Source organism: Balaenoptera ricei, chromosome 3 (genome assembly GCF_028023285.1).
Source record: "Balaenoptera ricei isolate mBalRic1 chromosome 3, mBalRic1.hap2, whole genome shotgun sequence".
Classification (NCBI taxonomy): Eukaryota; Metazoa; Chordata; class Mammalia; order Artiodactyla; family Balaenopteridae; genus Balaenoptera; species Balaenoptera ricei.
The window spans coordinates 127,858,537-128,100,774 of NC_082641.1; the positions used below are offsets into that span (position 1 = coordinate 127,858,537).

Below are 242,238 nucleotides of genomic sequence, written 5' to 3' on the forward strand. Positions count from 1 at the left end.
AATCCGCCTGCCAATGCAGGGGACACGGGTTCAAGCCCTGATCCACGAAGATCCCACATGCCGCGGAGCAACTAAGCCCGGGCGCCACAAGTACTGAGCCTGCGCTCTAGAGCCCGCGAGCCACAACTACTGAAGCCCCAGCACCTAGAGCCCGTGCTCCGCAACAGGAGAAGCCACCACAGTGAGAAGCCCGCGCACTGCGATGAAGAGTACCCCCGCTCGCCGCAACTAAAGAAAGCCCGCGCGCAGCAACGAGGACCCAACACAGCCCAAAATAGATAAATAAATAAATAAATTTAAGGGAAAAAAAAAAAAAAAAAGAAAGAGAATTCGCCTTCCTTGGTGGCCAGAACATGTAGAAGACTTTCAATGAATAGCTTTGAATAAAGAAATATATGAATACTCAATAATTGTATCAGACAGGAGGAATAGGTCTCATTTTACTACTTTACAAGTGAGGCAACTGAGGCATTAATGATCATTTAGCTACTGAGTGACAGACTCAGAATTTTGGTTTCCTGATTTCTAACGCAACATACCACATTATTTCTCACAACTAAATAAATGCTCATGTGCAAGTGAAAAATATACAAAAGAAAATACACTGAAGAAGAATATTGTTGCACAGATGTGATTCACAGAGAGGGTATCAGAAATGGATTGCATCCTAGTGGGGGGACCTTTAGGCAGGGTTTTGATAGAAGCCAATGTCATTAGACTACAGCTTCTTTTATTCAAATTCCCCCCACTATGGGGGGGGGAGGAGGGTGGAATCTCCCAGTAAGTATTACTTATTTCTTTGAGCTCCTGTTGTTTTTCCCTTTGGTGTACTTGTAATGGAGGATTAAGAAAGAGAAATGTCAGTTGTTCCCTGATTTTTGTTGTAACAAAAGCTTGTTGCTGAAATTAGCTATTCTCCCCCTCCTACTACCCCAACACAGAATCCATTATTCTTCCCTTCCAAAGCTGTCTTGGTAAAATCAGCCCAGCTGAGACACCAGACCTAATATGGGATATCTTCCATAGGATATTCAAATTTCTTCTTCTGGCTTGCCTTTTGGGTGACAGGGCAAATTATTACTAAAGAGAGACTGAGACACTGCCAAATGGGAAAGGCAGACCAAGCCTGGCTGCAACTGGCTCTGTCCGGGGCCTCTTCATTCTCTAAGAAGGAAGCCAGTGTTCATACAGGGCACATGGAGTTACCAGCTGTCCACGCAAAGGAACCCCTGCCCCCTTCCACTAACTAGGGAATATTTTGTATTAAGTTGAGATTATCCTCCTTTAACTTTTTATTTTTCCCTGTCAATAGTTTTGTATTAAACTATTCAGAATTGTGTGGTACTTGTTTTTAGGATCCCATACTTCTCTTTTCATTAAAATATGCTGTTGAGTGACAATTCCCAGAATTTTCGTCAAATAACTTCTCCTGTCAGTCCCCTTCATCCGCATTGCTTTCCCTCTAAAAAACTGGCATCTGGTAGTGATGATTTAGAAGTCATTTCTGCTCACCTCATCCCTGATTCAGAGAAAAGAGTTGGGGTTAAGTCTGGCGCTTACGCCGTTTGAAATTTAGTCCTGAGCAAGTATGGTTCCTACTGTACAAATCTACTGGGCAAAGGAAGAAACTGAAACACAGCTGGGCTCCAAGACTCCTCAAGTTTGCACTGATGGTCAAGGCCTGAGCTCCTGTTTTTTAGAACAGTAAGACTGAAGAACGCTGGGCTACTGAATTAAATATTGTAGGTGCCGAGATGGGACTGGGAGTCCCCCTCACTGGGTAGATCACAGAGGTGTGTAGGAGATTGCAGAGTTGGCACTGTCCTTGTGGAAGCTGGGTGGGGAACGAGTAGGGCCTGGGAGGCCTCTCAGACACTGAGCTCTAATGGGCCTTAGATTGGGCCATTTCACTGTTATCACAAAATAAACAGGACGTGCAGAGGCACGCTATAGCGGGCAACCAACCAGCTTCATTCATGCTGGCCCTCCAACCCTGTCCTCACAACACGACTGGGAGACAGGTGTTCCTGTCCTCATTTTACAGAGAATGCAGCAGTCAGCGAGGTGAAGCCTCTTGTTAAGGATCCTACGCTCAGTACATTGCACAGGAGGAGCTTTGAGTTGTGCTCCTCCATTCAAACCTCCTTCCAAACCAAACTCCAACCGAACTAAAGGGCTAGACTTTCCCATGTGTAAGACTACAGCTGGAAAGGATCACGGAGGACACATTTTAGGTCAAGTCTCTCTGTTTACAATACAAGAGAGTGGAGACCCTCGACAGGAGAAGTGATTGCTAAGGTCACACGGCGAGTGCGTGACAAGTGGCACTCTCGGAACCCCGAGACTCGGTTTCTTCTTTCCTGTGCAGCCCGCTGGGGAGGCAGGGGGAGGAGCTGAGCCGGGCTGCAGCTGCCGAGGCCCCCGCGTTCCGGGGGCGGTCCCTGGCGGCCGCGCATTCCAGAGCCACCCGAGCAGAGCGTGCCCCGTGCCCAGCCGCGAGTCCCGGCCACTGCTGCGCGCTTCCGCCTGCCCGCGGCTTGGAGCTACGGGGCGCATTCGGGGCCGAGATCCCAGGGCTAGGGGTCGCATCCCGCTGCTGGGGCCCGTACCGTCCGAGGAGACCTGGAGAAGCGTTCCAGCTGCCTCTACCCCAGGAACTTTTCGCAGACCTGGCACGATCCAGCAGCGGCGGGAGCCGTGGGTTTTCAAAGGAGCTGTGCGGATCCAGGGTGAGTGGGGTTATTAAGTGTCGTGCCTGGGACTCTGGCTCTCGTGCTGCCTCTACCCCAATGCTCTCCCAACTGCCCTCTTTTTATCTCCTTTTCTTCCACATTTCTCCCCCTTCATCACTTTTGCTTTTCTCTTTTCTCCTTCTGTCAGCCCCTAAGTTCCAAAGACCCTCGGTGCTCGATCTTGGGCCTCCCCGGAGGCCGGAGCTTGGATGGGTGGGCTCCCAGCCCCACCGGAAACGGGCCTCTCTCGCGTTTCCCTGCTCCTGCCCGGGGTTGGGGAGCGCGCCCCCTCCTCGAGCAGGCTCTGCTGCCTCTTTGCTCTGCAGGCGCGGCGTCAGGGCTCAGCTCCCCAGCCTGAGCACCGCTGTGGGCGCTGCGCCGGCAGTTTGGGTCTTTGCACCACCCAGAGCAGCAGGCTATCTGTCTTACTTTTCTCGAAGTCCCACGTGGAGGGCGCCAGGGGTTTGGAGTCAGGGGTGGTGGGTTCCAGCCCTGGTCTGTCACGAGCAGTTTCTCTATCTGTGAAATGGAGAAAATACCCTTTGCATACAGATCAAATGAGAAAGGGAACGTGCAAAGTATCTTGGAGAGAAGCCTTCCTCCCAAGCTCCCTCCTGCCTCTTTACTTAGGACTTGGTTGTTGCAATTGCCAGTTCTCTTGCACCCCTGAGCCCCCTTGAGTGCAGGGACTGTCTCTCATCCTCAGCGCTTGGCACAGGGCCTGGTGAACAGGCGCCCGATACTGCCTACTGAGTGAGAGAGAGATGTAAACCATTAAAAACCCAAACAACTGTCAAGGTTGTTTTTTGGATTCAGTGGCCAGGCTGGGCTCTTATGCATGCAGCTCCACTTGTTTCTTCTTGACTCGTTCTAGTCTTGTTGGCACCTGGGGGCTCTTGAGTCTCCTATTTGCCTATAGATTCCCTCAAAGCTCTAGGCTGTAGTGTTGAGAGCTGCTCAGTTATTCAAGGATGTAAGATTCCCTGATCATCTGCTATGATCTGTGGTCCCAGTGTGGTGGGTAAATAGTCCATAGTCCGGAAGGGTTGTGAATGCTTGAATAGGGTGGGGCTGGGGGTTGGGTGAACATTTCCCTGGGAATCAGGAGACACTCTGGGTTACCTTGAGGGGTTTCCCTATCTGGACCTTGCTTCCCCCACCTAGAAAATGAGGAAGTGGAGGTGGAACAGTTGGGTGTCTGTGGTTAAGGGGGATGTGCTTTGGGGGTTATTCAGGCCACTCAGCAATCCTCTGAGCGTATACGAGACAGCCCAGCTGAGCCTCAGGACATCACGTACTTCTGTCATAACAACAACCAAAAACAGGCAAGGAGAAGCGTTTCTCTGCTCCAACCGAGACCTCCTGTTTCCAGCTGTCTTGGGGTTATGAATCATGCCACAGGGGTTATAACTAGTGCCCCATCAGATCTTCCAGACACTGACCTCTCAGAGCGTCAGTGCTGTGGGCTCCGTCCTGTAAAACGTCTGGGGATTCCCTGTCTCTGGCCCAGCCTGAGAATCACTGAGCCGTGGTGAGGTGTTTGAGACATAAAACAAATCAGAGACTCTGGGGACCAAGTGTGGTTGGGTCACATATTGGGCCCAGGGGTGTCAGACCAAGGGGTAAAGAGGTAGTTACAGCCTCAGGTGCTTTCCCAGCCATATTCTGATCCTTTTTTTTTTAAGAAAAGTGCTTCTCAGAATAAAATGACTCACAAGCAATTTTTGTTAGCAGTAGCTAGAGAATGGGTAACTGACCATTCTGGTGAATGTAGTGGTGGTCCTGCACCTGGTCCTTCTTGTGGCATTTCTAAAAGAGGCGCCCACAAAGATCCACCTTGTCGACTATCAGGTAAAATAAAAGAACATGTTCTAGAGGAAATAATACCCACAGAACTTAAAAAAAAAAAATTGCTGCCAGAAAGTGTAGAGTCTGCTCTTCCAGGGGAAGGCTCAGTGAAACACGGTATATTTGTAATAGATGTTTGTTCGCCTACACAGAGATGCTTACTATACTGCCTATCACACTCTAACGAAATATTAGAATGCTTTAGTGGGACATGTACAAAGTTTCAAATAAATACATTAAGTGCAAAAAAAAAAAAAAAAAAAGAAAAGAAAAAGTGCTTCTGTTTCTTCTCCATGGATTAAAGCATAAAAACACAGGAAATATTTCCAAGGAAAGAGTAGCTTTATCTTGATTGTCTTACACTGCCACTATTGGCAGTGGTATCAAAGACACACGTGTACTCGCACTCACAGTTTATAAGAGTAAATGTTGGTATTACCACACATTGCTGACCCCCTCCCTGATTGGCCAGGTAAGCTGAATAAAATGTAATAATAATCATACTTGACATTTATTGAGTGCTTGCTATTAGCCAGGCATTATTTTAAGCATTTTACATAATGCTATGATCTTTACCATAATCCTATGAGGTAGGGACCATCACTGCATCCATTTTATAGATGAGGAAACTGAGGTCCAGAGAGTAACTCACGCATGATCACACAGGAAGTAAGTGGCAGAGCTGCAATTTGAACGCAGGCAGTTTGGCTCCAGGGTCTATGCTCTGAACCTCACTGCAGTTGCGGGGATCTGGATTCAGATCTTGTCTCTGCCACTTACTTACAGGGTGACCTGGGGGAGTTAAGTGAGAATTTGGCAGCCACTGGTCTAGTGAATCACTAGGGACTCTAGTACCCTTCCAACTCACTAGGGAAACAGACAGTGAAACTCACATGAGAGTGGTGTACATCTGGGAGTAAAGGCTAAGAGTTAGGTAGCCAGGAAGGGCAACAGGTCAGAATTATAAGTGCCTAGCACATTAAACAACAGCAAAACAGATTCAGTGACTAAATTGTGTGACTTTAAACTACTTAGTTGTGTGTAGATACAGCTTCCTTATTTTGTTGATTTGGACCATGGTTGGCTGATTGGGCATGTGAATTGCTGGTGACCCACTACATAGGACCAGGGGAAAAGAAATGGAGGAGGGAGAAGGAAAGACAGAGAAAACAACTGGGTTCCCCAAATCAGTTTCAATGAATGATGACACATATCTGTCACACACATCACTCCTCCTAATTCCCTACCCCAGGCTGACACTGATACTCAGGACTTTTCAACAAACCTCCACAGGGCAGGAGAATCCTTCTTAACACGGTGCTCTGGACGGCCTCTACGGATTGATTGTGAAGCGTCTGTCTAGCCCTCTCAGGCTTCCCACTTCGTTCCTCAGGGATATGTGTGGTCAAGGAAGTAACGAGGGGCAAAACAGGAGACCTTTCTTTTTGAGTGCCCTGGGTGGCATCTTAGGAAACACCTTGGGGCTTTTTAAAGATTAATCTTCTTTTTCCCTCACTCTTCTCTATGTTTTCTTTAATGGTTTTCAACCCAACACACCATCTTGACCTGGGGCGGAGCTCTCCAGGGAGCAGAGTCAGTCTTTGAGAGCTGGCCCCTTAGGGGGTCACCTTGTCCATCCTCTCCTATCAACCTACAGGAAACTGAAGCTCACTTTGAAAGAGGGACTTACGCAGGATCACACCCTGCATTTGTTTTCTAATGCTGTAACAAATTACGGCAAATTTAATGGCTTCAGATATATTGCATTACAGTTCTAGCAATCATAAATCTAGTACGGATCTCCCTAGAGTAAATCGAGGCATCATCAGCCTGTGTTTCTTTCTGGAGTCTTTAGGGGAGACTTGGTTCCCTGCTTATTTGAGTTGCTGGCAGAACTCAGTTCCTGTGGCTGTAGGACCAAGGTCACTGTTTTCTTGCTGGCTGCAAGCTGAGGGCCATTCCCTGCTTCTCAGGCCACTGCACTCCTCGGCGCACAGCCCCCTTCCTCCACCTTCAGGGTAAGTAACAGCCAGTCAGGTCCTTTCTCCGACTCTGCTGCCTTCCTCCTCACTTTTAAGGACGCATGTGATTAGATTGGGTTCACCTGGATAATCCAGGATAATCTCCCCATCTCAAACTCCTTAACTTTAATCACAGTTGCAGAGTCCCTTTGCCTCTTCCCTTGGCTCCTGCCTCTGAGCCATGCTTCCTTGTTCATATTTAAGGTTTGAGGACCAAGATGTGGACATCTTTGAGGGGTCATTATTCTGCCTACCATACACAGCAAGGCCCGCTTTAGCAGAAGGACTTGTTCTGGATCACACATCTTGGCAGGGGATTCACACCACTGCGGTGCCCTTGCAGCTCTATCACTGACACCCCTCTGCCCCCCCAGGCCCCCGAGAGCCGATCTCATGGAGCGTCTCCTTTGTCAGCCCAGCAGCAGCAGGCACTTAGTCACTGGCAAATAACAATGATGGATGGTAGAGGCTTAAACAGGATGCTGTGGATTTGGCCCGGGTTTCTCCTCTGCTGGCTCCCTGTTGGTTTCTAAGACTCTGTGATTGGCTGGGTCAGATGGTACGTGCAGTCTTGAACAGCTCTGGCTGCTTTCTGATCTCTTTGAAATATCCTGGTGTTTTTCCATTTTTCCAGCCACAGAGGAGCAGATAGAAACTCATGCAGGGAACAAGTCTTTAGACTGTTAAGAATTTTGGAGGAGATAGAAGCCAACTGGGGTAAAATGAGAACAGAATGCTCCTCAGGGACCTCGGGTCATTGGAGAAAGTCCTCTCATTTGCTTTATTTCACATGTTTGATAGTTGTGTGTCCTGCCCACTCCTTCCACTGGCCCCTTTCTTTGGAACAAAGGTCCCTGGTGAAATGGACTCCTTGCTGAATTGGTAAATACTTGAGGCTAACTATTACATAACACTGTTTCCAAGAGTAAATGTGAGACTGGGATGGCCTTCTCACACTGGACTTGTCGTGAGAAATCCCCTTCCCTTTTATCAGCCTCTCTGTCCTCTTTGGAGAACAGAGAGAGAAAAGTCCATACTCCGGGCCATAACCCCCCAACCCCTACACATCCACCTCAATGCCCAGCCCCTGAACACAGGGAATCAAAACCTGAATTTGACTCACCAGCCCAAGCAAGTCAGTAGGTGGGACGCCTAGAGGACATTATTCTGAAAGGCCAGCGCTCCTTTGCCTGGCACGTACAAGGTGGACTGGGAAAGAAAGAGGCCCCGTAATCCTTCCTCAGTGTACAGAGATCAAGTCAGAAGGTGTTATTTTATTCAAGAGATAAGGTTCTGACTTTAAGGTCGTTGAACTTCTACAGGGATGAGGATCCTTTCTGGACTTCCCCCACTAACTAAGTTCTAGGAGTTAAGCTCAAATCTAAAGTTCCCCAGTCTGTCCATATTCATTTCTTTGTCAATCTCACATTCATTGGGCACTTACTGTGTGCCAGAGCAGAGCCTGTGATGGGTGCTAAGTGAACAGCAGAGAACAAGAGATGACGCATCTACTCTCCTAGTACTTGCACTGTACTTGAGTGGGCAAAGATGGCCAATAAAAACAAACAAACAAGCAAACAAACAAGCTAGTTTCAGGCTGTGAAAAGTCTATGAAGAAAATAAAACAAGGTATGAGATGGAGAATGGCTGGTGGATAAGATGGTAATTTAATAGGGTGGGTCTGGAAAGGCTTTTCCAAAGAGGTGGCGTTTAAGTTGAGATCATGGCCACTGAGACACTGGATATTGAAGAGATCTAGCGGCAAGAGCATCTTAAGAAGCGGGAACAGCAAGCGCAAAGGTCTTGAAATGGAACAGCACTTGGGACACAGGTCACTAGGTACCCCAGGCTACTAGGTGGCCAGTGGGGTCCCTTCTTGGTACTTGAGTTGCCCTCTCTATCTGGCCTAAATGCTCCATTCTTTTCTGACAATCTCACCAGCTCTTTCAGAGGGTAGAGCTTTAGGAAGAGGTGCTACAAACTGGGCCTTGCTGGTAAACCCCCTAGTCTACTCCCCTGTGCTGCTTCAAGAGACGCCTCCAGCCTAAGTGACTCAGAGCTGGTTCTAGCTGCCTCCTCCCTGGCCTCCGTGTCTAGTAGAAAGGAGTCATCAGCCCTGTCTGCTCAGCGCTCTGGCAGTGCCGGACTAAGGCCACACCTGCAGGAAGCCACCTGCCTCTATCTGCCTTTTCTCCCACTCTGGCATAATTAAGTTTGCCTGCCATCAGGAAGTCATTTCTTTTATTGCATTCTTCCTTGGAGAACTCCTTGGTGGTAAAACTGGTTGGATAACCACTGGCAGTCTCTCAAAAGTTAACTGTTAGCTGCAGTTCAGATGTGGAGAGTGTGCATTTCTGGTGGAAGGTCAAAGCTGGGACAGACATCAACAGCTGTTTGTTTATGAAACTATCACTGCAGTTTCCTAGATTAGTCGCAGAGCAGTCATGGTGCCCAAACTAATGGTGGAGCCTCTGAACTTTGTGTGAGTTTGGGAGCTGTGTTCACTAGCTCAGTTTAACATTTATGAAGCCCTTACTGTGTACCAGGCATTGTCCAAGTAAGTGCTTTATGTGCATTAGCTCATTCAACTTCCATGGCATCCCTATGAAGAAGTTACTATTAATAGTTATTATTATTCCCATTTTAAAATGAAACTGGAGCTTTAAAAGGTTAAGTTTCTTGCCAAAGCCACCAGGACTACATGTGCTCCCAACACACCAAGTATCTCATCAGCTCTGGGCTTTGTTGATGATGTTTATTCTACTGATCTTGCCTTTCCCTGTATTTCTTTCTTTTGAACTCCTACTTACCTTCAAAGTCCATATCAAAAGCCCCCTTTTTTGTCTTCAATTTTACTTAGACAAAAACGAAGGCATGAGGATTAATATTTTTTTGAGCGTCTGTTATTTTCCAGGACTCCATACATATTATCTCACTTTATCCTCGCAATAGGATGTTGCAGTGCAGTGCTTTTAGAGTCCCTATTTTAAAGATGAGAAGACAGGTTTAGTGTTTTTAAATAACTTGTCCAAAGTCATACTTCTAAGGGTGGAAAGCAGGATTCAAATCAAGTACTCTCCTTCCTTCCTCCTTGGAGATAGCATGTAGTTTGTACCTTTAGTCCACTTTTCTGCCTTGTATTGTAATTCATGTCTTTTCCTCCAGAAGAGCCTGAGCCTCTTAAGGGAAAACACTGTATTTCTCTCTATCTCCACACCCACTCCCCAGTGTTAATCACAGTGCCATAAATGTTTATTGAATTAGAATGAATTGCTACTCTACTAGCTTCATACTTGGACTGGAGGAATAAGTCAGGTTAACCAGTGCTGCTGCTGGTTGATTAAAAAAAAATTGTTAATATGGATTAAGCATCTATCATCTTTGTTGATAAAGCGAAGACACAGTCCAAGTTAGGGATGCTAACAAACTCTAGCCAAAGTGGGTGGATATTTGCAGAGAGTCCCTATGGTCAGGAATTATTCATCATAGGACGAACATTTGTAGAGTGCTTACTGTTTGTCAGAACACTGCTAAGTACTATATGTGATTATCTTATGGAGTTCTCCTAACCCTACAAGGCAGATACTATTATTTTCCCATTTTTGTTTTTGTTTTCAGCTGAGTAAATGGAAGCATTAGGAAGTTAAAGTAACTTATACAAGGTAGGTCAGCTAGAAAGTGGTAGAGCCACATTTAAATCCAAGCCGACTGGCCTCTAAGACTGGGCTTTTAACACTACTCTGCAGTCTGAGTGTTTAGGAGCTAATTCCCTGCTGTTTCCAAGTATTCTCTCCACTCTAAGAGCTTCCATCACCTTACCAGATTACAGGAGCTTGGGGCTTTGCTGACTTAAGAAATGTTTATTCAGTACCTATACCACTGAGTAGAGAGGGAAGGCATTCTGTGAGGAGAACGGAGCTGTGTTGGGTAAAATCAGTGATGGGGCAGAGCTGGAACCCAGGCAAAGTCCATTCCTCTCCTAGTCTTTCGTTCTCTATGCATGTTGGCTTTTTTTTTTCCAATTTGGTGGAGTCTCCCACTACAAGTAGGATTCCAGTGTCTCTCCCTCTCTTCTCTGATGTTCTTACCCAAGGTGAGGAATAAATAAGTTACAAGGCTTAGTCATTACGTTCTTCACTGGGTTGATTTGCATTTGGACCTTAAGTCAAAGGGATGAAATACAAAGGTTAGAACTATATCCATGAGTGCTTCTGACAGGACACTGCTTTGCTTTGCTTTTGGTGTGTGGGTGTGTGTGTGGTCCTGGAAAACTATCTCACTGCCTCACCTTTAGGGAAGTTGTTTAGGGCTCTGGGCCTAAAGGTCCCCTTAGGTTTTTATGTAGTAAAAAAGGTACAGTCAAGAAGCCTGTACAAGCCACTATGGAAAGCAGTATGGAGGTTCCTCAGAAAACTAAAAATAGAATTACCATATGATCCAGCAATCCCACTCCTGGGCATATATCCGCACAAAACTTTAATCCCAAAAGATACATGCACCCCTCTGTTCATAGCAGCACTATTCACGATAGCGAAGACAGGGAAACAACCTAAATGTCCACTGATGGATGAATGAATAAAGAAAATGTGGTACATATATACAATGGAATACTACTCAGCCATAAAAAAGAATGAAATAATGCCATTTGCAGCAACATGGATGCAACTAGAGATTATCATACTAGGTGAAGTATTTCAGAAAGAGAAAGACAAGTACTATGTGATATCACTTATATGTGGAGTCTAAAATATGACACAAATGAAACAGACTACAGACATAGAAATCAGACTTGTGGTTGCCAAGGGGGAGGGGATTGGGGGAGGCAGGTTAGGGTTAGCAGATGTAAGCTATTATACATGGAATGAATAAACAACAAGGCCCTACTGTATAGCACAGAGAACTATATTCAGTATCCTATGATAAACCATAATGGAAAAGAATATTTTAAGAAAGAATATATATATGTATAACAATCACTTTGCTGTATAGCAGAAATTAACACAACATTGTTAACATTGTTAATGTTAATCAACTATACTTCAGTACAAAAAAAAAGAAGACAGGCTGGCTCTCATTTGTTATATTAGTTTATTCTCTATCACTGCTTTCTCCGACCCGATGCCCCACAGTCTTCTCCCAGCTCCCATCTGAAACAGGATAGTGATGGAATTGAAAAGAGCACTGCGAATCAGGAGGCCTGAGTTCTCCCCTGGGTCCTGCCATTAACTTGCTATGTGACCCTGGGCAAGTCATGTCCTTCATCTATAAAACGGAAGGTAGATTATGTGGTTTAAACTAGATAGTGTCTAAATTCTGTGTAGATTTCTAGAATACCATTACTTTGTAGAAGTTTCACCTCCATGGAACAAACCCAGTAGGATTTATTAGTTTTCTATTGCTACCATAACAAATTACCACAATTTTGTGGCTTAAAACATACATTCAGAATCTCACAGTTTCCTTGGGTCAGGATTGTAAGCACAATTAAGCTGGGTCCTTACAGAGCTTCAGTCAAGGTATCAGCCAGACCTCATTGGCATCTGGGGGATCCATTAGGGCAGAATCTGCCTGCAAGCTCTTTCAGGTTGTGGGTAGATTTGTTTCTTGCAACTCAAGGCCAGCAGAAGAGTATCTTTGACCTAGGGAAAGCTTCAGCCCTCTTTTAAAGGACTTCTACCCGATTAAGTGAGACCCACCCAGGGTAATCTTTTCCATTACTTTAAGTATTTGTTTATTTATGGCTGTGTTGGGTCTTCTTTTCTGTGCGAGGGCTTTCTCTAGTTGTGGCAAGCGGGGGCCACTCTTCATCGCGGTGCGCGGGCCTCTCACTGTCGCGGCCTCTCTTGTTGCGGAGCACAGGCTCCAGACGCGCAGGCTCAGTAATTGTGGCTCACGGGCCCAGCTGGTCCGCGGCACGTGGGATCTTCCCAGACCAGGGCTCGAGCCCGTGTCCCCTGCACTGGCAGGCAGACTCTCAACCACTGCGCCACCAGGGAAGCCCTCCATTACTTTAAAGTAAGCAATTCTAGAACCTTAATTACATCTGCAAAATCCCTTCTCCCTTGTTACGTGACCCAACCTAATCACAGGGTAACACCAGGGAACGGAGATTATGGGAGCCACCTTAGAATTCTGCTTACTGTCATTGCTTTACAGAAATAGCCTATTTACAGTTGTAACTGGAGCATACTAGAACCAGCTCTCTATTTTCTGAGTCAGGTCAAATGACTTAATGTATGAAATAAGTTCTAAAACTTACTTGTTCCCACACTAAAACTACTCTGCTTTGAACTTGCTTTTTGAATGCAATACGTTATGCTTCCCTTTATTCTAATGTAATTACTCTCCAAGTTATTCTCTTCCAATACCATTAATGAATATATAGTTATTCATAGAGGAAATAATCTAAATGTTAACTTTTTATTTTAAATTAGTTTTTCTACTTGAAATTATATATTGTAGAAAACTACTAATTTAAGAAGTCTTCTGTGTCCTTAGGTGTTTTCTAAAATCTTTTTGTTCCGTCAGTATTTGAGAGAGATGTGTTGAACTCTCCCACTATAATTGTAAATTTGTCCATTTCTCCTTATAATTCTGAGATTAAGTATATAAAAATTTAAAATCATTTTATCTTTTGGTATCTCTAGTTATACTTTTTGCCTAAAAGTCTACTTTATCCGATGATAAGATAGCTCTACTAGCTTCCAAAATTTGTGATAGATGGTATTCCTTTTGTTTCCATTTACTTTCAACATTTCTGAATCCCCATGTGTTTCTTGTAAAAAAAAAAATTATATTTTTATATGCTCTGATAGTTTTTGTTAGTTTCAGTTTAAATTTACTATCTTTTTATGTGCTTTCTATTTGTCCCACCTGTTCTGTTTTCCCCCCCTTTTTCTTGTTTCCTCTGAAAATCATGTACCCTTTTGCTGCTTTTAAATGGCTACACTAGAGATTACAATATACATCCTTGATTTAACAAAGTCCAATGTTATTTGGTTATCTTGCCCTTTCCCAGACAATGCCAGAAAATCAGAATACTTTAATTCTGTTTCTTCTGCTATTTATTTACTGTCATTGAATATTTAAATCCTGTATTTTTATCTGAAAATTTATTTCATCTTAATACTTTTTAGTTATTTTTGTTCACTTTAAAAAAATCATTCTGCTTTCTAGATTCCATTGTTTCTGTTGAGAAGTTAGCTCTCAGTCTAACTGGTTTTCATTTGAAGATAATCTTTTTTTCTCTTTGTCTCTGGCTTTCAGCAGATTTACTATAATGCACCTAACTATGGATTTCATTTTATTTATCTTGCTAGGACTTCATAGGGCTTCTTTAGTTTGTGAATTGATGTCTTTCATCAGCTTAGTTCTTTCTTTCTCTAATGTTGTTTCTGCCCCATTCTCTCTTCTCTCTTTCTAGGACTCCAGTTACATGTATGTTGTATTGTGTCACTGTTTCCTCTATACCCCTTACCCAGTTTCCTGTATTTTTCACCCTTTTATTTGTCTGCTTCATTATGATTTTTTCTCTCTGATCCTCCACTTCACTAATTCTTTTTTCAGCTATGCTTCATCTGCTGTTAAGTCCATTCATTGAGGTTTTTTTTTTTTCAATTAACTGTATTCTTCAGTTCTAGAATTTCTATTTGGTTCTTTTAAAAAATCTGTTGTGTTCTTTCTTATAGTTTCCAGTTCTCTGTGAAAATTCTCAATCTTGTTTTATTTTCTCCTCAAACATAGTAATCAAGGTTACTTAAAGTGTGTGTCTGTCTGACAACTCCAATATCTGGAGCCCCTGTAAATCTTTTCTTTTTTTTTTGGCTGCGTTGGGTCTTTGTTGCTGCGCGTGGGCTTTCTCTAGTTGCGGTGAGCGGGGGCTACTCTTCGTTGCAGTTCGCGGGCTTCTCATTGCGGTGGCTTCTCTTGTTGCAGAGCATGGGCTCTAGGCGTGTGGGCTTCAGTAGTTGTGGCACGAGGGCTCAGTAGTTGTGGTGCACAGGCTTAGTTGCTCCGCGGCATGTGGGATCTTCCCGGACCAGGGCTCGAACCCATGTCCCCTGCATTGGCAGGTGGGTTCTTAACCACTGTGCAACCAGGGAAGCCCTGTAAATCTTTTTCTATTGTCTGTTGTTTCTGATGGCTCCATTCTAGTCATCTTGCCTTTTTTCACTGCTGCTTATTTTTGGTCATGATTGGACATTTGAATAAAAAATTTGAAATTTGAATGAAAGTTTGAATTGTGATGTTATCTCCTCTAGAGAGGATGTAAGTTTGCTTCTGCCAAGCACCTGAAGGTACTAGTGATCTGGAACAAACTTAATTCAATTTCAGGGACCGTGATGATTCAAAGCTGGGTTGCAGTCTCCGGGATTCGTATACTTCTTGTTCACTCTTAGCACTAAGAGTGCTCTTTGAAGTCCAAACTCAAAATGCAGGGGTTTTGCTTTCTCTGTCTTGGCAGTCTTGTACTTTTGAGTCTGTCAGAAACACTGCTTAGCCTCCATCCTCCACTAATGGAAATGCTGCTTCAAATGCCAGGCTCACCTCCCTGAATTTCTGTCTTCTTCCAGATCTTAGCCTGGTAATTCTTCATTATTTTGCTACTTCTTAGTGCCTTTGAGCAGATTTTTGGGGGGCCTAATTTTTCCAGTCCTCAGTAAGAAGATTGGTCAAAATTATCTAGTTTGTCGTTAACAGAAGTGAAAGTCCTGATCTTTGTAGATTGCATCTCTCTTTTTTTAAACTGAGGTGTAATTAGCATATGACATTATATTAATTTCAGGTGTACATGATTCAAAATTTGTATATGCTGTGCAATAATCATCACAATAATTCTAGTTACCATCTAGTCACCAAAGTTACAAATTTTTTTTTCTTGTGATGAGGAGTTTTTTAAGATTTATTCTCTTATCACTTTTCAAATATGCAATACAATACTCTTGACTATAGTTACCATGCGGTATATTACATCCCGACAGCTTATTTATTTTGTAACTGGAAGTTTGTACCTCTTGACCCCCTGCACCCATTTTACCCACTCTCTGACGCCTCTTCCCTCTGGCAACCACCAGTCTCTTCTCTGTATCTATTGGTTTGGTTTAGTTTTGTTTGTTCATTTGTTTTTTCATATTTCACATATAAATGAAATCAAATGGTATTTGTCTTTCTCTGACTGGCTTATTTCACTTAGCATTAATACCCTCAAGGTCCATCCACGTTGTCACAAACGGCAAGATTTCATTCTTTTTATGGCTGAGTAGTATTCCATTGTGTATATACACCTCACCTTCTTTATCCATTCATCCATTGATGGACACTTAGTTTGCTTCCGTATCTTGGCTATTAAAAATAATGCTGCAATGAACATAGGGTGGCATATATCTTTTCAAATTGGTGTTTTTGTTTTCTTTGGCTAAATACCCAGAAGTGGAATTGCTGGATCATATGGTAGTTCTATTTTTAATTTTTTGAGGAAGCTCCATACTGTTTTCCATAGTGGTCACACCAATTTACATTCCCACCAACAGTGTACAAAGGTGCCCTTTTCTCTACATCCTTGCCCACACTTATTTCTTGTCTTTTTTGTAATAGCCATTCTAACAGGTTGAGGTGATATCTCATTGCGGTTTTGATTTGCATTTCCCTGATGATTTGTGATGTTGAGCATATTTTCATGTGTCTGTTAGCCATCTGTTTGTCTTCTTTGGAAAAATGTCTATTCAGATCCTCTGCCCATTTTTTAAATCAGATTTTTGTTGTTGTTGTTGTGTTGTATGAGTTCTTTATATATTTTGAATATTAACCCCTTATTGGATATATGCTTTGCAAATATTTTCTCCCATTCAGTAGGTTGCCTTTTTATTTTGTTGATAGTTTCCTTTGCTGTGCAGAAGCTTTTTAGTTTAATGTAGTTTTTTTTATTGTTTATTTTTCTTCTGTTGCCCTTGCCTTTGGAGTCAGATCTGAAGGATCCTTCCCAAGACAAATGTCCAGGAGTTTACTGTCTATGTTTTCTTCTAGGAGTTTTACAGTTTCAGGTCTTTAATCCAGTTTGAGTTAATTTTTATGCATGTTGTAAGATAGTAATCTAATTTCATTCTTTTGCATGTGGCTGCCTAGTTTTCTCAATGCCATTTGTTAAAGAGACTGTCCTTTCTCCATTGTGTATTCTTGCCCCTTTGTAGTAAATTAATTGACCGTATATGTGTGGTCTTATTTCTGGGCTCTATTCTGTTCCAATGATCTGTTTGTTTTTATGCCAATACCATGTTTTTGTGATTACTGTGGCTTTGTAATATAGTTTGAAATCAGGGAGCATGATGCTTCCAGCTTTGTTCTCTCTCCAGATTGCTTTGCAACTCAGGATCTTTTGTTGGTTCCATACACATTTTAGGATTGTTTGCTCTATTTCTGTGCATACCTTTTCTTAATTCTCTAAATCTAGAATGCCCTTTGACCAAAAACAGTAATAGTCTGACCTGGACTTAAAAGAGAGCTATGGATCTGGCATCTCCCTGTTCATACTCCTGGGTCTGTGTGGGTGCTTTGGAGGGAGCTGTACGTAGTGGTGAATACAGGGTCAGGAGACCTGAGTTTGAATCCCGTTTACTAATTTTATGATCACAAGCCAGTTAACCTCTCTCAGATTTAGTTTCCACATCTGTAAAATAATATATCCTGCACAGGATTACTGTGAAGTTTAAATAAATTAATGTATGGGACGAGGCCTAGCACAGTCCTTAGCAGTTGGTATTTGTTAAACAAATGCTGGCTTGTGTAATTCTGTGTTTAAGGGGAGGGATACTTCTTTATGCTCCTTGGAATTAAAAGAGTCATGTCTTTTGAGTAAATAATAGTAACTCCTAAGAGAGTATCATGTATATAGCAAGTACTTAACAAGTGAATGAATGAATGAACACCCTAGACAGAGTTACTGGTCCTGAGAGTGCTCAGCCAAAAACTATACAGTGCTCTGTCAGAGCGGTGAAAGTTACTTGTTGCAGAGTGAGTCTCATAATTGAAAAGAAGGTAGATAGCACAGATTAGTCACTTTGAATTTGGTTATTCTATAACTCCTGACTTGTAGGAAATTTTAGTTTATGAAATGTATATTTTTTTGTTGGCACTAGAAAATTTGCCATATGATAGAACTGACTGGAAGGATCCTTTTTTTTTTGTAAAAGAACTTTCAGTTACTTTAGAAAAATGGTCCCCAAAGTAAAATTTGATGTTTCTGAAGCAGGCAGCAGGGAACCTCCGCTTTCCTTCCTAGACTGGACCAAACACACTACTTGATAGATGGGATGAATTTCCCACTTTTGGAGAAGGTACAATGTTTTCCTCCTTTGGAGGAACTACTATTTTTTTCTTTTCTTTTCTTTTTTTTCCCCCTTACACTTAGTCTTATTAATGGATACAAAATAGTCATTTTGGGATTCTTAACTTTTCCATTGCTTAAACTTGTGGTCTAAAGTGGAACCATGATGTCTCCAGGTCACAGGGCAGGTGGTGTAGGGCCTAGATGGTGTCAGTGGCTGATGGAGCTAGTGGCTCCTTTGTTTGTCAGCTCAGGGTGACTTTAACATAGTTTCTTAGACAAACATATCGAACATATGTTAAAGTTTATTATTTATTAACGAGGTAAATAGATAAAGTATACCAGTTTGAAGTAACAAGAATTTAGGCCTGACTGCTGTTTTACCTTCCACAGTCATAAAAACATTATATTTTTATCAATGATAAGGTTAAATTTGTGACATGAATGGCTTGTGCCATATTCCAACTTGACGTATTCCTCAGAAATCACAAGTAATATATCTGTAAAGCAAACAATAAGCTTATTGATCTATAGTTATTCATTAGATGTACCAAGAAACAGAGTTTTATGCCCTCACAAGGAACCAGTCACCCAGATGCCAGATAGAGCCCTCACAAAGAGCCAGTCACCCAGATGCCAGATAGAGGTCAAACAGAAGTCAGCGAGTCCTGCTTTTTCTCAAGCCAATTTTTCCAGCATGCCATTAATGGTGCTAAACATATGGTTTGTGTAGTTCTCATTTGGGGGAAAATTTCTTTTCTTTCACCGTGGGGAAGGGTGGAAGTTCCTGGAACCTCTGTTACATGGGAGGGAATAGCTCATCAGAGAACACGCTGGAGGACTGAGAGGGCTGAAACAGGGAGAGGGAGCTCCCTGTGCCCTCTGACTCCTGGCCACGTGTATGGCCAGCCTTAGAGCCCTGAAGGGCCCTTGGAGAACATCACAGCTTGTGGCTTTCAATCTGTCTTCTGAGGAGCCCAAGGGGTCAAGGAGCAGCTGAATAGCTGTGCTGTACCAAGTAAGCAGGCTGTGCTAAGTGGGGACACCAAAAAAATGACTGGGAAAAGCTATGTTCTCAGATCTTTTCAGTTAGAAGAAAAAAATTACTTTTTAAAAAAAAAATTATTAGCACCTTTAATTATTATTTATTTATTTATTTGGCTGTGTTGGGTCTTCGTTTCTGTGCAAGGGCTTCCTCTAGCTGCGGCAAGCGGGGGCCACTCTTCATCGCGGTGCGCGGGCCTCTCACTATCGCGGCCTGTTTTGTTGCAGAGCACAGGCTCCAGACGCGCAGGCTCAGTAGTTGTGGCTCACGGGCCTAGTTGCTCCGCGGCATGTGGGATCTTCCCAGACCAGGGCTCGATCCCGTGTCCCCTGCATTAGCAGGCAGATTCTCAACCACTGCGCCACCAGGGAAGCCCGAAAAAAATTAATTTCATTATAACATGTACATTTTGGTGTTATGGTTTAGTATTGCTTTGAGTTTGAATTATATATGTGAAGGGGGTGGGCACCCTAATCTCTAGTGCTTAGGGCCTCTAAGGACATTTATTCAGCTCTGCTTACTGGATAGGACCCCAAACCCCTCTCGCTGAGCACTCCCCAGCAGTCTAGAGGAGCTCCAATTTTATCTGTTTTTGTGACTGGGTTTTAAACAATTTCATGTGTGAAAAAGTAATAGTGGTACAGTCTGGAATACAGGTTACAGACAAAGTTTCATTTATTCATCGATTTGTTCTGTTTTGTTTTAATTAGAGCCAGTGATCTGATCAGATTTATGTCTTTGAGTGATCATTCTGGAAGGGGGTGGGCTTGAAGGTGGGGGAAGACCTTTGGGCTTCAGTTTTGCCACCTGTGAAACAAGGCTAGTTCTAGCTTCAGTGGTTTTTGGTTGTGGATGAGCCCTGAAGCCTGAGTTCCCATAAATGACAGGTTTTCCTTATGAAAATCAGCCAGGGAGATTATGTGTTCCTGGCATTTGGAGTTACAGAGACTGTTTGATGTTAATGGGTTTACCGGAAAGGGCTTTTGTGGGGTTCTTTTGGCCCAAGGCAAGCTAGCTATTGATGTAATCAGGAGACCACAACGAATGATTTCCCCCACCCCTGTCCCTCTTTAACAGTGTGCGTCTCCTGTGACTCACGCTTCTGTGCCTTAGACCTTGGAGAAAGTGACCATGTTTCTGAGGCTGAGGCAGGGCCAGCCTGTGCCTCTTCCTCCAGGGCAGGCCCCCTGCCTTATAATCCTGTGGCCCTGAGAGCCTCGCTGGAGGCTTCTCCTCCATCCTAGAACGTGCCCGCATCTGACTTAGACTGGCTACAGAGCACGGAGGAATCAGTTCCCAAATCGTGGAGCTAGGAAGAGTGGTAGAGGCCTTAGAGATCAGGGGTTCCCAAAGCTGGCTGCACATTCAAATCACCTGGGAAATGGGGGTGGGGGAGGCCCCTCTAGAGTCTAATTCAGTAAGTCTGTAATGGGACCTCGAAGTAATGTTTTTTAAACTGTCCTTAGGTGGTTCTCACTTAGCACGGTATATGGCATTTGGTGACCACTAATCTAGTCTCATACTTTAATTTTATTTGGCTTGAAAATTGTATGTGTATATATTTAGTCTTTTTTAATAAAGAAAAAACAAAAACAAAAAAGCCCATTTCTCCATCAACCGATTGACTTGAAAAAAATTAAAAGTAAGACATGCTCATGTTTATAAAACTCAACAGTATGAAAAAAAATGAAGAATGAAAAGCAGGAACTTTTCCCACTCCTAGTCCAACTCCCAAAGGTAATCACTATTAACATTTTCTTCGGATTCTGCTTATAAATGATTTTACTTTTATATATCCTCACCTATCTATCTACTTAATTCTACAAAATCTGAACCAAAGAAATTATCCTATACACATTATCCTGCACTTTATTTTTTTCCCCACGTAGGACTATTTTGGAGCTCACTACAGATCATCATTCTTTTTAATAATAACTATTAAATAAGTTAATATTTGTAACACACTTGGAACAGTGCATGGTGTGTAGCAAGCACTGTATATTTGTTAAATAAATGAATGAAAATTGCTGCCTGGTATTCCATTATATGGATATACTCTACTATTTATGGATACTTCTGTTGTGTTGGTTGCTATAGCAGACAGTGCAGAAACAAACACCCTAGTATGCATATCTTGGAGACTGTACCTTGGGTATGGTAATCAGTAAACTTACTTAATGCGGCCACAGTGGGCATGGAGCCAAAGGCATTAAAAAGGAAAAGCTATTGATTTAGGTAAAAGCAGGAAATAGGACTGGAACTGGGGATTTTGCCTGGGACCTTGAATCACAGAATTATAAATCTTTGATCTAGAAGGAACTGTAGGAGATTGTTTATTCCGGCCTTGTGACTTCTGGGCAGGGAACATATTGCACCTGTGGTTCCCAGGTTGTGCGCTGAGCCCTGGGGAGCCGCAGTGAACTCATTGGAAAAGTGTGTGTCTGGGAGCTGTGGGATCTTTAAAATTTTTGGCAGGAATATTGATATTTGACAACTCTCAGACATTGTGCAAACTACTAGTTCAAGATAGTTTACAGTCTAACATTAATCATACTACATTCCTTTTGGTGATGCCATATTTTGTGATGCTGAGTTTTTGGCAGTTGCCATGATACTGCAAGCACTGCACACAAATGAGTGTGGAATAGGAAGTGAGCACGGCATCGTCCCATCTGACTCCAAAGTTTGAAAATTTGTGCAATGCCTCACAGTTGCACACATGCCGTAAGTAACTGGCTAAGAGTGAAATACAAATTTTTTCTTTCAATTTCTGTGTATTATTTTTTCAAACAGCTACTCATTTGTTAGGACATAAATGTTTATTAAATTGAACCTAACTACGTAATAAATGGAACTGCTAGGTATTTCTTTTGGCCTGGAGTGCTGTGAGAAAATTACTGAAGGCGCTGTGAATCGAAAAAGTTTGGTAACAACTGATTGACATCTTTATCCATCAGAACTCTTTTAACTGCAAGTGAGAGAAACCAAACTGACACTGGCTTTAGCAAAACTAGAGGATTATTCGCTCATGTATCTGGGCCGTCCGAGGTTGCAGATGGTGTCAGACTGGCTGGGTTCAGGTACTCAAATGAGGTCGTCAGGACTCCACTTCTCTTTCCATCTCTAGGACATGCTGTCACATGTGGGCAAGATAGCCCCATGCCCATCCTTTCCAGACTCACATCCCTTCAGTTTAGCAATCCCAGCAGAAAGAATCATCTTTCCCAATAGTTTGTGAATAAAAGCCCTGGGAGGACTTTGGTTGACCTAGCCTGGGTCACTTGCCTATTCCTGAATTGAGGCTATGGAGATTTGTAATGGCCAAGCCTAGGTCACATGTGCTTCCCTGTGCTCAGGTGTGTGCCCTAACTAAACCACACAGAAAAGGTAGGTTCTCCAGAAAAGAGGAGGATCTGTTACCAGGAGAAGGGGAGAAGGGGTGCAGGACCAAAAACAATGAAATTCCCATTTTACAGATGAGGGAACAGACTGGTGGTATGATAGTTTAATAGTTAAACATGAAGACTCTGGAGTCCCACCCACCTGGCTTTGCTTCCTTGGGCAAATTAACTACATCTACATCTTTTAAGGCTTTAGAGTCTTCATCTCCAAAATGGAAATGACTGAAGATAAAGGCCAAGAAATAAAAAAGCATGACAATAATAGTCCCTACTGCAAAGGGTTGGTGGTTGAAGTGAGGACTAAGTGAGTTAATACACGTAAAGTGCTTAGCATAGGGCCTGGCACATAGGAAGCCCACAGTAAATAAGGCCGTTACTATTATTGATCAGGCAACATTAACGAGTACACAGCAGCTGGTAAGTGACCTACCTTCTGACTCCTGGGGTACAAAACGGTGAATTCCTCTTTCCCGTCTGTTGCAGAGTGAAGCAGCATGGATGCCGTCAGCCAGGTCCCCATGGAAGTCGTGCTCCCCAAGCACATCCTGGACATCTGGGTCATTGTCCTCATCATCCTGGCCACCATTGTCATCATGACCTCCTTGTTGCTGTGCCCGGCCACTGCGGTCATCATCTATCGCATGCGGACTCATCCTGTCCTCAATGGGGCCGTCTGAGAACCTCCCAAGAGGGGCAGGTGAGGGATGAGGACAGCGTCCCTGCCCCCAGCTTCTCCCCCTTTCTCAGAAGAGCCGCAGGAGGGACTTTGGAGCATGGACTCTGGAGCTCGCTATGTGAGGAGATCCGAGTTCTGGTTTTGATTCTGCCACTGGCCAGTAGTGTGGGTTCGGTCAAGGGACCTAATTCTATGAGTTTCAGGTTCCTTATTTTCCAAATAGGGATCGTGATTCCTGCCCGTCCTACCTCATGGGGTTGTGAGAACCAATGACCTAGTGGAGGTTAAAGCTGTTGGTGAGTAGATACACAGGTGTTACTGCTGAATGCTGAGAAGCTTTGAAGAACCAAAGACCCTAGCTGCTGATGAGGGCCTTCAAGGTGGTGAGGGAGATACTGGGGCAGAGCAGTCTTTCCCAGTGCCCCTAAGGTGAAGGCAAGAAAAGGCACCCTGTCATCATTCCAAGGGACCAACAGCATGTGGCTCAACGTTATTTTCTTTGAGGTGCCACTCCCTTGAGTTGTCTAATTTGGGAGGGAATTGAGCATGGCACGGGGAGGGAGATGGGTGGATCTTCCCGGGACACCGGAATCTGCAGTTTGGAGGGGCTCTGACATTTCTTGGCAATGCCAAGGGAGCTGGGGCGATGGGCTTCTTTCTGCATTAGCGTCCCATAGCTTTGACGCTCAAGCAGTGTTGGCAGATGCAGGGTGACTGAGTTCCCTGGCCAGCTTTCAGGATACCCAGCGCCCGCCCCGTCCCCTGTGTGCCCCTCTGCCCCAGCCCCTGCTGTTATTAGGTCCACCGCATAACGTGTACTCCCTTCATCCCCTCCCACCAGCACTGCAACCATTCCAAGGTACGAGATGTTCCCAGCACCTTTGGAACTAACTCAAACAATGATGTTTATTTTAAACGCTACAATTTATATTTATATGTATAGAGAGATTTCTGGACCGCTCAAGCTCTTTGACCAAAATCAGGAGCATCTGGGGATTTGTTAAATTATGTAAGAAGATAGCACAGATTATCGGGATATTATTGTGTGAAAATGATGCTTTTATGTTGATCTGATTTCATTGATGTACATAACTAATTTCCAATAAAGTGCTAGAATGAGCATGTCTGAAGTCTTTCTTTAAAGAGCACCTATTAAACTCAGTAAGAGGATTCCACTGAATTTATGGTCTTAGGGACAGATTGAATATAGGAATAGAAAGGGAAAGAGGACAATCAAATCAACTTCAGTAAGTGGGTCTAGCTTCAGTAAGTGGGTGAATAGTTATGCAGTTTACACAGACATAAAATGCAGGAGGGAGAACAGATTTTGGAAGTAAGATGACTTTAGTATTTAGTATCGGGTTTAACATGTTGAGTTTGAGGTGCTTGTGATATTCAGGTGGGTACTTTCAGGATGCAGTTGGAAACCTGGAAAGATTTTATAGCTGGGATTATGTTTGGGGGCATTATCTGCATAATTAGACTGGGAGGAGTGAGGTGCTAATGCAGAACTGGGAGAATGCTAAAGAGGAGTGGAAGGGGAAGGGGGGGAAAAGACAAAGCAAGGAGACGGAAAAGGTCATGTGATGTGAACTGATTATGAGAGGGATGCAGTCGTACTCTGTGAGCGAAGGAAGGATGGGGGGTTAGGAATTGGAGACAGTGGGAACAGACAACTCTTTCCAGGAATAGAACGTAGTATAGAGGTAAGAGAGGAAGGTTTCGGAGAAAATGGTCAAGGGGGGATAGATATATGTGACGAGATTCTGATTGGTTTGCTCAGCATCTATTCCAATTTTTTTTTTTTCTAATATGCCTTCCTGGGTGGCAGAGGCTAGAAAGTGAAAAACTATACTGAACGTGAAAAACTCCCATTTTCCTAACTAAACTTTAGCCAGAGATTCATGTGTGATTTAGAGTTAGCTAATTGGATGCGTGCATTGGAAGCTGAGTTTGGAATCTAGTTGGGTTGGGAGAGATACTGCCAGGTGTGAGGCATTCATGGTGCTGATGTGAATCCAATAAGAATCAGTAGAGTGGGAACTTCTGGGTGTGCGGCCAAGGCCGTGTGTGCTGCCCAGTCTTTCCGAGTCAGATTCCTGGTCTGTAAGGCAGAGTGTATCAGAATTAAATGAGAAAATCCTTCCAAGGCTCTAGGGTGACTGAACGTGAGACTTTCAGGCAGTCCACCAGATGGTGATACGGCTCTTTTTTCACATGGAACAGTCAGCTCTCAGAAGTTCCCAGAGTCAATCCCCTCACATTCCTAGCAGCTCAAGAGGTTATTTTACAGTTCTGGTTTCAGAGACTCTGGAGGTACCAGAGGGACCATCCAGTCCAACCTCCCCTGTAATGAAGGAATCCCCTTATTAACCCTGGGGTTGCCAGTTGTTGCCTATTTGGTATTTCCCTGTGTGGCCCTAGACCACCTGCCTCAGGTTCACCCAGGAGCATTTGCTTATACATGCAGCTTCCAGGGCTCTGCTTCACACTTACTGAGAGTCCCTGGCAGAGGGTTCTTGAGTGTCTGCTTTGTAAAAATAAGCTCTAAGGGTGATCAGTGAACCGGTCAAAATTGGAGAACCAAGTGCCAGGGAAAAGGAGTCCTCTTCTTGCTGAAACGACCCCTTGATAGCTGTTCTGCTAGAATTCTTCCCTCAGTGAGAGAGAGGTGGGGACCCAGCGGCACCAGCTCAGCCCTCTTGGGGCCACCCTGAAGAGATCAACTTCCTTTCCTGTGACAATGTCTGAACAATTTGAAGATAGCGATCATGACTTACCTCATCTTCTCTAAGTGAAAGATTCACACTTTGCATTAAGCATTGGCTGTCATCCTCCCTCCCTCCCTTTCTGGGAGACAGTATAGCCAGAGATTAAGAGCAAGGGCCTGAAGAATCTTGGCTTTGCTATTCACTAGCTTTATGATTGTGGGCAAGTAACATAGACTCTTTGAGCCTCAATTTCCTCACTTGTAAGACAGATGTAAAATTATACTTACATCACAGAATTGTTACGAGTATTAAATGAGGTCTCACAAATGCAAGGTGAAAAGGTAAAATACAGCAAATAATCAATGTGATCTATATGAATGAGTCTCAGTTTCTCGAGCCTGTCTGATGGTCATGACAGTTACTTCTGAGTGTGGGGAGGATTAAATGACATAATGTAAGTAAAGGATTTGGCCAGTGTCTGACTCATAGGAGTCTCTCAATAATGGTAAGTATAAGGTAGCCAATAATGTAAAAACACTAAAGGCCTATGATCCTAATGGGGTGGGATTTTAAAAATCACTAGTTAAAGCAGTGAGTTGAGCAGAAAACTTCCCCACTGGCACCCTGTAGGATTGGCACTAAATTCACAAACGTCCTTAGAACTAATATAAAAATTGTACTTCTTCTCCCTTCAGAAATTATTTCATAACTAACTCACAATTAATAAAATACAAAGTTTTCAAGTTATAATTCTTCACAGAAATTGCCTTCTAAACTTTAAAGAGTGCAAAGAAACATTTAAAATCTTTAAGGTAAAACTTTAGTCAGGTCTCTACATAATTCTTGCTAAAGAGAAAGAATGGAAAAAGGATTGTGAGATGAAATGATGGTAAGAATAAAATTGCCTTTGAAACCCTTAATCCCAAAAGTTGAAGTAGCAACTTTTAAATTGTCCAAATCACACAAATAATTTAATTGAGGTGTATGGAAGGCTCTTCAATTCCCATAAAGATTTACATGCTAGAAAAAAAGTTTCTGTGTTAGCAGGTCTCTAACATTTTTTATCAAAATCATAAAAATTATTGTATGTATTTAAATTTGGACAGCTACCATTATACAGTGAATTGTTTACATGCACAAACTTCTGAGTCAAGCAGACTGAATTCCCATCTGGCTCCGCCAGTGTGTTCTTGAAAGTAGCTGTCTCGGAGTCTCACTGCCCTCATTAGTAAAAGGGAAGGTTGTGTTGATCTCTGCAGGGCCACTGGAAGAATTAAGTCTGGCTCTGTACCTAAAATATTTACAGAGAGCCGGGCCTGTGTAAATACTCAATGCTTATGTTACCTAAAAACAAAGAAGGATTGTTAGCTCTATCGTAGAGAATATAGATACAAGTGGGGCAGTTCTGCTGGATTGGTCTCCCTAGATTGGTTTCACCCAAATACCTCAGGGAACACTCATTCCCAGGGCATGAGCAGGAGAGTGGAAAGGGTGAGCAGGTTGGGGTGGAACTGGGGTGGGAGAGGGTAAGAGACAGCTTTTCTGTGTTCCTGGACCCAGTTCCAAAGTGCATGTGAGTTGTGGAGGTGCGGGCGTTCCCTGCACCAACAAGCAATTCTCAGACACCAGTAGGTGTTCAAGAGTTCAACTCAATTCTGGAACCTGGGAATAGCATTAGATTCTACAGGTAAAGAACTCAGTCCCATAAGACCACCCTCTATTTTAGATGCCAATGGCAAGCCTAGGTTGTTACGTGTCCTTCTGGCCCACTGGCTATAAATCAGAGGTTTCCATGACCTCCTCCTTGGGTTTGATTAATTTGCTAGAACAGCTCATAGACCTTAGGAAATTTACTCCCTACATTACCCATTTATTACAATGGATATCAAAGGATTTGAATCAACAGCCAAATGAGGAGACGTATAGGGCAAGGTCCCAAACAAAGGGGCTTCTGTCCTCATGGAGTTTGGGGCTGGGTAAAGTAGAACATGAAAAACGTTCTGGTTCCCAAACCTGGAAGCTCTCCAAACTTCCTCCTTTGGGTTTTTATGGAGGTTTCATTAATAGGCGTGATTGATTAACTCATTGACCATTGGTGATTCATACAATCTCTAGCGTCTCTCCCGTACCCAGAAATCAGGAGGTGGGACTGAAAGTTCCACCCCTCTATTCCTGGCAGCCAGTCCCCATTCTTAAGTGCTTTCCAAAAGTCACCTCACGAACATAACCCGGATGTGGTGAAAAGGGGCTTGTTATGAATAATAACAAGATACCTATTTCACCTTTATGGCTCTGAAGGGTTTTCAGGGACTGAGAACGAGACCAAATATTATAACAAAAGAGCATTGCTCTTATTGCTAAGGAAATTCCAAAGATTTGGGGAGCTGAGAGCCAGAACTGTGGATGAAGACCAAGTATAATGAGAAACATATTTTAGTCATCTGAATGACCAAATATATATATTTCTTATAAATTACAATATCACAACAGATAAACAGTCTGAGGAGAAATTAGGGTAAGGTAAGCTAGCTAAAGCTGAGTTGGACGGTTGTGATTGGTGAATGTCAGGGTTCCTTGTGGGTGTTTCCAGTAAACGACTGAGGTTTTGATCTGTGATGTGGGCTGGGCTGTGGGCTCACTCTCCATTTTGTGGCCCAATATATGAACTCACTTTATCACAACAGTATAAGAAATATATTTTAATGAATCTTTAAATTGTTATTAGTGGCTTTAGAATTTCCACCACTGGGGTTTTTTATACTTCATTACTTTTAATCAAGATTTGTACCTCAGAAAACATACTTAAAATTTTGTTGTTACTGTTGTTGTTGTTGTTGTTGTTGTTGTTAGAAAAAATCCAGTATGACTGCTGCTGTGTCACTTGTTCACGGCAATTATCTGGGACATGTATAACAAAGAATGCATAACTAAAAATGAAGATATTTTGTGCTCTAGGAATCGAACCACAGTTGGCCAAAGAATGATTTATGGAATCCCTGAACATCAGGGCAGTAGATTGCTCTTATTTTCAATTTTTCCATACTTAGTACTAAACTATTTTGAACTTATGGGAAGGTAAGCTAAATAAACCACAACTTTTCATTTTGTTGCAAGAAGCCTGACACTTTCAAAAGGGACTAATACTCTTTCTTGGTGTAATGGATTGAATGGTGGCCCCCAAAAGCTTTATCCACTTCCTAATTCTCTGAACCTATGAATGTGAACTCATTTGGGAAAAAGGTCTTTGTTGATGTCATTAAGTTAAGGATTTTGAGATAAAGAGATCACCCTGGATTATTTGAGTGGGCTCTAAATCCAAAGACAAGCATCCTTATGAAAGTCACATAGAGGAGAGACACACAGAGAGAAGAGGAAGAGGCAATCTGACCATGGAAGCAAAGACGGGAGTGATGTGGCCACAAACCAAGGAATGCTCGGAGCCAGCAAAGGACAGAAGAGCCAAGCAATGCATTGTGCCCCAGAGCCTCTGGAGGGAGTGTGGCCCTGCTGACACCTTAATTTCAGACCTCTGGCATCCAAAACTGTGAGAGAATAATTTTCTCTTGTTTTAAGCCACTGAGTTTGTGGAAATTTGTTAAGGCAGCCCTAGGAAACTAATACACTTGGTAAATTGATGTAGGATGACAAAGTTTTTCAACAACTGTATGAATGGACTAAAAATTCTAAAAAGTAAACAGTAATGGATAAGGAGAGATAATATGATACACACTTGAAAGGGAAAGGAGAAGGAGAAGGAAGGGGTTCAGGGAAGAGAGAAAAAGAAAGGTGGTAATCATAATGTGAGCTAAGATTTGTCAGGCTTCCAGCAAAAGTATAAACTGTTGGGGTCCAGGGCAGGCTGCCCCCAAATATTCCACAGTGGCATATTATTTTGAATTACAGTCATTTAAGAAACGGCTAACACAAGAGGGACACTTCAACCCTCCTGTCTCCCATGTGAAAGGTGCCCTCCCCACATCTGGAGGTAAAAGGACACACTTATCGCCAGAGATAGGGAATTCAGCCTGAGAATCCTGTATAAACAAACCTTGCTACTTCTTTAATTCACTACCCAAGCCCCAAATCTGTTTAGATTCTTCACTAATTAAGCATCCAAAGCCTAAGTTTGTCCTGTTGATTCCTCACAAATTTATTGTTTGTCTAAAAAGTATAAAAGCTGCTTCTTTTGTAGGAATATGCTATAATTTGTTTAGTCGTTTTACTGTTTATGGACATTTAGGTTGGTTCCTATTTGGGGCTATTATGAACCGGGCTGCTAACATTCTTCTTTGAATCTTTTTGTGAACATGCTTTAATTTCTCTTGGATAAGTGCCTGAGTGGAATTGTTTCGTCATAGGGTAAGATGCAAATTTAATTATATAACCAACTGCTGGACAGATCTTCAAAGGGGCTGTACATTTTATACTCCCACCAGCAATGCATGAGTGTTCCAGTTGAGTTACATCCTTGTCAACATTTGGTATAGTCTTTTTTATTTTACTCATTAGTTTTGACATTTCTGTGAAATGATATATCATTGGTGGTTTTAATTTGCATTTCTCCATTGACTGAAGATATTGAGCACTTTTCCAGGAGTTTATTAGCAAACTACTGTTCTTTTCTGAAGTATCTGTTCAAGTCTTTTGCCTATTTTTAAAAATTGGGCTTTTTGGGAGACCTTCAAGATGGCAGAGGAGTAAGACATGGTGATCACTTTCCTACCCACAAATACATCAAAAATACATCTACATGTGGAACAACTCCTACAGAGCACCTACTGAACGCTGGCAGAAGACCTCAGACTTCCCAAAAGGCAAGAAACTCCCCACGTACCTGGCCGTGTGGCTGACAGGGTATTGGTGCTCCAGCTGGGTGTCAGGCTGTGCCTCTGAGGTGGCAGAGCCGAGTTCAAGATAATGGTCCACCAGACACCTCCCAGCTCCACGTAATATCAAACGGTGAAAGCTCTCCCAGAGATCTCCATCTCAAAGCTAAGACCAAGTTCCACTCAACGACCAGCAAGCTACAGTGCTGGACACCCTATGCAAAACAACTAGCAAGACAGGAACACAACACCACCCATTAGCAGAGAGGCTGCCTAAAATCATAATAAGGTCACAGACACCCCCAAACACACCACCGGATGTGGTCCTGCCCACCAGAAAGACAAGATCCAGACTCATCCACCAGAACACAGGCACAAGTCCCCTCCACCAGGAAGCCTACACAACCCACTGAACCAACCTTAGCCACTGGGGGCAGACACCAAAAACAACGGGAACTACGAACCTGCAGCCTGCAAAAACGAGACCCCAAACACAGTAAGTTAAGCAAAATAAGAAGACAGAGAAACACACAGCAGATGAAGGAGCAAGGTAAAAACCCACCAGACCAAACAAATGAAGAGGAAATCAGCAGTCTACCTGAAAAAGAATTCAGAGTAATGATAGTAAAGATGATCCAAAATCGTGGAAATAGAATGGAGAAAGCACTAGAAATGTTTAACAAGGACCTAGGAGAACTAAAGAGCAAACAAACAATGATGAACAACACAATACATGAAATTAAAAATTCTCTAGAAGGAATCAATAGCAGAATAACTGAGGCAGAAGAATGGACAAGTGACCTGGAAGATAAAATAGTGGAAATAACTAGCACAGAGCAGAATAAAAAAAAAAGAATGAAAAGATTTGAGGACAGTCTCAGAGACCTCTGGGACAACATTAAATGCACCAATATTAGAATTATAGGGGTCCCAGAAGAAGAATAGAAAAAGAAAGGGACTGAGAAAACATTTGAAGAGATTATAGTTGAAAACTTCCCTAATATGGGAAAGGAAACAGTCAATCATATCCAGGAAGTGCAGAGAGTCCCATACAGGATAAATCCAAGGAGAAACACACCAAGACACATATTAATCAAACTATAAAAAATTAAATACAAAGAAAAAATATTAAAAGCAGCAAGGGAAAACCAACAAATAACACACAAGGGAATCCCCAGAAGGTTAACAGCTGATCTTTCAGCAGAAACTCTGCAAGCCAGAAGGGAGTGGCAGGACATATTTAAAGTGATGAAAGGGAAAAACCTACAATCAAGATTACTCTACCCAGCAAGGATCTCATTCAGATTCGACAGAGAAATTAAAACCTTTACAGACAAGCAAAAGTTAAGAGAATTCAGCACCACCAAACCAGCTTTACAACAAATGCTAAAGGAACTTCTCTAGGCAGGAAACACAAGAGAAGAAAAAGACCTACAATAAAAAACCCAAAACAATTAAGAAAATGGTAATAGGAACAAACATATCGATAACTACCTTAAATGTAAATGGATTAAATGCTCCAACCAAAAGACGTAGACTGGCTGAATGGATACCAAAACAAATCCATACATATGCTGTCTACAAGAGACCCACCTCAGACCTAGGGACACATACAGACTGAAAGTGAGGGGATGGAAAAAGATATTCCATGCAAATGGAAATCAAAAGAAAGCTGGAGTAGCTATTCTCATATCAGACAAAATAGACATTAAAATAAAGACTATTATAAGAGACAAAGAAGGACACTACATAATGACCAAGGGATCAAGCCAAGAAAAAGATATAACAATTGTAAATATTTATGCACCCAACATAGGAGCACCTCAATACATAAGGCAAAAGCTAACAGCCATAAAAGGGGAAATGGACAGTAACATAATCATATTAGGGGACTTTAACACCCCACTTTCACCAATGGACAGATCATCCAAAATGAAAATAAATAAGGAAACACAAGCTTTAAATGATACATTAAACAAGATGGACTTAATTGATATTTATAGGACATTCCATCCAAAAACAACAGAATACACTTTCTTCTCAAGTGCTCATGGAACATTCTCCAGGATAGATCATATCTTGGGTCACAAATCAAGCCTTGGTAAATTTAAGAAAATTGAAATCGTATCAAGTATCTTTTCCAACCACAACGTTATGAGACTAGGTATCAATTACAGGAAAAAAACCTGTAAAAAATACAAACACATGGAGGCTAAACCGTACACTACTAAATAATCAAGAGATCACTGAAGAAATCAAAGAGGAAATCAAAAAACACCTAGAAACAAATGACAATGAAAACACAGTGACCCAAAACCTATGGGATGCAGCAAAAGCAGTTCTAAGAGGGGAGTTTATAGCAATACAATCCTACCTCAAGAAACAAGAAACACCTCAAATAAACAACGTAACCTTACACCTAACGCAATTAGAGAAAGAAGAACAAAAAAACCCCAAAGTTAGCAGAAGGAAAGAAATCATAAAGATCAGATCAGAAATAAATGAAAAAGAAATGAAGGAAATGAAAGCAAAGATCAATAAAACTAAAAGCTGGTTCTCTGAGAAGATAAACAAAATTGATAAACCATTAGCCAGACTCATCAAGAAAAGAAGGGAGAAGACTCAAATCAATAGAATTAGAAATGAAAAAGGAGGAGTAACAACTGACCCTGCAGAGATACAAAGGATCATGAGAGATTACTACAAGCAACTATATGCCAATAAAATGGACAACCTGAAAGAAATGGACAAATTCTTAAAAAAGCACAACTTCCTGAGACTGAACCAGGAAGAAATAGAAAATATAAACAGACCAATCACAAGCACTGAAATTGAAACTATGATTTAAAATCTTCCAACAAACAAAAGCCCAGGACCAGACGGCTTCACAGGTGAATTCTATCAAACATTTAGAGAAGAGCTAACACCTATCCTTCTCAAACTCTTCCAAAATATAGCAGAGGGAGAAACACTCCCAAACTCATTCTACGAGGCCACCATCACTCTGATACCAAAACCAGACAATGATGTCACAAAGAAGGAAAACTACAGGTCAATATCACTGATGAACATAGATGCAAAAATCCTCAACAAAATACTAGCAAACAGAATCCAACAACACATTAAAAGGATCATATACTATGATCAAGTGGGGTTTATCCCAGGAATGCAAATTTTCTTCAACATACACAAATCAATCAATGTGATACACCATACTAACAAATTGAAGGAGAAAACCATATGATCATCTCAATAGATGCAGAAGAAGCTTTTGACAAAATTCAACACCCATTTATGATAAAAACCCTCCAGAAAGTAGGCATAGAGGGAACTTTCCTCAACATAATAATGGCCACATATGACAAACCCACAGCCAACATCGTTCTCAATGGTGAAAAACTGAAACCATTTCCTCTAAAATCAGGAACAAGACAAGGTTGTCCACTCTCACCACTATTATTCAACATAGTTTTGGAAGTTTTAGCCACAGCAATCAGAGAAGAAAAAGAAATAAAAGGAATACAAATTGGAAAAGATGAATTAAAGCTGTCACTGTTTGCAGATGACATGATACTATACATAGAGAATCCTAAAGATGCTACCAGAAAACTACTAGAGCTAATCAATTAATTTGGTAAAGTGGCAGGATACAAAATTAATGCACAGAAATCTCTTGCATTCCTATACATTAACAACGAAAGATCAGAAAGAGAAATTAAGGAAACACTCCCATTTACCATTGCAACAAAAAGAATAAAATATCTAGGAATAAACCTACTTAAGGAGACAAAAGACCTGTATGCAGAAAACTATAAGACACTGATGACAGAAATTAAAGGTGATACAAACAGACGGAGAGATATACCATGTTCTTGGATTGGAAGATTCAACATTGTGAAAAGGACTATACTACCCAAAGCAATCTACAGATTCAATGCAATCCCTATCAAACTACCAATGGCATTTTTCACAGAACTAGAACAAAAAATTTCACAATTTGTATAGAAACACAAAAGACCCCGAATAGCCAAAGCAATCTTGAGAAAGAAAAACAGAGCTGGAGGAATCAGGCTCCCTGACTTCAGACTATACTACAAACTTACAGTAATCAGTATGGTACTGGCACAAAAACAGAAATACAGACCAATGGAACAGGATAGAAAGCCCAGAGATAAACCCACGCACATATGGTCAACTTATTTTTGATAAAAGAGGCAAGAATATACAATGGAGAAAAGACAGCCTCTTCAATAAGTGGTGCTGGGAAAACTGGACAGCTACATGTAAAAGAATGAAATTAGAACACTCCTTAACACCATACACAAAAATAAACTCACAATGGATTAAAGACCTAAATGTAAGGCCAGACACTATCAAACTCTTAGAGGAAAACATAGGCAGAATACTCTATGACATAAATCACAGCAAGATCCTTTTTGACCCACCTCCTAGAGAAATGGAAATAAAATCAAAAATAAACAAATGGGACCTAATGAAACTTAAAAGTTTTTGCAGAGCAAAGGAAACCATAAACAAGACAAAAAGACCACCCTCAGAATGGGAGAAAATATTTGCAAATGAAGCAACTGACAAAGGATTAATCTGCAAAATATACAAGCAGCTCATGCAGCTCAATATCAAAAAAACAAAAACCCAATCCAAAAATGGGCAGAAGACCTAAATAGACATTTCTCCAAAGAAGATATACACATTGCCAACAAACGCATGAAAGGATGCTCAACATCACTAATCATTAGAGAAATGCAAATCAAAACTACAATGAGGTATCACCTCACACCAGTCAGAATGGCCATCATCAACAAATCTGCAAACAATAAATGCTGGAGAGGGTGTGGAGAAAAGGGAACCCCCTTACACTGTTAGTGGGAATGTAAATTGATACAGCCACTATGGAGAACAGTATGGAGGTTCCTCAAATAACTAAAAATAGGACAACCATACGACTTAGCAATCCCACTACTGGGCATATACCCTGAGAAAACCATAATTCAAAAAGAGTCATGTACCACAATGTTCATTGCAGCTCTATTTACAATAGCCAGGACATGGAAGCAACCTAAGTGTCCATTGACAGATGAATGGATAAAGAAGATGTGGCACGTATATACAATGGAATATTACTTAGCCATAAAAAGAAACGAAACTGAGTTATTTGTAGTGAGGTGGATGGACCTAGAGTCTGTCATACAGAGTGAAGTAAGTCAGAAAGAGAAAAACAAATACCATATGCTAACACATATACATGGAATCTAAAAAAACAAAACAAAAAAATGGTCATGAAGAACCTAGGGGCAGGACAGGAATAAAGACAGAGATGTAGCGAATGGACTTGAGGACACGGGAAGGGGGAAGGGTAAGCTGGGACGAAGTGAGAGAGTGGCATGGACATATATACACTACAAAATGCAAAATAGCTAGCTAGTGGGAAGCAGCTTCATAGCACAGGGAGATCAGCTCCGTGCTTTGTGACCACCTAGAGGGGTGGGATAGGGAGGGTGGGAGGGAGATGCAAGAGTGAGGAGATATGGGGATATATGTATATGTATAGCTGATTCATTTTGTTATACAGCAGAAACTAACACACCACTATAAAGGAATTATACTCCAATAAAGATGTTAAAAAAAAATTGGGGTTTTTTGTTGATTTCTAGGTATTCTCTATATAGTCTCGTGCAAGTTCTTTGCTGATATGTGTTTTACAAATACTGTCTCTTAGCCTTGTTTTGTGGCTTGTCTTTTAATTTTTAAATGGTGTTTTGATTAGCAGACATCTCTAATTCTGATAAAGCCTAACTGAATAATTTTCCTCTTATGGGTCACGCTTCTCGTGTTCTGTCCAAGAAATCTTTCTCTATCTCAAGGCTGTGAGGATATTCTGCTATGTTATTTTTTTTTAGGTTTATGGTTATGGTTTTCCAGTGAGGTCTATGAACCATCCCAAATTATGCCTTGAAGTCAAGTGATGTAAATCTTCCAACTTCTTTTTCAAAATTGTTTTGGCTTTTCTACATCTTTTGCATTTTTACATAAAATTAGGAATCAGCACGAGAAAAAACCCAGCTAGAATTTTGATTGGGTTTACACTCACCCATGCTCTTCTCCCTGGTTCCTCTCATGGAGTGTGGGATGGGCAAGCCCCTCTGCTTCCAGCAACTGAAGGCTAGATTTTGTAGAGATGGGGACCCTAATGATTGGGGGCTTTTTCCCTTTTGGGTCAGATGAGAACAATTTTACTGAATGGAAACTGTTTAAGCAACATCCGTACCTGTTACAGGCCTGTAATGTTTATAAGTAAGTGAATGTCTCTGGCATTTTGTTTGAATGGGCTGGTTTTCTTCATTGTGCTTGGAGAGAACCCAGAAGAAACATGTTGTCCCCACCCTATTATCTCTAAGTGTCCTTAGACTTCTGTGTATCAAATTGAAACCCCAAACTAAAGACACAAACCATCCCATGCCCCTCCTGATCTTTTCCCAGGGCTCTCTCGCTGCAGCTTAGTACCTTACCAGGAGGATATCCGTGAGACCCTGAGCCCAGCACTGGAAGGTGCTTCGGGGCTGTCCTGGCCATTAACAGTCTGGGCCTGAGTACAGTGTGTTTGGCAGCAGTAGCTGCTGGAGGTTTTCTGTTCTAGGCACCAAAATCCAAGCCACTCCTTTCTTCCTCCTGTGGAGGTGGGAGGACCTGCTTCTCTTTTTGCATTTCTTTCTGGGAGAGTCCAGCCATTTAGGTCCAGAGAGTCTGCCTGGGAAGTGGCTGGTTGTTGAGTTATCTCCCTGAGTCTCTAAGCTCAGCTCAGAAACCTGCAATCCTTCAATTTCAGGAACCTGAGAACAGCTCCCAGCAGAGGGTCAATGCTGTCCTTATCTGGGGACAAAATAAGCTCAATGACTCCTATATGATGACTTGGGAAAAGCAGCCTTTTTCATAAATTCCTCTAAGTATGGAGCTTTTGGATACTGAATTTTCTGGGGAGGGTGCACTTATACTAAGGATCCTTGACCAGCCCCTGAATCAAGCAGTAATGGTGACCATCAAGGAGTTGAAGAAATTATTTCGGCCAGGCCTATCAGTCGGGACTGTCATTTCTTATGAGCACATATAGTTACTCTTCTAATTCTGTGAACTGCTGTGAAATTAAAGTTTCAATACCGTGGATAATAACACAATACAAAGAGATCTTAATTGCAATATATTCAGCAGATCTGATCAGATGGTGATTGTCCAGCTACTGATGGGAAGGTGGGGGACAGGGGCTCTCAGTCATGCTGACACAGATTGAGCTCTTAAAATATGAGCCAATTCAACTACAACTGGACTCCCAGAAAGTAGTAGCTGGGAGAAATCACCACAATGTTCAGCTCAGAGAGCGGTTGGGATGAAGTTACACGTCAGTCTCGCTCTGAGCAGTAAGAGTGTAATAATTAAAACTGGTGGAGGCAGGAGACTAGCCTCTGAATGGGAGTGGTCAAGGGGAAGGTGGTGGACATGGTGGTGGACATGGGCATGAAGGGGAGAGGGATCATCTCGTAGCTGCAGATATTTCTGTGTCTTCCATACACACTTTGTCAGTATGTCTGTAAATATCCCATTATGTTATTCTCTCCATTTCTTCCAACACTTCAGTTTTTATTTAATTTTATATCTGTAATTCTCATTTTCATTTAACTCCTGAATTTTTGGACCTGCTAAGTTATGTTTTTTCAACTCATGTTCATTGATAAGCAGTGTGATTTAGTGGTTGAGAACACTGACCTCAAACCAGACAGCCTGCTTTTATCCACAGGCTACTCCAGCTATTAGCTGTGATCCTTGGACAACTTACTTAACCTCTCTTTGCTTCAGTTTCATCATCTGTAAGATAAAAATGATGATATTAATAGTATGAGACTCTATAGGGTGTATGTGAATACTATTTGAGATATATACATAAAGGGATTTAGAAGAATGATAGTAGTTTCTATGTAAGTATTTGTGACTACTTTTACATACACTACTTGTCATTTTCTAGGAAATCAAACAGTTCTGGCTATATTATTATTTTGTTTAGTTATTGCAAACAAAGAATGCCTTTCTGTTTGTCAGTCATCTTTATGCAAAGGAAGTACCCCAGGATAGCAATTTCGGTTGCAGTGTTAAAACAGTAGTAGCTGGATCAAAAATAGGAGAAAGAAGGAAGTTTCAGAATTTATTTTTATCTTAAAACACTACAGAAAAACTTGAGAGAACAGAACGCATGGCGATGGGCCCATGACTATATCACCTGCTTTGCTCCCTTGCTCTCTCCATCTTCCTCCCACTTCCTTTCCTCTGTTATGTATTCCTCTCTCCTCTCTGTTATCTTCCACTTATATCTACATTTTCCCCATCTTCACCATTAAACTCCGAGAATTCCTAAATCAGTGAAAACTCATTCATTTGACAACGTTATTGAGCACTAACCAAGTGTTAAGAACTGAGCAAACTCAGGGCTCGAAACATAATTACAAATAAAGCCTACCCTTTTTGCTCCTTCTTCCCTCCCTACTTATGAAAAGAATCTAAAGAGTGTAGACAGTCACCCAAATCAACAATGGTCATGCAGGGGTATGCCTCACACTTTATAAAATAGATATGTGCAAGGTACTGCAGGGGAACAGAGGAAAAGTTGTGCATGCAATGGACCACGTGTGAGAAAGTCGTCCAGAAAAAATGACTCTTGACTTGAATTTTTAAAATGGAGTAGTAATTCACTAGATGGAGACAAGAGTGAAGGGCATTCTAGACAGAAGAAACAGCAAGTTTGAAGGCACATATGTATCCAACATCGTGGCATGTTTATACAAAAAATGATTGGTACTTTTTGGCTGGAGACAAAAGAAAGTATGTGAAACCGTGTGAGCAGTAACAGAAAGTTAGGAAGCATCAATATTACAAAGTACTTTATGTTCTAAGTCACAGAGTTTTGGTTTTAATCTTTAAGTCAGAGACCAACTGTTAAGTGACATGCAAACTCAGTGAAATTTGGGCAGCTGCTAATCAGTCCAGCCAAATGTTGCCATGTAGCAATGTAGGCTCAGTGTTGCCAGGCCATCCGGGTTATCAAGAGACACTCAAATCCAGAAGGTAAGTAAAATATAATTTTTAAATGTTGGTAACTAAAGTAATATGTCAATTATCAAGAGATCCAAACCAAACTTCACCTCTGTTAGGCAGTAGGAGCCATTGAAAAACTTAAGTTTTGAGAAGATTGCCTGGGATGCAGCGTGGAAGGCACATGTATTCAGTGGCCACTGTGGCAACAGGCTGGTGAGTAAGGAGAGCATGTTGTAATCCCAGAAAGAAGTCAGAGGCAGTGGGAACAGGAAGTTTGAGACACTGTATAGTGATGACTGAAGATAATTTATTGATTTATCACCCTGGACTTGAGAGAGAATGTAGGATAATTCTCAAGATTCTGGATTATTCAGTTAGATGGGTAAAGGTATGGTACACTGAGCTGAGGAATAAAAGCAGAGTTTGGTGGAAAATGAGTTCAGCTGTAGAAAATTTGGATCTCTGGTGGCTTTCATTAATCTGATTGGAGATGTGCAGTACATACTTAAGATGTATGTTTGGACCTTATCAAAGAGACCTAGACTAAGAATATTGTTTCTGATTTATTAACATGTTATTCAAAGCTTTTCATTTTAAAAATTTCATCAGGGGCTGCATATTATACTTAAGTATTTGTTCCATGAAGAAAAAGAGAGCCTAGGATAGAGCTGTATAAAACATGATTTTGGGGAAGCATATGAAGCATCAGAAGCATTACATGAAACTAAACAGTGACTAAAAATGATAGATGAAAGTAAGTGAGAGCTGACATACAAAATCCAATGATGGATCTTTAAGGAAGTATAAGTGTCAAATACCTAATAAAGATGAAGCAACATATAAAGACACTGTCCATTGGTTTTGGTGCTACTAAGGTAATTGGTGAATGTCCATTGGCTTTGGCACTACTAAGGTAATTGGTGAACTTAGAAAGAATATTTATAAGTATTACAACTAGGAATGTAAAAGGACTTTAAAGAGATGTGGAATTCTCTAAATCCATAGATAATGTGGAAATTGCACTTTAAGGAGATGGGAAATGATCCTAGAAGGATGTATGGTCTATGAAAACAATAAATTGGTGAATATGTAGAAACAACTAACAAAGATTTTTATATAATAGTGGTAGTAACATCTAAATATAAGAGACTAAAACAGTCTACAGAATGGAAAGGGAAGGGAGGAATGTCAAATTATTGTTTAAAATTCAATGACTTAAGAATGCACGCTAGTTTTCCACAGCAAAGGAAACCATAAACAAGACGAAAAGACAGCCCTCAGAATGGGAGAAAATATTTGCAAATGAAGCAACAGACAAAGGATTAATCTCCGAAATATACAAGCAGCTCATGAAGCTCAATATCAAAAAAACAAAAACCCAATCCAAAAATGGGCAGAAGACCTAAATAGACATTTCTCCAAAGAAGATATACAGATTGCCAACAAACGCATGAAAGGATGCTCAACATCACTAATCATTAGAGAAATGCAAATCAAAACTACAATGAGGTATCACCTCACACCAGTCAGAATGACCATCATCAACAAATCTGCAAACAATAAATGCTGGAGAGGGTGTGGAGAAAAGGGAACCCTCTTGCACTGTTGGTGGGAACGTAAATTGATACAGCCACTATGGAGAACAGTATGGAGGTTCCTCAAAAAACTAAAAATAGGACAACCATACGACTTAGCAATCCCACTACTGGGCATATACCCTGAGAAAACCATAATTCAAAAAGAGTCATGTACCACAATGTTCATTGCAGCTCTATTTACAATAGCCAGGACATGGAAGCAACCTGAGTGTCCACTGACAGATGAATGGATAAAGAAGATGTGGCACATATATACAATGGAATATTACTCAGCCATAAAAAGAGACGAGATTGAGTTATTTGCAGTGAGGTGGATGGACCTAGAGACTGTCATACAGAGTGAAGTAACTCACAAAGAGAAAAACAAATACAATATGCTAACACATATATATGGAATCTAAAAAAAAAAAAAAAAGGTTCTGAAGAACCTAGGGGCAGGACAGGAATAAAGACACAGACGTAGAGAATGGACTTGAGGACATGGGAAAGGGGAAGGGGAAGCTGGGACGAAGTGAGAGAGTGGCATGGACATATGTACACTACCAAATATAAAATAGATAGCTAGTGGGAAGCAGCTGCATAGCACAGGGAGATCAGCTTGGTGCTTTGTGTCCAACTAGAGGGGTGGGATGGGGGGGTGGGAGGGAGGGAGATGTAAGAGGGAGGAGATATAGGGATGTATGTATATGTATAACTGATTCACTTTGTTATACAGCAGAAACTAACACACCATTGTAAAGTAATTATACTCCAATAAAAGATGTTAAAAAAAATTAAAAAAAAAGAATGCATGCTAAGATTTCAAGTGTAACCAGACAAAGATTAGAGAGCATAATTTACAAATCAGAGAGAGAAGTGGAATAAGAAAATAAACTGATGCAATAAAAAAAAGGGGGGGGGAATATTTTAAATGGTACTACTATCAATTAAAACGTAAAATGGTTAAATGGTAAATATGTCAAATATAAAAAAAAATACTAAAAGGCCAGTGTATTAAACTTACAATTAGTAAGACATGAATGGTCAGATTAGATTTTTTAAAACTTGAACTTCATGCTATTTACAATAGCCACACCCAAAACATATGACCATAGAAGTTTTGAAAATAGAAGAATGGAAAAATATGTCAGTAAAAAAGTAACCTAAACCAAATAACTGGTGTGACTATTTTACATTATGAAAATGTTTTAAGATGAAACACATCATTAGGCATAGGGGAGTAAGTACGAAATGACAAAGAATTTAATTCTTTAGGAAGATACATCACTTCCAAACATATATGTACCTAATAAAAGAGCTTTAAAGTTGATAACACACAAAATAATAGAATCACAGAGAGAAACTAAGAAACCCACTGTCAGAATGGAATAGTTAAACATATCTTCCCATTATCGACAAGTCAAGGAGATTAGAATCACACGAGTAATCTTATCTTGAGCTAATATAGATATATAGACATCTGTATCTAGCAGTTAAAGAACACACATTCTTCTCAAGGCTATAAAACACATTTACAAAAATTGATTCTGTACTAACTAGGTCATAAGCTCATCTTCACAAATTTCAAAGAAGAGGCATCATTACAGATCATGTTTATTGACCACAACACAATTAGAAGTTAGTAACAAGAAACGTGACTTTAATCCCTAATATGTTTGCAAATTAAAGTGACGTTTATAAATAACCCATGGGTCAAAGAAGAAATCATGCCAATTGATATATAAATGAATTAATGATTGTAAATAAATCATGTATCAAAAACTTTTTGGTTTTGTATATTTTAATTTATACTTATGGCTTATTATATTAGGAATGGAGTCTGCAGAATAATAGTGAGTCCAAATAAAGAAGGTAAGAAACATACAACAAAATTATTCCTGATAAAGCAGTGGGAGGGCTCTAAGAATAGATTATGAAAACAAAGGAAACTAATAAAAATGATTGATTTAGAAAACAAAGGTAAAATGGAGAGAATCAAGAAAGCCAAAAGAGAATTTTAAAAATACATAACTACCAATCCAGTATAGATTAAAATATAGTAAGAGAGTACCATCAAATAATTTATATTGATAATTCAACAGCTTAGATGAAATGACTGTTCCTGAGAAAATATAACTTACTAAAATATATCAAGAATAAAAAACCTAAATAGTCCTATAACAATAAATGAAACTGCAAAAATAGTTATTATCTTCTCTTATAGGAAACACAAGTACAGCAGTTATATAGGCAATTCTCCAACAGTTTCAAAAAGAGTTAATTCCAATCCTTTACAAAATCTCTGAATATGAAAAAGGAGGGAACTACATCTTAATTTATTCTGTGAAGTTAGTTTAACTTGATAACAAAACCAGATGAAGACAGGATAAGAAAGGCACACTAGAGTGTCTTTTTACCCATGAATGTATATATAAGAATTAAAACAAATTATTGGCACAATAAATCCAGCAGTCATTAGATGATTTTTCATTTTGACAAACAGGCAAACATAAATGTAACTGGAGTCCTACAGGCAGAAGAAAGTAGAGAACAAGGTAGAAGTAATATTTGAAGAGATAATGACTAAGAATTTTCCAAAAACAATGAAAAATATCAAGCCAAAGGTCCATGTCTGGAAAACCTCAGGTAGAATAAATAATGAGCAATATAGACAACAAAACCCCCAAATAACCAACCAAATAACTCCACCCACAAATCTAAACTCATCATTTTTGAACTGCTGACAATCAATGATAAAGAGAAAATCTTGAAGACATCGAGACAATAAAGACATTAAATCAGAGGAATAAAGATAAGAAATACGTGTCATAACTGGAAGACAATGGTATGACATCTTTAAAGTTCTGAATCTCAAAACTGTCAACCCAGAATTCTAGTCACGATAAAAATATCTTCGAAGTCAAGGTGTCAGGAGCTCAGATGAGCTAGAGACAGCTGAGCTGCCAGGTGTTGGAGTATCCAGTTAAGACAACAAGGCAAAATGAAAATAACAGACAAGTTTTTAATCACTTACTGTCATAGTATAAGCAAGAGGCTAAACAGGAGAAAGCACTGACTCCTCCATTCCATTTTCCCTCAAGGAATGGTGTGTCAGTTAAGGGTTAAGTGGATTAGCACAGATGTGGGGCTTGTCTCACTGCTGAGGGAGCCCTGATCAGAAAGCTCCTGCAATTTCATGGACCTGGAAGCCAGGGGCAGGGAGAGTAGGCTAGACTTGGAAAAGTACTGAGTGCTGAGTCAGTGCGGAGAACATGGCTTCAAGGTTCCCTCCCCTCTTCCCAACAAAGCGGTTTCGGCAGAAGTGTCTGATGAAGGCTTCTGCCAAGAGCCCCAGTGAAGAGGCCTCCAGAGGCACTTGAACTAGGAATGCAGATATACATACGAGCATAGGTGGCCGGGGGTGGGGGGGGTGCGGGGGGGGTGGGCCTGCGTCATTGACTGCAATTCCTTTCAGAGACTGCAATGCACAGGCTGTGCTCCAAGTCTGGTGTGGGGAGGGCAGCCAGATAAAGCTATAAAAAATTAATAAACAGAAACCTCCATTAAATAGAGTTGGGAGACCAGAAAGGGGAGCTCTCACACCCAGCACCACTGCAGAGCCCAAGAGCAAGAAGTCTCCTCTCCTTTCCAGGCAAGGACTCAGCCAAAGAAAAGCCATGGACTCTTTGTTAACTGCAGCCCTCCCAACTTCCTTTTCCCCTTTTCTTCTTTTGCTGTGTGGGGACTTGCATGTGGCTCGCCATGGTTGCAGATCCCGAACTGCAATTCTCTGCTGATCCTGAATAAACCCATCTTTGCTGGAGAAATATCTGGCAGTCTATGTTTCAGGTCCAGAAAGACTTTGTAATTGCCTATGGCCAGATCTGAAAAAAAAATCACACATAGGTTTTTAGTCAGAAACAGGACTACTTGAAAGGTAAAACAAAGACTCTATGAGACAAATAAAAGTTGAGAGAATTCACTACCAGCAGAATGTGCTAGAAAAATGTTAAGGACATTCTTTAGGGAGGAGGAATATTATAGTAGACAGAAAGTGCAACACCAAGAGTGAACCGTAATGTAAACTATGGATTTGGAGTGATTATGATGTTCAATGTCGGTTGCCCCTCTGATGGGAAATGTTGATAATGGGGGAGGCTGTGCATGTGTGCGGACAGGGGAGTCTATGAGAAATTTCTCTGCCTTCCTTTTCATTTCACTTCAAATATAAAACTACCTTAAAAAAATAAAGTCTCACAAAACAAAGAAACAAAAAACCAAACCACCACTCTTGCCATCATTTATGTTTTCATTAGTCTTGAGTCAGGGAGGCCTTAGGCACCCCTGTACACCGGCTCTCCTGTGTCATGTTTACTGAGCACCAGATGCTGTGTTAGGCAGTTAACTGACATTCTCATTAGATTCCCATGATAACTTATGAGCTGAGTATTATTTTACAGAAAACAGAAGTTTAGTTCTAGCTAACACAAATTGAGCACTTCTTGTGTGCCAGGCATCGTGCTGTTTACTTTTCACAAATTGTCCTATTTATCCTCACCACCAACCTATGAGGTCATAGGTTCTATTATTTTCCTAACTCACAGTTGAAAAATCTGAAAGACAGAGTGTATATGCCCAAGCATATACAAGTAGGAAGCATTTGTGTCAGGATTCCAAAGACCCATGCTCTAAGCACTAGCTACATGGTTGCCTGGAAAATGTGGGAATGACAGCAGAATACAAAGAGAAAACTAAAGCAACACAGAAACATGAGAAAAGCAGAAAACTGGGAACTCTTCCACCTGGAAAAAATAATAAGATTAAATGTGGGAAAACAGTGCTAGCTATCTTCAAATATTTCCAGATTCTGAAGGGGAGAGTTCCCTGAGGTGCCAGAAACCAGAGCTGACTTGGCTCACTGGGGGTATATTTTCATTTAAAGAAGAACTTTAAAGTACAAAGTTCCCTAACATCTCAGTGGGCAGCTTCAGTAGGAAGTGTTCTAATGTGCTTGAGTTAACCATAGTGAGTGATACTATAAAGGGGATTCCTGCAAGTCAGGCATGGAAAGGATATGAGGAGTCAGAACTAGGTAAGTTCTTGTTCCCTTATAACTCTCAGTTTTGATTTCAATACTAACACTACAAATCTTGGTTGGCTAAGAAAGTTGTGAACTTCTGGAGTGACAACTTGGAACCAATGGCAAAGTGCTCCATTCGAAAAAAGAGCCACGCTGCCATCTGGTGATCATAATAATTGTTATTTTTATTCTTTTGTTTTTGAGTGTTTGGAAGAAAATCCATTAATACCCATCAGTAATTAAGATATAAAAGTTTCCTTAATTGTTGAAATTTTTCCTTCAGTGCATTGTCTCTGTAACATTCCCCGCTAAAAAGGTCTATTTTGTTTTTACTTTTTATTTCCATAAGTAATAAAATTTTACATCCATATCCCTATACAGTTGTCTGATAATTTCTTTGCAATAATTTCCTAAGAAAGGAGATGCTGCGTCAAAGAATATTGTTTAATTTTTAAACTTTTGACATGCATTTTCCAATTGTTCTTCTCAGAAATATTGTGCCAACATGCCATCATTTTATAAGGGAATGTTCTTCCCTGCACCCTCACCAGTTCTACATAAGATCTTCAAGCTGTTTCTTTGCCTATTTGAGTTTATTTAATTGTATATAGATAGAATTTCCTCTTCTGTAAGTCTGTAGTTTCTGAATATTACTTACGTTGAATATTCAGATACACATTTTGTAAATTTTCTTGGTTTTCTTTTCTGCTGGTCTTTTCATCTGTTCTTCTTTACTTACTGATTTGAAAGACCTCTTTATAAAATAAAAGAGTAATACTGTATTTGAAAACACTGAATATCCTTATAGGCCAGGCATAGTGCTGCTAAAGCACATATTTGAAAATAGCTCAAATTCTGTAGTGGAGTTTTTTTTTCTTCTCTACCCCATCAACATGCAATCAAATTAAAAACAAATTAACTATCTTGGGGCTTCCCTGGTGGCGCAGTGGTTGAGAATCTGCCAGCCAATGCAGGGGACACGGGTTCGAGCCCTGGTCTGGGAAGATCCCACATGCCGCGGAGCAACTAGGCCCGTGAGCCACAACTACTGAGCTTGCGCGTCTGGAGCCTGTGCTCCGCAAAAAGAGAGGCCATGATAGTGAGAGGTCCCCGCACTGCGATGAAGAGTGGCCCCCGCTCGCCGCAACTAGAGAAAGCCCTCGCACAGAAAACGAAGTCCCAACACAGCCAAAAATAATTAATTAATTAATTAATTAATTAATTAAAAAAATTAACTATCTAATATGCACTAGGCATATCACAGTGTTGGTGATATGTCCATGCCTTATCACTCAACCATGCCCTCTTATATAATACAGGAAATAATCATAGTACCTTTATCAAATTGTGAAACTTTGTAGTGGTTCCAAGAGTCTAAGGGACAAAATTTTTATTGGAAGATCAGGACTTCAATTCAGACTCTCAAACAAAAAATATATGTCTATTTTGTGCCAGTTACTGACCACAAAGGACAGATTTACATAGGTAAATAAAACACTGCCCATCTCATTATGGGCTTACAGTCTAGTGTGTTGAAGGGGGGAAATCAAGCACGGAAAGCAATAATAATAACTACTATTTATGGTACAACTAAGAATCAAGTACTATGCTTGTTACTTTTGATGCATTATCTCTATCCATACCGCAATTCTGAGACGTGATTTTTGTCCCCATTTAAATAGGCTGGAGTAAGACTGGTCAAGTTGGACAGTTCAGGTGAAATAGGGTGGTTTTTCCTGGAAGTAGGGAGTTCAACCTGGATACCAGTGGAGGAGGTTTAATGAGGAAAACAGAAAGATGTTTAAGCTATGATTTAAATTCTGGCTCCAATAAAGAGCCTGTGTGTGACTTTCTCTCTAGGGCAAAATGCTGGGGGGAAGTGGGGGAAAGCGCAGAGTGGGAGCTTCAGGAATTTTCACTTCAGAAGCCATTAGAGTTGATTTACATCCTTTGTGAAAGGTAATCTCTTTGAGAAAATTTTCCATTTTTTTCTGCCCTGACTTGAGTAAATGAGTCATTAAAAATAATTGGAATTATGGTTAAATAGGGAACAGTAAGCTAAGTTTGCCTCCTCTCATGTGCAAAACACCATTGTTATGACAAAAAAATTTTTTAAATTAATAAATCCTTAGAAGGGCTAGAAAAGAGAGAAAATATGCCACAGGGATTACAAAATTCATATGAAGATATTGTGAACTAGTTTGACAATAAATTTGACACCTTAGATGAAATGTATTAATTCCTAGAAAACGTGACTTGCTAAAACCAGTTCATGAAAAAATAGAAAATCTGAACAAGTCTATCTATTAAAGCAACTAAATGAAACATTAAAAATCATCCCAGGGAATTCCCTGGCTGCCCAGTGGTTAGGACTCTGTGCTCTCACTGCACAGCATGGGTTTTCCATCCCTGGTTGAGAAACTAAGAACCTGCAAGCTGTGGGGGCGTGGCCATCAATCAATCAATCAATCAATTTCTCACTGAAAAAAAATAAAAATTATCCCATAAAGAAAGCTACAGGTCCAGATGACTTTCATGAGGAATTCTTCTAAGCATTTAAAATGGAAGAAACAAAAATCTCCCACAAACTCTTTTAGAGAATAGAAAAATATGGATACTCTTCACCACATTTTGTAAGGGCAATGTAACTTTGATGCCCAAACTTGATAAGACATTACAAGAAATGAAAATTATAGGGTACCATGTTAACAAAATAAATCAACTTATCTATTGATCTCTCTGTGTGTCACAACCATATTAAGTTTATTTTCAGAATGCAATGTTTATTAATATTTGAAAATAAAATTGTTGAAAACTACCCCAATGTAAGAGACAAAGGAGAAAAAACATGATAATCTCAATTTGAGAAGGACTTGGATGTAAGTATTTATTTGGAAGATGATCCTAGGAAACACAAATGAGGAAACTGGGAAAGCGAGACAAGGGTGGGAAAAAAGCTAAGGAAAATACATTAATGAGCAGGTTAATATTGTGGAAAATTGGAACTCTCTGAACACGTGTGAGAAAAATGGCTCAGAATCACACTAACAGAGGAAAGGGACGCTGCGACATTTATCCACTGATTGTCATTCCCTGCACTTCTGGCTGCTCCTTCTAGCAGCTGAGAAAGCACCCCTGGTGCTTGAGAAAGCTCTCAGGCAGAGAAGAGAGATCAAGGCTCCTGATGTGGAAAGCTGCCAGGGCAAATATCTCTTGCAGTTACTGCTGAACCCAGGTGGGCCAAGGGAATATGGGACAGGGCACCGACAGCATATGCTACAGAATCCAAGAGGATAATGTAAGAGACAAGAAGTCATGCACAAAAATCTGATAAAAATTTTAAGAGCTAATTTTTCTTTGCGGAAAAGAAATACAAATGTCAATCTAAATTATCAGAAAACACTGATATGGAATGTGACAGAGGGTAGCAGATGCAGCTCCTACGTTCTATGTCAGGGGAGCTATGGAAATGTATTGGCTTTAGAAATTATGTTTACTGTTTAATAACATAATAGGTAAGATTAGTAGAAAGTATATTATATAAACATTACGATAAAACATATCAAATGTTTTTTACCTGAGATTTTTAAAAACTAACTCTCTCCTGTCAGATAGTTATGATAATTGCTATCATCATCCCATTTTCCTGTTAAGCAAATAAAGCTTAGAGAGGTTCAGAAACATGGTTAGGGTCACACCTAGCAAGTAGTGGAACTAGGAAATGTTCCCAAGCTGCCTGACTCCAGAGCCAATGCTTTTACCCACAGTGCTGTATTATGGTTTGATGTTAAAAAGTTAAGCCTAACTAAACAATAGATAAGTGAAATAGGAAACAAATATTGAGATGATGAAGCTAAACCAAAATAAACATTGATTCTATTGAGTGTAAACAGACTACACCAAGTAGATGTAAAGATTGTCAGACTGAGTAAGATACTGAACTACATGTTCCTTATGTGAGACATACATAACTTAAATATAAAGCAAACTAAAAATTTAGGCTAAAAGGTTTGGGGGGAAAAGCCCCATATAAAGTCTAACAAAAGGAGAGCTTGGGTGGCTTGCTAAAATTAGTCAAAGTAGACTTTATAGCATTAAGTATAACTAGACTTATGAAGAGACACTTTACAATTGTAAAAAGTTCAATTCACTAGGAACATATAATAATTATTTCAGCCTAAATATCAGCAGTCATTGAATAATGGCATGTTTCTCTGTTGAGCGACAATATACTCATTTTCACTAAATCAAAACTGTAAAGGAGATAAAATATACCCCCGATCAGGAAAAGATGTCTTTATGTCTTGAAGTAAAGGCAATGCATTCTATTGGGTGAACTCTGTTCCGCAGCTTAAGTTCGGTGGCTCTGTGATTCTGAGTTCCCATGGTGTTTGAGTCTCTGATTCTAATCCTCACCAAGTCAGTTGCTGAGGCAGCTAATGTCATTCTCCCTGTCCTGTCTGGAAATTCCTGTAGCGGGAATGGACTTATATGGGTCCCAGTGTGGGAGAATTCATCACCCTAACAGCTGGAGACAATGCACTTGCAAAGTGTCAGGATGACCAACTTGGGAAAAGAAGAGGACTTAGCAGCATATGTGTTTTCTCCAGAGCACTGGCTTATCCTGATTTAAGACACAAAATTAAAACAGGCTTTGAGGGACTTCCCTGGTGGCACAGTGGTTAAGACTCCGTGCTTCCAATGCAGGGGGCCCATGTTCAATCCCTAGTCAGGGAACTAGATCCCACATGCATGCCACAACGAAGAGTTTGCATGCCACAACTAAGGAGCCCATGTGCCACAACTAAGGAGCTGGCAAGCCACAACTAAGGAGTCCACCTGCCACAACTAAGACCCAGTGCAACCAAATAAATAAATAAATATTAAAAAAAAAAAACAGGCTTTGAGAAGTCTTGGAAAGACAGGGCACAATGACTGTCTTTTGTTAACAAAATGTGATTTAAAAAAAAAAAACTTGACAAAGATACTGCTGATAAACTAATGGAAACTTTACACAGCTCTCTACAACCCATCTGGCTAGACAGACTGAAGTCAGGGTTGCTCAGATTGAAGTCAGCTTTAGAGAAGGAGGGCTCAGTATGCCCACTGGGTGTCACAAGGAACACATGCCCTTGCTCAGGTAGTTGGGACAAAAGAGCAAGACCAACAATAAACCAATAGGCTCTCAGTAATAACATAAAAAACATGAGACCTGGGGGCTCCTTTAGTGAACTGAGATCCAGACACACAAAGGTTTAGGACAGGGTAGGCAAACTTTTTCTGTAAAAAGCAAGATAACATTTTAGTCTTTGTGAAGCCATGTGGTCTCTGTCACAGCCACTCAGCTCTGCCATGGTGGCACAAAAACAGCCATTGACAATGTGTGAAAGAATGAATGTGCCTGTTCTCCAGTAAAATTTTATTTGCAAAACAGGCAGTGGGCTGGATGTAGCCCATGGTTGGCTGACCTCTGGTCTACAGGGAAAGCGAAGCTGCTCAGGGGGTTGAGCAAGTGAACTGCAATAGGCCTGGGGTGGAAAAGGGGGGCGGAATTCAAGTCTGAGGCCTGTGAGTCACTCTAGGGCCGGTAAGACTGTCCCATAATGTTGTGTAGGTTGCTCACTGCACAAGGGCACCTGGTTCAGAGGTGAGGGTAAGAGTATACAATCCAGGCTGCATTACTTTCATCAAGCTGTGTAGTCATCCTGGTGCTGGCTTGCCATAGCCTGGAGGAAAGGGCACCTGTCTACTAGCCAAACTATGTGTCTGAGGGGCTGTGTCTGCCCAGAGGGCCCCTTTGTCTAAAAGGGCACTATGTATGGGTTAACTGCATTTAGTAGGTGCTGTGCTTGTAGGTGCTAGAGAAACAGACCCTTATGAGGCTGTTAAGGAAACTGGGACAAGAGATAATGTGTCTTTTCAGCTGTCTTGACAAAATATAGCCTTAAGCAATAAATCTGTGTTACTGCATTACATGGTTCAAATGGTTCAAGCCTACAAAGACCTTAGAGCTGACCAGGTGAGTCTAGGCATTTCAGTCCCTCCCTTTAAGAATGATACAGGGCTTCCCTGGTGGCGCAGTGGTTGAGAATCTGCCTGCCAATGCAGGGGACACGGGTTCGAGCCCTGGTCTGGGAAGATCCCACATGCCACGGAGCAACTGGGCCCGTGAGCCACAATTACTGAGCCTGCGCGTCTGGAGCCTGTGCTCCGCAACAAGAGAGGCCGCGATGGTGAGAGGCCCGCGCACCGCGATGAAGAGTGGTCCCCACTTGCCGCAACTAGAGAAAGCCCTCGCACAGAAACGAAGACTCAACACAGTCATAAATAAATAAATAAATAAATAAAAGAACGTGAATTTCTTTAAAAAAAAAAAATGATACAGCAGAACAAAGACAGTATTGCAAATAAAACACTCTGACATGGAACCCAAGCTGTTAGGGGCCTCCCCATGGGAGGACTCCCAAATATGGCATGGATTCAAAGGAAAGAGAGATCTGACACAGCCCCAGAGGTTCACCAAGCCTTTGTGGAGGAAGAGACCTTTGGCTGAGTATGTAAGGGGGACTGTGGAAAGTAACACCAAACAAGGAGGTTGGGGACGTATAGTGGGTCTTGCATGCCAGAGTGAGGGAGGGAGGGATTCGCACATACCTTTTTTTAGTAGGTGGCAGAGAGCCAATAAAGGTTTTTGAGCTGAGGCATGATGAGATCAGTGATGTATTTTATTAATCTGAATTAGGGCTCAACCTCTCAAGAAAAAGAGATGGATGTGAGAGGTGAAGTAGAATGTACAGGACTTGGTAACTCTTTTAACAGAAGGAGTGGAATGTGGCTGGGCCTATTTGTTTTCCTTCCTATTTGTTTCCACCTAATCTCCCACTCTTTGGCTCCCTGTAGGCTGTAGCCCTTCAACTGAATAAAGATATCAATCCATAGTCATGGAAAAACAACATCTCCATCTGAAGGTTGCCACTAGCTGCTCTTTTTACCTCCTGGTGTGTTGCCCTGAGATCTTTTTGTTTATTGGGGAAACCTCCTGAGACCACCAGGGGAGAGTTCTAGCAGTGCTCAGGCCATCCCAGCTGGGACACAATGGATTTAGCTCCCTTTGAGGCAGAGGACAAGAAGAGTCTAGAAGTTAAGACTTAGCAGATACTCTAGAAAATAGGGCCAGGGTGTTTTGGTTCCTGCGAAGCAGGTGGTGCTCTGGGGCTCACTTGAAAAATGAATTGCATTTGGAAGGGTTCAAGGCCAAATGAGCCACCATTCAGAGGCCTTGCGACAAGGTTCCTAGTGCTTCCAAAGTGAGATTTCTTAGATACCAGCTCCTCCATTCAAATTCCCACCGTCGTAATGCCTTCTAAATCACACTGACCATCCAATCTATTCTTGAACACTTACAATTCCAATACAGGCAGTCTGATCTGTTGCGGGACATTTTTAACTAATAGAAAGTCCTCCCTTTGAGTCCTAATCCATCTCCCTGTGACTGTCACGCACCGATTTTTGTCTACATCAGAGGTGGTACAAGCTGTGTGCGTGTGTACAATTTGTTAGTCGCTATCAAAATGGCCAGCAGTCTCACTTCTAGGAATATCTTCTGCAGATATATGAACAAAAGTATATAAAATAAAGGTATATTGTGGCAGTTCTCTTTCTAACACTGGAACTATTCAAGCAAAACTTGAATCACCATCGTATGGATACTAGAGAGGGGATTAAACAGGAGATTGGACTTGACTTCAAGTCAAACTCTTGACTTATTCATCTACGGGAAGAGAGGGAGCAGGACTTTCTGGTCTCACTCATTTTCTCTATTTGTTTTTACCCCCTTGGCACAGGTCATGAGTATCTATGGAGAAGGGCATCAAGGTCAGGTCAGAATCAGGTGACTTCACATGATCCCTGAGATATTTAAGGTCATCTCTTCTTGTTATGCTTAGGTGGGAGCAAGGAGGAATCCAGTAGTCCTCCCAGACATACTGTGTTTATGGAAGCACACACTCTTTTGCAATCATGAAACCTACGCTGCCTGACTAAGGGGCAGCAGCAGGGGCCGGGGAGGCAGCGCTAACAATAGGAGCCACAGCAGGTGCTATGGACATGGCATCCACCCAGTCTTCACACTCAGGACAGATCAACTCAGTGCTGGCAGGAGCAGCCTTCATGGATCCAGGAGGAAGCAGAGCCAGCATGGCCAGGGCAGGGGCTTCTGACATGTCCCCACCTATGAGGTGAGGTCTTAACATGTTTGTGGCAATGGCTGTAAGCATCTCGTTGTCCTCAGAGGGCAATTCAGCATGTCAGCAGGAGGTACCAGTCTCTCCCCAGAGGGCAGCATGCATGTGGTGCTTGCAGGAACAGACACCACCAGCAAGCCTCTATCGGAACAGCTAAAGTTCCAGTGGTGGGACCCCTCATCTCAAGCTTGCAGACTGAAAGCTGCATGATTAACAGGATGGAAGTCAGAAGGTCTCCCAAACCATGCTGAAGCCTAGAGGGAAAGAAAGGAAAATGACAGAACTCCCAATAGAAGGCATTCCCGTCACCATATGACTGGAAGAGGACAAATCAACCTTAATATCATCCTCCTGCTGGCCCTTTGCCTGGCATGGAACCACTAGGGGTGGAAAAGAAAGAAAAAGCCTGGAGCAGCCCAAGATGCAGAGGACATAGATCCTCCTCCCATGAAAAACAAAACAAAAACAAAAAGCCATCGGCCTCAGCCTTACCGAAAAGGAGTCTGGGTGGGTGGTCAGATTACTCTTCCTTTCCTACTTTCTATTGACTTCAATACAATTGTGAAAGGCCCTGTACTCAGGTCTGGGTGGTGAACCAAGGGAAGTGAGAAACACTAGTCCTCTTCTCAAGGAGCTCACAGTATAGTAGAGTGTATTGCCATCTCTTCTCTTATTCTCTTTGCCTGCTCATGAGAATCACTAATGCTGAATCACAAATAGTACAAGGCAGATTGATGAGTGCCATAGGAAAGGAAATCATATAAAGCTGAAATGATTGGAATGTTTTTCTCTTTGGACTATGGGCTCCAAAAGGATAGGGACATAGCACATAGGTCAACTCAGTCGTGCAGTGGGAAGAAAAACAGTCTTGCTGCTGCCTACTCTGTGCCAGGCATTGTCCTTGGCACTTAACCTACATACATAATTCTCACAACAATTTTATAATAAAGGTATCATCATCTCAGTTTTAGAGATTAAGAAAATGGAGGCCCAGAGGACTTGAGTAACTTACCCAGAGACACACAGGTAGTAAGTGATAAAGCTAGGATTGCAACCTATGTCTTTCTGACTACATAAACTATGTTCTTGGCAACAGTCCACAAAAGCTAATTTAATAGGCAAAAATTGACTTACATTTAAAAAAGCCTTATTTTGACCTACAGTAAAGTTGCAAAAATAGTAGAGAGTTTCCATATATTCCTCACCTGGCCTCCCCTTATGTTAATATCTTAATACCATAGTACAATGATCAGAACCGGGAAATTAACATTGGTAACAATATTACTAACTAAACTAAAGCTTTCATTTGCATTTCATCAGTTTTTCCACCAATGCCCTTTTCTACTCTAGGATTCCATCCAGGATCCCACACTCATGATTTCTTTTCCACAGTAGTTTCATGCTAATGAGGCTACAAATAAGGTACATACCCTGCATTTTGCTGAAATCTTTCTTAATTTTATGACACAGAATGTAAATGACACTTTGTAAATGGTCTGTAGGCACTTGAGAAAAAGTTGTATTTGTACTCTGCTGTTGTGTTGTGTTTTGTTGTGTTGTGGGATGTCCTATAACCATCAATTAGGTGAAGTTGGTTGAGACTCATGTTTAAGTCTACCATGTCCTCACTGATTTTCCTCACTGATTTTCTTTCTACTTGTTCTATCAATTACTGAGATATTGTTATTGACATTTCCGAGTATATTGTAGATATGTCAGTTTCTTCTTGCAGACCTATCAGTTTTTTGCTTCATGTATTTTGAAACTCTGTTAATTGGCACACAAACAATTAGGATTGTCTTATCTTCTTGATAAATTGGCCCTTTATCATTTCTACATGGTCCTCTATCCCTGGTAATATTCTATATTCTGAAATCTAACTTGAATTATATTCATATGGCTATTAATATAGCCACTTCCAATTTCTCTGGATTAGTGTTAGCATGCTATATTCTTTACTATCTTTTTACTTTTCAGCAACGTTTATTTATATTTTTATTGGGTTTCTTATAGACAACATATTGTGTGTCTTGTTTTTTTATCCAATTTGACAATCTGACATTTAGTTGGGTCTTTTGGAATATTTATCTTTAATGTTACTATTGATATGTTTGTGTGTAACACTTTTCTATTTGTTTTCTACTCGCCCATCTGCTGTTTGCATTCTCTTTCCTCTTATTATACTTTATTTTTAATTATGTTTTATAATTTTGTTTTACATAATGATAGATTCTTAGATAAATATTTATAGTATACATCTTTAACCACAGACCACCTTCAAGTAATATTAAACTTCATGGCACTTTAAGAACCATACAATAGTAGGATTTCCCTGGAGGTCCAGAGGTTAAGACTCCACGCTTCCAATGCAGTGGGTGCAGGTTTTATTCCTGGTCAGAGAACTAAGATCCCACATGCCCTGCAGCGAGGCCAAAAAAAAAAAAAAAAAAAACCAGAACCATACAATAATACACTTCCATTTACCCTTTCCTTGCCTAAGTACTATTCTTGTCACACATTTTACTTCTGTATATGTCATAAAGCCCACAAATATGTCATTACTTTTGCTTTAAGCAGTCAATTATCTTCTGAAGAGATTTAAATCTTAAAGGGAAAAAAGTCTTATATTTGTCTCTGTATTTATTTTCCATAAATTTCATTCCTTGTACAAATCCGGATTTCCACGTGCTCTAGTCTCCTTGGGATTACAGGCCTTCCTTTAACATTTGTAGTGAAGTTCTGTTGGTAATTAATTCTTTAACCTTTTTTAGGGATGAATAAGTATTTTACCTTTGCTTTTGAAATTTATTTCTGGTGGGTAAATTGTAGATTGACAGTTAAAAAAATTTTTTTAATACTTTAAAGAAGTTACCCTTACTCTCTTCTGACTTGCATTTTTTCCACTAACAAGTCTGCTGTAATTCTTATTCTTATTACAGAATAAGAATAATGTATCTTTTTTCTCTTTCTGGTTTTTAGATTTTTCCTTTATCACTAGATTTCAGTAATTTGATTATTGTGTGACGTTGTGCAGTTTTCTTCGTGATTCTTATGCTTTGGGTTCACTGAGCTTCTTAGATCTGTGAGTGTTCACTATTTATCAAATTTGGGAAATTTTCAGCCAGTATTCTTTCAAAAAAATTTTAGCACTATCTCAATACAATGTACCACAGTTAATCTACAAGCAAAGTCAAAGATGGATGGGTAATGCTCATGATTACAATGCATTTACTTTGCACACAACTCAGACTGATGCAACAACAGGTGATTCATTACTGTGAACTGCAAATCATGATTGCCAACATCAGTTATCAGGGGAAAAAACAGTGACAGTGACTAAAGAAGGCAGATAATCTATGCTGTATTCATTTGATATTAAAAAGAGTGTTGCTTTCAGGGACTTCCCTGGTGGCACAGTGGTTAAGAATCTGCCTGTCAATGCAGGGGACACGGATTTGAGCCCTGGTCCAGGAAGATCCCACATGCTGCGGAGCAACTAAGCCTGTGTGCCACAGCTACTGAAGCCTGTGCGCCTAAAGCCCGTGCTCCGCAACGAGAAGCCACCGCAATGAGAAGCCCGCGCACCGCAAAGAAGAGTAGCCCCCGCTTGCCGCAACTAGGGAAAGACTCCGCGCAGCAACGAAGACCCAACGCAGCCAAAACTAAATAAATAAATAAAAGCTAATAAGAAGCAAGTAATAAACAAAATTTAAAAAAAAAACAGAGTGTTGCTTTCAGACCTATTTTTTGGGCTGCTGCACTGGTTTTACAGTTTTCCTCCAACCTTCTGTACCCATTATAGGAAACCGGAGATTTTTGCATCATGAAAAGGGGTTTCCTGGGACACATGAATTTCATTACTAAAACCAGGCTAGTCCCAGACAAACTGGGATGATTTATTACCCTAGGGCCAACCTTCTTGAAGCCTGACTGGAGAGCACCAAATCTACCAAAGCATGTTTTCACCCACCTCTCCAAAAGAGAGCTGATTCAGCTAAGGAGAGCACTTGGATATGGATGGCAGGAATCGGAGCCTCACAGGCAAAGGAGGAGCTCAGTAAAAGAACCCAGTAGGGGAAAGAGAAAGAGATGCACCTGTATTAAAAACGGGGATCAATGTAGGGGTTTCCAATGTGATTCTGAAAACCAACTACATGATGGCCCTTTCAGTGGAATTTATTACTGCAGTGATGGAAACCTGACAATATCAATTCTATTCCCCAGTAGACTTGTAGCCTTCACATACTTCTAGCAAAAAAAAAAAAAAAAAAAAGGTAAAAATAAATAATTTTAAAAGAAAGGAAAAGAATCCATATTTTTCAACAAGTGAGAGACAGGATTCGAACAGACAGATCAGAAAGTATCTAGAAGTTTGAGCCATATTTCCACTGATGCCAGACATATATACTGTTATGGGTAATCAGACTATGCAATGTGAAAAAAGAGAGGGCAAAGACTATAACAAAAATAGTCTGCCAAAATTTACTGTTTCAGATAGCCAAAACCTGGTAGAAACTCAATGTACTGAAATGTCTGTAGTTTTACTTTAGTTAAAAATAAGCATATTACAAATAGATGGCTAGTGGGAAGCTGCTGCGTAGCACAGGGAGATCAGCTCAGTGCCATGTGACGGCATAGAGGGGTGGGATAGGGAGGGTGGGCGGGAGGCTCAAGAGGGAGGGGATATGGGGATATATATATACATATAGCTGATTCACTTTGTTGTACGGCAGAAACTAACACAACATTGTAAAGCAATTATACTCCAATGAAGATGTATAAAAAAAATAAGCATATTACAGAGATTGATGAAGAGTAAAAAGACGGAGTTATTGATTTTCAGACCAAGGTCAACTGTGATGAAGACATTTCTAGTAGACCATGGAAGTTCAGAAGACATAGAGAATGGAGAGACAGAAAAAAAAACTTGGCACACAAGTATGAGTAATTACTAGCTCTCTGCTACTACAATTAGCAAAGTGAAGCATACTGTGAATTCCTAGAAGTGGTCTCAGTAAGCTCCATAGAGAAATTTATTTTGACTATGTCTGAAAGTTATGAGATTGTGAATCTAGGCATCAAAATGGTAACATTGTTCATGGCAAACAGAAGATTAGATCATAAATTACATGTGATGTGTATTCAACTGAATATGAGGTTAAAGGGAAAACTGGCTCTTTCATACTGACCCGGCTGTGGATGAGAGGAAGGAAGGAAGCGAGGGAGGGGGAAAATGTTTTAAAAACTGTTCAATATGGTTTATATGAGATAGACTATGAAAACAAAGCTTTTGAATAATCTAAAATACGAAGGCCATATAGAAAAATGTAGAGAAAAAACTGGGAGTGAAGAAACTTTCCAAGTGTCAATTCTGAAGTAGCAAAAAAGGTTGGACAATTTTGGAGATGTGTTGGATAAAAGGAGAGGCTTGGGGAGGGGGTAATAAGTGCTCTAATCCAACTGGAGCTCTCTAAGCCCATCCAGCCTTGGGGCCAGGCAAGCCACTCCATGGAAGATGTTCAGGTCCTCCAAAATTGAAGAAAAAGAACTAGGGCAAAGCCAGAGAGAGGTTTGCCCCAAACTACCCAGAAATCAAACTTCGGAAAGATGCAACAGAAACTATGCTTTGGATAAAAGGATCAGTCCCAGAACAACTATTACAACTTTTAAAGCGTTTCGAGTCTTTCATTATATTGCAGAACTTTTTCTCTCCCTACAGAAATAAGTGTGATAGGGAAACCACATGGCTATTTACCCCATCACTATTCTAAAATATGTGTTTTGCTTAATATGAATTATTTGGCCAAACTGGACAAATTAAATATACGAAGTCTTCCTCAATGGATGATAAGTGCCAATGCTAAGCCATGTTCTCCTGGATGACTGTTGAGGATGACTTCACCTATTTTCTAGCTGTCACTCTGGATAACCAAGTCAGCACTGTGAAGTGTAAGGGTCCATAGCAGGTATATTAGATTGAGGAGGATGTGGGATTAGGACAATGCAGCAGCATTTTGAGCATAGATTTACTTAGATCATGGAAAGAAGAAAGTCCCAAACTGGCAGATGTTGTAGAACACAAATATTACCAACATTGTATTTCAACTCAAAATTGCCCTTGCCTGAGACAGACACCATGGCAGAAAAGGGACTGCAAGACTGGAAGCTGGGTGTTCAGAATCCCCATCTCAGTTCTGTTACTAGGACTAAATTGGTCCCTGAATGCCTTTAGACCTCAGTTTTCTCACATGGAAAATGAGGGATTGGGTTCAATATGTAATGCAACACAACATTAATCAAGTGCTTCCTATGTTTCAGGAATTTTACTGGAAGAATAAATTGTTAGGATTCTTACCATTTGGGGGCTCCTGTTACAATTTTATGGTTCTGTAACAAGAAAACAGACTGTTGTTTACACCTTTATTTAGTGTCTGGGTGGAGAAACTGCATATCCAGTTCCGCATCCATGCTAACATTCTTTGGTTTCCATGCTAGGGATGCCAAATGTAGAGGAAGTGGTCCGGGATGGGAAAAGGTGATGTCATGTGAAAAAACTGGACCAAATCATGAGAGAGGAAGCAGGCCCCTCTTGAGATAAGGGTTTTTTTGCCCTTCCTCATCCACCCTTTACCCTCTCAGCGTTCTCAGGTGATCCTTCCTGGTGGGTCTGCTCAAGCAAAGGAGAAGGCAGGGACCCAGCAAGGAGGTCAGAGTCTGTGGAGAACTGTGGCTCAGCAGAACATCTATTAAATGATGTTTGGTTTGCAGCTGATCCACCATTCTCCTTAAAGAGGGATCCTCACCTTATGTCTGATTAACTGATATGCATGGAAAGTATAACTAGAAAAAAATTATCGACTCTATTTTTTCTAAAATTTTTTTTCAGAGTATTATACATTCTTATTATGGATAATAGGGAGGATCAGAAATATATGGAGAATAAAATAAATATCACCCATGGATATAAAAAGAAAACTCTAATTCATCCCATCTTATGTATTTTTTCAAACTATATATTAACTTTATAAAATATGAACATTTATACATTTTTAACTTAATATTTTCTGAAGTATTCTTTCATGAAATTAAATGTGTTTAGAGATTCATAATTCATATTATCATTTAATATCTCTGATCATTTTTAAAGTAAGAAATTTCAACTTTATTTAATCAGATATTTCCCCAAATCTCCCCTAATTAACATCTGGGGAAAGTGTTCTCCAGGAGAAGGTTTGAGAAAGTTTAAATTATCTCTAAGTTATCCTCTTATTCAAAAATGGGTTATATCTATACTTTTGGCTTATTTTTAATTAACTTATTCTGATAGTTTGTTTTTCTTTTGCTGCTGTGTACACAGTGGTGTCCCACACTTCACTGTTGGACATCTCATCTGTTCCATTATGGGAACCAGGTTACTCAGGGCCCCTATATAAATCCTAACTGAAGCCAAACTAAGGGAGGCTGAAGACTAGGGTCCATGTGGTAATATATTCTGTTGGGCAAAAAGCATTTTTTCCACAATAGCAAGACTGAGAATTACACGCCATTCAGTACCAAGATAAAACCAAGATTCTCAACTGAGGAAGTGCTACCAAAAAATGACTCTTCATATTCTTGCTTTCCAAGCCTTCAGTCTCTTTCACATACATATCATTTAACTCTTTTAGATAACTGTTTTACTCTTCCAAGTCACCATCTTACTCCACCCGGTCCCAACAATGGACAAACTCAAATGACAGTCATCACATTGCCCCAGCCCACTTACTTTTAGATCTTCTTTGCACCACAATGAAAAAAACAACCACGGAAATGCAGACCACAGCTAAAATAATACTCAAAATTATCCATATATTATTTCTGTCCTGAAGGAAAATATAGACATCAATTACGACAAGTGGCAATGTGTGTCAGTACATACTTAATTTCTCAAAAGAGCCAGATATCTAGTTCATGCTGACCTTAAAGCATCTTACATTTTCTGTCTTTTTTTTTTTTTTTTTTGATAACATTTAAATTCTTCTCTACTGTAGCCCCTGTCTACACTAGAGGGGATGGGTCAGTCCTAATCTGATCACTCCACACACACATGCCTCCATCACTTTTAAATCGACCAGTAAAATAATACAAATAACTTCCCTGGCGTCTTACAGACAAAACAATCATTTCAATGATTTTAATATAATCCAACTATTTACTGTGCCATTGCATAAATATTATGAATAAAAGAAGTGCCTATATAAGGATAAAGGAAAGCTTCAACTTCACTGTGCTTCCTGTCAATTTACTGTTAACAATTATTATATTCATTATTTAAAAATCAGACTCTGGTAAGAAACCCAAGCTCAAGAAAGAATATTGTGAATTTTGAATTTCATATCACATCTCACTTAGCAAAGATATGCTAGCAACTCTGGACCAAGTAGGAGACTTTGAATAGAATAATTCAATTTGGTATTGGAAGGTTGCTTAAAAACGTACAGTTCAGGGACTCAAAATCATCTTCCTTGCTATTAGAAATTCAACAATACACAAGAAACACAGCTTTTAAAACACTACTCAAGGCAATGAGATGTAATAATATAGAAACTAACCTGACAACAGAAATAGTTATTTCCTTCTTCTCATTGAGCCTGGGGTTGAGGACCAAAGAGGTCACGGTTACCAGGAATGAAGGCTCAGTGGAGAACAGGCTGTTTCCACCTGCTCTGTTGTTTTCAGAGTGTGGCTTTAAATTCTGTCCTTAGGGATCTCCCCAGCTTGCCTCAGGTTCTGGGTACCAGCCTGCAGCCTGACACACCAGATGAACCACTCTGGCATCACTGTTCTTGATGAGAAGGTCTGGGGAACTTTCTAAACCTGTGAAACGTAAAGGGGACAAGGATCTCAATTAAGAGAACAACAACCAAAAATTGTTTTGATCCTAGGTTTTAGTACATTTAACCAAACAGAATGATTGCTCATCTCTTGTGTAACTTAGGTAGTAAGAATATTCTGTGAACAATTTCCTCAGAACGAATGATTATCCTAAGAGAACAAAGGTAGCAGAAAAAGGGAAGAACAAGAAATCTTGAAGGAATGAGATAGTCAAGAAAAGAAGGTAGTAATGAGAAGTCAAGTGTTAGGATTTATAGTAATCTCAGAGGCTTGTTGAAGGACACAGTTCTGATTAAGTCATTACACTACCACAAATGTTCAATTGTCAAAACAGATTCACAGCAATCACATGCTGTACCTAGCACCAAACTTTACTATGATTAGTGATAGACACAAAAAGCAAGGACAGAGACAGCAACATCCACCTCTGAAATGGTCTAAAACCATCTGATGTACTTCTCAAAGAAGTCATTTTTTCACCCTGGGATGTATTTTGGTTTTACATTAAGAGATGAGTGCTAACAATATGTGTAACACATGTGATTTAAAAGTTAGAGCCTGAGGAAGCCACTTTAGATTCTTAGCTTCTACACTCCATCAATCACAGGTAGGGAACCTACATGACTGACTTTCGATCTCCAGTTGTGCCCTATAAACCATAAATTCCAGTTTTATGTACAATAAGCAATGTAGAAAGACCAAGTATCCAGAGATGCTGTTAACTCCTCCTTTCCCAGTTATGAGTGGGTGAATCAATGCTGTAGCCTTCCATTTTGGGGATGTACATGAGTTGCAGTCCTGGGAGTGGCAGGAGATTGAATCTGCATATGGAGGACGATTATCTACTCCCTAGACACCCTATTGTACATTGTGGACCCTGGCTTCTCTCAGGACTCTTGATGGAAGACATTGACAGATTTCTGAGCATCCATGAGATGGGCCTTGAGCTCCAATGAAAGTGTCTCTGGACCTCTACTTTCTTCCTGGGCTCAGAATTATTCAAGCTAGCACTTCTTTTTATACATCTTCCAGGTCTCCATCTCTGACTCACACTGAGGCCTATAGTGCTAAACATATAATGCTAAGAAAAGAGCAAGGCTATAGGCAACAGGAGAGAGTGTGAAAAAAGGAATGAATACACTGGAGACACTAAACTGGTCCTTGGGATGTTCTTGGAAATGTAGTAGGGCTGCCCACTAGTCAGTGCCCAGTGGTTTGGGAGACTACAAGGTAATAGACATTTCTGGATCTCAACACAATTTTTAAAGCACACAACACACAGAAGCACCATTCATGGTTGATATATTTGGTGAAATCAGGGAACAATGCTGTATTCTGTGTCTGGAGTGATATTTTGGAAACTAATAAAGGCAACTGAGGGAAAACAAATTGACCACTATACTTAGCTACTATTAGAATCCAGATGCTAGTACCAAATTTGATCTTTAGACTGTAACATGGAAATATTTGGAGAAGGCTGCTAGACTTTGATATGATTTCTTGGACTAGAGGTTCAGGGCATTGTTTATTGTAAATGTCAAGATGATTGCTGCTGATATACCAAGGGTAGATCAGCAGCAGCAGCATTTATTGCGCACTTACTATGTACTATGCAATGTACTAATTTCTTTGCACGCATTCTTATTTAAATTACATAATATCTCAATGATGTAGGTAGTAGAGTTGACCCTTGAACAACACAGGTTTGAACTGTATGGGTCCACCTACATGCAGATTTTTTCCAATGATTTTTGTATTTTCATTTTACAGATCTTCATACTAAGAGTGGGGAAAAGTGTATTCGATTAGAGATCATAATATGTGAAATCAAGAGAACTAGGGTTTGAGTTCTGATTCTGTTCAAACTGGTTCAGCTTCCTGCCCTTGGATGAGTCATTTATCAATTCCTTTGAGAGACAGCAGTACCTAGTTTTCAAGGGCAGTGTTGGGGAGTGAGGGGTTGGTGTCTCAACCTTCACGTTATTCAAGGGTCAGCTGTATTTTCCTCACATTTGTTTAAATAATGGAAAAATGTTAAAGGTCAAGTAACTTGCATAAAAGGGTATTTCTAAAATATGGTAGAGCATGAACTTCTTCCCAATTTTTTTTTTTTTATTCTTTGTTACAAAATAAGGAATGAATATTATCTTCTCAGAGGTGACTTCGTGTGAGTTTATTTGTGCTCCATCAGTAAGGTATAAAATCTCACCTTGAAATGATAAATAACATAATCTTGGAGGATTTAATCCCTGGAATTATACATTTTAGGCCAGTGTCCAGTTGTTCAACCCTACTAAAATCCTCTGTGCTGACAGGAAAGAGATGATGTGTTACTTCCTCCTACATTGTTTCAGGCCTTCTGCAGTGTTGTTGGGATAGCATTTATTGATTGCAATTGTCAGTTAATAAAATTTAAGAAATGTACCAGTAAGTTACTTTGATATAAATATTTGATACTGAATTTATGAAAATATTTGTGGAGAGATTAAATTATAGACATCTGAGAATAGTAAACTTGAGACAGAGAGATGAATATAACATTTTACTGGTCTGATACAATGAGTTTATGGGGTTCTTACCATGATTCAAGGGGAGGAGGGATGTGCTACAAGAAAATTGCATAGAATGGAGATATACTGCACAAAATCACCAGGAGGAGATGGAATTCCATTTTCTCTTGCCAGTTCTCCTTGTATATGAGCAGAGTGGTCATGTGAGAAATGACAGGTCTTATCCTAGAACTCAGCCACACAGACTCCTATCCCAGAGACTCCCCTGCCACATACACTTAAAGTAGCATTACTGTGACAGGACAAATGCTCAAAGCTGCATCTGTACTGTCCTTCATCAGAAGGGTGTATCTTGCAGCCTCAGAGCAACACTCCCCATGGTGTTCCCTGATGATCAGACATTTAAAAAAACTGTCTTAGCTAAGGGGTGATCTTGAGTCCACTCACTCCATGTATTGGGCATCCACTTGGGGGGAGGGTCTGAGGTGACAGGGGAGCACAGCCTTCTGCCCCATCAGGGCAATGATTGGCTTGTTAGCTCCAGCACTGAGAACTTCCCTGGGAAAAAGGAGCTTTGCAAAAAACCACAAACAAACAAACAAAAACTGTCTAAGTGAATCCTAACTGAGCCAAAGAAAGGAGGAGTCAGAACTCTTGGAACTTTTTGGACTCATTATAATTGGCAAGGGTATCACTTGCTATTTCCAGAAAACTGCCCCATGTTACCATTTTTCAAGCTCCTTTTGTATTAGCTAGAGCTTAGAAAACCTTTGTGGATTTTGAATCCACACCTACATAACTCCAAACATTCAGTAAGACTGGGGTGAACCCTAGCTATAACTACAATAAACACTAAAGTTTCAGAACCATATTTCTAGATGATAATCAAAATTTGACAATAATTTAAAACCAGAAATTACTCTGTATTATGATTCATTTAGCTCTTATCTATGAAAAAGTTATTTTATTGATGGAGTCATGATACTTAGCTTAAGAAAAACCCACATATTCTGGAATTCTACTTTCAGAATCCCAAAGAACTTATCTTACTCTTGAGACACTTGCAGCTTAAGAATTTATCTGGACTTTCTCTACAGACTTTGCAATTTGAATCAGATGCCAAACTAATTCTCTTATAATCCCCTTCTCTGATAGTATGGGCATCAGTGTCACAAGAGCCACCTTCTCAGGCCAACAATAGCAGGTCTGATTCATGGAGTTTTCTAGTCAACAAAGAGGGCAGGTACCATGAACACAAATAAGTAATTATACAGGTGAATTAACCTGCCATAATTAGTGGGTGATTCAGTCCTTTCACAGTTGCTGCTGTTTTATTATAGAATCCACCTCTGTCCTCCCAATATCAACAGATGCTCACAGACTCTTAGATTACTGTCTCTGAGCTCTCAGACCACCCTTTCTCCCAAGTGCTTCCTCCTTAGCTACATGGAATCCCAGGTCAAGTTCTCTGCTCTGACAAAATATATGTTAAATCACACTTAATAACCTGAAGGGCCTCAGCTACCAAAATCTCCATGTTCTCATGCTCAGATGCAAGAGACTTTATTTATTCAAATTATTTGGCAAATTATTATTTATTGGACACACAGCTATAGACTAAAGTTTGTGTCCCCTCAAAATTCTTATGTTGAAAACTAGCCCCTAATATGATGGTATTTAGAGGTGGGGCTGTTGGGAGGTGACTAGTTATAAGGGTGGTGTCCTCATGAATGGAATTAGTGCCCTTATAAAAGATACCCCAGAGAGCTCCTTCACCGTTTCTGCCTTGTGAGGACACAGTGAGAAGACCACCATCTATGAAACAAGAAGAGGGCTCTCACCAGAGATTGAATCTGCCAGTGTGTTGATCCTGGACTTCCCAACCTCTAGAACTGTGAGGATAAATTTGTTAAGTCAGTCAGTCTATGGTATTTTTGTTATAGCAGCCCAAACGGACTAAGACCTCTACTATGTGGCAATCATGTTCCAAGCCTTAGGGACAGAGCGTGCATTGCCATGAACAGTAAGGAGGCCAGTGTGGCTGGAGCAATGGGAGCAAATGTGGTTAATCATGGCTGTATTCCTGTTTCTTTCCCTTCAAATAATGCAAGTCACTGTTACTATTCCTTCAAGTACAGCTGAAGTGTGACTGCAGCACACTCTCTGTCCTCTTGCCTGGACTCCTGTACAATTTAAGTGTTTTCACTAGAAGTCTGTGGACTCACTATAACAGATTTTCCCTTTCGAAAGTGAGACTTGATGCCAACTCAAGGACTTTTAAAATTAAGTTCCTTCTGTCTGTACCACTTTTCTCCATGCAGGGCTCACTCCTTCACAGTCTTCAATATCTGAAAGTCATTATAGCAAATATTTTTATAATGAAAGTCCAGATAACAAGAGATCCCTATATTTGTGGTGTGCACTCCCACTGGAATACACATGCACTTATAGCCCCAGGATAGCGAACATACTGCCAGTTTGAAACTTTTATCTTAGTCCCTTTTATTTGCCAGACATTTTTTCTGTCTTTTACAGATTTTTCTGCTAATGCTATGAGAAAGGTGAGTACTATCATCCTCATTTATAGTTGACAAAACTGAGACAGAGGGAGGCTAACAGATTTGCTTAGTGTCTTCTTGGCAAAGAGTGGAAGAACAAGAATTCTGACCCTAGCTCTTAGCCTACAGATTTAACTAAGTCGATAACTTGTATAGGAAAAACAACCAAACCAAACCAACCAACCAAGCCAAACCAACAAACAAAAGCACATAGAATTCTAATATTTCATCACCATTAAATGAAAATAACTGATTCTGGGGTTATTGAGTAGAGACAATGTGGCTTCCATCATGAGTTGGGTGGAGCCAAACATGTCACTCACTATCACTCACTTACCCTGCCTACTCCCGGATGCCACTTCAGAATATTGTGTCATTTTCATCCTAAGTGGTAGAACTTCCATCTAACACACACACACATGTGGAAAACACTTATTTTGCATAGATAGAAGAAAGAAGTTGAACAAACTCAATATCTTTCTCTTCTGCTGAGCTTGGATTTTCTTGGATATAGATAAATAGTGCTTAAATAATATTCCAAAAATGTTCAGAGTTTTGGAGATGGAATGGAGCAACTCTGTTGCTGTTTGCTTTTTGTCTCTAGGCTGAGAGACACCAGCAAAGGGTGTAAGTGTAAACAATATGGAGAGAGACTGTTTGGTTCCTCTCAGCCCATCAGATGCTTTTCCACACTCTAAAGGCACATATTAGCCAACATTTCACCTTCTACCCAGTACTAAAACCAGGCCTTCAAATCGATATGGAGGTCCAACCAATGATTCATATGTAATGTGAAACATGTATTTAAATACAAAAAATAAACATTCATTGTAGAAAAAAGGGAAATAAAAACAAGAATAAAGAAAGCAAAATAATAAATAAAGGGAATTTAGAAACAAAGTAAGAGAGATGAAGTTTTGCAGCCAGAGGAATATGATACAAGCAAATGCCCAGAAGTGGTTATGTGTAGATGTTTTGAGGTCAGGGCACAAAACAACTGGGGAGTGTTGTAGGACACTTGCATCACAAAGGTAATTAGATATGTGAGTTGGCAGAGAGCACTGAGTGTCAATAACAAAAGTTTTCAATTTACCATGAAGTCCTTAGGGAAATACTTTTTGAAGAAGAATTATTTGCACAAACTTGTCAGTGACTTCATTTTGTAGGTTTAATGAAACCATATGTTCACATTTCCACTTTGGTTATCTAATTAATTCACCAAGTCAGTAATGCAATAATGTAACAGAAAATCCATTACAAGTAGACTGTAAGGAATTGAGAAATTATAAAAACAAACAAAAACAAAAAAAAATATGTCCAAGAGCAGCTGTCTCTCCCTGTTAACTCGAGTTTCAGTATTGCTTAAATAATGCCTTATTTGAAGCAAGTGAGGCAATAAAGTAATAATAATACTTTACAGAGTTTGTAATGAAAGGACAAGACACTTCATTAGCTGGAACCTGGTCTAAATTTTTGTCTTATAGAGTGAAACCTCATTAAAATATTTTATAATTGACTGTGCTTCAATGGAGAAAGTACTTGGATTTCTATAGGAAATGACTTCATTTTAGTAGCTTGAAACATCAAGCACTGGAACTGAAAATTAAAGTTTCCTAATTTACAAACTCTTTACAAATTATTCATAGAGGTTATCTACCTAAATACACATTGCTCATTTGGTACTAACTCCCCTGCCCACAACCAGATTCTCCGAGAAGATAAAGAACAAAAGCTAGACAGAGAATACTCTTGGGAAGACCCCCCAGAGCCAAACTGAACCACCAGGCAGCTGCAAAGGTGTTGTTGGGTGTGACATGCTGGGAATGATCCATGCAGGCAGCCTGAGGGTTAGACAAATGAGAGATAGATAGTGAGATGGAGTTGGCAGGATGGCATGGATAAGAGAAAATAATTGTTTCAACATTGAAAAATTGGTGTCTCCAAGAAGTGTTGTGATACAGATAACAGAAGAGGGATGCTGATTTTAATAAAGCTGTGGTGGTATCCATACTTACACTATTTTAAATATTTTCAAAATAGATGATTAAAGTCATGACTATGTGAGTTATGGCTTACCAGCAACAATAGGGATTTGTATCTGTGTCTATAAAAAGTGTTCCAAAACACAATTTTACTTTCTGAATATCTTTTCTACACCAAATACCACAGGCTTTTCAAATAACTATGAAAAATTTGCACTGTTGTCATTCCCCTCTCAGTGTGAATGGTAGGAAATGTAGTTTTGTTTTGCTTGAGTGAATTTTTATCAAACTATAAGCAACACTAAGAGACCGCAAGATCCAGTAGTCAGCCAAGGAAGCTCCAGTTAGCCTGGGTTACGATATACATCAGTGTGACTTTCTGGTTGTCCAAGGCTGAAATCAGTTGCAGTTGCAGGGTGGTCAGTGAAAGAAGATCCATTACATTGTCTAGGATCTTAAGGGAGAAATATGAGATTGGAGGAAGGTGTAATTAAAACTATAAATGTGGGTCCACTCTGTCACATTATAGACTAGATCCTCTCCATAGTGACAGGACTGTCTGAAGGAAAGGAGGGAATGCTGAGAAAGAACTTCAAACGGATTGTTCTTCAGGCTCAGTGAATAGGAAACCACGGTCAACTAAGTATCTACATCCCTTCCTTCCCAGTGACCTGAGTCCAAACAAAAATTCAACAGACTTTCTTGGGACCCTCACCTCCCAGTAGTGACCATCATCAGAAAACATCTCTTCACCCAATGTACATATCAGAGTTTCAAAGTGTTTCCTGTTCTCTGAAGGATGATGCTTTTTGAAACTGGAGAAAACCAGTTTCCTATAATTAAGTGTAACAAAGCAGGGATCCAAAGTCACCACATTTTGAAAAGGAAGGTCATTTAATGTACTTGTACTTCCATTCATGAAAAGGTAACAGCTACACAAAAAGTTCTCTCATTATAAATGAGTAAACTGAATAAAATTTATGAGACAGCTATTTTCAGACAATGGACAACAGGTAATACAGGACTGGGATCTTTGAGGAAGGGAAACATAAACTGAGCCCTAAAATCACCCCAGCTTTCTATCTCCTCACCATCCATTATTTTTATGCAAATGAAAACACCATAATCTTACACTCAGGGATCACCACCAAGGTTAACACCTTAGTATATGTCTTGGTGGATCTTTTTCTACACATGTATGTATACCTGTATGTGTTGGTTTTTAACCAAAGTGAGAACATAGTGTCTCTACTGTTTTGTAACTTGTATCCTGGTCGATAATATCGCCTCTGTGTTTCAGTAATTTTAAAAATTTCTCTCGTGATCTTGAAATGTCTTTACACTTATGTCCCTTCCTATTCCAGGATCATACTTTAATCATACTCTTAATCTAGCATAGTCCCTTTCTTCTGTTTCTGACTTATTGAACAGATTGGGCCAATTTTCTTATATTGATGCCTGGTGATTTCCAGGCACCTGCACAAAAAGTGGGAATCAATAGATACCCTGCCATTCTTACTGAATTGAGTCCAAAACTCTTTAAAGGAATAAAACAAAATCTGTCACTCAATAATGTAAAAATCATACATCCAGCATCCAATTAAATTAAGTAGACATGGGAAGGAGTAGGAAAATGTGACTGGTAACCAGGAGAGACAAACAAAGAAGAAAAAGCAATGACAGAATGAGTAGAAAAGGACTTTACACATATGTTCAAGCATTTAAAAAATAAACATAATGAGATAAGTGGACAGTATAAAGAAGAATGAAATGGAACTTCTAGAAGTGAAAAATACAATATCTTAAATTATGTCACTGAATGGAACTAAAAGCAGATTTAACTCTAAGGAGGAAAAAAAATCAGTGAAATTGTAGGTGTAATAACAGACATTAGGCAAAATAAAAGACAGATTTTAAAACAAATTTACAGAATGATCAGAGTCTCAGGACCTGTGGGATATATCAAGCAGTCTAACATACATGTAACTGGAGTCTCAGGAGAGGACAAAAAAGAAAAAATAATTGTTGAAAATATTTAAAACAAGTTGAAAACCGTAATAAAATTCTATACAAGAGATAAAAAGAAATTTTAAAGCATCCAAAGGAAAAAGAGAAATTACATATAGAAGAAGTAAGATAAGAATCACTGCAAACTTATGGTCACAAACAATGAAGGTCAATAGAGAGACAGCTTTAAAGGGTTAAAATGGAAAAATTTCTATCTAAGATTCTATACCCAGCAAAAAATGTTGCAAAACATTTAGATTCACTTCCAAATTAGTTCTTTCAAGTTCAAACATTTTTAGGATCCAACTGAAAATGTGTACAACCATGCTGAAGTAATTATTTTTTTATATTCAACATTGGCTATAGTACACACAAACATTTTCGCTCCTCTAATCCTATGAATATAAAAACATTAAAAAAAGGGTTTTTTTGACTGTTGAATCTCTTTTTTGGTAGAATATTGTAGCTTGTTAGTATGAAAATATGAATTTTGTATGTACTACAACTGAAATTTTCTCCATGTGTTTCTTAATTTAGTAAGAATATAGTTTTCACTATGACACCAATATTTTTATTTATATCACCATCATAAAGCATACAGTTGACCCTTGAACAACACGGGTTTGAACTGTGCTGGTCCACTTATACAACAATGTTTTTTCAATAAAAATATTGGAAAATTTTTTGGAGATTTGTGACAATTGGAAAAAACTTGCAGATGAGCTGCATAGCCTAGAAATATTGAAAAAAAAATAAGAAAAAGGTATGTCATGAGTACACAAAATATATGTAAATATACATATAACAGTAAACTATTTCTAATTAAGTTTTGGGGGAGTCAAAAGTTATACATGGATTTTCCACTGTGAGGGGGGGTCAGCGCCCCTAAACACTGCATTGCTCAAGAGTCAATTGTAATTTTATAGTCAATGTTAAAGTTTTGAGCTGAATTTATACTTTCAATTATGTAACTTGTCTCATAAATGTTACAATTATGTAACATTTCTCAACAAAATGAAATTCCAAAATAATTCTTTTTACTGTGTCAATCGAATAAAAGAAACAAATTGTTATTAGAATTAACTAATTTTCTGGTTGATACAGCTAATGACACTGGCTTCATTCAAACTCTTGGCAAAGTTTTTCCAGTGAAACAACACAGTAGCACTAGAATGGTGCTCAAGGAAACTTGATGGAAAAAATGAGCCAAACTATTTTAGAAAAACAGTGACTAGACTATATAAAAAGACATGTGTCACAAAGTGACATGTAAACCCCCTTCTGCTGCCTAATGTGTGAATTTATCATCTTTGGTTAGAGTCTTCTTAGAATACTTACTTTTTAAAAAAATGCTGATGCTTCTTCAGCTAATTTGTGTCTTCTCATTTTCATGGGGTCAGTGATATTGCTACTATTCTTAAGGCAGGTGGAAAACATTTCCTGTAAGGAGCACATACACCATCAACTCTCTTTAAAAGGAACACAATTTAATTATACAATATTTTATTAAACGTAAGCTTTTCAGGTTCTTTGGTTCATTGTTGCCAAAAAGGTTCATTGACAAATGGGAAAATGTTTAAACCATTAAATAGCTGAAGATTTATAACATACATTTCGTGACAAAATGATCCTAGCTAGTGTCCCGGCTACTCTTTATAACATTGCACACAGTAGGACCACTCGTCCTCTATTTCCCACACACATCTCATTGCAATTTACATGTAATTGCCCACTGGTAGTCAAAAGCTGAGGGAATACAGCTCATACAAAGGCCCAGTCACTTGCTTCAATCTGAAACCACTTTGCAAGGCCATTCTAGCTTCAGAGCTCCTTGTGGGATCAGACAAAGTCTCTCTCAACACTGCCTCTTAGTTCAACTTGAGCTTTCCCTACCACCTCCCTAATAAAACTCCTGCACTCAAATGTTCATCTCTGAATCTGCTTCCCAGAGATCTTGAACTAAGACCCAAGAGTCTTTCTGTGATCCAGCATGATGCATTTCTTAAAGGCTAAAGAAGAAACTGCAGGTGAAGGCTTGCCTGAGAGCTGAGAAGATAATCTGTGTGAGGGTGTCCCTGCGGAAGCAGTCATGCAGGATGATCCTGAGGGCCAAAGAGAAGCTTGGGCCAGTCAGTGTTGCCATGAGCACAAGAAGGCATAAGTGGGGGAAGCTCTGAGACCTGTGTAACAAAGAGCAGGAGAGATCTGCTGGGAGTTGGAAGGAGTAACATGCTTTCCACTCAGACTTATAAATTCAGTTTGCTGGCTGCTATACAAAGGATCTAGCAATCTCTTATGTGGAGAGGGAGAAGAATGCAGATAGGTAACAATATAAGCTTACAGAAAGTAAGAGCAATATTATCCAAAGGATGTCATTTTTGGTTGTAAAGCTTTAAAGCAAGGCTGATTTTCTTTTCTTTTCTTTTTTTTATTAATTAATTTTTATTGGGGTATAGTTGCTTTACAATGTTGTGTTAGCTTCTACTGCACAGCAAAATGAATCAGCCATACATATACATATATCCCCTCCCTTTTGGATTTCCCTCCCATCTAGGTCACCACAGTGCATTAAGTAGAGTTCCCTGGGCTATACACTATGTTTCCATTACTTGTCTATTAAGGGTGATTTTCTTTAAGTCATGTGATGCTACAGTTAGAGATGCTACAGTTAGCATGAGAATGAGTCCTGTGTTCTAAGAAGATATACTTGTCAGAGAAGAGGTATTTAGCTTGTGATCTTTATCATTCAGAAAAGGTCTTCTCCCTCACAGCTATCACAGAGATTGTATTAAGGCACATCAGGCTTAATCAAGATACAACTCCACCCACAGATAAGGAACTTTCACAGGATCTACAAAGAGAAAGTTCTGAATTGCTCTGAACAGTGATCTCTGTGTGCTTCTGTTTCAATTATCTGTTACTATGTAGCAAGTCACCCTCAAATTAGTGGCTTCAATCAGCAACAACTAGCATCATGGCTCATGAGTCTGTGGATTTGCTGAGCTCACCTGGGTAGTTCTTCCTTATGTGGGTTGAGCTGTGGCTGCAGTCATCTGGAGGCTCAACTGGTCTGGAATATCCAGGATGGCTCACTGGAGGCGCAGCTGATTTGGAATGTCCAAGACAGTGGCAGTTGGTGCTGCCTGGAGGCTGGGATTTCATGTGGGGCTGTCAATCAAAGCACTCTGATCCTCCTTCATGTGACATCTTCAAGTGGCTCACTTAGGCTTCCTTAAGAGTCTGGTAGTCTCAGGATAATCAGACTTCTTCTATGGTGGCTGAACCCTAAGAGTACAAAATTGGAAGTAGTCATGTCCTTTTAAGTCTTAGGCCAGGGGTAACATAATAGCACTTGTGTCACATTCTATTCTATTAAAGCAAGCCACGGGGCCAGATCAGATTCAAGAGGAGAAGACCAAACGAGGAGACCACTGGAAGGAGTCATTCATTACTGGTCACTGATGTAGAGATTACCACAGCTTCCCAATCTTTCTATTTTCAAACAGGAGTGTTCACAGTGGTTATCCTGTCCCCCTTCCTTCATTGAAGGATAGGTGTGTGTGAGTTTAGTCTCTGGATTAAGAGAGGCACATCTGAAACTTATAGAGAAACTATCATGAGACGCTGACTCTGAGACTAAGCCAAATGATAGGCATTTTGGCTGCCTCCCTGAGGGAGATTGGGAGGATAGTTTGCACATTAAAGAAGGAAGGTGAATATTTATCAAAGTAATATTATATTTAATAGTAATATTAGATAATCTAATGTCTATTATAATATTACTATAGTATAACATTATAAAATTATCTATCATATAATACAAAATATATTAATATAAGATGTATAATATAAATATATACTACACATTATCATATATATTAATATATCTAATATTACAGAATATTTTAGAGATAATATTCTTAAAATTGTTGTTTGAATTCTGAAGACAATTTTTAAGATATACTTTGTGAAGGAGCCTGAGCCTGCACCTGACAAGCAGTCAGTACTCAATATTAATGTCTATTCCTGACCTTGGTCACGTCTTATCTCTTTTACATTATTAGTCCCTGTGAAACACAGTAAAGAACAAAGACAGCTCTGCTAAGCAACTCTCCATTTTGAATTTATCCCCAGGAAAAGGAGCTCTTTAAGGAGAGTCATAATTTGAGCTCACATATTTGATAAAAATAGAAGTAGATAAAACTCATCAATTAGTTTCTGACATTTTTCTGTTAAGTAAGCAGAACACACAGATATTATAGGAAATCCAAATAAAATTATTCTCAATGATTTTCCTTTAATATCCAAGACAGAATTAGCTAATAAGGTTTTGAAAAGGTCTAAATGAATAAAGACAAAACTCTTATATAAATATTTACATAAAACCCTATCTGTAGTCGGGGAGGCAGTGAGTGAATTCTGCCACAGAGTTGCCAAGTTTGAATATAATGAATTAGTTACTGCTTCTAAACACAATCCAAATGCCTGGGCATTAACAAACATATTGTTTGTGGGAGAAGGTTTAATCAAAGTTGGTAAATAGGAGTGAGGGTGCAATGGACAACACATTCTTAATTGAGAAAGTTAACAAATACTTTTCCATGAGGTAATTGCTGCTGGCAGATATGTAAAACTTCAGAAGCAACAATAAGGAGATGTCTCAAATAACTCTCCAATTAATAAGCTTTGCTCAAAACTATAAACTGGGGCAATTTCCCAAAATGGCCACATGGGATGGGCAAGTGAATGTCTTTAGAGGTAAAAGACAGTAACTCAGGAATGATAGCTTTATAAAGGATCCTGGCATGTGAATTCCTCTTGGGTACCCTAATAAAACCTGTGGGGAAACATTAGAGAAATAATACTTTTTTATGTTTTCAAAGTGGACAACATATGCAGAAAACGAACCAAGGCAAGACGAAAATATCTCAGTCCATTCTTTCATCTTTTTTTCCCACATATGAATTCCTTGGATTAAATCTAACTACAAACTTCCACAGTAAAACCTTAGAAATTGTGACACAGACTAATATTAACTGTTACTTCCTAGCTCGAAATCTTTCAATGGCTTGACATTGCTTTCACGATAAACTCCAAGTCTCCATCTCCTTTCCAACACCATTCCAGCCTTTCATAAATTCCACCCAGTACATACCATCTCACAATGACATCTTTGCTCCTCCTTGAATCGTCTTCTAATTTTTGCTTTCCCAAATCCTAGCCTATCCTTAATAATTTATTTCCTAAACAGCAATTAAATGCAGATTCTTTCTTGAATACTTTGGTGAGTTCAACATGCCACGCATGTAAACATACACACACGTGCGCACATGTACACACGAAAGAGAGAGAATATTTTAATAATTTTTTTATTGAGGTAATAGTGACTTATAACATTATATAAGTTTCATGTGCACAACATCATATTTCTACTTCTGTATACACCACAGCATGCTCACCACCAAAAATTTAGTTTTCATCCATCACCATACAGTTGATCCCCTTTACCCACTTAGCCCTCTGGCACACCCCCCCCCAGCCCCTTCTCCATTCTCTGTATCTATATGTTTGTTTTTGTTTGGTTTGGTTTTTTCATTTATTTTATTGTTCGTTTTTTATACTTCAATATGAGTGATATCATGGTATCTGTCTTTCTCCGTCTGACTTATTTCACTTAGCATAATAATACCCTCAAGGTCCATCCATGCTGTTGCTAATGACAAGATTTTCTATTTTTTTTTATAGCTGAGTAGTATTACATTGTATATATATATACCACACCTTTATCCATTCATCTGTTGATGGGCACTTAGGTTGTTTCCATATCTTAGCTATTGTAAATAATGCTGCCATGAACAAACGGGTGCATATATCTTTTCAAATTAGTGTTTTCATATTCTTTGTATAAATACCCAGAAGTAGGATAGCCAAATCATATGGTAATTCTATTCTTAATTTTTTGTGGAATCTCCACACTGTTTTCCATAGTGGCTGCACCAGTTTATATTCCAAGCAACAGTATAAGAGGGTGCCCTTGTCTCCACATCCTCACCAACACTTATTATTTCTTGCCTTTTTGATAATAGCTATTATAACAGGCTTGTGGTGATATCTCATTGTGGTTTGATTTGTATTTCTCTAATAACTAGTGATGTTAAACATCTTTTCATGTGCCTGTTGGCCATATGCATGTCTTTGGAAAAATGTCTATTCAGCTCTTCTGCCCATTTTTTAATAGGGTTGTTTGTTTTTTTATTTTTTTATTTTTTAACATCTTTATTGGAATATAATTGCTTTACAATGGTGTGTTAGTTTCTGCTGTATAACAAAGTGAATCAGCTATACATATACATATATCTCCATAGCCCCTCCCTCTTGCGTCTCCCTCCCACCCTCCCTACCCCACTCCTCTAGGTGGTCACAAAGCACTGAGCTGATCTCCCTGTGCTATGCGGCTGCTTCCCACTAGCTATCTATTTTACATTTGGTAGTGTATATATGTCCATGACACTCTTTCTCACTTTGTCCCAGCTTACCCTTCCCCCTCCCTGTGTCATACAGAGTGAAGTAAGTCAGAAAGAGAAAAACAAATACCGTATGCTAACACATATATATGGAATCTAAAAAAAAAAAAGGTTCTGAAGAACCTAGGGGCAGGACAGGAATAAAGATGCAGACATAGAGAATGGAATTTATTGTTGAGTTTTTTTTTTTAAAGAAATTCACGTTCATTTATTTATTTATTTATTTATTTATTTATTTATGACTGTGTTGAGTCTTCGTTTCTGTGCGAGGGCTTTCTCTAGTTGCGGCAAGTGGGGACCACTCTTCATCGCGGTGCGCGGGCCTCTCACCATCGCGGCCTCTCTTGTTGCGGAGCACAGGCTCCAGACGCGCAGGCTCAGTAATTGTGGCTCACAGGCCCAGTTGCTCCGTGGCATGTGGGATCTTCCCAGACCAGGGCTCGAACCCATGTCCCCTGCATTGGCAGGCAGATTCTCAACCACTGCGCCACCAGGGAAGCCCCTATTGTTGAGTTTTAAGACTTCTTTATGTATTTTGGATATTAACCTCTTACTGGATGTGTACGATTGGCAAATATCTTCTCCCACTTGAAAGGTTGTCTTTTTGTTTTGTTGATGGTTTCCTTTGTTAGTTTGATGTGTTCTCACTTGTTTATTTTTGCTTTTGTTTCCCCTGCCTGAGAAAACACATTTAGAAAGATGTTGCTAAGACCAATGTCAAAGAGCATACTGCCTATGTTTTCTTCTAGGAGTTTTATGGTTTCAGGTCTTACCTCTAAGTCTTTAATCCATTTTGAGTTGATTTTTTTGTATGCTGTGAGATAGTGGCCTAGTTTCATTCTTTTTCATGTGGCTGTCTAGTTTTCCCAACACCATTAATTGAAGAGACTATCCTATTTCCATTGTATGTTCTTTGCTCCTTTGTCATAAATTAATTGTCCATATGTACATGGGTTTATTTATGGGCCCTCAACTCTGTTCTACTGATCTATGTATCTGTTTTTCTGCCAATACCATATGTTTTGATTACTATAGCTTTGTAATACAGTTTGAAATCAGAGAGTGTGCTATCTCCAACTTTTTCTTTCTCAGGATTGCTCTGGCTATTTGGAGTCTTTTGCAGTTCTATATACTTTTTAGAATTTTTTGTTCTATTTCTGTGAAAAAAGGTCCTTGGGATTTTGAAATGGGTTGTATTGAATCTGTAGATTGCTTTAGGTAATATGGACATTTTAAGAGTGTCAATTCTTCCAATCCATTAGCACAGAATATCTTTCTATTTATTTGTGTCTTCTTCAATTTATTTCAACAATGTCATAGTTTTCAGTGTACACATATTTTGCCTCATTTGTTAGATTTATTCCTAGGTATTTTATAATTTTTGATGCTATTCTAAATGGTATTATTTTCTTAATTTCTCTTTGTGATGGTTTGTTGTTAGTGTAAGGAAATGAAACAGGTTATCTGTATACTAGTACCCTACAATTTTAATGAATTCATTTAGTAGTTCTAAAAGTTTTTTGGTGGCTTCTTTAGAAATTTTTATGTATATATATGCTATCATGTAATCTGCAAACAGTGACAGTTTTACTTTTTTGTTTCCCATTTGGATTCCTTTTATTTCTTTTTCTTGGCTGAATGCTACGGCTAGGCCTTCCAATACTATGTTGAATAAAAGTGGGGAGAGCGGGCATCCTTGTCTTGTTCCTGATCTTAGAGGAAATGCTTTCAGCTTTTTACCACTGAATATAATGTTAGCTGTGTGCTTGTAATATATGGCCTTTATTATGCTGAGGTGTGTTCCCTCTATACCCAATTTCTGGAGAGTTTTTATTGTAAGTGGATGTTGAATGTTGTCAGAAGTTTTTCTGCATCTATTGAGATGATCATATGATTTTTATTCTTTAATTTGTTAATTTGGTATATCACATTGGTTGATTTGTGGATAGTGAATCATCATTGTGTCAGGAACCAGCTGCAAGCTGACACAGTCCTTGCAGCTTAAAGCATGGCAAAGTCCTGCTTAATTCTTGACAGGACCCGAAAGAGTTATTAGAAAAGATATGAGTCTTGGCCTGTGAGGTTGCTTGCGGTTTCTCTAACTATAGTTTGTCCTTGGCATGTTTCGGCATTCACAGTCTGTTCTCATGCATGTTTATATTCTGGTTCGCAGAATGTTTTGTACTATAACTTCAACATTAAGGAAATACTGTCTGATGATTCTGTCTTGTGATTTTAACAAAAACATGTATTGCCTACGGCAATCTATAAAAAGAGTTTTGGGGCTTCCCTGGTGGCGCAGTGGTTGAGAATCTGCCTGCCAATGCAGGGGACACGGGTTCGAGCCCTGGTCTGGGAAGATCCCACATGCCGTGGAGCGACTGGGCCCGTGAGCCACAATTGCTGAGCCTGCGCGTCTGGAGCCTGTGCTCCGCAACAAGAGAGGCCGCGATAGTGAGAGGCCCGCGCACCGTGATGAGGAGTGGCCCCCACTTGCCGCAACTGGAGAAAGCCCTCGCACAGAAACGAAGACCCAACACAGCCATAAATTAATTAGTTAATTAAAAAAAAAAAGTTAAAAAAAAAAAAAAAGAGTTTTGATGGGGGAAATAAAGTGTGTGTGTGCTTGTACACCACCCTCCTGACCCCGTCTCTTCTTAATCCCCTCACCTGCTCTCAGGACTTGTTCCTCAGTCTAACAGCGAATGACAAGTGGCGCCCGAACAGGGACCTGAGTATGTGGGCTGTTGAGAGGGACCCCGGAGATACTTCACGTGCACGCATAAGGTGAATGAGATTGTGCCAGGGGATGTTTTACATGTAGTTTTTCTCTCTGTTTTATTCTCATCAGGAGTAAAAATGGGGCAAACTGGATGTAAGGAACGACAACTTTTCGTTCAGCTACTGTACTCTATGTTATCCACTCGGGGTGTTAAGGTTACGCATAAACAGCTTGATCGTTTTCTTCATTTTGTACAGGAAATTTGTCCATGGTTCCCAGAAGGAGGAACTGTTAATATTCAAACATGGGAAAAATAGGTCAACAATTGAAAACTTTCTATTCACTTCATGGACCTTCTAAGGCTCCTGTAGATACTTTTTCACTTTGGAATTTGATAAGGGGCTGTCTTGACCCGACTCATGAGATTCAGAAGTTATTCAAAGCAGCGTCTTTACACCGCTCTCCTTCTGTTCTTCAGTTACAAAATTTGTCTGAGGAACCTGAGCCTGTCTCTCTTACTGCACCTCCCTTGTTGGCGAACATGCCGTCTTCAGAGTCCCTGGAGGATGATGATAAATTATCCTCAGAGGATGAGGCTAAATTGGAGGAAGAGGCTGCATGATATTGCATGATATCACAATCCTGATTTTGATGATGGCATTTTTGCAGCTCTCAAAAATGTGCCTGCGGGATCTGAAAACTTTCCTATATTAGATAAAACTTCATTTACTGCTCTAGCCCAAGCTTTAACTTGGGTGAAACATTTACATGATGTTACTCAAGATGCTTCCCTAGCCCCTGTTGCACATTCTTCTGGTTCTTCCTTGCCAGGGAAAGTTCCTGATGAGCCTCCCTCAGTGGCTCAGGGGTCTGTTTCTGTTTCTTCTACTTCCTCTCTGCCTGTGAGTATTTCTTCTCCACTCCAAACTGCTTTATTTCAAGCTTCTAAGCAGGGGGAAGATATATCTTCTTCGGGGTTTAAAATAAAGAAGGGGGAATATACCACAACCCCGCACAATTTATTGCGACATTCTTTATATACTTTAAATTTTTTGAATGTAGATAAGCAAGGACAGCTGCAGAAAAATTTTGGCATCCTCGTGCCTTGCCTTTTGCTGAAGTCCGTTGGCGGGATCCTCTTACTAATCAATGGAATGGTCCAGATCCTGTACTAATATGGGGATGAGGGCATGCTTGTGTGTTTCCTAGGGACGCTAAGGATCCTCGTTGGGTGTCTGAGCGCCTGGTGAGATTCTATGGATCCGGACCAAATAGAGAACTCCCTTCCCTGCATTATGGATCCGGACCGAATGGTGAACTCTCTTCCCCGCCATATGAAGAGAATGCGACTTGACAACATCCTGTTAGGAATTTAACCGCTTTTGTTATGGCTTGTGTTCCATCACCCTATGCTTTTCTTACTGGTTCTGTGTACGTTTTCCAAAAAAAGGGTTTTATGACATACGTTGTGATAATTGTAATTTGACAAATTGTATAACCACGGGGGAATCCAATCGGGGATTTTTTCTTGTTCATCAGCCTCCCTTTGTTATGCTCCCTGTAAATGTTACAGGTTCTTGGTATTCTAATTCAGGTTTGCAGGTCATACATGAACTTTCGCTTCTTTTACAATGGCCCAAGCGATTTTTGGGGCTACTTATAGCTGGAATTACAGCGCTCATTACAGTTATCTTTTCTGTAGCTGCTTCTGCTACTGCGCTGACTCAAAGTATCCATACTGCCACATTTGTGAGTAACTTAGCCACTAATGTCTCTAATGCTTTGGGAACTCAAGAATCTATTGATAGAAAATTAGAAAGTCGTGTTAATGTGCTGGAAGAAGTTGTTCTTATTCTTGGAGACCAGTTAGCTGCTTTAAAAACTGCCTTTTCTATGCGTTGTCATACAGAATTTTCTGCAATCTATGTAACCTCTAAGCCACATAATCATTCGCAATGGCCTTGGCCTCAGATTAAGAATCATTTATTGGGAATTTGGTCTCATTCTAATCTATCCCTTGATATTGTTCGCTTACATGAGGATATCACAAATATCCAGCATGCAGCTCCCCTAGATGTAAATCCAGTGGAAATTGCTCGAGACACATTTACCCAGATTACACGTACTTTTGCCCCGAGTTCTCTTATTAACCTCCTTTATCCTATAATTGTTATTGGTATTTTAATATTATTGTGTATTTGTTGTTTTCCAGTCCTCCTGCGAACTGGCTTACGAGCAATTGCAGAACTCCGAGTCGGACTCTACCACCTTACATTAAAAAATAAGGAAGGGGGACATGTCGGGAACCAGCTGCAAGCTTACACAGTCCTTGCAGCTTAAAACATGGCAAAGTCCTGCTTAATTCTTGACAGGACCCAGAAGAGTTATTAGAGAAGATATGAGTCTTGGCCTGTGAGGTTGCTTGCGGTTTCTCTAACTATAGTTTGTCCTTGGCATGTTTCGGCAATCACAGTCTGTTCTCATGCATGTTTATATTCTGGTTCGCAGAATGTTTTGTACTATAACTTCAACATTAAGGAAATACTGCCTGATGATTCTGTCTTGTGATTTTAACAAAAACATGTATTGCCTACTGCAATCTATAAAAAGAGTTTTGATGTGGGAAGTAAAGTGTATGTGTGCTTGTACACCACCCTCCTGACCCCGTCTCTTCTTAATCCCCTCACCTGCTCTCAAGACTTGTTCCTCAGTCTAACAGCGACTGACATCATTGCATCCCTGGGATAAATCCCATCTAATCATGGTGTATGATCCTTTTAATGCATTGTTGAATTCAGTTTGCTAATATTTTGTTGAGGATTTTTGCATCTATGTTCATCAGAAACAGTAGCCTGTAATTTTCTTTTTTTGCAGTGTCTTTGTCTGCTTTTGGTATCAGAGTGATGCTGGCCTCATAAAATGAGTTTGAAAAGCATTCCTTTCTCTTCAGATTTTTGGAGTAGTTTGAGAAGGATAGATATTCACTCTTCTTTAATTGTTTGGTAGAATTCACCTGTGAAGCCATCTTGTCCTGGACTTTTGTTTGTTGGGAATTTTTTTCATTACTGATTCAATTTCATTACTGGCAATCAGGCTGTTCATATTTTCTGTTTCTTCCTGATTCAGTCTTAGGAGATAGTACGTTTCTATCTAGGAATTTATCCGTTTAAATTTCTAGGAATTTATCCATTTAAATTTCTATAAATTTCTAGGAATTTATCCATTTCTTCTAGGTGTCCATTTTATTGGCATGTAATTGGTTACAGTGATCTCTTATGATCCTTTGTATTTCTGTGCTGTTGGTTGTAACTTCTCATCTTTTATTTCAGATTTTATTTGTTTGGGCCATCTCTATTTTTTTCTTAATGAATCTGGCTAAAGGTTCATCAATTTTGTTTATCTCTTCAAACAGTGATCTCTAATTTTATTGATCTTTTCTATTTTTTTTTTGTCTCCATTTCATTTATTTGTGCTCTGATCTTTAAGATTTCTTCTACTAACTTTGGGGTTTTTTTGTTCTTCTTTTTATAGTTACTTTAGCTGCAAGGTTAAGTTTTCTATTTGAGATTTTTCTTGTTTCCTGAAGTAGGCTTGAATCACTATAAATTTAGAGCTGCTTTTGCTGCATCCATAGTTTTTGGATCACTGTCTTTCCATTTTCTTTTGTCTCCAGGTATTTTTTTATTTCCTCTAGGCGTGCAGGCTTCGGTAGCTGCAGCATGCGGGCTCAGTAGTTGCGGCACGTGGGCCCTAGAGTGTGTGGGCTTCAGTAGTTGTGGCGCACAGGCTCTAGAGCAGAGGCTCAGTAGTTGTGGTGCACGGGCTTAGTTGCTCCATGGCATGTGGGATCTTCCCGGACCAGGGATCAAACCCGTGTTCCTTGCATTGGCAGGCAGATTCTTAACCACTGCACCACCAGGGAAGTCCCACCATCTTTGTTTTAAAGTCTATTTTGTCTGATATAAGTATTGCTACCCCAGTTTTCATTTCCATTTGCATGGAATACCGTTTTCCATTCTCTCACTTTTACTCTGTGTGTATCTTTAGATCTAAAGTGAGTTTCTTGTAGGCAGCATATATATGGGTTTTGTTTTCTATCCAATCAGTCACCCTGTCTTTTGAGTGGAGCATTTAGACCATTTACATTTAAAATGATTATTGATAGGTATGTACTTATTGCCATTTTGTTAATTGTTTTGGGGTTGTTTTTGTAGTTCTTTTGTTCCTTTCTTCTTTTGCTCTCTTCCCTTGTGACTTGATGACTATCTTTATCATTATATTTGGATTCCTTTCTCTTTTTTGTGTGTGTATCTATTACAGATTTTTAGTTTATGATTACCATGGGGTTTATATATAAATATAACTGTAAATATATATGTAAATACACTTCTTTTAAGTTGATGATCTCTTAAGTTCAAGTGCATTTTTGTAACCTTGTATTTTTACTCCCTTACCCAAACATTTAATGTTTTTGACATCATATTTTACATCTTTTTGTTTTATCTTTTAACTACTTAGTGTGGATATAGATGATTTTGCTACATTTGTCTTTTAACCTTCCTACTAACTTTATAAGTGGTTAATCTACTATCGTTACTGTATGTTTGCTTTTGCCAATGAGATTTTTCCTTTCATAATTTCCATATTTCTAGTTGTAGTCTCTTTTCCACTTAGAGAAGTCCCTTTAACATTTCTTGTAAAGCTGGTTTAGTGGTGCTGAACTCTTTTAGCTTTTGCTTGTTTGTAAAACTCTATCTCTTCAAATCTGAATGAAAGTCTTGCCAGGTAGAGTATTCTTGGTTTCAGGTTTTTACTTTCATCACTTTAAATATATCATACCACTCCCTTCTGGCCTGCAAAGTTTCTGCTGAAAAGTCAGCTTTTGGTCTTATGGGAGTTCCCTGGTACATACTAGTTGCTTTTCTATTGCTGCTTTTAACTCCTATCTTTCTTTATCTTTTAATTTTTACTATTTAAATTACAATGTGTCTTGGTGTGGATCTCTTGGGTTCATCTTGTTTGGAACTCTCTGAGCTTTCTGGACCTAGATGTCTGTTTCCTTTTCCAGGTTAGGGAAGTTTTCAGCTATTATCTATCTTTTCAGATAAGTTCTCTGCCTCTTTCTCTCTCTCCTCCTTCTGGGACCCTATAATGCAAATGTTAGTACACTTGAGGTTATCCCAGAGATTTCTTAAACTATCCTAATTTTTTAAAATTCTTTTTTCTTTTTTCTCTTCAGCATGGGTGGAAACTACTCTGCCTTCCAGTTCATTGATCCATTCCTCTGTATCATCTATTCTACCATTGATTCGTTTTAGTGTATTTTTTCAGATATTGTATTCTTCAGCTCTGTTTGATTCCTCTTTTTATTTTCTAACTCTTTGTTAAACTTCTCACAGTGTTTAACCATTCTTCTCCTGAGTTTACTGAACATCTTTATGATCATTACCTTAAACTCTTTATTGGGTAGAGTGGTTACCTCCACTTCACTTAGTTCCTCTTCTGGGTTTTTATCTTGTTCCTTCATTTGGAACATATTCCTCTGTCACCTTATTTTGCCTAATTTGCTGTTTTTATTTCTATGTATTAGGTAGGATGTTTACATTTTCCAAACTTGGAGAAGTGGCCTTATGTCAGAGACTCCTAATGGGCCCAGCAGCATACTCCCCTCTGGTTACCAGAGCTACATGCTCTAGGGGTGCCCCCTAGGTGGGCTGTATGGGCCCTTCTGTTGTGGTGGGGTGGACTCCTATGGGTAAGCAGGTAAGTGGGGCTGGCCCCGAGCCTGGTTGGCTGTCAGGTCCTGCCTCATGCAGAGGCCGCCAACCCACTGGTGAGTGGGGCCGGGTCCTGGCATGTTTGGCCATGTGGACCAGGGAGTACTGTGGCTGGTGCCAGCACGCTGGTGGGTGGGGTTGGGTCCCAGGATGGCTGACTGCTTGATTGGGGGATCACGGGACTGCTGCCAACAGGCTGGTGGGCAGGTAAGCCCCCGGCACTAACAGGCTAGAGGAAGGACTCCAAAATGGCACTTGCCAGCACCAGTGGTAGAATGAGCTCCCCAAAGTGCCCTCCACCAGTGTCTATGTCCCCAGAGGGCGCTCCAGTTGCCTCCTACCTCTCTGGGAGGCTCTCCAAGATCAGCAAGTGGGTCTGACCTGAGGTCCTTTCAAATTACTGCCCCTGCATTGAGTCTGGGAGCATGTAAGATTTTGTGTGAGCCCTATAAGATTGGAGTCTCTCTTTCCTACAATCCTCTGGCTCTCCCATACACAAGCCCCACTGGCTTTCAAAGCCAGATATTCTGGGGGCCCTCCTTCCCAGTGCAAGACCCCTGGACCGAGGAACCTGATGTGGGGCTCAGACCCTTTGCTCCTTGAGGAGAACCTCAGCAATTGTGATTCTCCCCGTTTGTGGGTCCCCCAAGCTGGCGGTGTGGGTTTTGACTATACCGTATCTTTGCCCCTCCTACCCATTTCACTGTGATTCCATCTTTATATCTTTAGCTGCAGAAAATCTTTTCTGCTAGTCTTCAGGTCATTTTCATCGACAGTTGTTCTGTAAGTAGTTGTAATTTTGGTATGCACATAGTAGGTGAGCTCAGGGTCTTCCTATTCCCCTATATTGGCCACCTCAGCTATTATTTCTTTAAATAAACTCTGTGCTCCCTTCTCCTCTCTTTTCCTTCTGGGATACCTATTACCCTAACATTGCTATTCCTAAAAAAGGTGGATAGCTCTTGTAGACTTTCCTCACTTTACAAAATATCTTGATTTTTTCTCTTCCATTTATATCATTTCTATATTTCTATCTTCAAGCTCTCCAATTCTCTCTTCCATATGGTCTGCTCTATTTCCAATGCTTTCTAATGCACTCTTTGTCTCATTTATTGAGTTCTTCAGCTCCAGAATTTCTATTTGGTTCTTTTTAGAATTTCAATCTCTTTGGTAAAGTATTTCTTATGCTCATTAACTTTATTCCTGAGCTTACTGAACTCCCTTTCTGAGTTTTCTTGTAGCTTGTTGAGTTTCTTTATGACACCTATTTTGAATCCTCTGTTAGATCATAATATTTCATGACTTTAAGTTTGGTTTCTGTAGAAGTGTCATTACCTTTTTGTGGTATAGTGTTATTGTTACTGTTGTTACTATACTGCTTGATGAGTTGTTCCTCTGCCAGCGCGTTGAAGTAGCCAACTTGCTACTTGATTTTAATGATTCAGTTGTTTAGAAATTAGAGGCCTTTCTTTTCATTTCCAGTAAGTGGTGCTATAGCACACCTTTTTGGTTTCTCTTACCTGAGCTGCCTCTGATTCTATTTGAGAGTCCGCACTTTCACCCTCCACTGCCTTGGACAGAGGTGTCACCCCGTGCCAGCCTTATCACTGATTGTGCCTCTGGGGTTGTTCGGTTTGCTGGTGCCACCACTGTAAGTGAGGGAATGTAGGGTCAGAGTCATGGGTGTCTCTGCAGCTGGAGGGATAGGGTCCCAGGTCCTACTGCTGCTGCTGCTGCCCGCTTACCTATGGCCTAGGGCACTGTTGCAATCAGGAGTCTGGAGTCGTCTTACATTTAAGTCTTTAAGTCATTTTGAGTATATTTTTGTACATGGTGTGAAGGAGTGTTCTAACTTCATTGATTTACATGCAGCTGTCCAGCTTTCCAAGCACCACTTGTAAATTCTTGCCTCCTTTGTCAAAGATTAATTGACTGTGGGTATATGGGTTTATTTCTAGGCTCTCTATTCTGTTCCATTGATCTATGTGTATGTTTCTGTGCCAGTATCATACTGTTTTGATTACTGTAGCTTTGTAGTATTGTCTGAAGTCTGGGAGGCTTATGCCTCCAGCTTTGTTCTTTTTTTTTCATTGTTGCTGTTCTTGTGTTTTATTTTCAGGATTGCTTTGGCAAGTCTGGGTCTTTTATGATTCCATATAAATTTTAGGATTACTTGCTTTAGTTCTGTGAAAAATGTCATGGGTAATTTGATAGGGATTGCAATTAAATCTGTAGATTGCTTTGGGTAGTATGGCCCTTTTAACAATATTAATTCTTCCAATCCAAGAGCATGGGATGTCTTTCTGTTTCCTTGAATCATCTTCAGTTTCCTTTATCAATGTTTTATAGTTCTCAGTGTATAAGTCTTTAACGTCCTTGGTTAGGTTTATTCCTAGGCATTTTATTTTATATTTTTGATGTGGTTTTAAATGGGATTGTTTTTAACTTTCTCTTTCTGATATTTCATTGTTAGTGTAAAGAAATGCCAAAAGATTTCTGTGTAATAATCTTGTATCCTGCTACATTTCTGAATTCATTTATCAGTTCTAACAGTTTTTGTGTGGAGTCTTTAGGGTTTTCTACATAGAGTATCATGTCATTTGCACATAATGATAATTTTACCTCTTCCCTTCCCATCTGATACCTTTTATTTCTTTTTCTTGTCTGATTGCTGTCGCTAGGACTTCCGATACTATGTCGAACAGAACTGGTGAGAGTTGGCATCCTTGGCTTGTTCCAGATTTTAGCAGGAAGGCTTTCAGCTTTTCACCATTGAATATTATGTTGGCTGTGGTTTTGTCATAAATGGTTTTTATTATGTTGAGATATGTTCCCTCTATATCCACTTTGGCAAGAGTTTTTATCATGAATGAATGTTGAATTTCATCCAATGCTTTTTCTGCATCTACTGAGATGATTGTGTGGTTTTTGTCTTTTCTTTTGATGTGGTGTATCACACTGATTGATTTGCATATGCTGAACCATCCTTGTGACTCTGGGATGAATCCAACTTGATCACGATATATGATCCTTTTTATGTGTTGTTGGATGCAGTCTGCTATTATTTTGTTGAGGAATTTTACACCTATATTTATCAAAGATTTTTGGCCTGTACTTTTCTTTTTTTGGTAGGGTCATTGTCTGGTTTTGGTATCATGGTGATGGTGGCTTCATAGAATGACTTTGGGAGTGTTCCCTCCTCTTCAGTCTTTTGGAAGAGTCTTTTCAGTATAAGTTATTATTTGTGTGTTTGGTAGAATTCCCCAGTGAAGTCATCCTATCCTGGACTTTTTTTTCAGGGAGTTTTTTAAATTACAGATTCTATTTCACTTCTAGTAATCAGTCTGTTCAAATTATCTGTTTCTTTTTGATTCAGTTTTGGCAGGCTGTATGTTTCTAGAAACTTGTCCATTTCTTCTAGGTCATCCATTTTGGCATATAACTGTTCTTAATATTTTCTTATGATTTTTTGTATTTCTGTGGTATCAGTTGCAATTTCTCCTCTTTTATGTTTTTTTTTAATAAGCAAAAATTCTTTTTTTAAATTTATTTATTTTATTTATCTATTTTTGGCTATGTTGAGTCTTCATTGCTGTGCACGGGCTTTCTCTAGTTGTGGTGAGTGGGGCCTACTCTTCATTGTGGTGCTCTGGCTTCTCATTGCAGTGGCTTCTCTTGTTGCAGAGCACGGACTCTAGGCACGTGGGCTTCAGCAGTTGTGGCACACAGGCTCAGTATTTGTGGAGCATGGGCTTAGTTGCTCCGTGGCATGTGGGATCTTCCCAGACCAGGGCTCAAACCCGTGTCCTCAGTATTGGCAGGCGGATTCTTAACCACTGTGCCACTAGGGAAGTCCCTCTTTTTTAAAAAAATATTTATTTATTTTAGCTGTGCCAGGTCTTTGTTGAGGCACGTGGGATCTTTTAGTTGTGGCATGTGGACTTCTTAGTTGTGGCATGCATGCAGGAACTAGTTCCCCGACCAGGGATCAAACCCAGGCCCCCTGCATTGGGAGCATGGAGTCTTATTCACTGGACCACCAGGGAACTCCCTCTCCTCTTTCTTTTTTTTTTTTTTTTTTTAAAGATTGATTGATTGATTGATTGATTGATTGCTATGTTGGGTCTTCGTTTCTGTGCTAGGGCTTTCTCCAGTTGCGGCAAGCAGGGGCCACTCTTCATCACGGTGTGCAGGCCTCTCACTATCGCGGCCTCTCTTGTTGTGGAGCACAGGCTCCAGATGCACAGGCTCAGTAGTTGTGGCTCACGGGCCTAGTTGCTCCGCGGCATGTGGGTTCCTCCCAGACCAGGGCTCGAACCCATGTCCCCTGCATTAGCAGGCAGATTCTCAACCACTGCGCCACCAGGGAAGCCCTCCCTCTCCTCTTTCATATCTTATTTTGTTTATTTGGGTCCTCTTTTTTCTTCTTGGTGAGCCTGGCCAAAGGTTTGTCGATTTTATTTCTCTTTTCAAAAAACCGCTCTTGATTTTATTGATTTTTTCCATTTTTTGATCTCTATTTATTTCCTCTCTGATCTTTATTATTTCCTTCCTTCTGCTGGCTTTAGGTTTTATTTGTTCTTCTTTTTCTAATAATTTTGGGTGGTAGGAGGGGTTGTTTATTTGGGATTTTTTTTTTGTTTAAGAAGAAAGCTTTTTTTTTAATATAAATTTATTTTATTTATTTATTTATTGGTTGTGTTGGGTCTTCATTGCTGTGCACTGCCTTTCTCTAGTTGTGGCGAGTGGGGGTTATTCTTCATTGCAGTGCACGTGCTTCTCATTGCAGTGGCTTCTCTTGTTGCGGAACACGGGCTCTAGGTGTGTGGGCTTCAGTAGTTGTGGCATGCAGCCTCAGTAGTTGTGGCACACGGACTTAGTTGCTCCGTGGCATGTGGGATCTTCCCAGACCAAGGATCGAACCTGTGTCCCCTGCATTGGCAGGCAGATTCTTAACCACTGTACCACCAGGGAAGTCCCTATTTAGGATTATTCTTGTTTTTTGAGGAAGATCTGTATCACTACAAACTTCCCTCTTAGGAGTATTTTTGCTGCATGCATAGATTTTGTATGGTTGTGTTTTGTTTTCATTGTTGTTTGTCTCGAGGTATTTTTTTTAAATTTCCTCTTTGATTTCATAATTAACCCCTTGGTTTTTTTAGTAGCATGTTTCTTAGTTTCCATGTAATTGCCTCTTTCTTTGTTTCTCCTCCTGTGGTTGACTTCTAGTTTCATGCCATTGTGGTCAGAAAAGATGCTTGAAATAATTCCTACTCTTTAAATCTGTTGAGGATTGTTTTGTATCCTAGTATGTAAGCTATCCTAGAGAATGTTCTATTTCACTTTTGCAATCTAAAATCTGAAGATATTTACATTTAGAAGTAAAAGTATTTGTACTAAGTAAAATAATTCCATATAGAATAAAGAAATGAAATTCAAGGAAAAAATAGCCACATGGATTATTGGGAACTCTACATAAGTCTTAAAATTTTCAAAGAAGAATGAATTCTCCTATAATAATATAAATACAAATTACTGGATGAAAGTCACTGCAGAAGACAGTGGAGGTTAGGAGGTTAGATGTATTCACCTCTATCTTCCTTACTGACTCATTATTAATTAAATTCTAATTGACATTAGATCCTGGAACTTAACCTGAGCCGTTTTCCTCAGTTGTGTAGTTGAGTCTGAGTACAGGAAGCAACAAGTCACCTGCCAGGCTTGTTAGGAACATTGATGATTCATCAGTGGGAGAGGACCACACTGCACAATACTGCACTTACCTGAGCCAGGGCAGCACCAGAGGAAGGCAAGGAGTGCAGGCGAGCCAGAACCCAGCACAACGGGGGAATTCCCTCAGCTCCCAGAGGCCTCATGCTGTGGTCAGCACCATCAGAACCAGCCAATGTATGGAGAGAAGTGTGCAAGACATAAGGGCCTTGAGGAAGAGAGAAAATTATAAGGAATATGATATTTTTGATTATGTTGACAAACCCTGTGTTTATATACATTGACAAATTAGAATTCTGTGGTCACAGAGGTAAGTATATATAAGACACAAATTTGAGCAAATTTCTACTGGAGTAAATTAACTTCTAACTGTGCCTAAATTTTAACTACTGTTTGAAAGATTCTTATATCAAACAGGCCTATTAAGAGAGCAGAAGGAACGTGTAATTTTCACAAAATATTTGTATCATTTGAGTACAACATAATTATACTACTGCAAATATTTTTTTCTTGAAAATTCTCCAGTTTAAAATAGAATTACCTTCATTATCTAAAACTAATGATCAAAACCATCTCATGAAAGCCTCAGACTCCTTCTCTATATCTAAACTATCCCATTCCCTGAGCTCAGTTTATTAATTAGTCATGATGAATTAAGGAGAAAGCTCTACAAGTCATAGAAATTAGGTTCCCTGATCTCTAGATAGTAGGATTACTTAAAATACTCCTGAAATTCTTCATGCTACCTTGGTTCTTCCTGTTCAATCTATTTTGTTCTGTAGGCTAGGAAGCTCCCTGGCATGAATAGCATTTACCAAAATCTATCAGAGTGGCAGAGTTATATATTTTACATCTGATTATCTAAATTAGCTAGTCCCTATGCTTCTGGGCACTTATTTCTTTTTTTGAATCATTCTGCCTTCTGGTGTTTCTCTGAAAATACTTTGAAGCAGTTACTGTACTCTCTGCTGTGTTTTCTGTGTATGAACTTACTGGACTTTTATCCACTGACTCAGTAACTGAGATCATGAGGTAAACACTGTTCTCTTACTCCCTCTCCTTGAAAAACAAAACCAGTTTCCAAAGACAGTTGCATTGTCTGGCCAGTTTCAGCTTCCTTTTATAAAATTCCCTATGACTCATTGGCTTGCTTAGGAAAAACGTATTGTTTATTCCTCTGATCCTTTCCTGCAACAACTAGAATTTCATCATATAAGATAACATAATCAGAACGTGTAGGTACAAGACTCACTTCAGCTATTTTAGTTTTGCTCTAAGATTGTACAGAGACAAAACATCCCCACGTCTCTCCCTCTGCAGATGGCAGAATGTCATCTGCTTTTATCATTTCTATGGCTTGCAATACTCAGAGCAGTATCTTTGGTCACGTCTGTTTTCCACAGTCTAATTGGCACTCACTGTTAAAAACAACAGGTAATAATCACGTGCCAAATTTTAACTTATTAACAAAGAAACCAATTAGAAGACAATGGGGTTGGTGGCAAGAGCATTTGAAGAACATAGTTCTGTACTATTCAAAGGGAAAAGAATCAAAAATTGCTCAGTCAGATGAAAATCTATAAATATTCTTCAAGAGAACAAGCTTATAAACTTTAGGGTTATCTTCTCCACAATGCAGCAAAATATCAAACCCTATAATTTTCAATAAACTAACCGCTAACTTTACAGAGCTGTCTGTACCCTTGCCAACTGTTAATTGTTAGTTATATTCCAGAGTCAGATGAAAGCTTAACTGATTTCTTTGATGAAGCTTTAGCATAATATGAAGGAATCAAGCAATAAGCATTTTGCCTTTTTCCAGGTTTGGAATAAATTTTTCCTCAGCATCAGCTCAGTCCATTCAACCCTCAGAGGATACTTCCTAGTTTCTTGGTCCATTGTCTCAAATCACCTGCTTGCTACTCATCCATGGACTGAGGTCTACAGTCCAACAGCTCTTGAGTAACTGAATGAAATAATCACTTAAGTGAACTTGGGAGCAGATCCTTTCCTAATCAAATCTTCACAAGAGTCCTCAGCACCTGAAACCTTGACTGAAGTCCTGTGAGAAACTGTGAGCCAGAGGACTCAGCAAAGCCATGCCCAAATTCCTGTCCCACGGAAACTGTGAGATAATAAATGTTTGTTATTTAAAGATACTAAACTTTCACCCAAGGCAATCTACAGATTCAACACAATCCCTATCAAAATACCAATGGCATTTTTCACAGAACTAGAGTAAATAATTTTAAAATTTGTATGGGAGCACAAAAGACCCTGAGTAACCAAAACAATCTTGAGAAAGAAGAATAGAGCTGGGGGAATCATGCTTCCTGACTTCAGACTATACTACAAAGCTACAGTAATCAAAAGAATATGGTACTGGCACAAAAACAGACAGAAAGATCAATGAAACAGAATAGAAAGCCAGAAATAAACCCACACACTTATGGTCAATTAATCTATGACAAAGGAGGCAAGAATAGACAATGCGGGAAAAGACAGACCGTTCAATAAGTGGTGGTTGGAAAGTTGGACAGTTACATGTAAAAGAATGAAATTAGAACATTTTCTGAGACCATATTCAAAAACAAACTCAAAATGGATTAAAGACCTAAATGTAAGACTGGAAACCTTAAAACTCCAGGAAGAAGCATAGGCAGAACACACTTTGACATAAATCGTACCAATATTTTTTAAAATCTGTCTCCTAAGGCAAAGGAAACGAAAGCAAAAATAAACAAATGGGATCTAATTAAACTTAAGAGCTTTTGCACAGCAAAGAAAGCCATCGACAAAATGAAAAGACAACATACCAAATGGGAGAAAATATCTGCAAATCATATATCTAATAAAAGGTTAATATCCAAAATATATAGAGAACTCATACAACTCAACAACAGAGAACAAACAATCCTATTAAAAAATGGGCAGAGGAGCTGATAGACATTTTTCCAAACAAGACTTTCAGATGGCCAACAGGCACATGAAAAGATGCCCAACATCACTTATCATCAGAGAAAAGCAGATCAAAACCACAATAAAACATCACCTCACACCTATCAGAATGGCTATTGTTAAAAAGACCACAAATAATAAATGTTGGCGACTATGTGGAGAAAAGGAAACTGTTGTGCACTGTTGGTAGGAATGTACATTGGTGCAGCCATTGTGGAAAACAGTATGCAGGTTCCTCAAAAAACTAAAAATAGAGGTACCATATGACACAGCAATTCCATTCCATGGTATATATCTGAAGAAAACAACACTAATTTGAAAAGATACGTGCACACCAGTGTTCATAGCAGCATTATTTACATAGTCAACAACAGATGACCTGTCCCTCAACAGATGAATGGATAAAGATGTGGTACGTACGTACACACACACACACACACTGGAATATTGCTCAGTCGTAAAAAGAATGAAATTTTGCCATTTCCCACAACATGGGCGGACCTGGTGGGTATTACACTTAGTGAAGTAAGTCAGAGAAAGACAAATACTGTATGTTACCATTTATATATGGAATCAAAAAACACAACAAATGAATGAATATAACAAAACAGAAACAGACTCACAGATATAGAAAACAAAGTAATAGTTACCAATGCGGGTGGGAAGGAGGCGGCAGCGTCCCGGACGGGCAGGAGGTGCACCAGCGGCGGCGGCGGCGTCGGTAAATCCTCCCGGCCGCTCACAGCACTGTGTGGACGCATCCGCAGCCCGGCCTCGGACCACGGCGCCCCTCCTGCCCCTCGCGGCTTCTCGCCCGTCCGCCCCTCCCCGCGGTGCGCCGGCCCTAACAAGCTGGCGGGTCGGCCTGGCTGCCCTCCCCGGCCCCGACGGCGGGCGGGCTGCCCTGAGGAGGCGGGGAGGGGGAGGGCTGGGAGGGCTGGGCCGGCCGGCCGGCAGACGACGATGCCCAACTTCTGCGCGGCCCCCAACTGCACGCGGAAGAGCATGCAGTCCGACCTGGCCTTCTTCAGGTTCCCGCGGGATCCAGCCAGATGCCAGAAGTGGGCGGAGAATTGTAGGAGAGCACTTAGAAGATAAAACACCTGATCAACTAAATAAACATTACTGATTGTGTGCCAAACACTTTGAGACTTCTATGATCTGTAGAACTATACATTTTGCAGAGGCATCAGAAAACTAAAGAATAATTGGGTTATTTTATTTCTCAAAATTAATTGAAGCAGATACATGTGAAGTCATTGGGAGAGTCCTTATAGGACAGTTCTTCGAGATAATGCAATGCCAACAATATTTGATCTTACCAGCCATAATCCACACAGTAGACACAGAAAACGAATAAAAGAATTGAGTGAAGATGAAATCAGGACACTGAAACAAAAAAATTGATGAAACTTCTGAACAGGAACCAAAACATAAGGAAATAAACAACAGCAATGCTCAGAACCGCAGTGCGGAAGAAGGGGGTGAAGAGCAGGGTGAAGACATTTTACCTTTAACCCTTGAAGAGAAGGAAAACAAAGAATACTTAAAATCTTTATTTGAAATTTTGATTCTTATGGGAAAACAGAACATACCTCTGGATGGACATGAAACTGATGAAATCCCAGAAGGTCTCTTTACTCCTGATAACCTTCAAGCACTGCTGGAGTGCCGGATCCATTCTGGTGAAGAGGCTCTGAGAAGGCGCTTTGAGACAACGGCAGTGAACACATTGTTCTGTTCGAAAACACAGCAGAAACAGATGCTAGAGATCTGTGAGAGCTGCATTCGGGAAGAAACCCTCAGGGAAGTGAGAGACTCTCACTTCTTTTCCATCGTCACTGACGATGTGGTGGACATAGCAGGGGAAGAGCACCTGCCTGTGTTGGTGAGGTTTGTTGACGAAGCTCACAACCTGAGAGAGGAATTTGTGGGCTTATGAAGCTGATGCAGAAATTTTGGCTGTGAAATTTCACACAATGATAACTGAGAAGTGGGGATTAAACATGGAGTACTGTCGTGGCCAGGCTTACATTGTGTCCAGTGGATTTTCTTCCAAAGTGAAAGTCGTTGCTTCTAGACTTTTAGAGAAATATCCCCAAGCTATCTACACACTCTGCTCTTCCTGTGCCTTAAATATGTGGTTGGCAAAATCAGTGTCTGTTATGGGAGTATCTGTTGCATTAGGAACAACTGAGAAAGTTTGTTCTTTTTTCCATCGATCACCACAACTGCTTTTAGAGCTTGCCAATGTAATTTCTGTCCTATTTCAGAACAATGAAGAAAGGGGCAAAGAACTGAAGGAAATTTGCCATTCTCAGTGGACAGGCAGGCATGATGCTTTTGAAATCTTAGTGGACCTCCTACAAGCACATGTTTTATGTTTAGATGGTATAAATAGTGACACAAATGTTAGATGGAATAACTGTACAGCTGGCCGAGCATTTGTACTCTGTAGTGCAGTAACAGATTTTGATTTCATCATTACCAATGTTGTTCTTAAAAATGTTCTATCTTTTACAAGAGCCTTTGAGAAAAATCTTCAGGGTCAAACTTCTGATGTCTTCTTTGCAGCCAGTAGTTTGACTGCAGTGCTGCATTCACTAAATGAAGTGATGGAAAATATCGAAGTTTATCATGAATTTTGGTTTGAGGAAGCCACAAATTTGGCAACCAAACGTGATAGTCAGATGAAACTCCCAGGGAAATTTCGCAGAGCTCAGCACAGTAACCTGGAATCTCAGCTAACCTCTGAGAGTTATTATAAAGAAACACTAAGTGTTCCAACAGTGGAACACATTATTCAGGAACTGAAAGATATACTCTCAGAACAACACCTCAAAGCTCTTAAATGCTTATCTCTGGTACCCTCTGTCATGGGACAGCTTAAATTCAATACATTCAAGGAGCATCATGCTGACACGTACGGAAGTGATTTACCTAATCCTGACACACTCTCTGCTGAGCTGCATTGTTGGAGAAATCAAGTGGAAACACAGAGGGAAAGATATAGAACTTCCATCCACTATTTATGAAGCCCTTCATCTGCCAGACATCAAGTTTTTTCCTAATGTTTATGCATTGCTGAAGGTCCTATGTATTCTTCCTGTGATGAAGTTTGAGAGTGAACGCCGTGAAAATGGGCGAAAGTGTCTCAAAGCATACCTGAGGAACACTCTGACAGACCAAAGTTCAAGTACCTTGGCTTTGCTTAACATAAATTTTGATATAAAACACGATTTGGATTTAATGGTGGCTACATATATCAAACTCTATACAAGTTAAGTCAGAGCTTCCTACAGATAATTCAGAAACCATTGAAAATACCTAAGAGACTTTTAAAATAGACTTTCTCTTATATTTGATATTTGAAAAAATCTGTAAGAAATTTGAAAATATCTTTCAGAAAAGTTGTAAGGTGTACATAGGCTACTTAATCACTGAATATCTTGACCTGTAGGCCTCTCATTGAGTACGTTAGTCATTGATAATCTTCCTGCTTAAATGGCCCGTTTGAAGTCCCATGCTTTGGAGACCTAACTGTTCTTCCAGAAGATAGCATTGAAAGTACCATGTTACCATACTGTATTTGTTTTTCTCTTTCTGACTTACTTCACTCTGTATGACAGACTCTAACTCCATCCACATTACTACAAATAACTCAATTTCGTTTCTTTTTATGGCTGAGTAATATTCCATTGTATATATGTGCCACATCTTCTTTATCCATTCATCCGATGATGGACACATAGGTTGCTTCCATGTCCTGGCTATTGTAAATAGAGCTGCAATGAACATTTTGGTACATGACTCTTTTTAAATTATGGTTTTCTCAGGGTATATGCCCAGTAGTGGGATTGCTGGGTCATATGGTAGTTCTACTTTTAGTTTTTTAAGGAACCTCCATACTGTTCTCCATAGTGGCTGTATCAATTTACATTCCCACCAACAGTGCAAGAGTGTTTCCTTTTCTCCACACCCTCTCCAGCATTTATTGTTTCTAGATTTTTTGATGATGGCCATTCTGACCGGTGTGAGATGATATCTCATTGTAGTTTTGATTTGCATTTCTCTAATGATTAATGATGTTGAGCATTCTTTCATGTGTTTGTTGGCAATCTGTATATCTTCTTTGGAGAAATGTCTATTTAGGTCTTCTGCCCATTTTTGGATTGGGTTGTTTGTTTTTTTGTTATTGAGCTACACGAGCTGCTTGTAAATTTTGGAGATTAATATATGGAATCTAAGGAAAAAAAAAAAGGTCATGAAGAACCTAGTGGCAAGATGGGAATAAAGACACAGACCTACTAGAGAATGGACTTGAGGATATGGGGAAGGGGAAGGGTAAGATGTGACAAAGTGAGAGAGTGGCATGGACATATATACACTACCAAACGTAAAATAGATAGCTAGTGGGAACCAACCATATAGCACAGGGAGGTCAGCTCTGTGCTTTGTGACCACCTAGAGGGGTGGGATAGGGAGGGTGGGAGGGAGGGAGATGCAAGAGGGAAGAGATATGGGAACATATGTATATGTATAACTAATTCACTTTGTTATAAAGCAGAAACTAACACACCATTGTAAAGCAATTATACTCCAATAAAGATGTTAAAAAAAAAAATAGAAAGTACCATGTTACACTCTGTGTGATCTCTGCTAATGGCACTTTGAAATTGTATTAGTTAAGTCATTTTAGATATAACATTTGTCACTGTGGATCCAATTGTCAGGTACTGAGTTATCAGTTCTTTGAAGAAATAAATTTTGAGGAGGTATGGGAGGAAGGAATACATTTTATAAAACATTACGATGAAGCTCATGACTGACCTTTGAATAGTAGGAGTTTTAAGTATGCTGTTAAAAATCTGTAAGGGACCATTAAAATTATCAGATTGTAAGAGAAACGTGTGAGCTTGCCAAACAAGGATTTCATTGTAGATTTTGTCTTTATCAAATGAAGTTGAAGGAACAACTTATAGTTAAAGTTTGAATGGAAGAGACTGCCATTGTTGTTCCACATCTGATTGTTGCTGTTTACATTCCTTTATTGAGCCTACATCTTCATAAACTTTTTGACAGGTATATGTTGAACACTTCTGTTTCATGGTCAAGACAGGATCAGAGGTCATGGATACTGACAACTGATTTGTCTGTTTTCTTCTGTCTTTTTCCATGACTGTATCTACTGCCTCATCTTGATTTACAAGCAAAATCTAGAAAACCTACAAAAATAAGTGTTTTGTGGTTTATCTAGGAATAATACAGAAAATATTGCTGTTATTTTTGGTGAGGAAAATCAATTTTGTGTAGTTTATTTCAACCTAAATAAAATGTGGATTTTGTTTTAAAAAAAAAAGTTACCAATGCGGGGAGGTAGGAGATTAAGAGGTACAAACTGTGTACAAAATAAATAAGCTACAAGGATATATTGTACAGCACAGGGAATATATCCAACGTTTTATAATAACTTTAAATGGAATATAATCTAAAAAAACTTTGAATCACTATGTTGTACATCTGTAACTAATATAATACTGTAAATCAACTATACCTCAGTTTAAAAAAAAAGAAAAAAGAAAAAAAGATACAGATTAAAATTAGCCAGGAAAAAGGTACACAATGGAGAATCTAGAAGAGCCATCAGATGCAAGCTTCCATTTGTCCTCTCCCAGTGGATTGATACAGACAACATTTAAGTCTTCTATCAACAATGAGAGACAACATGCACAAAGTACTGCCAACCCATGAGGTTCACTTGAGCCTTGGTGTCCAGAGTTTTTATTCAGGGTCAGTCATGTAGACAAGGTGTGCATACATGGCTGACATTCGTTACTTAGTCTCTAGCCTCTCAGAGGTCAAACTGATGCTAAGTGTCCCAAAGCCCCATGTAAAAAAGATGCTTTTATCAGGCAGGATATTCCAAAAACTTAGAGGTTACCTCCTGGGAGCCTGGCAAGTGGTCAAACCTTTCTTTGAAATGTGCAGGTTTTAGACAACCCAGGCCTACTGAGTGTATCTTTTACTGCAGAGAAGCACACTCTTTCTTGCAATCCAGAGACTTTTGGTGCCTGACAACAACAGGAGTGGCATTAGCAATGACAACAGGCACCACGCACCACTACAGGTGCTATAGACATGAGAGCAACTGAGTCTGCAGGCTCAGGACAGTTAATCTCAGCTCTGGCCAGAGCAGCCTTCATGGACCCAGGAGGAAGTGGAGCCAGCATATCATGGCAGGCACTGTGAAATATACTCAAGAATGTTTAAAATGGCTGCAGCAAGGGCCACAAGTCTGGCCTTCTAGTACGTCAGCAGGAACTGCTGATCTCTCCCCAGAGGGCAGCCTGAGTGTGGTGATTACAGAAGCCTGTTGCAGAAACAGCTAAAGATTCAGTAGTGGGACACCTCATCCCAAACTTGCAGGGTTAAGGCAACACAAGTAAACGGGACAGAAGCCAGAGAGTTTCCTAACCCAAGATTGAAACCCAAATGGAAAGAAAGGGAAAGGATAACTTCCAATTAAAGCCATTCCAACACCATAAGGTGGGGTAGTACAGAAAAACCCTCATATTATCCATATGCTGGTTAGCCTACCAGGGAACCACCAAGAGTTAAAAAGAAAAAAAGGAGGGAAAGGCCAGAGCATCCCAGGGGAGAGAGGATGCAGCTTCTCCCCCATCATAAATACTGGATTCAACCTACCACATAGGAGTCTAAGTGGGTGGCCAGAAAGCCCTTCCTTCTGTGAAAGGGCCTATACTAAGGTCTCTGTGGAGAATAAGTGAAACAGTAACCCTCTTCTCAAGGAGCTTACAGTGTAGTAGAGTGGATTGCAAACTTTTCTTTTTTTTTTTTTCCCTTCAGCTGCTCATGAGGATCACAAATACCAAATCATGGATCGTGCAAGGTAGATTGATAAGCACAAGAAAGAAATTGAGTGAAATTGAAGTGATCTGACTGCATTCCTCTCTGGACTATGATCTCCATAGCACATGATCTCTGGACCATGATCTCCTACAGGGCACTGGGTCAATTCAATTGTGTAGTGAATTGAATGTCTCTTATGGGAAGAAAAACTTAGACTTGCTGCTACCTGTTCTGTGCCAGGTGCTGCACCTGGCACTTTACATGCATAACTCATGCTTGCAACAATTTTATGATTAAGGCATTGTCATCTCAGTTTGAAGAAAGTCATATGAAGAAAATGGAGGCTCAGAGGACTGAAGTGACCTGCATAGGTCACACAAGCTAATATGTAGTAGAGCTAGAATATCAAGATGTGTCTTTCTGACTATATAACCTGTGCTCTTTGCCATATACTGGGAATTATTTCTTTTAATTACTAATGTAATAAGTGAAAATGGGTATTCTTTTTAAAGAGCAAGCATATAAAAGTTATATAAAAGTTGCAGGACTTCCCTGGTGGTCCAGTGGTTAAGAATCCATCTTGCAACGCAGGGGGATGCCAGTTTGATCCTCGGTCAGGGAACTAAGATCCCACGTGCCTTGTGGCAACTAAGCCCGCACACCGCAACTACTGAGTCCACGCGCCACAACTAGAGAGCTTGCGTGCCACAACTACAGAGCCCTGGTGCTCTGGAGCCCGTGCGCCACTAGAGAGAAGCCCGCACGCCACAACTAGGGAGAAGCCCACGCACCACAATGAAGCGCCTGCACGCCACAATGAAAGATCCAGTGTGCCACAACTAAGATCCGACACAGCCAAAAAAATAAATAAATAAATAAATAAATAAATATTAAAAAATAGAAATAAATGTTGCAAATATAATAGTGTCCTGATATCTTTCAACCAGCTTCCCCTCGTGTTAACATCTTACATAACCACAGTACAAGCATGAGAATCAGGAAATTAACATTAGTACAATGTTATTAACTACTGTAAAAACTGTATTTGAATTTCATAAGTTTTTCCACTGAAACTATTTTTGAAAAAGTCCAATGCAGGATCTCACACTGCACTAGTTATTTCTCCTTAGTCTCCTCTAATCTGCAGCAGTTCCTCAGTCTTTCCTTGTCTTTCATGACCTTGACACGTTCTAAGGGTATTGATCTCCTATTTTAATGTTCCTCAATTTGGGTTTGTCTGATATTTCTTCATGATTAGTCTGAGGTTGTGCATTTTAGACAAGAACATTGCAGAAATGATTTTGTGTCCTCCTGAGGGCATCACATCACAGGATTTAGGTTGTTGATATGTCTTATTACTGGTGACTTTGACTTTGATCACTTGGTTAAGAGGGTTTCCATCAGTTCTCTCCACTCTCAAGGTAATATATTTTCCTTTGCAGTTAATAAATATTTTGGAAGAGATGGTACGAAGCTCTACAAGTATATTTCTTCCCAAACTTTCACCTCCTAATTTTAGCATCCATCAGTGGATTTTATCTGTAGTTATTCCTGTGGTATTGACCTAATGGTGATTTTCTGTTTTCCTCATTCCGTTCACACTCATTAGTTGGAATTCTACAGCAAGGAAGAGCTATCTCTTCTCCCTCATTTATTTATTCAATTATTTATATCAGTATGGACTCATGTATAAGACTCTGAAATTTGGTTGTATCCAGATTGCCAAAGGTCTCAAATACTATGTTAAGAGTCTGCACTTGATTCATTGGGCAATGGAGAGCCCCTGTGGCTTTTTTTTTTTTTAAGCAGAGAATTAATATAGACATTATTAATGGCTTTTGAATCAGAATCCATCAGTGAATTAGTTGAGGATCAAAGTAAGAATCCCTTCCTTCCCTCGTTGTCCCTGTAGGTCCTTTGTTGCTTATGGCTCTGGCTCTTTTATCTAGGGCTTCAAGTAAGAGCCCAAGTACAATTGGCTTTTTTAAAAAATAAATTTCAAAGCCTACCCTATTACACAAACAGTAGCCCCATGTTCTGAGTAAGAAGATACAGCAGTTTTGGCTCATTGTTAAAGAACCTCAAATCCTACACTACTCCATAGTGGCCCCAGGTTCTGAAAATAAGAGACCCAGAAGGACTGGCTCATTGCTGACAAAGCTCAAAGCCTACCTTATTGCACAGACAGTGGTCTGGGGTTCTGCAAGAACCTCAACGCCTACTGTATTGTTCATGATACAGAGGTGGACATCATCGGGTCTCAAGCTGTGGAGGAGAGCAGCACGTAATCCATCACACAGACAGAAGAGCATGGGGAAGGGCTGGAGGTCACTGGTGCCATCATATCTAAGACAAGGAGACAGTAACCGGTTAAGCCCATCAGAAGAAGAGCCAGAATGTGAAACCAAGCTGTTTTCAGTTTAGCATCCCTTAGTTTTAAATTCATTTTTAGAATGAATTACTATCTTCTTTTTGAACTTATGTATTCCATAGCATAGAAGTGACCTCACAGTGGATTCTGTGACATCAACCAAGCTGCAGCCTGAGACGACCCTAGTCTCCAGTCAAATGGAGCCCCACCTCATACCCATGCTCAATGGAGCTGGTAGAAACACTCTACCTCACATTAACCCCTGTCTATCTTTGGTTCCTCAAGGTTATGGCTGAAAGTCACCTTCTGTGGGCTGGAAAGCACCACCACCTCCTTCTCTTGCTTGTCTTCCCTTTGAAGGCCCCTGAACATAGATACTAAGTCTGGTCTGTAGATCAATCAAGAACAAGACTCATGTTTCCTCAGGATACTCACGGGAGGGAGGAGGGGAACAGCAGTATTTGTCAGGCTACCATCTTGACTTGACTTCGCAATTTCACTTCTGGGTATATACCCAAGAGAAACTCTAACACATGTGTACCAGGAGACAACTGTAAAATGCAACAAAATATAAGGGCAAAACATTGGAAATAGCCCCAAATGTCCATCAACTTGGGGACTGATAAATTATGGACTACATATACTGTTGGATACTATACAACAGTGGCAGTTAGACACAGAGGCATGAATGAATCTCACCTATGGTAGGGTAAAAACAGTAAGTCACAGAACACATGTGCTTTAGTTCAATGTACAAAACAGTTAATAATAATACCTAGCAATAAATTATTTAGAGTATATATTTGGCAAAATTAGAAGAAAGCAAGTATCTATAGGGTATAAAGGAGGGAGATGTTATTAGGGAAGTATATACAACAGCTTCAATAGTGTTGGTAATTGTTCTATTTCATAAACAAGGTGGTGGGTACACAGGTATTTATTTTCTAATATTTTCACATTTCTGAAATCTGGATGGTCTTAAGATATAGCTGTCATTATCATGAATACACCTTAGTCAGTTTTTTAAATACATTTTACTTTTTATGTATTCACAAGGGTGATAAATGTTAAAACCAAAGTCTGAAAAAATTTTTAATAAGTATAAAAAATTCAAAGTGACAAAAAAATAATTGTGTCAGTTTAATTGGTATATTTTTTTCTTTTTTTAGTGGTACATAAAATACATTATGTATTATACTTGATGACATCTTATATTCAGAGGGATACTAAATTTTTAACCATATTAACTGTATATTGTATATACAGTTTTGCAAGTATGGTATATTTTATAATAAAAATCTATTGTCTGTCATCATTTTTCCATTTTGCACGGGGTAAGAAAAAACACGAATACCTATGGGAAAAGGTATTTCATGTAAACAGTAACTAAAGGAGAGTAGGGGTGGCTATACTAATATTAGACAAAACAGACTTTTAAGTCAAAAACTGTTACATGAGGGAATTCCCTGGCAGTCCAGTGGTTAGGACTCCATGCTTTCTCTGCTGAGGCCACGGGTTCAATCCTTGGTTGGGGAACTAAGATCCTGTAAGCTGTGTGGCGCAGCCAAAAAGAAAAAAGAAAAAACTGTTACAAGAGACAAAAAAGGACATTACATATTGATAAAAGGATCAATTCACCAAGAACATATAACAACTATAAACATATATGCACCAAATAACATACCTCCAAACTGTATGTAGCAAACATTATTAGAATTAGAGAGAGAAGTAGACAGATCTAAAATAATAGTAGGAGACTTCAATAATTCACTTTCAATAATGTATAAGACAACCAGACAGAACATCAGTATGGAAATAGAGTACTTGAACAACACTATAGACAAATGGACACAACAGACACCTATAATCCTCTCAACAACAGAATATACATTTTTTTTCAAGTGCACATGGAACATTCTTCAGGATAGACCCCATATGTTAGACCACAAAGCAATTGTTAATAAATTTTAAAAGATTGGAATTATGCAATGTATCCTTCAAATCACAATGGCATGAAACTAAAAATTAATATCAGATGAAAAACTGAAAATATGTGGAAATTAAACAACATACTTTTAAACAACCAATGGGTCAAAGAAGAAATTGCAAGGGAAATTAGGAAATATATTGAGACAGATGAAAACAAAACACAATGCGCTGAAACTTATGAGAAACAGTAAAAGCATTGCTAAAAGGACAATTTATAACTGTAAATACTTACATTTAACAAGAAGAAAGATTTTAATTCAACAACCTAACTTTTTCTCTTAAAGAACTAGAAAAAGAAGAACAACCTAAACCCAAAGCTAGCAGAAAGAAGGAAGTAATATAGATTAGGGAAAGCTGCCTAAAAAGTACAGTACAGGAACTCAGTATCATTTCCCTTTCAATTAGAAACTCAACAGTGTGCACTCAGTCTTAAAACACTTCTCCAGGCAATGAGATATAATTATAGACAAACTAACCTGAATCAGAAATATTTGTTTCCTTTTTCTGGTTGAGCCTGGAGTTGAGGTTGGAACAGGGCACAATCTTTTTGAGTTCAGTTACCAGGACTGAAAACTCAATGGAGAACAGGCCTTTTCCATTTGCTCTGTTATTTTCAGAGTGTGGTTTTAAACTATGTCTCTGGAGGTCTCTCCAGCTTGCTTCAGGCTCTGGGTACCATCCTGCATCTTTACATACCAGACGGACCACTCTGGCATCACGTTCTTGATGAGAACATGTGAGGAACTTCCTATTCCTGTGAAATGAGAAGGGAACAAGCAGCTCAATTAAGAAATCAAAAAGTGGTTTGATTCTAGTTTCAGTATTTTGAATATGATGAACCAAATCAAAGGATGGTCCATCTCCTGTATAACTTAGGTAAAAACAATGAAAAATTTCCATCAAAATAAATAATTATCCTAAGGAATCATATATAGCAGGAAAAGGCAAGAACAAGTAATTTTTAAGAACGGAGATAATTGAAAATATGGAAGAAAAGAAGATAATAATGAGAAGCTGAGTCTAACAATTTATAGTAATATCAGAAGCACCCTAAAAGCTGGTTGAATGGCACAGTTCTAATCAAAAGTTATTATACCACAACAGAAGTCAAATTGTCAAAGCAGATTCAGAGAAATTAGGTACCTTACTTAACAGCAAATTTTACTAATGATTAGTTAAGGATACAAGCAAAAAAGCAAGCATAACATCTATCTCTGGAAGGGTCCAAACTATCATATGCACCTCCAAAAAATAGATTTTTGTACTGGGATGTATTCTGGCTTCAGAGTTAGAGATGAGTGTTCACTGTGTGTTTTGGACATGTGCTGTAAAAGTCAGCTCCAGGGAGCTATTTAAGTTTAGAGCTTCTTAGTTTTTATATTCCATCAGTCATGCAGAGAGGGGATCTACAAGACTAACTTCTGTTCTCTAAGCTGTGCTCCATAATCAATAAATTCCAGATTTGTTTACAATAAACAATGTAAAAATTCTGGTAAAAATATTCTCACATGAGACCTTCTTTGGCTATCCTCCTATTTGTAAGTTTACATGGAGGAGAGAGTTACAGAGCTGTTGTTAATTCTTTTCCTTTTGCAGGGATCTGCATGAATTGCAGTACTGAGAGTAGCAGGGGTTTGAATCAGCATATGTCAGATCACTCACAGATGCACTCCCCAGACACCTTACTGTGCCTTGTGGAACTTGGCTTCTCTTAGGTCACCTGGTCAAAGACAATGACATGTTTCTGAGAATGCATGAAATGGATGTTTGGCTCCAATGAGAATGTTTCTGGCCCTCACCTTTCTTAACTATCCTCTGGGCTCATAATTCTTCACAGTCTAAAGCTTCTTTTTATACGTTTCCCAGCTCTCCATCTCTGATCCACATTGAGGACCAAAAGGGCATGCAATGCAATCAGGGAACAAGGCAGCAAGCGTGAAAGATGGAATGATCTAATTTACAGTAAATTAGAAATAGAAATGATACTATCGATCAGTTTGCAACTGATGAAATTCAAGCATGCTTCAATATATGCAGTACATCAGACTTCAATGAGGTAGAAAATTATGAACAATGGAGACAAATTAGAGGAAGTATTCAGAGACAGACAGATGTCCCAATGGCCCTTGATATCCAAATTTTCAAACTTGGATTATATACACTATCTTCTCAAAAGAACAAAACAAAAAGCTCAATCATGCACAAAAATTTTATATATTACAAAGTTGGTCCTTAGTATCAGTCCTGAAAAGATGGAGTGGCAAAGCCCTAAGGGGAAAATTTTTTTTTCACTCATATTGTACATTTTACTCTAGAATAGTTTCAAATAGATCAAAGATTTAAGTAAGATTAAATTAAAATATACTAAAGGAAATTAAGAGAAAAGGTTTTAAAAATCTGTGTGTAAGAAAGGAATTTAAAAGCATGAAAAATGAATCCACAAAAAGATACAATCAATGATCAAAATTTTTTAATTCAACAATATCTATAATTAGCTATGTTAAAAAATAACCCATAAAACAATAAAAAATTACAACTCCTATCAAGTGAAAGCTATATTTTCCTACCATTAAGAAGCTCTTACATATTGATAAAAAGATGAACATTATATATGAAACTATTATTTTCCCTCCAAAACCTGTTTCACCAATTATCCTAGACTCAATGAATAGCAATTTCATCACTCCAGTTAGATTGGGCCAAAAATCATCGAGCAATTGTGAACCTTGTTTCTCTCACGCTCATTTCAAGAAATCCTATTTACTCAACACTCAATAAAATCTGCAGAGTATATGTGCATACTATTCTCAGTGTCTGTGTGGTGTTCTAAATGAACCTGGGAATGATAAGAGTCCAAACTCTTGGTAGTTGTTGGATCCACTATAACTAGAAAGAGTTATCACTTGATATTTCCAGAAAACATCTCCACATTACCATATTTCAAGCTTGTTTTCCATTAGCTAGAGCTTAGAAAACATTTGTGGATTTTGAATTCATGTTTATACAACTCCAAAAATTCAGTTGGACTAGAGCGAACCTAGTAATTATAATGAACACTAAACTTTGAGAATTATATGTCTAAATGATAATCTCAATTTCACAATAACTAGAAAACAAAACTTACTCCATATTATGATTAATTTGGTTCTTATTTATGAACTAGATATTTTATCATGGAGCCCATGACACTTGGCTTAGTTTTCCATGGAGATCTAACTTATGTGCCAAATGTCATGTGAGACCATTCAGATTTTGAGTCCAAAATCTGAGGGGATTCAGCATAAAAAAGAATATTTGGGACAAAGTGAATAATTCAACTGGGATGAATCGTCTATATCTGTATATAGTATACATGATTACAGTGAGTTAATAAGCACTTTAGAGGAATGCATTTAAAATTTTTATCCCATATAAATACTTTTAAAATAAGACGAAGCAAAACATATCCAAAAAATTAACTCAAATGTAGAAGAAAGAGTTGTCAAGCAGGTCACTTATATTGTTATTTAAATTTTTCTTGCCAGGCATTAGCCTCAAGCCACATGGTTACTATAATTTTTGAGAGCTTTGATGTTTGTTTTTCAAAATATTCAGGCCAGTATCTTAATTATGGCAATGACGTAAGCACTTATCTGGACTTTTCTCTACAGACTCTGTCACTTGAATCAGATGCCAAACAAATCTTCTCATGACCTCACTCCCTGGAATGTGGCTGCCAGTATCACAACAGCCATCATACCCAGGCCAGCAGCAGCAGGTCTGATTCACAGAGCTTTCTGGCCAATAAAGGGGGCAGGTACCAGGAACACAAAAAAGTCATCATACACGTAAATTAACCGATCATAATTACTGTGTGATTTAGTCTTTACATGGTTGCTGCTGTCTTAGCATAGAGTCCACCTCATTTCTGCCAATCTCAGCTGATGCTCGCTGACTCTTACAATGTTATCTCTATGCTCCCAAGCCAATCTTTTGTCCAACAACCACCTTTTCAGCTAGAGGCAATCCTAGGTCATGTTCTCTGCCCCTACAGAATATATAAGTAACACTTAATACACTGAAGAGCTGCCACTACCTAAATCTTCTTTTTCCCTTGCACATGATCAAAGAAATTTTTATTCAAGTAATTCAGCAGCTGTCTCTGTGACGGAACTGTTCTAAGTTTTGGGGACAATTCCAGGAACAGCAATGAGAGAGTGGCTTAGAGTACTGGGATCAAAACCGGGGTAGTGGGATTCCTGTTACTTTTCCTTCAAATAATATAAATCACTGTTAGTGTTTCTTCTAGTACAGCTGATACACAACTGCAGTGCACTCTGGGCATAATGTTAAATTTTAGGATTTTTTTAAAGGTATGCAATTTAATAAAATGCATCAACATATAAACTGACTGAAGGAATACTAAAGCAAACTATATATGTCCAACAAATGAAAACTTTTATTACAAAATAAAAACAATTGAGAAAATAGGAGTGTGTGTAATATATTGTATAATCTTAGGTTCCATTGTAAAATGGAAATATGGGAACCCTTGTTCAAAAATCAAAAAGAAAAGACTACTGAAGATACTAAAATATAAAGATTTTACCTTTAAAATATTTTATTACTTACAAAATATAATAGAGGTAATAGTGATATATAAGAACATAAATTTTTAAATTGCAAAAAGTACTATTTAGGTGTCATAATTTATATAAAATAATTAATAAAATACTATATTATTGTGACACCTTGATTGATCACCGATTTTTTTTGGCTTGCCTTTCTGCAAATTTATTTATTATGTCATCACAATTTATACCTTTAGAAACTTTATTTTCATACTGATATAACTGGAAGCAATATGAGTTGTTCTGGGCAAATGTAAGGTTGTAACTAATTTTTGATAATTTTTAATTTTGAGAGGAATCTTTCTGCAGATGCAACTGTTACTGGAGCTGTGAGGAGTATTTTAAAGGCTGTGACAACCCTGGAACATATTTCTGATAAATTATTTTGAAGTATAAATTATAGTTCATGTCAAGTTGATGAGTTTGACATAACACTTTTTCTGGAAAGATTTAACTCCTTATTCAAGTGAGTTTCCTGTCTGAATTTATTTTTAAAGGTTATGCAATGGTAATTTAATGAATTACAAGGAAAAATGAACTTTCAAGGTATCTTGTGAATAATTGGTTCACGCAAAGCTTCATTTAAAACTAGTGTTTTTTCTGTTAAGGTGGGTGATCTTTAAATTTAATTTCTATTTTTAAGCCTATGGGTATTTGCTTTGCAATGACCCAGCAATTTTCAAAACCAGAGATTATGAACTCTTTGAAAAATTCTAATAACTTCCTGATATGCTTTATTGCAATGTCCGTGTGTATGATGTTATTTTGTAATAATTTACTGACAAAGTTTACAGCCTGGGCATCTGCAGTACCTGTCCCAGTGCTCAGCACAAAGAGTTAATAATTGCAGACATTGTAGGGACAAGGTCTGGAAGCAAGCCAGCCTACCACCCAGGTCCCTGTGCTATCCCATGCGAAACCTGTGCCCACTGTTCTTCTCTCCTGGGCTGTGCTCACTGTTGCCACCACTGTTGCTTCTGCTCATGCCTTGGGGCCTCCCACCTTAGTACCCCTGTGCACATACAGACACAACCACTAGGCCAGTTGCTCAGGGCCTGTGCTACCTGCCTTGTTCACTGGCTTCAATCAGCAACCACCATTTATTGCTGCTCATGAGCCTGTGGGTTAGTTGGGCTCAGCTGAATATTTTTTCTCTATATGACGTGAACTGAGGCTGCAGTCATCTGAAGGCTCAGCTGGTTTGAAATATCCAAAATGGCTCACTGGAGGTTCAACTGATTTGGAATGTCCAAGACAGTGGCCGTTGGTCTTTGCTGTAGGCTGGAATCTCACGTGAGGATGTCATTTGGAGCACTTTTGTTCTCCTCCTTGTGTTCTCTCCAGGTGGCTCACTTAGGCTTCCTTAAAAGTCTTGTAGTTTCAAGATAATCAGACATCTTCTCTATAGTGGCTGGATCCTAGCAGTACAAAATTGAAAGCTGTCAGTACTTTTTAAGGCTTAGGACAGGAATTAGTCCAAACTTACTTCTGCAGCATTCTGCTATTTAAACAAGTCACAAGGCCAGCTTAAATTCAAGAGGAGGGGACTAAGTGAGGGACATACCTAAAGGAGTTGTTCATTAGTGGCCATCAATGTAAGAGACTGCCACAGCTACCCATTCTTTCTCTTTCCAAATGGGGAATGTTCATTGTGGTTATTCTGTCTCTGTTCTTTCATTGAATGCTGGATGTGGGGGGCACATTGCTTGTGATTTTTAGTCCACAGGTCTCTGAACTAAGAGAAGGTACATCTGAAACTTACATAGAAACTATGATGAAATCCTGGTTGCCTCCTTTTGGGAGGGGGTGAGGATATTTTGCATGCTAAGTTAAAGGAGGTAAATATTTGTGGCCATAAAAGTGGACTAGGCAAACTGAATCGCTTTTCAAAAATATTCTCTATCCTTTCCTATCAGAACCTTTGAACATGGCTATATTATGACTATTGCTGCATAAAAAATTACCACAAACTCATGGTTTTTTAAAAAAAGTACAGGCTTGTTATTTCATAGATTTTGTGGATCAGGAGTCCAGGAACAGTTTAACTGGGTCCTTTGTTTCAGTGTCTCTCACAGATTGTAATGAAGTTGTCGGCCAAGGCTGGGGTCTCGTTGAACGTTCGACTAGAAAAGTATGTACTTCCAAGCTTACCCAGGTTATTGGCAGAATTCATTTTCTCACTGATTTTTTCCTTGTTGGCTGCTAGCTGGAGCCACCCTCAGTTCCCTGTCATGTGGCACTCTCACCACAGTGCAGCTCTCAATATGAGCAGAGTACTTCATCAAAATCAGCAAGGAAGAACATCTACTAGTAAGAGATTTTCACCTTTGTTACATAATAACAGAAGTGACACCCCATAGTCTATATGTTAGAGACAAGTCACAGGTCCTGTGACACTCAAGGGAATTGCACAAGGGATGACTATCAAGATGTTGGTATAAGTGGGGACTGTCTTCGAGTCTGTCTGCCACAAGAGGCCCCTCACTGAGGGATAATTAGACTTTTTGCACCATACATTTCAGACCTGAATATATGTCTTATTTCAGCCAATGGATGTGAGCGATGTGCTCCTTTGAAGAAGAGCTTTAAGAATCATCATCTGTTTTGCCACCTTCTCTTTTTTTCCTCCTTCCAAGACTAGCAATATCCCAGATAATTCATCAGCCTGAATCCTGCAGCTGACGCACTCTAGGTATGTAAAAGGAGTAAGAGATAAACTGTTTGTTGAAAGTCACTAAGATTTGGGGGAGGTGTTTACCTGGAGCAAAACTTAGCTGAAGCTGACTGACACAGCTGATCCAAGAGATACATCCTGGGGTGAAGCATCCTGAGGATAGCATCAGTGGAGAGCTACTACTTCCTAAGACCAGGAGGGATGTGGGAAGTAGGGGAGGGACTGAAGGAGTGAACATATTGGCTTCACTCTCCACTCTCTGATCTTGGACTGTGGCTGCCCTTGGCAGAGAGAAGAGGACTGAAAGCCAGAGCCTAGAAAATGCTAACCTTTCTGGGACAGATGAAGGAAGGAAGAATAATTTATGGGGGAGCTGAGAGGAACTGGCCAGAGAGGAAAAAGGAAAACAAAACAGTGGTGAGATGGAATAGACTGATAAGGGAATGAACAAGCAACCACACTAAAAGATTCTTCTCAGGGTGGCACTAATTTAAGGTTAGTGTCTATCACATTTGGAAAACAGAATCTCATATGTGACACAGAAAGAGAGACATGTGAAACTGCCATGAAATGGAGTATGGGAATATGATGTATCAAAATGACTAGTCAACAGAAAGTAAAGTTGTAGAAAGGAGTTCTAGACCACCTTTTAAAGAAGTTTGGCTCTAAGGAGGAGATAAATAATATGAAAATAGTTAAGGGAGAGGGGGGTTCAAAAAGGTGGCTTGTTTTAACAAATAAGAGAGATGAAATTTTTTAAATAAGATCAATGAAAATGTCCTACTGGGGGCTGATGATGCAGGAGAGAAGTGGATCTGTATATAAAACTAAGTCCACAACAGTATGGGAAGAGATATAATGATTACCTTTGGATAATTTTGAGACAGGAGAGCAAAATAAAATGATTGGTTTAAAGACAATTTTGCATGTTAGAAGCTGCAAAGTTGATGAATTCCATTCCTGAACACTTTTATTTTCTTCTTGAAGAAACAAATTAGGCCATCTGCTGGATAAGGTAGAAATGATGTCTTAGAACTCAAATTGAAAAGGAAGTATCATGAGAGTAGGTTATTGTGACAGGTGGAAAGTTAGGAAGATGTGCTCAAGAAATGTGATGCCAGAATTTAAGATGACAGATACGGAGCAGTAGGGTAAAAGATAATATTTGGAGGGCGGCCACAGAGTGGGTAGCTGAAGGTGAATTGAAGCAAAGATCATTGAGAGGAAAGATAAGGATTCAGATACACTTTCAACAACACTGATACTAGTAATGCTAGTATTATTAATAATATCAAATACTATTGAATGCTGGATCTGATGCCAGGCACTATGCAAAGTGATTAACATTTATTATTTAATTAAGTCTTCATAATGCCCATAAAATTAATATTATCCCCATTTTACAAATGAAGACACTGAAATTCAGAGACATAACATAATTTACCCAAAGTCATAAAGATAGAAAATAGATGAGCTGGGATTTGATGATAAGTCTGTCTGTCTGATTATAAAGCTTAGGTTTTAAGCGTTAAACTATTCTTCTTTCTAACATTTGCGTTTGGTTTACTTTGGGTGATATGGGCCTACCAGGTTGGTTGACAAAGTCACCATGTAATGTGGGGACATAATTGGGAGATTTGCAGGTGGCTGACAAAGTAGAATATAGGATACAGAGCTGGGTTTCATAAGCTGGTGCAGGAAGAAAGTTTTTGTGTGAAGCTGGAAAACAAATATTCTGGAAAGAGTTGAAGGAAGAAAGAATGCAGACACTTCCTCCACACTTTTCAGTATGTGGAAAATGGCATAATCTTAGTATCCATTTTATTTTATTTTTTAATTAATTTTTATTGGAGCATAGTTGCTTTACAATGTTGTGTTAGTTTCTACTGTACAGCAAAATGAATCAGCTATACATATACATATATCCCTTCTTTTTTGGATTTCCTTCCCATTTAGGTCACTACAGTGCATTATAGTATCCATTTTAAATGGGAAGCCACAGAAAAGATGTCTCCTCTTGGAAAACCTAGGTTTCAGGTAAAGTAAGAAGATGAAGTTTTCTGATCTCAGAATTTCTGCCCTAAACCAGGCAGAAACCCAATGTATCAACAAGAGACTTAAATATATAGGGTTTTTTGCTTCTATGTTCCAAGTTGAATGTTAGTGAAAAGTTGTTTTCCTTTCTCTGCAATATCCAGTTCTAGATAATAGCTGTGGGGTGTTCAGAACCTGAATCCTTTTGGTCTTGATGGAATCTGAGCTAAATCTCTTTATCTCCCACAATAGAAGACTATCCTCTGTCAGGCTAACCTTTGTTACCATGCAAACAAAAGATGGGTTTTGGATGGATTCTTAGATGATTGTTCTTTGTAAAACCATGACATTGTGATTTTTGAGGAGTAGATTGTGATCGTGGGCTGCATATGGTGATGCTGTGATCATCTGGGGAGGGGGACAGTAGTAAGGGAGTAGTCAGTGGTATCCCAGGAGCACAAAGCAAAGTAAAACATTCTGTAGGTTGGGATGTAAAGGACAATGGCAGTGATGTCACAGCTGAGTCACTGGTAAGTAACATGTCATAACTATTGTAATGGATTCATTTTTTGTTGGTAAATATCTTAAAGCATCTAAATATGATCTTGTAAATATATATTACACATACCCAGATCCTCAGTATATCTGCCCTTTAGAGGGGCTCCCTCACAATATCATGACAAATACCAACCTAGGAACCTTTATGACATTTTATACCATCCTTAAGCAATACACATTTCATCACAATTTTCCATCTCCATCTTTCCTCTTCCCTCCCACTTGGTATATGTGCACATAACTTTCTCTCCCAGTATACTGTAAGCACCTTTGGTTCACTTATGAATTATCCCTATACCAACAATTGCCTACAAATATCTACTAATCAAAATCTTTACAAATATCTACTATTCATCTTTAATGTGTACCCTCCTCCCTCATAGTATCTAGTACACAGGAGGCACTTATTAAGATTTTATTGACTGAATAACTGAAAAAAAGCTTCACCTAGTTGCTATACTCCATACTATCTTCGAGACTCAATCTCACACAAACATTTGTAAAATGCAAAATGTTGTCATGAGTGCGTTACTGAATACATTGATATTATGAAATGACTCTGCCTTCCAGTGGTATCTTGTTTACTGGAGTTGAGGAAAAGAGAGAGAGAAGGAAACTCAAAATAGCATATTATAATAGGACTTCAAATTAAGGGCTACTGAGATGCAGAATGTCAGCTCATACCTAATTGCAAAGTTTGGAGAAGGTACCATGAAGTAAGAGGTGTTTAAACTGGCAGTAAAGAATACAGAATATTTCATTAGGTGGATATGTTCACCAGATATTCAGACAAAAAAATACGATATGAAAATAGAGGGGAGGAAACTGTAGGTTATTTGGTGGGAACAGCGAGTTAAGTCCTTTGAAAATAAGGAATGCAATCAGGATGGTAAATAAGTTAATGGAGATTGCAGATTGAATACAGAGTGGGAACTATGGACTTAAGAAGATAATTAGAAGCTAATGAAGTTTTTAAATAGGGTTGTGAAATGGTCTGGTCTCTGTTTTTGAAGGATCATTCTGACGATATGCATAAAATCAACCAGGTAGTGGTGAGATGGTAGAAAGAAAGGCTAACACAAGGTGAGAATTTTGTAATAGGTTGGCATGACATAATGAGGGACTGAAATAAGGCATTTGAAGTGTATTAAAAAGAAGAATAGGATTAGACTTGGCAATCATATGGAAAGATGTGGGGAGAGACAAGGAATTGGGGGTGACTAATGTTTCAGAACTGTTTGCTTGAAAAACGATGGTCTTAATTATTTTTTCTACTCTTAGCTAAGTTTGAATTTCTATGGCTTTCTTTTTTTAGTGTTAAGTTTTAAAAATAATATACAAAATATTGATAGTATAAAGAGAAAATAAAACCTGTCTTATAACCCCAACACACAATGAACATCCAAAAAAAAAGGCAAAACATAATAGCCCCACTTCTACTTCTTCACTCCCAGGCTACTGAAAGTTGGTTGATGGAATAAGGTGAAATACTCACAGATCTAGGAAGAAACGAGGCCGTTCATATTGAGAAGACGGGAGACCAGCCTGGCTAAAATAAGCAATGACCATGGGCAGGAAACATTGACAGAAGGAAACAAAAACAAAAACAAAAGCAAAAAGAAGAGTGATCACATCCTGGAAGAGGAAGCAAATTGAAATAAGAGAATGAGAGGCTGGAGGCAGAGAGTTACATCTCATAGTGGAGAATACAGTGTTGGGATCCAGGACACCTGGTCAGAGTCAGTTCCAAATCAAGGAAAGATCCAGGACACCTGGTCAGAGTCAGTTCCAAATCAAGGAAATGAGGGGAGAGAAAGTTAATGTTTCTCTGAAAATGTTAAGTTTTGACTCTTTGAAGAGTGAATTCTCAGTGCCTGAGATTGTAGGACTTTGATAGGACTAAGAGGGCAGGAGGCTTAGGAGCACAGGCAGCAATACCCAGTAAGTAATATCCAACTAAAGATCCCTGGGGCAAGGCCCAGTCACAGTGGATGTATTTGTTTACTAGGGCTGCCATAACAAAGTACCAGAGATTAGGTGGATTAAACAACAGGAATTTATTTTCTAGCAATTTTAGAGGCTAGAAGTATGAGATCAAGGTGTCAGCAGGATTGATATCTGCTAAGGCCTCTCTCCTTGGCTTGCAAGTGGCCATCTTTTCCCTTTGTCTTCACACGGTCTTTCCTCTGTATGTCTCTGCTCCTAATTTCCTCTCACTATAAGGACATATTGAATTAGAGCCCACCTAGTGACCTCATTTAACCTTAGCAACCTTTTTAAAGACCCTACCTCCAAAGTCACATTAGTTAGGACTTCAACATATGAATTTGGGGGGGGGTACACAATTCAGCCCATATCACAGGAGCAAACCAACTGGGCCTTCAAGAGACATGCAGTAAGGCACCAAGGGGAGATAAAAAGAGTGTGTGAAAAGGTATGTTTTTAGAAGTATCATCTCATTGTACCTTCTCCTCTCCCCAGCCCACCCAGAATATGGGTTGGGCAAAAGTATTTGTAGGAGAAGAATGTTACCTTGTCAGAAAACCTCAACTGCTTTTCCTAGTCCAAAAAAGATTTGAATAACAGGATCTTCTGTGAAAAGAGTGGATATTAGGTTGAGAAAGGGAAACCAGATTAATCCAGAATAAAGAGAAGGCTGAAGGCTCTTCAGCAATGCCTTTCTAGAAGTTCCAACATTGGGCCTAAGATTTAGTTACTGAAAGAGGAAAAACAAGAATATTTCTCATTCAAGGGATAGTATATCCCAATTCTGAGGCTCCTGATAGGTTGAATATACAGGGTTATAAATTTTTTAAAATCTGTATTATCCAGAATTTTAAACGAACAATTATAACTGCTCATAGTATATAAATGTACCACTTTGGACATTTACATTCATTTTCTTATTTGATATTTACAACAGGGTATGGAGTTGGCATTATGGTCCCCATTGTATAGTGCAAGAAATAAGATCCAGAAAGCTCATAACTGCAGAGGCTACCATGAACCCATGTTTTCTGTTCCCAAGTGCAAATGCTATTCCCTCTTAGTCTAATCGTCTATCATTTTCTAAACATTCTTGACAAGGAAAGGATAACGAAGCACTGCTGTGAGAAGGCTAGTTTTGAAAGGTTCTTCATTTTTGGAGAAATATGATTTAAGGGACAGATTTGGAGGTGTTAGTACCAAGCAGCCTATGACAGGCCTTGTGGTGCTCAGACTGCACAGCTCACTCTGGCTGCCTCTTCACCTTCATCTTGAGCCCACATGTAACAGCCAGGACCTGGTTTTTCTTAGCCTTTGTATCCACCTCCTACACAAATGCTACTGTACATTTCTCTCCCAGCCGTAGATCTTGGGCACAGGGTTGGGAATCTGTCTGGGGTCCTAAGGAAACACACAGGGCTACAGTACAAATTTTTTCACTGTGGGATTTAGACTTAGATCACTCTAGCTCTGCCAAACCATCCATCTTCTGCTCTGACTAGCCAGATACTTCACCTTCCTCCAAAACCTTATCTTGCCATCTTTTACTTTTGTTGATATATCTTCCATTATTCACTTAGTTATTGTATTTCCCTCTATTCACCTGCCCCATTAATGTTAATTTCTCCCGTTGTAAAAAAGAGAACCATTTGCTTCCCAAGTTTCCCTTCCATGTGGATTTCCTTCTCTGCAGCTCTTGAACCACTTCTCCCCAAAGCGCTGTATTTCTTATTTCTCATCTCTTTCACAAATACAGACTCATCCTAACTTCTGTATCTCTTCCCCATTGCTAGTCAACACTTTCAAATCTTCTCCCACTTTAGTCTCCTCACCTGAAGTTCCTCTCTTCCTTCAACATCATGTCCAGGGCACACCCAGAGGGGCTAAGCTAAGGGGTCTGCTTCAAAGACATACATTTTAAATAGAAGATACAGAAATACTGAAAGTAATGGAAAGAAAAAAATATATCATTCATATACTAATCAAAAGAAGGCTGTTATATAGCTCTTCTTACACTGGACAAAATAGAGTTCATTGAAAGGGAGAGAGGTTACCAGGCATAAAAAGGGAAAACTCACTACAGTATAACATTCAGTAAATATAAGCAATGAAGAAATATAGGCATGTTTATTGTTATATGAAATGGTGAAATGTACACATTTCTAAAATAAGGGTATATATAAGCTAAAATATTCTCCATCATCAGACAAAAAAAAAAGTCCTTTTAACTTCAGGTTAAGAAATTATACTGTCTTGAGCTCCCTTGTGCCTTCAGTTCCAAGATTCCATGGTTCTGTAATTCTGAGTTTCCATGGTTTTGTGAACCTCTGATTCCAATCCAAAGCAGTTCTTTTGGAGAAAATAGGGCCATTTTCATTATTCTTACTGAGAATTCCTGAGGCAGGTATCTTGGTTACACTGGTGTAGGCCATGGGAAAGCAAAGAAGGTGACTTAAAAGTAGTAAAAAAGTACACCTAAAAGGTGTGGGAGTGACCAAATTTAGGAATAACAGAAAGAAGAACCAGCACATTAAACCACCAGATTGTTTAATGTGGGCACTGCCATATTCTAATTTAAAACTGAATGAAAACAGCCCTTGGGAAGGTTTTGGAGAAGATTCGGAGGTTCACCTCCTGCTTGACTTCTGTACCACCACTGCAGTGACTTTATCTTGAATGAGGATGTCATTAATGAAGAATGTCATTACATATGGATGAGATGATCTGAATTATTTTGTATGTTAACCCCTTATCAGACATATCATTTGGAGATATCTTCTCCCATTCAGTAGGTTGTATTTTTCCTTTGTTGATGGTTTCCTTATCTCTGCAAAGGCTTTTAAGTTTAATTAGGTCCCATTTGTTTATTTTTACTTTTGTTTTCCTTGCCTGAGAAGATAAATCCAAAAAAATATTGCTAAGACTTATGTCAAAGAGTGTACTGCAGCCCAGTGTTCCTAGTAGCATTATTTACAGTAGCCAAGATATGGAAGTAACCTAGCTGTCCATCAAAAGATGAATGGTTAAAGAAGATGTGGTATATATAATACAATGGAATATTACTCAGCAGTAAAAAAGAATGAAATTATGCCATTTCCAACAGCATGGATGGATGTGGAGGGTATTATGCTTAGTGAAATAAGTCAGAGAAAGACAAATATTGTATGTTTTCACTTATATGTGGAATCTAAAAATTAAAACCAATGAATGATAGGGCCTTTGAGACAATATGGTATAGTACAATGGTCCTTAACATGGGCCTGACTTAATAATCACCTTTTAAAAATAAAATTACCAGTGCCACATTCCAAAGGAATTCTCAAAATTTTGTTGAAAATTTATATTTAAAATATAATATTATGTGGGAATTCTGGAAATCAGATTCCACCCTCTCCCCAGGTTTTGTTGTTGTTGCTGCTGCCATTGTTGTTGTTGTTGTTGTTAGTATAGTGACTTAAAAAATTGAAGTATACTTGATTTACAATATTATATTATCTTCGAGTGTACAGCATAGTGATTCATTATTTTGGCAGATTGTACTCCATCATAAATTATTACAAAATAATGGCTGTAACTCCCTTTGCTATGGAATATATCCTTGTTGCTTATCTATTTTATACGTAGTAGTTTGTATCTATTAATCCCAAACCCCTAATTTGTCCTTCCCCCACTCCCTCTCCCCTTTGGTAACCACAAGTTTGTTTTCTTTATCTGCAAGTCTATTTCTGTTTCCATATACATTCATTTGTATAATTTTTAGATTCCACATAATAAGTGAACAATAAGTCTTTCTCTGACTTATTTCACTAATCATAATATTCTCTAGGTCCATCCACATTGCTGCAAATGGCATAATTTTTTCTTTTTTTATGGGTGAATAATATTCCATTTTGTGTGTGTGTGTGTGTGTGTGTGTGTGTCTGTGTGTGTGTGTGCGTGCGCATTTGCGAGCACGCACCACATCTTATTTATCCATTCATCTATTGATGGGTACTTACGTTGCTTCCATGTCTTGGCTGTTGTAAATAGTGCTGCTATGAACACTGAGGGTGCAGTACATGTGTTGACATAAGTCTTACCAATATTTTTTTGGATTTATCTCCTCAGGCAAGGAAAACAAAAGTAAAAATAAACAAATAGGACCTAATTAAACTTAAAAGCCTTTGCACAGTGAAGGGAAACCATTAACAAAATGAAAAGACAATACTGGAGTGCATGCATCTTCAAATTAGTATTTGTTTTCTCCAGACATATGCCCAGGAATAGAATTGCTGGATCACTTGGTAGTTCTAATTTTAGTTTTTTAAGGAATCTCCATTCTGTTTTCCACAGTGGCTGCACCAATTTACATTCCCACTAACAGTGTACAAGGGCTCCCTTTTCTCTACATCCTCTCCAACATTAGTTATTTGTAGACTTTTTCATTACAGCCATTCTGACAGGTATGAGGTGATATCTCATTGTGGTTTTGATTTGCATTTCCCTGGTGATTAGTGATGTTGACTTTCTGAACTAATTTTAGATGAATGAAATGAAAAACACAATATACCAAAACTTATTGAGTTCAGGTAAAGCAGTGCTTAGATGGAAATTTATAGCTATAAAAACCTACATCAAAAAAAAGATAGGCTAATGACCCAAGCAAGATGTCTGCCTCCAACAAGAGTTCAAGTAGGTGAACACTCCCTGATATTTCTGCCACCAGCTTTTATGACCCCAGAGAGAGCAACAGCCATCCTCTGCCTCCCCAGGACAAACCCCAAGACCAGCAGTGGACAAATCTGGAAGACACCAACTTAACCAAGTGATTAAAAGTTTACATCAACAATAATGGGACAAATCAACATCACGTGCCTCCTGATATGAGAAGAAAAAAGCACCACTTCTCAGAGGGCAGGCAGCAGAAGCAAGAAGAACTACAATCTTGCAGCCTGTGGAACAAAAACCACATTCACAGAAAGATAGACAAGATGAAAAGGCAGAGGGCTATGTATCAGATGAAGGAACAAGAAAAAACCCCAGAAAAACAACTAAATGAAGTGGAGATAGGCAACCTTCCAGAAAAAGAATTCAGAATAATGATAGTGAAGATGATCCAGGACCTCGGAAAAACAATGGAGGCAAAGATCGAGAAGATGCAAAGGTTTAACAAAGACCTAGAAGAATTAAAGAACAAACAAACAGAGATGACCAATACAATAACTGAAAAAAAAAAAACTAAACTAGAAGGAATCAATAGCAGAATAACTGAGGCAGAAGAACACATAAGTGACCGGGAAGTCAAAATGGTGGAATTCACTGCTGCGGAACAGAATAAAGAAAAAAGAATGAAAAGAAATGAAGACAGCCTAAGAGACTTCTGGGACAACATTAAACACAACAACATTCGCATTATAGGGGTTCCAAAAGGAGAAGAGAGAGAGAAAGGACCCGAGAAAATATTTGAAGAGATTATAGTCGAAAACTCCCCTAACATGGGAAATGAAATAGCCACCCAAGTCCACGAAGCGCAGAGAGTCCCATACAGGATAAACCCAAGGAGAAACACGCCGAGACACATAGTAATCAAATTGGCAAAAATTAAAGACAAAGAAAAATTATTGAAAGCAGCAAGGGAAAAACGACAAATAACATACAAGGGAACTCCCATAAGGTTAACAGCTGATTTCTCAGCAGAAACTCTACAAGCCAGAAGGGAGTGGCATGATATACTTAAAGTGATGAAAGGGAAGAACCTACAACCAAGATTACTCTACCCCACAAGGATCTCATTCAGATTCAATGGAGAAATCAAAATCTTTACAGACAAGCAAAAGCTAAGAGAATTCAGCACCACCAAACCAGCTCTACAACAAATGCTAAAGGAAATTCTCTAAGTGGGAAACACAAGAGAAGAAAAGGACCTACAAAAACAAACCCAGAACAATTAAGAAAATGGTCATAGGAACATACATATCGATAATTACCTTAAACATGAATGGATTAAATGCTCCAACCAAAAGACGCCAGCTTGCTGAATGGATACAAAATCAAGACCGATATATATGCTGTCTACAAGAGACCCAATTCAGACCTAGGGATACATAACAGACTGAAAGTGAGGGGATGGAAAAAGATATTCCATGCAAATGGAAATCAAAAGAAAGCTGGAATAGCTATACTCATATCAGATAAAATAGACTTTAAAATAAAGAATGCTACAAGAGACAAGGAAGGACACTACATAATGATCAAGGGACCAATCCAAGAAGAATATATAACAATTATAAATATATATGCACCCAACGTAGGAGCACCACAATACATAAGGCAACTGCTAACAGCTATAAAAGAGGAAATCGACAGTAACACAATAATAGTGGGGGACTTTAACACCTCACTTACACCAAAGAACAGATCATCCAAATTAAAATTAATAAGGAAACACAAGCTTTAAATGACACAATAGACCAGATAGATTTAATTGCTATTTATAGGACATTCCATCCAAAAACTGAAGATTACACTTTCTTCTCAAGTGCACATGGAACATTCTCCAGGATAGATCACATCTTGGGTCACAAATCAAGCCTCAGTAAATTTAAGAAAACTGAAATCATATCAAGCATCTCTTCTGACCACAACACTATGAGATTAGAAATGAATTACAGGGAAAAAAACGTAAAAAACACAAACACATGGAGGCTAAACAATATGTTACTAAATAACCAAGAGATCAGTGAAGAAATCAAAGAGGAAATCAAAAAATACCTAGAGACAAATGACAATGAAAACACGACGATCCAAAACCTATGGGATGCAGTAAAAGCAGTTCTAAGAGGGAAGTTTATAGCTATATAAGCCTACCTCAAGAAACAAGAAAAATCTCAAATAAACAATCTAACCTTACACCTAAATGAACTCGAGAAAGAAGAACAAACAAAACCCAAAGTTAGCAGAAGGAAAGATATCATAAAGATCAGAGCAGAAATAAATGAAATAGAACCAAAGAAAACAATAGCAAAGATCAATAAAACTAAAAGCTGGTTCTTTAAGAAGATAAACAAAACTGATAAACCCTTAGCCAGACTCATCAAGAAAAAGAGGGAGAGGACTCAAATCAATAAACTTAGAAATGAAAAAGGAGAAGTTACAACAGACACCGCAGAAATACAAAGCATCCTAAGAGACTACTACAAGCAACTCTATGCCAATAAAATGGACAACCTGGAAGAAATGGACAAATGCTGAGAAAGGTATAACCTTCCAAGACTGAACAAGGAAGAAATAGAAAATATGAACAGACAAATCACAAGTAATGAAATTGAAACTGTGATTAAAAATCTTCCAACAACAAAAGTCCAGGACCAGATGGCTTCACAGGTGTATTCTATCAAACATTTAGAGAAGAGCTAACACCCATCCTTCTCAAACTCTTCCAAAAAATTGAGGAGGAAGGAACACTCCCAAACTCATTCTATGAGGCCACCATCACCCTGATACCAAAACCAGAAAAAGATACTACACAAAAAGAAAATTACAGACCAATATCATTGATGAATATAGATGCAAAAATCCTCAACAAAACACTAGCAAACAGAATCCAACAACACATTAAAAGGATCATACACCACAATCAAGTGGGATTTATCCGAGGGATGCAAGGATTCTTCAATATACGCAAATCAATCAATGTGATACACCATATTAACAACTTGAAGAATAAAAACCATATGATCATCTCAATAGATGCAGAAAATGCTTTTGACAAAATTCAACACCCATTTATGATAAAAAACTCTCCAGAAAGTGGGCATAGAGGGAACCTACCTCAACATAATAAAGGCCATATACGACAAACCCACAGCAAACATCATTCTCAGTGGTGAAAAACTGAAAGCATTTTCTCTACGATCAGGAACAAGACCAGGATGTCCACTATAGCCACTATTATTCAACATAGTTTTGGAAGTCCTAGCCACGGCAATCAGAGAAAGAAAAGAAATAAAAGGAATACAAATTGGAAAAGAAGAAGTAAAACTGTCACTGTTTGCAGATGACATGATACTATACATAGAGAATCCTAAAGATGACACCAGAAAACTACTAGAGCTAATCAATGAATTTGGTAAAGTTGCGGGACACAAAATTAATGCACAGAGATCTCTTGCATTCCTATACACTAATGATGAAAAATCTGAAAGAGAAATTAAGGAAACACTCCCATTTACCACTGCAACAAAAAGGATAAAATACCTAGGAACAAACCTACCTAGGGAGACAAAAGACCTGTATGCAGAAAACTATAAGACACTGATGAAAGAAATTAAAAATGATACCAACAGATGGAGAGATATACCATGTTCTTGGATTGGAAGAATCAACATTGTGAAAATGACTATACTACCCAAAGCAATGTACAGATTCAATGCAATTCCTATCAAATTACCAATGACATTTTTTACAGAACTAGAAGAAAAAAATCTTAAAATTTGTATGGAGAAACATAAGACCAAGAATAGCCAAAGCAGTCTTGAGGGAAAAAAACGGAGCTGGAGGAATCAGACTCCCTGACTTCAGACTATACTACAAAGCTACAGTAATCAAGACAATATGTTACTGGCACAAAAACAGAAACATAGATCAATGGAACAAGATAGAAAGCCCAGAGATAAACCCACGCACCTATGGTCAACTAATCTATGACAAAGGAGGCAAGGATATACAATGGAGAAAAGACAGTCTCTTCAATAAGTGGTGCTGGGAAAACTGGACAGCTACATGTAAAAGAATGAAATTAGAACACTCCCTAACACCATACACAAAAATAAACTCAAAATGGATTAGAGACCTAAATGTAAGACCAGATACTATAAAACTCTTAGAGGAAAACATAGGAAGAACACTCTTTGACATAAATCACAGCAAGATCTTTTTTGATCCACCTCCTAGAGTAATGGAAATAAAAACAAAAATAGACAAATGGGACCTAATGAACCTTCAAAGCTTTTGCACAGCAAAGGAAACCATAAACAAGACAAAAAGACAACCCTCAGAATGGGAGAAAATATTTGCAAACAAATAAACAGACAAAGGATTAATCTCAAAAATATATAAACAGCTCATGCAGCTCAATATTAAAAAAACAAACAACCCGATCCAAAAATGGGCAGAAGACCCAAATAGGCATTTCTCCAAAGAAGACATACAGATGGCCAAGAAGCACATGAAAAGCTGCTCAACATCACTAATTATTAGAGAAATGCAAATCAAAACTACAATGAGGTATCACCTCATACCAGTTAGAATGGGCATCATCAGAAAATCTACAAACAACAAATGATGGAGAAGGTGTGGAGAAAAGGGAACTCTCTTGCACTGTTGGTGGGAATGTAAATTGACACAACCACTATGGAGAACAGTATGGAGGTTCCTTAAAAAACTAAAAATAGAATTACCATATGATCCAGCAATCCCACTACTGGGCATATGCCCAGAGAAAACCATAATTCAAAAATACACATGCACCCCATTGTTCATTGCATCACTATTTCAATAGCCAGGTCATGGAAGCAACCTAAATGCCTATCAACAGACGAATGGATAAAGAAGTTGTGGTACATATATACAATGGAATATTACTCAGCCATAAAAAGGAACAAAATTGGGTCATTTGTAGAGATGTGGATGGACCTAGAGACTGTCATACAGAGTGAAGTAAGTCAGAAAGAGAAAAACAAATATCGTATATTAATGCATATATGTGGAACCTAGAAAAATGGTACAGATGAACCGGTTTGCAGGGCAGAAGTTGAGACACAGAAGTAGAGAACAAACGTATGGACACCAAGGGGGGAAAGCGGCAGGGGGTGGTGGTGGTGGTGTGATGAATTGGGAGATTGGGATTGACATGTGTACACTGATGTGTATGAAATGGATGACTAATAAGAACCTGCTGTATAAAAAAATTTTTTTAATATTTTTAAAAAGATAGATGTTAAATCAATAATGTAACCTTCTACCTTAAAAAGCAGAGGAAAAAAGAACAGATTAAATGCAAAACAAGAAAATCATAGGATATAATAAAGATTACAGAAGAAATAGAGAACAGAAAAACATTAAACAAAGTCAATGAAAAGTTCATTCTTAAAAAGATCAATAAAACTGAGAAACTTCTAATTAGGCTGATTTTAAAAAGGAGTCAAATTCCTAAAATTAGGAATGAAGGTGGGACTATTACCACTGACTGAACAGAAATAAAAATGGCTTTAAGAGAATACTATGAATAACCTATGCCAACAAATTAGATAACCTAGATGAAACAGAAAATATTCTCAGAAACACTCAAACTACTGAAACTGACTGAAGAATAAATAGAAAATTTGAATAGAATTATAACAAGTAAAAGATTGAATTGGTAATTTAAAAAAATCCACATAGAATACTCTATGCCCAGATGCTTCACTGGTGAATTCTACCAAATGGTGAAAGCATGAACACCAATCCTTCTCAAATTCTTCTAAAAATAAAATAGGAGGGCACATTTCCTAATCCACTGTAAATATAAGGCCAGTAGTACCCTGATACCAAAACCAGATAAAGACACCACAATGAAAGGAAATAGATCAATATTTCTTATGAATATTGCAAAAACCTCAACAAAATACTAACAAACTGAATCCTGCAACATATAAAATAGGCTTATACACTATGATCAAGTGGGATTTAACCCAGGAATGCAAGGTTATCTCAACATATGAAAATCAATGTAATACATGATATTTATAGAATAAATGATAAAAATCAAATGATCATATCAATTGATGTAGAAAAAGCATTTTAAAAATTCGTCTCCTTTTCATGATAAAAATGCTCAACACACTAGAAATAGAAGAGATCTTCCTCAACCTGCTAAAGGGCATCTAGGAAAATGCCACAGCAAGCACAATACTTAATGGTGAAAGAGTGAAAGTTTTTCCCCTAAGATCTGGAACAAGATATGGCTGTCTGCTCTCACCACTTCTAGTCAACCCTATAGTTACGGTTCTTGTCAGGGCAAAATACTAGCAAATGAAGCTACAGTACCTTTCCAACCATAAATATTTCACTATATATTTCTAAAAAATATAGAGGGGTTTTAAAAAATTCAACCACAATACCACTATCCAGAAAGTTAACAATCATTACTTAATATAATCATTTTAGTACCTATTTAGATTTCTTCCTTTGCCTCTTGATTTTTTTCAGTAGGTTCATGCTAATCAGAGTATAAATTAAGGTTATGTCTCTCTATGTTATGGCTTACAATGTGATTTGTCTTTGTAAATGTTCCATGCACACATAAGAAAAATGTTTGGTGGAGTGTCCTATAACTGTCAACTAGGTCAAAATAGTTGAGTGTTTTCAGTTCTACAATATTCTCAAAGAACTTCTTTTTACGTGTTCTACCAATTACTGAGAGATTGCTATTAAAATCTTTATTTTTATTTGTGGATTTGTCTATTTCTCCTTGCAGGTCTATCAGTTTTGCATCATGCATTTGGAAGCTCTGTTATTTGGTGCATAAAAATTTAGTATTGTTTCATTTTCTTAATAAATTGGCCCCTTTATCATTATGAAATGACCCTTTTTATCCTTGGTTATATTCTATGCTCTGAAATCTGATTTGCCTGATATAGTTACTCCTTCTTTGGATTAGTGTTCACATGGTATATTTTTTCATTCTGTTATTTTTAATCAATCTGGTCTTTATGAATTTCTTATAGACAACATATAGTTGGGCATTGCTTTTTTATCCAATTTGAAAATCTCTGGCTTTTAATTGAGTCATTTGGATCATTTATATTTAATACTATTAATGATATGTTTGTGTTTAAATCTATCAACTTGCTATTCATTCTTTTTGGTCAGTCTATTTTTTTTCTCTTATTCAGTCTTTCTGGGAATAATCAAGTATTTCTTTTATGATTCTGTTTTGCTCTTGATGTATTCTTAACCAGACATTTATAGCATACATCTTTAACTTATTTTAAACTATATTCAGGAACTATTGTACCACTTTAGGTACAGTTTAAGAAGCACACAAGAATATACTTCCGTTTGTCTTCTCCTTGCCTTTGTATCACTCTTATGCAGATACATTAAGTTACACATATTACTTACACATATGCTAGAAAACCCTCACTACATTGTTATTATTTTTGCCTTAAAAGGTCAATTATCTTCTGAAGAGATTTTTAAATAAAGAGGAAAAGTCTTATATTTATCTATATACTTTTCTTTTCTCCTATAGATCCAGATTGCATCTCCTCTATTTTCCTTGCAACTGCAGGGCTTTCTTTAAGCTCTCTTGTAGTGCATGTCTGTTGGTGATAAATTTTCTTTCAGCTTTTGTAGGTCTGAAGACATCTTCATTTCACCTTTGTTTTTAAAATGTGTTTCTGATGTAACAAGAATTCTAGATGGACAGTTATTCTTTTTTCTTTTTTTTCAGTACTGTAAAGAAGTTACTCCGCTGTCTTCTGACTTGCATTACTTCCACTGATGAATTTCCTGTCATTCTTATCCTTGCTCATCAGTACATAATACATCTTTATTCTCTTTCACAGTCATTCTGCCTGTATATCCAATGTTCTTTTCTCTCTGTTGAATATATCTAAGTTAGGCCTTGTTGCCAGTCATGCAAGATTAATAAAACCACCCAACGCTAAGAAGACATTCAAAGAAAGCATCACTATTATCTCCAAACTCATCCAGTTGTATATATTACATATGTACAGCTTTTTTTCAGTCATGAAGTGGTCTTAGGAAAAAAAACACTATTTTTCATTTCACTTCTCTTTTGCAAAGAAGTAATATCTCACTGATACTTACCCTAGATCAGTATCAAGGGAAGAGTTCAACAAAGACAGGATGTAGGGAAGAGAAATAAAATGTATTGATGGCAACTTTTATGCCACCTATAAGGTAAATAATAGACGACCTTACTTAATGAAACTGTCATTTTGGTGAGCAGTCATACTATCAACACTATTTTACAAACAAAGAAAGCAGGACGCTGAGAGATGGAAGTGATCTATTCAGGGTGCACATTCAGTGACTTGCAGAGCTAGGATTTGAACCCAGTTGTGCTGATGGAAACCCTTAAGCCTATAGCACTAAGTGGATGCTGTTCACTCTTCCCCAAAAGTTACTGTGAGCTGTAAGGACAGGTAATGTGTCCACTAGTCACTCCTACCAGATCCCCTAATTCACAGAGAGCCTCTGTCCTACTCACCCTCTGCCTCATTCATCTCCCTAATTCTCTTATCTTCCTATAGCATCTGCCTGGACTGTAAGAAAACCTCGTATCACCTGCATGAGTGCTGTCAAGAACCCAGACTCCCCCAAGGAGTCTGAAGGATCAAGTTTCACCTAAATATTCAATACAGAGACAAGGACTAACTAGGACTTTATACACGTTTAGCAACAATCACATGTAGAGTGCCAAGCTGGACCAGCTGAAGACCGGACAGTGTTACTCATTTAACCTCTCCTGGCCTCAGTTTCCTTCTGTCTTCTGAGAAATGCAGAAGAAAATAATGTACCCTAATCTGTCATGGGCTCAAATCTGTCTCTGCTCTTTAACATCTGTTACCCTAGGCAAGTCCCTCCTCTCAGAGTCTCACGCCTTCGAACAGTGTTCTGAGCCACAGGTGAAAGGATATCAATTAAGAGTATGTTTGAAATCCTGTGCAAAGTGCTAAATGGAGGTAAGTCTGACTGCATTGATTTGGACTGTTGATCCAGACTGCCATGATATTTTACACAACACAGTTTGGTGGTAAAGAATGTGACTGGAGCTGGAGTTCCCAGCTTGGATGCTGGCTCTGCTATTTGCTATCAGTGTAACCTTAGCAAATAACATAAATTCTATGTTCCCTAGTTTCCTTATATTTAACATGGGGACACTAATAGTATTTAAACAATAGGATTATAATGAGGATTAAATGAGTAAATACACATGAGAGGCATAAAAGTGTGCCTGGCAAAAGTAATCAGTTCATATATATATATAAAATATGCTGAAAAGTTGTTGGTAGAAAATGGAAAAACCAGGAGAGATATAGGGGTCATGATGGGATCTGCTAGGTTAGATAGTAGGGGATGGGGATTGGGTTCATCTTCCTCATTTTCGCCTCCTCCATATTCCAGAACCCATTGTGACTGTTCCATAGCTCTGTGATGCAGGTCTGGAACTCCAGACTGGAGTGGGTAGTCTCTGTGCTCAGCTTCCTGAGGTAGTAGTGCATTTTAGATGATGGAGAACTTTGGCTGGTTGTTTCTGCATTTTAGTGAGTCCTGGGACCTTGGTTCCATCTTTTACTTTTGTACAAAGTTGGGGTCACCTTTTTGTCTTGTTACTGCACCCAGTGGTGTGCATAATTACCAATGTTTGAAAAAAAACAGAGACATTAGTCAGGTAAGGGAACTCTAGGCTCAGCCCACAAAAGAGACTGAATTGACTCTTGTTTTTCCTTTTCCTACTCCCACTATTCTAAATCAATTATTGGAATGGAGAGATAACAGGAATGGGAATTCTCAGGAGAGATTAGCACATCATTTGACTAGGAAAACTGGTTGGGTGGACAAAGGGTATAGTGGAGACTAGGGTTTCTAACCAAAGTTCACAGACCATCTACCTAGATGTGGTAAAGAGTTCCAGGTTAAAATCCAAACACTGTGATTCATGGGTCATGGATTGGTTCATAAAGAGAGTTCAGGGCACCTGAAGAGAAGAGGCCTTCAATGCTTGTTCAGCAGCTGCTTTCCCATTATAGTGTTACCTGGCCAAGCCTCTCTCTTGTGTTTGGGCTGACCCAGAGAGCAATGTTGAGCCTCTGAAGGCCTCTGATACAGATTCTACTCATGGAGCAGAATCCTATAGAATGGAGCAAACATGTTCCAGAAAATGTGAGTTTCTGTGCCCCTTTACAGTAGAGGACCACTATCTGAAATACCAATTGAGGACCAAAGGCAGTAAGCCATTCTTTGAGAAAGATTCTTCTCAAAGAATTCTTTGTCATTCTTCTTCGACAAAGGAGAATCAGTAGAAAACATATCTACTTTACAAATAAATAACATGGAAACAATACAGGACTCAACTTTATCAATATAGAATGTCACTTTACTCATTAATGAATGTCTGCTGCTTGCTTAGAATAAGGAGTATAAGAAATGGGTCCCACTTCTCTTTTTTTTTTTTCTTGTCTTGTCTTTCAGCATCAACTCAGTGGCAGGAAGAGAAAGTGGGAACTTTAAGAGCTAAGGTTTTGCTGTTCAACCCAGGCCTCTCCCATTGATACCCTTTTTGCTCCTTTCATTGTGGAGTAAATGGTCTTAGGTCCACAATTGTTGGAATGTCACTTCCTAAAGCCAATCCTCAAAAAACATAGCCCTCTGAGGAGAGCTCATTGGAAGTAAATCAGAACTGGGGACACTTCTAATCCCTTCTCTGTCTTCCACAAGAATTTAAACTGGTGGAGCTGGGCAGTGGGTCGTGCCCATGGGGTGGGGTGGTGATGTGAGATAGTAGAAGCAATATAGGTTGTTTTGGAGGCAACATTTTGGGGCCTGACTTTGTACAAGTTGTTATCTTCCCTAATATTCAGACTAATCCTTTGAGAGAGCATCTGGCTTGCCAAGAGCACAGCAATGTTGTGATAAGCAGTTGGGAACAATGTGCATGGAAGCACTTTGTAAATGACAGCATTGGACCTATATCAGCCTTATGATTTTCTAATTGACCTTTTGACCTTAAGTCTTAATTCCTGGGGCTCTTAGGGTAAATTTTGAAATAGTCTTTTCTCAGTTGAACATTCTACAAAGCCTCCTATAAGATCCCTTGCTCCTTTTTTCAACCAATAGGCTATTTTCCTAACTTGAGAGCTTCCCTTAAAGGCACCAGTTTTCTCTTTGGAAATGATTAATCTCTTGTTTTTCCACATATCCCTCTTCCTGGCTTGTTTCTTGGAACTCCAGGACCCCATAGCAGTCTGGGGATGGCACAAAAAGGGGACACATAGAGAATGGAAAGTGAAAGGTAGCCTTGGGTTAAGAGATACAGGAATGAGAGAATAGGAATGTGGAGAAACGTGACCTTTGCCAGGCCTGCTAGGCCAGCTTGTCCCCATTCTGCTCCTGGATGCTATTTTTACCTCTGGTCTCTTACAGGTGCCTGCACAAGGTCTCTTTTGATGTGGCTTTCTAGAGCAGTCAGAGCAAGATCCTGCTCTGAGGAGTGTAACAGAGCAACCACAGAAGCAAATATTCTGTTATGGGAGAAGCTGGGGGAAATGTTGTTTTGACTCTATCACCTTTGGGATTCACTGAGTCGTCACACACTCTGGCCTCCAACTTCCCACTGGACTGAATCACCTTCTCAGTTTCCTTGTTTTCACCATCAACACTGGGTGGCCTACTTCCATCAGAGCTCCATTTAACGCTGAATCCAACAATATCCATGGACCTTCTTTCACACCACCTCTTCCCTTTTCCTTTCTACCCCTAGAGAACACTCAGATCCTGGACCCTATTTCACAACTAGGCCCGCTTTGCCTCTATACAATATCTCCTCACCTGACCCCACACTTCTGAAGATACCTTTCCCTCTTCAGTCATCTATATTTAAAAGGCTGACTATATAGCTGAAGCTGCAAAGCCCCTTGGAGGAAACACTCAAGCAGATCAAGGAGAAGAAAAAATCAGTTTTCTGCATGCTTACCTGTGGGTGAAGAGGGCCAGATGGCCATAAGGTCATCCCCCTAAAATTTTGCTCATAGGCTCAGGCTGGGGAGGGGAGCAAACAGGACAAGAATCTGTCACCAATTTAATAGAGAAAAGATCCTAAGTATCCTAGGAAACCCTTAGCTGGAGAAGAGCAAAAAGAGGATGCAGACTGGAGACCCCAAGGAGGAGAGTCTCTGCTCAGGACAGCCTATTGCAGAGACTCCTGGGAACAAGTCATCCTACTACCTATCACAGGGTCCACCAAACAGTACTTGGAAAACAGGAATAAGTATGTGCTCCAGTGGTTTCATCCACTGGACAGAACAGACATAGATTCATGGCACAAAACCAAGACACTGTCAACTTCTGTGAAGAACTCAGATCCACTAGAAGTCAGAACTGCCTCTATGGGCAAAGGGGATATTGAAACTCAGAAGAATAAGTCAGTCACTGGCTAGATCCTAAAGAAAAAATGGGATTATGTACAGAATTAATCAAGGAAAGGAAGTCTGCCTGAGGAACTCAAGGCCCAGGCTGAGGTCAAAGATATATTTTCCTGTGATTACAAAGATCCCTACATCCCTGTGGAAATGAAAGGGCTGAGGAACACATCTTGATACCTACACGTAGACTCTTAAGTTGCTAAATGCGCTAAACAATAGGCAGGTCACAGTCAGAATCATAAAACTCATGAAAACTGTGAGCTTCCAGAATGAGCTACTGTGTTTGAAGCTGATCAGGGAGCCTGGACCAAGGATGCCAGGTCCAACAGACCATCCTCATACCTGCCCCAGGATCTGTCTCTGTGGGTGGGTGTTTCTTCCAGTCAATCATAAACTCCTCCTCTATTCCCTCCCTGTTGCCAGCAAAACTTCTCTCAAATGTTTCCATACAATTAGAGAAAATTAACTGGTTTTCTCATTACTGAAGACGATGTGCTCAGTTTCTCATGATCTCAAATATATTTGTTTCTTCTAAAAGGAGAATAATGTCCTTTGTCTCTGCTGCACTTGTGAGAAGTTTAGAGTATCCGAAGAACTAGAGCTTGGAGAAAAGAAGAGGCCAGTTTTATCTCTTATTGAGAGCTGGCTTTGACTTCTTGAAGCTGATGAGGGTTAAGAAGGGCCAGTGATGGTGGCGTGGCACCTACTGCCATCTCAAGTTGCTCCATTTATCTCTCTGAAGATATCCTGCTTAATACTTATTATAATACGCCCTTATAAAACCAAAAAAATATATTCAGAAGCTTTGAAAAATGAGAAAACCCATAAATACCGTGCCTAGGAGCTGGACTTAGCCCTGCCCCTGTTCCATCATTATTTTGAACTGCATACTGCCATGGTTGGAATGGTTGGGGTTACACAGGCATCAAAGGGCCAGAATTTACCACTGAACCTCCAGGAATAGTAAGCAACAAACTTCTCATGCCCCCAAAATGGAACTGGAGTTTGAGAGTCCTAAGTTTAGAACGGTAAGGAACAATTCTCCGTGACCCCGAATATTTTGGTGGAGAACAGCTTCCACCTGCCCTCCAGACCCCCTTACATTCCTGATGTAGGCTGGGAGAATAAGAATTGCTCTCCACTTCTTATATCGTCCTTAAAATGTACAGTGGACCACTAACTCCCCTTTCCTCTCTCCATGCAAAAGACTCTGGAGCAGCAGGAAACACAGAACGCCTGGCTGTTTTATAGTAAGTGGGAGACAGAAGGAAAGTAGAGGAGGGTTAAGGTCTTAGCAAACCTGAGGATTGAAGGAGAACACAGTTTTATCAGGCTTGGGAAAGAAATCTCCTCATATCTCCAGGTAGCACTCAGCTCACTCTCCGGCCGGCGGAAGTGAGCTGAATTCAAATTGAGAGACATAAAAATTGATGCATGTCCTGAATCACGATCACCCATCCTGCAGAAGATAGCCCCACTCTGAAAGTGTTTGGAAATGAGATTGTTTTCCAGAAAACAGTGTTTTTTGAATGCTAGAGAAACTAGGCCCATCTAGCGTACACAGAACTGGATGAGCTTGAAGATGTCAGCTGTTCGAGAGTTATGCTGAGATGGATCATCAGACGGGTATGGCAAGACCAAGGAACAAATTAAGGATTGTCTGAGTCTATGCGATTCATTGGTCTCAAAAAAACCTTTGAACTCAATGAATTCTCCCTGCTGAGTGGATATCTTATGGAAGGAAGCCCCATTCTACAATGCTTGACTTGATGACGTCATTGCAGGGCAAAGGGATCATACAGCCTTCAGTGATGGGAAGATTCATGGGGCAGTCATACAGCATCTACAGAAAAATAAGGACAAGAGTGGGGAAAGGTTGGGGAATGAGAGGGAAGGGAGGAAAAATAACCCAGCTAGTGGGAAAGAATGGGAACGTTTTCATCGTCACTAATCATGACACACCCTACCCACCAAACAACACATGCGTGTGCACACAGACACACACACACACACACACACACACCCTGACCTGTTTATGAGTGTCTCAGACACCACAGGGTGTGCCTCAGAGCATGGAGTTAATGTACCACAGAAGGTTAGGATGGAATTTAGATTTTTCACAAGGAAATAAGCATTTTTCTCTCTCTAGGTTAAGTGTAGAACATCAAACTTCTAAATGCTTCATTTTATTAGGTTCTAAATTTACATTTTAATATAATCCTTAATGTGATCATCACATTAAAATTATAAATGTAAAAATTACACAACAGAGTTTCACTTGGAAAAGTAGTGTCTAGCAGCATGCACAAAGACTACGTATTGTCACATCAACACGCACATAAATAAGACTGGTAATAGTTGTTCATAATGCCCACTTCAAAATAGTGAAACAAAAAGGTAACAGTGGCTTCCGTGGTGGCGCAGTGGTTAAGAATCTGCCTGCCAATGCAGGGGACACGGGTTTGAGCCCTGGTCTGGGAAGATCCCACATGCTGCGGAGCAACTAAACCCGTGCGCCCCAACTACTGAGGCTGCGCTCTAGAGTCCACAAGCCACAACTACTGAGCCTGCGTGCTGCAACTACTGAAGCCCACACTCCACAACAAAAGAAGCCACCACAGTGAGAAGCCCCCCACACCGCAATGAAGAGTAGCCCCTGCTCCCTGCAACTAGAGAAAGCCCAAGTGCAGCAATGCAGACCCAACGCAGAAAATACCTAGGGATAAAAGACATACTGAAGGAGGCAGAAGACCTGTACTCCAAAAACTATAAGACACTGATGAAATAAATTGAAGATGACACAAACAGATGGAAAGATATACCATGTTCTTGAACTGGAAGAATCAATACTGTTAAAATGACTATACTACCCAAGGCAATCTACAGATTCAATGCAATCCTTATCAAATCACCAATGGCATTTTTCACAGTAGAACAAAAAATTTTTTTAATTTGTGTGGAGACACAAAAGACCCCAAATAGCCAAAGTAATCTTGAGAAAGAAAAATGGAGCTGGAGGAATCAGGCTCTCTGATTTCAGACTCTACAAAGCTATAGTTATTAAAATAGTATGGTACTGGCACAAAAATAGAAATATAAATCAATGGAACAGGATAGAAACTCCAGAAATAAACCCATGCACCTACTGCCAATTAATCTATGACAAAGGAGGCAGAATAGACAATGGAGAAATGACAGTCTCTTCAATAAATGGTGCTGGGAAAACTGGACAGCTACTTGTAAAAGAATGAAATTAGAACATTCTCTAATACCATATACAGAAATGAACTCAAAATGGATTAAAGACCTAAATTTAAGATGGGATACTATAAAACTCTTAGAGGAAAACATAGGCAGAACACTCTCTGACATAAATCAGAGGAATATCTTTTTCAATCCATCTCCTAGAGTAATTGAAATAAAAACAAAAATAAACAAATGGGACCTAATTACACTCAAAAGCTTTTGCACAGCAAAGGAAACCATAAACAAAACAAAGAGACAACCCACATAATGGGAGAAAATATTTGCAAATGATGGGACCAACAAGGGACTAATCTCCAAAATTTACAAAGTGCTCATTCGGCTCAATATCAAAAAAAAAAAAAACAACCCAATCAAAAAATGGGCAGAAGACCTATCAGACATTTCTCCAAAGAAGAAATACAGATGGCCAAGAAGCACATGAAACAATGCTCAACGTTGCTAATTATTAGAGAAATGCAAATCAAAACTACAATGAGATATCACCTCACACCGTTCAGAATGGCCATCATCAAAAAGTCTACAAATAATAAATGCTGGAGAAGGTGTGGAGAAAAGGCAACCCTCCTACACTGTTGGTGGGAATGTAAATTGATACAGCCACTACGGAGAACAGTATGGAGCTTCCTTAAAAACTAAAAGTAGAGCTACCATATGACCCAGCAATCCCAGTCCTGGGCATATATCCGGAGAAAACCATGGTTCAAAAGGATACATGCACCCCAATGTTCATTGCAGCACTGTTTACAATAGCCAAGACATGGAAGTAACCTAATGTCCATCAACAGATGAATGGATAAAGAAGATGTGGTACATATATACAATGGAATATTACTCAGGCATTAAAAAGAATGAAATAATGCCATTTGCAGCAACATGGATGGACCTGAAGAGTATCATACTAGGTGAAGTATGTCAGACAGAGAAAGGCAAATAACATATGATATCACTTATATGCAGAATCTAAAAAAAGATACAAATGAACTTATTTACAAAACAAAAAGAGACTCACAGGCTTAGAAAAGAAACCTATGGTTACCAAAGGGGAAAGATGGGGGGGAGGAATAAATTGGGAGTTTGGGATTAACATATATACACTACTATATTTAACATAGATAACCAACAAGAACCTACTGTATAGCACAGGGAACTCTGCTCAATATTCTGTAATAACCAAAAGGTGAAAAGAATTTGAAAAAGAATAGATATATGTATATGTATAAAAGAATCACTTTGCTGTACACCTGAAACTAACACAACATTGTAAATCAACTATAGTCCAATATAAAATAAAAATTTTAAAACAAACATTTGTACAGGGAAAAAAATAGCCTATCTGTGTCTTTATATTTAAAGCATGCTTTTTGTAGGCAGTATATAGTTGGGCTGTGCTGTTTTAGCCAATATGACAACCTCTTCCTTTAATTGCTGTGTTTAGACTTATATGTAATGTGATAATTTACATTGTTAGATTAAGTCTATCATCTCCATTTTATTTTCTATTTGTCCTATCTGTTCTTTTTCTTTTTTCTGCCTTCTGTTGGATCAATTGAATGTTTGTTTTGATTCCTTTTTAACCTGTTTTGGATTATTAGCTATAACTGTGTTGTTGTTTTAGTGGTTTATTTAGCATTTGTACTATATACCTTTAGCTTATCCCAATCTACCTGCAAGTAATATACAACTTCATATATAGTATAAGAGCCTTACAATATGTTCATGGTCATGTTTTGCCACTATATGACCACGTGGCTCCTCCAAAGATTGGCTTGACCTACCTCTGGCAGATATAATTGTGGATGATGTGACACCCTTCAGAGAGCTATACCTGGGAGCTCTCCAAGGATCTCCTTAGATAAGGAATCCCAAAGCAATATGAGGCATTAGATTAGATTTCCTCTTGGTCATCTCAACAAAATCTGGAGCCAGTGTCTGTTGGTACCACCTGCAACAAAGAGAGAGTATCATCAATCAGGACACACCTCCTAAGGGACTATATTTCTAGATGCTTCAATCTTAGAGGGCCAGAGCTTAGGGAGTTCACTGAATGTGTAGTATCAGTGGCTTCCCCAGTGTTCTTCAGATACCGATTCTCTGAGCTCTTTTAAAAATCCAACTTGATTTCCATGTTTATCAACAAGCTATCTCATTTCCAGGACCTAGGAGAGGTCCTCTCTGAACACCAAAACTTAAGAATTAAGATTAAATCTTTAAATCAATTAAAATAGTGATTTTTAAAGGAGTTTATTTTTTCAATAATAAATCTTGGCTAAATAGAAGGAGCATTTTAAGAAGAATTTTTCTGTTGATGCAACTGTTACTGGAGCTATTAATAGTATTTTATGGACTGACAACATTGGAATAAATCATCTAGAGCTGATGATTCTTATAGAACAATTTTTTAGAAAAGATTTAACTTTTTATACACATCATGTAAGTCTGAATTTAATTTTCAATGTAAATACACACAATGGCATTTTATTGTTTTCTCAAACATTTCCTGTAACTTGCAGAGGTCATATAAAAAAACCAAAAGTGGCTTCAAGATTTATATACAATTCAGAACATTTGTTTATATATTATATTATAATATATTCAATTACAAGGGAAAAATGATTTTTAAATTGTCTGCCTTGTTAATAGCTAGTTATCCGAAGCTTCATGTGAGAATAATGTTCTTTTTTGTTGACTGTAACAATCTTTAATTCCTGTATCTAAGTTTGTGGAGATTTGCTTTGCAATGCTGTAGAAGTTTTCAAAACCAGAGATTCTAAATCCTTTAAAGAATTTTAATAATATGGTTTATTGCAAAAAAAAAAAAAAGATTAAACACATAAACAAGAACCACTTAAAAATAAATAAATAAATAAATAGAAGGAGCACCTTTGCACAGGCATCACAAATCATGAACTAGTTCAAAAAACAGTCTACAATGGAGAGTGAGGCAAGAGGGCCAGCATAACACAGTGGTCAAGAGTGTAGACTCTGGCATCAGAATATCTGGGTTTGAATTATGATTTCTGATGAATGGAAACTAAGTTACTCTTTGTTTTTGTTTTGCTTTGTTTTATTTTTGGTATCTTGATTTTCTTTTAGGTATAAAGAAAAGGAATTAAAGACAGTTTTTTTGGTTTGTTTTCTTTTGACGATGGAAAGTGTGTGCTGACTTTCAAAGCAGCTTTCTGGCTTTAAAATATTGATATCAGCCTTTCTATAAAGATGCTCTCTTATTCGGTCTGGTGAAAAGATTCTGAGAGGAGGGTGTGATGACAATAGTATGCATTGGTAAAGAGATAGGCCATGATGGGTGTGCTGCCTATTACCAACAAGATGATGAAGCTCCTGGTGGTGAGAAAGAAGTTCAGTCCATTAGGAGACTGGACATGACCCCAGATAACCATCTCAAGGATTACCTGAGATCCCCCACAGCTCCAGATTTGCAAAACTAGCTCCTGGACAGTAACAATGATTTCCTAGAGAATTTTGTAAATTTTCAGTCTCCTCACCAAGTCAGAAATACAGTATTTCCCTATTGCAGAAATGTATCAAAACCTCTGTAGTCCAGTTAGAGCACAAGCCATTAAAATGTAGAATCCTTAACTTCCCCTTCTTTCTATCCACAAAATTCTCTTTCTAAGTCATCTTTGCAGATGAATCCTTGACATACTTCCCCACGTTGATCATTTTTTTTTAAAGATTTTTTTTGATGTGGGCTAATATTAAAGTCTTTTATTGAATTTGTTACTATATTGCTTCTGTTTTATGTTTTTTGGGTTTTTGGCCGTGAGGCATGTGGGATCTTAAGCTTTTGCATAGCAAAGGAAACCATAAACAAGACAAAAAGACAACCCTCAGAATGGGAGAAAATATTTGCAAATGAAGCAACTGACAAAGGATTAATCTCCGAAATATACAAGCAGCTCATGCAGCTCAATATCAAAAAAACAAACAACCCAATCCAAAAATGGGCAGAAGACCTAAATAGACACTTCTCCAAAGTAGACATACAGATTGCCAACAAACACATGAAAAGATGCTCAACATCACTAATCATTAGAGAAATGAAAATCAAAACCACAATGAGGTATCACCTCACACTGGTCAGAATGGCCATCATCAAGAAATCTAGAAACAGTAAATGTTGGAGAGGGTGTGGAGAAAAGGGAACCCTCCTGCACTGTTGGTGGGAATGTAAATTGATATAGCCACTATGGAGAACAGTATGGAGGTTCCTTAAAAAACTAAAAATAGAACTACCATATGATCTAACAATCCCACTACTGGGCATATACCCAGAGAAAACCATAATTCAAAAAGAGACATGTACCACTATGTTCACTGCAACACTATTTACAATAGCCAGGACATGGAAGCAATCTAAATGTCCATCGACAAATGAATGGATGAAGAAGGTGTGGTACATATATACAATGGAATATTACTCAGCCATAAAACGGAATGAAACTGAGTTATTTGTAATGAGGTGGATGGACCTAGAGTCTGTCATACAGAGTGAAGCAAGTCAGAAAGAGAAAAACAAATACCGTATGCTAGCACACATATATGGAATCTAAAAAAAAAAAAACAAAAACGGTACCGATGAACCTAGTGGCAGGGCAGGAATAAAGACGCAGATGTAGAGAATGGACTTGAGAACACAGGGGAGGAAGGGGAAGCTGGGACGAAGTGAGAGAGTAGCATTGACATATATACACTACCAAATGTAAAATGGATGACTAGTGGGAAGCTGCTGCATAGCAGAGGGAGATCAGCTTGATGCTTTGTGACAACCTAGAGGGGTGGGATAGGGAGGATGGGAGGGAAGCTCAAGAAGGAGGGGATATGGGGATATACGTATACATATAGCTGATTCACTTTGTTGTACAGCAGAAACTAACACAACACTGTAAAGCAATTATACTCCAATAAAGATATATATATATAAAAAAAAGAAAGAAGGGGAAGTTGAGCTTTCACAGATCATCCGACTATATCTCCTTGAATACTTATCCTGTTGGCATTTTTAGCTTATTAATGTAACTATTTTTAACTTGGTTGAATTTTTATAGCCATTGAAATGGAAAAATAGTAAAGCTAACTTTAAAAATATTAAAGTTAAGGAATCAACATAAGAACAGACTTTGTTCATCTGTTGTTTTTACTGTTTTAGTAATATTGGTGTTGAAAATTTGAAGTTTGTTTAAGCATACTATAAGCAAAATAATTTAGTAATTCTGCTAACGTGGTTGGGCAACATTATTTTCAGTGTAAGATGAAATACTAGTAAAATATCAAGGATTTTATGAAAAGTATGAATGGAACAGTACAGACTCACAATTTAAAACAGTATGCTCTGATCCCTTTCCAAGTCCACTGAAGGTGGTCTAAACTTAATGACTGGGGTATTGTAACTAGGCATTTTCTTAACACTGTATTTAGAAGAATAGGTGTTATTATAATGAACTCTATCAGCTTTTAATGTCATGTTTTGTGGGGGTTTTGTCTTTGAAAAATCTTTGCATAATGAAAGTCACAATTACTTTCTGTTTTCTTCTAGAACTTTATAGTTTCCACATTTACATTTATGCTCATGACCTTTTTCACATTGATTTTTATATATAGTGTGAGTATGAGCTAGGAATCAAGAGTTTTTTGTATTGTTTTGTTTTTGCATATGGATTTCCAAATGTTCCAGCATTGTCTGTTGAAGACTACCTTCTGTCCATTGAGTTACCTTGACAACTTTGTTAAAAGTCCGTTATTCATATGTGTGGTTTGACTTCTAGACTACACTGTTCCATTGACCTGTCTATTCTTATGCCAATACTATATACTCGATTACTCTAGCTTTATAATAAGGCTTGAAATCAGGTAATATGAGTCTTCTTTCTTTCCAAAGATGTCTTGTTTATTCTAGGTCTTTTGCATTTCCATGTATATTTTTGAATCAGATTGTCGAATTCAACACAAATGTCTGCTGAGATTTTTTTGTGGGTGATTGCAATAAATATATAGATCAATTTGAGGAAAACTGATATCTTAACAGTCAATATTGAATCTTTCCATCTGTAAATACATTATATCTCCTCATTTTTTTAGATATTTTGTGAAACCCATTTATCAGGTCTAGTAGATTTTTTTGTAGTCTTTGAAATCTTCTGTGTAGAAGACCATGTTATCTGCAAATAAAGACAATTTTATTTTCCTTTCCTGACTGTATGCTCCACCTCCCCACTCCACCCCACCCCCCACCTTATTTTGTTTTCCCTACTGCACTGGCTAAGATCACCAGTACAATATTCACTAGGAAGAGCAGAACAGACATCTTTAACATTTTCCCAATCTTGGGGCAAACATTTAGTTTTTCACCATTAAATATGCTAACTTTAGATGTTCTATAGATGTCCTTCAACAATTTGAAGAAGCTGCCCTTTATTCCTAGTTGCTGAGTTTTTATTCTAAATCGATGTGGAATTTTTGTCAAATAATTTTCTCCCATCTATAGAAATGACCATATAGTTATTCTTTTTAGGCTATTGGTATGTTGAATTATACCAAAAATTTTTTGTACATTGGACCAAATTTGCATTCTTGAATTAAACTCTATTTAGCCATGATGTACTTTTTTTTTCAAAATATTTCTAGACTTGATTTGCAAATAGTCTGTTAAGGATGGTTGTGGCTATGTTCAGGAGAAATACTGGTCACTAATTTTTTTTTTCTTGTAATGTCTCTGTCTGGCTTTAGCATCAGGATAATGGTAGCCTCACAAAATATGTCAGGGATCCCTCCTCTACTCTTTTCTGGAATAGATATTGTAGAATTGGCTTTTTTCTTTTTAATTTAGTTGTATTCAAATCTTTTCAATAACTTTTAAGTATCTTTAGAATCTGAATATGCCTATTGCTTCTTTTTCTTGCCTCATTGCACTGGCTAGCTCCTCTAGTAAAAAGCTGGAAAAAAAAAGCTGGTGACATGTTAAACCAGGAGGTGCTAAATCTGAAATGAGATTTTTATAGAAACCCATTATCAGATCAATGAGGCTGCGCAGGAGCTGTAACAGTGGAAGGATCAAATGGGAAGTCTATGAGGTGGGAACTGTGAATCTTTGTTAAACCTATATAAGGTCCATACCTGTCACTATATAAAACCCCCTCTTCACTAAATTTCTCTATATTCCCAATATGATCCCTTGTCCTTCTCACGTCTCCATAAGAGCCAGTTAGGACATCTTCCACGAGGAACCCTCAGAGTAGCTCAACCCATGAGGTGTACTTTTAGGCCTTCTATCCCAGATCTGAACGGCCAGTTATATCTGATGACAGTGCTCTCAACTCAGTGTTAATAATGAGACCAGAAATTTGCCCACACAGGTTCCCACATCCCTCTCCATCAGGTATGCCCTCTCCCCTGCAGAGATTCTCACCCAGTTTCATAATAGATAGTTCAGCCATGCAGGAAGGGGATAAGGTGGGCATGAAATGTGAAGGAATCAAGTAGGAACAAAGGGAAGAACAATGTGAACATGGGTAAACCAGGTTTGACCATATAGACACCCTCATCCTTGCCAGGTATGCTCTCCTTCAGAGCGGCTCCAGCAGGAGTCCGCATTTTAAGTTGCTCATGCAGGAATATGTGGGACCACAGGAAGGAGGGCAGGAGATATTTTAGAGGTATTAAGTTCTCAAATCTATGGCAGGCATGAATTCTTACCCCAAGAGTTTTCCTTTGTAAGTGTCCTCAGTTCCAGGGAGAACATTTGCAGCTGCAGGACAGGGGTCATAAAGGAACTAAAGTGACATTAGACAGGGTCTTTATGTGCAAACACAATGGCTTATATAAATGTATGTAAAAAATAATAAAAGTATAATAAAATCTCACTTTAACATACCAAGAATCAAGACTACCATGGTCAAAGACAGTTAAATTAATCAGTCATAGGAATGGAGTACAAAAGCAGAGTATCCGGACTGCAAAGCAAGTTCAGATGTGTCATATTAGTCTTAGCATCCTATTATAGGACAATAGAAAGATAAAAAGAACTAATATTAACTGAAAATGTGCTCTACACTGTACATTTATTTACCAATAAGAAAAAATATTCAGATGGGTAAAGTAGGCTTGCCTGAAGTCACACAATCTTTTGAGTAGTTGAGCCAGGATTAAAACCCAAACCATCTGGTTCAGTACCAAAGTCTTTCCACTATACCAAATTCCCAGTAAGGGAGAGTAAAGAGGAGACTTGGTCAAGAAGCATCAATTTCAAGGTCCAGGGTCCTTCCAGAGATACAGATCAACTTATATGCTTGAGATGGGAAAATGTATAATTATCACCTTTACTAAATCTGATCAACCTATCTTTCCATCTTTGTATAAAAATTTTACATGTATATTTAGGGATCATGCTAAGCCCCCCACCCTTTTTTTTTTTTTTTTGGCTGCTCTGCACAGCTTGCAGGATCTTAGTTCCCCAACCAGGGATTGAACCTGGGCCACAGCAGTGAAAGCGCCAAGTCCTACCACCAGGGAACTCCCAAGCCCCTCCTTATTAATACAGTTTCTAGGAATTGATTTTTTTAACTCAAGTTTTCTTCATGTCCTTTACAGGGAATTACTGTACATGGCCAAAATAATGGCAAGCTAATATTAGCAATTTCACAATGTGTTTATTGTTATGGTATAATAAGGAATATGTAATTTGACAATATTCTATATACATAATTTGTTCTACTGACCATTCAGTTCATGACTTTAAAAGCTTTACATATCATGGTGAAATGTCCTTCATTTATGTAATTATTTCCCATCATCTTTGCTGAGTTAGTTATCACCACACTACAGACACAAATTCTCTTGTAAAATTTTCTCTATAAAGATGTTGTCCACAAATTTATCAAATTAATCAGGTTTCTGTTGTTTATTAAGGCTTGAGCTAATACTGAAAGCTTGTCTGTGTTTTTAGTTCATTATGATTTTACTACTGCTGTGAATTCTCTGATGTACAGTGAGTTGTGATTTCTGGATGAAGGCTTTTCCACATACAGCACACCGATAAGGTCTTTCCCCAGTATGAATTCTCTGATGTAAAACAAGGTCTGACTTCTGAGAAAATGCCTTTCCACATTCAGCACATATATAAGGTTTCTCTCCTGTATGAATCCGCTGATGCCCTGGGAGGTGAGACTTTTGAGAGAAGGCTTTCCCACATTCAGTACAAACGTAAGGTTTTTCTCCTGTGTGAATCCTCTGATGTCCAATGAGATGTGATTTCTGACAGAAGGCTTTTCCACATTCACTGCATTTATAGGGTTTTTCTCCAGTATGCGTTCTCTGATGTATAATGAGCTGTGACTTCCGGGAGAAGGTCTTCCCACATGCAGTACATTCATAAGGTTTCTCCCCAGTATGAATTAACTGGTGTGTAATGAGTTCTGTCTTCCTGCTGAAGGCTTCCTCACATTGAGCACATTTGTAGGGTTTCTCCCCAGTGTGAATCCTTTTATGTATGATGAGGTGGGACTTCTCACAGAAGGCTTTCCCACATTCAGTACACTCATAGGGCTTCTCTCCAGTATGAGCTCTATGATGTATAATCAGCTGTGACTTCTGGGAGAAGGCCTTACCACACTCTCTACATTCATAAGGTTTCTCTCCAGTGTGAATTCTCTGATGTATAATGAGGGGTGATTTCTGGGAGAAGGCTTTCCCACAGTCACTACATTCATATGGTTTTTCCCCAGTATGAACTCTTTGATGTATAATGAGGGATGATTTTTGAGAGAAGGCTTTTCCACATTCAGAACATTCATAAGGTTTCTCCCCAGTATGAATTCTTTGATGTACAATGAGGTGAAACTTCTCACTGAAGGCTTTCCCACATGCACCACAATTGTATGGTTTCTTCCCAGTATGAATTCGTTGATGTACAATGAGCTGTGACTTCTTAGCAAAGGCTTTTCCACATGTAATACATACACAGGTTTTCTCCTTAGTTTCAACATTCTGATACGGAATAAGGGATTGTTTCTTGCTGAAAATGTTTCCACACTCATTATCATCACAGGGAATTACTCGATTGTGAATTTTCTCAAGATCAGGATTGGACACACCATGGATGGATGATTTTCCACATCCAAAACTCTCATCAGGGTTTTTTCCTGAATTGCTCTTATTACAACTAGGTAGGTCAATACTAGATTTCAAGTTATTTTTAAATGCATCACAGTTATGGGGTCTTTGTCTTGATGTATCTGACCCTATGCATTCTTGAAATATTTTCCCCAATGCATTATATTTGTGGTCTGACTCCACAGTCATTGTTTTGTTGTTGATGACTGTTACTTGCCTGAAAAGTCTGTTTTTCTGACATCTCTGCAGGTGGCCATCACCTTGACAGACTTTTAAAATGGAGTAAAATGAACCATCCTTTGTGACTCCTTTCAGTATCTTATTATGGAAGGAAACAGACCCCAAAATACATGACTGGGTGTTGTCAAGGTTACTTTTCCTGTCTAAAGGGAAGAAAGATAAAATAAAACAGTCATGAAGAATAATTAACAGAATGCAGAGGAGTATAAAAAATGACTGATCCAATGAAGGTGATGAACTCAAAACAGGGATGGAGACAGGCCATTTCATAAGACAGACAGCAAATAGTATGATGAGGGAAATGGTTAGACAAGGATGTTAAAGCAAAATATTTATGGAAAAACTATACCTGAAGGAGATAGAAAACTATCTGAGTTATTATCACTCTAATCTTGGATTACTCTTTTAGAGTCTTCCCATTTCTCCTGCTTCCTGAAGGGGAATGCTTTTCACCTTTCAAATGCGTTTATTTTATAATTTGCTATATATACTTGACTAGTATTATCCTACCACCACTAGCCAAAGAAACAAGGTCTCTTCTGTACTCAAAATACTTTAACTCTCCTCAGTCTACTTTCCTAACTAACAACTAATACAAACAACAGAAAAACCCAAAATCCTGCTGTGGATTCAGTATCAGATTCACACCAAGAATCCAAACTTGAATTCCACAGTTCCCCATAAATTCCTTCTACACATTATCAAATAAAACTAGCAAAGTTCTCCCAGAAAAGCCATATTTCCCTAACTTCAAGGTTTTGTTCATATACTCTTCATGCCCACCCCCCATCAACAGTTTGTCTTCACCTCCCTCTCTCAGCATCATCAATACTCAATATATCTTTCAAAGCAGCTACAGCTGCATGCTCTGAAAAATGCCTTTTCAAATTTTGTTTCATTTCTTTAGACTCTAATTTTCTCTGAACTTTTAAAAACAGTAGCAGTATTTGACATTTAATTCTGTAATGCAACCTGTGTTCTTAGAAGGAATTTGCCTTCTATTGCCTATTAAGCCTTTTCATAAAATGCATTAAATATATATTAAATATATTAAACAAATATATATTTAATACATAATATATACATATACAATCAATAAGAAATAGCTATCCCCTATAAAGGTTCACAGTTATTTAACTGATTAATTATTTGTTGAATGCCTACTAAATTCTCAGCACAGGAACAAAGAATAAGAGAATTCACTAAGGAGAGAAACATAAGCCTCAGGCATCAATCAATTAAAAAAAAAACTGATATTTCACTTCCCTTGTCGCCCATCTGCCTGATCTTCATATGGATAGATCCAATTTGGTATGTCTCTCTTTACGATCCATGGATCTTCTCCTTGTTCCAACTTGGAGATGACATCTGGTTTGGAAACTGGATGCCCTATTAAATGGAAATCACAGAGGAACTGGGATAGACTGCACAGAAGGCAAAAGAGAAGGTGCAGTTTAAGGAGGTCTACAATGAAGTAGCCCATTTGGCCCTCAGCAAAGTAATGACCTCCATCGGGGAAGGTACGAAGATCATAAAAGTCATTATATATGTCAGGAACCACCTAACCACAGAGACTGATAAGGAAAGGCACTTGATTGGACAAGTCTGAGTTATACAGGGAAGTCATCCTTACCCATTGAGACCAGGTGGCTGTAGTTCTCCAGCATCACATCCCTGTACAGGGTCTTCTGAGCAGGGTCCAGTTGCTGCCACTCCTCCTGGGTGAAATCCACAGCCACATCCTTGAATGATACTAACCCCTGTAACAGTATATTCCTGTTCAATCTAAAGTGATCATTCTTATCATCTCTAATATAATATGCAAAACTATACCTACATCTAGTTTTGTATCAGAGTATTTGGGAGAACCAATGTAAAATCCTGCCTTTAGCAAGAAGACACAGACAGTACAGGAAAACAGAAGAGGTAAATCATAAAACGCCTACCTAATACAAATGGTAATTTAGTAAGTGATAAAGGCAGCATTAAAGCAGCTGAGAGGAATTTTGGAAAACAATTCAAGTATCTAATAATAAGGAAACAATTACTTAAATTTGATGGAATAATATACAGCTCTTTCAACATGTGGAGATACATGAAAGAATAAATGAAAAAAACAGCATAAGTTAATATGTACACACTGAATATAACTATGAAAATGTATCTCTGTGCACTAATAAATTAGAAAAGAACTAGCATTACATAAAGATTTGAGTTTAATATTTAAAAAAAACACACAGCTGAGAGGAAGATGTATTATTCAATGAATAGTACTGAAACAACTGGACAGTTAACAGGAAAAGAATAATGTTGAAGCCATATGTTAGAGGCTGAATTGTATACCCTGAAAATTCATAAGTTGAAGTCCTAACCCCTAGGACCTCAGAATGTGACCTTATTTGGAAATAGGGTTACTGCAGATGTAATTAGTTATATGAGGTTATTAGGGTGGACCCTAATCCAATATGACTGAGGTCCACATCAAAAGGAGAAATCTGAACAGAGAGACACACACACACAGAGGGAAGACAGTATGAAGAGACATGAGGAGAAGATAGTTATCTACAAGCCAAAGAGAGAGACTTGGAACAGATCCTTCCCTCACAGCCCTCAGAAGGAACCAACCTTGCTGATACCTTAAGTTTTGACTTCTAGTCTCCAGAACTGTGACACAAAAAATTTCTGTTGTTTAACCCACACAGTGTGTGGTATTCTGTTAGGGCAGCCCTAGCTGCCATAAAAAAATACATCAATTATAACTAATACAATGATATCTTATGTCTTGGAAAAGAGAAAAAAATATATTCTGGATGGAGCAAAAATTTAAACTCTAAAAATACCCCAAATTATATAACAACAAAACGAAACCTGGTTGGGAAGATTTTTATTAATAATTTTTTAAAATTTATTTATTAATTTATTTATTTTTGGCTGCGTTGGGTCTTTGTTGCTGCACGCAGGCTTTCTCTAGTTACTGGGAGCGGGGGCTACTCTTCCTTGTGGTGCGCGGGCTTCTCATCGCGGTGGCTTCTCTTGTTGCGGAACATGGGCTCTAGGGGTCACAGACTTCAGTAGTTGTGGCATGTGGGTTCAGCAGTTGTGGCTCGCAGGCTCTAGGGCGCAGGCTCAGTAGTTGTGGCGCATGGGCTTAGGTGCTCCGCGGCACGTGGGATCTTCCTGGACCAGGGCTCGAACCCGTGTCCCCTGCATTGGCAGGCAGGTTCTTAACCACTGCACCACCAGGGAAGCCCTTTATTAATAATTATAGAGAAGGATTTTTAAAGTATAACATATAAAAAAGAGAAAAGCCGCATTTAGAGAATCAGAGAATGTCAGAGTTCTTGAAGATTCTAGTCCAATCCCCTCATTTCATAGGAAGGAAATCTTAGCTTCTTCTAAATCTAACAGTTCTCCTATATATGTGCAATAGCTAGGAATATAATGAAATACATCAATTATAACAGCAATATTGAAAAACACACTTAAGAAATATGCAGGAAACATTCACGAGAAAACTATAACAAATTATTGACATGACACTGAAAAAAGGACTTGGGTAACTGCAGAGCCAGAGGTGTTTCTGGAGGGTAAACTGACTATTTTAATTATGGCACCATTATGTATGTTCACAATAGTTGTCACCTAATAGTGGAATCTGAATGATTTGTATTATTTTAAACTACTTTTGAGGGTTTTTCCCTAATTATTCCATTATTATCAAATATTGCTTTCAGAATGAAAAAACAATTAAATATCAACATTCCCCTGCTTAAAAGACTCCTTTGGTTCCATTCTTGCATATATAATTAGTCTCATCTCAATCATCTCAATGTTCAGGTTTCTCTCACCCCACATCAAGTCTCATATTCACACCATCAAGCTGCCAAGCAGTCTGTTCCCATAACAACCCCTTTAGTTTTCCCACTTTACATACGAGAGAATTGAGGATTACAGTGGTTAAGTCACTTCTTGCCAGAGGTTACACTGAATAAATGACTGATTAACTGTCAGATTTAAAAGCGGGTGTCCTGACTCAGTAGCTGGGTTCTTGACCACTGTACTCCACAATGCCTTCCTTGATACTGTAAACAAGACCTTTTATATTTTATTACCTTAATGCCGCTTTCAGACAAACTTTCCATGAGACACCCTCCGCTTTAGTTTCCTCAAATTCTCAGCCTTTTCTACTTTTTCAAATGCTGTTTCCTATCCTCATCCTACTTCCTTCATGATCCAGAGTTTAATAATCTTTTAAGACTCTTACCCTTGACTTATTTATAAAGCTGGCTGCTCCCCCTTATCGACTATAAAAGTTCCTTGCTCCCATGTCTATTATAGAGCTTTTATGTGTTAATGTTAGTTTCCACATCTGTTCACCCCATTTTTCTCTGCATTCTTCCCAAGAACCATGTGTAACTCTTGAGATATTCCACAGCCAGCCAGCACCTGTGACATATATTGACTACTCAAGAAATGTTTGCTAAAAAGGAATGAATGAAAATTATAGAGAATAAAATAAATTTCATGCTTAGTTAAAAACAGTTTTGTGCACTGTGAATAATATTCTTGTGATCTAAAGAACAGTAACATGAGGAAGATAATAAATGTAGAATGTAGAGAGAAACCATACTGATAAGAACATTAATAAACATAATGCTGACATTCTAATTTTGCTTTATCAATGATACTAGAATGCTTTAATATACTAAATATGTATAAATATTGTTAATTTTGAGCAAAATTTTGAGTAAAATAGTGCATAATCAGTGGAAAATTGTACTTTCCAATCAGCTACAAGCAATTTTTACAGCTTGAGTGACTGGGAGAATGGAAGAGATGGAGGAAATGGAAGGGGAGTAGGTGTTAGAGGGAGAAAAGAAGGATAGATATGTGTGAAAATGATTACTTCACTTCTGGACTGTATGGAAAATATATAAATCTTTCTTCCTGAGCTAACAAGCAAGTTAATTAGCCATGACAGTTGGATTTATTGGGCCAATAAAAAATCCATTTTCATCTTTAAAGCAGCTCTAACAGAAATATAAAGCCAACCAGATAAGTAATTTTAAATTTTCTAGTAGCAACATTCAAAAAATTATTTTCAATAATATATATTTATCCCAGTATATTCAAAATATCATTTCAACATGTAATAAATCTTTAAAAATTATTAATGAATTTCTGCAATTATATCTTCAAAACCCACTATGTACTTTACACTCAAAGCACACTTCAATTCAGACTAGCCAATTTCAAGCGCTCAATAACCACATGAGGCTGGTGGCTCTGTATTGGACAGCACAGCTCCAAAGCTACTGAGACCCAAAAAGGAAAAAAACCTGTCTTTTCACAATAGAACTCATTTGTTAAGCTCCACTGTAAAATATACATAAGAACTCCTAATGCAAAAGCTGATTCCAAGATTTGACAATAATAATGATATAATAATAATAGCTAATACTTAAATATAAAACAAACCATCCCCAGTTACAGTTCTAAGCGTGGTTTTTACTCAATTTTCACAACAACCCTATGAGAATTAAAATCTCCACTTTACAGATGAAGAAACAATTCCAGTCCACAAGGATATATTATGGATCTGCTAAAATAATAAAGGAGAATTCTATATACTGGCATAGGAAGATATTCAAAATGTATACATAAATTTTTATACTGGACAGTAAAGTTAAAAATCAAGTTGCAAAACAGAATGTTTACTATAACATTATTTTCCCCAAAAAAAGGAACAAGAAAGTAAGAGACACCCCTGGCACTGGTACTATTACTCATGTATGCTCAATCACAAGGTTAGAAACAAATGGTTAACACTGATAATCTCAGGAGGAGGGGAGTTTAAGTTAAAAGGTCCCTCAGTGTTTAAATTTTTATCTTTTTATATAGTTAAAGATTTTTATACTGTATATATAGTGAATATTGGCAGGGAGAAAAAATAACAGACTGTTAAAAACAGAAACACAGAGAAGGAACTAGCCCCAAGTTAGACAGTAATCCTACAAACTCTGAAACCATAGCAAACGGTACAGAGCATCAGTGACCCTTGCTCTCCAAAGCTCTGCCAGACAATTATATTTTAAGAACTGCTTTTTGAAAGCAATATATATTTTGGAAGACCATTCAAAATGTAGCCATCCTATATTATCTAGACTTTATCGGTAGAGAAAGCTGGCCAATAGGAAGCCTCTATAATCAATCTGGTCCTCTAAAGTAGAGGTCAACAAACTTTTTCAGTAAAGTATATAATTTCAGCATTGCAGGCCATATGGTGCCATTGTAGTACAAAAAAAGTCATAGACAATATGTAAACAAATGGCATGGCTGTGCTGCCAATAAAACTTTATTTACAAAAACAGTTGGAGAACTGAAATTGGCCCACAGGCAATAGTTTGATGACTCCAGCTCTAAAGGATAAAGTTAAGGAGTTTGGCTATGACATTATGATAACTTCCCTCTAAAAGAAATCACTCTGTGATACAGCTACAAGAAATTTATTATTGCATTTACCACAGGAGTGTTGGTGAGAACACTGCACACTCCATCACCTAGAGAAAGACCCAAAAATGAAATCTTAGTCTTATATGGCAAGAAATAATTTCTTCCCATGGGAAATATATCTGCTTTCTCTTCAGAGGTCTGCAAATCATGTAACTGATGATGTCAGCAAGAAAGATAAGAAAAATTGGTACATCAGTTTTTTTAAATGGTTTCAGGCCAGGTTATCTACATATTACTTAGCAACTCTTTCTAGGTCTGGATCTTTATTTTGGCTGTCTTTCCCTGATCCAAATTTTAGCTATCTTCATTTTTCCATTTGATTGTATGAAGAACCAAAAAAAGAAATTTAAGAAATTAAAAATTAAAGCAACTCACCTGGGACTTCATCATTTTCTGCTCTCTTCTAAAAAGGTAGATGCCTGAAAAGGCAAAATTGGTGATCAGAAGGACATTTTCACAGATCAGACGCAGACTGCAGCTTCCACATTCACTAGTCTAGAAACAACTACCACAGAAGTCAGGTAAATGTTAGGCCAACCTGTGGGAGAAGACTGTTCGGTCTTTATAGAAAGATCAGCAAGTATCATGTGAAGGAAGTCCTCTTGTGACTACATACTATGATCACACAGAACTTGGACAAGGTTTTTTAATTGCATAGATGTGAACATATGTTTCCTGTTGATTTATTAACAACTTATTTTCCCCACTATGAACCAACAATTCCACTCTAATGTTTTCATAAGGCAATACACACACACACACACACACTCACACACACACATACACAAAGATGAAGTTCCCCGGCAATAACAATGGCTAATGACCAAATGAAAAACTGAGGAATGTATTCCCTTATTCCCCAGAAAGGAATCAGCAGCTGAATTCTAATAATCTCCCAAGAGCTCTCATATTTTCCTTCAACTCAGCAGACTTCCCTGCCAATCAACATTCATGGACCAAAATGTTAATTTTAAGATGTTTTCCGTTTAACTTTTTATTGCTGATTTCAACAGTATGGTTGTCTGCATATAAAAATGGCGGTACGTTGGAACCACTGATACAACGGAATATACCCTAACGTAAGAAGGTACATACCTGGGAAATCCTTCTCAGTCCCAGAAGGAGTCAGGTAGGTAAGACTTAACTGGTTCAGAGGAAGTGGGTGCTCCCATGATAGACAGACTGTTTTATATGGGGTATTCCAGGCTTTGTCAAAATAGATCTGGAAGGAAACAACCAGGAGAAATAGTCATACTTATCTCTGGGCACCCAACAGGTGTTCAATAAATGTTTCTTGAATAAAATATAAAATGATTTCAATAAACTTAGAAAGTGGTAGGACGAAAATCACACTTTTCATAATAATCCTATCTTTTTTGATTTGTTTGGTCTTGTTTCAAAACGATCATTTTTATGCGGGGCACCAGACTAAGGGCATAATGGTTGAGAAGAGATTTGACTTTTAAGGTTGCCTATGACCTGTGGAAATTTTAATGTATGTAAAAAAAAGTAGGGCTGATCATCAAGACGCCCTGATCCCATTACTGCTCCCTCCAAATCTCTGAATCCTCGGACCTAGCAATCACATACCCCACAGATCTGCCCCATGCCCACCACATCATTGACTGACACATGGATACCCTCATCATTTAGTCCACAGACACCCTCACCAATCACTGATTCCTCAGAGTCCCCTAAATCCCTGACCCAGTCATCACCAGTCAGTCCCCATACACACCATTTCTGATCCCACAGACAACCCCGTCACTGACACACCGTTATCCAATTACTAACCTCATAGCTCACCCCATCCCTGACTCCCAAATAAGCCCAACCCTAATCTTACATACCTTCCCCACCAGTGACTTCATCAGTCTCCAATCACTGACACTCACGAACCCCTCCCGTCCCATTACCAATCCAAAAGACTCACTCATCACCACACATGTCCGCCTTCTGACCTGCAGTTCCGTTATCAGATCTAGAAACGCCCGTCACGGCTTAACCCGGGACAGCTGTCACATCCATAGCGGCGAACTCTCCCGCTTCCTGTCTGGATGAGCAAAGCACTGGGCTCCCGGGCCTGCGCTGTTCTGTACCGGGCAGCTTTGCCCACTCCGCACCCGGGGCGGCTTTGTTCAGGAGGCAATATGGCCGCTCCCATGCGCTGTGTCTCAGTGGGAGCCGCCATCTTGAGAGGCCGTCCAGTTCCGTACAAGCAGAGGAATTCGGTTTATTCGGAGGCTGGGCTGTACCACCGCGGCAGTGAGGGGAGGGGGAAAAGATGACATAAAGGAGAATTACACAAACCAGTAACACGCAAAATTTTGCAGAGAGATTTTATAGGAGGACTGGGTAAGAAGTTTGAGTGAATGTCCTCTATTAGAAAGCTTCATTTGGTGGAAGAGGAAGAATTTGGAACAGTAAAATATTCTCATTGGCGACTTACCTAAAAGTGTTTGTAAATGGCACAGCCCCCTACCGAGAGATTCTACTTGCTGAGAGGGGTGAAAACGCGGAATGGAGATTCCACTGTGGGAAAAAGGGGTCAGAGTGATGGAAGAGTTCACTGAGGAGCAGAGAAAGAGGACACACAGAAATAATGAACTTTACGCTAAAAACGATTATATGGAATTCTCTAGGGGAAACTACTACTACTGCAGTAACAAGTTGCAGAGGCCGACTGAAGAAAATAAAGTGAGCGGCAAGAGGAGATGAGAATCAGAGACTAGGAGAAAACAAGAATAATGGGGGCAAAGGAGAAGCTTGTGGAGACAGAGAGATGGGAAACTTAAGCGTGAAAAATGGAAGCACAGGAACAGAAGTGGGAAACCGGGCACAACACGGGAGACTCAGAGGGAGACTGAGACAGAGAAGGAGGAGACTAAAACGACAGAAGGAAAGAAAAGAGAGGAAGAGAGTGAGGAGGTTAGACTTAAGGGGAAAAAAATCACTTGATAAAAAAAAAAAAAAGAACAAACGAAACACTTGTTATCATAAGCTTTACCTTACATCAAGCTTTTTTACCTAAAAAAAAAGGCATACTAACAAACTGATGTTTCCTGTACATAAATAGATACAATTTTGAATCATCATAGATTTCACAAGAGCCATGATTTCTGGCTTGTGTGTAATTAAATGAGCAGCAATTTTACATTAGCAGTTTTGTTTCCCATGTCAAATAAAAACATGTCTGGATTTAGATATGAAGAGATTTTATTCAGAAAGATTATTGCAATAGGGAGAATGCACCAATCTCAGAAATCTGCAAGCATCTCACAAAATCAAACAGAAAAAGGCTTTTCTTTAATAGGGAGGTGTAAGAAGGGTTAGCAGGAACTTTCAAAAGGTGGAGGTGTGCAAGTGGCAAAACCAGGGTACTTTAGCAGGAAATGTTTCTAGGGTCTTCAGATTCTGAGAATAAGCTGCTGAGGGAGGATGTTCCGCATATCCTCACCCTTTAGTGTATGTTTAAACTTGGGGGCAAGCCAAAATTTAGGAGTATGAGGGGAGGAAAAAGGCCTAACATTTGGTCAAGACAAAGAAGAGGGTAAGAAATGGGCAACCAACAGCACTCCAATTTAAACTTCCACAGTTACATCAATCTTTATTGCATGTCTTGTGCTTAAGACACTGTAGTCACTCACTGTGTTATGCACTAAGGGTATAGTAATGATTAATTCAGAATCCTAAAGCAGTGATACCAGTGGAAGTTGATATGGGAAGGGATCAAATTGTGCAGAGCCATGTAGAAATTGTGAATATGTTAGCTCTTTATCCTAAGCATGATGGGAAGCTGTCCTTATTTTAATATTTAATTTAAAAAGAAGGCAGAGAGGAGTCCTCTCTTACAATGAAAGAAATAAAAATTAAAGCCACAGTAAGATACTATTTCTCATCTATTACCTTGTTTAAAAAAAAAAGTATTTTTAGTTTGGAAATACACAGTGTTAGTAAAGTCATGGGAACCTGGAATTCTCATATATTACTCATGGGACAGAAAAATGGTATAGCCCCTATATAGAAGATTTAGCAATAGTTAACAAAACTATATGTATTCATTACCTATTGCTGTGTAACAAATTACCTGAAATTTAGCAGTCTGAAACTATATACATTGTTGTAGTTAACTGTTTCATAGTTTCTGTGATTGGAGAATGTGGAAATAGCTTAGCTGGGTGGTTCAGGTCTAGTCTGTCATGAGGTTGCAGTCAAGCTGTCAGCCAGGGCTGCAGTTATTTCAAGGCTGAACTGGAGGAGGTTATGCTTCTAAACTCAATCAAGTAGCTGATGACAAGCCTCAGAATTTCAATTTCCAAGCTCAGTTGCTCACCATGGGGGGATTTCCTTTGGCTACTCTATTATCCTCATGACATGGTAGGGGTCTTCCCTCTCAAGCCTCCCTCTTAGTATGGAGGCGAGCTTCTACCCAGACCAGTGAGTCAAGGGAAAGAGAGTGAGAGAGCACACAGAAGACAGAAGCCATAGTCTTCTTATAACCTAAATTAGAAATGACCTCTCATTACTTCTTTTGTATTCTATTTCCTGAAAGTGAATCACTAAGGGTGCCCACAATCAAATGAATGGGAATTGAGCTCTACCTCTTAAGGGGATTATCAAAGAGTCTAAAACCACAACACTACATGTAAGCTTTTGCCTTTTAACTCAGAAACTCCATTCCAGGAATATATCCCAAATACATCTTGGCAAAAAAAAAAAAAAAGTTACTCATTGCAGTACTATTTTTAATACCAAAAGACATCAGTCAACCCAAACATCTACTAACAGGTCTAGCTGTATAAATTACAGTATACACACAAAACAGTACTATTCAGCTGTAAGAGAAAGACAGAGAGAAGTATCTCTATGTACTAATATGGAGGTAACTTCAGGATATAATGTTATATGAGGGGAAAAAAAATTGAAAAAAAAATGAAAATAGTTTGTTATTACCATTTATTTTCTAAAAATGTGAATATTTATACAGTTAATTCTACTTATTCATGGTAGCTATGTTCAATTAAGTTGCTGCAAACACAGAATTAGTGAATACTAAACCATTTCTCCAAAGGGAAATAAATCAACATAAAATAGATTATAATCTTAAATTACAACTTTGTATAATTAAGATGATAACCTTAAAAACAACTTAGGTTGGTGGATTCTATTTTCTTTTTTTTTTTTTTAACATCTTTATTGGAGTATAATTGCTTTACAATGGTGTGTTAGTTTCTGCTTTATAACAAAGTGAATCAGTTATACATATACATATGTTCCCATATCTCTTCCCACTTGCATCTCCCTCCCTCCCACCCTCCATATCCCACCCCTCTAGGTGACCTACTAGAGAATGGACTTGAGACTATGGGGAGGGGGAAGGGTAAGATGTGACAAAGTGACAGAGTGGCATGGACATATATACACTACCAAACGTAAAATAGATAGCTAGTGGGAAGCAACCGCATAGCACAGGGAGATCAGCTCTGTGTTTTATTTATTTTACCAAAAAAACCCCAAGGTTCAGAACAGTTAAGTAATTTGCCTGAGGTCCAGTAACAAAGGCCAGAGTTAGATTCAAACCCTGTCCAACTGACTCCAGAGCTGGAGTTTCTTGCACTACACTGAATTGCCCCTCCCATCCCCGTCATCTGTTCATCTCTGTATGAGAGCTGAAACAGGAAGGCAGAGCATCCCCTTGTTTAAACTCAGCCGGGAATGTGTGCATGGGGCAACTCAAATTTTTTGCTACTCTGTGCATGTCTGCCAATGACTGAAAAAGCACTGTGAGTGTCGATTTTGAGATTATAACTACATTTTAGCAAGTAGGTGAATTTGCAGATACAGAATCTGTGAATAATGAAAATCAACTGTATATGTTTACCTTAAAAATAAAAAGCAAATGATGGAAGAATAAGCCATCAAATAAAATATAATCTACAAAAGGCATTATTAGTTATCTATTGAAATGTAGCAACCTACCCCAAAACTTAGTGGCTTAAAACAACACACATCTATTGTTTCACAGTTTATGTTGGCCAGGAATCTGGACATGGATTATCTGAGTCCTCTGCTTCGGGGTCTTCTACAAATCTATAATCAAGGTATTGGCCCAGGCTGGGGTCTCTCTCATCTGAAGACTCAAATGGGGAGAGATTCATTTCCAAGCTCAATTACATGATTGTTGGCACAATTAATGCCTCAAGGATTGTTGGACTAAGGGCATTCATGTCCTTGCTGGTTGTTGAGAGGAAGCCACCCACAGTACTTTGCCATCCAACTTACAACTTGCTTATCTAGGGAGTCAAGAGAAGAGTCTGTAAGCAAGATGGAAGTCACAAACTTTTATAACCTTATTATCAATATATAAGTGACATCCCCTCTATGTTGCCATATGCCATTGGTTAGAAGCTGCTTACTTATGCAGAGGGTATTACAAAAGGCCATGAATATCAGGAGGTGGGAATCACTGGCAGCTACCTTAGACACTTCCTACCCCAGGGAGGAAGGAAATAAGATAGAAGGGACAGAAATCATACCTAATTTTCTTTGAATATACCATGTTCTGTTGATTTGACTTTGTAACCACAAAAAGTTTTACATAATTATAAAACAAAAGTAAATTTTATAAACCAATTCCAAACTTCTGCTTCTGACCAAAGTGAAGTAATAGGGAATGGATGGGAACTTTCACCTGAACCAATGGAAAAACCAGAGAAGTGTATGAAACAACGGCTTTAAAGGTATTAGACATCAGGCTGTGAAGGACAGTGATCCTTGAGAGATGGGAAACAAATTGAGGTGACCCCTCTGATTGCCCAGTTTACTGCCTTGAGAACACTTCTAGGTATGACACAGGACAAGAGAGTCCAGGCAGGGGCCAACAGACTTCCACAGTGGAGGAGAAAGAACTAATAGTACAGAGAGACCAAGGCAGCTATATTCACAGAGCAGAGGCCAAAGAGGAGAAAGCTGCACAGAAAGAGAGCTCCAGAAACTTGCAGAGGTTCCACTTCAAGTATTTAGGAGAGTACTGGTCAGTGCATATATGTAAGGAAAATCAGAGTCTGGGAAAAGAGACACCAGAAAGGAAGGGGGAACCAGTAACTGGAGCTCACAAAAAGCCAAGATTAATACCTGTCTCCACCAGCCAGAATGGAAAACTTTACAATTCACTGGGAAGAATACACAGAAGGGTCTTGCCTCAATAGTGGGAAATTATTAGCTCTATATTTAAATCTTGCTCTGGTGCCACCTAACAACTGTTTCCAAGTAACTTAACCGAACTACAGAAAAGAACCTTCAAAAATATGTATTGGAACACAGAAGTATCTATCATCCAACAAGGTAAAATTCACAATGTCTACCACTAAATCAAGAATTATCAGGCATGTATAGAAACTGGAAAATGATACTCATAATGAAGAGAAAAATCACTCAAAGAAAAAAAAAACAGACCAGAATTGAAAAAGGTGTTGGAAATTGTAGAGATAGATATTAACAAGTCACTATAGATCGTGCAGTCATTAAAAGGATAATGTGAGAATATTATGAACAACTTTAGCCTCATAAATTTGGCAAGGTAGAAGAAATGGACCATTTCTTCAAACACCAAAACTCAACTAAGATGAAACAGATCACCTGCATGGTCCTATAACTATGTAAAAAGTTGATTCTTAAAGACCTCACAAAAAAGGAAAAATGGTTTCACTGGAGAATTCTACCAAAATTTAAAGAATTAACACTGATTTTACACAATCTCTTCCAGAAAATAGAAAAGAAGGGAATACTCCCCAAATCATTTTATCAGGAAATTATTACCAAAACCATACCAAGACAGTACAGTGAAAGAAAACTACAGATCAATGTCTCCCATGAACGTAGACATAAAAATCCTCAAAAAAATATTAACAAACTAAATTCAACAATCTATTATACACTATGACTAAGTGAAATGTATTCCAAGTATTCAAAGCTGGCTCAAAATAGAAAATTAACCAACAGGATACAAAGAAAAAGTAAATGATTCTATCAATTGACACAGAACAGGCATTTGACAAAAATCCAATACTCATGCATGATAAAAAAAATTCTCAGCAAAATAGTAACAGAGAGGAATTTCCCTAACTTACTGAAGAGCATATACCAAACAAACAAAAAACAAAAAAATACAACCCACAGAAAATATAATACTTAATGATGAAAGACTGAATGATTCCCCTCTTAGATCAGGAACAAGACAATGATGTTTGCTCTCACCATTCTACTTCAACATAGTACTGGAAATTCTACCCACTAAAATAACACAAGAAAGCAAAATTAGAAGCATACAGATCAGAAAGGAAAGAAATAAAACTGTCCCTATACGCAAATGACATGAATGATTGTCTATGTAGGCAATCCAAAGGAATTTACCAATATTATGCCTAAAACTAAGTGAGTTCAGCAAAGTAAGAGGATACAAGATCAACACAAAAATCAATCACATTTCTCTATACTAATAATAAAAACATGCAAGCACAAATAAAAACATAATACCATTTTTAATCACTCCAAAGAAACTGAAACACTTAGACTTACACTTATCAAAACATGTAGGATCTTTAGGAAGAAAATTACAAAATATCATTAAAAGAAATCAAATAAATAGAGATATACCATGGTCACTGATATGAAGACTATAAACAGTAAAGATGTTAATTATGCCCAAATTGATCTATAGGCTTAAAGCAATTTTTCTTAAAAATGACAGCAAGTTTTTTTTTGTAGACTTAGACAAAATTATTTTAAAATTTATATGGTATTCCTTAAAAAAACTAAAAATAGAGTTCCCATATGATCCAGCAATCCCACTCCTGGGCATATATCCAGAAAAGATGAAAACTCTAATTTGAAAAGATACATGCACCCCAATGTTCATAGCAGCACTATTTACAATAGCCAACACACATGGAAGCAACCTAACTGTCCGTCAACAGATGAATGGATAAAGAAGATGTGGCACATATATAAAATGGAATATTACTCAGCCATAAAAAAGAATGAAATAATGCCATTTGCAGCAACAAGGATGGACCTAGAGATTATCATACTAAGTGAAGTAAGTCAGAAAGAGAAAGACAAATATCATAGGATATCACTTATATGTGGAATCTAAAAAAAGATATAAATGAACTTATTTACAAAACAGAAACAGACTCACAGACATAGAAAACAAACTTATGGTCATCAAGGGGAAAGGTGGGGAGGAATATATTAGGAGTTGGGAATAACAGATAGACACTACTATATATAAAATAGATAAACAACAAAGACCTATTGTATGGCACAGGGAACGAGATTCAATATCTTGTAAGACCCTATAATGGAAAAGAATCTGAAAAAGAATACATATATATATAAATGAATCATTTTGCTATACAACTGAAACCAACACAACACTGTATATCAACTATACTTCAATAAAAAGTTGCTTGTTTTGAAAAAAAAAAAACTTACATGGAAACCAACACAACAACTGTGTATCAACTATACTTCAATAAAAAGTTGCTTATTTTGAAAAAAAAAACACTTACATGGAAAGGAACAGGCCCTAAAATAGCTAAAACAATCTTGACAATGAAGAAAAAAGTGGAAGGAATTACTCCCACAACTTCTATTAAACATTGTACTGGAGGTTCTAGTCAGTGCAATAAGGCAAAAAAGAAATTAAAACCGTCTGGTTTGGAAAGGAAAGGGTAAAACCACATTCACTTGTAGATAACATGATCTTCGATGCAGAAAGTCCAATGTATTCTACCAAAAAATGGTACTAGAACTAATTAGTAAGCTCAGGAAGGTTGAAGTATACCAGATCAATATACAATAATTAGTTGTACTTCCATATACAACCAATAAATAACCAGAAATTAAAATTTAAAACATCTACAGTAGAATTATGAAAGGTTTGGGGGCAAATCTGACAAAAGATGTGAAACACCTGTACACTGAAAACGATAAAACAATGCTAACAGAGATGAAAGAAGACTTAAAGGAGCTACATCACATTCATGTGTCAGCTCATTATTTTTATAATGTCAAATTCTGAAAATTGATTTATAAGTTCAGTGCAATCTATTCAAAACAGCAGCAAGCTTTAGAGAAGAAACTGACAAGAAAAGAAATAAAACTGTCACTGTATGAGAAGGACAGTTTTATATTCATATGGAAAGGAAAAGGACCAAGAATCGCCAAAACAACTTTGAAAAAAAAAAAATTAACTTTGAGGCTTAAAACTACCTGATCTCAAGGTTTATTATACACACGCTGCAATAATCAAGAGAGTGTGGTATTGGTGTAAAGACAGAAAAATGTATAAATGAAACAGAATAGATAGTTCAGAAATAGATTCAACTGATAATAATAACAAAGGCAATTCTGTGGGGGAAAGAATCACCTTTTCAACAAATAGTGCTGGAATAACTGGATATCCATAATTTAAATTGAACCTTAATCCACTCTTCATACTACATACAAAAAAATTAACTCAAAATGGCTCATAGCCCTAAATATAAAATCTAAAACTATAAAACTCCTAGAATAAAATGTAGGAGAAATCCTTTGTGACCTAGGATGAGGCAAAGATTTCTTAGTTGACACCAAAAGCATGAATCATAAAATAATAAATGATAAATTGGACCTCTGGTATTCAAAAGACACAATTTAAGAGAATAAAAAGAGAACCCACTGACTAGGAGAAATTGTTTCCAAGTCATATATCTAAGAAAGAACCATCAGCCAGAATACATGAAGACCTCTAACAACGAAATTACTTAAAACTGACCAAAAGATTTAAACAGGCACTTCACTAAAGGTATACTGATGGCAAATAAGAACAGGAAAAGATGCCCAACATCATTAGTCATCAGGGAAATGCTATGGTATCATAGTGAGATACCATTAATCACTTACTAAAATGACTAAAATTTTAAAAACTAATATTACCAAATACTGGCAAGGATGTACAGAAATGAACTTTTACATGCAGCTAGTGGGAATGTAAAATGGTGCAATCCCTTTGGAAAACAGGCAATTCCTCAGGTTAAGTATTCACTGACTATATGATCCAGCCATTCCATTCCTAAAGTTTATCCAAGAGAATAAGTATTAGGCAGGTGCACATACAACATACAATATCCAATACATGTGCATGCAAACATTTGTACAGGAATGCTCATAGCAGCTTTATTTGTAAAAGCCAAAAACTAAAATTAACTCAAATGTCCATCATAGGCATCCATACGATAGAATACTAATCAGCAACAGAAAGGAATGAACTCTTGGTACACATAGAAAATCGGATTAAATTCAAAATAAGTATGCTGAGTGAAAGAAATCAGTAAAAACAAGAGTGCATACGTTATGATTCTACTTACATCAAATTCTAGAAAATGCAAATGAATATATAGTGGCAGAAAACAGGTCAGTCTTTGCCTGGGGATGAGGCAGAGAGCCAGTTGGGGAAGAGGAATTAATTTCCAAGCGATAAGAAGAAACTTTGGGGGATGACGGACATTTTCATTATCTTGACTGTGGTGACAGTTTCACTGGTGTATACATAAGCCAATGTTATCAAATATGTGCGATTTATTGTTTGTCTATTAAACCTCAATAAACCTGCTTTTAAAAAACTCTACAGCATGCTTTAAAATGCCCTACATTATCTTCCTCAATTTTTTTGACATCATAAACCACTTCCCCTCATTCATTCCACTTCAGACATTCTTGTTCTTCCTCAACTCACTTTCACTTTAGGGCTTTTGAGAATGCTCCTCTTACTAGTATACAGATTTATCACTACTCTCACCAATTACCATAGCAAATAAGAAATATTTAGATTATCTCCCCAAAATGAAAATACCTTTTTCTTCTGGTCTTCCCTTCTTTTCTCATCTTTCTTACTCCCAACTTACCCACACCTTAAAAGCTTTCTGATGTACAAAATTTTGGGTAATTCCACTCAGGTTATTAAGTGAGTAAAACTGTTCATTCATGCTATCATTTAGTTGTTCAGCAAATATTCAGTGAACATCTACTATGTGTCACGTACTCTTCTATAGCTTCAGCTACATCATTTTAATATAGCTAAATATTCCTGCTCCATTCAGGCTTAAATGCTACCAAAATGGATAGACAATAAACAATAAACAAGATAAGTTACAATATGACAAAAGTACCATTTAAAAAGTGAAATAAAACAAGGAAAATTAGGAATGCTTAGGGGAGTGTTGTTGTATCACACATGGAGGTCTGCTAGTCTTAGAGAATTCTGATCTAACCAGTCATCTAAGAACTCAGACTCATAATACAGTGTAATTCTACAGTGATAAAATACTGTATAATGATAATTAAGAGTGTATGCTCCCTAGGTCTACCAGAAGAAAGAGAATAATAAAGATTAGAGCAGAGATAAACAAAATAGACAATAAAAACCAACAGAGAAAATTAATGAAACCAAGAGTTGGTTCTTCAAAAAGATCAACAAAATTGGCAAACCTTTAACTAGATTGACTGAGAAAAAAGAGAAGAGATTCAAATAACTAAAATCAGAAATGAAAGAGGGGACATTACAACTGATTTTACAGAGCTAAAAAAGATTGTAAGAGAGTACTATGAACAACTGTACACCAACAAATTGAATAATCTAGATGAAACAGACAAATTCCTAGAAACTCAAAACTTACCAGTACTAAATCATGAAGAAACAGAAAATCGATAGATTTAAAACCAGTAAGAAGATTGAATAAGTAATCAAAAATCTTGCAATAAATAACCCTGACTACAATTGTTGGGGGCATTTTCCTCCACAGTAGAGGTCAAGGAGACATGAAGGTCATATTTCACCCCGTTAGAGATGAAGAGTCTGAAACGCAAAGAAAAGCAAGATCTAGACAGGCAAGACAGTCTAGAAGATCAACACAGCATAGACTGATCTTTAGGAAGCTGAAAAAACAATATGAAGAAGTCATTGTACCCAAATCAGAGAACAAGAAAAAGAAAAAGGGGGGAAAGGAAAGCAGGATAAAGAGAAGGAAGAAGAAAAGAAGCAGAAACATCTAGAGAAGATAAATATGAACAAAAGTACTTCAGAACATATGATAAGATTTATCAGCCTTGTCTCCCAAGGCAATAGAAATAAAAGAATAAACAAATGCGACCTAATCAAACTTATAAGCTTTTGCACAGCAAAGGAAACCATAAACAAAATGGAAAGAGACAACCTACAGACAGGGAGAAAATACGTGCAAATGATGTGACTGACAAGGACTTAATTCCAAAATATATAAACAGCTCATACAACTCAATAACAAAAAAACAACCCAGTCAAAAAATGGGCAGAAGACCTAAATAGACATTTGTCCAAAGAAGACATACAGATGGCCAACAGACACATGAAAAGATGTTCAACATTCTAATTATTAGAGAAATGCAAATCAAAATTACAATGAGGTACCACCTCACACCAATCAGAATGGCCATGATTAAAAAGTCTACGAGTAATAAATGCTGGAGAGGGTGTGGAGAAAAGGGAACCCTCTCACACCGTTGCTGGGAATGTAAATTGGTGCAGCCACTATGGAAAACAGCATGGAGGTTCCTCAAAAAACTAAAAATAGAGTTGCCATATGATCCAGCAATCCCATTCCTGGGCATATACCTAGACAAAACTATAATTCGAAGAGATACATGCACCCCTATGTTCATAGCAGCATTATTTACAATAGCCAAGACAGGGAGACAACCTAAATGTCCATTGACAGATGAATGGATAAAGAAGATGTGGTATATATATACAATGGAATACTACTCAGCCATAAAAAAGAACGAAATAATGCCATTTGCAGCAACTAGAGATTATCATACTAGGTAAAGCAAGTCAGAAAGAGAAAGACAGATACCATATGACATCACTTATATGTGGAATCTAAAATATGACACAAATGAACTTATCTATGAAACAGAAACAGACTTACAGACATAGAGAACAGACTTGTGGTTGCCAAGTGGGGGTGAAGGGGTGGGGAGGGATGGAATGGGAGTTTGGGATTAGCAGATGCAAACTATTATATATAGAATGGATAAACAACAAGGTTCTACTGTATTGCACAGGGAACTATATTCAATATCCTGTAATAAACCAAAATGGAAAAGAAAAAAAAAAGTTTATCAGCCTTACAGACCAGAACTGACTTCAAGTTCAACCACTCCATCCTGTTCACTTTCTCTTTTTTTGGAACTTGTTAGCTTGTTTATGTCTCTCTGGGCATCATTCCCCACATGTGGGGCCCAGCTCTCTGGAACCTTCACTGGCCATCCTTTCCTCGTTTCTCCCCTGGGCACCAGAACCACATAGGTAGATACATCCACGCATCTCCCACATCTGTAGACACCTCCTGCCTCTTGTGCTATTTGGCCAAACTCTGAGGCTCCCCCGACACCTTCATCTCCGGGTCTATCCTGGTGGGGCCTTCCTCCCTGGGGTAGTAGTGCAGGGGATTGGGTCACAGTTCCTCGCCGATGATCTCAGCAATCCTGTTAGACCCTGGGCAGTTGTGGTCAGACAACCAGTTGAGGAAGTTAAGGCTGGTGGTGTCCTGCCTGCAGTTGGGGGCTCCTCATTCATAATCCCAGAACCACTGGACGGGAGTGGAACGAGACGCCCTATATCCAGCAATGCTAAGGTGATACTCCTTAACGATCATGTCATTCCAGAAGCAGGGGTTGTTCCGAAAGAAAAACATCAACCTGCAGTGGTGCCTGGGATGGCCCAGTTCCTGCACCTCCAAATTGATCATGTAACTAAGCGTGTCTTCATCTTGGTCACTGATCATGGCCGACATCTGGGAGTGGTTCATAGTGGCTCTGGCCCAGAAGCCAGGAATGCCCTGGATAATGGCCCTTCTGCGATCAAACTGAGGATTCCGCCTCTGACTGATCTTGCGCTTGCCCTGCTGGCTTGGACATTCAGAGTGCTCAGCTCTAACTGCAGGGCCCCCAGCGCCTCTAGCGGGGGCCAGGCTGTCGTGGGTCCCGGCTCTGGCTCTTCCTGCTCCTGCTCCTGGGGCTTCTCCTCCCGCTCCTCCGCCTGCATCTCCTGCTCCTCCTCTGCCACCACCTCCAACACTTGCATGATGTCCTCCACGAGCAGCCCTAACTCCTCCCGGATCCCCGCCACCTCTCCCTCCTCCAGGGCCACGCCTTGCTGCACGACCTCCACCTTGAAGATGGTGGCCTCCTTGCCCAACCCACCAGCTAGTGCCCACGCCGTACCCACCTCCCCCACTGCACCCCCCCCACAACTAGGGCCCCTTCTTCCTGAGCCCCCCACTGCAGGCCCCTTCTTCCTGAGCACCCCCTCCCACAACTAGGATGACCCAGGGTCCCTGGGCAGCACCGCCTTCCCCAGACCCCGCCTCACTCACCATGTGGCCCTGGCCCTGAGCTGGGGCAGCTACGAAGGAGCGGGAGGTGGAAGCACAGCACGTGGCCCACAGAGCAGGCAGGCCCAGCGAGCAGAGTCACCCTGCGCCACGGGCCTCGGGGTGGGGGGCGAGGGCATCCTGTTCACTTTCTACCATGAACAGTTCACTCTATGATTCAAGTCATCTAAACAGGCCAAACAATCTTGTAGGTATAACTTCTGTGTATTCCAGATTAACAAAAGAAAATGAAGAAGAGGGAGAAAAGAGAGAAGAAAAAGGAGAAAATAAAGCACACCCTAAATCAATCAGAGAACAACAGTGGCCAAGAGAGAAAAGAAGATCTACAGGAGTTTCATTTTGGACACAAGATAGAGATGAAAATGAAAAAGAACAACAATCATATACAGATGGGAGATCCAATAAGAAAGAAACTTAGATGGATTCCATTTCTAGATGTGAAACAAGTTCCATGTCATCTAGTGATTGGTATTAATTCCTTGCTGGGTTTCTCTGCATCATACAGTTACTTTAAAAAAAGAAAGACTTACAGTAGCAGGCTAGAAAAGGATGACTCCCTGACTTTAAAAAGCTTTATGAACAAATTCGAACTGAAAATGAAAAGCTGAAAGCATAGCTACATGATACATACATGGAACTGACAGATCTTAAATTGCAATTGGAAAAGGCCACCCAGAGACAAGAAAGATTTGCAGATAGGTCACTACTAGAAGTTGGGAAAAAAGGGGACAAAGAGCTCTAAAAAGAATATCTGAAGTGAAAGAAGAGCTCACATTTTTACCAGATCTAAAAGCAGACAACCAGAGGCTAAAGGATGAAAATGGGGACTTGATCAGAGTCATAAGCAAACTTTCCAAATTAAATAAAAAGCAGCAAGTAATGGAATTGCACATATTTGTAATCCCATGGATCATAACTGAAAGTCACTGGAAACTTGGAAGGATCCTTGGAGGCTATCATTTTTGGATATGCTGCCAATTGCCTACTTATCTAGGATTTCTGTTTCATTTTGTTTTTCTTTTTTTTCCCTTGTATTGAGGTCATTGTTTCATGTTAATGCAGCTGCTGAGAAGTGGGGTTTTTCATTTATTTATTTTAAATAACTGAGAAAACTTGTGTACAACTCCAGCATATAAAGAAAGTGTTCAAGGCCAGATATGCCTCAGGTATTTAACCAGCAAGCCTTAGTTGTACGTAAATACTTTTGTGTCAACAAAAACTTTCAGCTCTCAGAGAAGACAGTTATTCAGCATTTTTTGATCTGCCAGTTTTCAGTTTTTCAATATTTAGGTTTTTTTGCTTTACATCTAAGTTTGGGTTTGTATTTTTTCTTTATAACTCTTCATGTGGCAGACATTTCTATGTTTTTACACCTTTATCATTTACAGAAAAGAACATGTGCTCTTCTGAGATTGTTGTTAGGTTCAGGCTAATGCTGTGTTGTCCCCCAGCTGGAACTGAGTTGCTTGGAGGAACATTTTTTCTCATTGTTTGTGCAATATGCATTTATTTCTTATATGAATGCTTTAAAGTCAATTGAGATTAGATTCTTCTAAGTCCTACTTTCTGCCTTCATTGGTAAGATGTTGTTTCTGTTGTTTATTATTGTAGAATAAGAGATTAGATCCTGTAATCTTCACATTCATTTTGCAGGTACTGAGTGATACTGTATATATAAGTGTGTGTTGCTTGATTTTTAGAAAACCCCGTGGCACATTTGCCTATTTTCTTATTTCAAAAATCTGTTAACACAAGTAGGCTATTCCATAATAGTGTTAAAAACAAAATTTGCTAACAATGCGATATAAAGACTTTAAAAGGTACCCTATCTTTACAAAACTTTTCTACTGTAAAGTGCTTTTATTTTCAGTTTGCATTTGATAGTTTTCAACCACAATTTAAGCTGCATAAGATAAATGCTTCACATTTCATATAACTATATTTATCTGAGTGTTATCTAAAATTGTTGTGCTAGCCAAAGTAATGCTATGAAGTCATTTCCAGATTTAACCCATGAGTTAATGCTAAATGCATTGTTACTGCCATGGGAAGAGGCACTGACTTTGATACTACCAGCATGTCCAGACTATACATGTACCAGTGACTTTTAAAAAAAAAACCAAGTACATAATGAATATGGCTTTTATTTGGACAAATAGCTTTATATTTTAATTAAACCATGCAAAAAATATTACATCTTTCTAGCATACAACTGTCTCCTTATCCACTGAACATTTCAGACTTTTGAATAAATTGTACATTGGAAAGCTTATGGTCACTAATTGCATTACTGATTGTAGTGTATATTATACAAAATGTGAATTTGTCCCCCCTCATTTTAGAAGGTCACTGTGTTCTACTGCCTATTTTAGATTATTTTGGGGTTGGGAAAGAGTGTTTTCCCAGAAGGATTTTAAGTCTTCTCTCTCGATGGGTTTTATGAAGACATGAGGTTATGTTCTTACCACCAAGCTCAGGATTCTAGATTTTTAAAGGTACAAGGATAGTTATGGGAATTTTACTTTGATTTGAACTGTATGAATAGAACATCTGAATATAGAGAATTTCCATGATCTTATGTGGGCATAAGATAATTGAACAGTTTGAGTGACTGTACAACATTTAGGCATGAAAACAGGAATAAAATTAAGAAAACAATTTCATTTATAATAGCAAGAAAAAGAATAAAATACACGGGAATAAAGTTAATCAAGGACACAAAAGACTTGTACACTGAAAACTACAAAACATTGCTGAAAGAACTTATAGAAACACACAAACGGAAAGAAATCTCATATTCATGGACTGGAAGATTTAATACTGTTAAGATGTAAATATCATCCAAAGTGGTCTACAGATTCAATGCAATTTCCATCAAAACTCCAATAATGTTTTTTGCAGAAATAGAAAAATCCATCCTAAAATTTATATGTAACCTCAGGAAACCCTGTATAACCAAAACAATCTTCAAAAGAAAAACAATGTTGTAAGTCTAACACATCCTGATTTCAAAACTTATTACAAAGCTACTGTAATCAAAAGAGTGTGGTATCGGCATAAGAATAGACATATAAACCAACGTAATAGAATAGAGAGGACAGAAATAAACCCTTGCGTATATGGTCAAATGATCTCAACAAAGATGCCAAGACCATTAAAAGGGGAAAGAACAGTCTTTTTCGATAAATAGCGTTGGGAAAACTGGATGGCCACATGCAAAAGGATGAATTCATACCCTTATCTAACACCATATACAAAATTACCTCAAAATGGATCAAGGTCCTAAACAAGAGCCACCTGTCAAAGCTGCCTTTCAGAAATGAAGGGGAGATAAAGACTTTCCCAGACAGCAAAACTGAGGAGGTTCATCACCACTATACCAGCTTTACAGGACATGCCAAAAGGAATTCTTTAAGCTGAAATGAAAGGATACTAGCTAGTAACATGAAAATATAAAACACAGTTGTAAAGGTAAGTACATAGTCAAATTCAGAATATTCTAATACTATCATACAATGGTGTATTAAACACTTAACTCCAGTAGAAAGGTTAAAAAAGATAAAAGTATTAAAAATAACTATAGCCAAAATAATTTGTTAATGGATATACAAATAAAAAGACATAAATTGTTACATTAAAAACATAAAATGAGGGGAGCAAAGGGTAGTTTTGTATGCAATCAGGTTAAGTTATCATCAGCTTACAATAGAATAAGATATTTTATGTGAGCCTCATGATAATCAAAGCAAAAACCTAGAGTAGATACACAAAAGATAGAGAGGGCAATCAAAGAACACCTCTAAGGAAAATCATCAATTAACAAAGGAAGACAGCAAGAGAGGAAGAAAAGAAAAATAGAAATACAAAACAGTCAGGAAACAATAAGGTGGCATCAATAAGTCTTTGCCGATCAACAATTACTTTAAATTGATTAAATTATCCAATCAAAAGGCATAGAGTGGCTGAATAGATTTTAAAAACAACAACAAAACAAGACCTAACAATATGCTGCCTACAAGAGACTCACTTCAGCTTTAGGAACATGTATAGGTTCAAAGTTACAGAATGGGAAAAGATATTCCAAGCAAATGGAAACCAAAAGAGATCAAGCATAGCTATACTTATATTAGACAAAATATACTATAAGTTAAAAACTGAAACAGAGACAAAAAAGGTCATTATATAATGATAAAAGGGTCAATTAATCAAGATAATACAATATTATAAATATATATACACCCAACATCAGACTACCTAAATATTAGGCAAATACTAACAGGTCTGAAGGGAGAAATAAAACTACAGTAATAGTAGAGGACTTCAATACCTCACTTTCAACAATGGATAGATCATCCAGACAGAAAATCAACAAAGGAACTTGAACTATATTTTAAATCAAATGGACACATACACAACATTTCATTCAACAGCAAAGGAATATACATTTTTCCCAATGGCACACAGGACATCCTCCAGGATAAATCATAAGATAGATCACAAAACAAGTCATAGCATATTTATGAAGACTGAAACCATATCAAGTATCTTTTCTGACCACAGTGGTATGAAACAAGAAATCAATAACAGAAGCAAAACTGAAAAGCTCACAAATATGTGCCCACTCTTGACACTTCTATTGAACATAATACTAGAAGTACTAGCCAGAGCAATTAGTCAAAAAAAAAAAAAAAAGCCATCCAAATCGAAAAGTAAAAAGTAAAAGTGTCTCTGTTTGCAGATGACATGACCTTATATACAGGCATACCTCAGAGATATTGAGGGTAAAGTTCCAGGCCACTGCAATAAAGTGAATAGCACAATAAAGTGAGTCACACAAATGTTTTGGTTTCCTAGTACATATAAAAGCTATGTTAAAAATATACTGTAGTGTATTAAGTATGTAATAGCATTATATCTAAAAGCATGTAATACTTTAATTTAAAAATAACTTATTGCTAAATAATGCTAACCACCATTTGAGCTTTCAGCGAGTCTTACTTTTTGTTGATGGAGAGTCTTGCCTCAATGTTGATGGCTGCTGACTGATCAGTGGCGGCTGCTGGAGGTCGGGGTGACAGTGGCAATTTCTTAAAATAAGACAACAGTGAAGTTTGCCACATTAATTGACTCTTCCTTCACGTACGATTTCTCTGTAGCATGCAATGCTGTTTGATAGCATTTTACCCACAGAACTTCTTTCAAAATTGCAGTTAATCCTCTCAAACCCTGCCGCTGCTTTATCAACTAAGTTTAAGTAACATTCTAAATCCTTTGTTTTCATTTCAACAATCTTCACAACATCCTCACCAGGAGTAGATTCCATCTCAAGAAACCACTTTCTTTGCTCATTCATAAGAAGCAACTCCTCATCCGTTACAGTTTTATCATGAGATTGTAGCACCTCAGTCACATCTTCAGGCTCCACTTCTAACTGCAAGAATTACCAAAATGTGACACAGAGACAAAAAGTGAGCAAATGCTGTTGAAAAAATGGCACCAGTAGATTTGCTCAACACAGGCTTGCCACAAACCTTCAGTTTGTAAAAAACACAACATCTGCAAAACATAATAAAGTGAAGCATGATAGAGCAAAGTATGCTTGTACAGAAAACTCTAGAGACTTTACCAAAAAACTTGTTAAAATAATAAACAAATTCAGGAAAGCTGAAGCATACAAAATCAATATGCAGAAATTAGTTATTCATCTATATACAAACAATGAACTATTGGAAAGAGAAATTAAGAAAACAATCCCAGGGAAATCCCTGGCAGTCCAGTGGTTAGAACTTAGTGCTTTCACTGCCGAGGGCCTGGGTTCGATCCCTGGTCAGGGAACTAAGATCCTGCAAACCACACAGCATGGCCAAAAAAAAAAAAAAAAAAATCCCATTTACAAAGGCATCAAAAACAATAAAATACTTAGGTATAAGCTCAAACTGTAAACTGAAAACTATAAGATACCAATTTAAAAAACTGAAGAGGACACAAATAAATGAAAAGATAATCTGTGTTCATAGTTTGGAAGACTTAATATTGTTAAAATGTCTATAGTAGCAAAACAACCTGTAGTTTCAATGCACCCACTATTAAAATTCCATTGGCATTTTTCACAGACATAGAAAAAACAATCCTAGAATTCATCGGGAACCACAAAGACCCTAAATAGCCAATGCAATACTGAAAAAGAAGAACAAAGCTGGAGGCAACATATTTCCTGATGTCAAACTATATTACAAATCTATAGTAATCAACAGAATGGTACTGCTATAAAAACAGACACATAAACCAGTGGAACAGAATAGAGAGCCCAGATATAAACCCATACATATACAGTCAGCTAATCTTCATCAAGGACACACAATGGAGAAAGGATAATCTCTTCATTAAATGGTGCTGGGAAAACTGGGTATCCACATTCAAAAGAATGAAACTAGACCCCTACCTTACACCACTCACAAAAGTTATCTCAAAATGGATTAAAGACTAAATTTACCTGAAACCATATAACTCCTAGAAGAAAACAGGGGAAAAGCTCCTTGACATTGGTCTTGGCAATGATTTTTTTTTGGATATGACACCAAAAGCAGAGGAAATAAAAGCAAAATAAACAAGTGGAACTACATCAAACTAAAAAGCTTCTGACTACAAGTAACTCAATTTCGTTTCTTTTTATGGCTGAGTAATATTCCATTGTACATGTCATACAGAGTGAAGTAAGTCAGAAAGAGAAAAACTAATACCGTATGCTAACGCATATATATGGAATCTAAAAAAAAAGGCAGTAATGAACCTAATGGCAGGGCAGGAATAAAGACGCAGACATAGAGAATGGACTTGAGGACACAAGTGGCGGGGGAGGGGAAGCTGGGGTTAAGTGAGAGTTAGCACTGACATATATACACTACCAAATGTAAAATAGATAGCTAGTGGGAAGCAGCAGCATAGCACAGGAAGATCAGCTTGGTGCTCTGCAACGACCTAGAGGGGTAGGATAGGGAGGGTGGGAGGGAGGCTCAAGAGGGAGGGGATATGGGGATATATGCATGCATATGGGTGATTCACTTTGTTGTATAACAGAAACTAAGACAGCACTGTGAAGCAGTTATACTCCAATAAAGATGTATAAAAAATTTTAAAAATAAAAATAATTAGAAATCTAAATTAATTAATTAATTAAAAGGTTTCTGAAAAGAAAAGGAAATAATCAACAAAATGAAAAGACAACCTATGGAAGAGGGGGAAATACTTGCAAATCATTGATCTGGTAAGAGGTTACTATCCAAAATATATAAGGAACTCATACAACTCAATAGCAAAGAAACAATCTGATTATAAAATGGGCAGAGAAATTGAATAGGCATTTTTCCAAAGAAGACATCCAAATGGTCAACAGGTATATGAAAAGGTGCTCAACATCACTAATCATCAGAAAAAAGCAAATCAAAACCATTCTAACCTCATACCTGTTAGAATGGCTATCATCAAAAAGACAGATAACATGTTGGCAATGATGCAGAGAAAGGGGAACCCTATACACTACTGGTATGAATGTAAATCAGCACAGCTATTATGGAAAACATGGAGGTTCCTAAAAAAGTCCTGCTTCTGGGCATATATATCAAAAGGAAGTGAAATCACTACTTGCAGAGATATCTACACCCCCATGTTCACTGCAGCATTAATCACAATAGTCATTTTTATAACTACATAACAGGACTTCCCTGGTGGCACAGTGGTGAATCTGCCTGCCAATGCAGGCGACACGAGTTCAAGCTGTGGTCCGGGAAGATCCCACATGCCACAGAGCAACTAAGCCCATGCGCCACAACTACTGAGCCTGCGCTCTAGAGCCCACAAGCCACAAGTACTGAGCCCGTGCGCCTAGAGCCTGTGCTCCACAACAAGAGAAGCCACCGCAACAAGAAAAGCCACCGCAACAAGAGAAGCCCCTGCACCGCAACAAAGAGTAGTCCCTGCTCACCACAACTAGAGAAAGCCCGTGCACAGCCACCAAGACCCAACGCAGCCAAAAATAAATAAATTTATTTTTAAAAACTACATATGACTATATATATACATATATATACATATATATATATATATATATATATATATATATATATATATATATATATATATAAAATTCAGCTATAAAAAATGAAGGAATTCCTGTACAGCACGGTGGCTATAGTTAACAATACTGCATCATATGTTTGCAAGTTGCTAACAGAGTAAATCTTGAAAGTTCTCAGCACAGGAAAAAAAACCTGTAGCTGTATGAAGTGATAGATGTTAGCTAAATTTATAGTGGCAATCATTTCACAATATATGCATATCATTATGCTGTATACCTTAAACTTATACAATGTTTGTTATATGTCAGTTATATCTCAATAAAACTGGGGGAAAAAAGGAAATCCTGCCATTTGTGACAACACGGATGGACCCTGAGGGCATTATGGTAAGTAAAGTCAGACAGAGAAATATAAATACTCAATGACCCCACACATATAAAATATGGAAATGCTAAAATCATAGAAATTGAGAGTAGTTTGGTGGCTGCCAGGGGCTGAGGGCCAGGGAAAATGAGATGTTGGTCAAATGGTACACACTTCCAGTTACATAATAAATAAGTTCTGGGGATCTAATGTATAGTATGGTGACTACAGCTAACAATACTGTATCATATACTTGAAAGTTGCTGAGAGTAAATCTTAAATGATTTCACCACAAAAATAAAATGATAACTATGTGAGGTGATGAAGGTGTTGACTAACCATATTGTGGTAAATGTCACATTATAAATATACATTGCATGTATCAAATTATCACTTTGTACACCTTAAACTTACACAATGCTATGTCAACTGTATCTCAGTAACTCTAGGGAGAAAAACAAATTTAGGATTATAAGGTTTTTACTTAACATCTTTGATATGGTAATTTTTTATCATACACCTGAAATCTTTGGTTCCTAAAGACATTCATAACTACAGTAGTTCTCCCTTGACCACAGGGGATATGTTTCAAGACCCGCAGTGGATGCCTGAAATTGAGCTGTTTTTTCCTATACATACATCCTATGATAAAGTTTCATTTACAAATTAGGCACAATAAGACAGTAACTAATAATTAAACAATTATAACAATATACTGTAATAAGAGTTATGTGAATGTGGCCTCTCTCTCAAAATATCTTCTTGTACAAATTTAATGCCTTTTCCATCTTAACTTAAGCACTTATCATGCACTGGGGCCATAACTTTTGAAGTCTGAGGTGTGACAGCAAAACCAGCATGAATTATTTTTCCATCTTCACGATTTCACAGATTTGTTCTTACCATAGGTCTTAGCAATCTCGGCATACAATTTTTTTCTTTCCTTACTAAGTCAAAAACTTTTACCTTTTCACTTTAAGAAAACATTTCACAGCCTCTCTTTGGCATATCTGAATTGCCAGCATCATTACTATTGTGCTTCAGGGCCATTACTAAGTAAAATAAGGGTGACTTGAACACAAGCACTGTGATACCATGACAGTTGATCTGATAAACGAAATTACTACTAAGTGACTTCACAGGCAGGATACACTGGACAAAGGGATGATTTATGTCCCAGGGAGTGGGACAGAAGAGACTTCTTCACACTACTCAGTATGATGTGCAATTTAAAACTTACGAATTATTTACAGAATTTTCCATTTAATATTTTTAGATGGAGGTTGACAGCAGGTAACTGAAAACACAGAAAGCGAAACCGCAGATAAGGGGGGACTACTGTATTTATTTGATCCATTCCTTCATTTCTTTTTCTTCTCTCTGTATGTGTATGTATCCAATATTATTATCAATACCAGTATTATGAGTAACGGAACGGTTACTGAAAAACACCTTCTTTGCCGTTCCTTTATCCTTATGATATATCCCACCAGGGAAAAACAAACAGTTTAAAGTTCCTTGAAATTATTTCTCGGTATGGTAACCACCAATGCTATATATGTTTAGTTTCATTTTGTTAAATTTTTAGGTGTCACTTCATTTTGACTTTGTTTTGTTATTATTTATACTATTTACATGGTTCCAAAGTCAATTATACAAAACAAAGTTACATTCATGAGAGGTCTAAGGGATATCACTATCCTCTCCACCATGTTCCATCACCTTAGAGCAAAACATTTTAATTAATATTTGGGCCTTTCCTTTCAGCATTTGTACTTATATATAAGAAAATATGTGCATTTCTTCCCACCACTACCTGTCTTTCTTAGAAGACAGTGTACTGTAATTCTTCTGTGCCTTGTTTTATTTAAGAACATGACTGGAGAGTATAAAAAGACGTATCTTATTCCTCTTTAGAGTTGCACAGTCCCCAGTGTGCAGATATATTTAAACATTTTCTATCAATAATCATTTAGGCTGTTTACTGTCTTTTTTCTGTTGTGAACAGTGCTATGATGAATGAACGTTAAGTATGTACCTTTTTTTTTTAAGATTTTTTTTTTGATGTGGACCATTTTTAAAGTCTTTATTGAATTTGTTACAATATTGCTTCTGTTTTATGTTTTGGTTTTTTTGGCCCCAAGACATGTGAGATCTTAGCTCCCCAACCACGGATCGAAGCTGCACCCCTGCATTGGAAGGCGAAGTCTTAACCACTAGGCTGCCAGGGAAGTCCCAAGCATGCATCTCTTAATATTTCCCCAACATATCTTTAGAAGATTCCTAAAAATGTTTAGAAATTGCATATGTAATTTTGCTAGATACATCCAAGTTTATTCAAACTAATAACTTCTTTTAACACAGAAGAAATTTTAATATTAATATAAGCCATTTTATCAATCTTTTCTTCATGCACAGTGTTAAACATTTTTCCCTATCCTAAGGCTATGAAGAGTCTCCTATATAATTACCTGGAAACTTTGCCATTTTGCATTTCATATTTATATTTAGATGAGTTGACCCAGAACAATTTATTAAAAAGATAATTTTTCCCCTTCTGATCACAATACCACTTTTGTCATAAAGTTACTCATATATAATTTTTTTATTCTCAGGCTCTCATTTCATTCATCTATTTTTGTCACTCTTGTGTCAATACTATATTGCCTATATTACTACAGCTTTGTGGGAAACCTTAGTCTGATCAATTCTAATATTTGTTCTTACTGAGTGACTTGCCTATTCTTGTCCCTTAGTATTTCCATATATATATTAGAATCAACTAGATACAGATATAGGTATATCACAATTTGTATGTGTTTGTAAAATAAAATAAATGAAAAGTAATTGAGGTCTCTTTAACATAGCATGAGTTAGATCACCAGACACAAAGGCAGTGAAATGGACAGAGGAGAGGACAGGAAAGCTGAGATCAGAAGCAGTGTGTTTAAATGCAAATCAAATTTAAATGTGTACACATTGGAATTAGTAGCCTATTTCAAGAGAAGAGAGAGGGATAAACAGGATAAATATTAGCTAAGAATGTGCTGTCTGCCAGGATTTCACATACAGGTGAGCAAACAGACACTGAGGGTTAAAAAGGTCTTCATAGATGTCACACAATCTATTAATAAGGGAACAAGGGTTAAAACTCATGGCCATCTGACTTTAGAAACAATGTCTTTCCACCACACCAAGCTCCTAGAGGGGCGGGGGAAAAGGGAGAAATGAGCAAGCAGTGTCAATTCCAAGGTCCTGGGTCCATCCACAGATACAAATCAACTTATATTATCAAAATTAAAAAACACAAAAAGACCACATTTATTGAACCTTTTCAACCCATCTTTCCATCATTCTATAAGAAGAATTTTACATATACCTTTAGGTTCTGATGGTCAAGTCCCCTCCCCTTAGTGCAGTTTCTAGGTCTTGGCATTTTTTGACTCACACTTTCTTCATGTCCTCTTTGGGGAATTACTGCATGGCCGTAATTATGAGAGGCTAACATTAACAGTATTACCACATGCCTAACTCTTATTATGTAGTATAATCAGGAACATGTAACTTCAAAATAGACTATATGTAATTTGTTCTGTTATGCTAATCATTCAGTTCCAAATCTTAAAAATTTAACATGCCAAAGTGAAAATTTATATAAACAAAACTTTTTTATTGTCTTTTATTATCTTTGATAAAAAAATTAAATACATTAGAAATATGACTTCACTTGTAAAATAGTACCAACAAAGATGCCTAGAAACACATTAAGTCTGTGAGTTTTGTGGTACTTATTAAGGCTTGAACAGATACTGAAGGCTTTTCTATGCTTAGTCCATTCTTATGATTTCACCACTATATGAATTCTCTGATGTACAGTGAGTTGTGATTTCTGGATGAAGGCTTTTCCACATACAGCACATTGATAAGGTTTCTCCCCAGTATGAATTCTCCGATGTACAACAAGGTCTGACTTCTGGGAAAAGGCTTTTCCACATTCAACACATATATAAGGTTTCTCTCCTGTATGAATCCGCTGATGCCCTGGGAGGTGAGACTTTTGAGAGAAGGCTTTCCCACATTCAGTACAAACGTAAGGTTTTTCTCCTGTGTGAATCCTCTGATGTCCAATGAGATGTGACTGCTGACAGAAGGCTTTTCCACATTCACTGCATTTATAGGGTTTTTCTCCAGTATGCGTTCTCTGATGTATAATGAGCTGTGACTTCCGGGAGAAGGTCTTCCCACATGCAGTACATTCATAAGGTTTCTCCCCAGTATGAATTATCTGATGTATAATGAGTTCTGACTTTCTGCTGAAGGCTTCCTCACATTGAGCACATTTGTAGGGTTTCTCCCCAGTGTGAATCCTTTTATGTATGATGAGGTGGGACTTCTCACAGAAGGCTTTCCCACATTCAGTACACTCATAGGGCTTCTCTCCAGTATGAGCTCTATGATGTATAATCAGCTGTGACTTCTGGGAGAAGGCCTTCCTACACTGATTACATTCATATGGCTTTTCACCAGTATGTATTCTCTGATGTATAATGAGGGGTGATTTCTGGGAGAAGGCTTTCCCACAGTCACTACATTCATATGGTTTTTCACCAGAATGAACTCTCTGATGGATAATGAGGGATGATTTTTGAGAGAAGGCTTTTCCACATTCAGAACATTCGTAAGGTTTCTCCCCAGTATGTGTCCTCTGATGTACAATGAGATGTGATTTCTCACTGAAGGCTTTCCCACAAGCACTACAACCATAAGGTTTCTCTCCGGTATGAATTCTTTGATGTATAATGAGCTGTGACTTCTTGAGAAAAGATTTTCCACATTCAATACATACACAGATCTTCTCCCCCGTTTCAACATTCACATATTGAATAACAGATTGTTTATCGCCGATGATTTTTCCACATTGACTATCTTCACAGTGTTTCACTCTATTATGAATTTTTTCAAGCTTAGAATAGGAAGAACTAGGTGTTCTCCCATATCCAAAATTCTCATCTGTGTTTTTTCTTGCATAACCCCTATTACAACTGAATAGGTTTACAGTAGGTTCCAAGCTCTTTTCAAATGAATCACACTTATACAGTCTTTGTCTTGAAGTATCTAGGTCTGTGCAGTTATGAAATATTTTTCCAAATGCATTATATGTATAGTTTGACTCTTCAATAACTGTTTTGTTGTTGATGACTGTGACTTGCCTGAGAAGTCTGTCTTGATTTTCCTGATATCTCTCCAGCTGGTCGCCTTGCCAGACCTTTAAAACGGAGTACAATGAATGATCCCTTGTGACACTTTCCAGTATGTCCTTATGAAAGTAAACATCTCCAAGTGTATCCAATTGATGTGTGTCAAGTCTAGTCTCCCTGTCTGAAAGAATAAAATTGCAGAGATAAAATCAAACAGATATAAAGATTGAGTAGAGGACAGAAGAGGTGAAACAAACGGATGATCCAGGATGGTCCATGAAGACAGAGAATTGGGAGGGCAACAGGCCATTTAAAACACAACAAAACATGTAAATTTATTGGGTGAGTAACTAAAGATGGACTTTACTTCTGATAATGGTGGCATGAGGTAGTCATGGACTTCCCCTCCTCAGAAAACAAGTATAAAACTGAATAAAATAATTCTTAAAACAACCAATTCAGGGCACTGGAAAACTACCAAAGGCAGGCCACAAGGTGAAAAGTGTTTACTTGTCAAAAACTTCTACTTCATTAGGTAAGAATGGGGAGTTTGTGGCATTCTTTCCTAAGGTTTTCCTGTCTTGCACCCCTAGTTTATGGGGCATTGAGAGATAACACAAATCCACAGGATACAGTTTTATGCTGATAGTAGAGCAGCTAGGAATTTAACAAGGAGAATTTGTAAGCAAAAGAATCATAGAAAGGTTGAGACAATGAACTCACCATACATTCCCACCTGACTGCTAAAATATTTGTGAAAAGAGACCCTAGTGAGCCCAGCAGTGATTGAAAGGCTGGGGAAACTTGCAAATTTCCTATGCTTTTAAAGTGTTCTGAGACATGCACAATCCAGGTGGCAAAGAGTAGAAGTCATACTGGCTTTAGGTGTCTAATAAACCTCTGTCCAAATCATTAGTTCACATCTATAGCCAGGCTTAATCAAACAAACAAAACTAAGCAGCGATATTAGTGATGACACTCCACAGAACAGAAAGATGTCACAGTTTAAGCCCAAGCAAGTGCCTCTAAAACAAAACCTCTCAGAAGGAACAAAAGGATCCAAAGACGCTATAACGTATTGTTTACAATGTAGAGCTTTCAACCAAAAATTACTAGACATATAAGGAAAAAAATATGACCTATACTAAGGAACAAAATCAGTCAATAGAAACTGACTCCAAATAGGTGCAGATGTTGGATTTAACAAAGACTTTAAAGAAGCTATTATAAACATATTCAAAAAACTAAGGGAAGATATTCTAAGGAACAAGTGAATAAACTGACAATTTCAAAAGAGGAGAGAAGAATATAAAAGAACCAGTTTGACTATAAAGAGGCAGGAAGAAGAAGTTTTGAGAGTAATGGAACTTTTCTGTATCATGATTGTGGTGGCAGTTAACTTACTCTATGCCTTTTTCAAAATTTAAAGAAAGAGTAACATTTATTTTATGTAAATTAAAAAATAAAAGAAGCAAATGAAAATTCTAAAGTTGAAATGAAAATTTCACCAGATGGGCTCATTAGTGGATTTGAGACAGCAGAAGGTAAAATCAGAATCAGTAAACTTGAAGATATATCACTAAAAATTATTCAGCCCAAAGAACAAAAAGAAAAATTATTAAAAAAATAGAATCTCAAGATCTGAGGAGCAGTTAGGCATTCCAGTATACGTGTAATTGGAGTTTAGAAAGGAGGGGGAAAGAGCCAAAAGAAATCTGGAGAAATGTCTTTAAAATTACCAAATTCGGTGGAAAACATTAATTTACACATAGAAGAAGCTCAACAGACCACAGGAAGGATACCAAGACAACCAGCCAAATCAGAATTAAACTGCTGAAAAATAAAGGCAAAAAGAAAAATCTTCAAAGCAGCAAGGAAAAAAAAATGACACATCATGTATCAAAGAATAACAGTACTGTTGGCTGAATTTTCAACACACATACACACAAAAACTGAGGTCAGGAAATACTGGAATGACACACAGTCAAAATACTAAAAGAAAGCAACCCATCAACCAAGAATTCTACATTCAATGAAACTTTAATAATGGCAAAATGAAGACATTTCCAGATAAACAAAAAAAGTTACCAACAGAACTGATCTACAAGAAATACTAAAGAAAATCTTTCTTGCTGAAGAAATAATACCAGATGATAACTCAAATCCACAAGACAACAGAAAAATTTTAAAGTATATGGGTAAATATAAAGGATTTAAATATGTGTAATTTTAAAAATATTTCCTTCTAATTTCTTCACAAGACTTTTCAAAGCAAAAACAGTAACACTATAGTGTCAAATTTATGACAAATACAAATATAACATACATGACTAAAAGAACAAAACAGCAGAAGGTGGTTCAGGAGGGCAGAAAATGGAGCTATGCTAGTGCAAGTTTCTATAATTTGTGAGAGAAAAAAAAGCAGTATCAACATAAGGTGGGTTATAAGAAGATAAGTATCATATTGTAATCCCTATAGCAACATCACACACACACACACACACACACACACACACACACACACAGAGAACTACAACTAAAAATTAAACAGGGGAATTAAAATGGTCTATTAAGGACTTCCCTGGTGGCACAGTGGTTAAGAATCCACCTGCCAGTGCAGGGGACATGGGTTTGAGCCTGGTCTGGGAAGATCCCACATGCCGCGGAGCGACTAAGCCCATGCACCACAACTATTGAGCCTGTGCTCTAGAGCCCGTGAGCCACAACTACTGAGCCCATGTGCCACAACTACTGAAGTCCGCGCGCTTAGAGCCCACGCTCCGCAACAAGAGAAGCCACCGCAATGAGAAGCCTGCATACCGCAACAAAGAGTGGACCCTGCTTTCCTCAACCAGAGAAAAGCCCACACGCAGCAACGAAGACCCAATGCAGCCAAATACATAAATAAATAAATAAATAAGTCTATTAAAAAATATTCTTTTAAGACAAAACAAGGTAACAAAATAACAGGGACCAAAAAAGAGATTAAACAAATAGAAAACAAATAGCAAAATGGCAAACATAAATCAAACCAAATCAGTAATTATAAAGATTTAGGAATGGAATAATTTTCCAATCAGAAACTGTCAGACTGGATAAAACTAATTATACATTGTCTAAAAGAGATTCACTTTCAATTCAAAAATAAATAAATAGGTTGAAAATAAAAGGATGGGAAAAAAATTTTAAGCATAAGAGATTTGTAGTAGCTATACTAAATCAGACAATAGAGATTTCAAGATAACACATATTAGAAATTAGGTATATTTCAAAACTGCAAAAGAATCAATACAGCAAGAAGATATAACAATTATAAATGTATATGTACCTAACAACAGAGCCCCACAAAACATGAACCAAAACTAACACAAATGAAAGACAAAACAGACAAATTAGCAATTGCAGCTAGAGATTTCAACACCCCTCTCACAATGATTAATAAGACAAGTAGACAGGACTTCCCTGATGGCACAGTGGTTAAGAATCCACCTGCCAATGCAAGGGACACGGGTTCGATTCCTGGTCCGGGAAGATCCCACATGCCGCGGAGCAACTAAGCCCACACACCACAACTACTGAGCCTGTGCTCTAGAGCCCATGAGCCACAAGTACTGAGCCCACGTGCTGCAACTACTGAGGCCCGTGCACCTAGAGCCCATGCTCAACAAGAGAAGCCACCACAATGAGAAGCCCGCCCATCGCAACAAAGAGTAGCCCTCACTCGCCGCAACTAGAGAAAGCCTGTGCAGAGCAACAAAGACCCAGTGCAGCCAAAAATAAATTTTAAAAAATAATAATTAACAAATAAATAAAATTCAAGTCATATTTTAAATATATATATATATATTTTAAATAGTAGACAAAAAAAATCAGTAAATATCAATGAACTTGACTTAACTGACATCTACAGATACCCCATCCAACAACAGAACACACAATCATTTCAAGAACACATTAATCAAACATCAGAATAGACTATATACTGGGCTTCAAAACAAGCTGCAATAATTTTATAAGGATGGAAATCATACAGAGTATATTTTCCAACCATACTGGAACTAAATTAGAAATAAATAAGAAAAAGAAATATCAGAAATATCCCCAAATATTTGGGAATTAATTAACATATTTGTAAATAAACTATGTGTTGAAAAGTCCAAAGAGAACTTAGAAAATAACTTGAATGAAAATGAAAACACAAAATATCAAAATTTGTGGGACACAGCTTCGTGCTTAGAGGACAAATTATATGCAGGTAATCCTCATTTTGCAAGATTTCAACAAGCATGAAATTTAGTTACTACAGTTTAGTTAAATAACACCAGTCTGCCAACAACATAGTTCACACTTTAATGATAACAGTATGTCTAATAGCATAAAGTACAAACTTCACTGCTAGCTCTTCGGTCCATAAATCACTAAATAAATAACAGATACACATCATGATCAGTACCCAATCATTTCACTTCTTTCAAAGTCTGTTGGTGATTATTAACTTCACATCTGTTGTCCAATATATATACAGACAGCAAAGTGTATAGTTTGTTTCCTCCTTGCATCCCATTGATAAACCCACGTGACATTATCCAAATTATCCTAATCATCCAAAAATGTGTAACGGAAAGAGGGAATTGACCAACAAAGATGTAAATGCAGCAAAGAAACAACACATAACAACACTGGATGTGATTAGAAGATAGCTGACCATGTTGGCATTGCCACTATTTATGAGACTTTAGATATGCAGCCAGAGGAACTTAGTGAGGGCAAACTTATCAACATAAATTCCTGGGTTGTGATGGAAGGGATAAAGATATTTCAAAGAAAGTGATGCCAAAATTTTCACATTACCTTCGACATATTTCACAACACTGAAAGCACAAAGGAGAAAATGTTGGAAGCTGACCCAACCTTAGAAAGGAATACGACAATTCACTAAGGCACAGAGAACATGCTAACTCCTTATCATAAGTTATACAATGATAAGGAGGCAAGCACTGTTCAAACCACTCTACATAGTCTTTGAAAAGAAATAAAAGACATTTTAAATGCTTCCAATGTTTTAAATTGCAGGGTAGTAAATAAATATTAGTTTACTACATTTTCATGTCTATAAAACAGTTATAACCAACAGCAAAATAGCATTTTTTTTTCAATTTTTTTTTTTGATGTGGACCATTTTTTTTAAGTCTTTATTGAATTTGTTACAATATTGCTTCTGTTTTATGTTTTGGTTTTTTGGCCACAAGGCATGTGGGATCTTAGCTCCCCAACCAGGGATCAAACCTGCACCCCCTGCATTGGAAGGCAAAGTCTTAACCACTAGACCACCAGGGAAGTCCCCAAGATAACTTCTAATGTTTTGACGAAAAGTGTTTAAAGGTCAAAATCAATTACAATTTTTCCCGTCAATTATAAAAATTACTTGGCAAAGTTCTGGCTTCCATGGTAATTTTTATGGCCCCTCACTACCATACAAAGTGAGGACTATCCATATTTAAATGTTCATACTAGAAAACAAAAAAGATTTCAAATTAATGATCGCGCTTCCCTGGTGGCGCAGTGGTTGAGAATCTGCCTGCCAGTGCAGGGGACACGGGTTCGAGCCCTGGTCTGGGAGGATTCCACATGCCGCGGAGCAGCTGGGCCCGTGGGCCATAACTGCTGAGCCTGCGTGCCTGGAGCCTGTGCTCCGCAACAAGAGAGGCCGTGATAGTGAGAGGTCCGCACACCGCAATGAAGAGTGGCCCCCGCTCACCACAACTAGAGAAAGCCCTCGCGCAGAAGCGAAGGCCCAACACAGCTAAAAATAAAATAAATTAATAGAAGATAGACAAACAATAAACAAAAATAAATGAAATCAAAACCTGATTATTTGAAAAAAATTAATGAAATTGTTATGTTTTAGCTAGTGATGAGGAAAGAAGAAAACAAAGTATCAGTGTCAGGAATGAAAGACAGAACATCTCTAGAGATCCTATAGACATAAAAGAACAAAAAGGGAATATTATGAAAAAAAATTTATACCAATAAATATGACAATTTATATGAACTGGAAAAATTCCTTGAAAAAAAACCAAACTACCAAAACTGACTCAAGAAAAAGTAAATGATCTACATAGATCCACATCAAGGAAAGAAACTTAATAAATAAAAATCTTCCCACAAAGAAATGTCCAGATCTAGACTGATAAATCCTATCACTGTAATAAACCATAACCATGAATATAACAGCTTTTCTCAGTCTGTGAGTCCTTCTAGCAAATCAGCAGACCTGAAGGTGGTCTTGCAGACCCCCAACACAACTAGCAAACCAAATCCAGCAACATATAAAAAGAATTATAGGGCTTCCCTGGTGGCGCAGTGATTGAGAATCTGCCTGCCAATGCAGGGGACACAGGTTCGAGCCCTGGTCTGGGAAGATCCCACATGCCGTGGAGCAACTAGGCCCGTGAGCCACAACTACTGAGCCTGCGCGTCTGGAGCCTGTGCTCTGCAACAAGAGAGGCCACGACAGTGAGAGGCCCGCGCACCGCGATGAAGAGTGGCCCCTGCTTGCCACAACTAGAGAAAGCCCTCGCACAGAAACGAAGACCCAACACAGCCAAAAATAAAATAAATAAATATATAAAAATTAAAAAAAAAAAAGAATTATACACCATCACCAAGTGGAACTTATCCAGAAATATAAGGTTGGTTTGCTGTCCAAAAACCTATTAATTAAAATTCATTAACACATCACATAAATAGATCATTTCAACAAATAGAGAAAGAGCATTTGTCAAAATGCAACACATTTTCATGATAAAAACACTCACCAAACTGGGAATAGAAAGGAACTTCCACAACCTGGCAAAGGGCATGACAATCTACAGCTAACATACTTAATGGTAAAAGACTGGATTTTCCCCATAAGATCAGGAACAAGACAAGGATGTCCACTCTCCATTCTATTCAATATTGTACTAGAGGTTCTGGCCAGGGTAGTTAACCAAGAAAAGAAATAAAAAGCTTCCAATGTGGAAAGGGATATTTAAAACGATCTCTATTTACAGATGACAAATTTATTTCTATGGAAAATCTTAAAGAATTAGCTAAAAAACTATTAGAATTAGTAAACTCTGTGAGTTTGCAGGATCCCAGACCAATATTCAAAAATCAGTTGTATTTCTATGCACTTGCAATGGACAATCCAAAAATAAAGTTAATGAAACAATTTCATTTACAATAGTATCAAATAGAATAAAATACTAAGAAGTATGTTTAACAAAGATGTACACAACTTATACTCTGAAAACTATAAAACACTGCTGAAAGAAATTAAAGAGGATCTAAATAAATGGAAAAACATTTCATGTTCCAGGGATCAGAAGACTTAATACTGTTAACATGGCAATACTCCTCAAATCGATCACAAATTCAACCAATCCCTATCAGAATCTGAAGAGGTTTATTTGTAGAAACTGATACTCTGATTCTAAAATTCATACGGACCCAGAAGAGCCAAAAAAATGCTGAAAAAGAAAAACAATGTTGGAAGAATGATACTCCCCAATTTCAAAACTTACCACAAACAACAGTAATCAAGAGAGTGTGATATTGGCATAAGAACAGATATATAGATCAACAAAATAGTATAGACAGTCCAGAAATAAACCCTTTCATTTATGGCCAATTGACCTTTGGCAAGGGTACCAAGACCATTCAATGGGAAAAGGAGAGTCTTTTCAATAAATGGTGCTGGAACAACTGGATTACCACAGGCAAAAGAATGAAGTTGGACCCTTACCCCACACCATATGCAAAAATTAACTCAAAATATCAGATCAAAGACCTAAATGTGAAAGCTAAAAGTACAAAACTCTTAGGAAAAAAACATAGGGGTAAATCTTCATGACATTGGATTTGGCAATGGATTCTTGGATATGACACCAAAGCACAAACAACAACAAAAAAATAGATAAACTATACTTCATCAAAATTAAAAACTCTTGGGACTTCCGTGGTGATGCAGCGGTTAAGAATCTGCCTGCCAATGCAGGGGACATGGGTTTGATCCCTGGTCCGGGAAGAGCCCACATGCCACAGGGAAACTAAGCCCATGCACCACAACTACTGAGCCTGCGTTGTAAAGCCCACGAGCCACAACTACTGAGCCCACATGCTGCAACTACTGAAGCCTGGGCACCTAGAGCCTGTGCTCTGCGACGAGAGAAGCCACCGTAATGAGAAGCCTGCGCACTGCAACCAAGAGTAGCCCCCGCTCGAAGAGTAGCCCCCACTCACCACAACTAGAGAAAGCCCGCGCTCAGCAATGAAGACCCAATGCAGCCAAAACTTTTAAAAAATTAAAAAAAGAGTTAAAAACTCTTGTGCTTCAAAGGATACAATCAAGAAAGTAAAAAGAAAACATGGGAGGAAGTATGTGCAAATCATTTATCTGATAAAAGATTTATATCAAATAAGAATTCTATACAAAGAATTATATCTATATAACAAACTTTATATAAAAGTTCTATATAGGAACTTAATATAAAGAGCTCTTATAATTCAATAATAAAAGACAAATAACTCAATTCAAAAATGGATGGGGGGCAAGATAGGGATAGGGGATTAAGAGATACAAACTACTATGTATAAGATAAATAAACAACAAGGATATATTGTACAGCACAGGAAAATATAGCTATTATTTTGTAATAACTTTAAAAGGAGTATAATCCATTAAAATGTTGAATCACTATGTTGTACACTTGAAACTAAGATAATATTGTAAGTTAACTATACTTCAAAAAAAAAGGGACAAGTGATCTGAATAGACATTTCGCCAAAGAAAATACATAAATGGCCAATAAGCACATGAAAAAATGCTCAACCTAATTAGTCTTCAGGGACCGTTTTGGTTCAACATAGAGTTGCTATATTACCCAGCAATTCTACTCCTAGGTACACACCAAAGGGAAAAAAAAGATGTCTATACAAAAACTTGTACATGAATGTTAACAGTAGCATTATTCATGTAGCCAAAAGGTGGAAACAAGCCAAATATCCAACAACTGATGAATGGATTAACAAAATGTAGTATATCAATACAATGTAATATTATTCAGCCAAAAAAGGAATGAAGTACTGATACATGCTAAAATGTGGATGAACTTTGAAAACATTATGCTAAGTGAAAGAAGGCAGTCACAAAAGACCACATATTATATGAATATTTATATGAAATATCAAGAATAAGGCAAATCAATACAGAAGGAAAGCAGATTAGTGATTGCTTAGGGTTGGGGAGATGGGAAGAAGGGGTGTGATAGCTAAAGGGTATAGGGTTTCTTTTAGAGGTGATAAAACTGTCTTAAAATTGACTGTGGTGACAGTTGCACAGATCTGTGAATATCCTAAAAACCAATGCTGACTTTAAATGGGTGAACTGTATGGCATATGAGTTATATCTCAAAGCTGCTTAAAAAAAATAATAACAGAAAATTTCAGGGTACAGCTAGTGAAACATAGCTGTATTCACAATATGTAACCAACTTTATATTCCACTATTCCCCAATAAATATCTTTTATTAAAGTCAAGTAAGCCTAGAAAATTTCTATCAGAAAAGCCATGTCGATTTCTAACTCCAAGGATTTGTACATGTCCTTTCCTAGAGCTTGCCCTCACCTTCCTCCTTCTGCCTAAACCACACTTCAGATATGCTTCAAAGTAGCTGGTTCATGCTTTGAAAAATGCCTTCTTAAATTATGCCACATCTCTTTAGACTATAATTTTCACTGAACCCCTGAAGCAGTAACTATATTGGACATGCAATTTTACACAGCTGTAAATCTTGATGTCTTGTCTTTCTATGCATAACCTATGTTCCTGAAAAGCATTTGCCTTCTATTGTCTTTGAATATCTTTTAGAAAGGTACTAAAGATATGATTGTTGAATGGATCAATAAGAAATTTCTGTTCTGTACATGGCTCACTACTACTGAATTAACTAGTTGTTGAACACCTACTACATGCACAGCACAGGAGCAAGAAGGAATAGGAGTCATCAATCTGGGTGGAAATGTAAGTCTTAGTTGCCAACCAATTAAAAACAAAACAAACTGATATTTCACTTCCTTTGTCTTCCATCTGCCAGATTTTCACCTGGATAGATCCAATTTGATACGTCTCTCTTCATGATCCATGGCTCTTCTCCTTGTTCCAACTTAGATATGACACCTGGTTTGGAAACTGGATACCCTATGATAAAAATAAAATTGAGGAATTGAGTTGACTACACTGAAGAAAGAAGAAAAGGTGCAGTTTTAGGAGCCCTACAATGAAGTTGTCCAGCTGGCCCTCAGCACAGTAATGACCTTCCACTGGAGAGAAGAAAGAGAGCAGAAAGTCACAAGTAGGTCAAGAACCCACCCAACTCAGTCAAATTCCAGTGAGAGGCACTGGATTGGCTAACTCTGAGTTGTGTCGGGAAGCCATCCTTACCCACTGAGACCAGGTGGCTGTAGTTCTCCAGCATCACATCCCTGTACAGGGTCCTCTGAGCAGGGTCCAGTTGCTGCCACTCCTCCTGGGTGAAATCTATAGCCACATCCTCAAATGACACTGGACCCTGTAATAACATGCTCCTGTTCAATCTGAATTGATCATTCTCATCATTTTTACCATAGTATACAAAACTACATTCCCAGTTCTACATTATGCCTATTGAGAAAAATGATGTAAAGATCTATCTTCAGCAGGAAGAGTCAAACACAGCAAGAGAACAGGAAAGCAAAAGAGACCTAATCACAAATGGAAATTTAATCAAGGCAGCATCCACTTCAAGTACGTGGATTATTCAACAAATGGTACATTTAGACAGGAGTATAGGTCAGGACATTACCTATAGGAAGACCCCGCCAAAAAAATTTCTTTTAGTCCTAGTAGCAGGAAATATTTTCTTTTCATTGAAAATTCAACTGATTTCTCTTTGTAGAGAATGCAAATCATGTATATGATATCCTCTAACTTTCCACTGTGTCTTCTCGAAATTTATATATAATATATATATATATGAACTATAGTTTAATAGTGGTTTCACGTGGTTTCAAAATATATAATCTGCATACTACATAGTAACTCTTTTCAAGTCTTTATTTTTTGTTCTCTGTACATTTTCCCTAATCCTAATTTTTGACTTTCTACTCTTTTCTATTTCATTGTATGGAAATCAAGTACAAAGTAAGCAAGCAACTCACCTGAGACTTGGTCATCTTCTGCTTCTCTTCCAAAAGGGAAAAGGTCTGAGGAATCAGGACTAGGAGATAGAACGGAGCCTCCTGAAGCCAGAACTGACATTCACCAGTCTAGAAACACTACCACCAGAAGTCAGGTGGATAACAGGCCACCCTGTAGAAGAAGGTCATTTGGTCCTTACGGAAGAGTCCTTACCGAACCACCATGTGAAGGAAGTCCTCTTGTGATTATAATATGATCACATAGAACTTGGACAAGGTGCATTTTTAATTGGATGAATGCTGATATGTCTTCTGTTGACTTACTAACACCTTATTGTTCCCCTTTGGACCAGCAATTATATTTGTTGTTCTATATGCAGAACTACCATAAGACAATAATCATGGATATATATGTCAAGATTTAACTGAAGATGGAGCAGATCCGTGGCAACAAGAATGGGAATGGCAAAGTAGAAAACTGCTTCTGTTTAGGGAATATGCATTCCCATATTCCCTAAACAGAAGCAGCCAGTAAAATCCTAAGAGCTCTTTCATATTTTCCCCTAACTTGGCAAATTCTCTTGCCAAGTCAGTATTCATGGATTAAAATTGTTGATTTTGTTAATTTTAAGATGTTTCCTGTTTAAATTTTTATTGCTGATTTTTAATAGTGCAGTTGTCCATATTAAAAAAAAATAGTTATAGGTTGGAACTACTGTTAAACATGAACATACCACAGTGCGGCAAGATAGTTACCTGGTAATCTTCTCAGTCCCAGGATGGGTTATGAAGACATGGGCTGAACTCATTTAGAGGAAGTGAGTGCTCTCATGATAGGAAGACTATTTCATACAGGGTATCCCAGGCTTTGTCAAAATAAATCTGGAAGAAAACAATCAAATAGTCATGCTCATCTCTGAACGCCCAGCTCTGCAACAAGTAAACAGCAGGCATTTAATGAATGTTTGTTGAACAGAATGTAGAAGGACTGCAATAAACTGAGGAAGAGGCAGGGCTGAAATCAAATCTTACATGAGAAAGAGAAAAAGCAGCCCTTCCTATCTGAGAACTGGCCTGGCACTCACAACTCTCCTATTTAACACGAACAATTACAAGAAACACCTATATCAGACAGGCCACTCCCTGACCAGGACAGATCAAGACAAAAACAACACCTCCCTTAAATCGTACCTGAACACAGACAAAACATCAACATTCTCCAGTTCACAAAATACCAAACATCCCCCTCTCCCAACTAACATGAAGGATTGCTACTTTACCTATCACAGCTTTAGTTTCAATCTAGTCATTCTTCTCTCTAGATAAGATTTATTAAAATTCCCACTCACTGAATTACCCCACTTCCTGACAACATCCAATTCAGAGCAAGGCCCATTCCCTACACCCTCCTCAAAGTCACCTAACACAAGGCCAAATCCTATAACAAGTGCTTTCTAACACCCTCTTATCGAGACACCCTTAAGGCTCCCCACTGTGTACGTGTTCCTAACTAGATGCAAGAGCAATAAACCCAACTTATTCAACTACAGGGTGTTCCTGGTAGTCTTTGGCTCGATGGAATTGACAGTAATAATCCTGTCCCTTTAGATTTGTTTGGTCTTACATTCAAAGGATGTTTTCTTCTGTGAGGATATGAATGATGGAAGGAGATGATGGCTTGAAAAAACATCTGAGGAGGGGCTTCAACTTGACAGCAGCCTCTGACCTACACAGACTGTAAAGTGAGGCATTTCCCAGTAAACTCGGACTAACCTTTATCAGCTCTGGGCCCCATTAATAACCTCTAAAAATCACTAAATCACCAGGTGCAGAAATCAGAAATCTCAAAGAGCACCTCCACCCCCCACTCCCATCACAGCACTGGCCATATAGGTCCACAAATCACTGGCCACACGGATACCCCATCAGCGCACAGGCCCGCCATCCCTGACCCACAAATATCACAGCTCTCCCTATGACTGATCCACATACATACCCAACACTCATCCTAGAGACTCCCCATCACTGACCCCAGAGACCTTCAATTACTTAAGGGGACCCTCATGGACCCCCGCCCCAATAACAATTTCAGTCTTCCTCAGGTCTCAACCCATAAATCCCTTCTGACCCCCAGCTCGATTATCAGGTCCCAAAACGCCCGCCACAGCTTATCCCAGTACGGACGTCACATTCATAGCAGCGAACTCTCCCGCTTCCTGTCTGGGTGAGCAAAGCACGAGGCTCCCGGGCCTGCGCTGTTCCGTACCGGGCAGTTTTGCCCGCTCCACACCCTGGGCGGCTTTGTTCAGGAGGCAATATGGCCGCCCCCATGCGCTGTGTCTCAGTGGGAGCCGCCATCTTGAGAGGCCGGCCAGTTCCGTACAAGCAGAGGAATTTGGTTTATTCGGAACCTGCGGATGGGCTGTACCACCGCGGCAGCGAGGGGAGGGGGAAAAGATGACAAAAAGGAGAATTATACAAATGGGTAAGGTAGAAGCTATTGCAGAGAGACTTTACAGGATTGGGGAAGAATCTGCAGTAGGACAGTACTTTACTGGAAGACTGTAACTGGTGTAAGAGGAATTTGGAATGGTGCAATCCTTTCGTAGGAGAGTCTACTGAAAAGGTCTGGTAAATGGTCCAGGAGATTCCAGTGTAGGAGAGCGGCAAAAGTGATGGAAGACTTGGGCAGCGGGGAGGGGCATGAACAGTTACTTATGCTAATTATTATAGGGAATCCTCCTAGGGGAAATTACAATTATGGTAATAAATCGCAGGGGGTGATTGAAGAAAAAAAGGAAAATTGATGGATAAACAACAAGGTCCTACTGTATAGCATAGGGAACTATATTCAATATCCTGTAATAAACCATAATGGGAAAGAATAGGAAAAAGAGTATGTGTATATATATATATATATATGCATAACTGAATCACTTTGCTGCTTTGCTGTAAGGCACAAACTAACACAATATTACTTCAATAAAATTATTTTTTTAAAAAAAGAAAATTGACACAGGGAAGAGGAGACTGAAACACAAAATAAAGGAGAAACTGAGGAAAAGAGAAAGGAAGCCTAAGGGACAAAAAGACATAAGGCATAAGAACAGAGAATGGAGACTAGAGGACAAAAGGGGGGAGAATGAGGGACTGAGAGTGAGAGACTGAGGACAGAGGCAAAGGAGAATGAAGGAGAAGGGGGGATTGACAGACAGAAAAAAGGAGAAATGAAAGGAGAAGACTGAGGTGGAGTGACCCACCATAAAGTTTTGCCTGGAACTGCCCCAGGAAATCCCTCCCAGGGACTTAAAAGTCCTGCTTTGGGAGGATGGCTGGGGAAAGTTGGAGAATAAGTACAAAACCCATAACGTGGCCCCAAAAGTAAAGGTGTAAGCAACACTGTCTTCCTCTCAAGTGGAAAACACTTTTTCCCTTGGCTGTTGATGCTGGCAGTCATGATTTGCAGTTTACAAAAATGGTTTATCCACTGTTGCATCACTCTGGAGTGATACAATTTAAGTGTACAATTTAAATGCATTGCAATCATAAGCTTTAATAATTAGTCTATGGCCTTGTCTGTGGATTAACTGTTGTGCTTTGTACTGATATAGTACTAGTTTAATTTCTAACAGTGTGAATATTATGACCATGTTTTCTAAGAGTTCAGATAATGAAAACGAGAGCATTTTTAATACCAATGACAGCATGACCCAGACATCACCGAAAAAGACTCTTATTTTAATAAAAGATGTAAAGACATATCCACATCTGGATTAGGGAAGTAAATAACTAAAACAGTGCAAACTGCAAAAGAAGAAAAAAAGAATTTGGGATTGGGCATGGTGGAGGAGGGGAATAAAAGCACATATGGAGAATTAAATTTAAAAGTCAAGGATGAGACAGACAAATACTTCTAAGTAAATAAAAGGGTTTTTTGATTTGTTTTTGGTCTCTCGAAAAGACACCAATGCTGAGTTGAAAATAGTGGCCATTGAATTCGACTGGACAGATCACTCCTAAAGGAATCTAGGCAGCAGAAAAGAAACCTGTCAACTGGCCCAAAGTGCCCCCGACATTAGATGTACCTCTCACCTTGTTGAGGTTGCCTACTGGGTGTTTAAAAACCAAAATATAGAGGATAAAAAGGCCCGGAGGCAAGCCCACCTACTGGTTGTTGCCCTTCAGTGTCAACCAGATGGCATGGGAATTTGAACTAACTACCCACGGAGATTCTTGACCTGATGAGTGATCCCCAGCCTCCACCAAGGTACAGCAAGTCAAGGAAACTAGGACCCAATCAGTGTGCCATATGTAAACAAGAGGGACACTAGAAGAGACAATGCCGTCAGCGCCCCCCAAGGCGGATGGAAATGGCAGAACCCGGCCACAACCCTCGAAGGCAGATGGTCCAAATAGATGAAGAATAATGGGGCCAGGGGCTCCTAAGCCAGCACTCCAACTGACCCCCGAGGAGCCCCGTCTGAGACTGGACATTGGGGAAAAGTCTGTTGAATTCTTAATCAACGCTGGTGCCACTTTCTCAGTTCTGAACACCGGATCAGGCACTCAGTCATAAGAGTTGTAAAATTATGGAAGTATCAGGGAAGGCCCAAGAACGGGCATTCATAGAGCCATTAAAATGCAAATTAGACAAACACGTCACCCATTCCTTCCTACACATTCCCAAATGTCCTATATCCCTGATAGGAAGGGATACCTTACATAAATTGGGAGTTACTATCCACCTAATGGGAGACAAACTGGAGACTGGCATTCCCCTAGACAGGTGGCACAAGATGGTAATGTTAATGGCTGAGGACAACCTTCCCTGGACAGATCTAAACAATTAGATCAAACTGCTAAGGGATGGTCTCCTTGCCTACAGGCAGTAGTAGCTACTGCAACCCTGCTAAAGGAGGTTGAGAAGTTAATGTTTGGACAGCCAATCACCATATGAACTCCACACCAGTTTCAAGCATTAGTAAGCCCTAAGGGAACAGAATGCTATCCCCCAGGTCAATTCAAGTCCAGGCTACACTTATGGACACCTTAGTGGTTACTATGAAAACCTGTCGTACACTGGGACTTCCCTGGTGGTCCAGTGGTTAGGAGTCAGCACTTTCACTGGGGCGCTGCGCAGCCAAAAAACAAAACAAGACAAAACAAAAAACCTGTCAAACCTGTCGTACATTAAATCCTGCCATCTTACTACCTACAGAAACAGGGCCCTTAGAACATGAGTGTATACAAACAATAGACACAGTCTATCCCAGTTACACCGACCTAGGAATCAAGCCTCTCCCAAACGCTGAAGAGGAGTAGTTTTATGAGGGAGGAAAAAAGCCTGGTGGGATATGCAATAACCTCCCAGACCCAAGTCATAGAATGAAGAGGCCTACCCCCAGGGACTTCAGCCCAAAAGGTGAAACTGATGGCCCTCACCCAAGCCTTAGAGTTCAGGACAGGGAAGGCCTTAAATATTTATACAGATTCCTGGTATGCATACGCCACCCTACACAGACACGGGGCTATTTGGAGGGAAAGAGTTATGCTTACTGCAGAGAATAAACAGGTGGTACATGGCTTAAGCATACTGAAACTCTCAGCAGTACAGATTCCAAAAAAGGTGGCAATGATTCATTGCTGGGGTCACCAAAAGGAGGATGCAGAGGATAATGGGAAACAACTGCCAAAAAGGTGGCCCTAGAACCAGTAACTTGGCAACTACCCTTCATACTATGAAGGTCAGATCCATCCAATTATTCCCCAATCTACACAAAAGAAATATTAGACAAAACCCCAAAACGGGGCTTCAATAGGGATTTGGGGAGTCATGGGTGGCTAGTTAATGCCCCAAACTGTAGCTTGCCAAGCCATCAGGGAGGACCATTAAGGATCTCACTATGGGAGGGAAGTCCTAGATAATTAGCTGGTTGAGATAATGGTGACCCCAGGCATGAAAAACATAATCGGTTGGGTAGTTGAGACCTGCCCCATTGGTGCAATAAATAACCCCAACACCAGAGCCCCCAGAGGCCCCCAGATAAGACCCATTCAAGCCAGAGGGACAGACCCTGGAGAACACTGACAGATTGATTTCACTGTCACACTGAGAGTACCGGACAATTTCAGATATAAGCATTCCCCACTAGAACTGGAAGGGCAGCTGAAGTGACTAAGGCATTACTAAAAGAAATAATCCCCAGGTTTGGGCTCCCAGGATCCTACAAAATGATAATGATCCAGCATTTGTGTCTCAAGTGACGAAGGGGATAGTGAGTGCCCTGGGCATAAAATGGACCTTACACTCAGCCTGTCAAGAAAACTGGATTAAGGTTCTTCTGACTGCTCTGCTCTACATGTGGTTAGTCCCCGGTGGGGATAAGTTAAACTTAAATGCATCTGAACTCATGAATGGTAGATCCATTCCCCAAGCCCAAGAAGGGACACCTTAACCCCCTTGGAATGAAACAACTCAAACTCTCCAGGTACGAGAAACCATGAAAGCTCTCACAGAATATGGTAACCACGAGCGGCCTGCACACACTGACCTGGCCCTACATCCCTTCCAGCCAGGAGAGTGGGTGTACCTAAAAACATGGAAAACAGGCAGCCCACGAGATCAGCTCACTCCTAAGTGGAACGGACCACACTTAGTGATCCTAACCACCCATTCTGCCCTGAAGTTGCAGGGGATCACTCCGTGGGTACATCACACTTGAATGAAGAGGGCTCCTGAGCCCCAACCTCTGGAGAAATAACCCAAGACAACAGACACCATCCCCCACCCCCCCGCTCCACACTACTCTTGTGAACCTCTCTCCAACCTAAAACTTCTTTTCCGAAAAAAGGCAAAAGATAAGTAACTGTATATGCCAAGCAATAGGGATTTTAGGATAACTGGATTGCCCTAGATTATCTGTTGGCTGACCAGGGAGGGGGTCTGTGCACGTCAATACAACATGTTGCTTTTTACATCAGTGCAAGTGGCCTGATTGAAGAAAGTGTAGACAGACTACTAGAAAAACCAACTTGGCTAACAGAAGCCAGCCAGCCTAATCTGGCCGAACAAATTCTGGAGCAGGGTAAAACAAGCCCTCCCCAGCATTCTTGGTTTCTACGTTTCCTGGGCCCCTTAAGAACCATTGTCCTCTTGCTGATATTTGGGCCATGTAGTTTAAATTGTCTGGTGTCCTTTGTCTCCAAAAGATTAGAATCTATAAAACTTCAAATGGTGGTCGCTCAGGGATACAAAGTCAGGGCTGAGGCCAGTCAACAAGCAAACATATCTCAAGGCAGCAGGGGAGAAGTTGTGCTCCTCCACCTGGGGTTATGACAACACCCAAACTCGGCAGGAAGCAGTTGCAGAAGACAGAGCCTCCCTCGCCCCTCAGCACCCGTCAAGAATGAGGGGCAGGTCAAAAGAAAGAGGGGGGATCTGCCACTGGCAAAGGCCACTAGTGTCCCCTGGGGAAAATAAGATGGAATCTAAGTGATAAGGTCTAACCTCTTCTTTTGTGCTTAGTCGAGTTTCACTGGCCCGTAGAGGGCCGTGTGCAGAGGCCTTGCAGCTAACCCATCGCATTAGAGCTCCCAGAGCAGAAGCGCTGTGCTGGACACCCCAGCCTGGCCTGAGGTGAGCAGAAGCCTGCGCACGACATTCAATTCAAGATGGCGGTGGCAGCAACAGGTCCTGTGCAGACGCTGTACCCGGCACTTCAGTCTGAGGTGCGTGAGCAACACGCCTGCCCCTCACCCAGGAGATCTCCACCCCGCCCGCCACTGACAAGAACCCTATAAAGTAGCCCCGCTAATGGTCTTTCCAGGAGAACGTGTGCTCTACAGCACCAGTTTGCACGTCTCCATTCTTTGACCAAAGAATAAAGCTTTCTTTTGCTTCTGAAGTATACCCTTCTTGGGGCCCGACTCCAAAGGGTCGGGAACACACCTTCTTTATACTGAACTCCCCCGAGGAGGAAATCTGTCTCCAAGCTTTTTCAAATTTTTCTCTTTAAATATTACCCAGACGAGTTAGCTATTGGTCACCATATGTGTGTAATCAATATAAATTTGTGTTTGTGTTCTTCGGAATTATCCCACTCAGTCAGTACTAACTTCAACCACTGTTAGCTTCCATTTGCAAGCATTTTAATTAAATCTGTAAGATGTATTTCCCATTTTGTCGTAACTTCATACTCACAGGCCCACAACGAAAAGCCTTGGGCTCAAACTCAAATTCCAGAGTTAAGTCCTCAAATTTCTAGTGAAAGCCGAGCCTGCCGGGTGAGTTCTTAAAACGGAGTAGGTACGGACGCCACCGCAAGATTCCTGGCACAGTGAGCCTCTGCGTCATCCCCCAGTGGCCCTTTTGCCGGCAAGTGGGTTGGGGACCAGGGCGGGAAACGCAGTGCTGGGATCAGGTGGAACGCGCCGGCACCACACCTCACGCGCGCCTGGCCTCTCGCTGCGCATGTGCGGCACCTCAGCGCGGGCATTCTGGGAGATGTAGTTTGCAGTCGGAGGGCACACGCTTCAGCGAGCCCCGCGCGAGGCGGCTTCTTCTGCGCATGTGTTTCCTCCAAGTCCTCACGGTAGTGACCCCGCGCGGGGGTGAGTCCCGAGAGGTTAAGCCCCTCCCTGGCTGGCCTTGGTCGGGGCTGGAGGTGCGCCGTGCAGAGGAAGATGGCGTGGGTATGAAGGGGTGGGGAATAATAGGGCTCAGTCGGACTTCGGGGTAGAGGCGTGGACCGGCGTGTGTCAAAAGCTACAGTGACCCTTCCCAGCCCGAGTCCGTGAGCCCCGGGTGGACGGGCTCCCGGGACTGCGTTCTTGCGGGTCGGGGATCGGGTGATGCGGGGGCTCTGCAGGTGTGGCGACCCGGAGCGCATCCACCGGTGGCCGGAGCGCACAAGTGGTTAACGCCCGGAGCGCCCTCCGGGGTGTGGAAAGAGAACCAAGCTTTACTGAAGGTCTGAATTGTTGTCGGTGGAATGCTACCTGCTTTTCCAAAGGTGTCTAGCTTTCACCCCACAGCAACCCTGTAAGTCAGTTTTTCAAACTATGGGTTGAAACCAAGTACGGTCGTGAGTATGGGTGATGAAATCTGTTCAGTTAGTAAAGACTAGTATTTTTATTTGCCAGTAGTTTTTAAAAGTTGGGTTATAATTTACATAGAATAATTTGCACGTAACTTACAGAGAATAAAAATGTAAAAATTGTTGTATACACCCATTTAACCACCACACCATCAAAATACAAAACATTTTAATCCCCCAGAAAGTTCTGAACCTTCCCAGTCAATCATTCCCCCCGTATGCTGAGAAACAACCAGTTTTCCAATTTCTACAGTTTAATTTTGCCTTTCTAGAACATCATATAAATGGAATCCTATAGTATGTACTCTTGTATGTGAACATTTAAAAAAATAAAATACTGTAAAATATCACATATGTATCCCATGTGATAGACATTGTTTTATGAAACTTACTATAGCTACATATGTATTTTTTTTCAATGACTATTTTTTTGAGCATCTGTGAGCCAAACACTGTTCCTGGTGCTGGCTATTGACTATTCAGACAAAAATCCCTGCCTTTATGAAATTTTAGTTTTAGTTAAGTAGAGATAGTCAGTAAACAATAAGCATAATAAAATCAGTAAATTATGTAGTATACTAGAAGGTGATGTGTTATACACAAAGAAAAAGTAGATCAGGTTAAGGGAAATGGGAGAAGGGTTAATTTTAAATTAGGTAGACTGGGAGGCCTCCTTGGTATTTGACGAAAGTCTTGATGAAATAGTGGAAGTGTGTGCTGGCCAGAGGGAACAGCTAGCATGGACGTGAGTGTGCACACACACACACCCCTACATTAACATTAGGTTGTTTTGTAAAATATATTTGTTAGCTTAATTTAAAAAGGGGTGGGCGGGTAAAGTCACTGGTACAACACAGGTATTATTTCCAATTTTACTGAGGCTCAGGAAGGTGAAGTGACTTGCTCAAGGTCAAATAGCCAGGAGGTAAATTCAAGCCCAGATATTTGTTTCCAACTCTCCTACTTTTTACAACATGTCTCCCAGCCTAAAACACAGCATTTGACTGAACTCTGCTCCTCCTCAGCTTAAACCACAGGGACCTGCACCTCAGTTCCCCTGGGGCAGATTCCAGACAGACTGTTGAATGAATCTCACCATGTGGACACTATATTTCCAAGTCTATAGATGTCTTTGCCTAGATCCTTGGTCCCACTGAGAACCCAATACTGGTGCATCCTACTTTCAAACTGTAGCCTGTCTCTATTCCTAGAGCCCTGGTTGGAGTCCACAGAGTGCATGACTAGAGGGTCAGAGAAGGGTGTACATCAACTACCACTTACATTTTGATAAATTTCTGACAACATCATTTTTGATGATTACACATTTACTTGGGGGGGTATATATCTATTTGACTAACCAGTTCTTTAATTTGTTCCAACTTTAAGTATTTTTAAAAGTGCTACAACAGATATCCTTGTAGCTAAATCTTAGTGCAAAAATCTGTGGTTTTCTCTCAATGAATTCTGGAGGACCCAAGGGAAATTCTCCCACAGTGGCTTCTTCAACCCAACTGTTGAGGCAGCTGTGTATGGGTTGTTATGGTCACCTGTGTCAGGGTTTATTACACCACTGATTCTGGAATCTTCAGGTCATACCTGGTCTCACATGGCTCATTCTCTTAAACCTATCTCTGTCTTTATAGATCTCTGCCTTCACCCAAGGGTTACAGAAAATGACCAAGTCCCAGGTGAGTTAGTTTGTTTTGCTATACAGGAACAGTAGTACAGGATTATAAAAATGACCACATGAGCTGAAATAGTTCAAAACAATCTTAATAATCAATGAGATTTCCCCCATTGGTTACAATTATTCTGTGACCTTAAACTTTTTTGTCAAAACATTGAATCCTCTCTTGGTTATACAAGTATAGGGAAATGAAAAATAATAAAAACAAATATTTAGTACACTGTAATTTAAAACATTGAGAATTAAAGTGTTTTATTCTTCGTGAAAAAGCTTATCAAGAGCGGTTTGAACAGTGCCTTCTCATTGTATAACTTTTGACACTGAGTAAGCATTTTTTCTATGGCTTGACATATTGGCAAATTGGATCAGCTTCCGATATTTGATCCTTTGCATTTAGGACAGTCAGTTCTGGACATGTAGTGGGTACTCAGTAAGTATTTGTTTAATGACTTATTATTAAATGAATGTCCTAATGGGTAATTATTTCACAAGTATAAAGTATTTCAAATATGAGTTTTGTGTCATGCACAAAATGGAACATAAATCTAGACAAACAGGCATCAAAGCACAGTGCTGGAGAAACAGAATGAGACCAGTTTAGTGTAATATCTCCAAAAACGAAGTGGGACTAAATTTTGGGAAGCATTGTCAACTAATGAACATGGTTAGAAACAAGTTGCCATGCATTTTTTTCCATTTTATGCATTATAGATCATTTTAGTTGGAATAGCAATGTGTTGTTACAGAGACCAGTAACATTCAAGGACGTGGCTGTGGGTTTCACCCAGGAGGAGTGGCGGTATCTGGACCCTTCCCAGAGGGATCTGTACCGGGACGTGATGCTGGAGAACTATATCAACCTCATCTCAGTGGGTGAGGACCATTTCCCAGTGTTGATTGGTATGCGCCTGGTTGACTGCTTTTCCTTTCTCAGTTGCTCCAAATTGCCAGCCCTCTGAAATACTTTTACTAGTGTGGCTCTGAGTCTCAGTTGATGACAACTGACAATCTTTGGGGAGATATGGCTACACGTTTGTTTAAAAAACCTCTTTTTAAGGTACAAATGAGCACCTTTATCAGGCAGTCCCTGATGAAGCTGAGAGTTCAAAGGACCTGAAGCCCAAGTAGCTAGGTCCAAATCCCTTATCATTTCTCATTGACAGGATATAAAACCATCAAGCCTGCTGTGATCCACAAATTGGAACAAGGAGAAGAACCATGGATGGTGGAGAGAGAAATCTCAAGTTGGAGATACCCAGGTGAGTTAGGTGAAGAGTTGTGTGGATGGAAGTGAATGAAATGAAGTTCACAGTTGGTTAATGAGGGCTGACATCCTTGAGAAATAGGCTTCAGATTCTCTGCTTAAAGGCCTCGGACCTTTGGAAATAACTGGGGACAGTTAACATAAGTTTCATATCTACCTGAACACCATTTCTGTGTACCACCTTCACATATTAATGTGGTTTTTTTGCATGGCTGTTAGAGAGTTACATTTTCTCCTTCAGGTGTATTCTGCCTGTCATCCCTATCAACTTCATTTAGGACCTTGAGAAGATATTTTTCTCTTTTTTAAAATTGTGGCAAAATATAGACAACATAAAATTTACCATTTTAAGCATTTTTAAGTGTACAGTTTAGTGGTATTAAGTACATTCACATTGTTGTGAGACCATTACCACCATCCATCTCTAGAACTCTTTCATCATTACAAACTGAAACCATTAAAAAATAACTCTCTGTTCCACCTTCCCCCAGCCACTGGTACCCACTATTCTACTTTCTATAGTTATGAATTTGACTATTCTAGATACCTCATATAAGTGGAATCTTAGAATATTTGTCCTCTTGTGTCTGATTTATTTCACTTACCATAATATCTCAAAGTTCATCTATATTGTAGCATGTGTCAGAGTGTCATTCCTTTTTATGGCTGAATAATATTCCATTGTAGTATATACCACATTTTATTTATCCATTCATCTACCAGTGAACATTTTGAGTTATTACCTTTTAGTTGTTGTGAATAATGCTTCTTTGAACATTGGTGTACAAATATCTGTTTGAGTCCCTGCTTTCAATTCTTTCAGGTATATACTCAGAAGGGAAATTGCTGGATCATGTGGTAATTCTCTATTTACATTTTTAAGGAATTCCCATGATATTTTCCACAGCTACTGCACAATTTTACATTCCCACCACAATGCACAAGTGTTCCAATTTCTCCACATCCTCACCAACACTTGTTATTTTCTAGTTTTTTTAAGTAAATAGTCATCCTAATTGGTATGAAGTGGTATCTCATTATGGTTTTGATTTGCATTTCCCTAGTGATTAGTGATGTTGAGCATCTTTTCATGTGCTTATTGGCCATTTGTATATCTTCTTTGAAGAAGTGTCTATTCAAGTTCTTTGCCTATTTTATTTTATTTTAATGTATTTATTTTATTTTATTTTATTTTTGACTGTGCTGGGTCTTTGTTGCTGTGCAGGTTTTCTTTAGTTGTGGCGAGCGGGGGCTACTCTTCCTTGCAGTGCGTGGGCTTCTCATTGCAGTGGCTTGTCTTGTTGCAGAGCACAGGCTCTAGGCGCACGGGCTTCAGTAGTTGTGGCTTGCGGGCTCTAGAGCGCAGGCTCAATAGTTGTGGTACACGGGCTTAGTTGCTCCGTGGTATGTGGGATCTTCGCGGACTAGGGCTCGAACCCGTGTCCCCTGCACTGGCAGGTGGATTCTTAGACACTGTGCCACCAGGGAAGCCCCTCTTTGCCTATTTTAAAACTGGGTTGTTTCTTTATATATTCTGGGTATTAATCCTTTACAAAATATATGATTTGCAAGTATTTTCTCACATTCTGTGGGTTGCCTTTTCACTTTCTTAATAGTGTCCTTTGACACCCAAAAGGTTTTAATTTTGATGAAATCCAGTTTACCTATTTTTTCTTTTGTTGCCTATGCTTTTGGTGTTATATCCAAGAAATCATTGCCAAATCCAACTCCATGAGGCTTTTTTCTGTATTTTCATCTAAGTGTTTTATCATTTTTTTTTTTTTTGGCCACGCTGCAGTCAAGTGGGAAATTAGTTCCCCAATCAGGGATCGAACCTGCACCCCCTGCAGTGGAAGTGCAGAGCCTTAACTACTGCACCACGAGGGAAGTCCCAAATAAGTGTTTTATCATTTTAGCTCTTTAAGTCTTTGATCCATTTTCAGTTAGTTTTTGTATATGACGTAAGATAAGGATACAACTTCATTCTTTTGCATGTAGGTATCCAGTTTTCCTAGCACCATTTATTGAAAAGACTGTCCTTTCCCCATTGAATGATCTTGGTACTCTCGTAGAAAATCATTTAACCATATACATGAGGGTTTATTTCTGGGCTCTCTATTCTATTCCATTGGTCTATCTGTCTGTCTTTATGTCATTACCACACTGTTTTTGATCACTATGGTTTTGTAGTATGTTTTAAAATCAGGAAGTGTTAGTTATCCAACTTTGTTCTTTTTTTGGAGTGTTTGACTACTTGGAGTCCCTTGAGATTCCATGTGCATTTTAAGATGGATTTTTCTATCTCAGCTAAAAAGTCACTGGGGTTGGACCTAGAGTTTTTGATCTTCATTTCTCTAGCATTCTAGCCTCCCCACCATCACCTTTGCGTTGTCATAGTGTCTTTTTTTTTTTTTTTTAACATTGTGTTAATTTCCTAGGGCTGCAATTTAAAAATTACCACAAACAACAGAAATTAATTGTCTTATAGGTGTGGAGGCCAGAAGTTCAAACTCAAGGAACTTCTGGCCTCATGGAGTTTGGGGCCCAGCATGGTGGTACATGAAAGCATTCTGGTTCCCCAACCTGTGAACTTTCTGAACCCCCTCCTTTAGAGTTTTTATGGAGGCTCCATTACATAGGCATGATTGATTAAATCATTGGCCACTGGTGAGTACTTCAGCCTCCAGCCCCTCTCCCCTGTCTGGAAGTTGAGGCATGGAACTGAAAGTTCCAGCCCTGTAATCACATGGTTGGCTCCACTGGCAACCAGCCCCCATCCTTAGATGCTTCCCATAAGTCACTTATTAACATAACAAAAGACACCTTTGTGACTGTCATCACTTAGGAAATTACAAGAGTTTTTGGAGCTCTGTGCCAGAAACAGGGACAAAGATGAAATATATATTTCTTATTATAAATCACAGTATCACTGGGATAAAAGTTATGTGTTGAAGCCTGCGGGGTTCCAGTGGTAGATACAGATTAGAAATTTACTCACTTTCTTTCTTTAAAGAGTGATGACTTACATGTTGGGAACTGGGCCACGAAGCTCAGTAGGATTGTCAAATTCTGAGCCAAGGAGTGCCTTAATTGCTCTGGATATAGGTAGCATAAGTGTAACAGTAGTCAGGTACTGTCAGAAGTTTATAAAATATCAATAGATGAAAATGAAGATTGATAGGAATTTAGATACAGGGTGAGAAATCTACTGCTTAAGATTACATTAATAGAATCCAGAAGCTTGGAAAACAGGATATAAAGCAGAAAGTGGCAAGCACATAGCTGTCTGAGGATCAGTAATAATAAATATAATAATATCTAACTAGTGAAACATTACATGCTAGGCAGTATTCTGAGTACTTAAAGCGATTGACTCGTTTAATCCTCACAAAACCCTGTAAGATAGGTGCTATTATTATCCTTTTTTATACAAGGGGAAATTGAGGCCCAAAGAGATTAACTTGACCTGTGCCACACATCTAACTAGTGATGAAACTAAGATTGTAATCTGGATTCAGAGCCCATGTGCTTAACGACAATTCATTTTCCTTCTGTGTTAGGTAGAGAGCAAGGTAGGGAGAGCATTTAAAAGTCAGGATTGATTCAGTATCTATGAACTATTGTAGAATAACATGATACACTCAGTAATCAGAATTTAGCAGTGACTCTAATCCAGAGGCAAGTTTGGCTTATCCTATGGCATATTTTCCTCTTACTGGACATAGGAATTCCTGCGCCCTCACACCTATACAAGAATGAATTACCATTATACTGGTTACAAAAGTGTTCCTGTTTACAAGTAGAATTGATGGTTTTATAAAATCAGTTTCATGCTGCTGGATGAATAGACAAGAGCTCAAAGACACTGGAAGCAAAGAGACAAGTGAAGGTTAAACTACAGCAATCCAACAATGAGTTGATGAGACACTAGCTCAAATCTCTCTGTTGCTCATCCAATCCTTCCTTTATTTCCTCTAATCACCATTTTACCCTAGTCACTTCTTTTTCTCCTAGATGGGCTCCTCCCATTGACCCTGTAGCAGCTGTTCTTCTTTGTTCCTTTTTACTACTTCTTGGCATTATTTCCATTTTTCTCCCCATTTTACAAAGTCTTGTATGCATATAGTCAAATATATTTATGTTCATTGTCATAGTATCTAGTTCTTTTACTACTACTACAGTTTTTTAAAAAGTTGTGGCTTTCCTGCTAAGCTCAGGGGTATAGATTCCTTTTAGCCTTGGTATTTCTTTTAGATATGGATACTGGGTCTGCAAGTAAAGATTCAATCTCACAATAGGGCAAAAAGTTATGAGTCATAATACATTAGCAGAAATATTCACCGACATATAGTTTATTATGCTTCCTTCTAGAAAAAGTCTGGCAAGTTGATGACCACATGGAGAGGCACCAAGAGAACCAAGGAACACTTTTCAGGCATGTTGCATTCATTGACCAGAAAACTGTGACGGAGGAAAAGGGTAACAATTGTAATGCACTTAAAAATAGATGTCATCTGAGCACAGCCTTTGTTTCTTCAAAACAAAGACTCCAAAGACATGACTCGTATCATAGAAGTTTTAACTATTTAGACTTATTTAGTGGTAACAGAAGATATGCAAGAAAGAATGAATGTAGTGAATGTGGAAAAGTCTTCTTCCAGAAGTCAGACCTCATTATACATAAGAGAACTCATACAGGAGAAAAGCCCTTTGTATGTACTGAGTGTGGGAAAGGCTTCAGCAAGAAATCAAATCTCGTTATACATCTGAGAAGCCATATTCTAGAGAAACCTTATGAGTGTACTGAATGTAGAAAAGCTTTCTCCCATAAATCACACCTCATTGAACATCAGAGAATACACACTGGGGAGAAACCCTATGAGTGTAATGAGTGTGGGAAAGCATTTTTCCAAAAATCACACCTCAGTATTCACCAGAGAACTCATACTGGGGAGAAACCCTATGTGTGCGATGAATGTGGGAGAGCCTTCAGCATGAAGTCATACCTCTTTGTACATCGGAGAATACACACAGGAGAGAAACCTTATGTGTGTACCAGGTGTGAGAGAGCTTTCAGTGAAGTGTCCTGCCTTATTAGACATAAGAAAATCCATACTGGGGAGAAACCTTATGAATGTAATGAGTGTAAAAAAGCCTTTTCTGAGAAGTCTGACCTCATTATACATCACAGAACTCACACAGGAGAAAAACCCTATGAATGCAATCAATGTGGGAAAGCCTTCAGACATAGCTCAGCCCTCTGTCGCCATAAGAGGACTCATAAAGAAAAAGTTTCTTAAAAGAGAAAGTAATGTGGGAATATTTTCAACTAAAAATTACAGTGACAGAAAGCCTTCATTGGAAATCAAACCTTATTATGTATCAAGAAGTCTTAAGAAGAAGCCTATTCAACAAATTTAGAAAAGTATGTAGCTATGTTTCTGTAGAACTCATATTTCAGATGTGATGCCAAAGTATTTCTAGAAGATATTACAGAAAGTACACCTCCTTGTTAAGGATAAATGCTTACTGTGGACTACAAAGACTTGAAATATTAATAAGTGGGCTAGTCAAAACAAAATTAGAAAATCATTTATGGACAGTATGCAAAGTATGAAAGCATTATATTCCAAACTGTTCTACATTACACTATGCATCACATAATGTAAATCATATAGGTATTGGAATTGCTTACGTGAAGCTAACAATTATGAATATAAAATAAGTATTATATATGTAGAATGACATTACCAATTATTTTCCACATTAAATAATACTATTTTTTCTTTTTTTAATTATTTATAATTTTTTTTATTTTTTGGCTGTGCTGCACAGCTTGCGGGATCTTCGTTCCCCAACCAGAGATTGAACCCAGGCCATGGCAGTGAAAGTGCAGAGTCCTAACCACTGGACCACCAGGGAATTCCCTATTTTTTTCTTCTTTTAACAAAGTATGAATTGTAACAAAACATAGGGCCTCCTAAATAAGAATTCTAAAGTATAAAATAAACGTTTTTCCTGTTGTTTGTTGGCATATATAAAAGACTCCTGCTACTTCTTGATCAGTGATAAGAGTGTGTAAATGTATTGTTATTTACATAAAGTATATATGAGATAGATATCATATGAGAGTGAGCAAAAGAAAATAGCCATGGCCTCTTACAACACTCACTACAATTTACATAGTTGTTTTTGGTGACTAAGTTACCCCCTTTTTATATACTGTTATTGTCCCCTCAGATCTATATGTTGAAGCCCTAACCCCCAGTGTCTCATAATATGACTGTATTTGGAGATGGGGCCTTTAAAGAGTAATTAAGTTAAAATGAGGCCATTAGGTGGGCCCTAATCAGTCTGACTGGTGTCCTTATAAGAAGGGATTAGGATACCAGGGATGCAGATACAGAGAGGAAAGGCCATGTGAAGAGACAGCAGGAGGGTGACCTCAGAGGAAACCAACCCTGCCTGCCCCTTGATCTTGGACTTCCAACCTCCATAACTGTGAGAAAATAGATTTCTGTTTTTTAAGTCAGCCAGTCTGTGGCATGTTTTTTTGGCAGCCCTAGCAAATTAATATGCATACTATTATTCATTTTCACTGGATTACTTCATAAGTTTGAATATACAAACTATAAGTACTACATAATCTAACAATATGATTGGGGGCTTGTTGTACTATGTACCATTTCTATCTATTTGGCATTTCCTAATTCACCTGTGATAGAATAGTAAGAAATACTTCTCATAAGGATTTTACAGTTCAGAAATATGGAGACTTTTTTCAGAGAGAATTATTCATTTAAAAAAATAAAATCCATTCAATGGTGGGGGGTAGATGCCCTGTAAATTTCCATGTAAACATCCATGGCATTAGAAATCAACTTCTCCCTTATTTATTAATTTTAAATGCAACCTCATTTTTTCCTAAAGTGAGTTTTAACAGAGAATTATGTACACAGGTGAAAAACATAGAAGAGGTGGTGTAAGAGCTCTCGTTCTGCAGGCAGCCAGATTCTAGATTCTAGATCTGCTTTGAGCCTTATTTTCTCTTCTGTGAATTAGAGATAACAACGCCCTAATTTGTTGGGTTATTGCAAAGATTATACAAGATAGTATATGTACGGTATTCATAAGATGTTAGCTATTTTTATGTTTTCCAAGGGTACAATTGGAACTTTCATTCTAATTAGAAAGATAGGGAAACGATTCACTGTAATCAGGTCTGTGATAGAGGGAGATAGAAAGGACTTGGGGGAGGGGTGTCACATGCATCATTGTGTTTCATTCTCACAAGGATATGAGCCTGGAACCACTGCCCTACATTGCCCCTATATTAAGTCACTGATTTAGGGGTTAGTCCTAGAAGTGTATTGCCTATGTAACAGAAAATAAAATATGTGACATTGGCCTAGCACTTGGGCAGTGAGAAAACATGTCAAAGGCTGAAAAGATGATGACAAGCTGGCAAAACAATTGGTAAAATTGTCTCCTCTACATACACCTACTGTGCTAACAGCTCTAGAAGATATTAGAGAACAGAGTGTTAGTAATATTTGCTCACTGATATTAGCTGCATTTGGCAAGCTTTTATAAGAAGGAGATAAACTCAGGAAAAATTAGTGATTGACAAGCCAAAATAAAAGCAAATAGTCCAGAAATTTGGGGCCCTACAGAATTTTTTTTAATTAATTAATTTATTTATTTTTGGCTGCATTGGGTCTTCGTTGCTGTGCACGGGCTTTCTCTAGTTGTGGTGAGCGGGGGCTACTCTTCGTTGAGGTGCGCAGGCTTCTCACTGCGGTGGCTTCTCTTGTTGCAGAGCATGGGCTCTAGGCGCGTGGGCTTCAGTAGTTGTGGCACGCGGGCTCAGTAGTTGTCGCTCGCGGGCTCTAGAGTGCAGGCTCAGTAGTTGTGGCACATGGGCTTAGTTGCTCTGCGGCATGTGGGATCTTCCCGGACCAGGGCTCAAACCCATGTCCCCTGCATTGGCAGGCGGATTCTTAACCACTGCACCACCAGGGAAGTCCCCCTACAGAATTTTTTTCTTTAATTATTTCTAGACTTCTAATAGTTGAGAAAGATTTAAAAGGTTTTGAGAATCGACAACCTGATAAACCTTTCAGTGAAATAAAGTGACTTAGAAGAAAGATCTTGTTGAAGCCTGATATCTTCAAAGTGTCTCATCTGCCCACCCCAGCTCCATGTTACAGGAGCTCAATTTTAGTCAGCTCCAACTGGGAAGACCTGGGCTCCCGTTCCCAGCCTAGCTCTTTCTTATACAGTAGCTCTACCCAAGACAAGGTAGGCCAAGAATACTGGGGCCCTGATCCACCCCCCCTCCAGGCTTTATGTTTGTAGGGCAAATGTTCCACGCCAGGGGGTGATGGGGGACCAAAAGCTGAAAGGACAGCAGCCTGTTTTCCCAACTCCCACTTATAGAGCAGAGGTTCCATACTGGGAGGAGTAAATCAAAAAGACCTCGGGCTTCCATTTCTCTTCCCAAATCCCACTTGCAGGGAGGAATTTCCATGCCAAGAGGAGAAACCAAGAAGCTTCCTCAGCTCCAATGCAATAGTGTAGACATCTGTGCAGGGAGAGAGGCAAGAGGGAGGACTGGAAGCTCCAGAGCTCCACAGAGGGACCTGACTTTATTTAGTACACAGTGTGGAGGAATGCTTGACTTCAGACATTGTTGAAAACAGAGATCTTAGTGGCAAGCAATTAGAATTCTATTCCATAAAATAAGTAGCAACAAATGAAATAGCAGGCCACCCAAAAGTTTAACAGAGGGAACCAGAGAAATAGCTTAAAAAGTCCCCTGGAAGATCACAGTTATCCCTGTCTGGAAGGCTGTGCACACATCTAGGTTTCACACTCAGAACCAACTGGAGCAGGCACTTGAAAGGTATAGTCACTAACTGAACCTAGGCCAGACTTGAAAGAATTCTCTAAGTCACACACAGATCCATTAGCAGAGAGTGGAAGCTTTACTGGCTCAAGGGACTTAGGCGCACCTCTGACCAATCACTGGCTGAACATTACAATAATTTGGACCCAGGGGTGACTTCTAGGAAGCCAGGCTTGGGGTGGGAGATGGAGGAACTGAGCAGTAACATCAGAGACTATACACTGTGGAGGAAAATAGACTTCACAAAATTAGTCCAGGCAAGCTACTTTAAAAAACTAACAAAATAAAACAGAGCAAATTCACAAGCCCTGAAGGGGATATATCAGAACCCAAAGTTCCTAAAATATAGTATCTCAAAAACTATGAGAGATTCAAAGAAACGGAATAGTATAACCCTTGTACAGGAAAAACAGTGGCAATAGAAACTACCTTTGAGGAGGCCCAAATGTTGAACTTTTAAGGCAAACACTGCAAAAAAATGCTATTATAAATATGTTCAAAAGCTAAAGGAAACTATGTTCATGAAAGTAGCTCATGAATAGAGAATGTCAATAGATAAAATTATTTGAAAGAACCAAACGAATTCTGGAGTTGAGAAGTACAATACCTGAAATAAAGATTCACTGTAGGGGATCAACAGTAGATTTAAGTTGGCAGAAGAATGAGTGAATTTGAAAATAGATCATTAGAGATGTTATGATCTGAGAACAGAGAGAAAAAAAGAATGAAGTAAATTGAACTGAGCAGACTTCTGGTTTCTTATCTGACAGAAAAATCTTAGAATTTGTCACTATCATCTTCACAACAAGAAAAAAATTCTGAACAAGTTGGAAATCAACAATTCTTCTCACTTCCTGTAGAGAATTTAGGTTACAGGACAAACTGCTTCCCTGAAAACTAGAGAAAAAGGAAGATACGGAGAGGTTACTAGGAACAAGCTCACCAGAGGAGCCAGTATAGGTAGGAACACTTAGATTGTAATTGATGAATTGCTGGAGACTCAATGTGAAGTAGACTGAGAGTTAAAAACTCTCAGGGTTCAGTCTTAGGGGGACCTCCACACTTTCATGAGTCATCTCCAGGACCCCCCCCCCCAAGTTCTTCAGGTAACGATCAGAAAAAAGTTCCTTCCTGCTTCTGACAGAGGGAGCAGAAAAGTAACCATTTTAGAATATACCCAGAGGATTCTGTTCTTTTTAAGATAGGACTTGCATCCAAAGAAACTGTTTTCACCAGAGCCTAAGGGAAGAACTATTTTTAAGAGGGGCTTGCATCAAAAGAAACTATTTTAACTTGAGGGAAGGAAAATATTCCACTCCGCCCCTCTCTAGCCTTTGACATGGAGGAAAAGAAATATCCAACACGCGCCCCCTTTAACCTTCATGTCTCACCTGGGGGACAAGAGAAGCTAAGAACACTTGTAAAAGTCACAGCCTAAAATCACAGCCTCACTAAAAGACTGGCGCCTAATCATAGGATTATAGAACGCTCCCCTCCCTCCACATCTTACCATCACATCAATCAAACTGTATAATAACAGTGGGTTACAGCTAAAATAACTGCAAAGCTCAGATGCTATTTGAGCAGAAGTGTTTAGAGAAAACTAAAGATAACACAGGAGACAAAAATAAGGACATTGGAGGAAATTTTACCTTTCACATCTACAGCTACAGCAAACAAAAAACTCAGCCAAACTGCTAGCCAGGTAAACATAAAATTGGTGTTGCAGAGTTGGTGTAGAAAAAAACCTGCACATTTGGCATCAGGAGTGGTGTCAGAAAAAAGATAACGGACCCTTCAAAAGTTTAAGGAGAAATGCTCTCTCAAACAAAATTTGAGGGAACTTGTTGCCAGTAGACCTGTCTTGCAAGAAAGGTTAAAATATCTTCCCAGAAAGAAGGAAAATGATATAGGTCAGAAACTCAAGATCTCGGGACTTCCCTGGTGGCACAGTGGTTAAGAATCCGCCTGCCAATGCAGAGCACACGGGTCCGATCCCTGGTCCGGGTAGATCCCACATGCCACAGAGCAACTAAGCCCGTGTGCCACAACTACTGAGCCTGCACTCTAGAGCCTGTGAGCCACAACTACTGAAGCCCGCGCACCTAGAGCCCTTGCTCCGCAACAAGAGAAGCCACCGCAATGAGAAACACGGGCACCGCAATGAAGAGTAGCCCCAGCTCGCCACAACTAGAGAAAGCCGGCGTGCAGCAATGAAGACCCAACGCAGCCAAAAATAAATTTATAAAAAGAAAAGAAAAGAAACTCAAGATCTCCATAAGGAAAGGAAGAGTGTTGGAGAAAGAATAAATTAAGGCAAAATACAATTTTTTATTTTTCTTAATCTTATTGATCTAACTAATAAGTTTGTTCAAAATAATAATGGCAGTATATTGGTTGATTACAGCCTATGGGTAAGTGAAAGGAATAACAGCAATGTCATAGGGATGGGAGGGAGGAATTATCTTTTAATCTGTGTCTTTATTTTTAAGTGAGTTTCTTGTAGACAACATGCACTGCTTGCTGGTGGGAATGTAAAATGATGCAGCCACTTTGGAAAACACTCTGCAAGTTCCTCAAATGACCAAACATAGAGTTACCATAGGACCCAGCAACTCCACTCCTACGTATATACCCAAGAGGAATGAAAACATATGTTCATGCAAAACCTTGTATACAAATGCTCAAAGCACTACTCTTCACAATAACTAAAAGGTATAAGCCACCTGAATGTCCACCAGCTGATGAATGAATAAGCAAAATGTGGTATATCTATGTAATGGAATATTATTCAGCCATAAAACAGAATGAAATACACAATACAACATAGATGAAGCTTGAAAACATGCTAAGTAAATGAAGCCAGTCACAAAAGACTACATATCACATAATTCAATTTATATGAACTGTCCAGAATAGACAATTCTACAGAGACAAAGAGTAGACTAGTGGTTGCTTAGGGTTGGAGGAGGAGATGAGGAGATAAGGGGATTATGGCTAAAGGATATCAAATGTCTTTCTGAGGTGATGAAAATGTTCTGATATTGACTGCGGAGATGGCTGTACATGTCTGTAAATATACCGAAACCATTGAATTGTATACTCTAAATGGGTGAATTGTATGGTGTGTGAACTGTATCTCCATAAATCTGTTTTTAAAGATTGAAGTGTTGGGCCTATAACATATAGAGGTATAATATATTTTACAGTGCAAAGGAAGGGAGAAAGAAAGAAGTTCTAGGGGAGTAAGGATGTGACATCAGATGGTAACTTGAAACCACAGGAAGAACTGAAGAGTACCAGAAATGATAAATGTTTGGGTTTTTTTTAAAGATTATTTGTGTGTATCCTTTCTTCTCTTAGTTTCTTCAAAAGACATAAAATTAGGGACTTCCCTGGTGGTCCAGTGGTTAAGACTCGGCACTTCCACTACAGGGGGCATGGGTTCGATCCCTGGTCGGAGAACTAAGATCCCGCATGCCCCGTGGCACAGCCAAAAAGACATAAAATTATATAAAGCAACAATTATAACACTGTATTGTTGGGTTTTAACATACATAGACAAAATATATATAAAATAGTAGCACAAAAGTGGGCAGAGTGGAGCAAATTTTCTATATATCACTGGAATTAAGTTAGTATTAATCTGAAGGAAATTATGATAGAGATTGTCTAAACCCTAGAGCAATGTAACAAATAACAAATAGTTTAAAAATCAGTAGATACTCAGCCCTCAAAAATGGAGAGCCTAACTTCTCAGTCCTTAAGTGTATGCTATGCCTAGCGATTTCCAAAGTGAATAGTATGGAAAGAAATGGGGAAATAGTAACTTTACAGTGGAGAAACATGGACCAACACTACCTTAGACAGATGACCAATGTCAGTATCAACACTGATAAGTCATGTTGATAGCATGAACCCTTGATATAATATGATGAAATGGTGCTTTACCTCTGTGGTCTTCCTCCCTTTGCAGTCTAAGCATGAGAAAAACATCAAGAAAATCTCAGCAGGAGGACATTCCACAAAATCCATGACCAGTACTTCTCAAAACTGTTGAGGTTATGAAAACAAGGAAAGTCAGAGAAACTGCTTCAGCCAAGAGGAGCCTAAGGAGACATGATGGCTAAATATAATGTAGTATCCTAGGTGGAATCCTGGAACAGAAATAGGACGTCAGATAAAAACTAAAGAAATCTGCATAAAGTGTGGACTTTAGTTAATAATGATGTATCACCATTGGTTCATTTATTGTAACAAATATACCCTAGTAATGTAATATGTTAATAGTAGAGAAACTACTTAAAATAATGGGATCAATGGTATATAAAGTCTTGACTTTAGATCTACATGCTAGAGAATCCACAAATGGAATCGCTCTCTAGAAGTTGCAAAGACAGCCCTGTAGAGTGGAACAAAAGAGGTAGGGTAGGAGGGTGCTGGGCCCCTTCCTTTTTCCTTTAACAGAAATTACTTGAGAAGCATCCTGACACCTCCCCATACACAGGACATGGTGGAAAAAGAGAGTTGGCAGGATTGGGGAGACCTAAGTGTATGAAGATTAAAGCATGATACACCTGTAGAAGATGGTATGAAGAACGGCATGAAGTCTGAGTAACACCCTGAAGGAGGGATGTCCAAAAGGGGGGTTGATGTGTCTAGGTGAGACACATGAGCAGGAAAGGTTTTCTGTGATATATTTCTGTTAGGTTAGCAGATGGAATGCACATGTGAAGGGGGAGGCAGGGGAAGCATGTGGCGGCGGGGGTGCATGAGTCTGGGATTAGAGTGATTTTAGAAACAATTTGAAGCCCGGGTCTTATCCTCTGTTCACCTGATAGAACAGAAAAATCCCTTGGGGTAGGACAAACCTAGATGAAAGACCCAGACCTCCATCTCTTTCTCTCCCGAGTGACCAGTTTTCCTTCTGGCCCTGGTCTGCTGCAGGGCAGAAATCTGCTGAGTCTTCTCCCCTCCCAGGGAGTTATACCGTCATGCAGCCTTGGCTCTTGGAAAGAGTCACCATCTTGTATTCTAATATGGGTCCCATATATTCTAATATGAGTAAGGCCATATTGACCACTCTGTTCATACTTGCATCTCTCCCCACAAAGGCATCTGAGTCTAGTGGCTAATAGACTATTTCTCTTTCTAAACAAAGAACTTACCCAGGGTGCTTTATTCATGTCCTTTCTTCTCACTGGAATTTGCCTGCCTTATGGAACACAAAGATGATTTTTGTGGTCTTCTCCTTATAAAGTAGGTCACATAGACCTACAGGTGGGCTGTATTCACTTTCTCTAAGAAGATGTCACTTGGCTTGGGAATACCAGCCAGCCATGTCTGAAATTCCAGACACAAGAGAGCCCAGAGAACTGGGTGAGGCTGCCTATAACTGCCTTGACAACTAAACCACCGATGGATTAGAATTTTGAAAATCACAGCACCCTGGAAACAGAATCACAGAATTTTGGATCTGGGTGACAGAAATCTCACATAATCCAACACCTTAACAACAACAAAAAATCCTTATTTACTGATTGGAAGAAGTTTTTGCCCATGGAAATTGTTTGTTTGTCTGAACTTGAATACACAGGACAGGAATAGAAATATCTTCTTTGGTTGCTTGATGAAAAAAATAAAATAATCTTGAAACCCTGACAAACAGAAGCTATGTGGGAAAAGGAAAATTATTTGATCATAAGAGTCAAAAGCATTTACTCTATCAGGGTTTGAAGGTGCTGAAAGTGGAAAATTGAAGGTGAATGAGGTGGGGTGGGGAGATCAAGACACTACTTCCTTCATCTCTTCCCTTGAAATATCTTCATAATTAAGACTTTCATTCATCTACCTTTGGATTTAACATATAAGGTATGAACTTTATTTTAACATGGAGGTGTGAATACCGCTACTTCTGAAATCAAGTTATAATCCCAGTCTAGTGGCAGCTTGCCTGCTGTATCTCATGACCTTACATAGACAATGGATACTTAAATATGACACCAAAAGCACAAGCAACAAAGTGAAAAAGTAAATCAATTGGATATTATCAAAATTTTAAAATTTTGTGCTTCAAAGGACACCATCAAGTAAGTGAATAGATATGGAAGAAAAGAATGGGAGAAAAATTTTTGCAAATTATATATATGATAAGGGACTTGTATCTAGAGTATATAAAGAACTCCCATTGAAAAGAAAAATAACCCAATTTAAAAACATATAGAATCTGAATAGACATTTTTCCAAAGAAGATATGCAAATGACCAATAAGCACATGAAAAGGTGCTGAACATCACTAGCCATCGGGGGAAATGCAAATCAAAACCACAGTGAGATACAATCTCATACCCATGAAGATGGCTATAATTGAAAAGATGGACAACAGTAACTGCTGGAAAGGATGTATAGACATTAGAACCCTCATACACTACATTGCTGATAGAAAGGTGAAATAGTGCAGCTGCTTTGGAAAACAGTCTGACAGTTCCTCAAAAGATTAATTCACTTCTAGATATATATCCAAGAAAAATGGAAACATATATCCACACAAAAACTTGTACACAAAACGTTTATAGCAGCATTATTCATAATAGCCAAGAAGTGAAAGAACTTAACTGTCCATAAACTTATGCATAGATAAATAAAATCTGGCATATCCCTCCAACAGAATATTATTTGGCTATGAAAAGTAGTAAAGCACTAATGCATACTACACCATGGATGAACCTTGAAATTATGCTAAGTGAAACAAACCAGTCACAAGGACCGCATGTTGCAATATTCCACTTACATGAAATGTCTAAATTAGGAAAATCCAGAATCTAAGTATATTGGTGGTTGCCTAGGGCTGGGAGGGCTGGGGAGGTATGGAGATAATGGATACAGAGTTTCTTTTGGGGGTGATGAAAATATTCTAAAATTGATCATGGTGATAGTCGTACCACAATACACTAAAATATACTAAATATGCATACTAAAACCATTGAAATGTACACTTTAAATAGATGAATTGTATGTATGTGAATTCAATCTCAATAAAGCTGTTATAAAAATGAAACCAAGATCTGAGTGCTGGGTGTGCTTGTTGGTATTGTAGTGTCACAGCTTCTAGGCCCTCCCAGCTGAGAGAGCAAGATACATACGTGTTTATACTAACCCATGGGTATACACATACCTATAAATATCTGTATATGTACCCATCTCTATCTCCATTAAGCTAAACATGATTTCATACTGATGTCTCCAACTCTAATCCAATATCACATAGATCATTCTAGCCTTCCCCACTAGCTTAACTGTAACCTCTCACTCCTGGGTCCCACCATCTGCCATCCACTTATTTAATTGTTCAGTTCCAGTATGCATGTGTAGTAGCGTCAGGATTATTAACCTGAACCCCTGTGGAAAACAACTTTAGCAACCAGAGTACAGTACTTATGTGTAGTTTACTTGCCTTTAGTCTGTCTTCTCCACTCATATCCCAAGTTTATTATTTTCCCATCACCCCCTATGGTGAAGTTATTTCATACAGAGATTCTTTTATCAAAATTTAAATTCTATCATGAGATCCCCCTACTGCCTAAATTATTTTTAAAAATTGATTACATAAGGTTCAATGCTTGTGCTGCTAAGTTCTATGAGTTTTGACAATTTCATAGTGTCATGTACATCCATTATTATAGTATCAAACAGAATAGTTTCACACCCTAAAAATCATCTGTGCTTCACCTATTCAAATCTCTCCTCCTCTTTCAACATCCCTGAAAACCACTGATGTTTTTACTGTCCATATAGTTTTTCCTTTTCCATTATGTCATATAAATGGGATCATACAGCATATTGCCTTTTCAGATTGGCTTCTTTCATCTAGCAATATACATTTAAGAGTCATCCATGTTTTTGTGTGGCTTGATAGCTCATTTCTTTTTGTCACTGGATAATACTCCATTGTATGGATGTGCCAGTTATTTTTTTTTTTACTTTTAAAAAAATATTTATTTGTCTGTGCCGGGTCTTAGTTGCGGCACGCAGGATCTTCATTGCCGTGTGTGGGATCTTTAGTTGCAACATGTGGGATCTTTAGTTGCGGTATGTGGGCTCTTAGATGCAGCATGCAGAACCTAGTTCCCTGACCAGAGATGGAACCCAGGCCCCCCTCATTGGGAGTGCGAAGTCTTAACCGCTTGACCACCCGGGAAATCCCCAGGTGTTTTTTGTTTGTTTGTTTGTTTTTTACTTATTTTTGGCTGCGTTGGGTCTTCGTTGCGCATGGGCTTTCTCTAGTTGTGGGGGTGGGGGGGCTACTCTTCATTGCGGTGCGCGGGCTTCTCATTGCGGTGGCTTCTCTTGTTGCAGAGCACGGGCTCTAGGTGCGCGGGCTTCAGTAGTTGTGGCATGTGGGCTTCAGTAGTTGTGGCTCACAGGCTCTAGAGCACAGGCTCAGTAGTTGTGGCACACGGGCTTAGTTGCTCCTTGGCATGTGGGATCTTCCCGGACCGGGGATCGAACCCATGTCCCCTGCATTGGCAGGCAGATTCTCAACCACTGTGCCACCAGGGAAGTCCCCCAGTTATTTTTAATAGACTTGATTCTTTTGAGCAATTTCAGATTCACAGCAAAATTGAGAAGAAAGTACAGTTCCCTTACACAGGCACAGCCTCCACCACTATTAATATCCTACCAGAGTGGTACATTTGTTATAATTGATGAACCTACATGAACATATCATAATCACTCAAAGTCCATAGTTTCTATTATGGTTTACTCCTGATGCTATATATTCTGTGGGTTTTTACAAATGTATAATGACATGTATCCACCATTATGGTATCATATAGAATAGTTTTACTGCCCTAAAAAATCCTCTATACTCTGCCAGTGCATCCCTCCCTCCCCCTAGCCCCTGGCAACCACTGATCTTTTTTTACTGTCTCCATAGTTTTACCATTTCTAGAATGTCATATAGTTGGAATCATACAGTATATAGCCTTTTCAGATTGGCTTCTTTCACTTAGTAGTATACACTTAAGTTCCCTCTATGTCTCTTCATGACTTGATAGGTCATTTCTTTTTAGTGCTGCATAATATTCCATTGTCTGGATGTACCATTTCTCTTCAGTTCCTTTTTTTTTTTAATCATACATAGGTATTGAATTTTGTTGAATACATTTTCTGCCTTTATAGATATGATCTCATGGTTTTTCTGATTTAGTCTGTTAATAGGATGAATTACATTGATTTATGAATGTTGGACCAGCCTTGCATTCCGGGAATGAACTCTATAAGATTTCCCTGGCTTGCAGATATTTTCTTGATTTCTCAGTGTTCTGGACAGAAGCAAAGGGCAGGAGGACATTATGTCATAAGCTCTGGAGAGTAGGCTAACTCTGCTGCTTGTACAAGTCTGTGACTTAGAACTCTGAGGTCACACTTCCTGTTTAACGGGGAATGAGGTTCTGTTTGCAGTGAAGACACCAAGCACCTACACTTAAGCTTGCCTCATATATTCATGGCTCTATAAATGGCTGTTCTCCCTGAAGCCACTGAATGTAACTGTCAATTATGACATTCACTGGCCCTCTGGTACTACTGGAATCAGCTTTTGTCATTCAAGTTTTAAAAGCTCTCTGGACAGCTGGGAAGGTAGTATTGCTCAGTGGTTAAGAGCACAAGTCTGAGTCCCTGTATCCAATTCTTTTAGGTATATACCTAAAAGTGGAATTGCTGGATCATATGGTAATTCTGTGTTTAATTTTTTGAGGAACCACCATACTGTTTTCCACAGTGACTGATGACCTACAGTTTTAAGTTCAGATTTTTCTAATATAGTAGAAAGAAAAAGAAAACAACCAGAAGTAAAATTGACCTTCCCTCGTGGAGCCAGATATACACACTTCAGTTAAAGACTAAAAGTAGTATTGTCCCTCTCACTGATATGAGAATATTACTTTTATATAATTTAAATTTTGTTTTAAATAGTGACTAACAAAAAACTTAAAATGTATAATCTTCATATGCTCTGGCTATCCATTAGGTGGCCCTTGGGTGCTGAATCTTTGAAAAACCCTGGGTAAAATGCTGAACAAATGTGTATCCAACTTATTTGCAACCTCCTCCAGGAACTTCCTCAGCCCCCTGACTCCCAGGAGGTTCTTTCTGTCCTCTGAGCTCCAAAGGTGCTCCTGGTCTCCAACACTTACCACATTTGTCCTCTTTATGCGCCAGTGCTCCCCCAGTCTAGACTGGAGCCCTGGAGGACACCCTTGCTCACTGGTCGGTGTCTCCAGCGAGGCCTGGACGGTTCTGGGATTTTGTCTAGGCTGCATGTCTGGCTGGGGCTGGGAACAAAGGGTCAGATTCAGGACTTCAGCCTGGCCAAGAACCGTGGATACACAGCTCCCATCGGCCCACTTATGAGAGGCTCCCAGAACTCCAGCCCAAGATCCTTTATTCCCCTTGGCTTGCTGTTCCCACCCTCTCCTGCCCGGGCTCTCGGCATGCAGCAGGCCCAAGGAGCAGATATTTATCTGTTATCATTTGACTGTTGATGCTGCCTCTCAATGGGATCCGCACATCTGGGGTTGACTTCAGCATTAGTTTGCTGTGTATGAGCATGCATTGCATTGGAGCATGAAATATTTTTAGAATCCATGACTCAGACTACTCCCTGATTCAGGTTGGCCTGTCACAACAGGTAACTAAGGGGTTTCTTGTTTTACAGATAGTTTCCCCCACAATTAAAATTTTCTAATAGCAATAAGGTCATTGTTAACAACTCAGACATACAACTGTAGAGAAGGTGAAAAGCAACTGAATTTCACTACCCAACATAAGAACTATTAACATTTAATGTACTATCCTTTCATATGTGTGTAGACACAAAACTGTGCAAAGTTTATGTGTTTATAATTAGGGTTTTACTTAGAAGTACACCCTAGACATCTATTTCATTATACTCAAATGGCTCGATAATTTTCCCCTGTGTGCGTGTATATGTAGCCAAACTCCTGTTTGAAGGCCTGGTTTTTCAGTTTTTCAGTGATATAAACAATGCTGAGATCAACCTCTGGCTCCCAGATTATTTATATTGACTGATTTTAACATGTAATTTGAATTTTTTCCACAAGGGGGAAGCAGGCTACTGTGAGAAGACAAACTAAGATTCAAAAAACAAAAACAACTAAAAAGTTCTTACTCTTTTGCTTTCAGGAAAGAAAAAAAAAAAGGAAGAAAAAAAATTCTTTGGCACACAGAAGCTCACCCCAACCTTGTGTAGCTGGTGGTAGTATTTTCCTCATTTTATGGATACGGAAACTGGGTGATGTGTATGGATTCTTACCAACCAGTGAGTGCCAAGGTGGAATTCAAAGCTGTCTTCTGGTTCCATATAGCTGGCTCTCTTTCCTTCACGGCACTTCCAAATTGACATTGGCATTCTCCTTACATTCAGTTCAGGTCTAGGCACTGTGCTGGGGACACTCTGAGACATGCAGAAATGAATCAAAGGGACTTCCCTGGTGGTGCAGTGGTTAAGAATTTGCCTGCCAATGCAGGGGACATGGGTTCGAGCCCTAGTCTAGGAAGATTCCCACATGCCATGGAGCAACTAAGCCCGTGCGCCACAACTACTGAGTCCATGTGCCACAGCTACTGAAGCCTGCGCGCTTAGAGCCCGTGCTCCGCAACAAAGAGAAGCCACTGCAATGAGAAGCCCACACACCGCAACGAAGAGTAGCCCCCGCTCGCCACAACTAGAGAAAGCTCGTGCGCAGCAACGAAGACCCAACGCAGCCAAAAATAAATAAATTTATTTTTAAAAAATGAGGGACTTCCCTGGTGGCGCAGTGGTTAAGAATCTGCCTGCCATTGCAGGGGACACAGTTTCGAGCTCTGGTCCAGGAAGATCCCACATGCCAAGGAGCAACTAAGCCCATGTGCCACAACTACTGAGCCCACATGCCGCAATTACTGAAGCCCACACGCCTACAGCCCATGCTCCACAACAAGAGAAGCCACCGCAATGAGAAGCCCACACACCACAATGAAGAGTAGCCCCGACTCGCAGCAACTAGAGAAAAGCCCGCGTGCAGCAACGAATGTGGCCAAAAATAAATTTATTTAAAAAAAAAAGAATTAGAGGATCCCTGATCCTCAGGGGGTCATTATCAGGTGTGAGGACAGACTTAGACATAAGAAACTGAATGACTAAATGCCCACTAGAATAAAGAGAGCCCAGGAGGACAAGAAAGTCCCTTTGATGGTGAGACCAAGCACAGCTTTATAAAAGAAGCATGATGCCAATAGAGTTAAGGTTTATATAGCATTTACTCTAGGAGGCACTGTGCTAAGTGCTTTATATGCATAATCTAACTAAAAGTTCCCCATAGATCTGGAAGGTATTGATGTCCTTTTTATAGGGAAGAAAATGGATGATTAGAGAGGTTAAGAAACTGGCTACTTGTGTCAGAACCCTGAAACCCACATCCTTAATGTGTATTTGGCAGGTCCTAGAAGGAATGGTAGACCCTCAATAGACAGAGCTAGGAGAGAGACTTCTAGGAGAGGAAACAGAGAAACAAAGTCTTGGAGGCAAGAAATACGGACACATTTGGGAATGCAAGGGGATCGGTGTGCCTGGAGTGTGAAAGAGGAGGGATCTGCAGAGATAAAAACTAGAGGGAGAAAACTGAGCCAGATTGGAAAAACCTGTGAAGAGCAAGCCAAGGAGATCCTATTGTGTTTTATGGTGGGGGGAACCAACCAAAGAGAATGACATCACCTGTGCTTTATGAAGATAAATTTGATGCGTTGCATAAGGGAACAAGGAGACTATTAAGGGATTGTTAAAATAATCCTGGCCAAAGGTAACCAGAGAAGAAATGAGAACCGAAAGACATTACTAAGATAAAATCCACGAGATATGACATCTCATTAGACAACAGGGAGAGAGGAGAGAACCATGATTACAGTTTACACGTTTGGGCAACTGGGAGAATGTAAGCGTGTACACCAGGAGGGGGCCATGGGGAGAGAATGTGTCTTTTCCTATATAGGATTGAGGAACCTGAGGGACTTCTGGGTAGAGATGTTCAGTGGGGAGTTAGGAGCAGGAAGCTGGTGATTTAGATGTGGTACCCGAGAATCAGAGGAAATGACTGGGAGCAGGCCAGGGAGAATCTATACTTAGGATTCAGCAGGGGATGTTCATACCCTGATAACCTGTAATTCCACTGTCAGATTTCTGTTGTAGAGAAATAAAATCACACGTGCACAAGAAAGTGTATGAAGGATGTTCACAGCAGCATTGTTTGTAGCAGGGAAAGGTGGGGTGAGGGGAGGAGTGAGTAAATAAACCATAAAACAGCTACATTGTGCAGTGGTTAAAAATTAAGTAGTTAAAAAAATGCTAACATGGACAGATCTCCAAAACGTAGAGTGGGAGAGAAAAGCAAGCTGTAGCACAATAATAATAATGTGTAATGCTACTTATGAAAAAAGAAGAAAAGAAGCTAAACAAAAAATGTTGTCACATATATTTTAAATAGTGTGTGGGTGTGTGTGCACACAGAGAAAATTCTGGAAGGATAAACATACTGTTAATTATGCTGGAGGAAAAGAGTTGTGACAAAAATGAAGAGCAAGAGGTGACCTAAATGGGAAGGAAATCCAAAAAAGAGGGGATATATGTATACGTATAGCTGATTCACTTTGCTGTACAGCAGAAACCAACACAACATTGTAAAGCAACTATACTCCAATAAAAATTAATTTTAAAAAATGAAGAGCAAGAGGGGTGAAATGGGATTTTAGCCTTAGCTGCCAAGTTTTAATTTTATAAGAAGAATGCAATCATAATGACTTACATGAATAAAAATTCTCAAAGTATTAAAAAATATATAGATTCAATGGGAATAAGAGAGAATGGAAGAGATGGGGACATATTCCAAGGCTATGGGGGGTAGGGAAATATTATTGGGAACACTGGGAGAAGTTTCTGGAAGTGCAAAGTGGAGGGGGGAATCACAACACTCACCGACTCTGCAGAGGCGACCAGCAGGATGAGCCCTGTGAGCTCAGCTAGTTTTCAACACCTTTCAATTATAGCCACAAGCTCCTGTGTCCTGGAAAGGTCACCATGTCCCACCACTAGCCTTGGAGTGAGCCCGTGTTTGTTCTGTTCTTTCCTGAGTTGTAAATGTCCTATGACTTTTTCTTGTGTTTGCACATGCCCTCCCTTTCCCAGAAATTCCAGCATTCTTCGTGTTCTCATTCCAGTCCTTCAAGCTACCGGTGAAGTCCACTTCCTCCCGTTCCAATCCTAGTCAGTTCCTGCCTCATCTCTTGTCCCCCATTCAAAAATATTCCCACTCCAGGTTACTTACAAGAACACTGTGGGAGGCCTTTTATGGAATTTTTCAAGAGACACCTGGTAATAGATGTTGCTAACACTGATTGAGCACAGAGAGGTGCCAGGCGTGGTGCTAAACTTCATAGAAAGTATCTCATTTGATTCCTCCAGCAACCTAGTAGGTCAATACAATTATAACCCTCATTTCACAGCCGAGACTTAGTGTGTAGTGGTAAGCATGTAGGGGGTGAATGTTAGGACAAAATCTCATAAGCGATTGAATGGGGGGCAGAGAGATGGGGGAGGTATAAGGGACTGGGTGAGGGAACAACTTCTCAGGTGCTGTACTGGGGGTCGGGGGGGTTCATTTTGCCAAGTGCCTTTATAACCATGATTTCATTTGGTGTCACCACATTGATCTAATGATGGGGATCATTAGGGAAGATAATGAGTGAGTCAAACTTTAATTCCCTTAAAGTGGCAACCATTGGGTCAAGGGCTTTTCCGGCCTATTAACCCACCATGCTGCCTTGAGCAAGTCTGCAAGGGGGTGGAATGCAGACAGAATGGGGACTGTCTGTGGCTGCTTTTGGCACAGTTCTTTCAGGATCATCAAGTTCCTAGCAGCTGCTCCTCCCAGTCTGGAAACTCTTGGCCAGGCAGCCCCTGCTCTCCAAGCCCGCCCATTCCAGGAGATAAAGCTAAGTGGCAGAGGAGCCAGTTTCCTGGGGTTAATAAACAGGCTGTTTATAGCCAGAAGCAGTCACGGGGCAGGGACAGACAGGCTGGGAGGTCACGCTCCTCCTCAAAGTTGAGGTTTCTCATAAACATTCTCCCAGTGAGCCTTCTGGGATGCAAGGACAACTCTGGGCCCGTTGCCCTTGCTGGGGGCAGAGTGCCAAGACACCCACACCTCACTTCCTCCTCCTTTCTCCCCACTCTCCTCCTCTTTCCTTTCTCCTGTCACTCCTTTCCTATCTTCTATAATGGAAAGAGGATACATTTTCACAATAGACACACCCCATAACTTTGGGCAGGTAATCCATCCCTCTCAGTCCCCATTTCCTCCCTTATAATATGGGGGTAATGACAGGGCCCTCCCTGCAGGAGGTATGGGAAGGTCTCTAGCACTGTGTTTGGCACACACAGTGGGTATTTAAAACACATTTGTCTGGACTTGAGGACACGGGGAGGGGGAAGGGTAAGCTGGGACGAAGTGAGAGAGTGTCATGGACATATATACACTACCAAATGTAAAACAGATAGCTAGTGGGAAGCAGCCGCATAGCACAGGGAGATCAGCTCAGTGCTTTGTGACCACCTAGAGGGGTGGGATAGGGAGGGTGGGAGGGAGGCGCAAGAGGGAGGAGATATGGGGATATATATATGTGTACGTATAGCTGATTCACTTTGTTATACAGCAGAAACTAACACACCATTGTAAAGCAATTATACTCCAATAAAGATGTTAAAAAAAACACAACACATTTGTCTTTCCCTTTTTCCCTCTCCACCCCATCCCTTCTCCCTAACTCTGGTCCCTGCCCTTTTCACTTTCTATTTTCCTGCCCCAACTCCCCCCCCCCACCCCGCCCCCGGGCACTTCCGGCCCCTCTGACTGTGCTTCTGCTGTCTGGGCGGATGGGAGAAGCAGCCAGACTTGCCCTGAGGAGGGAGGCCCACTGTAGGGCCAGCCAGCCAGCCAGCCTTGGCACTTACCACAAGGCCACACCCTAGCCTCTCTGCTTTTAGTAAATAGCCCACAGGATTTGGGGGTGGAGGGAGGATGTAGAAAGGGAGAGGCTAAGATACTTGAGTCTTTGGCTTATTGTTGCCCTCAACATGACTCTTCCAGTGGCTTAATGGTCAGAGATCATTGCGTAAGTTACCGTGTGACTTTGGGCAAGTCCCCTTCATTCTCTGGACTCAGCACAGCGTGGAATAAAAGTGGAGAGTATCAGGCCCTGGAGCCAGATTGTCTGAGCTGGAACCTTGTCTCCACCACTTACTAGCTTGGGTTACTAACCTCTCTATCCCCCAGTTGCCTCAATTTTAAAATGGAATTTATATGTATTTTATAGGGTTGTTATGAGGATTAAATAAATTAGTCTGTTTAGATCAGTTAGAACAGAGCCTAGCCCATAGAAGGCACTCAGTTAATCTTAGCTATTCTGTGTAAATGGAGAGGTAGAACAGGATGGGTACAACATTATATGTCAAACATATTTCAATTATTAAAAAAAAAAAAAGCTTTAGTATGTAAAAAAAAAAAAAAAAAAGAAGAGAACGGGTGGTGTGCACGTGGGAAGAGCAGGACATCCTCTCAGAGTATTACAAAGTCCTGAAACCGCACATTCCTGCTGTTTGTTGACCTCTGGATAAGAACAGATCAGACACTTGTACACAAGATTCTGCCTAAATAAAGGCAAAGTACAAGGATTAAGGGACACTCCCAAATCTATGTCTCCCCTTTCTATTGCTCATTCATTCATTCATTCTTAAATAACTATTAATTAAATATCCTCTGTGTGTGCCTGGTACTTTTCTAGGGCTGGAGTTACAGCAGAGAATAAGACATAGTCTCTGACATCATGCTGCTTACATTCTAGGTACACAAAGTACTTGACTGTCCCAGAGAGACCCTAGGAAACTAGTCAAAGACTTTCAAAGCCAGATAGAGCCCTTAGAGGTTATCTGCTCCAACTTCTCATGGGGCAGAAAGGGCAGAGATGACCAGAGAGACTATAAGGACTGGTCTGAGATCACAGAGCAGTGCTGAGTGGTAGAATTGCAGATGCAGATTTGAGGGGACAATGGGACGGTCAGAGTCTGAGGGTCAGAGCCCCAGGCTCCATGCCCTCAAGGATGCTTGGTTCAGGCACCCCCTGCATGGCTAGGATACTTGGGGTCATTACTGGCATCTTTAATAATAATAACCAGGGGAACATATCGCACACCCTGCACCAAATGTGTTCACAGGCATTCTCTCCGTTCGCATAAAATCTCCATTTTACAAATGAGGAAAGATGCCTTACCCAAGGTGAAATAACTAGAAAGGGGCAGATCTGGGGCTTGCATACAGGTTTCTCTGATGCCAAAGCCAACAAGACTCTTTTATGCTTCCCAGTGCCTGGGGCTTAAACCCACAGCCCAAAACACAAGAATCTTTCATTTGTCTGACTGAGCTGGCCAAGCAGATAACACCAATGGATGAGCCTGGACCCCCAGTCATCTTTCCAACCCTGTCCACCTTGACCCACAAGCCACAGAGAGAGACCAGACCCTGTGTGAGAGAGACATGTCCTTTCTTTTGGGGGCCCTGCCTTAATGCCATCTGTCCCCACTAATTTTTTCTTTACAACTTTGAAAGATTATAATATATTCTCTGGAAAACATTCAGCAGTAGGAGAGCCCTCCCTGGGCTCTCCTACTCTCTCACAGGTCCAAAACTCGTGGATGGATCCAGAGATCCTTGTGTTCTGGAAAGTTCCCTGGTCAGTCCTTAGGGAACACGGGTGGCTACAGAGGAAGACCCTGCTCAAGCATGGTTCTTGATGCCTGGGGAATTTTGAGGGGAAGATCACTTCAAACTCAGTCACGAGGTTCCCACATTTCTTGGGCATTTGGGAGAGGAAGAGCCCTTCTCCAGGAACTTTTTGCTGCATGCCAGGCTTGACATCTTTGAACACGACAGGTATGGTCCTGCTGTCTAGAGTTGGGGGAGAAGCAGTAGCTGGTTTTGGAAGAGGCAGAGAAGTAAGGCTTAGAGCCTGGGGTGAACCTTCAGGACCTGACTTGCCCAGACTTCATCAAGAGCCTTGACTTGGGAGGATCATGAATAGATGGAAAGTGGGAGGAGAAGTAAGGCAAGGGGTAACCTGAGAAAGAACTTCTACCTCTCAAAAACATAAAGTCTATAGTTGATATGAATTCGTCAACTTAACGTTGTATAAGAAACACCAGCAGCAGTGTAGGCAGCAGTGGGAATGTCTGGCAGTGGAGTCTAAGGACCATACACTTGGAGTCGAAGGAACTAGATCATCTCCAAGGACCCTTCCGGGCTGATAGTCTAATGAGGTTGAGAGATCAAAGCCTGAGAAGTAGGAGAAGGCCAGATTCTGACCCATATGCCCTAAAATGTTTTGGAGTTCAGTGTGAGGGCCAGGTTATTTCCCATGGACCACAGAGCCTTAAGGAAAAGGAATTTGATGTCCAGACCTCAGTTAGGCTTTCAGCTCCAGGGTCAGACATGATCCTTCTCCCTAGCCCATTTCTCACCCTCACCTGCACTTCACTTCCTGAAGAGACAAAACTTTCTGAGCTGCAACCCTCCCCTGTGGAGGGTGGGGAGGGAGAGGCTTCTCCCTAAATAAAGGCAAAGAGCAAGGGACACTCCCAAATCTGTGTCTCCCTTTTCTTTTTTTGCATTCATTCATTCATCCACTCTTAAACAACTATTAATTAAATACCCTCTATGTGTGCTTGGTTCTTTTCTAGGGCTGAAGTTACAGCAGAGAATAAGACATAGTCTCTGACATCATGCTGTTTACATTCTAGGTGGAAGGAGAATGGGATAGACCATAAGTAGGTAGATAAATAAATGAATGAGAGCATTTAAAATTGTGGAAAGTAATAAAAGAATTACAAAACAAAATGATGGAGCGGGGAGTTTTCCTCTGTCTATTGTCCTCAAAATAAAGTCCAAGGCTGCGAAAGCCCATCTCCATCTGCCCTTATTTACCTCTCCAGCCTTACCTCTTGTCACTTTTCACCTTGAACTCTCTGCTCCAGCCATGAAAAACCTGCGTATCAAAGTTGGAAGGGGCCCACTTGCCCCTTGATCTAGTGGTTCTTTTAGCCCCAAACATGATCTCTTTTTCGCTACTTCTTTCATGTCTCTCGCCCAGCTAACTCCTGCTCCTTCTCAGGTCACTAGTTACTACCACCTGGAAGCCAGCCCTGCTCCCACGAATCCAGGTGAGGTGCCTCTCTTTGTGCTGCACTTTCTCCTTCAAGAGCATCTGTCACCCTGTGTAGCCAGTTTGCTGTTGTCCCTGCACCAGACCATGAGCTCCTGGAGGGCAGGAATCACGTCTTGTTCTCCCTGAATCATAGAATCCTCAACAGTTGGCCCAGTGCACAGTACGTAGTAGATGTTTAAGAAACACCTGTTGAATTAATTAACACTTAGTTTAGTAAGTTTTAAGAGCTCATTAATATGAGGAAAAGACATGGACAAGGCATGGCTTTGGAGACAGAGAATTAATTGGAAGAAAAAAATTATAATTTCTCAGTCCTTTCTGGAGTTCATATTCTAGCATCTTTCAGCTCTAATACTCCACCAGAGCCTCCTAAAAGGCTTACAGAGCACTCAGGGCAGAAATTATTGACCCCACTTAACAGCTAGGGAAGGTCAAGCCTCAGAAAGGTGAATCTACTTTAGCAGAAGTTACCCAGACAGGCGGCAGTAGAGTGCATCTGAAAAGTTTAGGGCCCCAGAGACATCAGGCCCAACCTCTTCATCATACAGGGAATGTGGATGGGGGTGGTAACAGGCAGACTCTGAACTAAGTGTCCTGACTCATCTAAAACTCAAAATAACTGCTTGAGGGTGACAGAGATGGTAGCCACAAAGGAGGAGACAACATGATTTACCCACAGCCCACCCTCACCCTGTAACCCAACCCGGCTAGGCAGATTCTCCAGGCCACCACTCCATTTGTCCTCAGGGACTCCTTCCTGGGGTCAGTTCATGAGACACTGCACAGTCAGAGACTGACTAGGATGGACAAAACCTCAGAATTCTAACTTCTTTGTTTCAGAGTTGGGGACGTCAGGGCTCAGAGAGATGGGACTAGCCTATGGCACCTATGGAGATAGGATCAGGACTCCAGACTCTCAGTCCAAAACTTTCTCAAGTATACCCTTGATATGAACCTCTGAGTTGGGAAGGGGTGACAATGATGTGGACCAGATCTGGCCATTTGTTATCTGCAGTCACATTGAGAGAAGTGAGGGAGGAGGGGAGATGGGCTACCCACTCCATCTGGTTGTCCTACTCTAGAGTTTATTAGTTCCCACTAGTCCTCATTGGTTTTGTGCATTGTCAGTTAACCAGAGGAAGTAGAATATGGGTTGTCCACTGTTTAGTGACTGTTTATGAAGGTCATTATTGCTACTCCAGCACGGTAGTCTCCCAGCCAAACAACAACATAGAGAGGATGGAGGGCAGGAAAAATGAGGCCAGCAGAGACATAGGTAGGGCTCCCTACTACTAAGAAATGGGGAAAAGGGTACACGTTTTAGGTTCCAAGAGAAGGGAAGGGACATTTTGTCTGAAAGCTTGGAATTGTATCCAGCATAGGTGTGACTCTTGCAGATGCCTGTCTTTGCTGTGGGTCCCTGGACAAATCACTCAGCCTCTTGGAACCTCAGCTTCTCAAATGAGAGGGTTGAATGAGATAGTTTCTAGGGACTCTTCCCCTTTTTTATAATTCTCCCTCCAATGAAGTGGGCATTAGACGAAGTGAGAGTCATTAACTCCATTTCAGGGAAATTCAATAAAACTAGTATTTGCCAGGCCAGGTCCTGCTGAAGTTTAATTGCAAGATCTGAGGAAAACAGTTAACATGCAAGCCTGAGATTGCTATGCTTAGAAAGATCTGCTTGCACAATTGGCCCTGGGTTGATGTTTGGCGACTTTGATTTCAGGAGGATTTCCACCATTCCCAGAACTGATAAGAGTGGCTCACTATGCCTAAACTATTTGGACAAACAATGTGGCTTGTGCTGAATTCCTGCTTTCCTTCTGGGAGTCTGGCATCTTGGTACATGCTAGGCAGAGGATGCCTACATGGCCAGCCCCCAATAAAAACTGAGCACTGAGTCTAATGGGCCTCCCTGGTGGATACTTTACATGTGTTGTCACACTTCGTTGCTAGAGGAATTAAGTACAGCCTGTGTGACTCAACTGGGAGAGGCCTCTTGGAAGCTTGTGCCTGATTTCACCCAGTCTTTGTCTCATGCACCTTTTCCCTTGGTTGATTTGTTCTGTAACCTATTGCTGTAATAAATCATAGTGTGAGTATGATTATATGCTGAGTTCTGTGAGTGATGATAGCAAATCATTGAACCGGGAGGCGGTCTTGGGGACCTCAGACAGGGGATAAGCCTAGATTTCACAGAGACAACTATAATCCTATAGCAATGTTTTATGAATATACAGCTTAAACCCAGCACGATCCAATAGAAATATGATGTCAGTTGTGTATGTAATTTAAATTTTTCTATTGGTCACATTTTACAAAGTAAAAAGAAAAAGGTGAAATTAATTTCAAGAATATAGTTTCTTTAATCCAATATATAAAAATATTAACGTTTCAACACGTAATGATATAAAAATTTATCAAGATATTTTTAGGTTCTTTTTTTCTTACCAAGTCTTCAAAAACCAGTGTGTATTTTACATTCACAGCACATCTCAGTTTGGACTAGCCACATTCCAAGTGCTCACAAGCCACACCCAGCTATTGGCTGCCATTTTGAACAGCACAGGCTTACAGATAATGACAAGGACTCTGGAAACAGGACATCTGGGTCAGAATCCTGGTTTTGCCACCTACCAGCTGCATGACCTCAAGCGCAGTGACTTAACCTATGTGTTAGTTTCTTTATCTCTAAAATGGGGATAATAATGTTAGCTACCTCATGAAGTTACAGGGATTTTTCCAAAAGTTAATAAATCTAAGGCAGTACCTGGTACATATAGGATGTTGGGTGAATGCTGGCTGCTCCTCTTATTATCCAAAAGGTTGGCCTTTGAGGTCAACTTGTCCAACTCTTTATTCCATAGATGAGGAAACTTAGGCCCAGAGTTTGGAAGGCACTGGTTTGAAAAGCAAAGGCTCTAGCCACCTCTTTTCCTGTCCCCTGGCTAGCTCTAAGACAGCGCCTGCCAATTATTTAGGAAACCAGCAGCCTCAGGGCCCCACCTAGGTTCTGCAATTCTGTCTTGATTGCAAAACAGGGCCACCATTTGAGTTGGCACTGAAGTGGTGGGGCTGGGCCTCCCCTCTGCCACCGCCATCTGGACCCATCAGTTGGGCTGGCTGACTCCGTCACTGAGTCCAGTGCTTACTCAGCACCGATAAGGCTGGCTTCCATTGTTTTCACTTTTACTGCCCTTCTTATTTATTAACTCATGTTCTATCTTCCTCGAAGACGCAGAGCATCAGCACTTTTTAAAAAAGCTCCTTTTAATCATCTACAGTCCCCATCCACCCACCAAGCAGGTAGATAGGGAGCTCCCCAAATATGTCTAAAAAAGAGAGAGTGAAGAGGTACTGGGTGCCCACTTATCTGGGATGCAGTAGGGCATGTTCTCAGGCTGGAAACAAAACTGGCTTATGATTCCTCTAGAGTATCTGTCTCCACCCTTCCTTTCCTGAAACCCAAATGAAATCATCTACTCTCCTCTGACAAGCTCACACATCTCAAATCTTACTAGCAGCTGGAATCAGACCAGTTTCGTGGGCTCAAACTTTATAGCACATGCTGACCTGAAGCTCTGCTTATTCCATTTGCCAAATAGTGTTTTATTTGGCATTTGTTTATTTAATAGATAGTTACTGAGCATCTACTGTGTATTAAGCCCTCTGCAAAGTGGTGAGAATGAAGCCTTTGTGGACCTTATGATTTGTTGTAGAAAACAGACAAACAAGAAATGATGGTAAAGTACAACAAAGGCTTGATGTAGAAAATGTCAAATACTCTAGGAACTATAATAGAATAAATCAAGGGGACCTGAATAAAACTCTTTCCATGGTGTTGACATGATGTTGAAACCTGAAAATGGTAGGAGAGAACCAGTAAAAGAGAGAGAACATGGAGAGTTCCAGACAGAACTCAACAACATAGACAAGACCTGGAGGTGAGAGAGAATGGCATGTTGGAAGAACTGGACAACAGTCCAGTACAGCTGGGTAGAGAGAATAAGAGGAGTGTGGCAAAAGATGAGGAAACGGCTGGATTTGGAGGATACTGTCTGAAGCGCTAAGGAATTTGGACTTTAACCTGAGGGCAAGGGGAAACGTCCTGGTGGAGAATAACATCTTTCAAAACATAGGGTTCCTGGGAACAAATCAACCAAATGTGCTAGAAAGGCTGATGGTGAAAAGACTGGCAAGTGTTGTTTTCAACCTTGTCTTCATGATCTTTGTACTGAGGCTCAGACCTCCTTTGAAAGTAGTCTGCAACATGAAGGCCCAACCCAACGGCAGGCCATGCTCCCTCAACCTCCCAGCCCACCATCCATGAGATCAGTACTCCCGAGTCTGGTGCAGCACAGGTCTTCCTTAGACCCTTGGAACTGTAGAGCCACAGAGACCACCATGGAGAGATTGTCAAAGACTCTTGTCTAACAGATTAACCAACTGAGGCCCAGAGAAAGAAAGTAACTTGTCTGTGGCCCCACTGCAAGCCTCATGCTCTGACTCCTTCTTATCTCCCCCAGAGAAACCAAACACCAAGGCTAGGACTAGGGTGAGGCAAGTCAGGCCCTCAGGGTGCACCATTTAAGGAGGCACTCACTCGCGGGTGCCAGCTCTGCACTTGCCTTACCCTCGTCCTGGCTCTGTTGGACACACTTCGAAGGCAGGGATTGTAACTTCCAGAAACCTTTTTGACATCTTTCATCATGTTGACATGATGCTAGGCACATATTTTGAGGGATCCTAGATGGCTGCTGATGCTAATGAACAATGGATTTCTGACAAACTGATATGTATACAGATGTTTGTATCTTTGGTTAAATATGACCTTCAGGAGACACCAGAACAAAGTCAACAGGGCCCGAGAATGGAGTCTAGACCTGGATTCTGGTCCCCTCTCTGCCATCAGTTTGCTTTGGGAACTTGGGTAAATTGTTCCCCATCTCTAGGCTTCAGCAAAATGAGGTGGTTGA

General features: G+C 39.2%; 4 protein-coding genes and 2 long non-coding RNA genes across 9 annotated transcripts; 3 read left to right on the forward strand and 3 right to left on the reverse strand.

The window, feature by feature from the left end:
• The first annotated feature begins 2,391 nt into the window (after window positions 1-2,391).
• On the forward strand, window positions 2,392-24,165 carry SMIM3 (small integral membrane protein 3). Its single transcript, XM_059919566.1, has 2 exons — window positions 2,392-2,729; window positions 22,851-24,165. Exon 2 carries the CDS (start codon window positions 22,862-22,864, stop codon window positions 23,042-23,044), a length of 183 nt encoding a protein of 60 aa, XP_059775549.1. The 5' UTR covers window positions 2,392-2,729; window positions 22,851-22,861; the 3' UTR covers window positions 23,045-24,165.
• A 19,528-nt stretch (window positions 24,166-43,693) lies between these two features.
• On the reverse strand, window positions 43,694-108,198 carry LOC132362647 (uncharacterized). 4 transcript variants are annotated; one of them, XR_009502434.1, is made up of 12 exons: window positions 107,925-108,198; window positions 106,913-107,010; window positions 105,895-106,010; window positions 105,261-105,434; window positions 97,814-97,955; window positions 96,869-97,329; window positions 93,314-93,468; window positions 75,516-75,792; window positions 73,846-73,947; window positions 63,168-63,432; window positions 62,342-62,438; window positions 43,694-45,137 (listed from the first exon to the last, which is right to left on the reverse strand). It is a non-coding gene; the product is annotated as an uncharacterized LOC132362647 (long non-coding RNA). The 4 variants fall into 4 exon arrangements; XR_009502431.1 differs by lacking the exon at window positions 62,342-62,438; XR_009502433.1 differs by lacking the exon at window positions 62,342-62,438 and having other exon boundaries at window positions 43,695-45,137; window positions 96,869-97,304.
• Window positions 97,182-99,549, forward strand: LOC132362646 (52 kDa repressor of the inhibitor of the protein kinase-like). The gene is given in 7 exon segments (XM_059917521.1): window positions 97,182-97,303; window positions 97,305-97,398; window positions 97,485-97,612; window positions 97,614-98,153; window positions 98,155-99,199; window positions 99,201-99,500; window positions 99,502-99,549. Coding segments are annotated over 7 exon segments (2,277 nt in total).
• A 4,805-nt stretch (window positions 108,199-113,003) lies between the features above and the next one.
• Window positions 113,004-147,729, reverse strand: LOC132362648 (uncharacterized). Its single transcript, XR_009502435.1, has 3 exons — window positions 147,477-147,729; window positions 141,542-141,708; window positions 113,004-113,476 (listed from the first exon to the last, which is right to left on the reverse strand). It is a non-coding gene; the product is annotated as an uncharacterized LOC132362648 (long non-coding RNA).
• A 115-nt stretch (window positions 147,730-147,844) lies between these two features.
• On the reverse strand, window positions 147,845-199,266 carry LOC132363406 (uncharacterized). The gene is made up of 12 exons (XM_059919113.1): window positions 199,161-199,266; window positions 197,733-197,858; window positions 196,998-197,148; window positions 196,243-196,369; window positions 195,904-195,999; window positions 184,409-185,937; window positions 171,628-171,915; window positions 157,740-157,866; window positions 157,020-157,063; window positions 151,765-151,891; window positions 151,398-151,520; window positions 147,845-150,274 (listed from the first exon to the last, which is right to left on the reverse strand). The coding sequence occupies exons 3-12, from the start codon at window positions 197,010-197,012 to the stop codon at window positions 148,722-148,724; spliced, it is 4,029 nt and encodes a 1,342-aa protein (XP_059775096.1). The 5' UTR covers window positions 197,013-197,148; window positions 197,733-197,858; window positions 199,161-199,266; the 3' UTR covers window positions 147,845-148,721.
• A 6,324-nt stretch (window positions 199,267-205,590) lies between these two features.
• Window positions 205,591-214,733, forward strand: LOC132362649 (zinc finger protein 182-like). The gene is made up of 5 exons (XM_059917522.1): window positions 205,591-205,667; window positions 207,715-207,759; window positions 208,505-208,631; window positions 208,922-209,017; window positions 213,394-214,733. The coding sequence occupies exons 1-5, from the start codon at window positions 205,659-205,661 to the stop codon at window positions 214,320-214,322; spliced, it is 1,206 nt and encodes a 401-aa protein (XP_059773505.1). The 5' UTR covers window positions 205,591-205,658; the 3' UTR covers window positions 214,323-214,733.
• Window positions 214,734-242,238: the final 27,505 nt, after the last annotated feature.

Excerpts from the sequence above, each read along its gene's own strand:
- SMIM3 (XM_059919566.1), top strand. The coding sequence starts at position 22,862 with ATGGATGCCGTCAGCCAGGTCCCCATGGAAGTCGTGCTCCCCAAGCAC.
- LOC132363406 (XM_059919113.1), bottom strand. Across the intron at positions 171,916-184,408 it reads ATCAGAGAATTCATATAGTG|GAGGCCACCATCTTCAAGGT; the intron begins GTGAAATCATAA and ends GGGTTGGGCAAG. Across the intron at positions 151,521-151,764 it reads CAGCCACCTGGTCTCAATGG|GGCATCCAGTTTCCAAACCA; the intron begins GTAAGGATGACT and ends TCCATTTAATAG.
- LOC132362649 (XM_059917522.1), top strand. Across the intron at positions 207,760-208,504 it reads AGAAAATGACCAAGTCCCAG|AGACCAGTAACATTCAAGGA; the intron begins GTGAGTTAGTTT and ends GTGTTGTTACAG. Across the intron at positions 209,018-213,393 it reads CTCAAGTTGGAGATACCCAG|AAAAAGTCTGGCAAGTTGAT; the intron begins GTGAGTTAGGTG and ends GCTTCCTTCTAG.